Raw genomic sequence first — 255,437 nt, forward strand, 5'->3', positions numbered from 1 at the left:
CCCCAGCCTTCCACTGCTTTTTATCCTCTATGAATAGTTTCAACCACCAAAATAAATAAATAAACAAAAACCCCAAAAAACCTTGTTTTCGGCATGTCCAATACCAGCAGAACGTTAAGCAGCAAAAAAGCCAACGTCTTAAACTCAGCGGTTGTTAAGACATACACAAAAATCAACCACACGACTTGAAAGAAAAAAAATCACAGTACATATCTTGTAAGACATGCACAGAAAAAAAAGCAGTACACATCAACCCAGTAAAGTCCAACCAACACGCAATACTTTTTCCCAAGAAATAAAATCAATTTCTCCATCGCCGTTACCACCATTCGGCCATTCATATTGAACTCAGGGTGATCCCTACCACCAGCCACTCGAGGTCTCACCCCCTTCGTTTTGTTGACAGTACTATAGCTGTCACTACACCAGACTCTCGTGCAGATTTCTTATTCCACATCATAAAAGATAATTTATATACATGTCCTGGCTTCGTCGGTCTAAGGGCGAATCACCGTTTCTATTTTGCATGCTCCTCCCTTTCTGCGAGTGTCGGTGTTGCCCTGTGGGTAGATCCGCCCTTTTCTCTGCACTGCCTCAGCGCGCATGAGCGGAGGTTGGGATTGGCTGGAACTCTGGAAATCCGCTCTCACGGAACCTAGGGGAATTGGGGCTGGACGAAAGGAGGCGGGGCTCTGTGCACGCAATTTGGAGCTGACAGCTTCAGTTCCCAAGAAAACTGTCTGGCCGTCGCTGCGAAGACAGTCAGGTACCACGGGCTGGCTCCATGCATGCCGAAAATCCTGCTGAAGGCTGTAGTCCGGAAGTGCCTGTCCACTGTCATCTGGCAAAGGCTGCAGAGAGAAGGTGGCACCCGAGCCAGTGCCCCGGCCCTGGTTATCAGGACCCCGGCCTTTCCCTGTCTGCAGGCCACTCAAGGAGACCCCTTCATTTTCCCAGCTGAGACGTGGAAACTAATGCCTACCCTGTGGGTTTGAGGGAGTATAAAAGGAGCTAGTGAGGTGACCTTGGTTTAGTAGTCTGGAATGAGGGTCAGTCCTAGTGTCCGAGGAGGTTCCAGTTGTTGCGGAAACTCGACCTCTGTCTGCCCGTGCCGAATTAAAACGCAGAGATAGAGTTTTGGGTAAAGGAGAAAAAGATAGCTTTATTTCATTGCCACGCAAAGGAGGCCACAGCAGGCTCTTGCCTTTAGGGCACCGCAGATACTCAGCTCACCAAATGGCCAGTTTTTATTTGAGTCTCCAGTTGAGGAAGTTTTAATTAATGAGTGGGTTTCCCTATGGGACCACTGCGCTGGGAGGAGTCTTGTCCCATTTCTTCCAAGCAAAGGCTCTCATGTAACACCTTCACCTTTATCCTGACAAATTCCAGTAAGGCAGCCAAATTGAGGAAAAGCGTGAGATCAGCCTCTACCTAAACTCTCAGTCCAGACTACTCAGTCTCTTCCCTAGGGTACCATAAGATGGAATTAAAATACTCTAGCACAAAAACTGAAAGCAAAACTGAAATCCTCGCCAACCAAAAGAAGGCCACAGAATTACAAATGAGATCTCCCAAAAGAAAAATTCCCAAACAGGAGCCAAAGGTTCCCCGGACAGACAAGGCCCAGAGGGCCCACTAAACCCAGGACCTTAGTCCAAATCAATTTCCAAGTCTCACTAAGCCCGGGATCTTCATCCAAGCAGCAACTTACAGATGGGATCTCGCAAAAGGAGAATCCCCAAATGGGAACCAGATGTTCCCCAGATGGACAAGGTCTAATGGGCCTCATAGTGCACTCTGGGGGACTTACTCAGATGCTGGCAGAGGTGTTGCAACATCCCAGACACTACTTTTCTCCTTCCCAAAAAGCTTGCCTGCCTGCCTGCCTGCCTGCCTTCCTTCCTTCCTTCCTTTCTTCCTTCTTTCTTTCTTTCTTTTTTTTTTTTTTTAGGGCCACACCTGTGGCATAGGGAGGTTCCCAGGCTGGGGGTCCAATCAGAGCTGTAGCTACTGGCCTATGCCACAGCTATAGCAACACAGGATCCTTAACCCACTGAGCAAGGCCAGGGATCGAACCTGCATCCTCATGGATGCTAGTCAGATTCGTTAACTGCTGAGCTATGATGGGAATTCCACCCAAAAACTTTCTTTTTTAAAAAATTACTTTTTTTTTTTTTTTTTTTTTTTTTTTTTTTTTTTTTGTCTTTTTGTGTTTTAGGGCCGAGCCAGAGGCAGATGGAATTTCCCAGGCTAGGGGTTGAATCGGAACTGTAGCCACTGGCCGCCGGCCGCCGACCTATGCCAAAGCCACAGAAACTCAGGATCCGAGCCTTGTCTGTGACCTACACCACAGCTCACGGCAACACAGGATCCTTAACTCACTGAGTGAGGCCAGGGATTGAACCTGTGTCCTCATGGATGCTAGTTGAGTTTGCTAACTGCTGAGCCACCATTGGAACTCCCAAAAAGCTTTCTTGAAATGGCAAGTTCGGGTCGGCAGGAACAGAGGGGAAGGAAGGGGTTCTCCCAAAGCCAACGTTATCTCAACAGCCTTCTACCCACTTTTCTACCAAGTTGAGTTCCAGCTTCCGAGATGGCCAGTAGGGTCTGTTCAGGGGCAGCCCTGCAGCAGGCAACTCTCAGTGATTGGCCTCCAAAAGAGTCCTCCAACCCTCCACTCACCCAAAGGGAGACTGGCTTAGAGAGAAGCCTCAGAGCATCCCAATCAAGCCGAGCTCCCTGTGGGGCTGCCTGTCCACAGTCAGATCCCTGATGAGCCCCCCCAAATTTGTTGCCAAAATTCAGCCTCTGTCTGCTGGTGCTGAATTGAAACACAGAGACAGGAGTTTTGGGTAAAGGAGAACAAGATAGCTTTACTGCTTTGCCAGACAAAGGGAGCCACAGCAGGCTAATGCCTTAAAGGCTGTGCCCCCCTTGGAAGGGGTTAGGAGGTGGTTTTAAAGTTTGGGAAGTGGAATAAGAATCAGGGCCATAGACAAGGATCAGGGTAGAGGTAAGCTTGCATTGTTTCTCAAAGGTTAGTGGCCCCAGGACTGGTTCTGGTGGTTCTCCTTCTTCCTGGAATGAAGAATGCTTCATCAAATAGTTCTTCCATTTGTTGGGGGTTTTTAGTTCTACAGAAAGGCTCAAAAATATTGTTATGTATATTCCTCTGTGTGTGTGTGTGTGTGTGTGTGTGTGTGTCTTTTTGCCTTTTCTAGGGCCGCTCCTGTGGCATATGGAGGTTCCCAGGCTAGGGGTCGAATCTGAGCTGTAGCCACTGGCCTACGCCAGAGCCGCAGCAATGCGGGATCCGAGCCGCGTCTGTGACCTACATCACAGCTCACAGCAATGCTGGATCCTTAACCCACTAAGCAAGGCCAGGGATCGAATCTGCAACCTCATGGTTCCTAGTCGGATTCATTAACCACTGAGCCACGACAGGAACTCCTCTGCTTTCCTTTAATAAAGACTTTGCTTGCTGCCTCTGTGTTCGTGGAATTCATTCTCGACTGCTGTGAACAAGAACCCAGGTTCCGGTGTCATCTTTCTGGGGGCTCATCCAGGATCCGATCCAATACAGCTGTGCTCACAAGATCTCCAGCAGCAGATTCATGGAATGTCCAATCCAGCTCCAGCTTTTGGAACTGCCCTCTGGAACTGGTTGACCTCCTCCTCCTGATGAAGATATTTCCTCGCCATAGCCATCACTGTGATCTTGATCCTTTTATTTGGACCCTGTATAATCAAGTGTATTTCTCACTTCATTACATCCCGATTAAAAGTGATCAATCTTCAAAAGAAAGAAAGAAAGGCTTGAGTGCCTAGAAACCCCACAAGGCACTAGCTAGGTTACAGAGTGAAGGCGTCATGGCTGTGACATTGAAACAACTGAGCGACTGTATTGTAGACAACACAATAGGAAACATTTATTGTTTGAGCCAGACTCTGTGCTAAGTGCTTTCCTCATGTCAGACTTTCAAAGTTTACCCACAGATGGAGCAGTTGAGACAAAGATGTTAATCAACTTTGCCCAAGACCACAGAGCTAGGTTAGTGGAAGAGGCTGGATCCGTCTATGAAGTGGGAAGTGTGGGACCTAGAAAAGAACATCAAAAGAAAGAGAAGTTGTTCTTGTGTGTTCAGTCGACTATGAGCGTACATGTTGCTGAGCCTGACCCACAGGTCTTCTGTCTGTAGAAAGACAGGAACAAGCTATCTGGTGCATCATTTAAGAACACGGATCTGTTATAGCTGGGTTCTAACCCCTGATTACCAGTTAATAACCATGACACACCTAGTGTGTCACATTGGCATCCATGCTTAACCCTCTGTCTTTGATGTATTATCTGTAAATTGGAGATAATGAAATGAGATATTATTAGACATAACCTTAGGAATTACGAGACGTGCCGGGCGTGTAGTATACTTGTAAGAACAAACACAAGGGTGGGAATTCTCTGGTAGTCTAGTGGTTAGGATTTGCTTTCACTGCTGTGGCCCAGGTTCGATTCCTGGTCTGGGAGCTGAAGTCCCACATCAAGCTGCTGCACACTGTAGCCAAAAAAAAAACCAAAACAAAACAAAACACCAAACAAGCCAAAAATAAAAAAAATAAAAATAAAAACACCAAACACAAGGGAAAATATCTTAGGCAAGTCACTTCTTTGTAGCTTAGCTTTTTCATCTAGAAAATGAGAATGTCAGCAGCTGGCATGTAGTCCTGTGTTTAATCTTCCCTCAGTCACCCAGGGCCCCTCTTCTCCCTGACCTGATTTTATTTTACTCCATAACACGTATCACCTGACATCTTGCACATTTATGTGTTTATTGCCTTTAAGCCTACTAGCATGTACAGTCTGGAGCAGGGACCTTTGTCTCTTTCATCCACAATTGCATCTTCAGTGTTTAGAGTAGGGCCTGGCATAAGCTACATACTTAGTATATTTTGGTTGAATAAATGAATGTATAAACACTGATGAGATCTGTACATCTAGCAAAATGTTAGCAAACTTTCTGGCTAGTAATTATTATGACTCTTACTGTGTTTCACTACATTTCTGTTTGTTTCCATGTTTACCAGGCCATCCTGTGCTCATTGATTTAGCTTCCTAGATATTTTGATCTTTAGAGTTGATGCTGGAAAGATGGTACTGGAATCCAGGTTCTTGTTCATGGAGCTGAAGAATGAACTTCAAGAACACGCAGACAGCAATCAAGCAAAGATTTTATTACCAGAAGACAAACTGCTCCCAGGACAGGCGGAGAGGGGGAAGAAGGGTCCCCCTCTCTATTGTCCTATAGGAGTTTTTATCCCTTAAAGATGGGGGTCACCAATGTGGGGTCCAGAAATATGTTGTTTCTTCCCATTGGTCTTACCCAGTTATATCAGTCCTGGTCCAATAAGGGTTTTAGGGGTGGAAATGTCCTGTAAGACTCATGGTTTCTTTGCCCCTCTCTTCCCATAGACTGAGTCACAGGGTGTTAGAGATTAATGTCCATCTGGGCGTAGGTACACTCCCTGTAGTAAACAAGGCCTGTGGAGATGTTTTAAGTCACAAATGTTAATCAATAGCCATGTCAGGAGTTCCTGTTTTGGCTTAGCGGTTAATGAACCCAACTAGCATCCATGAGGACATGGGTTCAATCCCTGGCCTCGCTCAGTGGGTTAAGGATCCAGTGTTACTGTGAGCTATGGTGTAGGTCATGGACATGGCTTGGATCCCAAGTTGCTGTGGCCCTGGCATAGGCTGGTGGCTATAGCTCTGACCAGACCCCTAGCCTGGGAAACTCTATATGCCACAGGTGTGGCCCTAAAAAAAAAAAAAATAGCCATGTCAAAGAATGCCTCAAAGCCCATGCTACTATAATGACTACCTGAGTTATTATTCTACCTCAGAGTGACGTACCTTGGATTGCAGATATGCATGTTCTGTCATTGCAAAGAGTATTTCCCATTGTAAATTAATGACCTAGCATTCTAGTTTACGCACCAGCTTCTTGTGAGTTTGGTTAATGTGAGTCAGTGCCCCTCAGCCAGCTCACATCCATGTGTACAGACCAAAGTACCTATAAAAATTTAGGCAACACCAGGGTGTGGCTTTCTGGTGAGGGTATGTCCAAGTGTCCTACAATCTCACTATGGACCAGTTACCGTTGCTGCAAGGGAGTTGGGAATGAGAAGCCAAAGACAGAGACTTGAAGAACATGGCCTTCTCAATCACTGCCTGTTCCCATTGCCTTGCCCAACCATCATGTTATCAAATTTTTGCATAAGAGTCAATGTTGCAGTTCCCATTGTGTCTCATTGGAAATGAAGCAGATAGTATCCATGAGCATGCAGGTTCCAGCCACGGCCTTGTCTTAGGGGGCTTTCCTGCGAGCTGTGGTATAGGTCCCTGACATGGTTCAGATCCTGAGTTGCTGTGGTTGTCATGTGGGCCAGCAGCTGCAGCTCTAATCCACCCCTAGCCGGGGAAATTTCACATGCTGCAGGGGTGGCTGTTAAAAAAAAAGGTAATGTTAACTCCTACTATGAGCAAGGTTGTGCAACTTTTGTGAGCTTGAGATCCATTATTATGTTTTTTCTCTGTGAACTGAGCGTTCATATCCTCTGCCCATTGTCCTTTGAATTGTGATCTTTTTGCATTTCCATCTCTAACCCACTTCACATTTGCCCTAGTATTAGAGTTGAGATGTAGATCTGACTTAGTTTTTTCTGGATGGCTACCGTATTGACCCAACATCATATACGAAATAGGCCTCAGTTTCAGATGCCACCTTTACCACATTAAAAATTCACATTATACATGTGTGTGTGTACATATATATATACATATATATATACATGTCTATTTCTTGCTCTCTTTTTTTTTTATTTTTTAGGGCCATGGAAGTTCGTAGGTTAGGGGTGGATTCAGTGCTGCAGCTGCCAGCCGACGCCACAGCCACAGCCACACGGAATCTGAGCCTTCTCTGTGACTTACACCACAGCTCACAGCAATGTCAGATACTTAACGCATTGAGCGAGGCCAGGGATCAAAACTGCATCCTGGAGTTCCCGTCGTGGTGCAGTGGTTAACAAATCCGACTAGGAACCATGAGGTTTGATCCCTGGCCTTGCTCAGTGGGTTAAGGATCCAGTGTTGCTGTGAGCTGTGGTGTAGGTCGCAGACACAGCTTTGATCCCGCGTTACTGTGGCTCTGGCGTAGGGTGGCAGCAACAGCTCCAATTAGACCCCTAGCCTGGGAACATCCATATGCCGTGGGAGTGGCCCTAGAAAAGACCAAACCAAACCAAACAAAAAACTGCATCCTCATGGAAACTAGTCAGGTTCATTACCACTGAGCCGTGATGGGAACTCCTCAACTTCTCTTTTTATTTATTTATTTATTTTTAATATTTTTAGCATATGGAGTTTCCCAGGCTAGGGGTCAAATCGGAGCTGTAGCCGCCAGCTTATGCCACAGCTAACAGCAACACCAGATCCGAGCCACACCTTTGACCTACACCACAGCTCAGGACAACAACACCGGAATCTTAACCCACTTAACGAGGCTAGGGATCGAACCTGGGTCCTCATAGTTAGTAGTCAGATTCATTTTTGCTGAGCCATGACGGGAACTTCCTGTTTTTAAGTTCTTGATTCAACTGATTCTTTGGTATCACACCTACTCTGTGCCTGTTACTGTGTGGGTCCTGTGATCATGACCTTATCCCTGAGGTCATGTCCAAGGGGGATTTACCATGTTTTTTTTTTCTTTTTTTTTTTTTTTTTTTTGGTCTTTTCTATGGCCGCACCCACGGCATAGGGACACTCCCAGGCTAGGGGTCGAATCAGAGCTGTAGCTGCCAGCCTACACCAGGGCCACAGCAACATGGGATCCGAGCCACGTCTGAGACTTACACCATTGTTCACGGCAACGCTGGATCCTTAACCACTGAGCAAGGCCAGGGATCAAACCTGAAACCTCATGGTTCCTAGTCGGATTTGTTAACCACTGAGCCACGATGGGAACTCCTACCATGCTCTTCTATTCCTCCTTCAGCAGTCACTCAGCCACATCCACTGCTCTTTTCCTGGGGAAGCCTGTGCACAACCGGAGAAGGTCTGTTCATGCCAAGGCTGCCAACTCCAAGTGCTCCTAAGTGTTCTGTACTCAGGCCTCAGAGGGCTGCTGGGTTCCCTGCCAGCTGGGGAGTCCAGGCCTCGCTGAATGTTTTTCATACCCCTGCAGAAGCCCTGCCTTCACCCGAATTTTTACCTGTCCTCTTGGACCGCTTCATCAGGTGCTTTTCATCGCTTGCCAGCTTTCACAACTATTTGAGGAGACTGGAGGGAGATACCATTTTGTTTTCTCTCATCTTCTCTCCCTTCTCTCTGACCCCACCCTTTCCCCCTCAATTCTTCTCTCTCCCCCCTTATCTTTTTTCCTAGTTGGAAAACAAAAGCTTTCACTTTTATCATTAGCAACAGAACTGGGTCAGCCTGTGTGACTTTGCAGTGAGGAAGGGAAATAGTTTTTCCTGGCAACGTGACCAGGGGTGTGCATGGGCCAGCAGAGTGCCGGCCTCCCCCAACCTCCATCTCGCACGTGCTCCGGATCCTGGTGCTACAACCTAGGTATTTGTGTGCTGGAGAGCAAGTTTCCTGTCAGCTAGACTAGATCTGGAAAACTAGTCAGACTCAATCAAGAACTGGGCTTTTCAAAACTTGCCCGCCATTTATGAGTGCCCACTGTGTGCCAGCAAATCCCCACATTTTCTTTTTTGGTCTTTCAAAAGCCCCAAGCAGAAGGCATCACACTCCGTAATTATGCCTGATTTCATTCATTCCAAGATGCACATCTTTTTTCACATCTTTATATCTCAGGAACCAGGATGCATCTTACAATGCAATGCCAGGAGAGCATTGCCACTGTTTACATGGCAGCATGTCCTTTTTTTTCTTTCATTCTTTCTTAGGGATAGATAAAATAATGGTGCCTCTCACGAATGATGGCATCTTAAATTCATGAATTGCTATAATAATAAAAGCCTCTATTTATTTATTTACTTTCTTTCCACAGCGGCACCTGTGGCATATGGGAGTTCCCAGGTCGAACTGGAGCTGTTGCCTATGCCACACCCACAGCAACACCAGATCCAAGCCACATCTGTGAGCTATGCCGGGCCCTTAAGCAACTGAGTAAAGCCAGGGATCAAACCCACATCTTCACAGAGATTGCTACAATGTTGGGTCCTTAACTCACTGAGCCACAGTGAGACCTCCTAAGAGCCTCTGTTTATTGAACGCTATGTGTAACGTGGATTATTTCCTTTAATCATCACACCTTTAGGATGGAGGTGTTATTACTCCTACCCTGCTGGTGAGGAAACTGATCAGAGAGCTAGAGCATCTAGATCACATTTGCACATCTAATAAATAATGCAGCAGGTGTTTCAAGAGATTTACCTGGCCCACGCTTCTAAAGATGCTTTGTTCCTTTTACAACAAAAGATTCTGGGTGTGGAATAATAACGAGCTTTATTTAAAAATGCAAATGTTAAGAGTTCCCATCATGGCTCAGCAGAAAGGAACCCGACTAGTATCCATGAGGACTCGGGTTTGATTCCTGGCCCTGCTCAGTTGGTTAAGGATCCGGGGTTGCTGTGAGCTGCGGTGCAGGCCGCAGATGTGGCTCAGATTTCGAGTTGCTATGGCTGTAGTGTAGGCCTGCAGCTGAAGTTCCAATTCTATCCCTAGCCTGGGAAACTCCATATGCCATGCCTAAAAAGCCAAAAAAAAAAAAAAAAAAAAAAAAAAAAAAAAAAAAAAAAAGAAAAAGAAAAAGAAAAAAAGAAAGGGAGATGAGAAGAGGGAGGGTATAGTCATGGCAGGTTTATTCTGAAAATCCCATCTCTGGCAGAAGGACTGGCCCAGAGGGTTGGCAACAGTTCCTCAAATTCAACCCAGTCCACCTCCCCCACCCTGAGCATCTCATCATCTGATTCCTGTTCTTTCTAGGGTAAGGAGAAGAGGAAGAGGGAACTCGAGAGAGGAAGAGATAGAAACAAGAACCCACTTCCTCTTTTGCCCGTTTAATTATTGAGACAGTCAAGTGTCTTTCTCTTCCTCTTATAATAGTTATTTTCCACCTAAATATTTGTAGAATCAATTTATAGGAAGATAAATGTGCTGTGAATGGAAATATCCAGTGACAAGCCTCAACTTCATTTTTTGTACCTGGAAACTCTTGCATACCTATTGTTTTGAATGACATCCCTGGGTTCCCGGAGGAGAAGGAACAAGCACCCCTTTTAAAAAGGAGGAAGAAGGGAGTTCCCGTCGTGGCGCAGTGGTTAATGAATCCGGCTAGGAACCATGAGGATTCGGGTTTGGTCCCTGGCCTTGCCCTTTCACCCCAGCTTCCAGCTGGACTCAGGTTCCGCTGCCTCTAGAAAAATTTATATCTGTGGAGAAAGGCATGCATGTGTAGGAGGTAGGCCAATAGTCTATCCAGTCTCTGCCCTTAGAGGCCTTCTTGGGCTTCCCTGGCCACTCCATCTTTTGGAGACCCAGGGAGTTCAGAACAAGTCTCCCCAGAATGTGGCACTTTATTTTTATTTTATTTTAGTTTTAGTTCTTTAGGGCTGTATTCACAGCATATAGAAGTTCCCACGGGCAAGGGGTCGAATCTGAGCTACAGCTGCCAGACTACACCATAGCAACATGGGATCCAAGCCACATCTGTGACCTACACCGCAAGTCACAGCAAAGTTGGATACCTAACCCACTGATCGAGGCCAGTGATCGAACCCACATCCTCACAGATGCTACTCGGGTTTGTTTCTGTTGAGCCACAACAGGAACTCCATGAATATGCCACTTTAGCATGGGGTTATTTGAGATGAAGGCAATGGAGGCCCAAAAGACGAAGAGCTTTTTACCTCCCCTTCAACTGCCTAAAAGATTTAGATAGGGGCTTGGCTCAGAGAGTTATTGTCAGAAATAGCCTTTATCAGGAGTTCCCGTCGTGGCGCAGTGGTTAATGAACCTGACTAGGAACCATGAGGTTGCAAGTTTGATCCCTGCCCTTGCTCAGTGGGTTAAGGATCCGGCATTGCCATGAGCTGTGGTGTAGGTCGCAGACTCGGCTCGGATCTTGCATTGCTGTGGCTGTGGTGTAGGCCGGTGGCTACAGCTCCAATTAGACCCCTAGCCTGGGAACCTCCATATGCCGTGGGTGCGGCCCTAAAAAAAACAAAACAAAAACAAACAAACAAACAAAAAAGAAATAACCTTCATCTAAGACACCAATCTGCAAAGCAGGGAAAACATCTCACTACCAAACATCTGCTCTTCCTATTGTCCTGTGAGTTACCCTCCTTCTCTTCAAAGCCCTGGGCCCTTTCTCATTCCTTAGCTCAGGATGGCATACAAGCCTTAACTGCCCTTGGGTCTCATATTCTTATGGGATCCCTGAACAAATGTAATTAAATTTGTTTTTCTCTTGTTAATCTGTCTTATGTCAATTTGACTTAAATAAATTTTTTTTGGAGTTCCCGTTGTGGCTCAGTAGAAACAACCCCGACTAGTATCCATGAGGATGTGGGTCCAACCCCTGGCCTCGCTCAGTGCGTTTAGGATCCAGTGTTGCTGTGAGCTGTGGTGTAGGTTGCAGATGCAGCTCAGATCCTGCATTGCTGTGGCTGTGGCATAGGCTGGCAGCTGTAGCTCCAATTGGACCCCTAGCCTGGGAACTTCTATATGCCACCAGTGCTGCCCTGAAAAGCAAAAAAAAAAACCAAAAACAAACAAAAAAAAAAACCCCACAAAAAACAAAAAACAAACAAAAAACACAATGCTAAGATGGAAAGGTGTCTTCTACCTGCTCAGGTGAGAAGGATACTTTACAGATGTTTTTTAGGAGGCTTGGGAAGAACACCTCCCTCCTTCCCAAGCCAAGGGGGGGATCTGCCCCGTTGCCCTGGTAGTGGCCACATTGTGAGGTGGTTCTGGTTACAAGCCTTGAGGTTGAGGTGAGAGGAGACAGAGGTGGTGAGGCAGTGGCAGCCTTCTGGGTTCTGCCTGCCCCCCACCCCACGCCTGGGGCCTTCTGCCTCTCCCACCATCATGGGCAGTGCTTACCACTGGGAGGCCCGTCGCCGGCAGATGGCTTTGGACTGGAGGAGGTGGCTGATGGCCCAGCAGGAACAGCAGCAGCAAGAGCAGGTGCATGAAAGGGACCAGGTTCACCAGGGTCCTTCCAGGGGTCCACCAGGCAATGGGGAGGGAATAAAGACCCCCTAGAAAGCTGTCTATTATCTAGTGAGTGTTGTTTTGGTGGGGACTGAAGGAAAACAAGGTCCTTTGATGTTCTCTTGGGTGGACCCTGTGTTGTGTGTGTGTGTGTATCAGGGCTACTCAACTTTGCTATTGTCTTAGGCTGAGCCCTCTTGGGAGGTTGGGGGGGGGGCGGGTCAGGCTTGGAAGGTGTTTTTTTTTTTTTTTTTTTTTTTGTGTTTTTAGAGCCACACTCTCGGCATATGAAGGTTCTCAGGCTAGGGGTTCAGTTGGAGCTGTAGCTGCCAACCTACACCAATCTATGCCACAGCCACAGCAACTCAGGATCTGAGCCATGTCTGCGACCTACACCACGGCTCACGGCAACACTGGATCCTTAATTCACTAAGGCCAGGGATTGAACGCGAGTCCTCATGGATACTAGTGGGGTTCATTAACTGATGAGCCATGATGGGAACTCCAAGCTTGGGAGGTTTTAAAACTGTACTGTCCAAAAGCATGGCCTCCAGCCTGTGGCTAGTGAGACTGAGGAACTGAATTTAAAATTTTATAGGAGTTCCCTCGCGGCTCAGTGGTTAACGAATCCGACTAGGAGCAATGAGGTTGCAGGTTCGGTCCCTGGCCTTGCTCAGTGGGTTCCGGCGTTGCCGTGAGCTGTGGTGTAGGTCGCAGACACGGTTCAGATCTCGGGTTGCTGTGGCTCTGGCATAGGCTGGCAGCTACAGCTCCGATTCGACCCCTAGCCTGGGAACCTCCATATGCCATGGGAGCGGCCCAAGAAATGGAAAAAAGACATTGGATCTGAACCCTGGCCTGGGAACTCCATATGCCAAAGAGCAGCCAAAAAAGAACAAAACATTTTTATTTTATTTTATTTTATTTTATTTGTTTTTTAGGGCCACACCTTCAACATACGGAAGTTTCCAGACCAGGGGTCGAATCAGAGCTGCAGCTGCCGGCCTACACCACAGCCACAGCAACACGGGATCCTTAACCCACTGAGCGAACCTGTGTCTTCATGGATCCTAGCCTGGTTTGTTACCTCTGAGCCATGATGGGAACACAAAAAAACCTTTTTTTATATACATTTATTTAAATATAAATTTGAGGAGTTCCCATCGTGGCACAGTGGTTAACGAATCCGACTAGGAACCATGAGGTTGCGGGTTCGGTCCCTGCCCTTGCTCAGTGGGTTAACGATCCGGCGTTGCCGTGAGCTGTGGTGTAGGTTGCAGACGCGGCTCGGATCCCGCGTTGCTGTGCCTCTGGCGTAGGCCGGTGGCTACAGCTCCGATTCAACCCCTAGCCTGGGAACCTCCATATGCCGCGGGAGCGGCCCAAGAAATAGCAACAATAACAACAACAACAACAACAACAAAAAGACAAAAGACAAAATAAATAAATAAATAAATAAATAAATAAATAAATATAAATTTGAAAACAATACTGGAAACATTTTAAGTATTTTTGGAATAACTTGTGTATATGAATCTACTTTTTTGATTGTAAATTATAAGAATTCTAAATATAGATAAAATATGTATATTTGATATATATATGTAATTTGATAAAGAATATAGATAACTTTTTTGGCCATGCCTGCAGCGCACTGAAGTTCCCAAGCCAGGGATTGAAACCGAATCTCAGCTGCAACATACACTGCAGCTTTGGCAATGCCAGATCCTTAACCTGTTGCACTACAGTGGGAACACCTAGACCAAATATTTTTACTCAAAAATGTAGTGTCTAAAGTTAAGATGTGCTGGAGTTCTTTGGTGGCCCAGCAGTTAACGACTTGGCATTGTCACTGCTGCAGCTCAGGTTGGATCCCTGGCCCTGGCCTGGAAACTTCCGCATGCCACTGGTGTAGGCAAAAAAAGAAAAAAAAAAGATGTGCTGTTAATATAAAAGGCACTCCAAGTTTTGACTTAGTACAGAACCAAAGAATATAAGCTACCTCATTAATACTTTCATATTGGTTTTATGTTTTGGATGTATTGGGGTGAATAAAATATATTATTAAAATTAACTTCACCTCTTACTTTGTGATGTGGCTACAAATTGTAAATTACACATGGCCCTCATTATATTTCTGTTGGATAGTGCTGTTTCAAAGCATGTGCAAGAAATTATTCTTTACCCACTGCCACTGCAATCTGTTTTTGTGCACAGCTCTCATGCTGCTATTTCCTGGGCAGGGGTTGTGCCCAGTTCTTGGGTGCTGTGATGGGTGAGGGGAGGTGGCTCAGGATCCAGCCTCAGCCTTGGACTCCGGGGATCAGAGACCCTGCAGCCACCTCCAAGTCTGGGTTGGTTTGCCTTGCTCCCCCCAGTGTCTCTGGCAGGTGGGTGACTGGGTGGGGAGGGAGGAGGATGCCACTTGCAGGGGCTTCTTGCCAGGAAATGAAGAAACTCCAAGAGGAGGAACACAGTTGCAGCAGGGGTCGCAGCCACCCCCCATGCAATCACAGTCTCCTCCCATGCAGATGCAACAGCAGCCACAGCCGCCGCCGCCTCCTCAGCCAAAGCAACAAAACGCCCAAGACCGTCTTATTCAGGGTACCTCCCAGCACATTCTCCAGGATTCCCAAAGGCCCGGTCCCCAGCTTGGCTCAGTGGGGACCCATCAAGCTGGAGGGCAATGCAACCTCTTTAACAAGGACAAATTCTACGAAGGGGTAATGAACCCTCAAGGTCCTGGTAAGTGAGATGCCTGAGAGTGGGAGGTTGTGAAGACAGAGCCCCTTTCCCCCATCCCAGCCCTAGAGTCCAGAATCCATATCTGCCACCCTGCCCTCTGCCTCTCCTTGGCACCCTCTACCCTAGGGCTGCAGAGAAGCCTGCCAGCTTCTGCAGAAGGAAGCTCAGGTGAGGGTGACAGATGGAGCAGGGGTGGTCAGAAGGTGGGATAAGAGCTGTAGTCTTAGCAGGATATCCTGAGCCCTGCAGGGTCTGGAACAGAGTGGCTTCCTCATTGAGAATTTTCAGGGTGGGGCTGGGTCTGTGCTTGGCCCCAGGTAGGGGCCTGCCCCCAGGTACCTGGTAGAGTTCAGCTGTGCCATGGTTCATTCTCAGAAACGGCCAGATGGGTAATGTGTGCTCTGTTTCATCATCAGGTTTCAGCAAAGCATTCCAATCTAGCCCAGATAAACACACCAAGTACCCACGATTCACGGTGAGACAGAACGTAAAAGGCAGATAGATTCTGTCTGCATGTCCGAGTGTGCTTGCTGTGTGTGCAGGTGGAGTCTAGAAAGGCTTCCTTGGCAGGAGTCAAGGGAGGAGACTGAAGTTATTCAGTCACTTTTGGGTGGCCCATTCTTCCATTTCTTGTCCCCATAAAAATGTCTCAGTAGGGCCTGTTGCTCAGCCCTAAGCGTAAGTGAAGGGGCTGACAATCTAGTTGTAAAGATAAAACAGGTGCCAGAGAAGCAAAATCAAGGGGCTGTTTGAAATGCTGATTGGGGTAGAGCCAGTTGAAGGAGGAAGGAAGTCAGACCTGAAGGCAGAGGTTATGACCTCAGTCGGGATTGCCACTCCCTGGTAGCATCTTTCAACCTCGAGCCTCAGCTGCCACATCCAGAAAATGGGAATGATTTTACCTCTTTTTTTGGTTTTGTTTTTTTGTTTTGCTTTTTAGGGCTGATCTGCAGCATAGGAAAGTTCCCAGGCTAGGGGTCGAATCAGAGCTGCAGACACCAGCTTATACCACAGCCACAGCAACAAGGGATCTGAGCCGAAGTCTTCAACCTACATCACAGCTCACGGCAATGCCCGATACTTAACACACTGAGCGAAGCCAGGGATCAAACCCACATCCTTATGGACTCTAGTCGGGTTCGTTAACCGCTGAGCCACGATGGGAACTCCCCACCTCCTTGACAGAGGTGTCACAAGGACTGAATTAAAAGGAAGGGTATCCAAAGCACTTAGAGCCTGGTTTATTGTAGACCATCAAACCCTGGAAGACTCGTGACAAATATACAAAATGGTATAAGCTTTGGAAAGGTTTTTCTGATACAGGTGCAAAGGATGGGTAACCCTACCCTAGCCCTTTTATTTTTTATTTTCTTATGGCCACATCCATGGCATATAGAAGTTTCCTGGCCAGGGATTGAATCCAAGACACAGCTTCGACCTACACCACAGCTGCAGGAATGCTGGATCCTTAACCCCCTGCACCAGGCGGGCAGAGGATTAAACTCATGCTTCGGCAGCAACCCGAGCCACTGCAGTTGGATTAACCCAGTGCACCACAGCAGGGCCCTTTTAAGATGAAGTCTGGGCCACTTAATTTCACTTTGATTCCTCGGGCTTCAAAGGGCTTGATACAATGTTCCCGGGAACTGCTAACTAAGCTGTTTTGCCTCCTGTCTCCCCCTCTTCTCAGTCAACGAATTACATACAGCAGTGGTGATTCAGAGACAGATCCCAAGACCCCAGTGGCCATCAGGAAAAATCCGATGAGCAAGCCCACCTTCTCACCCCCCAGCTACATCTCCACTCCAAGAGCTAACCTTTCTCGATCCACTCTGGCAGAGGAGGCTAGCTGGGAATAAAGTGTAATCTCTTCCTGCAAAGATCAAGAGACTGGTGGGGCTCTGTGAGACTGGAGAGGGAGGGGGCAGGAAGACCCATGAAGGGGCTGGAGAGGGTTTGAGAAGACAGTAGAAGGCAGTTCCATGCTTCTCTAGGCAAAGCCAATGGGAGAACTTGGCCTTGGGGCCCTCAACTCTACGGCTCTACCACTGGCCCTTATTTAGCAATGATAGGTCTGTTGAGGTCTCAGGTTTATGACTCTCACTGGGGCCATCAGTCCCCCCACCCTCCCCGGCTGATGCTTACTGGGATACAGTTGCAGGAGGAGGGGTGGCATCATGCCACAGCAGACCTGGGGCAGCATTAGGAAGAAGTGGCAGGCAGGGACCTTCCCCAAGCCCAGTGTGGGCACTCCGCTGTTAAATGGATGTTCCAGGGATGGAGAGAGGAAAGGGGGGGCTGTAGCCTCAAGCACAGAACACCTGGTCTTGGGAAGAGAGGGCCTTAACCCCCCAAATCCACAGGCCTCTTCCTCCCTGGGTTTCAATCTTTCCATGTAGCAGAGAGAGACAAGAAGCTCCAAAGGCCCCAGGCATCCCACTCACCACTTCCTAAAACTGATGCCTGGGGTTCCCCATCCCTGCCCCCTCTTCGGCCCTTGACTGGTGAGGGGGCTGCTTGCGGTCTTTCATCATAGCATTGTCTTTGGGTGAGACTGAAGGTGCCCCTCGGTGCCTTGATTCCTGAGAGGAGCTGGCGGGAGTGAGGAGGAGGACAGAACAAGGTCATTAAAGTTGGAAGGGACCTCAGAGATACACAACGTGAGAAAGGGAGACAGCAAGCTCCTGAGAGCAAGCTCAGAAGCCAGGGAAGCAGGGCCTGTTACCAAGGGGCTCAGGCTGTGAGATGGGGAGGGTCCATCAGCTCCCTTCCCACTCACAGGAGACTTGTTCTTTTTTTTTTTAAATATCATCAAGTGTAGTTTATTGAATACAATATGAATTCTTTCCATGTGGTGAAATGGCAGAGGCTCCAGCCTGGTCTTCATGGACTCCTGTTGCTCTTGCCCCACTTATGAAAGCAGACGGACAGTACCAGCTGCTTCCTTCCCCTCATTCCCCTGGCTGGCTAATCACCAGGTTCTGTTACCACTTCCCCTCCTTCCTACTTCAAAGTCAGCTTTCCCTGCCACCTAAGCTCATCTCTCGGCCTGTCTGAGTGACAGAAACCACAGCTACCTTGAGTGAGCAAACAGCATTCCTGCTCAGCTAAAGAGTAGGAGCCTGGTGGGAACCTGGGGGCTACCTGAGGCTTAGCTTCACCTGAGGGACAGCAAAGAGGAGAGGGTCCAGACAGTCCCTACTGATATGCAGCTCCATACTGTCCAGGCCTGAAGGAGAGCAGAGACCTGGGGGAGCCTGGGTGGCCTGGGACTGAGCTGGGGGTGCAGCGAAGCCAAGCAGTTTTGCTTCACCTCTGGAGGCTTTCAGGGGCAGAACATCTGGGCCCACGGTTTGACCTGCCTTTGCTCACTCACAGGGGCTCAGGGTTATGGCCTCCTTCAATAAATACCTTTGAAAATGACTCTGGCTTTGCCTCTGTTTTTCCTGTGTAGGCCCAGGGGGTGCCAGGTGCCTCCCTCCCCTCCTACTTTGGTTCCTGCTGTGAAAAAATGAATACAATTGTTTTATGGAGAGGAGAAGCTTTAGCTGGAGAACAGCTCTTGTCTTTCTAGGAACCCAGGAAGGATGCAGAGCCGAAGAGTGTTGACCCATCTTGCTGTCAGATGGGTGGGAGACAAGCTGCCAGGAAAGACGTGGGCCATCACCATCACCTTGTCACGTGACCAAAGCAGGGCAGCATAGGAACGTATCTATGGTTCCCTAACAGGCCCTGGGGACAGCATGGCTGTCCCCCAAGTCATCTTCCCATCACTGAGTGGAGCACCCATGTAGTAAAAGCCAGAAAAAGAAAGCTTTCTTCACATTCAGGCAGGAGGAAGGCCAGCCCCAGAGGAGCTGGGCAACCAAGGTGCTCAGCACAGAAAGGGTGAGTGCCACTCCATGCCTCTAAGGCAGCTCTGAGGAAACATCAGGTCAGACTTTCCTTATGACAGATCAAGGGCAATATCTGGTGCTGGCCTCTAGAAGAACCAGGTTTCTGTTCCTATAGAAATCAGAGGGTGTGTGTGTTTGTGTGTGTGTGTGTGTGTGTGTGTGTGTGTATGACGTTAACTTCCATAGAAAGCTCCCTGTGCTGAGCGTGTATGGGGGAGGGGGTGATAAAACAGGGCTTTTCCTCTGGCAAGGTCACTATAATCCTACTGCAGCCATGGAGCTGTGGGAGATACAGACCAGGCCGGCAGGTGCCTGGAGCTTGAGGACAGCAGACAGGTCACGGTGGGTGAGGGACCAGCAAGTGAGGCACAGACGTGTTTCCCCGGCAGTCCACGTATTCATAATTCTGGAAGACCAGCTGCTCCGAATGGCTCAGGTAGGAATAGGTCAGGGTGCCCCTGGAGAGGAAGCAGCCTTTGGTGCTGGGCCTGGGAGGAAGAGGAAAGCCCTGGCCCAGCTCTGCTCTGTGCGGAGGGCTCACTTCCTCAGGCACTCGGCCCTTCCTTCTGCCCCCAACCCCACCCCCCAAGTCACCTGGGGCAGTTGCCCCACCTGTGTTCTGGGCAGCTCTATGGCTGTCGTATCAGTAGTTCAGAAGCAAGGTGGGCCCTAGAGGAGGGGCTGGACCTGCTGTTGCCAAGAGCCAACAGAGATTCACGGGGTCAGCTTGGAGGATTCTCCTCCCAACGAGGGGGAGCTGGAGTCAGGAGTGGGAGATGGGTTACCAGGGCGCTAAGCCCTACTTACTGGATGTGCAAAAGCACATGGTGGACTTTGATTTTCAACCAAGTGCAGATTTTGCTGAGAGAGACAGAGAAAGAGAGAACATGGGACTGAGTTTCACAGCGAGCAGCCTGTCAGCTCAGAGTAGACCTGCAGTCCCAGCCCCTCACCTCCTGGGCTCCCTTCTATCAGGGGCCCCAAGTGCCACTCCCGCTCCCTCTCCCTCTGCTTAAGGTGAGCACGTCACCCCTGCTGCCATCTCACTCCTCCCACCCCCAGTGGCTTGGCTCAGGCACACGCTGGTCTCTCCCTTGATAGAAAATAGGACATTCATCTTTCTCAGCATGTCTGGCCAAAGAGCTCAAGGTCGTATATTTTAAGGATTAACCACATTCTAGCCTGGTTTTCATTCCAATCCAGGTCCAAACAGGCAGAGGCTGGGGACCCTGAACCCTTGCACATTGCAGCCTTGGCCACAGGAGTGTAGGCCAAATGCTGGCCACAGGCTTTGCTAAGCAATCAGGAAATCTGGTGGGGATTCAAAGCGGGTTTCCAGCCAGGAAAGAGGCGGAGAAGACATCAAGGGCTACTCACTATGTGTTTTCTTCCTGTATCCTGTTGGCTACTGCATAAAATACCTGTCAACCAAATGGGCGTAAGGTGAGCCACCAACTCCAGCTGCCACCTTCCTACCACCACCCGCATCCACACACCTGTGGGCAGGGCTGGCCAGGGAGAAGAAGTCACCTGTTCACTGGCCAAAGGGCCGATGTGGAGGAGGAGGCTGTCGGAGACCTGCCCCACCACGAGGGACAGGTGCAGAACCTCAACAGTCAGCTGAGTCACAGTGATGGGGTAGTAGTTGTTATTGGAGATGTTCAAGATATTCTGGGGAGGGAGACGGGGAAAGGGAGGAGTGAGGATAGCCACCCTTGGAAAGAAGAAGCCAGTTTCAAAACCCCCATCCTGATTGAGCCCCACCCCCAATACGGGCCTCAGCTGCTGAGGCCCCAGTGCTGGGAGCCCCTTGGAAGGGCCCTTAATGGCAAGGGGTCCCCTGACTCAAAATCCAGTCTCACCCTGCAAGGCCCTCTCGTTCAGTCTCTCCCCCCCCCCCCCCCCCGCCGCCGCAGGGCGTCAGGCACACCACCCCCGCTGCACCCTGTGATTTATTGCTCCGGACTTGATTCTGGCCCCTCACAGTCCCAATCCTATACCACGTGGGGGCTCATGATTACTCCTGCTGCTCCCCAGGCTTCTGACACCCTCTGGGCGCCATAAGACCCCTGGCTCCCCATGCCCAGGGTCACAACACTGGACGTGGGCCACCAAGAAGTGTTGCCAGAAAGGTGGGGTGGGAGTTCCCGTTGTGGCGCAGTGGTTAACGAATCCGACTAGGAACCATGAGGTTGGGGGTTCGATCCCTGCCCTTGCTCAGTGGGTTAACGATCCGGCGTTGCCGTGAGCTGTGGTGTAGGTTGCAGACTCGGCTCGGATCCCGCATTGCTGTGGCTCTGGCGTAGGCCAGTGGCTACAGCTCCGATTCAACCCCTAGCCTGGGAACCTCCATATGCCGCGGGAGCGGCCCAAGAAATAGCAACAACAACAACAAAAGACAAAAGACAAAAAGACAAAAATACAAAAAAAAAAAAAAAAAAAAAGAAAGAAAGGTGGGGTGGAGCCCAGGGGCACAGGCACCCACTCACTGTTATGTTGAGACAGATATCAGTCTCCTCAAAGGCCACGGTGGAGGAGTTGAGGCCTGCAGGCTGCATGGCGATAGTCCGGGGAAACAGGAAAAAGGCGATGAGGGAGGAGGTCACCAGGCAGATGAATACTGCCAGGAACACGGAGAGCTTCCTGTGGGAAAGCAGGATCCGGGGGAGGGGGGGAGAAGTCTGGTCACCAAGGAAACTTGGGCTGGGGGCCTTCAGACACGCTTTTCTCTTTCTTGAGAGAAGAGTCTTGTCCAAGGATGTCCCCCTCACAACTGCGTCCTCAGCTCCCCAGATGTGGAGGACCAGCCTAGGCTCAGATGTGGCCAAGAGTGGGTAGAAGCACACGACTGAGAGGCCAGCAGCCTGGCTTCCAGGCCCAGCTCTAGGTACCCACTTAGCCCAGTAACCGTGAAGAGCCTACTGGACCTCCCTAAGCCTCAGTTTCCTTGTCTATAAAGTGGAGACAACTGTACCTACCTCATACAATCTCTTATAGGCTGATGCATGAAAAGGCACTAATCTCTGGTCCTGGAACACAGCAAAGGCTCAGCCAATGCTAGCTATTATCAGTGGAAGAAGTCCACAGGAATTTTGAGAGTTCTGAATTTTATTTTTGCTTTTTAGGGCCGTGCCTGCAACATATGGAGGTTCCCAGGCTAGGGGTCGAATCGGAGCCACAGCTGCCAGCTTACACCACAGGCCACAGCAACGCAGGATCTGAGCTATGTCTGCGACCTACACCACAGCTCATGGCAATGCCAGATCCTTAATCCACTGAGCGAGGCCAGGGATGGAACCCACGACTTCATGTTTCCTAGTCGGATTTGTTTCCACTGTGCCATGACAGGAACTCCTGTGTCGGGTTCCTAACCTGCTAAGCCACAGCAGGAACTCCTGATCATCTAATTCAAAATTGAGGGAGTTCCAGCTGTAGCTCCTATTTGACTCCTAACCTGAGAACTTCATATGATGCAGGTGTGGCCCTAAAACAAAAACAAAAACAATTGAGATTTGTATTAAGGAGAGAGCACCTTGTTAGCATCTTATAAGGGGCACTGCCAGATTCAGATTCTGGTGCAGTGGTGGGGGAAGGATGGGTGGTGGCTCCCAGACAGAAGCTGAGGACCCTGGGAGGAAGTTTCAGGGATCCACGTCAAAAGACCCAGATGACAAATGAGGTCATGGGCCCCCAGTGACACTCAGGGCTGCTTCTGAAATTCTGAAGTGTCCCAGAACAGGGAAGAGAACAAGCAGGTCTGAATTGCCATTGCAAAGGAAGTTCCTAGGAAAAATCGCTTCCTCAAACCCACTGTAGCCAGAGCCACTCCATTTGTCCTGGAAGGACTTGCAGAGCCAAGAGGTCCCCTCTGTCTTCAAAAGGGAGCCATGCTTCTTGGAAGCAGTGAGGCTCAGGGAAAGGATACCAAGTGGCTCAGGTGGCATCTACTATGCCCAGGCTTCTAAAACTAGGAAAATCCTTGGAAACAGGGAGTTAAGACACCTGAGTTTAGTGAGATTCAGGATTTCTTTTTTTTCTTTTTTTTTTTCCCGGTATTTCTGCCTTTCCTAGGGCCGATTCCCATGGCATTTGGAGGTTCGCAGGCTAGGGGTCTAATCAGAGCTATAGCCACCGGCCTATGCCAGAGCCACAGCAACAGGGGAGCTGAGCCACGTCTGCAACCTACACCACAGCTCAAGGCAACGCTGGATTCTTGACCCACTGAGAGAGGCCAGGGATTGAACTTGCAACCTCATGGTTCCTAGTTGGATTCATTAACCACTGTGCCGTGATGGGAACTCCGGCTCAGGATTTCTCGAGGGGAGCCAATGGAGAAAAATTGTGGGGATGGGGGAGAATGGGGGAGCCAAAAAGGAGTAGCCCCCAGGGGCAATGTGTGCGGAGCTGGGGCAGAAGGAGGGGCTTACGTGTGCCTGGGCTTCAGCCTCTGGTCCCCATAGGGGATGAGGGCCACCAGCTGCTTCTCTAGCTCTGTAGAGAGAAAGAGGGTGAGAGGAAGGGCCATGAAGTTTTCATGACAAATGTTTCTTGTGCCAGCCTACCAGAAGCAACCCTCCACCCCAGAGAGCAGGGTGAGAAGCATGTCGCCTCTGCCTCAGGGCAGGACTGGGGGCACTGGTCTGCTGGCAGCTCAGCTTTGCTACCTCTAGAATGGAGGTGAGATTTTCATTAACAGGTGGGAAGAATTTCTGCAAGTCACTACAAATCAAAGAAGCCCTGTTTCTTTGGCGAGATCATTTGTAACTTCCTGAATCCTAAGGCAGTGTTGCTAAAGGACCAGAGAGGCTGGAAACTGACTGGGATTGGGCCAAGGTTGGGGCGGGGGCCCTCAGCAAGTCCAGGAAGGGTTGGCAACTTCCTGGCTAGCCTGAAACTGGGGGACTAGAAGCCAAGAGACCCAACCCTATTAAAGGAGACTCAGAGGAGCCTGGCTCTAGTCAGCTGGCTGCGAAGCGCTTTTCCTGGATCCCAGGCTACTTTCAGAGCTTTGGGCCACTCACCTCGAGGGATCTCCCCACTGCCCTGGCATGTGGGACAAATAACAAAGCTGGCACCAGTGGCCCTTTCACAAGGCACACAGGAACAAAAAACCTTGCTGCTGTTGGTGCTGGAGTAGCTGGCCGACTTCCTGCCGATGGTTGGGTCAGGGGGCAAGATGGACTTGTTCTCATCCTTCTGAGAGCCCAGCTGGGAGAATGTCTCGCCCATTGTTCAGAGGGATTCCTCACTGATGAGAAAAGAACAACGACGTTCAGTTAGCACTGATGTCGGTGTGACTCTGGTATTAGGTTCTTGAGATTGGCAAGGAGCCCCATGGCAATTTCAGCAAACTCAAGCCTAAGGGAGCGAGGGTATAGAGAACCGAGCAGTAAGCACGGCTCTTGGATCAGGAATCTCAATGCACTGCAACTCCTTTCTTTTTTCTTTTTTTCTTTTTTGTCTTTTTGCCATTTCTTGGGCCGCTCCCGCGGCATATGGAGGTTCCCAGGCTAGGGGTCGAATCGGAACTGTAGCCACCAGCCTATGGCAGAGCCACAGCAATGCGGGATCTGAGCCGCGTCTGCAACCTACACCACAGTTCAAGGCAACGCCAGATCCTTAACCCACTGAGCAAGGCCAGGGATGGAACCCACAACCTCATGGTTCTTAGTTGGATTTGTTAACCACTGAGCCACGATGGGAATTCCCACTCCTTTCATTTTTGTAGGAGAATTCAATCTGCCTACAAAAGAGGGAAAAGCAGAGCAGAAGTTATTTCACTTTAAGGGACTTTCATAAGTGAAAGGCAAAGTGCTTATTTTGTTCTGGGAAAGTTGCTGAGCTGTCATTAACTTCAAGGGAAGGAAGTTAGGGCTGGGGGGCAGCAGCCAGGACAGTCCCTCCATCCCCTGTGACAAGATGACTTTGAAGAGGTCTCTAGAGCACCTGGGCAGAAATGCCTGATGTTTCCTAGGCTGGGTTTGAAAGAAAAGCTTCCTTCCATTCCCGAGCCTGGGCAGGCGCTGGCTTAATAGGAAGGTGGGGATTCTTTGAAATAAGAGAAACGGGGCTAGACTGGTCACAGGTGTAGATGAAAACCCTAAAATGGTCCTGAGGAGTTCCTGTCGTGGCACAGTGGTTAACAAATCCGACTAGGAACCATGAGGTTGCGGGTTCGGTCCCTGCCCTTGCTCAGTGGGTTAACGATCCGGCGTTGCCTTGAGCTGTGGTGTAGGTCCCAGACGCGGCTCGGATCCCGCGTTGCTGTGGCTCTGGCGTAGGCCAGTGGCTACAGCTCCGATTCAGCCCCTAGCCTGGGAACCTCCATATGCCGCGGGAGTGGCCCAAGAAATAGCAAAAAGACAAAAAAAAAAAAAAAAAAAAAAAAGGTCCTGGGAGGGAGCATAAACCTCTTCCACTTTATTTTCTGAGGTGGGGTGGGACAGATTGTAGGAAAGTGGGTGATAGTGATGTCAGGGTCAGTCCTTCACTAGGAAGGGTCAAGACTAAAACCAGATTCTTCCCAAAAGACTGGTAGCAGATGAGTGAGCAAGCTGAGCAGCACTCAGACTTTCCAGGCTAAAAGAAATGGTGCCTCACCTGGTTTAGGTCAGAGATCCCCGGCTCATCTCAGCTGCAAGAGAGTGAGACTTCTGCAGTGCCTCTTTGGGGAGGAGGGCCTGTAGGATAGGGTGGCTCCAGGGGCCACTGGCCTCCTTCCAGCAGAGTCCTGGGGGAGCAAATGAGCGGCACTGGAGGAGGTGGAGAGCAGCGACCCTGGCCTTCTCAGGGGGTCCAGCTGCTTCACGCCCTACTCTGGGGCTCCGTCATGGGCCGGGCGATGGGAGAGGGCTGAGACTGGGACTTCGGAGGAGGATTTAAAGTCCCACCCACCCTCTGAGAGGCCGTTAGTAGAGCCTGGTACCCGCGTGTGCCTGTGTGCTGGGCTAGGAGGAGGTACACAAGGGGCCTGGCCCGTTGCCTCCCGAAGGGAGAGAAGGGAAGGAGGGTCCCGGAATGCCTTACCCCCGTGCGACGGCAGTGACACAAACGGCTGCAAAGTGGAATCGAAAGTGCGGGAACCGGGGGCTGGCCGCAAGCTTTGACTCGCAAAACCTTGAGAAGCTCCGCCCCCGCTCCTCCGAGCCGCCCCCCCTCCCTCCCCGGGCCCTCCCCCTCCCTTCCAGGGCCTCTCCTCTCCCAACACAGCCGCCAGAGAATTTCTCAGCTCTTCAAAGGCTAAGCGAGGTCCCGGTTGCTGCTTCCGCAAGGACCAGCCAGTCCAGGAAAGAGTTTCAAAGAACCTTTATTTCACCATTCTTTAACCAGTTATGCACAAATACAATGAGACAGACGACTGGACCCCAGGGCCGTCACGGACCCCTACAGTACGACTCAGATGGTCAAGACAGGTCCCATCCCAAATTAACCCTCCCGCTTCACACCCTGCCGCTCTGCCTCGACCCAGAAGCCGTAAACGGTTTAAATAATAAACAGCCTGGTTGGCTTGCAGTCTGAATCCTGACTGACTTAATAGCATTCAAGCCTTATACTGTAAATAAACATTATGGCTAATGATTAACTTAAACCACCATTCATTATAATACCAACCAGGTTAAATAATACTATTTTTTTTTTTAAACTATCCTCCTCCCTTCCGCTGGGGGTCAGGTTCTTCTTTTTCTGCAAGTAACTTTAATGAATAAAATATTTAGTGTATTTTACCGCTTTACCAACTGTACCCAAGGCCCTCTTCTGCAAACAGAGTGAGGATCTGGACCCCTTTTAGTAAACAAGCTCCTTCCCACTCACTTACCCTGGGATTAAGCCAAAACTTTTTTAGCAAGCTCACCCCCATCCAAGTTTTGTGAAACACCAGCCTCTTTTTCCTCTTCTAGGCACTCTGGGGCTAGATAACTTTGAGCAGATTTCAAACATTCAAGAAGTCATCAGGACTTCCTAGGCCTCACACATACTCATTTGCCTGCCCCTGAACTTTACTGAGAATCACACAGGAGCCTGCCTTTCACGTCTCATGTATCTATCACCCCCACCCGCCCCTACTGTAAATAAGACCTGCCCCCTGACATAAAAGGTAACTGTTAAATTTACTCTTCCTTTTAATAGAGGAGTTTTTTTTTATAGGATTAGCAAAATATTTCACACTACCTAATTTTTTTTCCCTTAAATAAAATAAAATGTATGCAAAATTACTACAATAGACACTGCTCAACAGGTGCTGGTGGGTTAATTAGCATACTCCTCCCTCCTGTCACTGAAGAGACCCAGAAGGTGGATATTCTTAAATGCCATCAGTGGGGTCTTTAAAAAACAACAGTGCCAGTTACTAAGGCTTTCAGGGAAATGACTTTCTCCTTGAGAAGGGAAGAGTAACAAAATTCCTATCACACTCTGGGTGTCATTTTAATACCACCTAGCTATGAGGCTTGGGATAGGTTTGAGAGATTATGAGAATAATTCTTGAAAACGACTTCCAAGGTTAATTTCTTTTAAAAACTGACAACAGATATCCTCATAAAAACATCCACCTTAAGCAAAGAAAAATACTCAACTTCAATACAAGCAGAAAGAAAAATGGTTCTATAGGAAGTTTAAGTTATACTCTTCAGTGTGCTAAAACGGAGAAAGGAGTTTTATCCAAATCAACTGAAAAACGCTCTTCATACAATTCATCCAATGTCTAAAGTGAAACTTTAAGTTCTGGTCTTTGATTTGCTCCAAAAAAATACTGCAGTGCAGGTTTTGTCTTGATAGTTCAATGATGGGCTCTATGTAGATTCATTAGATTAAAAATAAGCAAGGGCCTCTCCCCTACACCCCAACAACAGAATAAAGATCATCTCTGAGCAGCAGGCAAAGTAATTTAATACAAGGTCACTCCTCAGTAGCGGTGGCTGTACCAGTCGTTGTTGTTGACCTGAAGGAGTTCTGTCACAACCTGTAGGATGTTGTAGTTGTGTTTCTTCAGCAGCCTTAGGTTCAGCTGCCTGTCACAGAATCCCATTTCAAAGAGATGGGCCATCAGGGCTGCTGTCTGATCTTCAGAAACTATTGGCTGTGTAGAGTCAAGAAAAGCAGAACAACATTTTCTGTATAATTTGCGTTTATCTTATAAATTCTTATTATCTTAAGTCACACTGATCTTTCCAGAGGTGTTCAAAATACTAGGTAATTAGGTACAAGGCTATGGCACTTCTGTTCACCCGATGATAATGGGATTTCCGAGGGGATGGGAAGAACTGGGAAGTACCCAAAGTACCCCAAACTAGGTGACTAATGAACTGCCCTTTGAATGAGGCCAGATAAAGGGAAAGATGCAAACAAACTCTGGAAAAACCTGTGAAGAAAAAGGTAATCATCATGATGGGGCAAGCAGAAGCAAGAGAAGAGACTGATCCTGGAAGAAAAGGATGGGCAATTTAGTCAGATATGCAGAGGAGCTGGACAAAAAACTGTGGGAAACTATATCCTGGGCACCTTCTTGGCTTTTTTTTTTTTTTTTCTTTTAAATAATAGAATATTTATTTACCTCCTTCTTTGGGCCAAGCCCTGTGGTGAACACATAGTCTCCTTTAATCCTCCTAACACTTAAAACACCCTCTTACCATTTACTTACCAACTGTGTTGAGCACCAATTTTCTTAATGAAAATGAAGACACAGAATACTTAATTTTGCAGGGTTGTTGAGCCCATGAAGAAGAGAAAGTATGCCAATGTGTTGAGCACCGCCTCTGGTACTGCCCTCTTCCACTGTTCCCTTCTTCCCTCTTACTTCAGAATAAATTATCCATCTTCCTTTCCAAGTTAATCCTTCCACATGCACTTTCTTTTTTGTCTTTTTAGGGCCGCACCCACGACATATGGAAGTTCCCAGGCTAGGGGTCAAATCAGAGCTGTAGCTGCTGGCCTGGTTGCTGCACAGCAATAGCAACCCAGGACCGGAGCCACGACTGTGACCTACACCACAGCTCATGGCAATGCTGGATCCTTAACTCACTGAGTGAGGCCAGGGACTGAACCCACATCCTCATGGATACTAGTTGGGTTCGTTACCACTGAGCCACAAAGGGCACTCCTTCCACGTGTACTTTGCTTTGTATCTCATTACCTCCCACCACCTCAGAAATATTTTCCCATTGATTATTCATAAATACTAATGTTCTATTAATTATTCCTATCTCATTCTGATTATTAACCTTCTTTGCTACTGACTGGCTCACGCATCTTTAAAAAACAGTCTCCCTCTGCCTCACATGTCTCAGTGTTTGCTCTCTTTTTCCCTTCATACAGTCCAGCTATTTAAAAGTGAGACAGGAGTTCCCGTCGTGGCGCAGTGGTTAACGAATCTGACTAGGAACCATGAGGTTGTGGGTTCGATCCCTGCCCTTGCTCAGTGGGTTAACGATCCGGTGTTGCCGTGAGCTGTGGTGTAGGTTGCAGACGCGGCTTGGATCCTGCGTTGCTGTGGCTCTGGCATAGGCTGGTGGCTACAGCTCCGATTGGACCCCTAGCCTGGGAACCTCCATATGCCGCGGGAGCGGCCCAAGAAATAGCAAAAAGACAAAAAAAAAAAAAAAAAAAAAAAAAGAAAAAAAGTGAGACAGACTTGAAGATCCTGTTGTGGCTCAGTGGTTAGTGAATCTGATTAGCATTCATAAGGATGGGGGTTCGATCCCTGGCCTTGCTCAGTGGGTTAAGGATCTGGCGTTGCCATGAGCTGTGGTGTAGGTTGCAGATGCGGCTCGGATCCTGTGTTGCTGTGGCTGTAGGCCAGTGGCTACAGCTCCAATTGGACCCCTAGCCTGGGAACTTCCATATGCCACAAGTGCAGCCCTAAAAAGACAGAAAAATAAAAATAAAAAAATAAAAATGAGACAGACTTGTACTCTCAAAGTCCTCTCTATCCCTTCACACTTCTCTGCAGGATCTCATGCTGCTGGCTATGTCCTCCTCATTAAAACTCCCTTCCCTAAGCTCCAGCACAGAACCCCCTCCTTCATTTTCCTCTAAATCCCAGTCCTCTCTGCAGGGCCCTTCTTCTTTCCATGATCTTTAGAGGCTGCTTCTAGCTTTACCCATTCTTCCTGGAAAATCATATCTAATCACATGGCTCCTGCTATAACCTGTACACACATGACTTTATTTCCAGGCCAAACCTAAGCCAGAAACTTTTATCCCTGACTTCTTTCTAGCCACTTAATCATCTCCATCCCTTTATTTCTTTGACCTACACTTGGGATTCCCAAATGGATTTCTTTTCGGCTCCTCCAGCCTCTACACTATGGTGGAGTGGAGTGATCCTACTAAGGACAAATCTGATTATGTTAATTACTTTTCTAAAACACTTCAGTGGCTTCCCACTGGCCTTAAAACATCAGGTCTTTTTTCTTTCCTCCTTTAAGTAATATAGCCAATGTCATGCAGCTGGAAGGTGGCAGAGTTGTGTGTTAACCAAAGATTAAACTTAGGAATTCCCACTGGGGCGCAGGTCACAGCTGCGGCTCAGATTCCATTCCTGGCCTGGGGAACTTCCATATGCCATGGGTGTGGCAAAAGAAAATAAATACACTTTTTAAAATTTTAGCCATAATTTTGTGTGGCCAAAAAAAAAAAAAAAACAAAAAAACACAAAACCTTAAAGCTCATGTTTTCCGTGATGCAACACTACTCTCTCCAACACAGAGAGATGCCATCGTTTTCCCTGGTGACTTGGATTTGGTTCAGGAAAATAAAACATACACTGACCTGTGCAGTGACTGGTGGCCCAGCAAACAAGGCCTTGTATGCGGAGGCAGCAACAGACAAAGCCCCCTTCATCAGTCCTCCAGCAATGCTGTTCCCATGGTGGTGGTGCCTGTGGAGAAAAACCAAATTATCTTCCTAAGGAAACACAAACCATTATCTTCCTATAAGATAATTTGGGCTCTAACCCTGGAAAGAAAAAATTTCCTTGAGGGAAAAAAATCAGATGTAAAAAGATAATGTGGTTATTTCTGTATCAGTATTACAGCTACAAATCTGGGTTTGATATAGGGCACAGCTCTACTGCTACTAGATATGGGCACTGCAGAAAACACAGCACTCCAGTTAGCATGCCAGCTTTCAGCCCCAGCTGAGAATTAATGTGGTCAATTAATGAGGTACTGACAGTCTGTCTGCTCAATTATTTCAGAGGAAACATCGCCCAAAAGAAATGTGATCTTCTGAACATTGTAGGTAGGGAGGAGCCTGCCCTGACACTGCTCTGAGATGACTGGGAACAGAGACACAGGTTTGTCTATTAAAAAGTTACACAAATACACAGTGGGCTTGCCCTTCCCACTCTCTTCCTGGTACTAAGCATGAACTGAATCTGAGCGCAATTCTTCCTGGTCTGGAATTTGAAGACTCTCTTTTTTTGGGGGGGGGTGGGCAATGTCATGCAGAAGTTTCTGGGCCAGGGATCAAACCCATGCCACAGCTGTAATCAGAGCCAAAGCAGTGACAACTCTGGGTCTTTAACCCACTGAGCCAGGAGGGAACTCCTGGAATTTGAAGATTTTTTTTTTAAGGGCTACACCCATGGTATATGGAAGTTCCCAGGCTAGGGGTTGACCAGGAGCTGTAGCTGCTGGCCTATACCACAGCCGCAGTAATGCAGAATCTGAGCCATGTCTGTGACCCACACAACAGCTCACGGCACCACCGGATCCTTAACCCACTGAGACCAGGGATCAAACCCATGTCTTCATGGAAACTAGTCAGGTTCTTAACCTATGAGCCACAATGGGAACTCCCTGAAGACTTATTTTTTTCATTTTTATTTTTCGGTCTTTTGTCTTTTAAGGCTGCACCAGAGGCATATTGAGGTTCCCAGGCTAGGGGCTGAATGAGAGCTGTAGTTGCCGTCCTAAGCCACAGCCACAGGAATGTAGGATCCGAGCCCCATCTGCGACCTACACCACAGCTCAAGGCAATGCCGGATCCTTAACCCACTGAGCAAGGGCAGGGATTGAACCTGCATCCTCGTGGATGCTAGTCAGATTTGTTTCTGCTGAGCCATGATGGAACTCCCTCTGAAGACTCTTAAACATCACTAGCCCTCTGTTTAGTGCTGCTCACAAGCTTCAGAAGAAATAAGAACAAGAAGGAATGATGGCTGTCCTTCTCTGCTCTTGGGAGACGGCACATGCTCTGAGAAGCTCGTTTAAGCAGAAGCAATACTAGGATATCCACCTGCTTCTGAAGAAGAGGCTGCACAAGGTCCAGTTACCTTGAGTGGTCATAGCTCTTCTGTCTGCTGTTTACAAGTCCTGATGAGCCTCTGAGCTCTAAAAGCAAAAGAGCTGTTGGTTAGATGCAGCATCCATAAATGCTTGGTGTTTCCTACCTCACAGCAAGGCTATTTTTAAGGCAGGTGGCATCTGATCACAGTGTTTACAGTTTTGTTTCTTTTTTTTTTTTTTTTTAATATTTCGGAAATTTTGCAGGTGTTTAAGTGATAAGGGAAACTGTCCGGAATGCAAACTATTTATTGAATCAGCAAATGAATTCTATAATACTATCACACTGGTTTGCTAGTTCTCAAGTACTTCTGGGTTTTGTTTTCTGAGGAGGAATGGGAAATGACTCCGAGGATCTACTTGTAACTCCAAGGGGTTATTCCTCTTATTTTGTAGACAAGGAAACACCTTCAGGTGTTATAAGCCTGCTGAACTGCTGCAAGGTCACACAGTGAGAAAAGGTGGAGCTGGGGCTGGAACCTACTGCTCTGGCTCCACAGCCTGTGTCCTTTCCACTATTATAGCACAATGCCGACCTCTATGAGGTCTCGTTTGATAAATATTAAGGTAGAGGACAGAAAAAGTGAGTATGAGGAAAGAAAGAGTCAAAGGGCAAGTTTCTAAAAACTGTCAAGAATCTTAAAGATAGAAAGCCTCTTTATACCTGGTTCCAACTAGAAAGGAGCGTAGAAAAAGCAAAAGCTCAGGTTGGTCATTACCTCCTCTGATCTGGTCAGAGACTGAAGAAACTTCTGGTATGCTGACAGGTAACTCCACTCCTGGGGAACCATGAGGCTGTGCACAGGGAGGAATCCTTGCAGAAAGACACAAATTGAGAGTTAGTTGACAAGGTACCTATGGTAACGGTGGAAAAACAGTAAACACAGCACAGCAGTGCCAAATTCTTTAGAGCGGCTCCTCAGGCTCTGATCCAGGTCTCTTGTCTGAACAGGGCTCATTTCACTTCTCGTTCTCCTCTTCAGCCACTGTCAAACCATAAAGGCTAGCTTCAGTCTGGCCCACTCCCCCCTTACATCAAGTGGTGCCAAGAAAGGGAAATGCCTAGTTCCTTTGGGAGAATGGTTTAAATTATAGTCAAGGCTCCACCATTTTCCATGCTGAAAGAGAGCAATGACACAGAGAGATCCAGTAGAGAATTCAAAATAACTTCTTTCTGGTTTTGTAGTATATTTGTCTCCATAACAGACTAAACTTCCTAATTATACTTGCTTTGGGTTAATATGAGAATCAGTTTTTGCTGTCTTTGCCCCTGAGTCAATAGAACAGGGAGGAGGGTCCAGGGTTGCTTGGCTCTCAATGATCAAAACATAAGTAGATGGATTATACTTAGATAATTAAGATATACTAAGTATTTCTCTAAATCCAGAATCTACAAATACTGGGAAGTACAATTTTATTCATCTAGATTCCACTTTTACTATGGGAAATAGTCTCTTCCCCTGCTGACAAAGAAACAGGTTTTGAGATCAAGTTTATTTCTCTCTCTTTATTCCACCTCTGGAGAACAGCCCAGCAGAACAGGGTGTGGATGGTACCTGGGTAGCTGTGGTGGAGGCCCTACCACTTCTGGGGTTAGGGGCACTGTGTCCAGAGTCTGTGAGGTTGTAAGGATGTCATTGATGCTGTGCCCCTGGGGTTGGTTCTCCCCTCCAGGGGGTCTTTTCCCAGCCTCGACTGGCTCCTGCCCAGCCTCAACCCCAGGCTCGCCTTCAGCCCCTCGCTCCAGGCCTGGCTGTGAGAGTGCAGAACTGTACATGGAGTCCCCCAGGGGGCGGCTCGTGTCAAAGCACTCAGGCAGAATGATGATGTAATCCTCCGAGGAAGCAGAGGACTGACTCTGAACTTCATCTTTAAGCTCATCATTTTCCTCCTCCGCAACAGCTTCTTCCTCAGCAATATGGACGATCTCTTCCCTCTCGTCTCCAAGTGGTCCCTCTTCTGGTGAGGCAAATTTCACTAAAGGATGAAAGTAACCAATTTTAAAGGATAAGGTAAAAGCAGCCCCTGGTGCTACCCTGACTCTACCAAGCATTATGGGTCATGAGCTACAATTATGAAAGCCAGAGGAGAAGAACGAACCAGAGGGCAGGACTGCTGCTGAAACCATAGCCATAGCCATAGTGAAGTCTGAAGCCTACACAAAGCCAGAAAGAACCGCAAGGTCAGCAGAAACATCCAGGCTTCTGGGAACACTATGAATCCTAAAACAAGGAGGCCCTGTGCCCTTTCCTCTTCACCTGATGGTTATATACTGAGATGGGTTCAAATTAAAACTGATATATTTTAAGAGTTCCCATTGTGGTTCTATGGGTTAAGAATACGACTAGTATCCATGAGGATGTGGGTTTGATCCCTGGCTTCACTCAGTGGGTTAAGGATCTAGTATTCTAGCAAGCTGTGGCATAGGTCTAAAATGCAGCTTGGATCTGACGTGACTGTGGTGTAGGCTTGTGGCTGCAGCTTTGATTTAACCCCTAGCCTGGGAAATTCCATATGCTGCAGGTGTGGCCATTAAGAAAAAAAGAAAAAGGGAGTTCCCGTCGTGGTGCAGCGGAAATGAACCCGACTAGGAACCATGAGGTGGTGGGTTCGATCCCTGGCCTCGCTCAGTGGGTTAAGGATCTGGCATTGCCGTGAGTTGTGGTGTAGGTCACAGACACGGCTTGGATCTGGCTTTGCTGTGGCTGTGGTGTAGGCTGGCAGCTACAGCTCCGATTTGACCCCTAGCCTAGGAACCTCCATATGTTGCAGGTGCAGCCCTCAAAATAAAGACAAAAAAAAAAAAAAAAAAAAAAAGGAAAAGGAAAAAGCAAAAGAAAAAAAAACCTGATATATTATCTAACAATGTTATAAAAAAAGAAAATGGTGGTAAGCACTGCAGGACTATATGACCACTTTCCTCTTCTTTGCAAAAGTAATGAGTAGTCATGACAGAAAACTGGCCCAACATAGATGAGGGAAAAAAAAGAAATAAAGAAGTACCTGTAATCTTATCAGAGACAACTACTGTGAACATTTTGGTGTTAAGTCCTTCTATACTTTCTTAATATGCATTTGTACACAAGTGTGTAAAATGCATATATGTGTGTGTGTGTTTATATATTATATAATTTATATGTTTATTTTCAACAAAAGTGAGATATATCATGCTCAAAGGTATAGGTAAAATTTCATTGTAATGAACAAGAGATTTTTCCACATTATTTTCATGTAGAAGAATCTGCGTTTTTGGATAGTAAGTGTTTTTTTTTTTCAATGCCCATGGAAGTTCCTGGGCCAGAGATCGAACCTGGGTTGCTGCAGTGACAATACCAGATTCTTAGCCCTATGCAACAGAAAAAGGGAACTCCTGGAGGCCCCGTGCCCCTTCCTCTTCACCTGATGGTTATATACTTAAATGAATGATATTGGTTCTAGCTACCTGATATCTAGAAATTTCTGCCATAAAGAAATTATAGCAGAATTTAACCTTGAGAAATTTAGTTTGGTGCTTCTGCCCACTATTTCCTGAAGAAAGGAGACAACTGAGCTCTAATGGGCATGTTGAGAAGCTCTGTCAACTTACAAGAAGACTCTTTACTGCAGAATCCAGGCAGCACAAATGCCTGCTGTTCCTCTGTGGTGTGCAGCTGGAATTCTGCCCCTGGAAAGTGCAGAAATGAGTTATGGTAGCTGCTTTGCTCCTGATGCTATAAATAATGGTCAGGTAGTATATGCAGAAATAATCACGATCTGAACTCTAACAAATATCACTACCTCCATTCTCAGTAAAGAAGAACACGTCTATCTAGCTCAGGTCTGTCGATCACAATACAGGTGCTTGGAGGGGGGAATTGAGGACACTCACTGTGCGGGGACTTCTGTCTACAAGGTGGTTTGTGATCTGGAGCAGCATCCAAGGTAAGGGACCGGATTACTGTCTCGCACACGAACTGGGTCCCACTCAGGTCGTCATCCGCTTCCTCCACTGAAGAAATGTTTTCAGCCTTCTTCTTCACTGACACCGTGGAGTCTGAAAGAGACAGAACTTTGTCTGCACTTGGTGTCTGGAGACTGGGTGAAGTCTCTAGTCATGTACTTGTGCTAAGCCGATGCCAAGGAATAACTGCCATCAGTGCCATATGAAGGTGAGGAGACTTCAAAAAATGAAATCCTACAGAAACCCCATTCACACACCAAGGTATGGTTAGTAGGGGGTATGTGTAACAGGGCGTGGTATGGAAAGGGAGGATGCAAATACTTTACAAATATTTAACCCCTTACCAGGAAGTGCTTTAAATCCCGCCCCTTCACTCTCTTCCTGTATCTGCCCCAAGCCTGGCTTCTCTATTAAAGGACTGTCATGTGGCAGAGGAGACATGCAGGGAGTCATATCTGGAGAATGAAGACAGGAGAACCATCAACCAAGAAAAGCATCACATAAACAACGGTCTGTCCAGAAGCAGCAGCTCATAGGCTTCTGCCTCCTGCAGGGCTAAAATAAACCCAGGTATGCTTCAAGGCCTGTTGTAAAGAATTTCCCTAGACCATAAGGTATACAAGGATCTCAGACAGATCAATCAATGCAGGAAGGATCATAAACAGTTGTTTGGCTTTGGAAGACCATGGCCAAGACACAGAACCATGAATGTAAAGGAACAAAGGGACACAGCTATCTAGAGATAAATGGAGAAGAGGGCCCCTTTATGGTGGGGAAGCCTTGCACCAACTTGCACTGTTGCCTCTGACTTTTGTGCTCGTTAATAAAATAAACAAGGTGGATGAGTGACATTCTTACCAACAGGTGTGTTGTGGGGCACTCTCTCCAACTCTTGGACAATGTTTATATCCAACAGCTCAAAGGACAGCAGGTCCTGGGAGGGAAAAAGAGGGGCAGTTTAGGTTACCTGAAGCACATGCTAGAGCCATGTTTTGTCTTGACGGGACCTGCAGGCCACTGCACTCCACACCATCCTACATTCAACTCTGTTCAAAGACATGCCTCATCTCAGTCAAGTGAAACAAGAAGAGTTAAATGGGAACTAGATGTTCAAATAACCAAATGGCAGGAAACAGAGGAAACACAGTGGGGAGGAAGGTGATCCCATAAGGCAGAAACGAAGAGGCAACTAAAGGGAGGTTGTGGGGAAGCGTAAGATAAGTTCTCAATTCAAAGAGGAAACATTTAGTTTAGAAACTTGCTTCCACTGGTGATCTCCTTACCATTCAGTGCATCTGGCCAGACTAAAGCGGTCATATCTCTAACTTCCTAGACACCACCCGTGGCTATACTACCTTCTCTTCAACAAGGTAAGGACTCTTTCCCCAACACTTTCTGTCCCTTGCCCCTCAAAATGCTCAATCTTCCACCTGGGCAGTCAGAAGGTCCACGGATGGGATGTAGAGCCCCCTCTCGCTGGCAACATTTTTTGCCTTCTGTGGGATGCAGGTTCCTGTTCCTTCTGTCCGCTCAGCTGTTTCACCAGGCTGGATTTCTTCTTTGGCCAGAAGAAAAGCTTCCTGTGGAGAGAAACCATCAGGACAAAGTTTAGGTCCTCAACAGAACTCAAAAGGCAGGGCAGGCTGATGGCTGCCTCCCTAAAAACAAAAGCACTGCATGTTTTAAAAAAAGATTTTTGTGGGGGGTTCTTTTTAGGGCTGCACCTACAGCTTATGGAGGTTCCCAGGCTAGGGGTAGAATTGGAGCTGTAGCCCACTGGCCTAAGCCACAGCTCATGGCAATGCTGGATCCTTAACCCACTGAGCAAGGCCAGGGATCGAACCTGCGTCCTCACGGATGCTAGTCAGATTCATTTCTATCGAGTCATGACAGGAACTCCAAAACTTTTTGTTTTGATATTAATTTTAGACTTATAGAAAGGTTCCAAAAATAGTAGCGTTCACTAATCACCCCCTCACCCTGCTTCCCCTATGGCAACAGCTTAGATTAAGCATAGTAACAATAACCAAAACCAGGACATTAACACTGGGTAAATAAATTTATGCAGAAAACACTCAAAAAAAGTGGCCCTACTAATACAGGGAAGGTGCCTAAAAAAACTGCCCAGTAACCAGGACAAGACTTCATCAGTATTTAGAAAACACATGCAAGGGATGTTGAAGAGAGACTGACTGTTAAGTGGCAGAGCCACCAGCCCAGCAGGTCCACAGACCAGATGCGCCTGCTTTCCTTCATGTGGCAAAGAGGCTGGCCATGCATCACTACGAAGAAATACAAAAGCACTGAAGGATGCCTGAACAAGATCCAAAGGACGCCTAACAAAGCCCCTGAAGACTAGGCCCAATATAAGCACACTGATGGGGAGAAGCCAGCCTTTCCAGAGCTCTGGAAGAACTACCAAATGTGAGTGGCTCTTTGGTTTTTGTCATCCCCTCCGATGCTCACCTCTTGCTGACAGGTGAGACTATCAGCTTTGCTTGAGCTGATCATGCCCTTTTCAACGTCATTAAGGCTCTCTGTGGAGGGGAAAGGATCCACTATGATACTGCACCAGACCCGAGGCCCAAACTGCTGGCCTTTGTGAGAAAGACGCCAGTGGGAAGTGTATGTTCCCTCCAAGGCTGGGGCAATGAACTCCACAGAAACAACTCCCACATGGCCGGCCTTGAGGCAGGGAACCAAAACATCCTTCTTTTCTGCAGAAGCCAAAGTCAGGTTTCCCCACATGAACTTAAGCTGAAAAGAACAGTGACAAGAGAAAGTTAGTTAGCTGAACACCCTGCCACCTCAAATCACTTCATCTTCACATACTGTGGGGGAAAATACCTTTGTGTCTGTACTCCACTTTACATTTCCTGTATTTTTCATCCTCCAGTGCTTGATGAACTTGGTTCCTGGCTGAAGGTGAGTCCCATCAGGCAAATTCTCATCCACAAATGCTGCACTGAGGGTTGGCATAACTGGGGCACAGGGCTGCAAAGGGAGCCTGAATAGAAATTCAGATAATCATTTGCTAATGGCTGTGATGGCTTCTTCTTCTTCTTCTTTTTTTTTTTTTTTTTTGGCTTTTTAGGGTGACAGGTGCAGCACATGGAGGTTCCCAGGCTAGGGTGTGAATTGGAGCTGCAGCTGCCGGCCTACGCCACAGCCACAGCAACACAGGATCCAAGCCACGTCTGCAACCTACACCACAGCTGATGGCAATGATGGATCCTTAAACCATTGAGAGAGGCCAGGGATCGAACCCACAACCTCATGGTTCCTAGTCGGGTTCATAACCCGATGAGCCACAATGGGAATTCCTGTGACAGCTTCTGAATACCTAATAATGTTCAAGGGACAGACCGTGACCCTAGAGGATATACTAATGTATTTGCCTTAAAAATAATACTAAGTCAGAAAGAGAAACACCATATGCTATCACTTATATCTGAAATCTAATATACGGCACAAATGAACCTATCTACAGAAAAGAAACAAACTCATGGACTTGGAGAACAGACTTGTGGTTGCCAAGAGGGAGGGAGTGGGATGGACTGGGAGTTTGGGGTTAATACATGTAAACTATTGCATTTGGAGTGGATAAGCAATGAGATCCTGCTGTATAGCACAGGGAACTACATCTAGTCACTTGTGATGAAACATGAGGGAGGATAATGTGAGAAAAAGAACGTGTGTGTGTGTGTGTATATATATATATGCATATGTATGACTGCGTCACTTTGCAGTACAGCAGAAATTGACAGAACACTGTAAACCAACTATAGCAGAAAAAATAAAAATCTTCAAAAGAAAAGAAAAAAAAACACTAATAATTTTTTTTTTCCTGTCTTTTTGCCTTTTTCCCTTTTCTAGGGCCGAACCTGCAGCATATGGTGGTTCCCAGGCTAGGGGTCTAATCGGAGCTGTAGACGCCGGCCTACACCACAGCCACAGCAACTCGGGATCTGAGCCGCGTCTGTGACCTACACCACAGCTCACGGCCACGCCGGATCCTTAACTCACTGAGCAAGGCCAGGGATCGAACCCACAACCTCATGGTTCTTAGTCAGATTCGTTAACCACTGAGCCACGATGGGAACTCCAAAAATATTTTAAAAAGAGGATAGACCTGACTCCTGAGTTAAAAAGCCATGGTAAGGATAAGTAAAAAGGTCCATAAATAAAACAACTAGAGAGTTGGGCTCTTAAAATGTTTACTCCTTTTGCTCCAAATCCATACTGGCTCCAGTGAAGAGAGATCACACCAGCCAGTTCTGAACCTAACTGGTTTCTATCTTTCTGAAGAAGGCAACAAAGCAAGTGTAAAAGATAACTATCAAATCACTCTTTAAGAACATCAGGATCGGAAAATGCAAAGTTTTAAGGGTTTGGGTGCTACGGGCTGCCAATACATAAGACAGAAATTGGCTTTAGTTCCAGTGTGGAGGGCTGGCCCTGGGCTTACATCAGGGTGTTAGACTGCAGCAGGCTCTCAGGTCGGCCTAAAGGAGACTTGGGGCTCTGGAGCCCGTGGATCGAATTCCACAGATGAATCTTCCTGTGGAGTTTAAGCTGCTTTTTAAGTTCCTTGACCTCTGCTTTACGCTGCTTCTTCTCAGCTCGCAACCTTTGCTTTTCTGCCTTAAGAAAGTTCTTGTCAACCTGCTTCTGGAGCCTGTGAGATAACAAATGAAAGTCTTAAAAAAACAAACCTCACAAACAAATCTTGAAGCTCTTTTGAGTCACTTTCGGTCTCCATCAGCTTCTCCTTTAGCTTCTTACTTTTTTGGCAGCGCCCACAGCATGCAGAAGCTCCCAGGCCAGGGTTCGAACTCAAGTCACAGCAGTGACAATGCTAGATCCTTAACTGCTAGGCCACCACGGACCTCCTACTTTAGTTTCTTAATTTCTTTCTATAGTTTTTATTTCCATCTCATTAACTTTGGATAATTACTCCTGTCACTGCACAACAGCTGGAAAGGAGTAGGAACTAAGGAAACTATTTGTAGTTTTGTGATTCACGTGCTGTTATCAAAACCAAGAAGCTAACCAGAGAACAAGCATCCCATGTATGTATGGTTTTACCTGGCTTGTTCCAGAGCAGCAGGAAGACGAGGGGTAGAGAATGGTGAGTGAGAGAAGGGTTCAGAGGAACCCACAACAGGTCTCCTCAGCTTCAGCAGGACATGGTTGGAGTCATGGGCATATGGCCCCGATTCACAATCTTCACAGATATTGTAGGATGGGCAGAGGCTGTGAGGAAAAGAATGGCACAGTGGGAACGACCTGAGGTCAGGAGTTATGAACACAGACTTCCATATTCGCTCTATTACCAGCTAGGTGGTAACCTGAACATGTCACTCATCCATGTCATGTCTCAATCCTCATGAATAAAATGAGGATAACAACACTTAATCTACATCTATTTCTTTTCTCCTTCCTTCCTTTTCCTTCTCCCTCCCTCTTTCTCCCTCTCTTTCTCCTTTCTTCCTTTTTTGTCTTTTTAGGGTTGTGCCTATGGCACATAGAAGTTCCCAGGCTAGGGGTCAAATAGGAGCTGTAGCTGCCGGCCCACACCACAGCCACAGCAACACGGGATCCAAGCCGTGTCTGCGACCTACACCACAGCTTACAGCAACGCCAGATCCTTAATCCACTGAGTGAGGCCAGAGATTGAACCTGCATCCTCATGAGTATTAGTCAGATTCGCTTCTGCTGAGCCATGAAGGGAACTCTGACCTACAGTTATTTCAAAGGACAACCTATGGGAAGAAATAAGCTAAAAAAGCATTTGGAAGAGGGAGACAATTCTTGATGTTCCAATTTTGTTTGGCTCTGTTACTTCAAATCTATATCCAAACACAGCAATGTGAACAGTATAATAACATCAGTTATTTTTCTCTTCCAGGTGAAGACTTATTTCCATTTCAGACGTACTATGGCTGATGCTTAGAGGTAGAATACACACTTTACCTCCCAGAACACTAGAAGGCTAGCTCTAGGGACTGCTAACACTGGTTCATTGCTAAGTCACTGCTTTACCTGCACTGGTAGCGCACTCCAACGATACTCCTTTGGCAACCGCTGCAAGCAATGTGCCAGCTGAACTGGTTTTCTGGCAAAGACAATGTTTCCTCTGAAATAGGCATTGAGACTTCTGAGGGACAGGAACCCGAGGATGGATTCTGGAGGACAAGCTTCTCATGTAAAGTCTGTTCAAGCTTCTCAACAGTTTCTTTTACCACTTGCTCTCTGAACTAGAATACAGAGAAGACAGGGGAAAAACTCTCAGTTCCAAATTAGAAAAAGGCATGAAGATATCAAATGGACCTGAAATCTCACCATCTCTGGTATAACCTAAGAACATAATAGATAATAGCTACTGAATGGACAGAAACATAGCAAAATACAACTAAACTGGCTCCAGGAAAACACCAAGAAACCCTTTGATGAGTAAATTTCTAACTCTTCCTTCTCATACATAGAGATGTGTCCCTTTCCCTTATACCCTGAGAATTAAACTCCCTCTTTTTTCTAGTACATCACTGTAAAAGCTAGGGACTTTCTTTTTTACTTCTTCTTTTTTTTTTTGTCTTTTTGCCTTTCCTAGTGCCGCTCCCACGGCATGTGGAGGTTCCCAGGCTAGGGGTCGAATTGGAGCTGTATACGCTGGCCTCCGCCAGAGCCATAGCAACACGGGATCCAAGCAGCATCTGCGACCTACACTACAGCTCATGGCAACGCTGGATCCTTAATCCACTGAGCAAGGCCAGGGATTGAACCTGCAACCTCATGGTTCCTAGTCGGATTTGTTAACCACTGAGCCACGACAGGAACTCCATTAGGGACTTTCTTGATTGGTCGCTCTAGTTTGGAAATTATTAACTATCCCTCTTCATTCACCTGCACCAGAGGCAGCAGCCATCTGGGTTCAGTTCTCTATTTCTTCCACATTCTACCTGTGCCAATACTGCCGCTAAAGCCCAAGCCAGAGAGCTCACTCACTGTCTCTAGGTAGCTTGTGAACCAGTCCGGGGGCTTGTCTTGAGGCTGGTCTCCATCACATGGAGCAGGTGGAAACTGCTGCAAGGAAATACAATCCAAGATCTTAGAGGTTATTATTATTATATATATTTTTGGCCACGCCCTTGGCATATCAAAGTTCTGTGGCCAGTGGTCAAACTCATGCCACAGCTGTGACTTGAGTCATAGTAGTGACAATGCTGGATCTTAACCTGCTGCACCACCGTGGAACTCTTTTTTCCTGTTTAATTTTCATGAAATGTATTATCTTGAGCTTTATTTTTTTTTCTTTTCTTTTTAGGTTGAACCTGTGGCATATGGAAGTTCCCAGGCTAGGGGCTGAATCAGAGCTACAGCTGCTGCCTTACACTACAGCTCATGGCAATGTCAGATCCTTAACCCACTAACCCACTGAGCGGGGCCAAGGATTGAACCAGAATCCTCATGGATACCAGTCGGGTTGGTTACTGCTGAGCTGCAATGGGAACTTCCTATTTTGAGGTTTCTTTTGTCAAATAAGGAAAATACATGGTTTAAAAAAATGACCATGAAGGAGTACTAAAAAAACCCCAAAGTTTGTTGTCACCCTATTCACGTTCCTCTCCAGAAGTAACCACTATTCTTAGTTTCAAAAAGCCAGAAAGAGATGACTTTTTTTTTTGGTCTTTTGTCTTTCTAGAGCCCCTGCAGCATATGGAGATTCCCAAACTAGGAGTCTAATTGGAGCTACAGCTGCCAGCCTATGCCAGAGCCACAGCAATGCCAGATCCGAGCCTCGCCTGCGACCCACACCACAGCTCATGGCAACGCCGGATCCTTAACCCACTGAGTGAGGCCAGGGATCAAACCCTCAACCTCATGGTTCCTAGTTGGATTCGTTTCCGCTGTGCCATGATGGGAACTCCAGAGATGACTTTTCATCTTTGATGAGCAGATCACATCTTAGACCAGAGACAATGAAACACAGGTAATTGTAGAGACAGGTTCATTCTCTTCATACCTGTGCTATAGGCTCCTCTTGGGTCTTCATGTCTGATCCCAAGATTCTCACCAGTGAAGAATAATGTGCAAGTGGCTTCTTCCCTGTCCTTACAACTGGTCGTTTTTCTGCTCCAACTCGGGGTGGGGCGTCGTCAACAACAGAGTAGCCTTCGTGGACTTGCATCTGCAGCTGGTTTCCCTGCTTAACTGCCATCTGAGAGCATACATTGTGAAATAAAAACAGTGTTGTGTAATTCTCCTTTCCAAATGAAATTTCAGAGACAACTAAACAGGTGTGGTGAAATACGCTGCAAAGTATCAGGACTTGTTTTATTAAGTCAAATGAGTTAATACTCAGCCTGCTGTTTCTTTGTCAAGAATGTTAAGTAGAAGTGGTTTTATTACTAAAAAACAAAAGCAGGTTTTTGGCCACTTTATTAGGTGAGGGGTTTCATTAACTCGGTTATTACTCTTCTGTTTAAGTTTTTTTTGTTTGTTTGGTTTTTTTTTTTGGTCTTTTTGCCATTTCTTGGGCCACTCCTGCGACATATGGAGGTTCCCAGGCTAGGGGTCGAATCGGAGCTGTAGCCGCCGGCCTACGCCACAGCCACAGCAATGCGGGATCCGAGCCTCGTCTGCAACCTACACCACAGCTCACAGCAACGCCGGATCCTTAACCCACTGAGCAAGGGCAGGGACCGAACCTGCAACCTCATGGTTCCTAGTCAGATTCATTAACCACTGAGCCACGAAGGGAATTCCTCTGTTTAATTTTTAAAAATTTTAAGTGTAATTGATATTAGTTCAGATGTACATGATTGGACACTTGCATACACTGTGAAATTATCACTACACAATGTCTAGTTATCACCTATTAACTGGTATTCCTGTAGGACTCCACTTATGGATCCTAATCTCAACTTCCTTCCCCCTTTGTCTTTTTAGGGCCACACCTGTGGTACATGGAAGTTCTTGTGCTGGGGGTGAATCAGAGCTGCAGCTGCCAGCCTACACCACAGCCACAGAAACACAAGATCTGAGTTTTGTTTGTGACCTGCACTGCAATTCGCAGCAACTCGGATTGTTTACCCACTGATCAAGGTCAGAGATCAAACCCACATCCTCATGGATATTGGTTGGGTTCTTAACCTACTGAGCCACAATTAGGAACTCCCCTAATCTCACCTTTTTTTTTTTTTTTTTTTCTGTCTTTTGTTGTTGTTGCTATTTCTTGGGCTGCTCCCGTGGCATATGGAGATTCCCAGGCTAGGGGTTGAATCGGAGCTGTAGCCACCAGCCTACACCAGAGCCACAGCAACGCGGGATCCGAGCTGCATCTGCAACCTAGACCACAGCTCACGGCAACGCCGGATCGTTAACCCACTGAGCAAGGGCAGGGACCGAACCCGCAACATCATGGTTCCTAGTCGGATTCGTTAACCACTGTGCCACGACGGGAACTCCCTAATCTCACCTTTTTAACAGTCAATTCTAGAGCCCAAGAAACTTAATGTCCCATATGTAGCCACCTCTTTTAGAAGAGCATCTTCTTAAGTATCCTACTTTGAAAGCTCAACTTCAAGGAATATCTGTGGTTCAAGAAGAGATTAAGGGTCCAAGCCTATGGGGTTTTAGTTCCTCCCACTTGTTACCCAGTGGCAAGAAGAGATTGGGGTCAAGCCCATGGGGTTTTAGTTCCTCCCACTTGTTACCACTTGTTACCTTTATCTATTTTCACATACCACACTCATAAGATTCCAATTAAAAATAGCATTCCAGGTATCACCTTACACCAGCCAGAATGGCCATCATCCAAAAGTCTACAAACAATAAGTGCTGGAGAGGGTGTGGAGAAAAAGGAACACTAGTACACTGTTGGTGGGATTGTAAATTCGTGCAACCACTGTGGAAAACAGTATGGAGATTCCTCAGAAAACTAAACACAGGAGTTCCCGTCGTGGCGCAGTGGTTAATGAATCCGACTAGGAACCATGAGGTTGCGGGTTCGGTCCCTGCCCTTGCTCAGTGGGTTAACGATCCGGCGTTGCCGTGAGCTGTGGTGTAGGTTGCAGACGCAGCTCGGATCCCGCGTTGCTGTGGCTCTGGTGTAGGCCGGTGGCTACAGCTCCGATTCAACCCCTAGCCTGGGAACCTCCATATGCCGCGGAAGCGGCCCAAGAAATAGCAACAACAACAACAAAAAGACAAAAGACAAAAAAAAAAAACAAAAAAAAAAAAAACAAAACAAAAAAAAACTAAACACAAAACTACCGTTTGATCCAGCAATCCCACTCCTGGGCATCTACCCAGAGAAAACCATGACTTGCAAAGACACATGTACTCCAATGTTCACTGCAGCACTATTTACAATAGCAAAAACATGGAAACAACCTAAATGTCCATCGACAGAGGAGTGGATCAAGAAGATGTGGTAACTATACACAATGGACTATTACTCAGCCATCAAAAAGAACGAAATACCTCTTGCTAGAAGAGCAAGGTAGTACTGAATAGGCTTTGTCTGAACAACACTAGCTTTGAGCAGCCTGGGCCAGAAGAATAATGAGCCTAAGAGTAAACTTACAATTCTAAAGAAAATGAAAAGAAATATCTTATCAAAAAGCACATGAAGAGGGGTTCCTTGGTGGCTCAGTAGGTTAAGGAGCCAGCATTGCCACTGCTGTGGCATAGATTCAATCCCTGGCCCAGAAACTTCTGCATGCTGCAAGCATGCCCCCCTCCCCCAAACAAACAAACAGAGACACAGGAAGAATATGAACAGGTACAAACTAAGCATGTTATTAAAAGACTAAGAATAAGGAGGAGATAAGAGAGAAACTGCTCAAAGGCTCTACAAAAAGAAGAAAATGGAAGTGCTCAAGATACTGAGCAAGAAACTAAAAAAGGCCAACCAAATGTAATTTATAAATGGAGTATCTTCTTTAAAAACAAAAACAGGGAGTTCCCGTCGTGGCGCAGTGGTTAACGAATCCGACTAGGAACCATGAGATTGCAGGTTCGATCCCTGCCCTTGCTCAGTGGGTTAACGATCCGGCGCTGCCGTGAGCTGTAGTGTAGGTTGCAGACGCAGCTCGGATCCCATGTTGTTGTGGCTCTGGCATAGGCTGGCGGCTACAGCTCTGATTGGACCCCTAGCCTGGGAACCTCCACATGCCGCAGGAGCGGCCCAAGAAGTGGCAAAAAGACAAAAAAAATTAAAAAATAAAAAACAAAACCAAAATTAAATCAGACACGTCATCCTTAATCAAGGGTGAAACTGGATTGCTACACTACACTGGAATATAAAATGACCAAATATTTTGTTTTTGTAAAAGGAAATTATCTATATATACTCTACATAATTATTTCTTTCTTTTCTTTTTTTTTTTTCCACAGTCACATCTATGGCATATGGAAGTTCCCAGGCCAGAGGTCGAATCAGAGCCACAGCGATAGCATTGGGTCCTTAACCCGTTGAGCTACCACAGAGACTCTGAATTCTCTTTCTTAAAACTAAAGTATAGGTGATTTACATTATTATTTCAGGTGTATAACATAGTGATTTGCATTTTTTAAAGATTACATTCCACTTATTATAAAATACTGGCTAAATGTCCTGTGCTGTAAATATATCCTTATAGCTTATTTTATACCTAATAGTTTGTACCTCTTCATCTACCACCTCTATCTTGTCCCACCTCCCCCAAAGTGGCAAATATTAGTTTGTTTTCTGTATCTGTGAGTTGGTTTCTATTTTATTTACTAGTTTATTTTTTAAATTCCACATACAGTATTTGATGACAACATATAGTATTTGTCGTTCTCTGATTACTTCACTAAGTTACATCCATGTTGTTGCAAATGGCAAAATTTCATTATTTTATGGCTGAGTAGTATTCCATTGTGTGTGTGTGTGTATCACATCTTCTTTACCCATTCATCTGCTTGCTGATGGACACTTAGGTTACTTCCAATCTTGTCTATGTGTAAATAATGCTGCTATGAACACTAGGGCACATGGATCTTTTCAAATTAGTTTTTTTTTTTTTTTTTTTTTTATGGCTGCAGCTGCATCTGTGGCATATGGAAGTTCCCAGGTTAGGGGTTGAATTGGAGTTGCAGCTGAGGTCTATGCCACAACCACAGCAACACCAGACTGGAGCTGCACCTATGACCTATGTCGCAGCTTGCAACAACGCTGGATCCTTAACCCACTGAGGGAGGCAAGGGATTGATCCTGCTTCCTCAAGGACACTATGTCAGGTTCTTAACCTGCTGAGCCACAAGGGGAATGCCCAAATTAGTTTTTGTTTCCTTCAGATGTATACCCAGGAGTGGAACATATGGTAATTGTGTCATATGGTAATTCTATTTTTAGTTTCTTGAAGAACCTCCAAACTGTTTTCCACAGTGGTTGCACCAATTTACATTCCCACCAACAGCATACAAATGTTCCCTTTTCTCCACATCCTGAGCAACATTTATTTATGGTCTTTTTTTTGGTCATGCCCTCAGCAGGCAGAAGTTCCCAGGCCAGGGATCAAATCCATGTCACACCAGCAACAATGCTAGATCGTTAACCCACTAGGCCACCAGAGAAGTCCTTTATGGTCTTTTAGATGATAGCCATTCTGACAGGTGTGAGGTGATTTGTTTCTTACTTATTTGCCTCTGAAGGAAGGCTGGCCTGGAGAACATAAAGAACCTTCTATTGGAGTGACAGGTTCAAATACTTTTTTAACAGGAAATTCAGATGATAATGTTTAGAAAACTTAAAAAATACACACATATATGTGTGTACAGATGTATATACATATATGTGTGTACATACACACACAGACACACACACACACAAGGCCAGCTCACCAGGCAGTTTGCCACCTTCTATTCCAGACCATAAACCAAGAAGCTTTTTATAAAATGCTTGGTAGAGTCTGTGGAAAAAACTGCTCAATAAACAACTGTAATAAAATGTATCAGAATATAAACATGGGATCTTAAGTATTATATAGCAATATATTTTAAAAAGTATAAAAATATCACTTGCTGGGGCAAGACAGACTTACATAAACTCTAGACTCCTGCAATCCAAGATTTACGACTGAATAGATAATCTAACATTGTCTGTGGGAAGGGTAGAAGAATTCTGAAAGTTTTAGAAGACTTTTTTTAGTGAGCTACTATTGCTTCTGAGAACACAGAAAAGCCAGAAGAGATGGACAAAAGTCAAGGGATGTGGGGGACAGCACCTTAGAATAGCTTAAAAGCAAAAAGGAAATAGGAAGACCACATGAAAACTGAGGCAGAGAACACTGGCTAAACTTTTAAAATAAGTGGCATCCATAACAGCAATTTTGACTAAAAACCAGAAAGGGTTAAATCTAGCTCCTAATTACAAAACAAAACAAAGCAAAACTTGCCTTTCCCTCATTAGATCAAAAGTGATTATGGAAAATGGCTTTGTCTGGATTAGAAGTTTATAAAGGATAGTCAGTGAAAGGCCAGCTTAGTACTCCTTAAATAAGTGACCTTGAGGAATCCTCTAATTCACCACTGACAAAAAGATTGTAACTGGATGGTTTATACCTTAAATTCTTCCACATTATAGTTTAACATTCTATAGGGAACAAGATGAAGGAAAGAGATGAAAAGTGTGAACCAGATAGCATCATTCCAGAGTTCTCTGTATTCTGAAATGCCAGGATGATGGCATCCAGATAGGCAATGAGATGCAATGATAACTGGCAAGAATCTTTTTATTAGGAGTACCTATCACTGTGCAGTACACCATATACCAAACTTGTTTGAGTTTTGCTGTGTTTATAGCCATTAGTTCCTCCCCATGGCTAAGAGAATTCAGGCTCAAATTTTAGCCCATAAACGTTTTTTAAGTTCTTTGAAAATAAGATAAAATAATCATTACCTTAAGGGCTTCTTCATACTCTCCTAAAGGACAAAAAATACATACTGTGATATTTTTTCACTAGACCAAAAGATTCTATTAATCACACAGTCATTTCTTACTTTTAAGACTTCTTAGCTTACAATCCTTATACATGAATAGCTACTACCTTTTTTGCTGACAAACTCTCTTCTCATCCTATCGTAAATAGAAGCTACTTACAGATTAGTTCTCCCCGTTTAATCCCTCTCTCTGTGCTACTAGAGCCTTTCAATTATAAAAACTCAATCCAGTTCCTTCACACTAGACTTAGTGAGGCCCAGGACTCAAGGGAGTTCAGGGATAGTGTTAATACTATCATTTCAGCTGGTAAAAAATAAGCTTTTGGGGCTATCCTGGGAACCTACCCTTCAAATATAACATTGTTCCTGTGGGAAGATGCACTCCATGCTCTAAACAACCAACTGTCTTATTCGAGTCAAGGACAAAAGCAATACCAGGAAAACATGTTTTCATGTGTTGAACTGGGAAGCATATTTTCAGAAGATTAGCATCTTAAGTATAAGAGAACCTCTCATTAAAGGTATCCTTTGGGTCCAATCAAGGTATCAACTTGTAGACAAAAAACTGCTATAAAATAAAGATCTGCTATGTAACTAATGCTCATGGGTGAGTGCAACGTCAATTTACTAAACATTAAATTCTACTCTAAAACCAGTACTGCAGCAAGATATGAGTGAAAATGGACATGCCAATGCACATGAACAGATTAAGGCTTTTAAATATAGCTGAACAGGTTCTCCTAGGGACTCACCTTGACTGTTGATGGATACCTGTAAAAGAAAAAAAGCGACATCAGTTGAGCATGCTCAGGTCAGGGGTTCAGCTTTTCCAGTATCATGAACTAGCTAATAATTATTAAGGAATTGTATTGCTTAACTATTCTATCCTTTATTTCAGGTCCATTATGGGACAACATAATATAGTGGTTAGGAGCCTGGGCTCTGGAGCCAGAGGGTATGAAGTGTGTATACCAGAAGGCATGAGTAATACTCTACTCTGCTACTTCTAAACTTCTGTGCTTTTGGTCGAGTTAAACTCTGTGCCTCAGTTTCCTCATGGGTAAAAGAGAGAAGATAACAGTGTGTACATACATAGTATTGTTGTTAGTCTGACATACTTTAACCACCCAGTAAAGGTTTGCCATTATTATTTATTTATTTTTCGGGTCACACCCAGGGCACATGTAAGGTCCCAGGATAGGGGTCAAATAGGAGCTGTAGCTGCAGATCTACACCACAGCCATAGCAATGCCAGATCTGAATGGTGTCTATGACCTACACTACAGCTTGCGGCAATGCTGGGTCCTTAATCCACGAGCAGGGCCAGGGATGGAGCCTGCATCCTTACAGATACTAGCTGGGTTCGTTACCACTAAGCCACAAAGGGAACTCCTGCCATTATTATTTTTATTATTACAAACTAAAGAGCAGCTTGTGATAGAGTTGAACATAAGGTCACTACAGAGTTGTGAAAGTTATCTCTGAGATTTTCTTTCCTTTTTTTTTTTTTTTTTTTTTTTTTTAAGCAGAGAGCAGCAAATGGAAATTCCTGGGCCGGGGACTGAACCCACAGCACCTCAGATACAACTGGATCCTTAACCCACTGCGCCATAGCAGGAACTCCTCTCAGATGTTCTTCTTTGGGTTGCTTCCCTCTTTCTCAGCTCCATTTCAGATGCCACATATTGGCTCAGAACATGAAATTATCAAATACATTTAAACCCCTACACAAATGAGATAAACACTAAACTTTTTGAGCTCCATATCCCTCCTGAGAAATAAGATTCTTATGGGAGTTTCCTTGTGGCACAGGGGATCTGGCATTGTCACTGCAGCAGCTTGGACTGCTGCTGTGGTGCAGGTTCAATCCCTGGCCAAAGAACTTCCACATGCCTCAGATGTGGCAAAAAAAAAAAAAAAAAAAAAAAAAAGAAAAGCAATGTAATAAGATCCCTATTCTGGATACCTGGCCATGGGTACCATTATATACTTTACCTCTTCATTTTCCTCATCCAGGTATTTTATTTGGATAGTGTTCAGATCAAATGAAACTTTTACCTGCAAATGAAATGTACACATTATATGCTCAAGTTATCAAAAAGGAAGGTTGTAATAGAACACTAGAAGTCATAAAATAAAGGATGGACATATTTCACTACATAAAAATTAGTGGGCTACGGTTTAAAAAAAATACATTGTTAAAAAAACCCATAAACAAAGTCAAAAGACAAACAATAGACTGGGGAAAATATCAGCAACTCATGAGAGACAAAGGGTTAGTATCCGCAATATAAAAAAGCAACTGCTAATCATAAGATTCTAACTGGTAAAAGTGAGCCAAAATCTACAGAAATGTCATAGAAGAAGAAATCTGACATGCCTAAAAAATACATGAAAAGATGTTTAACCTTAATGGTAGTCAGAACAACCCAAATTAAAGCAATGAGACGTCATCTCAACAGAATGGCAAGATAATTTTTAAAGCTATAACATCCAGTGTTGTCATAAATTCAGGGCACTGTCACGTGTTTCTGTGGGGTGGTACAACTGTTCTGAAAAGCACATGGCAGTATCAATTAAAATTTAAAGTCACAAGCTTTGCGACCCATTAATCTCACTTTGGGAAACAAGAACAGTGAATAAGTTATACATACAGAGAGATCTCCTATAGTCTATTTTATAGTGGTAAAAGGAAAAAACCAAAAAAACCCTTTGACCTTAAGGACATTATGCTAAGTGAAATATGTCAGACAGAGAACTGCCATATAATCTCACATGTGGAATCTTAAAAACAAACAATTCATAAACGCATTGGTAGTTGCCAGAGGCAGGGAATGGGGAGTGGGTAAAATGGGTAAAGATGGTCAAAGGTACAAACTTCCAGCTATAAAATAAATAAGTCCTGGGGATATAACGTACAGCATGGTGACTAAAGTTAATAATATGTACTGTACTATATACATGAAAGTTGCTAAAAGAACAGATTTTTTTTTTCTTTTTGTCTTTTCTAGGGCTGTACCCGCAGCATAGGGAGGTTCCCAGGCTAGGGGTCGAGTCAGAGCTGTAGCACCAGCCTACACCAGAGCCACAGCAACTCGGGATCCGAGCCACGTCTGCATCCTACATCACAGCTCACGGCAACGCTGGATCCTTAACCCACTGAGCCAGGCCAGGGATCGAACCCACAACCTCATAGTTCCTAATCGGATTCGTTAACCACCACGCCACGACAGGAACTCCAGGAACAGATCTTAAAAGCTGTAATCACAGGAAAGAAAAACTGTAACTGTGTGTGGTGGTAAATGTTAACTAGACTTACTGTGGTGATCATTTTGTAATATATACAAATATAAAATCATTAGGTCGTACACCTCAAATTAAAATGTTATATGTCAATTATATCTCAATTGAAAAAAAAAACCCATAAAAACAACCTTCCAATAAGGGACAGTTAAATTGTGGTAGAACACCACCAACAGTATTGTCCGATATTGTGAACAAGATATTAACTTTAAAAAGAATGGGAGTTCCCGTCGTGGCTCAGTGGTTAACGAATCTGACTGGGAACCATGAGGTTTCGGGTTCGATCCCTGGCCTTGTTCAGTGGGTTAAGGATCTGGCGTTGCCGTGACCTGTGGTGTAGGTGGCAGATGCGGCTCAGATCCTGTCTTGCTGTGGCCCTGGTGTAGGCCAGTGGCTACAGCTCCAATTACACCCCTAGCCTGGGAATCTCCATATGCCATGGGTGCGGCCCTAGAAAAAAACAAAAACAAAAAATTTTAAAAAAATAAAAAATAAAAAATAAATAAAATAAAAAGAATGAGCTTGGGGCCTTACCTATTCCTTGAGAACGGTGTCTATAATACAGGTTGGGTAAAAAAAGCAAACTATAGCAATCCCTATTGTGGCTCAGTGGTAACAAACCTGACTAATATCCATGAGAATTTGGGTTTAATTCCTGGCCTCGCTCAGTGGGTTAAGGATCCAGTGTTGCAGTGAGCTCTGGTGTAGGTTGCAGATGTGGCTCGGATCCCTCATTGCTGTGGCTGTGGCACAGACCAGCAACTGCAGCTCCAATTCAACCCCTAGCCTGCGAACCTCCATATGCTGCATGTACAGCCTTTAAGGAAAAAAAGAAAGAAAGAAAAAAAAAGGAAGCTATAGAATGATGTTAGAGTATGAACCTGGTATGATACCTGTATGAACATGGAAAATATAGAAAGTACATATAAGGCTGTTACCACTGGTTAGAACAGTAGGTAGAGAGAGATTGTTTTCTTTATGTATGTTTGGATTGTTTCATTTCTTACAATGGGCATGTATTACACTTTTATAGTTTAAAATTTACAATGAAGAAAAAAGGCAAGCTGTTAGTTCATTGAACTAGTAGGAAAAGAAAGATAGCTGTGTTTGGTTTTCAGATCATCTGACAAACAGGACCCAACTCTCTGGATAACCATCTGTCCCAGACAGTACAGAGAAACTAAAGAAATATTTCCCGGAAGACAGAGGACTAAATCAGATCATCTTTTGACGTCTCTCCACCATTTCGTTTCCTTTTTGGTTACCATAACATATAACCAGATAAAAGTAGGTTTTTATCGAAGTTTCATTAAATAAACACAGTTACACAGGAAGTAAAACATTCACTACTGCAAATCAAACACATACAGAAGAGTACAAAGGGCAAAACCAAGAGGAGGAAAAGCACTAACAGCAGCACCAAAAGGACTAGATGAGCTGCTGTCTGAACACCTGTGGGAGTTTTTTCTGTTCAACTTTGAGATACTCAGCTTCTGACTTAGCAATAAAAGCAATCGATCGGCTCTTTCAAAACACAAATTATATCCTTGGTGGTTCAAAAACCACAATAACCTATACGCTCTGAAGCAAGAGAACACTCACCTGGGGCCTTGTTAGGGTGGGGCCCACACCAATTCATTCCTCAGACTGTTTCTAAAATTAACAGGTTTTTTAAGTCCTAACTCGCTTTAAAAATAATTTTACTTCTCCTTTCTAAACTTTGCAAAAGGAATTTACTCCCTTTGCTGGGGCACATCTCCTATTTGAATACCAAACCCCTGTCAAAAATAATTTTCCAAAGGGTCCAGAAATGGTAAATATGACTGAATTTATTACAGCTAGGAAGCACTGCTAAAAACAGCTTTGCCTTTGCCTTTGGAAAAAATATCTATGCTTACAGGATGAAGAAACAAAACAAAGTAACACTCACCATAGCTTCCACATCAGCCCAAGTTGTATTTTCTGGATCAGAAACCAGAAAGCTTTGAGTTTCATTTTTAAAAGTCACATTTAGAGTAACCTGTGGTTCCATGCTGTAAGGCTAGAGAGTCTAGGTGAGAGAGAGACAACATACTAGAAAGGATTCTAAGAATTGCATAAACATTCATTCAACAAATACTTTTGAGGAACTAATACAGGCTAGGCTAGGAGGACACAGCAGTAGCTGAGAAGATAATGTTCCTGCTCTTCTGCTATTTACAGTCTTAGTGGGTGTTTTAAAACAAATCTCACTGCTATATGTTTGCAGAGAGAATGTATGTTTTGGCCACATCACAGAAATCATCTAACATTTGTAAAATCCTTTAGGATTTTGTGACTTCATAATGACTGCTTAATTAATATTTACTGTTATATATTTACTAGAAGTAAGATACCAAGATGAATAAGATTAGGTCTCTACCCTTGGGGAATTTACATTCCTAAAATTTGAAAGCGGGATGTTCTACATTTTCTTGGAAAAACAGCCTTTTCCTCAATTGAGCAACTCAGGCTCTCTATTAGATCAATTTTAACAGTTTAGAGGCTGAAACACTAGCCAAGAAACTACACAGGGGTAGTAGCATTCAACACACTTCATCCTTCATGAACTGTGTTTCTTTTTTTTCAGTCTGCTTTTCTTCTTTTATGGAGAATTTCAAGACACATTAAAGTGGAGAATAATGAACATCTAACTACAACAATCAACTCAAAGCTACCCTCAGTCATCCATACCTTTCCATTCCCCCCCCACCCAGTCTGGATTGAATGTAGTCAACTAATGTTTAACAAAACTATAATAATCTAATTTTAAAAATCTAATCATTATGGGAAAATTCAAACCTTTACAAAAGACGAGAGACTAATACACAATGAACTCCTATGGACCCATCAACTACCTTCCATAATTATCATCAACTCAGGGCTAATCTTGTTACAGCAATGCCCTTTCTTACTGGATTATTTTGACAGCCTCATTGCATACATAAAATAATTGAGTATTTACCTCTAAAAGATAAGAAGTTTAGGGAGTTCCCATTGTGGCTCAGTGGAAACAAATCCGACTAGGAACCATGAGGTTTCGGGTTTGATCTCTGGCCTCACTCAGTGGGTTAAGGATCTGGTGTTGCTGTGAGCTGTGGTGTATGTTGCAGATGCAACTCGGATCCCGTGTGGCTGTGGCAAGGCCAGCAGCTACAGCTCGATCGGACCCCTAGCCTGGGAATCTCCATAAGCCACAGGGTGCAGCCCTAAAAAGACCAAAAAAAAGGTAAGAATTTTAAGGATTTTGTTTACTAATGGGTTGTTAGATTGGTTGTTTTTATGACTTTATGAAAAAAATCATTTGTTTAAATCTAAACATAAGAAGTTGCAGTGAAAAGGGCCAGCTTTTAAACATATTCATCAACAAAGCTTGAATAAGCATCTACAAAGAGCCAGGTTATGCTCCAGGCACAGGACATTGGAAAGGAAGAAGATTAAGTCTCAGGAGTTTATATACTGTAACGGGGTGGGATGGGAGGAGCACAGGGGTTTAGGAGAGTTGGGTTCCAGACCCAGTTCTGGCATATTACTAGCCATACAAGTGTGAGCAAGTCATTTAACCTTTGAGCTTCAGCTCTTTAATCTGTAAAATAGGTCTAAGATCTGTGTTTTGCCAACCTCACAATGTAATCACAAGGATCAAATAAAAATGTGTATGCTAGCTCTTTGAAAACGGTACGCAAACGTAAAAGTTACCATGATGATGAATCAGTCTTCAGAACTTAAAACAGTCCTGTTTTCCACAGTATAAGGAACTGCCCTGTGAAACAATACAACTGAGACTGTCATTAAAAATGACCTTGAACTCTCTGATGGATCAGAGTTTTTTTTTAAATCCAAAGACAATCTCCCCCAACCTTTTCTATTCTTTATCTCTACCTAGAGCCAAGTTCACCAACAAAATAGTTTCTAGCACCAATCCTGTTGACATATAGTATTTCATTCATATAAAATGCAATTCTTGGGGTCCTTAAGATTTGGACAGAATTCCTGCCAAGTCCCCAGAATCTTCAGCAAAAAATCAGAGCGATTAAGTGACTGATTCATTCCACCAAAAGTGAATATCCTAAAACACATTCTCACTTTTCAACTTATGAAAAACTCACTCTCACACTTTTGAGAATCCAGAAGGAAACATATTCTTCCCCTTTTCTCAAATTACACAATTGGAAATTAGTTTAGATACTTTGGTGCTCATCCAGCTGGTTGGCGGGGGATGAGGAGAAAACAGGAAGTGGGAGATTCTAGTTTAGCTGGACCACATCCAGGTCTTCATAAAGAGCTGCCTATTTTTGTTTCGCCTTGTATGTGAAAATGCTTTCAGCAAGAGCACTAATCTTGAACTTGTGGAAATATCTAGGCTATGGTTAACACCATCTGTCTCTGTAGTAGGTAAAGTCAGGTAGCTGGGGCTCAGGCCTTCAGCTTTCATTAACTGGAATTATTTCAAGTTCATGCTATTGGCTCACCTTTGCCTGGCACAAAGCTTTTCCTGTCGATTTTTCTGGGATATCAAAAATCTCTTTAATAAGGCTGACCTGGGAAGCTGAGCTTTGATTACTGTCTCCAAATGAGGCCTGTACAAGCTATCCTAGTTAAAACGTGTCACCTGAAAACTGCATGTTCAATAAAAAGATAAAACGGTGCCTTTCCACCGGAGGTCCCTGACCAAGGAGACTTCTTTATGAGTTTCCCCAAAAGTGGGGTGAGGAGGAATGAAGAGACTGTGTGGGTAGTGTCATTTTTTTTTTTTTCCTTGCAGACTTCCTCCTAGTGGTCCAGTTATCATTTCCTATCACTCCATGTCCCCCAGGCAGTGTCACCACCCCCTAAGGACTCTCTTTCCTTTTCTTTGCTTAGGCCTTCTTTGTGCTGGGGAGTCTTGGCGTCCTCCAGCAGAACCCAGGCGTTCTGAACCATGGACCCTTCAACCCTCCGGTGGTATCCGCCTCCTCGGCCCCCTCAAACGGCTCTCCCATCCGGTCACTGAAAAGATCAGCTGCCCCAGACATGGAAAAAGTCGCCCCTCTTCTTTGCAGGACTCCCTCCTTGAACTTCCCCAAGCACCCTCAGGGCGACGTGACACCACCCTAGGCAACCGCAGCTTCTTCCTTACCAGCTTTCCGCCCCCGGGGGGCGCCTGCCGGAGACCAGCGTAGGGACAGTTCACTGCCAGCTCTGCTGCTATCCCTACGGGATAAATCTAACATGGCGGAGAGAGACAGGGCCTAGTCCCCTGTTGCTCTGAGTGTCCAACAAGATGATTGGTTCTTGCCATTTGTCCCTCAAAACCACCACCCGATTGATTGGTCGAAGATGCGCTGGCGGGGGCGGGGCAGGAGCGCCCTGATCCTCACAACAATAACAAACACTGGGGCAAAGGGGCGGAACTACCAGTGCGCAGCCGTGGGCCGGAGCCTGGACACTGGCGGATTTCCTTTTCCCAGGTAAAAGCTGCGCCCGAAGTGTTCCCTTAGGTCACCGACCTTATAAGATGACTTGCTGGAGACTCGCGGGGCTGGATGGGAATTGTAGTCTTCCTAGGACTTGTAGGTTCTTTAGCCTATTCTCCGCTCTCAAGATAGCAAAACACAACGTTCCAATCCATATCTGTTGAGTGCATAAGCGCAGCAGAGCTCTTCAATTTATCAACTGGGTTGTCGTCAGAAGCCTGCCCGCTTCCTCTGTCGGAAGCTCCTCTCCTTAAGACTACAGTTTCCTAGGAACTCTGTGGCCAAGACCTTTCGATGCGCAATGCATGCTGGAAATGGTAGTTTTTTCCCTCCACAATTATTTACCTAAACTGGAGACGTCCATTGTGGAGGAAAGAGTGAGGGTACCGGCCTCTTCCTGTGACTGTTTTAAGCACTTACTCTCGCTTGTTTTCCATACTCACGCAGTGGTTCCGACTCTAGTACAGCAATCATTGTGACGTAATAAGTCGCAACTCCAAGCCTAGAGGTGAGGGGGTGGACGCCTACTGGAAAACTCCGGGAGAATTCGTTGTCTTCCGTCCCTTTCTAATTACGCAACGCGGGGAAAGAATGGATGACCAATCGGGAGCCCCGAGGGACTCGGCTCTTTCAGCTCCGCCCTTCCGTAACCTGTTTAGTTCTCGCATTCTGAAAGGCTCACGCTCCGCGATGGCGTTTCCGTGGCAACAGGAAAGCGCGGGAATTACAGATTAATTGAAACTGCGACTGCGCGGCTTGTGTTTTCAAGACCGAGGACGGTCGGGGGGCTTTTCAGAGAATTGGGCCTCTAGGCCCGGGAATCCCGGGCGCTTTGCCCTGAGTAAAGGTGAGAGAGCCCTGGGGAAGGGAGAGGAGTTTCTGGGGACAGGCGAATAAACAGGTATGGAGAGAGCTGCCGAGCAAGATGGGTGTTATCTGGCAAGGGGCAGGCGGAAGATGGAATCTGAGAAGCCTAAAACGTTGAGTCTGGGGAAATGAAGAGGAGGGGGGAACTTTGTGGGTCGCAGGATCGGGGGGGTGCGCTGAGGATAAGGGAGGGGCAGGGTGTGTTCGAGGGGGGATCTTGGTAGGAACTGGAATGGGTCTTAATGGGGACACCATGGTATAAGTAGACTGTGGGAGAAGGGGATCCTAAGGAAAAAAAGGGGGGCAGTAATTTGGGAAGAGGAGGAGACAGGATTTTATGAGAAGGAGAGCCCTTAAGAACTGGATTCATATGCGTTTCTGAGGAGGAACAAGAAGGAAGTGGAGGGGCGAGCTTCCCTAGGCACAGACGCTGCTGGAATGGATGTGCCTGAAGACGATCTTGAGATGAGTGCAGGCCAGTGGGAAACACTAGGGAAGGGGTGGGGAGCGTTGATTTTGATTTTAAGAGAGAAAAAAGAAAACATTCAGGATGATTGAAGAAGTAGGAGGCTATCACCACTCACCTCCCGGCCCCCCCCCACCCCCCGTGGCTTTCCTTTTCTTGGAGAAAGGAAAAACCGAAACTAAGTGGTTGGAGGCTAGATGTGAAAAAATGGTGAATTTAAATACTCTTATTTACAAAAAAGACAACTTAGAATTTTTTAAAGTAAGGCTTTAGTCATTATTTCAGTGGTTGGCCAGATTTTAAAGCATTCCAATCTTTATTTTTTTAATCACTGATGAACATAGATATGAATGTTGTTTTTTTATTATTTTTTAAATGACTTTTATTTTTTTTCCATTGTATATAGCTGTTTTACAGTGTTCTGTCAATTTTCTACTGTACAGCAAGGTGATCCAGTCACACATACATATATACATTCTTCTTTCTCACATTATCATGCTCCATCATAAGTGACTAGATATAGTTCCCAGTGCTAAACAGCAAGATATTCTTTTAAAATGATTTATTTAATTCATTGGAACAGGAAGAAATGGATTTATCTGTGGATCACATTGAAGAAGTACAAAATGTCCTTAATGCTATGCAGAAAATCTTAGAGTGTCCAATCTGGTAAGTTGAGAGGTTTTTTTTTATTTTTTGTTATCATATATTTTTTTGGCCAATCCCACAGCATGTGGAGGTTTTTTGGCCAAGGATCGAACCTGGACCACAGCAGTGAGCTGCTGTGGTGACAACACTATATCCTTAACCTGCTGTGCCACAAGGGAACTCCAGTCAAGAGTTTATTAATTTGAGGAGTTCCCGTCGTGGCTCAGTGGTTAATGAACCCGACTAGTATCCACTGAGGACACGCGTTCAATCCCTGGCCTTGCTCAGTGGGTTAAGGATCTGGTGTTGCCATGAGCTGTGGTGTAGGTCGCAGAAGCTGTAGCTCTGGGGTAGGTTGGCGGCTGCAGCTCCAATTAGACCCCTAGCCTGGGAACCTCCATATGCCACGGGTGTGGCCCTAGAAGAGACAAAAAGACCAAAAAAAAAAGAGTTTAATTTGAGATCTTCCTTATATAGTTATATCCTATGCAAATGATGAGAATTGACCTAAGATAGTAAGGAGAAAAAATTATAATGTCTTTTAAGATTGAGCTATTAAAGTTACTGCTTTTCTTAATTGAAGAGCTTTAGGAATATGGGAAATTACTCCTTTTTCTCCACTAGGGCTCTCCTCTTCACTCTCTGTTGCCTCAATACACACAGTCCCCTGTCTTGAATGTTCACAGTCTGTCTCAATTGGTTCTACATTGGGGCAGGGTTTTCCTTAAGCGGCATTTGGGCTTTTCCAGCTCTACAACCAGCTTAATCAACTAGAATGGACCTAGTTAATAATGGCAAAATAAAATCACAAATAATTGGTGTCAGTGAGCAGGTAGGTCTTTGAGAGAACCTTTGGCTAAAACTAGCACTGAGTATGTATGTGTGTATATATATGTATATATACATATACCGTATATCTATATATATGCCATGCCCACAGCATGTAGAAGTTAGTTCTTGGGCCAGGGATTGAACAATGCCAGATCTTTAATCTGCTGTGACACAAGGGAATTCCCTAGACCTGTTTGTTTGTTTATTTTTGCTTTTTAGGGCCGCAGGTGCAGCATATAGAAGTTCCCAGGCTAGGGGTTGAATGGGAGCTGCAGCTGCTGGCCTATGCCACAGCCACAGCAACACTGCGTCCAAGACCTACACCACAGCTCATGGCAATGCTAGATCCCTAACCCACTGAGCAAGACCAGGGATTAAACCCCATCCTTATGGACACCAGTTGGGTTTGTCACTGCTGAGCTATAACAGGAACTCCATGTATATTTAAATAAGAACACTGCAAGTCCGTAAAGCCTTTAGCAGGTTTCTCTGACCTCCTCTGTTTGTCTATTTATTTATTTTAAGTTTTTTTATTTTTTCGGAGTTCACTTGTGTTAAGGATCCAGCATTGTCACTGCAGTGGCTTGGGTTGCTGCTGTGGCATGGAATTTGATCCCTGGCCCAGGATCTCACACATACCATGAGCCCAGCCAAAAAATGATTTTTAAAAAAATTTTTTATACAATTTTTAAAGGTTATTTCCATTTTAAGTTATTACAAAACAATGGTTATATTTCCCATGTTGTATAATACATCCTTGTAGCCTAACTTACACCTAATAGTTTGTATTTCCCACCCCCCTACCCCTATATTTCCCCTCCCTGCTCTTAGACTTTTTGAGTAAGGCTTTGTTTTTCTTTATCTGCAAATAAGGAGGGGACTAGACCAAAGTTTTAAAATTTTTATTTTAATTAATTAATTATTTATTTTTAAACATTTTTTTTGGTTGCGCCCATGGCATGTGGAAGTTCCCAGGCCAGGGACTGAATCTGAGCCACAGCTGTAATCTGTGTCGCTGTGCTATTGCAATAACTCCTCAATGGTATCTCTTAAATCTACAAAATAAATTAGAAACCATACCTCTGAAATTCTTTATGAAAATCCAGCAAGGAAATTTAGAGAGATTATTGCCTACACTCTCCCCTCTCATTCTCTTTCTCCCCCCGCCTCCCCGCCAGCTTTTTAGGGCTTCATCCATGGCATATAGAGGTTCCCAGGCTAGGGGTCAAATCAGCTGCAGCTACTGGCCTACGCCAGATCCAAGCCGCATCCGTGACCTACACCACAGCTCAGGGCAACGCCAAATCCCCAACCCGCTGAGTGAGGCCAGGGATGAAACTGAACCCTCATGGATCCTAGTCCGGTTCATTAACTGCTGAGCCACGAAGGGAACTCCCCCTCTTACTCTCTTTACACTGGTCATTCTGGCGTCTTAACTGGTCTTCAGACTTTCGACATATTCTCCTGCCTCTGAACTTTTATGTTTTCTTTTTTTTTTTTTTTTTTGTCTTTTTGCTGAACTTTTATGTTTTCTGCTCCCTCTGCCTGGAATGTTCTTCCCTGGTAATTGCATGGCTCACAAATCTTGATTGAAATACCATCTTTCAAAGAGGCAGACAATCCTAATTTAAATCATGGCACTTCACCCCCACCACTCCCCTTGTCCCCCTTTTCTCTATAATTCTTATTTTTTCCCATAACTCTTATTACTCTCTGACAGTCTATGTAATTTACTTATCCTTTTTCTCAACTTGCACAGAACATAAACTCCCAAGGGCAGAGGTTTTTGTTTTGTTTACTTTATATTCCCAGTAGTTAGAACAGTACATGGGACATAGTAGCCATGCAGAAAACATTTGTTGAAGGTATTAACAAACTCAATTGGCTCTTTGATAATTTAGTGGTTTTTAATATGGTGATAGTTGGTGGTATTATTCAAAAAATAAATTGGTAAGTTTCATCTTTCCTTTGTGCTTCATGAAAGTTGTTCATATTTGAACTCAAGTAAATAAGATTAAAGAAAATGCATGTTGTGTTTTCAGAGAGAAACAAGATTTGTAAGTAACCTACCTACCTCTCTCCCGCCCCTCAACATTTCAGCTAAATAAAAACCAGAGCTAAATGAGCTTTACAGCCTAATTTATGAAACATCAGAGCCAGGGAAGCAGGAGCAGGAAGTGACAACTGGAAAAAAAAATTGTTTTTGAAAAAGCATAAAACTTACTCATGATAATTACAAAGAGTGATCAAAAAGTCCTTAATAGTATGCCATTTGGGTCCATTTATTTTACATTCTGTGAGAACCAGTCATGATAATGTAATGCTCTTTCTCTTTCTAGCAGATTAAACCATCGATTAAAAAACTCAGATACATAAAAATTAAAGATGTGAGAATGAAAGTTAATGCTAAATTTTTCTTTTCGGTTAACTGTTGTGTATTTTCCAGCTCCTTATTTATTTGCTTTTTTTTTTTTTATTTGTTTTCTATTAGAAATAGACATAAGTGCCTTTTTTTTTTTTTTTTTTTTTTTTTTAAATCTTTTTAGGGCCGTACCCACAGCATATGCAAGTTCCCAGGCTAGGGATTGACTCAGAGCTGTAGCTGCTGGCCTACACCACAATGCCAGATCCGAGCCAAGTCTGCAGCTTATACCTCAACTCAGGGCAATGCTGGATCCTTAACCCACAGAGCAAGGCCAGGGATTGAACCTGAGTCCTCATGGATACTAGTCGGGCTCATTAGCACTGAGCTACGACGGGAACACCTAGACATAGGTTTTTAAACTAAAACTGTTCATCCTGGTCATTGTTAAACCTTAAGCTCATTTAAGTAGGAAGTTCTGGGATGGAAATCATACCTGGTTCCCTTTAAAAAAGAATTTTGCCTAGAACCGCACAATTTGCAGTTGTCTTTATACATGATTCCCAATTGTGACGGGAAACAGTGTTGCTTGTGCTTCTTTCTTTCTTTATTTTTTTAAGAGACATACTTGTGGCGTATAGAAATTCCCAGGCTAGGGTGCTGCCAGACTACGCCACAGCCACAGCAATGCTGGATCCGACTGGCATCTGCGACCTACACCACAGCACACAGCAATGCCAGATCGAATCCGCATCCTTATGGATACTACTCAGTTTTGTTACCACTGAGCCACAACAAGAACTCCCATGTTGCTTATACTTAAGAGTAGGTTTCCAGCTTCTTCCAGCTTCTTTAATGTTTCTCAAGCTCAAATCCCTTCTGCTGGTCCTTAAGTCACTATTGGCATTTATTTTTGATAATTGGTAGTTCTAACTTTTTACACATGAATACATAAATTCTTTGACTTTCAGAAGAGTGTGCTAAAATGTGTGTCCCAGTGGGTGGTGGTGGTTTTTCAAACCTAACCTAGCTTCTTTCTCCAATCAGTTATCCATGTTGGAAGCTCAAAATGAAAATACGTAGTAGGCCTAAAATATTCCCTGGTTTGAAAAGTGTTTAAAAAAATTTGAGTCACTTTTTATGGTAAACATTTACTCTCATCAGGACCTAAAAGAAGAACATTTTAATTTTTTTCTTTTCGTTCCCATTCTCTCTTCAAGCTTTTCCTTCAACAGTCATTACCTTTTTACATATTAGAGTTTTCATCTGTTCAAAGTTTGTTTGCAGTATGTTTGTATAGCTTTGTTTTTAATTGCCATACTGAAATATAATTATTTCAGAATTGAGTCAGTGGTGAGAATGAAAGCCATCTGGTATAAGAGTGAAATCCAGTTTCTCTTACTGAGAATTTCTTTTGATATCTAGCCTGTCTGAGGAATATGTGGATTTAGTAACAAATCAGAGTTCTCTTTGTCCAGTTGCTTTTTGTTTTAAAATCACATTCATATACATGTAAGGATAACCTGACCCCCTTGCTGTACAGTGGGGGGAAAAAAATCACATTCAGTCCCAATAGTAATACTAATATTGGTACAGGTCATCTCAGGTTGCAAACATTTTCCCAAGTAGCATTTAATTTTATCCTCACAATAGCCTCAAAAGACTGGTGGAGTGATTGTTAAGAGAAGGAAACTGAGGTTCAAGTAGAGCAATTGGCCTGAGATCACTCTGCTAACAAAGAGAACTGTAGCAGAAACCCAGCCTTCTGACTTACTTTGGTACTTTTCTTTTCATTGCCCTGTGCTGCGTCAGAAGCCCCATGGTTGCAAGAGTTGTGTTACCAAACTTCACAAGGAGACTATTGTCCCCCAGCTTTTCTTGTGATCCTTTTCCAAAAAGTTAAACATTTAATGAATCACATTCCTGCCACACAGGTTACCTGTCTTTCGATGTCCTGCCTGAACTTTACAAAATTCAGTTTCTGAAGCTCTCATTCAGAATAAACATGGAAGACTTAACTAGCTTGTAGGTTCCTCCCTGCTTAGGCTCCCAGCTACCTCTTTGACCTCTTCAACTCGTACCCCCACCCTGATCGTTCCATCCTGGACCCTGGCCCATTCTCTATCCTTCAAAAACCCCGGGCATGGTCCTGCTCAGAGTCTGTTCTCTGCTCCCTCTGCTGGAATGTTCTTCCCCCCAACTCTTACATAGCTTGTTTCTTCACATTGCTCATCTGTTTGCCAGTGTCACCTTCTCAGTGAGGCCTTTCCTGACCACCCTTTATACACCCCTCTCCCAACACCCTCCACTCCCTATCCACTTACCCTGCTTTACTTCTTTGTTTTAGCGCTTATTCCCATATATCTTTGTTCCTCAATCAACTGTCTGCCGCAGCTAGAATGTAAGTTCTGTGAGGTCAGGTTTTGTTTTGTTCACTACTGTATTTCCATCTCCAAGAACAGTGCTAGCGCATAGTAGAGCACAGTAAATACCTGCGGTTTTTTTCTTTTTCTTTCTTTCTTTCTTTTTTTTTTTTTTTTTTTTTTTTTTGCTTTTTAGGGCCACATTTGCGGCACATGGAAATTCCCAGGCTAGGGGTGGAATCAGCAACAGCTGCCGACCTACTACATAAGCCATGGCAACACCAGATCCGAGCCTTATTTGCGATCTACACCACAGTTCATGGCAATGCTGAATTCTTAACTCACTGAGTGAGGTCAAGGATTGAACCCGCATCCTTGTGGATACTAGTCGGGCTTGTTACTGCTGAGCCGCAATGGGAAATTCCAATAAATACTTATTATCTTAGTACATGAATTAATCTTGGGAGGGCCTTGAGGTTTTGTGGTTAGACGTAGGGATGGGATTTGGGGTGATGTATTTTCTAAAAATTTTAACATTTTCTAAGGTTTTTTTTGGTCCAGATTTTCTTCAGTTTGTATTTATTACATTGTTCTTACAAAGTAATCACAAACCAAACATTATGTACCTCCTGAAGTGATATAATAAAAATACACAATACCTACCATCTATGAAGTTTTTTCTTTTTTTTTTTTTTTGCGATTTCTTGGGCCACTTCTGAGGCACATGGAGGTTCCCAGGATAGGGGTCTAATTGAGCTGTAGCCACTGGCCTACGCTGCGTCTGCGACCTACCCCACAGCTCATGGCAACGCCAGATCCCTAACCCACTGAGCAAGGCCAGGGATTGAGCCCTCAACCTCATGGTTCCTAGTCAGATTCCTTAACCACTGAGCCATGATGGGAACTCCTATAAAGTTTTCTTGCAAAAAAAAAAAAAAATTGAACCTGATTTTGATTGAGGGCTGTAGGTCTAGTTTACAGGGAATGGATACTAGAGGGACCATCAAACCATATCATAGGGTTATAATCAGCAAAATCCAGAATGTGGGAAATTCTCCTGGTCAAATGACATAGTTTTTAAAATGAGAGAAAGAAGAGGAGAAATGTGTGGGTTAAAAGAGACTTGATGGGGAGTTCCCACTGTGGCTCAGCAAGCTAGTATCCATGAGAATACAGGTTCAATCCCTGGCCTTGATCAGTGGGTTAAGGATCTAGTGTTGCCATGAGCTGTGGTGTAAGTCACAGATACAGCTCAGATCCTGTGTTGCTGTGTCGTAGTCTGGCAGCTGCAGCTCCAATTCGACCCCTAGCCTGGGAACTTCCATATGCCACAGGTGCAGCCCTAAAACGCAAAAAAAGAAAAGACTTGAGACATATCAACTAAATGCAATATGTGGATCTTGTTTGGAACCTGATTTAAATGGATTTAATTATGAAGTTTTTATAGGACACTGATGGAAATTGGAACATTAGTTGTATATTAGGTGTTATTAAGGAGACTTTTTTAGGAGTAATAATGGTTTCATGGTTATACTAAAAGAGATCTTTATCTTTTAAAGATAGGTTCTGAAATGTTTATAGATGAAATATGACAGCTGGGATTTATTTTAAAATAATCTGGGCTTTGGGCGGCTTTTGGTATGGATGAAATAAGATTGGCTCTGAACTTATAATTGTTGAAGTTGTGCGATGGTACGTGGAGTTCTTTTTACTGTTTTATTTGTGTAAATGCTTGAAGCCTTCCATATTAAATTAAAAGTAAAATAGGGAGTTCCCGTCGTGGAGCAGTGGTTAACGAATCCGACTAGGGACCATGAGGTTGCGGGTTCAGTCCCTGCCCTTGCTCAGTGGGTTAATGATCTGGCGTTGCCGTGAGCTGTGGTGTAGGTTGCAGACGTGGCTCGGATCCCGCGTTGCTGTGGCTCTGGCGTAGGCCGGTGGCTACAGCTCCGATTCAACCCCTAGTCTGGGAACCTCCATATGCTGTGGGAGCGGCCCAAGAAATAGCAACAATAACAAAAGACAAAAGACAAAAAAATAAAATAAATAAAATAAAATAAAAGTAAAATAGCAGTCACATGCTAGAATGTACTGTAAGGGAATCCAAAAGAAATACAAGAAGTTTTTATCTTTGTGGAACTTAAAATTTAGTTAGTATATAGGATGTGCACCCACAATGATACCTCAAAGAAAGTATCAGTGAAAACTAATATGAAATAATACCAGCTCACTTTTTAAATGCTGAAGATAATATAGAGTATTGAAAAGAATGATATATTCTGTTTTGATGTCTGAAAGCTCAATAAGTATAAGGATCATGTTCTCTGCTGTATTTTTGGCTCCTAGTATAGCGGGCATTTAAGTTTTTTTTTTTGCTTTGTAGGGCCACACCTGCAGCATACGGAGGTTCCCAGGCTAGGGGTCTAATTGGAGCCATAGCTGCCAGCCTACGCCACAGTCACAGCAATGCCAGATCCCAGCCAATTCTGTGACCTATACCACAGCTAATGGCAACACCGGATCCTTAACTCACTGAGCAAGGCCAGGGATGGAACCCACAAACTCATGGTTCCTAGTCGGATTCTTTTCTACTACGCCATGACGGAAACTCCTTTGTTTTTTTTTGTTTTGTTTTGTTTTTAATAAATATTTATTAAATGAACTTAAAACTTCACTTTCAGTTATAGCAGCTTAAAGTTACAGTTCTTTACTAAGAATAAATTTATTTTTAAATGAATTGTTAAACCTCGTTTATTTTTTTCCCCCTCCCTGTCTAGTCTGGAGTTGATCAAAGAGCCTGTTTCCACAAAGTGTGACCACATATTTTGCAAGTAAGTTTGAATGTTTTATGTGGCTTTTGTGCTTATCCTTCATGACACAGGAAACACCTAGCTTGATTGAAGCTTTAGCTTCTTCACTTATGTGAAGAATCATAAGGTGCTTGTAGCCGTAGTTCCTGGTAAAATATTGGCATATTTATTTAGTGGGATATGAAATTACTTCGAACAACTGTTTGTTTTTTGTGTCCATGAGTGAAAGCAGATTGCAGGCAGTTGTGAAATAAGCAAATTGTGTTTCTGTCATCCCCAGTTTGTCCTTTCTGTTCCTTCTGCTTTCCCTCCTCTAAGGTTCATTGTTGGCCTGCATCATAATCCTAGTGAATATAGGCAAGAATGTCCATTTATATTTAGCCTGAAATTCATTCGTACAATGATTCAAGTTATTTTAAGGATCTTGACCTTTGAAGTGGATATGTTTCCTTCTTTTTTGCTTTTTAGGGGCATACCTGTGGCATATGGAGGTTTCCAGGTTAGGGGTTGAATAGGAGCTACAGCTGCCAGCCTATCCCACAGCTGTAGCAACTTGGGATCCGAGCTGCATCTGCAACCTACACCATAGCTCATGGCAACGCCAGATCCCCAACCCACTGAGTGAGGCCAGGCATCAAACCCGCATCCTCAACAGGGGCTTTTCTCCTTTTCCTGATGTTAAGCTATGACTGAGACTTGCTTTGAATGCCAACTAAATTGTTTTTAAATGTCTTTTCTAATTTTCTAAAAGGCAAGCCACATCCATGGCAATGAGTTTACTAGCTCAAAATGTTACACGATGCAAATTATTTCTCCCTCCTACCTCAAAACCCCTGCCTCCCCCTTCCCTCTCAGAAACAACCACAATTATCAATTTCTTACGTATTCTGTAAGGAATTTTTAAACTTAATGAGTTTGTAACTTGGGTTTTGGAAATGGTTTTCATGGATTTCCTAGAATTATATTGAATTTTAAGTTCAAATGTATTAGAAGCTGTGGGTCTGTGCACTTTTCTGGGAAGTCTCAGTTCATAATTTTCATCAGCTTAGGGTGTTTTTATAACCTAAAAAATGTAAAGAGCCTCTGCATTAAGGATAATGAAGACTGGCTGAAGCTGGAGGGAACCTGTTCCCTTGGGAGGGATAGCCTCAGGGCACAAATCTGCCAGCCGGCCAGACCCTTCCCTCTTCTGAACTTTCCCTTCTTGCCTTTCATCTGTCCCAACAAGGATCCAGGACCCATTTTCACTGTCCATCACCACACTGGCCTAGATCTATTCCCAGAAATTTCCTTCTCATTCCTCAGGCCTTCTCCCTGGTCAGGTGCACAAGCAGCACAGCTTTATGTCTGCTTCGAGAAGTTTTAGTTTTGTGGCCTCTCAAGGAAAGCTTCTCAAACGCTCTGTGATATAGGACCAGTTTCTTCATAAATCAGTACTTTTGTAAAACAAAAATTTTAAGTCCTAGTATTAAAAAAGTTACAGATGGCCAAATAGAATCTTACTGAAATGTACTGTATGCTTTCCTGTCACCTTGAATAATGAATGTACAGTGTTGCAGTGAGTAAAGAGGAGATTAAATTGCGAACATTCAATACTTTGAGAGCTGTGGAAGAAGACAATTACAGGCAGTGGAAATAATATGAGCAAAAGTAAGACAAGGAGAAAGCATATGTTTAGGAAAAGGAAACTAACTTTTCATATTTGTGGAGGAGTTGTATTAGAAGAGGAAGGAGTCCTCAGCGGGGAGATGATATTTGCAAGAGAGAGAATATCCAGGAAGAGGTAAAAGAGATTGGAGATAGAAAATGGATGCAAGAAAGAGAAAGAGTTATTTATAAGCATTAGTGAAGGGGAGTTCTCTTGTGGTGTAGTGGGTTAAGGTTGGGGTATTGTCATGGCAGCCGCTTGGGTTGCTGATGTGGTGCTGTTTTAACCCCTGGCCTAGGAACTTACACATGCTACAGACAAGGCCAAAAAAAAAAAAAATTTTTTTTGGAGTTCCCGTCGTGGTGCAGTGGCTGATGAATCCGACTAGGAACCATAAGGTTTCGGGTTTGATCCCTGGCCTCACTCAGTGGGTTAAGGATCTGGCGTTGCCATGAGCTGTGGTATAGGTTGCAGAGGCGGCTCAGATCCCGAGTTGCTGTGGCTGTGGTGTAGGTTGGCGGCTACAGCTCCGATTTGACCCCTAGCCTGGGAACCTCCATATGCCTCGGGAGCGGCCCTGGAAAAGCCAAAAAGCCAAAAATAAAAATAAAATAAAAAATAAAAAAATTAAACAGTAGCGAAGGAAAAGGAGAGTGGTTTTACAGACAGATTTTTAGGCAGGGAGGGGATAGTTGAGGTAGCCTGAGCTCTGTGACACTGGGGGTGAAGACATTTATTGACATTGAAAGGGTTAAAGTTGGCAACTGGAGGAAAGTAAGAAAAGGCCACAGCAACACCAGATCTGAGCTGAGTCTGTGACCTACACCACAGCTCACAGCAACGCCAAATCCTTAACCCACTGATCGAAGCCAGGAATTGAACCTATGTCCTCACGGATGCTAGTTGGGTTCATTACCACTGAGCCACAACGGGAACTCCAGGGTTTGTTTTTTGTTTTTGTTTTTGTTTTTTAATATATTTAGGAGTTCCTGCTGTGGCACAGTGGGTTAAGGACCTGGCACTACTGCAGCTATGGTACAAGTTGCAGCTGCAGCTCTGTTTTGATCCCTGGCCTGGGAACTTCCATATGCCTTGGGTGCAGCCAAAAAAGTAAGGAAAAAAAAGAAAAAAATTATATTTAGAGCTGTATAATCATCATTGCAATCTAAGTTTAGAACATTTTCATCAACCCAAAAAGAAACCCTCTTCCCATTACTCCCCATTCTCACTTCCTCTTAGGCAATCACAGATCTGCTTTCTGTCTCTATGGACTTTTCTATTCTGGACTTTTCATATAAATGGAGTCGTAGGGAATGTGGCCTTTTATATCTGGCTTCTTTCACTTAGCATAATGTGTTCAAGCTTTTTCCGTGTTGTAGCTTATTTCAATATTTCATTATGGCTGAATAATATTCTGTTGTGTGAATATACCACATTTTGTCTCTTCAGTCATCAGCTGATAGACATTTGGATTACTTCTGCCTTTTGGCTATTATGAATAATCTGCTATGAACATTTGTGTACAGGTTTTATGTGGACTTATGTTTTCATTTCTCCTGAAAAGAATCCTATGAAGTAGAATTACAGACGTATGTGGTAACTTTTGGTTTAACATTTTGAGAAACTACCACTTTTCCAAAGAGACTGCATTTGTTTTGTATTTCCACCAGCAATGAATGAGGATTTCAGTTTTTCTACATCTTCTCCAATACTTATTATTATGTCTTATTTATTTATTTAGCCTTGCCTGTGGCACATCAAAGTTCCTTTACTAGGGATTGAACCCACACCACAGCAGCAACCCACTCTGCTGCAATGACAATGCTGGATCCTTAACCCTCTGTGCCACAAGAGAATGCCAATGTCGTCTTTTTTTGTTTTTTTTGTTTTGTTTTGTTTTGTTTTGTTTTTTTGTCTTCTTAGGGCAGCATCTGCAGCATATGGAGGTTCCCAGGCTAGGGGTCTAACTGGAGCTGTGGCTGCCGGCCTAGGCCACAGCCACATCAGATCTGAGCCACGTATGTGACCTACACCACAGCTCACGGCAATGCCAGATCCTTAACCCACTGAGCGAGGCCAGGGGTCAAACCCGCAACCTCATGGTTCCTAGTCGGACTCATTAACCACTGCGCCATGATGGGAATGCCTGGCAATGTTGTTTTGATTAAAGCCATTATAGTGGGCATAGAGGAGCATCTCGTTGTGGCTTTGATTTCCATTTTTCTAATGACATTTTTCCTGTGTTTATTGACCATTTGTATAACTCTATTGGAGAAAATGGCTATTCAAATCTTTTGCCCATTTTTTAATTGGGTTATTTCTGTTTTTTATTGAAGTTTAAATGTTTTTCATGTATTCTGGATGCAAGTCCCTAAGATAAATGATTTGCAAATATTTTCTCTCATTCTGTGAATTGTCCTTTCACTTTCTTCTTTTGTCTTTTTCCTTTTCTAGGGCCGCTTCCCACGGCATATGGAGGTTCCCAGGCTAGGGGTCGAATCAGAGCTGTAGCCGCCGGCCTACGCCAGAGCCACAGCAACGCGGGATCCGAGCCGAGTCTGCAACCTACACCACAGCTCACGGCAACGCCGGTTCCTCAACCCACTGAGCAAGGCCAGGGATCGAAACCGCAACCTCATGGTTCCTAGTTGGATTTATTAACCACTAAACCACGAAGGGAACTCCTAGTTGCTTTGCTTTTGCTGTTTATTTATTTAAGAAATCATTGTTTAACCCATGGGCACAAAGATGTGTAGTTTTATTTCTTACATTTAGTTCTGCGATCCATTTTCAGTTCACTTTTCTGTATTGTGTGAGGTAGGATTCTATCTTCTTTTTTTTTTTTGGCTGCGCCTTGGCATATGGAAATCCCCAGGTCAGGGATCAAACCCGTGCCACCGCAGCAACCCAAACCATTGCATTGACAAGGCTGGATCCCTAACTTGCTATAGCACAGGGGAATTCCTCCTTTTTTTTTTTGCATGTGGATGTCTAGCTGGCCCAGCACTATTTGTTGATAAGATTATTCTTTTTCCATTTAGTTGTCTTGGTGCTATTGTTGAAAATCAACTGATCTTAGATGTATGAGTTTGTGTCTGTACTCTCATTATATTCCATCTATGTATATGTCTGTCCTTCTGCTAGTATCACACTGTCTTGATTACTGTAGCTTTTGTGTTGAAGTGCTAAGTTTTTAAACTAATTATAATCATTTTACTTGAACTACTTACCATTTATGTCTAGTTATACAGCATGAAATAATTACGAGTATATCATTAAATATGCCATATTAACTTTTAATACGTTTTATTTGATCATAACAGTAAGCCATATGCATGTAAGTTCAGTTGCCACAGGTCATTGCTTGTGTAGTTTGGTTTTCTGCTTATGCAGCATCTAAGAACAATTAAAGAAAGCCACTGGTTGTAATTTACCTGCCATTACCTTTAAAATGGCTCTTAAGGGCAGTTGTGAGATTATCTTTTCATGGCTATTTGCCTGTTGAACATTCTCTCTGCAAAAGAAAGAAAGTAACTTGAATTGTTCTTTTCATTCTTTATAATTCATAGATTTTGTATGCTGAAACTTCTCAACCAGAAGAAAGGGCCTTCACAGTGTCCTTTGTGTAAGAATGATATAACCAAAAGGTATACAATTTGGGTAGTTGATGGGAGGTTGGAAGTGACAACAGCAGGAAAAGTAGACATTCCTTAATAACATAGCTGGTGTTCCTATCAAACCACTCATTAGTAGAAAAGTATATAAAAGTGTGTTTAACTGACAGAGTAAATTATTTCTAAAGTAATTTTCCCGAAAGTTTTATAGTACGTTTGCCTCATCCAAGTATTAACAATTCATTGTCTTTTTCTAAACCTTCTGAACGGTGCAAGAACTTGCAATCTTACCTAACATAGGACTGCACACCCTGCCCCACTGTCCAAATCCTGCTTTTTTCTTCCTTGCACTTATTTCTACTTAATTATTTATATACACACAAGCACACACAACATATTTACAATTGTGTGTCCCTCTGGCCAGGATGTAAGTTCTGTTAGGGCACTGACTTGGTCTCAGTCAACACTGTTTTTCCAATGTTTGGCACATGGTAGTCACTCAGATATTTGAAGGAATAAATAAGTTATATTGCCCTACAACTTTCCTAAACCAAAATCTCTCTTTGGACACTGTTATCTCTCTGCGATTTTGAAATAAATAATAATTATCATTTAATTATCATTTGGCAGAAATCTCAGAGCTAGAAGTAGGAGGTTGGGTGGATGGGGTTTAGATGTTAAGAATCGTAAGTTCTCTATGCAGTGGATTTGTATGTACTATGGATTCAAAGTGCTATTATGTTAGTTATAGATTTTGGTAGGCTTAATGACAAAAAGTATGGAAACGATCTATACATATTTTATTCTACTGTCAATGATTTTTTTTTTTTTAAACTGGGGACCCTGCTCTCTTTCAAGTTTTTTAATTTATTTTTTTGCTTGTTTAAGGCCACACCCACAGCACATGGAGGTTCCCAGGCTAGGGGTCTAATCAGAGCTACAGCTGCTGGCCTACACCACAGCCACAGCAATTCAGGATCCGAGCTGTGTTTGCAACCTACACCACAGCTCACGGCATCGCCAGATCCTCAATCCACTGAGCAAGGCCAGGGATTGAAACCTCGTCCTCACTGATACTAGTTGGGTTCATTAACCGATGAGCCACCACGGGAACGCCCCTCTGTTCTTTTAATATAGTTTTTTTCTTAACTGTTGCTCTATCTTTTTTTAGGTTACATATCTTTCCTTATTTTAGTATCCTTAAAAAGTTGATAATCACTTGCTAAGTGTGTCTTTCAAACAATTTGCTTTCAGAAGCCTACAAGAAAGTACAAGATTTAGTCAGCTCGTTGAAGAGCTCTTGAAGATCATTCATGCTTTTGAGCTTGACACAGGATTGCAGTGTAAGTGTTGTGTAACCCCAGGGGCCAATGCTCAAGTGGCCATCTATTAAAACAGAAGTGTGTGCAATTATTTTTTATGAAGAGGTGATAAGACATTTTGGTCTAGGTTAACTTTAGTTCTTTATCTGTAATCTGTTTTTTATATCATCCTCACTGGTCTCACACCTTCTTCATCCTAAGATGTACATTTTTCACAGCTTCACTTCTCAAAAATTGGGAGCAATTTACCATCAATAGTGTATCACACAATTTCATCAATAGTGTGTACACTACATCGATAGTGTACCGTCAATGGTACATCAATTTAGTGTGGTTTCTTTCTTAGTGGTACAGAAAATAATGGTGCATTTTACACTGTTGGTATCTTAGTTTCACCAAAATGTGGTATTAATAGGCAAATTTTTTAGTATTGAGATGGGAAAAAAGGAGTGGAAATAATTTTCACAGTCTGTGTGTTTGTTTCCTAGGAGTAGAACTTCCAAAGTTGATTTTTAAAAAAATTATTGGCAACCTTTAGTAGATTGTTTTATTTTATTTTATTCCTATTTTTTTGGCCACACCTGTGGCATGTGAAAGTTCCCAGGCCAGAGATTGAACCCATGCCACCACAGTGATAGCACTGGAAACTTAACTGCTAGGCCACCAGAGAACTCCTAATGCGTTTGGTTTTTTGTTTTTGTTTTTTTCCCTGGCTGCATCCATGGCTTATGGACGTTCCTGGGCCAGGGACTGAATCTGAGCTGCAGCTGCAGCTTACATCACAGCTGCAGCTTACATCACAGCTGCAGCAATGCCAGATTCTAAACCTGCTGCACCACAGCTGGAATGCCTAATACATTGTTTTATTACAACAAAGAACATACACAGGATTTCTCTTGGTTCTTTGATTAAAATTAATACATTTTTTCCCTAACTGCGAAAATAATGTTTTCCCTTGTAATTCGCAGTTGCAAACAATTATAACTTTTCAAAAAAAACGGAAAATAACTCTCCTGAGCATCTAAAGGAAGAAGTTTCTATCATCCAAAGTATGGGGTATCGAAACCGGGCCAAAAGACTTCGACAGAGTGACCCTGAAGATCCTACGTTGGTAAGACTTTTTTTGTGAGTTCTGGTTCACATCTCTTTATTGAGCATTGTGAATTAGTATATGTGCTAGATGCTTATGGATTTATATTAAAAAGTCAGTGAAGGAGGGAAGGTGGTAAATTAAGTGGCTGATCAAGAGTTAGAGGAGATGAGAGAAGGTGCCAGTTTTAATGCTTTATCCATTCCAATCCTTGTCTAAGATAGCAGCAAGGACACTTCAGCTTGCTAGCTTTTGTATTTGTTTCGGTGTGTTATTTTGCCCATTGCATGCAGAAGTTCAGGGATTGAACGTATGCCACAATGCTGAATCCTTAACCGCTAGGCAACCAGAAAACTCCAGCTTGCTAGTATGTATGTATGTATGTATTTTTTTGGCTGCGTCTGTAGCATATGGAAGTTCCTGGGCTAGGGATTGACCTGCATCATAGCAGTGACAATGCTGGATTCTTAACTGCTATACCACCAGGGAACTCACAGTTTGCTAGTTTTGTTGTTGTTTTCGTTTTTGTTTTTTTGGCAGCCCTGAAACATTTGGAGTTCCAAGGCCAGAGATCAGATCCAAGCCACAGTTGCTATCTACACTGCAACTGCGGCAACTCGGGATCTTTTTAACCCACTGTGCTGGGTCAGGATCAAACCTGCATCCCAGTGCAGCAGAGATGCTGCCGATCCTGTTGTGCCACAGCAGGAACCCCTGCTAGTTTTTAAAATAACCATTTTATGGCAATTCTCCAGGCATGAGAAAGTATCTTCTATTTCATTTCCTTTGAAAAGTTGTCTGAAAAAAAATCAGTTTTTAGTATTTGAAAATTGCTTCAACTTAAAAGTGTAATTGTCTGGAGTTCCCATCATGGCTCAATGGTTAACAAATCCGACCAGGAACTATGAGGTTGCGGGTTCGATCCCTGGCCTCGCTAAATGGGTTAAGGATCCGGCGTTGCTGTGAGCTGTGGTGTGGGTCGCAGACACGGCTCGGATCTAGCGTTGCTATGGCTGTGGTGTTAGCTGGCGGCTACATCTCTGTTTCAACTCCTAGCCTGGAAATGTCCATATGCTGCAGGTGTGGCCCAGAAAAGACAAAAAGACAAAAAAATAAATAAATAAATAAAAGTGTAATTGTCAAAGAAAGTGCAGGAAATTGCTGTTTTTATTCATATATGAATGAATAATTAAGATCTTAAAAATAATAGTTCTCATAGTACCAGCATTCATTTTTCAGTAAATGTTGAAGGGCTCAAAAAGAAGAAAAGCTTCATTATTAATATTGGGGTTTTAAATATTCTTTCCTGTACTGAATATTCTTAGGATTGCTGGGTTTTTATTGTTTTCATTTATCCTTTTTAAAATTTACTTTATCCTAGTTACCATACCTGATACCAGATGTGATTGGAAATGTGTAGTAAAGCTATCTCATTCCCTTTCTATTCTGTAATGTAAGTTATTAGCTTCAGGTATGCACCTTGTGGTGCAGCGGGTTAAGGATCTGGCATTGTCACTGCTGTGGTGCAGGTTCAGTCCCCGGCCAAGGAACTTCCACATGCCGTGAGCATGGCCAGAAAAATAAATAAATAAATAAGGTATTTAGCTTCAAAATATGCTTTCCTTGTACAACAAAAAAAGAAAAAGCAAGAAAAGAGAAAGAAAAAATATACTTTCCTTATCCTTAAAATTATGTAGATAATATATAGTTAGTTTAGAAAAATTCAGAATAGAGCGGGGAAAATATTCAAACCACATATAATTCATCAATTTTGGTGTGTAGTTTGCCAAGAGTTTTTTCAAGGTGTCATAAATATTAGCTAATTGAGTGTGGTCTATTTTGTCCATGCCTTGAGTTTCTCTTAAGGAAAAAAAAAAAAAAGCTCAGAACTGGCCAACAATTAATTGATCATTGTTTAATGCTTAGCAGGAAACCAGTCTTAGTGCTCAACTCTCTAACCTTGGCATTGTGAAACCTCTGAGGACACAGCAGCAAATACAACCTCAAAATAAGTCTGTCTACATTGAATTGGGTAAGAGTCTCAGATTTTGTAAGTTTAGAGTAATAGTTCCTGGATTCCTTGTCTAAGAGTTTTACCAAAAACCTTGGTCATAATTTATACAATGACAGGGAGCTCTGGGAAATGAAAATAAAATAATCCTACCAGCCTTATGGAGTGTTATAAATAATGTAAAAAATGCAGGTCTCACCTTGAAGAACCTTACTGGTTATAAGTAAGTGTAAATATACTTTGGAAGGATGGAATGTAGAAAGGATGTAAGAGTGTAAGAAACGAATGTGGTGGATGGGCTACAGCATTTAGAGGGATCTAAGATAATTGTGCTAGACTAGAAAGACTTTTAAGAACAGCTGAGCTCAATTCAGAGAGTTCTCTCTCTGTCTTAGCCTTTAGAATATGTTTATAATTAGAAAGAGTAGCCCTCCTTTGGGCTCCCAAGCACCACCTTATGTTTGCCTTAGCACTTACCAGATTTTTTTGAAATTACTAGTATGTCTTTTCTCCCTTTAAGATTTTAAGTTCCAAGACAACAGCTGTTGCCTCATAAAAATAATCAAAATAATTGTAATAGAGAATGTTTAGGAGCGCTTACTGTGATCCGAGCACTATTTATTGTATTTTACTTGTGTAACTCAGTTAAGATGCATGACAAACCGGGAGTTCCCATTGTGGCTCAGTGGATTAAGAACCCAACATAGTGTCTGTGAGGATGTGAGTTTGATCCCTGGCCTTGCTCAGTGGATTAAGAATCCGGCATTTCTACAAGCTGTAGCACAGCTTGCAGATGTGGCTTGGATCCATTGTTGCCGTGGCTGTGGTGTATCCATCAGCCCAAGCTTCTATTTGACCCCTAGCCCAGGAACTTCCATATGCTGCAGGTGCAGCCTTAATAAGAAAAAAAAAAAAATGCATGACAAACCTGAGGTGGTTGCTATTACTGTATTTTTTTTACAGATAAAAGAATAAGGCACAGAGAGGTTAAGAAATTTTGTCAACATCATCTATAATAAATGTTTTTGAAAATTAAAAAAAATAATAAAAAGAATAATCAATAGGACTTGTTGGAAAGAAAGAAAGAAAAAGAAATTTTGTCATGGTTTTAAAGCCGTAGCTGGCAGAGCCATGATTCAAACCTGAGAATTCCAGCTTCAGAGCCTCTGCTTGTAACTACTTCCCTATATTGCCTGACATGCATCATTTTGCCTGCCATGTAATAGATGCTCTGTAAATATTTCTTGAATGAATATCTGTTTTTCAAATATATTTTTAAAATTTAACCCTTCAATAAAAATCCTATTGATTTGTTATGTGGGGGTATTTGGGGAATTTTTTTTAGGATCTGATTCTTCTGAAGATACAGTTAATAAGGCAAATTATTGCAGGTGAGTCAAAGAGGGTCTTTTCTATGAAGCTTGCAGTTTTGTATTTAATATTAGGATTTTTTGTGTGTTTTGTTTGTTTTTTTAGGGTTGCACCTGTGCATATGGAGGTTCCCAGGCTAGGGGTTGAATGGGAGCCATAGCTGTTGGCCTTTGCCATAGCCACAGCAACACCAGATCCTTTAAGGCACCGAGCGAGGCTAGGGATCCAACCCACATCCTCATGAATACCTTTCAGGTTCTTAATCCACTGAGCCACAGCAGGTATTTCTTTAGGTTAGAATCGTGGTGTTGGAATGAACTTTAAAGATCATCTGCTTTAATCTTTTCTTTTTCTTTTTCTTTTCTTTCTTTCTTTTTCTTTTTTTTTTTTTGTCTTCTTGCCATTTCTTGGGTCATTTCCTCGGCATATGGAGGTTCCCAGGCTAGGGGTCCAGTAGGAGCTGTGGTTGCCAGCCTACACCAGAGCCACAGCAACTCGGGATCTGAGCCACATCTGCCACCTGCATCACAGCTCATGGCAACACTGGATTCTTAACCCACTGAGTAAGGCCCGGGATCGAACTCGCAGCCTCATGGTTCCTAGTCGGATTCCTTAACCACAGAGCCACGACGGGAACTCCTAATCTTTTCATTTTATAAGCTGAGAAAATACCCTTTTTTGTTTAGTTTGTTACTTAGCAAAGAGTTTGAAAGAGTTTAAAGTCACAGTAGAACTCTAAACAGACTTGATTCCAGCAGATGGTTGTGCTCTAGCTTAGATCCTTGTGTGTGGTTGTATTGACACAGCAGTAAAGTATGGCTATTGAAAATATTAGAGCACTCAGTTTTCAATTCCTTCCTCTGTTCCTTAATTCTGTCTGTTCTTCCAGCTTTGTCTACATAAATTAAACCATAATCTACAAGTAGATCCCTACTGGGTTACCTGCCAAGTTGCCTTCCTTAGGAATTACTGTATGACCTAAGGGCTGTGATGGCTTGTCTGAATTATAATAGTGTCATTGCCAATCAGATTTCTTTGCAAATGACTTTTTCCTGATCTCTCAATTGAGAGAAAACAATTTTTAGCCTAAAAAGAAGCACAGAAGACAGTGTTGCATAGTGGTACATTCTTTGCATTTTATTGGGATTTTTTTTTCATCGTAGTGCTCCCTTTGTTTAGATATTTTTGCTCTTGTGTTCTCATTAAGATATACTTTAAGTTTTGTTGGTTTTTTCTTTATTATCTCTTAGCTATTGCTTGACTGTCATTTGAATTTTTTTTTTTTTTTTTTTTGTCTTTTGTTGTTATTGTTGTTGCTATTTCTTGGGCCGCTCCCGCAGCATATGGAGGTTCCCAGGCTAGGGGTTGAATCGGAGCTGTAGCCACCGGCCTACACCAGAGCCACAGCAACGCGGGATCCGAGCCGTGTCTGCAACCTACACCACAGCTCACGGATCGTTAACCCACTGAGCAACGCCGGATTGTTAACCCACTGAGCAAGGGCAGGGACTGAACCCGCAACCTCATGGTTCCTCGTCCTATTCGTTAACCACTGCGCCACGACGGGAACTCCTGTCATTTGAATTTTAGTTCTCATTTGTATGTCTATAAAGCAGTATTCTTTACTACTGCTCTGGTTTTTGTGACTGTATGTTGTCAGTCTTTGACCATTTCATTTTGACTAGAGGTTACTAATGGATAGCATGGATTTATTTCATAAAGTGAATCAAATTGATCAGCTTATTGCAACTCTACCTGGAGGGCTAAAATACTTATTTGACAACTGTATGAGCATGTAACTAGCATTTCTCACTAAGGCTTCTATCTTTTCCCTGTAGTGGGGGAGACCATGGATTGTTAGAAACCACCCCTCAAGGAGCCAAGGCTGAAGCAAAAAAGGGTAATGACAAGTCTTCCAGCTTAATGGGTACTGAAGAGAGAATGGGTAGATAAAGAACTGTAATTAGATTATTCTGAAGACCATTCGGGACATTTATAATTCATACCATCTCTTGGCAGAGTTAGAATATGGTTCTATCTCAGATACCATGGTGCAGCCTAATCTACTTCAAAGGCAGTAGACGGTGCGGTTATTATAGTACCCTGTGTAATCGGTTGTTGCCTTTTACCTTTAATTGCTTTGTTTATATTTCATATTTTGCATACTGGCATTTCGATATAGGAAGTCTGAATCTGAGGATAGAACAGAGCACTATATCTCTGATGCCCAAACTGTGCTTTTAATTCACTGTTAAGAGGTCAGGGAAATAGGAGGTATGGTTTATGAGTAGGGAGAATTCTGAAATTAAAATTTTAATTATCTGAGTGGAAATAATGAGAATCCAGATAAATAGGAACTAAACAAAGAGTGTGACCTACATCTTCATTTTTCTTTTCTATTTTTTTTTTTAGGAACATACGGAAGTTCCTAGAGCGAGGGGTTGAATCAAAGCTGTCGCTGCCAGCCTATGCCACAGCCATAGCAATGCCAGATCCTTAACCCACATCCTCATAGATACTATGTCAGGTTCTTAACCTGCTGAGCCACAATGGGAACTCCTGAGCTACATCTTCATTATACTTCGTAGTTTGAGGTTAGTTTTTCTAAGAATAGCCAATTTCTTCATTCCTCTTGCCCAAGTTGTATTAAGTACATATTTTTTTCCATAATAATTCAGCTTTAAGTATTTTTTTTTCTTTTTTCTTTTTTTTCTTTTCTAGATGCTTGTCAGTTTTCTGAGAAGGACATAACAAATACTGAACATCATCATTCCAGTAATAAAGATTTGACCGCTACTGAGAAGCATGCAACTGAGAAGCATCCAGAAAAATATGAGGGTATTTCTGTTTCAAACTTGCATGTGGAGCCATGTGGCACAGATACTCATGCCAGCTCGTTACAGCATGAGAACAGCAGTTTATTACTCACTAAAGACAGAATGAATGTAGAAAAGGCTGAATTTTGTAATAAAAGCAAGCAGCCTGTCTTAGCAAAGAGCCAACAGAGCAGATGGGCTGAAAGTAAGGGCACATGTAATGATAGGCAGACTCCTAACACAGAGAAAAAGGTAGTTCTGAATACTGATCTCCTGTATGGGAGAAACGAACTGAATAAGCAGAAACCTGCGTGCTCTGACAGTCCTAGAGATTCCCAAGATGTTCCTTGGATAACATTGAATAGTAGCATACAGAAAGTTAATGAGTGGTTTTCTAGAAGCGATGAAATGTTAACTTCTGACGACTCACAGGACAGGAGGTCTGAATCAAATACTGGGGTAGCTGGTGCAGCAGAGGTTCCAAATGAAGCAGATGGACATTTGGGTTCTTCAGAGAAAATAGACTTAATGGCCAGTGACCCTCATGGTGCTTTAATACGTGAACGTGAAAGAGGGCACTCCAAACCAGCAGAGAGTAATATTGAAGATAAAATATTTGGGAAAACCTATCGGAGGAAGGCAAGCCTCCCTAACTTGAGCCACGTAATTGAAGATCTAATTTTAGGAGCATCTGCTGTAGAGCCTCAAATAACACAAGAGCGCCCCCTCACAAATAAACTAAAGCGGAAAAGGAGAGGTACATCAGGCCTTGATCCCGAGGATTTTATCAAGAGAGCCGATTCGGCAGTTGTTCCAAAAACTCCTGAAAAGACAATTGAGGGAACTGATGAGACAGAGCAGAATGGTCAGGGGATGAATATTACCAGTAAAGGTCATGAGAATGAAACAAAAAGTGGTAATGTTCAGAAAGAGAAAAATGTTAACCCAACTGCATCGTTGGGAAAAGAACCTGCTTTCAGAGCTAGGGCTGAACCTATAAGCAGCAGTATAAGCAATATGGAACTAGAATTGAATATCCATGGTTCGAAAGCACCAAAGAACAGGCTGAGGAGGAAGTCCTCTACCAGGCAGATCCATGCACTTGAACTAGTAGTCAATAGAAACCCAAGCCCACCTAGTCATACTGAGTTACAAATTGATAGTTGTTCTAGCAGTGAAGAGATGAAGAAGAGAAATTCCGACCAAGTGCCAGTCAGGCACAGCAAAAAGCTTCACCTCAGGGGAGATAAAGAACCTACAACTGGAGCCAAGAAGAATAATAGGCCACATGAACAAGTAAATAAAAGACCTATCAGTGATGCTTTTCCAGAACTAAATTTAACAAATGTACCTGTTTCTATTACTAACTGTTCAAATTCTAATAAGCTTCAAGAATCTGTCAGTCCTAACCTTCAAAGAGAAGAGAACCTAGGGACAATTCAAGTGTCGAATAGTAACAAAGACCCCAAAGATGTGATGTTAAGTGGAGGAAAAGGTTTTCAAATTGAAAGATCTGTAGAGAATACCAGTATTTCCCTGGTACCTGATACTGATTATGGCACTCAGGACAGTATCTCATTACTGGAAACTGACACCCTAGGAAAGGCAAAAACAACACCCAATCAACATGTGAGGCTGTGTGCAGCAACTGAAAACCCCAAAGAACTTAGCCTTGGTTGTTCTAAAGGTGTTAGAAACGACACAGGGGACTTTAAGGATCCCCTGGCTCATGATGTTAACCACACTCAGGAAGCAAGCATAGAAGTGGAAGAGAATGAACTTGATACACAGTATTTGCAGAGTATGTTCAAGGTTTCAAAGCGTCAGACATTTGCTCTGTTTTCAAATCCAGCAAATCCAGAAAAGGAATGTACAACCGTCCATGCCCACTCCAAGTCCTTAAGAGAACAAAGTCCAAAAGTCACTCATGAAGGTGGACAAAAAGATGAAAATCAGGGAAAGAGTGAGTCTAAAGTCAAGCATGGGCAGTCAGTTCATACAACTGTGGACTTTCTAGTGGTTGGTCAAAAGGATAAGAAGCCGAGTGATTTTGCCAAATGTGGTGCAAAAGGAGTAACTGGGCTTTATCAGACATCACAGTTCAGAGGCCACAAAACTGAGTTCATTAATGCAAATAAACCTGGGATTTCACAAAACCCATATGTCATACCATCCCTTTCTCCCATCAGGTCGTCTGTTAAAACTATATGTAAGAAAAACCTGTCAGAGGAAAAGTTTGAGGAACCTAAAATGTCACCCGAAAGAACAATGGGAAACGAGAGCATCATTCCAAATACAGAGAGCACAGTTAGCCAAAATAACATTCAAGAGAGAACTTTTAAAGAAGGCAGCTCAGGCAGTCCTAATGAAGTCGGGTCCAGTACCAACGAAGTAGGCTCTAGTATTAATGAAGTAGGTTCCAGCGGTGAAAACGTTCGAGCAGAACCAGGTAGAAACAGAGGACCTAAATTAAGTGCAATGCTCAGATTAGGTCTCATGCAACCCGAAGTTTATAAGCAAAGTCTTCCTGTAAGTAATTGTAACCACACAGAAATAAAAAGGCAAGGAGAAAATGAAGGCATATTTCAGGCTGTTAATGCAGATTTCTCCCCATATCTAATTTCAGATAACCCCGAACAACCTATGGGAAGTAGTCATGCTTCTCAGATTTGTTCTGAGACACCTGATGACCTGTTAAATGATGACAAAATAAAGGAAAATCTCAACTTTGCTGAAAGTGACGTTAAGGAAAGATCTGCTGTTTTTAGCAAAAGTGCCCAAGAAGGGGAATTTAAAAGGAGCCCTAGCCCTTTAGCCCACAGACGTTTGGCTCAGGGTCACCAAAGATGGGCTAGGAAATTAGAGTCTTCAGAAGAGAGTGGGTCTAGTGAGGATGAAGAGCTTCCTTGCTTCCAACACTTATTATTTGGTAAAGTGACCAATACGCCTTCTCCATCTACCAGACATAATGCTGTTGCCGCAGAGGGTCTATCTAAGGAGGCAGGGGAGAGCCTAGTGTCACTGAAGAATAGCTTAAATGACTGCAGTGACCAGGTAACTTCGGCAAAGGCATCCCAGGAGCATCACCTTAGCGAGGACGTGAGATGTTCTGGTAGCTTATTTTCTTCACAGTGCAGCGCGTTGGAAGACTCGGCCGCCAATACAAACAGCCAAGATCCTTTCTTGATGTTTGATCCTCCTTCCAAACAAGTGGAGCATCAGTCTGAAAACCAGGAAGTTCTGAGTGACAAGGAATTGGTTTCAGAGGATGACGAAAGGGAGACTGGCCTGGAAGAGGATAATTGCCAAGAAGAGCAGATTGTGGACTCAGACTTAGGTATTGGAACCAGGTTTTTGTGTTTGCCCCCGTCTGTTTTATAGAAAATAGCTAAATGCTTATTGCCTTTGGGGGAAGCACATTTTACGAGCTTCCAAGTACAAAAAGTATCTGCTGCTTAAACTTTAAACATGTTCCTCCCAAGGTGCTTTTCCTTAAAAGTCCTTCACCCGGTTAGAACATCCTTTCTGCTTGAATGAGGTTTCATGCCCTAATTATTGGTGGACTTGCTTCTGGTTTTCATTCTTACGGTTTCTTTGTCCCCAAAGAGTGTAATCGTTTTTGTGTGACATGAAAGTGAAGTTTGTCCTGCCAGTGGAAAGAAACAGATACAGCAAGTTAGAGCGTTGGCTGTCTGTTATTACCTCTGAATCTCTATTTTTACAATCCTTTAAGGTGAAACAGCATTCGAGTATGAGAGCGAAACAAGCTTCTCTGAAGACTGCTCGGGGCTGTCCTCTCAGAGCGCTATCTTAACCACTCAGGTAAAAAGCACGTGTGGATATGTGTGGGGTGTTCTGTACAATGAGTGGTACGAAGCCCACATTCTTACATTTGCTTATCTCATGCCTTAGAATTAATGGTCTAACAGTTGTGTGGGGGACCTTGACTCCTCCAATTAGATTGTAAGCACCCAGGTGGAACAGGTGGAACACATGCTGCATTCTGTTTCATACACACACGCACACGCACATACCAGCTCACTTATTGCAGAACGCGAAATCATGAATTTAATGAATAAGCTAAACCTTCAAAATCCATTTGCCCTGTAGCAAAAACATATATGAAAGCGCCACTGTATCAAACAGAAGGGTATGTTTCTTCTCAGTAACATTAACATCTACAGAGTTCCTTTCCTGTTAGATACTATCTTGCCTCTCAGTGTTTGGCAGGTATTTCTTTCTGTCTCCCCCCCCCCTTTTTTTTTTGTCTTTTTTGGGCCGCATCCACCACACATGGAGGTTCCCAGGCTGGGCGTCGAATCGGAGCTGTAGCTGCCTGCCTCTGCCACAGCCACAGCAATGCCAGATCCAAGCCACGTCTGCCATCTACACCACAGCTCACAGCAATGCCAGATCCTTAACCCACTGAGTGAGGCCAGGGATCAAACCTGCATTCTCATGGATCCTAGTTGGGTTCGTTAACTGCTGAGCCATGACGGAACTCCAAAAAAATTACACAGTTTTAGTTCTTCTACCTAGTGGTCAATATCCAGTACTTTGGTTTACTTTTAAGGGGGTCAATGGCTTTGTGATAACTACAACATTTGAGAACGTGAATAATGTTAATAGTGTTTGGTAATATTTCAGTCCTCCAGCAGAACAGCCTCCTAGAAAAGGTATTCTCTATCACAGCATCCAAAAAGTAACATCTTCCTTACAGAACCTGGCTCTGTCTCCTAATCTTTAAAATGTAGTAGAAGTGGTGCCAAAATCTTCTAAGTTCTCATATCCAAAAATACAGGCTCGGAGTTCCCGTCATGGCAAAGTGGTTAGTGAATCCTACTAGAAACCATGAGGTTGCGGGTTCTATCCCTGGCCTTCTCTCAGTGGGTTAAGGATCTGGCGTTGCTGTGAGCTGTGGTGTAGGTTGCAGATGTGGCTCGGATTCAGAGTTGCTGTGGCTCTGGCGTAGGCCGGTGGCTTCAGCTCCGATTAGACCCCTTGCCTGGGAACCTCCAAATGCCACAGGAAGCAGCCCTAAGAAAGGCAAAAAGACAAAAAAAAAAAAAAAAAAAAAAAAAAAAAAAAAAAAACAGGCTCATTTCAGCTTATTTTTTCAGCATATGAACATAATGGTTGCTAGTGGTAATACTGATGAGAGTTCTATACCTGGCTGTGTTACTCTAGGCAATTTACTTACCATCTTTGAACTATAATATGCACATTCCTCAAATGGAGGTATCTGGACTACTTTGTCTCATCCTTCTATGGCTTCTTTTTCTCACCTAAATCTTAAATACACCTTCAATTGCTAGCAAGTGAATGATATTTTTTTACGAACTTCTTGAAATGCCAACCTGAGAAAAGCTGATAGCCCTATAAAGTTATACATATGCATCCTAGAAAACTTAGAGAATACAGGTAAATAAAAATCATCCAGGGGAGTTCCTGTCGTGGCTCAGTGGAAACGAATCTAACTAGCATCCATGAGGACACAGGTTCGAACCTTGGCCTTGCTCGATGGGATAAGGATCCAGTGTTGCCATGAGCTATGGTGTAGGTCACAGATGCGGCTTCGATCCCACATTGCTGTGGCTGTGGTATAGGCCAGCAGCTACAGCTCCGATTCGACCCCTAGACTGGGAACCTCCATATGCCGTGGGTGTGGCGCTAAAAAGACAAAAAAGATCAGAGTTCAGAAGCCCTTTTGAATGCTGTGCTCAGGAATTTGGAATTTATCATGAGAGCAATGGTGAGTAATAATTACACAGTATTCAGAAAGCATTAACTTATTATCTGAGCAGTGGTATGCTACTAGGATCCTAATGGGAAAAAGACATGATAAACATGGCTTTCAGAGAACTTTAGCTATATTAAAAGTAGAGATCAGAGTAGTACAGAATCACTGCTGTGGCGTCGGTTCCATCCCTGGCCCAGGAACTTCTGCATGCCTCAGGTGCTGCCAAAAAACAAGAGATCAGAGTAGCACAGTGGGAATTAAAAAGAAAAGTAGGGCTGGAATTCCCATGGCGCAGCAGAAACGAATTTGACCAGGAACCATAAGGTTGGGGGTTCGCTCCCTGGCCTCGCTCAGTGGGTTAAAGATCTGGTGTTGCCGTGAGCTGTGTTGTAGGTCACAGACACAGCTTGGATCTGGCTTGCTGTGGCTGTGGTGCAGGCCAGCAGCTGTAGCTCCGATTAGACCCCTAGCGTGGGAACCTCCACGTGCTGTGGGTGCGGCCCTAAAAAGCAAAAAAAATAAAAGTAGGGCTAATTCAAGAAACACTGAAAAATTAGAATCAAGAAAACCTGGAAACCAATTTGAGTTTAGTCTCCCAAATGTATCTGGCCAGTTGCCTACAGGGGAATTTATCTAAGTAATAAAGTAATTGCTTTGGAAAAATCCAAAGGAAAGTCATCTAAGTATAATCCTCCCATTATTTTTTCTGATTTTTTTTAACCTATTTAATGGCCACATAGAATTTAGATGTGATGTGATGGTCATGACAGGAATGATTAAAACAGCTTCCGAACCTTATCAGATATCTGTGTGTGATTTCATTCTACATTTGCTGAGGCGAGCCTTTGGCCAGGGTTTGATCAATGATGAAACTACTCACGAGCACCACGTGGTGGCAATGGCGCTGCTGTGGACATTGGCAGAATAGCAGTCACTGGGTAGCAGTGGAAGCCTTTGTGAAGCAGGGAATGCACTTCCTGGTCATTAAAGCTGTGAACTCAGTGTAGCAGGAGAAAGTAGATGGCTTGTTTTTCGTAGAGGGAAAAGTCATTTGCCAGGATCAGAAGAAAAAGAAACAGAGGGTAAAACAATCTGTTTCCCCTGGGTTTGCTGGCAATCATGGATGCTCCTTCTAAAAGTAATGAAGAAGTATATATTTTGGAGAACTTCTTACCAAAAACTCTATCAAAAACCTTAGACTTAACAGAATTCTTCTCCAAATGGAGAAATAAACATCAGGAGCCCCATAAGCAAACCCCATTACCTTAGATTGAAAACAATAAGCAGGAGTTCCCTCGTGGCTCAGCAGGTTAAGGATCTAGAGCATTGTCACGGCAGCAGCTCGGTTCACTGCTTTGGCGTGGGTTCAGTCCCTGGCCCAGGAACTTCTACATGCTTTGGATGTGGCCAAAGAAAACAAAACAAAACAGTAACTAGCCTTACAGACCTCCTGAGGGCTCTTTCTGCTGGACCCTTCCTTCTAGCAGATCCTTCTCTGTGATGATCCCTAGGTACCCTGTCTTCACCTAGAATGGCAGCACCGTGAGGGCTGTATCCCCAGCGCTAGGACAGTGCCTGGCACATAAAAGATGGTCAACAAATAGTTGTTGAATGAACAAATAGATAAATTAATGAATTAACTCTGCTTTTTCTGTTTACAAGCTAATGTTCAAAGAACCTCAGAAGAGGAAGAGAGACTCACAAGCCAAAAATTAGGCACTTTTATATGGACTAACTCAAATCTCTATTAATAGAGTCCCACACTGGCAAAAGCTTGAAATGCGGTCTGTGGAAGATGTTAGCAGAAGCATGCTAATTTAAAATATCAAAAGTGTTTAAGTACCTTAATTATTTTTTTCACTTCCTAGCTTTAAAAGAAAATTGCCAACTTCAAAAGGATATCAAAATAAATCAAGCCTCTTTGGAGGAGTTTGAGGAATTGTTTCCCCCACCCCCCAACATCATTCTGAAATAATTTCATGGGCACTAATTCCATGAATATGGTCAGATTAAAAGGTGTTCAGCCAGAACCCATAATTCCATACAAGGTGTTTTTAATTCCCATGCTAAAATTAATTGGTGTGACACATTCTTGCTTCCTGGCAAGTTTACGAAAGAGTGTAACTTTCTCTGTGTTGTTCTTCCTGTCTGCAGCAGAGGGATACCATGCAAGATAACCTGCTAAAGCTCCAGCAGGAAATGGCCGAACTGGAAGCTGTGTTAGAGCAGCATGGGAGCCAGCCTTCTCATAGCTCCCCTTCCCTCATAGCCGATTCCTGTGCCCCTGAGGACTTGCTAAATCCGGAACAAAACACATCAGAAAAAGGTTTGTAATACTGGCCAAACTCTGTTATCTTAAGCAAAATTCGTTCCCTCCCTAAGCCTTTATCTCCTTGCCAAAAGCTCCAACATTTTATGATCTTTGCTCAGCATATTTGCTGAGTCACTCTGTGGGTAATCTTAGAGCCTTGGTTCTAGGCCCTGCTCACAATGAATTTACCATTCCAAGGGACTAAGACAGGAGGTGGTGTCATTCAGCTGAGTTACTTGCAATGAGGAGATGCTATGGGGAGGGACAGTAGGAAGCTGAGTATTGTGGGGGAAATTGGAAATAGGAAACTCCATCATTTCAGAAAGTTTATTAAAAAAAAGAAAACCCACTCAGACATGGTTCTGGTTTTTGGTTTTTTGGCCATAGTATGCAACAGCTTGATGTGGGATCTCAGTTCCCAGATCAGGGATTGAACCTGGGCTGCAACGGTGAAAGCACTGAGTCCTACCCACTGGACCACCAGGAATCTCCCTAGACATGTTTCTTATATCACTGGTGTCGGATCACAGTCCTATTTAATGTGCTTTCTGTTCTGTAGAGAGAGAGGTCCGGTACTTCAGGAATTGCACCTTATCCACAGAAAGCCCACCTATGCAGCAGACAGGTACTTTATAAGAACATTATAGTTATCCACAAGGCCAGATGGACCTCTGAGAGGAGGCATTTGGAGTAACCTGGCAGGTGGAATTGATCTGAGCTGACTGCCTACATGAAGTGACCACCAAGCTAAAGAATAACCTGGCATAAATGAAGGAAAATGAGATGAAGATTTGAGTTTTAATTGGAAAAAGGCTTGTGAAAGACAACATGAGGCAGGTTTTTAAATAGGGGCAAATACATTGACATGCAGATGAGAGGCGCTAAGCACTGGCCTGGGTTTCAGAGCCGGGCTGGCACTTAGGAACTGCAGGTGTGTGAGCCCTCCCGCAGTATTCTTCTCCGCTATCTCAGTGATAGCTACCCAGCTGACTTAGTGTCCAAGTTCCTTCTTCTTGGCTCCCTTCCTCAGTCCTATACGGGGCCAAAGGGCTTTTGACTCTTTCTGGGAACTCTAGTCTTAATTATTCAATAGAATGGCCTCGGTCCCAGAGTGTTTTATGTTCAGAGAGAAACTAGCTCATGCATAAGAAGCTAGGAGCTCTGTTGCTATGGCAGTGGTTCAAACTATATTTCCTTAAATGCTTTCTTTGTAACTTTATTCTCACTTAGTTCATCTCCCAGATAATGAAGCCCCAAATCTCATTCCCATTCTTTGGTACTTCCACCATCTTCCATCTAAAAACAGACTAGACTTTACTTTTTTTTTTTTTTTTTTTTTTTGCTTTTTTTTTGCTTCACCTGCAGCATGTGGACGTTCCCCAGCCAGGAATCGAATCCACGCCACAACAGTGATGCCAGATCCTTAACCTGCTGCATCACAAGGGAACTCCTAGACTTTCAGTTTTAATACACCAGATATAAAATGTGATTGTCTGGTTTTGAATATGTGTGTAAATCTACTGTGTAATCTTTTGGGGGTGTTTATTTTTTCATGAAGATTTTGTGCTTTTTTCCCCCCATAAATGCTATGGGTTGTTTGTTCATTTGTTTGCTTTTGGCGGGGAGGGGGGGTTGTGTGTGTGAGGCTGGCCACACTGGCAGCATGTGGAAGTTCCTGGGCTAGGGATCGAATCCAAACTGTAGCTGCAACCTATGGCAATGTCAGGCCCTTAACCTGCTATACCACAGTGGGAACTCTCCATAAATGCTGCATTTTTATATATTCTATTTTACTGTGAATTTGAAATTTTCTTCTGGATCTCTATATAAAACATTTTGTTAAGAAAGAATTTTTAGGAGTTCCCGTAGTGGCTCAGTGGTTAACGAATCCGACTAGGAACCATGAGGTTGCGGGTTCATTCGATCCCTGGCCTTGCTCAGTGGGTTAAGGATCCAGTGTTGCCGTGAGCTGTGGTGTAGGTTGCAGACACGGCTTGGATCCCACGTTGCTGTGGCTCTGGTGTAGGCTGGCAGCTACAGCTCCAATTCGACCCCTAGCCTGGGAATCTCCATATGCTGCGGGTGCGGGAGCGGCCAAGAAATGGTATAAAGACAAAAAAAAAAAAAAAAAAAAAGAAAGAATTTTTAGGAGTTCCCTAGTGGCCTATTGGGTTAAGGATCTGGTATTGTTACTGCTATGGCACAGGTTTCAATACCTGGCCTGGGAATATCTGTATACTGAGGGTGCAGCCAAAAAAAAAAAAAAAAAAAAGAAAAGAAAAGCTTTGGTGTTCCTTTTGTGGCTGAGCAAGTCAAGAACCTGACATTGTATCCCATGAGGATGCAGGTTTGATCCCTGGCCTTGCTCAGTGGGTTAAGGATCCAGCATTGTCACAAGAGGTGCTCGGATCCTGCTTTGCTGTGGCTGTGGCATAGGCCTGCAACTACAGCTCCGATGTGACCCCCAGCCTGGGAACTTCCATATGACATAGATGCGGCCTTAAAAAGAAAAAAAGGAAAAAAAAAAAAGCTCTTCTTCTCTATCCTTTGTAATAAATGTATTCATTCCTTTACTTTCCCATGAAATTACAATATCCTCAGACTTCCGAGGTAGGTGGGTACATGTTGAGAGGAGGGAGGAGAGACTTGTGAGAATGTCCCTGTTTAAAAAAATGTCCACTCTCCCATCTCCATGGAGAGTGTCTGCCCTGACCACTTACATTTGCATAACTTGAACACGTTGTTAAAATTGCTCAAATACTACTTCACAAGGAGATCTCCCATAAGCAGGTTATGTTTTATTGTAACTTTGACTTCTCTTACTTTTCCAGCCCCTACTTTATCCTGTTGCGCTGTTATTTTTTCCCCAGCCCTTCCTAACTTTTAACAATATCATATTGCCTTTGTCTTGCATACTGTTTGGAGTTCCTCCTTACTTCCCACTGGAACATAGGTTCCCTGTGGGCAGAGAACCTTTTCACTTGTGCCTGGAACACAGTAGATGCTCAGTAATTTAATTCACATAATTAAAATGCTGAAACCCATTCTAGAGTTACTGAAAGAAAATTTCTGGGAAGTTCCCATCATGGCTCAGCGGAAACGAATCTGACTAGGAACCATGAGCTTGCGGGTTTCATCCCTGTTCTTGCTCAGTGGGTAAGGACCCAGCGTTGCCATGAGCTGTGGTGTAGGTTGCAGACACGGATCAGATCCCGAGTTGCTGTGGCTGTAGCATGGGTCAGTCTCTATAGGTCAGTTTCGATTCGACCCATAGCCTGGGAACCTCCGTATGCCAAGAGTGCGGCCTTTAAAAAAAAAAAAAGAAAAATTCCGGGTATGGATTCTGGAATTATGTTGCATCATTTCTGAAATATTTTGAACATAAGCTTAATACCAGCTCACCTTCAACTGTTATGCCTTTTTCCCCTCTTAAATCTGTGTGAGCCTAACTGGAACTCAAGCAAGCTCTTTTTGAATAACTTTAGATTTACAGAAAAGTAGCTGTGATAGTACAGAGAAATCCTACAAGAACTCTACCTCTTACCTAGTTTCACTTTCCCCTAATGTCACCTTGCATTACTATGGTGCTTTTGTCAAAACTAAGAAACCACCATACATTACCAGTAATGAGTGAAATTAATCAGATTTCACCAGTTTTTAAGAGTCTATTCTTTTCTAAAAAAATTTTTTCCTAGACCAGCTATAATGGAAAAAATAAAACTCATTTAAAATTTAAAAAATAAATAAAATAAATAAAAATAATTTTTTTTTCTTTGGCGATACCTATAGTAGTATGTGGAAGTTCCTGGGCCAGGGATAGAACCTGCCCCACAGTAGCAACCTGAGCTGCTGCAGTGACAGTGCTGGATCCTTAACCTGCACGCAAAAGAGCTCCTAAGAGTCAGTATTCTTAAAAATGAGTTGGGGAGTTCCCATTGTGGCTCAGCAGTGACAAACGCAACTAGTATCCATGAGGACACCAGTTCGATCCCTGGCCCTGCTCAGTGGGTTAAAGATCTGGCATTGCCGTGAGCTGTGGTGTAAGTTGCAGACCACGCTCAGATCTTGTGTTGCTGTGGCTGTGACGTAGGCCAGCAGTTGTAGCTCTGATATAATCCCTAGCCTGGGAACCTCCTTATGCCTTGGATGTGGCCCTAAAAGGCGAAATAATAATAATAATAGTATATGACATTGGTGTCTCACTGTCTAACTTCACTTAGCATGATAACTTCTAGGTCCATCCATGTTGCTGCAAATGCCATTATTTCATTCCTTTTTATGGCTGAGTAATATTTCATTGTGTATATTACCACATCTTCTTTATCTACTCCTCTGTTGATGGACATCGTTTAGGTTGCTTCCACGTCTTGGCTATTGTATATAGTGCTGTAATGAACACTGGATTACATGTATCTTTTTTTTTTTTTGGCTTTTTGGCTTTTTGCTATTTCTTGGGCCGCTCCTGCGGCATATGGAGATTCCCAGGCTAGGGGTCCAATCGGAGCTGCAGCCACCGGCCTACGCCAGAGCCACAGCAACGCTGGATCCAAGCCGCGTCTGCAACCTACACCACAGCTCACAGCAACAGCTCACAGCAACACCAGATCGTTAACCCACTGAGCAAGGCCAGGGACCGAACCCGCAACCTCATGGTTCCTAGTCAGATTCGTTAACCACTGCGCCACGACGGGAACTCCTACATGTATCTTTTTAGTCATGGTTTTCTCTGGATAGACGCCCAGGAGTGGGATTATTGGATCAAATGGTAATTCTATTTTTAGTTTTTTGAGAAATCTCCATACTGTTTTCCATAGTGGTTGCACCAATTTATATTCCCACCAACAGCGTAATAGGGTTGCCTTTTCTCCACACCCTCTCCAGCATTGTCTGTAGACTTTTTGTTTTTTGTTGTTGTTGTTTTATTTTTTATTTTTGTCTTTTTGCCATTTCTTGGGCTGCTACCGCGCCATATGGAGGTTCCTAGGCTAGGGGTCTAACCAGAGCTGTAGCCGTCAGCCTACGCCAGAGCCACAGCAGCTCAGGATCCGAGCTGTGTCTGTGACCTACACCACAGCTCAGGGCAATGCCGGATCCTTAACCCACTGAGCAAGGCCAGGGATCGAACCCGCAACCTCATAGTTCCTAGTGAGATTCGTTAACCACTGAGCCAGACGGGAACTCCAGTTTGTAGACTTTTTGATGATGACCATTCTGGCTGATGTAAGGCAGTACCTCATAGTAGTTTTGATTTGCATACCTTTAATTAGTGATGTCTGCTCAATATTCTGTAATAACCTATGTGGGAAAAGAATCTGAAAAGGTTGGATATATGTAACTATACTCCAGAATAAAATAAAAATTAAATTAAAAAAAATGATGAAAGCACCTTCTCCAGGGTCTTTACGTCATATGTCCTGCCCTCAGCCTAGATCTGCCCTCCTGTTTATCTGAGGGTTATTCCCAAGCCTGCATAATATTTTTGTGCAAATGTGTGTACTTATCCGTTGTGAATTATGAATCCCTCTCTCTGCAGGTAAAGCTGTTTCATATCAGGGACTTTGTTAATTTGTTTGTTTTGTTTTTTCTTCCTGGATTACCTGTCATTATATAGCAATTTGTAATAATCATAGTCCATTATAGCTGAAATGATTTTCAGACACATCTGAGCTTTTCTGTCCCAAAGTACGTTTATTCTTAGAAGCTTGTAGTTTATCGTTTCTCAATATCTTTCTTCCTTCTTCAGTCTTTTCCTTTGATTCTTCCCAATACTTTGCAACAATGCTTATTAACATATAGTAGGCAGCAAATTCATTAAATATGAATTTGGTCTGGCCCATATTCCCTACCCATGAAGAATATGACCTAAGACCCACAGATGAAGGAATGATTTCAGGAAGGACTGCCGTACTATTCCAGTATTTGGATTTTTAGATCCCTGCATTTATGAAATAAGGAATAAGGAAAAAGAAGAGCAGAAAAGTTTTCACTATAGTTTTTAGGTACTATTGAGTTTTTGAATCCTAACTCAGGTTAGCTTATTTTCTTTGTAGCTTGGGCCCCGTTGTAGTGAGAAGAGGAACTCATGTTAAATGCTCAGGTGGTGGAACGACTGGATTTTTGGTGTGGGGGGGGGGGTCATGCCACGCCCAAGGCATATGGAAGTTCTCAGGCCAGGGGTCAAACCTCCGCCACAGCAGTGACCTAAGCTGAGGCAATGACAACACCAGATCTTTAACCTGCTGTGCCACAAGGGAACTCCTGAGCAACTTTTTTTATTTCATTTTTGGCCACCCCACAGCATATGGAGTTCCTAGGCCGGGGATCAGATCTGAGCTACAGAGATACTGCTGATCTGCTCTCACCACAGCAAGAACTCCTAGAATGACTTTTTAATATCTGTTTTTGTGTCTGAGGCCTTTCCCTCCCACCTTTCACTTTTTTTTTTTTTTTTTTTTTTTTTTTTTTTTTTTTCCGCTTTCCAATGGTTAATTCTATTCGGTGAGATTCCTTAGAGATTGCACATTATCTTTTATCAATGATCACCCTATATTTAGGGGGGAAATGATGCCTATATTGAAAAATGTTATACTCCAGCTGAAAGAAAAACCTACTGGTTCATGGTTAGACCCTCCTTCATTTCAGCACCTTACAGTAGCTCCAGGCAGGTTCTTAGGTTCCTAGAAACTCACAGGTCCCAAGAAGAGGAGTATGAAGGAAGCTATAAATAATGTATTTGGGGATTAATTCAGGAAGTCAATGATTATTTTCCCCCTGGCTACCTGGTGTCTTAAAAAATAGTTTAATTAATACTGTCCTTGTTTAAACTTTTCTGCTTCAGTTTTTGGATTTTGGCTTTTCTAATAAAAGCTCAAAATACAGTTGTCAGTGACTTTGTAATGGATAGAAGACATTTATAATGTTTAAGTATTTGTTTTTGCTTTTTAAATATTTCTGCCTTTAAGCCACTTCCTAGAAAGCAGTGACACAGTAATACATTTGGAAGAATTAATAAATAAAAAGGATATACTAACATGCCAGAACTTTGCCTTGGGTCTGTTCTGTGTTTTTTCCTTTCTTGTGCTATTTCACCATTAGTTCCATGTATTACTTCCAGGTTCCTTATCAGTCAGCACCTTGGTTTTTTTTTGTTTGTATTGGTTTTTTTCAGTTTATTTTTTTTATGGTGATTGAAAATGTGAAGCAAAATGTCACCTGTTTTTTCTTTCTCATCTGACCCCTCCCCTCTTGTTTCCACACACCTATAAAAGCTCAAACCCCCATCTATGCAGTCTTTGATATGGAGGCAATTAGGGATAGAAAAAGGAAGTGTGCTTTCTGCTTCTAGTACTTTCTCGTCCCTGTTATCTGAGAGGATTTGAGTATAATTTCGTTTGCTGCAGAGATAAAAATTCATTTCCTATCCTTATTTCCTTATCACTCAGGGCCAAAAAAATATCAACATATGACTTATTTTTCAGCTTTGTCTCACTGAGTATCTTTATTTACCCAGTTTGAAAGTTTTCCCCCTTTTTTTTTTGGCATTATTTTTTAGTTATTTAGTTCCATTTGGTGCAGGATCACCTAATGATTTTTTAAAATTAAAGCATAGTTGATTTACAGTGTGCCTGCCAGTTTCTGCTATACAGCAAAGTGTGTGTATACATACACGTTTTTAATGTTATTTTCCCTCGTGGTCTATCCCGGGACATTGGATATAGTTCCCTGTGCTATACAGTAGGACCTTATTGTTTATCCATTCTAAATGTAATAGTTTGCATCTAATAACCCCAAACTCCTAGTCCAGGACCACTCCCTGTCCCCTCACCCTTGGCAACTACAAGTCTGTTCTCTCTGTCTGTGAGTCTGTTTCTGTTTTGTAGATAGGTTCATTTGTGCTGTGTTTTAGATTCCACATATGAATGACGTGTGATATTTGGTTTTCTCTACTTATGTTTATAGAAATCTGTTCTATATACTTGTTTAAAAAACAATTCAAGGAGTTCCCCTCATGGTGCAGTGGAAGTAAATCTGACTAGTATCCATGAGGATGTGGGTTCTATCCCTGGCCTCCCTCAGTGGGTCATGGATCCGGTGGTATAAGTTGAAGACTTGGCTCGTGTCCCATGTTACTGTGGCTGTGGTGTAGGCCAGCAGCTATAGCTCGGATTTGACCCCCAGCCTCAGAACTTCCATATGCCATGGGTGCAGCCCTTAAAAGCAAACAAAACAAAATGAAACAAAAAACCCAAACAAACAAAAAACAATTTCATTGCTGCTTTTGAAAAAAATCGATGTTCTCACTTGAATTATCACCGTCAGAACAAAGCAGTAACATAGATTTCTTTGTTCTCTCATTCCATTTAAAGCAGTATTAACTTCAGAAAAAAGTAGTGACTATCCTATAACCCAGAATCCAGAAAGCCTTTCTGCTGACAAGTTTCAAGTATCTCTGGATCGTTCCACCAGTAAAAATAAAGAATCAGGAATGGAAAGGTAAGAAGTAATAAATGTCAAGTTTGGTAGTTAAGTAACGTCTGTACTTATGTTAAACCCTTAGTGTTAATTTTTTTCACCATACTTTAGTTTTTTGTATGCAGACATTTCTAACCCTCTCATTGCTCTAAGACACTTCTTTCGTTTGCTTGCATATAGGTTTTTATTTATTTGTGTATTATTAAATTATAGTTGATTTACAGTGTTGTGTCAATTTCTGCTGTCCATACTTGCAACAACACTGGATCCTTACACCACTGAGTGAGGCCAGGGATTGAACCTGCATCATAGAGAAAACATCGATTCCTTAACCCTTTCTTTTTCTTTTTCTTTTTTTTTTTTGGCTTTTTAGGACCACACCCATGGCATTTGGAGGTTCCATCCTAGGGGTCAAATCGAAGCTGTAGCTGCTGGCTTATGCCACAGCCACAGCAAACACAGGATCCGAGCCTCATCTGCAACCTACACTACAGCTCACGGCAACGCCAGATCCTTAACCCATCGAGTAAGGGCAAGGATTGAAACCTGCATCCTCATGGATACTAGTCAGATTCATTAACCGCTGAGCCACAACAGGAACTCCTGAGGATATAGTTTTGAATCTGGGATAGTGACCTGGTGGCTGTGACAGAGAATGAAAAGATCTGGCCTCTCTAGGCACTAAGCCCGTATTTAGAGGTAATGACCTTATTGCCGTGCTTTAAGCAGTTGAGTTTACCACCCACTTAATATTTCAGACTAAATATTCCTCTTCCTCCTCCTCCTCTCCAGCGTACCCTGCAGAGACTTCTATTAAAGAACTTACACCCATCATGGCACAGTGGAAATGAATCCAACTAGGAACCATGAGGTTTTGGGTTTGATCCCTGGTCTCGCTCAGTGGGTTGAGGATCCGGCATTGCTGTGAGCTGTGGTGTAGGTCACAGACACAGATTGGATCTGCCATTGATTGATATGGCTGTGGCGTAGGCTGGCAGCTCCAGCTCCGATTAGACCCCTAGCCTGGAAACCTCCATATGCCACAGGTGTGGCCCTAAAAGGACAAAAAAAAAGACAAAAAATTAAAGTAAAAAAAAAAACTTACACACTGATTGAATTTCTCCCTCTACTAGACTGCTTGAGCAACAATTCTAGTCTTGCTCGACTTTTTTTTTTTTGCTGCACCTGTGGCATATAGAAGTTCCCAGGCCAGGGACTGAATCTGAGCTGAAGCTGTGACCTACACCACAGCTCTACTTTACCCACTGTGCTGGGCCAGGGATAGAACTGATGCCTCTACAGAAACAAGCAGTGGAGTCATTAACCCACTTCGTTGTAGCAGGAGCTCTAGATCTTGCTCATCTTTACTCCATGGACCCTAGAGCTTTACCGTCTGACTCAGTAAATACCCAATAATTGTTTGAATTAATTATCTGATTTCTGAGGACCTTTAAAATGATCTTATTCAGCAAAGTTCTAAACACCTGAAAGAGTAGAGGAATTACTGATTGCATATGCTCTTCTTTTTTTCTTTGTCTTTTTTTTTTTTTTTTTTCCTTTTCTAGGGCCGCACCTGAGGCATATGGAGGTTCCCAGACTAGGGGTCTAATCGGAGTTGTAGCTGCCGGCCTACGCCAGAGCCATAGCAACTCGGAATCCGAGCCTCGTCTGCGACCTACACCACAGCTCACGGCAACGCTGAATCCTTAACCCACTGAGCAAGGCCAGGGATCGAACCTGCAACCTCATGGTTCCTAGTCGGATTTGTTAACCACTGTGCCAAGACAGGAACTCCCCTGCATATGCTCTTCTATCAGTATTTTATAGCTGGCTTTTGTTTTTGGAATGACTTTGGACATTTTTGAAAAAGCATGAGGTGGTCTGAATTTTGCTAAAATTTAGGTAGAAAGAATGAATGTAGCAATGTCAAAATTAATCAACTTTCTCTTTTCATGAGAGAGCTGGTTCTCACACATGCATTTGGAACAGTGTATAGAAAATGAGTGGCAGTGGATAATTTGGTGAAATTTGCTGACATGTTTTTAACAGCTAGGAGATATACTGCCTCAGATCAGACCCAAAGGGGACATGTTATATGTCAGCTCTGACATGTTGGCGGACATCATGAATCCAGACTCCTAGGCTACCTCTTGTATTCTTTTCTGCTAATCGTTCCCAATTTCTCTGGCAGTGAGCTGTTCTACTTATGCCTTGGCTGCCTGGAAAGTGTGATCAGTCCTTTCACAAGCTGCGATGATGTGTTGTGTTTTTTTTTTTTTTTTCTCCTTTCATCCTTATTTCTAGATCTTCCACTTCTAAATCCCAGTTGTCAGATAGTAGGTGGTATATGCACAGCCCCTCTAGAAGTCTTCAGAACAGAAGCTGCCCATCTCAGGAGGAGCTCATTCCCGTTATTGATTTGGAGGAGCAACAGCTGACTACATCTGAGGCCCAAGATTCAGTGAAGCAGTCTTATTTGCCAAGACAAGATCTAGGTAATATTTTATCTTCTCTGATGGAGCAAACACTTTTATCTTACTCTGACTCTTACCTAAAGATACTCTGGTGAATCAGCTTTAAAACATAGTAGTCTGTCATGAATGCGTCCGTTATACTTAAATCCATGAGGAAAATAGATTAAATGTTGATCCAAATTGAAAACTATTACCGCTGTTCATCTGTCTATCTTGGTTTAACTCCAGCAGTTTTGAGGATGGGAGAGTCTTGGTGCTCTCCAAATATTTTACTTCAACTGTTAGATAAGAGTTCTAGGGCCTAAGGTAAAGTTTTCGGCCTGTCCTTTATTGAAAATGAGTCAGCTCTGTAAAGTAAGCTCTTGTTTCATGAATTAATGAATATAAATTGCCATGTATTTTGTGCCTTATAAATCACTGCAACTGGATGGTGTGTTTTACAGCTTGTAAATCAAAGTTTTAATCACTAAAGAAAGTTTAAAATTAATCCTCAAAAACACATTATCATAAAAGGTGCTCTTTTTGGCATCTAAATGTGGCATTTGGCCATGCTCACTAGGGTCATTTTAGGAATCTCATGCATTTTACTTAGCTGTGCATACTTGCTGATTTTCTGAAATGCTTCAGGAATGGTCTGTATTTAATTTGGTAATGATATCTGATGATTTATTAAGTGAGAAAGTTAACGACATCCTTAAGATGAAGAAACTAAAATCAAGTATTTGTCTCCTTTTCAACCTTTTTTCCTTCCTTATAAAAGTACTGTATGTTCAGTACCAAACAGTTGGAGAATATAGGTAATAAGAAATATATCTCAAACTTTATTCTTGTCATTAGTAATAAAATATTGCTATATATCTTTAGTCAGTGTACTTGAACTTTAATTTTTTATTTTTATTTTATTTTTTGTCTTTTTAGGGCCACACCAATGGCATATGAAAGTTCTCAGGGCAGGGGCTGAATCGGAACTGTAGCTGCTGGCCTATACCACAGCCAGATCCGAGCTGTGTCTGCTACCTACACCACAGCTCATGGCAACACTGGATCCTTAACCCCCTGAGTGAGTCCAGGGTTTGAATCCACATCCTCATGGATACCAGTCAGGTTTGTTAACCAGAAAGCCACGATGGGAACGCCCCTAGAGCTATTTAGCTTTTTAAAAACTATTGTTTGTGTGTGTGTGTGTGTGTGTGTGTCTATATATCTCACATTTTCTTTATCCATTCATCCACTAATAGACATCTGGATTGCTTCCACCTCTTCACTGTCGTGAATAATGCTACAGCAGACATGGGTGTGTGCATTTCTCCATTTCATTTTATTATTTTTTTGGCCATGCCCTGGGCACGTGCAAGTTCCCGGGCCAGGGATGGAACCCTCCCCACAGCAGCAATCTGCATTGCAACAGTGATAATGCCGGATCCTTAACCCACTGCACTACAGAACTCCTCTCCATTTTGTTATAATTAAATGTAATAGGTAAAGAGTATTCCATTGGAATGGATGTGGCATAATTTATTTATTTAATCTCATTATTGGACATTTAGTTTTTGTTTCTAAAACTGTGCTGTTAGAAACAATGTTGCAGTGAACATTTCTATGACTACACTTTAGCATACCACTTTCCTGTCCTTAGGACACATCTCTAAAACTAGAGTTATTGACCACAAGTATAAACTCACAAGCCTTTTGCTGTGTAACGACAAAATGGGGAGTTCACATAGTGGCTCAGTGGTGTGGAACCTGACTATTATCCATGAGGACTCGGGTTCGATCCTTGGCCTTGCTCAGTTAGTTAAGGACCTGGCAGTGCCATGAGCTATGGTGTAGGTCACAGATGCGGCACAGATCCAGCATTGCTGTGGCTGTGCCATAGGCCAGCAGCTACAGCTCTGATTCAACTCCTGGCCTGGGAACTTCCATATGCCGTGAATGCAGCCCTAGAAAGACCCCCCCCCCAAAAAAAAGCTAAATTATCCTTTAGAAAATTTAAGCTGCTTCTACCAACAGTGTTATTAGTGTACTCATTTTTCTCTTAACACAACTTAATCTTTTTTTTAATTCTTAGCAGAGAGTAGATGTTTTAATTCAAGATTCATGTCATATATATTAATCATCTTTCCTCATTCCTTTCAGAGGGAACCCCTTACCTAAAATCTGGAATCAGCCTCTTCTCTGACGACCCTGAGTCTGATCCCTCTGAAAACAGAGCCCCAGAGTCAGCTCACGTTTTCAGCACGCCACTCTCAACTTCTGCTCTGAAATTACCCCAATTTCAAGTTAAAGAATCTGCCAAGAGTCCAGCTGCTGCTCATACTACTAATACTGCAGGGTATAATGTGAGGCAAGAAAGTATGAGCAGGAAGAAGCCAGAAGTGATATCTTCAACAAAAACAAACAGCAGAAGAATATCTATTGTGGCATCAGGCTTGACTCCAAAAGAATATGTGAGTGTATCGATACCTATCTCCCTAATGACCAAGCCTTCAGTAACGTACTGCATGGTTCCTAGTCAGGTTTGTTTCTGCTGCACCGCAACAGGAACTCCTGCAAATGTTTTTAAATGGTAACTATAGGAAGAAAACTAGCAAAACAGTTCATTTCTATGTAGCTTAATTTCTCTTTCTGATTTCTGAAAATTTATACCTAGATAAAGCCGTAGCATGGATTATTTTGTGTGTTTTTACTAAAGGAAATAATTATTAAATATTAGCAGAAAGGTTATAGCTTTGATAATGATATGGAGCTTTTTAATTTTGATTTTCTTTCTATCTAAAAAGCAAGTAGGAGGGGAGTTCCCATCATGGCGCAGTGGTTAACGAATCCGACTGGGAACCATGAGGTTGCGGGTTCGGTCCCTGCCCTTGCTCAGTGGGTTAGCGATCCGGCGTTGCCGTGAGCTGTGGTGTAGATCGCAGACGCGGCTCGGATCCCACGTTGCTGCGGCTCTGGTGTAGGCCGGCGGCTACAGCTCCGATTTGACCCCTAGCCTGGGAACCTCCATATGCCGCAGGAGCGGCCAAAGAAATAGCAAAAAGACAAAAAAAAAAAAAAAAAAAAAAAAAAAAAAAAAAAATAAAAAGCAAGTAGGAGAGTTCCCTTGTAGTTAAGTAAGTTAAGGATCTGGCATTGTCACTGCTGGGGTGGGGTCACTGCTGTGGTACAGGTTTGATTCCTGGCCTGGGAACTTCCACGTGCCACAGGTGTGGTGCAGCCAAAAAGAAAAAATAAATAAATAATAATAGGAGTTCCCGTCGTGGCGCAGTGGTTAACGAATCCGACTAGGAACCATGAGGTTGCGGGTTCGGTCCCTGCCCTTGCTCAGTGGGTTAACGATCCGGCATTGCTGTGAGCTGTGGTGTAGGTTGCAGACGCGGCTCGGATCCCGCCTTGCTGTGGCTCTGGCGTAGGCCGGTGGCTACAGCTCTGATTGGACCCCTAGCCTGGGAACCTCCATATGCCGCGGGAGTGGCCCAAGAAATAGCAAAAAGACAAAAAAAAAAAAAAAATAATAATAATAATATATAAAAAAGCAAGTAAGTATGTATAGCTCTACTCTCTAGAAGGCATCTTTTCTCCAACTTTGTTCACATTTGAGTGAACTTACCAACATGATTAGCTAAATTTAAACTGGTTCTAAGTACAGTGCCAGGTAGTGGCATTTCTCCAATGTTTGTTTATCCTTATCCTGGCTTTTAACACTGTTATCCAGTAGCTTGCCCTGTCATTTCTACCCTACAGTAACCCCTCCCTATTAGGATTTTGACATCTCCTTGGGCCCTTCCTGCAGGCATTGTTTTGCATTGTGGAAAAATCCTATTCAAATAATAAGACCACTGAAACTTTGTTTCTACTTAGATTGAGTGTACATTTCAGACATCCTAGGAAATTTACCTTCCCTGTAATTAATCACCATTAATTAATCAATCATTTCATAATAAAATTGAGTGAAAATGTCTTTAAAACTATGGTAACACACCAGAGTATCAGATAGACTCAATAGTGGATTACACACTGGGAAATGCCTGTTATTCTTAAGTATCTTCCTTAATATACCTTTCCTAGGACAAACCATTTTTCATCCTAGCTCCTCCATAGGTTAGTAGCCCAGCATAAACTCTGTGGCCAGATGTGTGCTACTACTAAAAGGGCAAAGTAAGCTGTCTGCTATAGCAGATACAATGAATAAGTTCTCATCAATAATGCCAGAATTCACATCTCACAACCATGTGCCCAGAACAGCTATTTGCTCTAAAAATTCCTGCCTGTCTTTTTATATTGTTCTTGATCTTTTGCCAACACATCTGGAATTCCCATTTACTCATTGAAAACTAGCATTCCTGGAGTTCCTGTCATGGCTGAGCAGTAACAAACCTGACTAGGATCCATGAGGTTGTGGGTTCAATCCCTGCCCTCGCTTAGTGGATTAAGGATCCATCATTGCCATGAGCTGTGGTGTAGGTCGAAGATGCGGCTTGAATCTTGGTGTTGCTATGACGGTGGCATAGCTCCAATTTGTCCCCTAGTCTGGGAACTTCCATATGCCACGGGTGCAGCCCTAAAAAGCAAAAAAAAGAAAAAGAAAAGAAAAGAAAATTAGCATTCCTGGAGTTCACTGGTGGCTTAGTGGTTAAAGATTTGGCATTGTCACTGCCGTGGCTCTGATTCGATCCCTGACCTAGGAAATTCCCCATGCCATGGGGCATGGCCAAAAAAAAAGAAAATTAGCATTCCTTATTCCTTTGTTTTGTGAGCTCAGCTTTTCAGAGAAGGTTAATATGATCTCATCTTTCTTTCCATGGGCAATCTTGAACTGCCGATGAGACCGTAAGTGGCCTGGGTATGTGTTTTCTTTAAACAGCAAAGAAGAAAACTTTTCAGCTCTATTCAGACTTGCTGAAGTGTGGTAAATTTATTATGAAAGCTGCTGACTGTGTTACACATGATTAATTCTGAAGTCCATATTAAGATGATCTTTTTAGCAGTTGCTCTTCTAACTGAACACTGTTTCCAGGCTGGGATTTCAGCAATTAATCAGTTCGGAATTGCTAATGATCCTGGCAGAGGGCAGTGGCAAAAGGGGGAGGATGTCATTAGTTTCTCCAGCTTGCCTTCTTCAGTGCCCTGTGGCAGTGTGGAATGAGGCAGCATGAAAGAAAGATGGCCCAATCTCTACTGCATCTTGTGCAGCACATAAATACTGGTGTGGGGGGCGATGGCTGGTAAATGATGGCCCTTGGTAAACAAAGTCATTTACCAAGCAGTAGCTACTAATTATGTCAACTGTGTCCATAATAGATCTGGTTAATTTCTTTTACTGCCCACTGATTTTTATTTGGTTGATAGATAATAGCTGGAAGGCTCTAGATTTCTTTTGAAAAGACTATGAGTCTCTTCCAATCCTTCTTAAAAGGAATTGATAGTTTTTGCACTGACCTTTAGAAGCATCTTTTTGTTTGGTTGGTTTGTTTTGGTTTTTTTGGCCACACCCATGGCATATAGTTCCTGGGCCAGGAATCAAACCTGTGCCACAGCAGTGACCCAAGCTACTCTAGTGACAATACTGGATCCTTAACCTACTGCGCTGCAAGAGAACTCCAGAAGCATCTTGACTCAAATGTTTCGAAACTGTCAGCAGGTTCTATTTCTTAAGCCACATATCTGAGCAAAACACTCCGTATAGGCTAGTTACCTCTCAGTTTATAAAGTTTAGGCAAATAAATCTAAATTATAGTATAATAGCATCACTCTGCAAAGAAACTGTCTTAAGGAATCAATTGATATCTGTTATTAAAGGGAAAATTAATATTTTGAATCCCTGATTATAATTCCATGTCTGCTAGCAGACTACTTTAGAATTTCTTCCTCTGATTTGTACATTATTTTTATTAAATTACTATCTATTTTGAAACTAGAGTCATTTTAGAATTAAAAAGGAGGAGTTTCCATCATGGCGCAGCAGAAACGAATCCGACTAGGAACCATGAGAATTTGGAGTTCCACCCCTGGCCTTGCTCAGTGGGTTGAGGATCCCGCATTGCCGTGAGCTGTGGTATAGGTCGCTGACGAGGCTCGGATCTGGCGTTGCTGTGGCTGTGGTGTAGGCTGGCAGCTGTAGCTCCAATTAGACCCCTAGCCTGGGACCCTCCATGTGTCGCAGGTGCGGCCCTAAAAAGCAAAAAAAAAAAAAAGAATAAAAAAGATGTACCTTTTGTGAGAAAAACGGAGATAATTAATACTCAAGCTGTGTACCAGAGGTAATTTATTATAATGTAATATCTGATTTGATTTCAGACGCTGGTACAGAAGTTTGCCAGAAAACATTACATCACTTTAACTAATCTAATTACTGAAGAGACTACTCATGTCATTATGAAAACAGGTATACCAAGGGCCTTTACCTATGTTGCATCTATTATGTAAAACTGTATGAAGAAATGAGAGTGTTAAGCATAGCATGGATGATAACCTTCCAATAGTCAGTCAGTTATTACATAATTAAAATAATAGTTTTGCTACTTCCTGACCCCTTTTTATTTTGGGTTAGGGTTCGGGGAGTGGTGAGCCAGAACGATGAATACTTCTCCTAGTCCACCCAGCCTGGTTGCACTGTGTGTGAGTTTTCTGGTAGGGCAGAGCCCAAGTCCTGGGGGGAACAAATAGGGCAAAGAAGAGAATGAGCAGAAGTGATCCTTCACGTTAAATCACGGCAGTTGGGGAAGTTCCCTTGTGGCACAGAAGGTTAAGAAGGCCCAGATTGTCAGAGTTCCCGTCGTGGCGCAGTGGTTAACGAATCTGACTAGGAACCGAGAGGTTGCAGGTTTGGTCCCTGGCCTTGCTCAGTGGGTTAAGGATCCGGCGTTGCTGAGAGCTGTGGTGTAGGTCACAGATGTGGCTCGGATCCCACATTGCTGTGGCTCTGGCGTAGGCTGGCAGCTACAGCTCTGATTAGACCCCTAGCCTGGGAAATTCCATATGCTGCAGGAATGGCCCAAAAAATGGCAAAAAGACAAAAAAAAAAAAGAAGGCCCAGGTCATGGTGTGGGTTCCATCCCTGGCCCAGGAATGTCCACATGCCAAGGGAGCAGCCCCCTCAAGAAACATCTGGGCAATTGGAATCCCTTGCTCCAAGTCCTCACTCCACCCAAACACCTAGTTTGAGTGTAGTTGAGAGTTTTTCAGGAAGCAAGTCCAGTTATCAGCTCTGAGATGGCCTAGCATATGCAAAAGGAAAAAAAGAAGGGAAAAATTCTTTTGTCCAACACCTTCTTTTTAAATCTTAAACACGACCTATGTGTTGATTAAAGAGACCTCAGAAGCTTTTAGTTGACTATAAATAAATCTGAGTAAACATTTCAGGGCTGCTAACAAAGCTTCTTTGAAATTGGGCCTTATTGATACAAGCCTAATGTCCAGAGCAAGTGAGGTGATGCTCTCGACCCCTTACCCCACCTCCAGCGGGACTAGAGCAACCACCTGGGAGGTGTGGAAACCTAAGATCTTAGAAGTTCTGAGGCTCTGTTTTGAGCACCATGCCTTCTTTTCAAGCTGGTCATTTGTCCAGAGGTAGATGATGAGAATGGGGAAAAGGAATTCACAGCAATGTCATTTGAGGAACAAATGAAGGAATGAAAAGGCTTAAGGAGCAAGAAAGATGCAAGCTGTTGCATTTGGAGTGGATAAGCAATGAGATCCTGCTGTATAGCCCAGAGAACTCTATCCAGTCACTTGTGATGGAACATGATGGAGGATAATGTGAGCAAAAGAATGTATATGACTGGGTCGCTCTGCTGAATTACAGTAGAAATTGACAGAACACTGTAAATCAACTATAATGGAAGAAATTAAAATCCTAAAAAAGGGGAGGCGAGCCAACAACTGTCTTCAAAAGTCTGAAGAGTTGTCATCTGGAAGAGGAGTTGGACTCATTCACGAGCTCCCAAAAGCAAAGACTGCTACCTGTAGCACACAGAAGATGCAGACTGTAGCTCAACTGTTAAAACCTCCCTTGGAGTCCCGTCGTGGCACAGCAGAAATGAATCCGACTAGGAACCATGAGGTTGCAGGTTCGATCCCTGGCCTTGCTCAGTGGGATAAGGATCCAGTGTTGTCATGGGCTGTGGTGTAGGTCACAGACATGGCTTGGCTCTGGCATTGCTGTGGCTCTGGTGTAGGCCGGCAGCTGTAGCTCCGGTTAGACCCCTAGCCTGGGAGCCTCTATATGCCTTGGGTGCGACCCAAAAAGACAAAAGACAAAAAAAAAAACCTCCCTAACAAAATGGGCTCTCTGGAAATGCAGTGGTCTTCTCAAGGATGTTTCTGTTCTTACAGCTGTGGGTGCTTAAGCATAGGGTCCAGACCTCTTGGCAGGGACACATTGCCTTAGAACTTCTAAGATCTTAGGTTTCTACTGTAAAAAGATCATACCACAGGGTCAGAGGATAATGCTTGTGAGAACCAGATGACATAACAAGGTACCAGTACTGTGAACTAAGTACTGTTTTAGAGGGGAATGTAATCAAACTTTAATGTATCTTAAGCTATGGGTTTGGATCCGGCTGCTGAAAGATAAAAGAAAACTTTAAAATGCAAATTAAAGTAGTCAATCTTTAAACTCAAAGGCTCTACATGTGCTACTTTTAAGCTAAAAGTGAGCTAAAATTTCTGAGTTTGAAGCATGTTATTAAATCAACCTTTCCCAGCAGTTAAACAAAAAGCTTTAAAAATTGTGAACAAAGAAAAAGGATTTTTTAAAATTTGTGAAGAATTCTGTTAGGGAAAATAGATGCTACTGGCAGATGGCCTGCTGTGTTTAGGATTTAGTTAAATCCATTTCTCCTGTTTAAAACTAAGTGTTCTTTCCTGAGTTTGCTTAGTCTTTCAAAGGGGCCTTTGAAACACTAAGAAATAAACAGAAGTGATTCTTCAGCTACTGCTTTCTGAAATACCTATATCAAAAAGAGGAAAGCTGTGGAAATACGATAATTCTCTGTCCCTTGCAGAAGAATTAGGAATTGGGGGTTAGAATTCCCCAAGAAAAGTTCTAGGGGTGAAAATTCACATCTTACGTTGACATTTCAAATTTAGGATTTCAGCAGTTCCCTTCATGGCTCAGCGGTTAACGATCCCAACTAGGCTCCATGGGGATTTGGGTTCGATCCGTGGCCTCACTCAGTGGGTTAGGGTCTGGCGTTGCTGTGAGCTGTGGTATAGGCCAGCAGCTGCGGCTCTGATTCCACCCTTAGCCTGGGAACCTCCACATGCTGCAGGTGTGGGCACCCCCCCCCCGAAAAAAATTAGGATTTCGGCAACACTGGTGTCTTTTCCTTTCACGTGTTGTCATCCAGTAAAATCAGTCTTCCATACACACACATCGATACTGCCGGCATAGCACAGTGACAGACATCTTTGGCCAGCCTTGGCAGAAGCAGCCGTTTACTGTGATCTTAACTTCGTATTGGCCTTCTTCAGGCTTCCAAAGAAGCTGGTTGTAATTAGGGATGTTTCCAGCCTCTGAGTCTATCACCAGGGATGCTGGAATCATCCATCCAGATTGATCCCAATTAGCATAAGGAGCTGGGGCTCTCTAGCTTCTAATAGCAGCCCTTCCTGATTTGTTTTCAATTTCTAATCCTTCGGATGTTTTCCGTTCTGCAGATGCTGAGTTTGTGTGTGAACGGACACTGAAATATTTTCTGGGAATTGCAGGAGGAAAATGGGTAGTTAGCTATTTTTGTAAGTACTGGATAATTTCTCCCCTCCTCCCTTTAACACCTCAGAATTGCATTTTGACACCTAACATTCTAACACCTCAGGTTTTTTTGCTGATGTTGAATCTGAATTACCAAAAGGTCTTTAATGGTAACACTGAACTAGCTTTATCTTTAATGCATATCTCTTGGTTCAGATAAGCTGGTGATGTTAGGAAAAATGGATTTCTTTTTATAACTACCAGGACCTAATCTGCTCCTAGCAATGTTAGCAGATGAACTAGGGATATATTTAATCGTAGGCAGAAATCCATGTACAGCAGGCACTTTTATAATGTTTAAATTAAGTGTCAACGGTGTCTCCAGAAGGAAATCTATTAAGAAGCTATGGCTTTATAGAGAAAGAACTTCGTATTCAGTGTTATTTTTTCCACACTCTTCTGTGAATCACCCCATCATCCATCTCCGTGAAAGGAGGTCTTTTGCTCTTGTGTGACCTGTCTTTTCTTTGATCTCTCTAGGGGTGACCCAGTCTATTAAAGAAGGAAAGATGCTGGATGAGGTAGGTACTTGATGTTACAAGCTAATCAAAAAGTCTTGGTCCCTTGAGTCACATGGTCACTGAAAATTTATCTGCTTCCTTCCTTGCACTACTTTCTAAAATTTTTCCTTGACCATGTGAATCAAGAATTATGTATTAGTTCCCGTCGTGGTGCAGCGGAAACGAATCCGACTAGGAACCATGAGGTTGTGGGTTCGATCCCTGGCCTTGCTCAGTGAGTTAAGGACCCGGCGTTGCCGTGAGCGGTGGTGTAGGCTGCAGATGCGGCTCAGCAGCTGTAGTTCTGATTTGATCCCTAGCCTGGGAACCTGCATATGCCTTGGGTTGCAGCCCTAAAAAGCAAAAAAAAAAAAAAAAGGAGTTATGCAGAGCAAACTATTAAATTCTGTGTTTTCTGTGCTCTTACTCATTTGTTGAAATTTCAATAGAAACAAATCTTTTCTCAGAGGAAGGAAAAGGAATTTATAAAGTTTCGAGAGAAGATTCAGAAGCACAAGAAACAGGCCCACCTAAATCTTAGAGGCATATACCTTTGTAGAAAACTCCTTGTTCACAGTTGAAGAAAAATCCTTCCTATTAATATGCAAATATATCTGTTTAGAAATTGATTCCTTCAAAGAGATGTGACTCTATGATACTGAGAACAGTGAGGTAAATAAGATAAGAGTGTAGGAGGAGGAATAATTTTAGAACAGCCACCTAAGAGCTGCTGTCAACAACAGATCAAGCAAAAATAAAATTAGCAAAAGCAGTTTTAAACTATTATGTGCTATTCAGCATATTCATAATTAATTCAATGATGTTTTTCTTGGTTTTCATTCAGTGACTTGTATCATTGGGACCCTACTATGTGCTGGGCACCAGGGATATAACAGTAAACAAGACTGATAGGTCCCTGCTCTGGTGGGATTCATGTTCTTTTGAGGGATGATACATAGTAAATAAAGACATGTTTAAGGAGTTCCTTGGTGGCTCAGCACATTAAGGATCCATCGTTATCACTGTTGTGGCTTTGTTTACTGCTATGGCATGGATTCAGTCCGTGGCCCAGGAACTTCCACATGCATGGCCAAAAAAGAAAAAGAGGAGTTCCCACTGTGCCACAGTGGATTAAGAGCCCCACTGCAGCAGCTCAGGTCACTGCAGAGGTGCAGATTTGATCCCCCAAACTGCATAATGGATTAAAGGATCTGGCATTGCTGCAGCTGTGGCAGGTCACAGCTGCAGCTGGAATTCAATCCCTGACCCTGGAACTTCCACATGCCATGGGTGTGGCTATTTAAAAAAAAAAAAAAAAAGTGGAGGGCAATTCCTATTGTGGCTTATCGCGTTATGAACCTGACTAGTATCCATGATAATACAGGTTCAATCCCTGACCCACTCAGTGGGTTAAGGATCCAGCGCTGCCATGAGCCATGGTGTAGCTCGCAGAAGCAGCTTGGATCCTGCATTGCTGTTGCTGTGGCATAGGCTGGCAGTTGCAGCTCTGATTCAACCCCTAGCCTGGTAACTTCCATGTGCCGCAGATGCGGCCTGAAAAGCAAAAAATAAAAAAAAAAATTTTTTAAAAGAATGAAAAAAAAAAAAAAAAACCAGGCTAATGTAGCTGGGCGGTAGTAATTCGTGAACCACCTGTAAAGGAGTAGATGCTAGACAAGGAGTTGGAGAAGGTCATAGACAAGGATTTGGTGTAAGTTGTGGGAAGGAATTTGGATTTTATCTGTAGGGTAAGGAGGCCTGGAGATGGTAAGAGTCTGGTTCGAGGTTTGTTTGGAGATAGGATTTGCTAATGGGTTAAATCGGAGGATAAGGTGAAGACGGAGGAAAAGGTGAAGACGGGAGTTGAGGGAGTAACTCAGATTTTTGGCCTGAACAATGGAGTGGATGTTAGTGATGCTAATTAGAAAGGAAAACATGGGGGAGGAGCTTCCTGGGAGGGGAAAGAGCCAGAGGCTGGAGTAGAATCTAGAGCTCTCTTTCAGATACATGGATATTCGGGTAGAGAGGTTACTAGCAGGTACAATCAGGATTAAATTTGAGGGTTGTTTTCAAATATATGACATGTTTATCACTAGACTCTTCTCACTCACATGACCAGAAAATGTTAGTAGTTCTTTCCCCTGATAACAGCCTGTGATTATATTCATGACTCTATTTTTCTTCACAATACTCTTGGTAGCAGATGTGATCTCCCCTACAATCTGAGTTTCAATAAGAATTGTTTCTAAGCGCTCTTCCCCCCCAAACCCTAATCTCCCCAGTCCTGTTATTTTTTACTCCTTCATCTTTGACCAGTCAAAATAGTGATTATGAAAAGCCTCTTATTTTTTTAGTGTATTAAATGTGTATGTGTCATATTGGTTTCATTAACTGTAAATCTATCAATGGAAACCTGAGAAGCCCTTATTTCTTTAGATGGTAATACGCATTGATTTAAGAGATCGTGAATTCTCCAGTTACCTTTATAACAGCACAATATTAGTGGTTTAATCTAAATGTTAAGTGAATGTTTGGAGAGGAGATAGCTGTTGAAAATTAAAATGCATTAAATCCCAGTGAGGTGAAAAGCCAATTGTGATGTGCTTCAGTGAATTGATTTCAGCAGCGGAAATGCTGGTCATTTCATGCAATTCACCAAAAAAGGATGATTTTTTTTAGAGGGGTAGGGGTTTCAAAACTGCCTGGTAATTCTTGACTCCTTAAATATGACATGTCTCCTGTTTCCACTGAAGGAAGCTTCTCTTTCTCTGACCTCTGTGGTTTGGGCTTGGTTTCTTTCAGCATGATTTTGAAGTCAGAGGAGATGTTGTCAATGGAAGGAACCACCGAGGTCCAAAGCGAGCAAGAGAATCCCAGGACAGAAAGGTAAAGCCCTCCTCCCCCAAGTTGACCAGAAACCCACCCACCCGGTGCATTCCTGCCCTCTTGTGGAGATGGTCTCCTTCTCCTTGTAAGGAGCCTGACATTCTCACTGCTGGAACACCAGCTGGGTGCTTTCATTAGGGGCTGCTTTAGTTCTCCTGGCCCAATGAGGTAAATACGTAGTCATTCCTCAGTACTCTTGGGGGGGTTCGTAGCAGGACCCCCTGCGGATACCAAAATCCAAGGATACGCAAGTCTCTTTTATAAAATGGTAGAGCATTTGCATATAAAATCCCCCCATGTATTTTAAAATCAACTCTAGATTACTTATAATACCTAATACAGACAGTGTAAATGCTATATAAAAAATAGGTGCCAAAGAGAATTTCAAGGTGTTCCCAGGTGGCACAGTGTGGTAAGGATCCTGCGTTGTCACTGCAGTGGTACGAGTTCAGTCCCTTACCCAGGAACTTCTGCATGCCATGTACATAGCCACCCCACCCCCACCCCCGCCACCAAAAAAAGCAAATTCAAGTTGTGCTTTGGGAAATTTCTGAATTTTTTTCCCCCAAATATTTTCCATCAGCTGTCTGTTGAATCTGTGGACATGAAACTTATTGGATACAGTGGCCAACTCTATTTTTCCATTTATGAATGAGGGAGCTTAGAGGTTTAGAGAGGTTGTATAATTTGGATTTCATTCTAGGGTGCAAATCTCAGCTGATAAGTGGCAGAGCTGGGATTTGAGATGTGAATCTAAAAGCTTTGCTCTTTCTGCTTCACGGTGGTGTTTTTCTCAAAGCACTGAGGTGAGTGCCGTGAAGTGGTTGCACCCACTGTTCTCTGTGGAAGCACAGAAGGGAAGTTAATTGATGATCAATAGCTGGCATCTATGTAATGGTCAGTGTATGCTAGAGACTGCTCCAAACACTCGACCCTATTTTAACTAATTAACAATTTTACAGCAACACTATGAGGTGTGTACTATAATTATGCCTATTTTATAGGCAAGAAAATTAAGGCTCAAAGAGGTTGAGTAGGCGTTCTCTTGTGGCACAGTGGGTTAAGGATCCAGTGCAGTGGCTCAAGTCCCTGTTGTGGCACGGGTTTGATCCCTGGCCCAGGATACTCTACGTGCCACAGGTATGGCCAAAAAAATTTTTTTAAATAAAAAAATAGGAGTGCCTGCTGTGGCGCAACAGGATCAGTGGCATCTCTGCAATGCCAGGATATAGGTTCGATCCCTGGCCCAGCACAATGGGTTAAAGGATCCAGCATGGCTGCAGCTTCTGCCTAAGTCATAACTGGGGCTCGGATCTGATCCCTGGCCTCAGAGCAACCAAAAATGAAAAAAAAAAAAAAATAGATAAATAAATTAAGAAATAAGATATAGAGGAGTTCCCGTTGTGGCTCAGCAGGTTAAGAACCCAACTGGTCTCTATAAGGATGCAGGTTCGATCCCTGGCCTCGCTCAGTGGGTTAAGGATGTGGCGTTGCTGCAAGCTGCGACATAGGTCACAGATGTGTCTTGGATCTGTCTTGGCTGCGGCTGTGTCGGAGGCCAGCATTTCCAGCTCCAATTCAACCCTTGGCCTGGGAACGTCCATATGCCACAGGTGCAGCCCTAAAAAATAAATAAAGTATCTTGCCCAGGCTCACACAGCTAGTAATGAATCCACAGCTAGAGAAGCTGAACCCAGGCACTCTACCTCCAGAATCTGAGCTCTTAATGATAGTACATAATTTCCTGCAAAGTTATAGGTTGCACAAAGAAGAAAAACCTATTATTCTAACAACTTTACAAATGAAGGACTAGAGGCCCAGGAAGATTCAGTGACTTCTTCCTCAGATCATACTATAGCAGATGATGCAGCCAAACGCTCTCTCGGGAAGAAGTCTAGGCAGGATTTCACACCTGCCTGTCAGGCCTGAGCTGGCGGCTCTCTCGGGTCACTGACTGGGTGCTTATGCTCCTGGTCTGTATTGCTTCCTTTTTCAAGGGTGCACCACTGGGCATTTCAGATCGTCCCCATATGGAGCACTTCCTGTCCCTTTATAGAACTTGGGAGAGAACCAACAGAAGTGATTTTCTAAGGAAAACTGCTTTGGGAAATGATCACAAATCAAGCCTTGGAGCACTGAACCCTTGAGGTCAGCCCACCCTCACCCTCTGAGCCTATCAAGTAACTTCCGGATGCCAGGAAGCACTGCCGGCCCTGTTTCTGCCTCTGCCTGCACCCCCAGGGGAACTCTGTGTGAGCCAGCCATTTGTTTTTATTCCCCTGGATGCAAGACAGAATCAGCACCAGATTCTTCCCTCCTTGAAAGGAAATTGCAGCATTTGGGTTTTTTTTTTCCTACATTGGATGTGGCAATGATAGAAAGTGCCTGGTCAGAGTCAAATTCTGAAGACACCAAGTGTCACCATAGTGTTTTCCCGTGAAAGAGAAATGTGTTTATAGAGGTGAACTTTCAGATTTCTCATCTTGTAACTAGTCATCCTCATCAGTGAGTGTCAACCTGGATGTAAAAATTCCTAATCTTATATACTTTTCTCCACCACATTTGGCTCCAGCTGGCCACCTGGGGAAAACTTTGAGCTTTACGAACATCTGGGTCCTGTCGTCAGGTAGGGGTACAGTTTATTCATACAGATGCTGAGAATGACACAGATGGCGGCTGTCACAACAGAAGTAGGCTTGTCCTGCTGTCCGTCCTCATTCCTCTGGCTGAGGTTGAAATGGAGGGCAGTGGGCATTTCCTAAAAGGCCACCATGTGTTTTTAGTTTCCTAAATGCTATGTATCCAGTCAACTGACATAAATTTCGATTTCTTCTTTTAAAATGATACCCAAGTCTTTCCCTCAGGACCTGTGCCAAAGCAGCAGAGTAGCCACCAAGCCACACAAGGCTGTTCACATTTGAATTAACTAAAATTAAATAAAATGGGAAGTTTAGTTCCTCACTCACCCTAACCACATTTCAGGTGCTCAGTAGTTACATGTTACCACCTAAATATAGAAGAAAGTTCTTTTGGACAGTCTATCAAGCATTGTAAGTGGAAGAAGTGCCAGCAAGGTGCAGTATGATCTGTGTCCTCTGGAAATGAGGCAGTCAGCTCAGTGAGGAGAGGCAGAATTAGACTTCCCTTGTAGATGAAAAACGACTTAGGTTGCCTGAAAGAACAGTGGCCATTCAATCACAGAGCAGTGTGAAGGCAGGAATAAATGTTCAGGGACCAGAAGAAAAGGCATATGTATATATAATAAACATACACCTCTCTGCCAATTAGAGTCAGGGTTAGCAATGATGTGTCAAATCTAGATAAACATCAAACTTCAGCTAATGGCTTGAATCTCTTTCCATCTAAGCCTTTTATTAAACATAGAGAGGGACCAAATTTTTTTCTTTTCATCTCTAATAAGAAGTAAAGTCACCTGCAAAGGTTATCAGAGAAGAGCCTGGAGCCTGGGCCTGATTGGTGGCAAGATGGGATGCTCAGCCCTTGAATGACAAAGAATGGCTGTATACCTACACACCTGAAAAAAGTCTTCTAGCTAAGCAATGAGATCCTGCTGTACAGCACTGGGAACTATATCTAGTCACTTATGATGGAGGATAATGTGAGAAAAAGAATGTATATATGTATGTATGACTGCGTTACCTTGCTGTACAGTAGAAAATTGACAGAACACTGTAAATCAGATATAATGGAAAAAGTAAAAATCATTTAAAATAAAGGAAAAAAAGGAAAAAAAAAAGTCTTCTAAAATCCATCAGTGTTTTGGACATGGGTTCATTGTCTCTGGGAAGTAGCAGCAGAAATTTTCAGGTGGCAAAGGGAAAGTTCTGCATTTTCAAGAGTCTCTGGAGTTCCCTGGTGGCTCAGGAGGTTAAAGATCCAGCATTGTCACTGCTCTGGCTCAGGTCTCTGTTGTGTGGTTTCAATCCCTGGCCTAGGAATTTCTATGTGCCATAGGGGGTGGCCAAAAAAAAAACCAAAAAAAAAATTTGAGAGTCTCTTGGGAGTTCCCATTGTGGCTCAGTGGTAACAAACCCAACTAGTATCCATGAGAATGTGGGTTCGATTCCTGGCCTCACTCAGTGAGTTAAGGATCCAGTGTTGCTGTGGCTGTGGTATAGATCTGGCAGCTGCAGCTCCGATTCAACCCCTAGCCCAGGAACCAGGAACTTCCATATGCTGCAGGTAGGGCCCTTGAAAAAAAAAATTGAGAGTCTCTATACTACTTTATATATATTCCCTATTTTTTCTAACTAGTTTCTTTCTGTCTATCCTTCTGTCCCTTTCTTCTCCCAGATCTTCAAGGGCCTAGAAATTTGTTGCTGTGGACCCTTTACCAACATGCCCACAGGTAAGAACTGCCTGGTCCAGCACCAGCCTTTCCCTTCCATCATAGGGCATTATAGGAGACAGCATCTTGGGGCGGGTTCCCTCAGATGGATGAGATATTCTAGAGGTTATTCTATTTCTCTGTCACCCAACAGATGAAACTGTACCTCAGTATTACCCTATGGCAAAAAAACTAGCCCTGCGCCCCTTCTTAGGAGCTGGAAGGCAGTGGAGAGTTAGGATCTAGGACGCAGTGTTCTGTGCTCCGTGGGGTAGAGCTGCTTTTACTACCCTTTTGATCTAAGAAAGAGGGGAAATAATAAGTTGGAGAGAAGAAAGAAGATACCTTTGGGTTTGTAATTGTCAAGAAAGGATTCTGCTCCTCCTAAACCATCTTCATTTGATACAGAGACAAAAGCCCAGCAGCTGCATAAGCCCTGTGGGCCTGGAGCCTCACACAGGCCCAGAGCAGAGGAAGACTCTTGATGAACATTTTCTAATTAAATTTGACACTGAATGTGATGTTATGTTTAGGTGTGCCCTGGGGCCTAACTCCAGAGTTGTGTGGCGCTGAGGCCCTGGCATGTGTATAGATTTGGTTCATTCTTTTCCAAACAAAAACTACCTGCCTTTGCCTCTGTGCCCACTTCTGCCCCGACGATCAGGTCCTCTTACTCCCCCACAGACGGCCTTGGCGTCTGGTCAGGGACAGATGAGCGGCAGCAGGAGAGCCTGGCAAAGTAATTTTGCTTCGGTCTTCTTTATTGGTTATCGATTGGATTTTTATGAAGTTTCCAAGTGCCACTCAGAGCTTCCCCAGTGTTTTTGTACTTTGGTATAATGAAAACCAGAGTCTCTAGCAGCTGTCATTTTGGATCTGAGTCAATTGACCTCACTTCACTCAGTCAAACAGGAGCCCCTCAGCAATCGGCTGATGGAAGGGAGCACCCAGAGGGGCCCAGAAGCCACCCAGTGGTCAATTCTGCTCATTTTCCAGGTGCAGGTGGAACAGCTCTAGTCTCTTCTGATTTCTCTTCCCCCAAGCGATTTGATTCCAGCTCAGCATATGGCCTTTCCCTGCTGATGTGCTGAGTCTCTGTCCAGGATGACTTGTTTTTTTTTTTTGACTGAATGAATTATCTTCCCGTCTCTTGACATTTACAGTAATTACCACCAAGTATGGTGCTCTCAGTGGCCGTGATTATCCATTACCAACACAGAATTAGGCAGGGAAAGAGGGATGGCGGGTGGGTATTTTTTCACTGTATCTTAGCCAGCAATTTAGAAAATTAATGGAAATTAGATCTTAGTGTTTTTTTTTTTCTTTTAAAGTGTTTCATCTGAGAGATTTTCAAACCTTATCTACCAAGTGGCCTTATGGGGACCAATAACCAGAATAGATAGCATATCAGTGGCAAATTGACTTAGAATGTGTAGTTTTAAGACCTTCCTGTCCCTTTGGAGCAGAGAGACAGGGAGTCTTCCACTGGGAAGTCTTGCTGTAAGCCTTCATCCAGAGCAGTGTCGGGCAGAGAGCCTGGTTAAACATGTGGATTAGTGTGCTGATTTTAGGTCTAAATGTCCTATTTAGATCAACTAGAGTGGATGGTGCTCCTCTGTGGGGCTTCTGTGGTGAAGGACCCCTCATCATTCACCTTCCGCCAGGTAAGTGGTACCCTGTCGGGGGAGGGGACACAACGTTCTGTCCTGCGGTTGAGCAGGTAGCATCCATCCGTCCCTACAAACCCCCCAGTGTAGCCTCAGAAGCCTCTCTTTGCCTTAACCCTTCTCTGACCACGCTCCTGTGTCAGAAGACTCCATCTGTAAGGGATGCTCAGGGACTTGAGAGCTACAAGTATTTAACAGACCAGGTCTCTTTCCCCCGACCCTGCCTTTCTGCCATGTGCCCTCCCCGCCTCCTTTGTGTGGTTGCCCCCAGAGCAGTGTGTGTCAGCAAACCGTCAAGAAATGGTGACATGACTGTCGCAGAAGTTCTGCTCTGATACCCTAAATGCTGTTTCCTTCCTCGGGGTGCAGGGTACTCGCCCAGTCGTGGTCGTGCAGCCGGACGCCTGGCCAGAGGACAGTGGCTTCCATGGTGAGTCTTGCTGTAAGCGCTCATGCAGAGGAGTGTGAGGTCGAGGGCCCAGATTACTGTGGTAATTTGAAGTCTAAAGGGCCTGTTTAGATCAACTGGAGTGAATGGTGCACTTGGTGGGGCCTCAGAAGGCCACAGGTATGTACCTGTGTCCTATGGGATGGGATGAGTTTGATTCATCACAGGTTACCCTGTGCTTGATTCCCAGTTTTCGGCACATTCTACATGCTCGATAAGTGTTTGTTAAATGAATGAGTGGCTGAAATGTCCTTTTAAAATGTTTTTGTTGTTTGTTTATTTTGCATTATAAAAGTAGTGAGGGGCGTTCCCGTCGTGGCGCAGTGGTTAACGAATCCGATTAGGAACCATGAGATTGTGGGTTCCATCCCTGGCCTCACTCAGTGGGTTAAGGATCTGGCGGTGCCGTGAGCTATGGTGTAGATTGCAGATGCAGCTCCAATCTGATGTTGCTGTGGCTGTGGTGTAGGCCGGCAGCTGTAGCTCGATTGGACCCCTAGCCTGGGAACCTCCATATGCCCAGGGTGTGGCCCTAAAAAGCCAAAAAAAAAAAAGAAAAAAAAAGTAGTGCCTGAACTCTTTCCATAGAGGTGGGTTAATATGAATATTCATCACATAAAATATAAATGAGCACAAACAAAAATAAAAGAATCCCAGCAATCCCACCACTTGCAGATGATGACCAGAAAATTCTTCTGGGCATATGTGTGTACATATGTATGTGCACGCATATATTCTACACAAATGCGATCATGCTCATCACTGCTGTTTTTGCTTTTTCACTTAAGATCTTACAAACATGTCTCCACATCAGTAAATTGCAGTGCTGTTCTGCTCTCTGTGGGTGACTTCTCCCTTAACAGATTGGAGCTCATGTTGATAAACTTGCCAGAGGCTGTAGGCTTTCAGCAACCGTCATTCCTCAGGCTTTTAAGGTTCTATGTCCTAAAGCATTGCTTAAGATCAACAGTGTTGCTGCTACCGGAGTAACACTTAAACCCCACGAACTCGTCCAACCAGGTCCCCCGAGTAGACTGACTAGAATCTGATCTGGGGAAATGTGAATTGACACTAATCTCTGCTTTGTGTTCTCTGTCCCCAGTGATCGGGCAGATGTGTGAAGCACCTGTGGTGACTCGAGAGTGGGTGTTGGACAGCGTAGCCCTCTACCAGTGCCAGGAGCTGGACACCTACCTGATACCCCAGGTCCCCCAGAGCTGCTGCCGGCCATGTACCTAGCAGATAGGGCCTGTCTCCACAGGGCCCCAAGAATAAGCTTAAGAAGTGGCCTTTTTCCGGGCCCTGGGAGCTCTTCCATCCTTCCACAGCCCCGATTGCTAAATATTTTATGTACATTAGCCTGAAAAGAACTTCTGGCCATGCAAAGGTCCCTTAAAGATTTTCTGCTTCAAGTCTCCCTTTGAAATCTGCCGTGAGCACAAAATTGTGGTAATTTTTCACTTGAAAGGAATTTAAAACCATTTAAACCCCACCAACTGTACAAGATGCTGATTCATTATTTATCAGCCCTATTCCTCGTACTGGGGCTGTTGGCTTTAAGCTGGAGGCTCAGAGTGGCTGGCCGCAGGATAACAGCCACTATCCTGTTCAAGTTTCCCCAAATTTGTTTCTCAAAACCCTGGTATCCTTAAAGGCCAAGAGTCAGATCCGAGCTATAGGGTCTGAAACAGCAGCCTCTTCTACTTCTCTTTTTTTTAAGTGTTACAGCTACTCCCATATCACATGAAAATTCCCAGGCCAGGGATTGAATCTGAGCCACAGCTGTAACCTACGCCATGGCCGTGGCAACGCCGAATCCTTTAACCCACTGCACCAAGCTGGGGATCGGACCCACACTTGCGCAGTGACTCAAGCTGCTGCGGTCAGATTCTTAACCTGCTGTGCCACAGCGAGAATTCCAGCAGAATCTTCTCAAGAACTGGTAGTGTTTAAAGAGAGTCTTCTAATTCCCCATTAGTAATAAATAAAATGTATATTGTTGTAGCTCTGATATGTAAGCCATTCCTTTTGAAATATAAGATCCCTGATACATGATATTTCATGTCTGTAAGATGACAGATCCCACCAGGAAAGGAGCTGTTTGTTTTTCTTGAGGTAATTTTTTTCCCTTTGCTCCCTATTGCTGAACTCTACAGCTTCATAAATAATTTTGTTTGCTGAAGGAAGAGAAAGTGTTTTTCATAAACACATTATCCAGGACTGTTTATAGCTGTTGGAAGGACTAGGTCTCCCTTAGCCTCCCAGTGTGTAAGGGCAGTAAAGACTTGATTGTACAAAATAGGTTTTGTAAATGTGCTCTTCCCCTGCAAATAAACTTCGTAGCAAATACTTCCGCCAAGTATAACTGTTCTGAAGGCTCACACCTGCAGGCTCTCTCGGAGCCTTTTCACTGTATTTTGATGTCTTCATCTGTAAAATGGGGGTAATAATGGTACCTGCCTCCAAGAGTTATTAAGGGGACTTCAAAACCTTATAGTATTTGTGGAGTTCCTGTCGTGGCTCAGTAGAAACGAATCTGACTAGTATCCATGAGGACACAGGCTCTATCCCTGGCCTCGCTCAGTGGGTTAAGGATCCAGCATTGCCGTGAGCTGTGGTGTCGGCTGGCAGCTACAGCTCTGATTGGACCCCTCGTCTGGGAACCTTCATATGCCAAGGGTATGGCCCTAAAAAGACCAAAAACAAAACAAAACAAAACCTTATAGTATTTGTTTTCTAATGCTGTCTAATGGATCGTCACAAATCTAGCAGCTTAAACCACACCCGTTTATTATCTCACAGTTCCGTAGGTCAAAAGTCCCGGTGGGCTCAACTGGTTTCTTTGTTTCTGGTTTCACAAGACCAAAATCAGGGTGCCAGCAGGGCTGTGTTCCTTCCCAGAGGCTCAGGGGATGAGTCAGTTTCTACGCTCATTTCATGTTGTCTGATTGTTCCTTGCAGTCATAGGACTGAGACCTCTGTTTCCTTGCTCTCTGTCTGCCGGAGGTCATCCTTAGCTTCTAGAGGCCACCCACATTCCATGACTCATGACCCCCTACCCCATCTTCAAAGCCAGCAATGGCCTGTCTCACATTTGGAATCTCTCTCACCTCCCCACCTGATTCATCTCTCTAACTCCTGCCAGAGAAATTTCTGTTTTTTAAGGGCTCAAGTGATGAGATTATGCCCACCAGGTGATCTCCCTATCTTAAGGCCCATAACCATAATGACATTGCAAAGTCCCTTCATAGCAGTACCTAGCTTTGTGTTTGATTGAACTGCAGGGCCAGAGATCCGGGGAAGACATCTTCAGAATTCTGTCAACCCTTCCTATTTAACATGCCTAATCCACAGGTAACAGCCTCTGTCATCTTTTCTTGGTCTCTACTCTGTTCAGAGATTGGAATCCTCTTGGAGGCAAAGAAGATGAAATCCTTGCACAATTCATTGCTGCCTTATTGTCAGGAGGGTGGGTGAGGGAAGAAGTTGAGAAAATGAAACTGTCGTTATTACATTTTTATCTCGTTTAGTCTTCATCACAGCTCTGTGGAAGGGGTATTTCACTTGAAGAATAGGATTTTCATTTGAAGAATAGGAACTGGAAGTAATATAAGATTTTGCTCAGTTTGCACAGGCAGTAAATGACAGCACGGAGATCTGAACTCATGCCCTTTTATCCTGTCATCCAGCTTTCCACCTGCATCAGTCACCTGACCCCAGGTCAGCAGGCACAAGCCTCAAGGGAATTTTGGGAGAGGAGCAGATTGTGAGGGGTTCTAGCGCTCTCTGGCTTCTCTTGTGGGTTTTGGTGGGAGGCAGCAGAAAGTTTTCTGCCTCCAAGTGGCCGCTCTGCCTGGGAAAGCAACCCTATAGGCAAAGGGTATATAGGACTGGATCATAGCTACTTGTATTTCCGCTTCCATTCAGCTTCCCAGCTTACAGTTGCTTATCTCTCCATTGTCAAGACCTACCAGTTGAGCCTGGCCCACAGCGTGGCTTCTCTTGAGTTCACGCCAGCTTCCTATCTACCTGGCAGGTAGATTCCATAAAGGCAGGTGGGAAGCAAGCACTCCTGGCCCAGTCTTCAGTCAAAAATGTCTCATTTCCAGTGACAAGCCATGGCCTACTGGACCCCAGGGTAAGCTTGGCCTCATCCTGCTGCTCCCATCGCTGATGGGTTAATAGAAAAAGCATCTATGCCTTCCCAGGAATTCTAGGTGAAAGCAGAGATGACTAAGACACATTAATAAGTTTTTCTGTAATTATCTCTCAAGGTCTCCCAACAAATGTCCACCCGATCTGTTCGTCCAGCTCTGCATAACCTCTCCCCAGAAGTCAGCTTCTGGCCCTGGCCTCATGATGCTTGGCAGAGCTTAAGAGTCTTATCTGATGATGGAGTAAATCTTGCCTTTTTGACCTCTGGCGTTAAGACATCCTTCCACTTTTCCATCCCACAATCTTCAGCCCACTCTGGGCACAGCAGCATTTTGGGAAGTAGTTCCTATGCTGTCTTTATCTCATTTCACAAAATGAACTCATGCAAAGAAGCTGGAAAGGAAGGAGAAGAGGAGGGATTATCATGCAGGCGCAGGGAAGGGGGGCCGAGAGAAGAGCTCATAGATTATCTCCCTCCTAAAAAATGCAACCAGAATCATCCACAAAGTATCAGCGCAAAAACACACAGGGGAAAAAGAAAGGAATCAGTGTTGGGTTGGTTGGAGCGGAAGGAGCCAGGCTGCCCAGAATGTATCCTGTGGAGGCTGCAAGGAGCAGATAAGGGCAGCCCCAGAGGCAGGCAGTGCAGAGAGCAGAGCAGGGTGAAGGGGAACTGCAGATCTACCTATAGGAACCCCGAGAGAGAGTGGGGCCGGCTGGCCAGGGACTGGGGGCTTGCGTATCAAAGGCTATAAGTTGGCTGAGCCAGAGGCCCCTGAACTGTTCTTCAGGGATGCCTGGCTCCCTCCAACAGCCTGTAAATCTGCCCACAACAAGGAGAAAATTAAAGAAATGAATCTGGGCAAGTAGAAAATTGAGAACTGGAGAGAGCCAGTTCCTGTGGAGAGCGGGGATTGGGAGGTGCAGAGGAAGTGGATCCTGAAATGTTGAGACTCAATGATCACAAAAATCTAACAGTTTGAGGAGCTGGAAGAAATGGAAAACATGAGGCTCCCCACACGGGTCGTTACAGGGGCCAGCAAACAAGAGACCTCGTTGCAGGGAGGAAAGAATGATAAGGCAGCTAACGTGCAAATTTGGACAGTGATTCTCAAACCATGGCAGGGGAGGGTGGGTAATAAAACTTTCGGATTCCAGGCCTCATTCCTGCAGGAGTTCCCTGGTAGCTTAGTGGGTTAGGGGTCCAGCATTGTCACTGTTGTGGTACGGATTTGATCTCTGGCCCAAAAGCTGCATGCAACAGGCATCATTCCAGACCTACTGAATCGGACACTGGGGGAAGAGCCTGGCAATCTGATTCTGAAGCCAGCTCAGGTTTGGGAACCGCTGGTTTAGTGTAAGGGGCTGCTAATTGGTATAAAATATTAGGTCTAGCCTTTGTCTCCAGGAGAGGTAGATCTTGGGCCCAGGGTGGTGGGCTGGTGAGTGGTTCTTATCTACAGAGTTGCAGTAGCTGGCTCCAGTTGACTCCAGAATGGCTCTTTAAACAAATACAAAGCAAAGGACAAAGATTAAATTATATTAGCAACCTAGGAACAGAAGAGCCAGACTGCTTGAAACAACAGCTAGAGGTTTAAGAGGTTTTATTAATATTTAAATTGCAGTGAAACCACAGCTGCAGCCTTTGACTCCAGCATAGAGATATGCAAATGTGGCTTTCCAAAGAAAGGCAATTTCAGACAGCCCTCCAGGTAACGAGAACAAGTAAAACAAATGATTTTGTAATTTATCTTTATTGACTGATGGAGATCAAGGCACTCACAACCCTTACCCAGTGAGAGTCAGACACTAGCGGGGCTCTCTGAAGGAGGAAGAGAAAACTGGCCTGAAGGGAGAAAGGCAGGGAGCCCCACAGAGTGGGGATAGAAAAGACTCAAAGAGAGCAAAACTGAAGGAGACAGATGGGAGGAAATGACTCAATTAAAAAGAAAGAAGTGGAAACCCAGCCCTGGGTTCTTCGGACCATCTGATCTTGCCAGCTTTCAGGAACAACAACCACAATACTAATCATAAATGACTGTCATTTGTCACACTCCTACTAAGTGCCATGCACTATTCCGAGCTTACAAATGAGGAAAATGGCACTTTGCAAACAACTTGCCCAAGGTCACACCATAAAAGGAGGTGGCAAAACCTTTTTTTTGGGGTCTTTTTAGGGCCGCACCCTTAGCATATGGAAATTCCCAGACTGGGATCAAATCGGAGCTGCAGTTGCCTGCCTAATCCACAGCCACAGCAACATGGGCTCTGAGCGACATCTGTGACCTACACCACAGCTCACGGCAACACCAGATCCTTAACCCAGGAAGCTGGGCCAGGGGTTGAACCTGCATCCTCATGGATACTAGTCGGGTTTGTTATTGCTGAGCCACAACGAGAACTCTACAAAACCTCAATTCAAACAAAGATTTGTGGAGTTCCCGTCTTGGCGCAGTGGTTAACGAATCCAACTAGGAACCATGAGGTTGCAGGTTCCATCCCTGTCCTTGCTCAGTGGGTTAAGAATCCAGCATTGCTGTGAGCTATGGTGTAGATTGCAGATGCGGCTTGGATCCCGCATTGCTGTGGCTGTGGTGTAGGCCTGCAGCTACATCTCCGATTGGACCCCTACCCTGGGAACCTCCATATGCCGTGGGAGTGGCCCTAAAAAGACAAAAAGGCAAAAAAAAAAAAAAAAAAAAAATAGTCCAAGAACAACTCTTCCTCTTCTAAGCCCACACCTACAGATTTCCTCCTTGATTCTCTTTGGCCCATCATGAAGCTTATTGCTTTGTGATGAACCCAACCAACACCCACCCAGATGAAGACTCACAGTTTCCTCTCTCCACGTGTCCTTCGGCAGAGCTTCCTTCAGGCCAGATACTCAAGACAGATAAACTGCTGCTGCCGTCACTGAAGAAGTAATTAGGATACTCCTGATAATCTCTTTGCAAGTTCAAAGCACTGGCACAACCATTATTTCTCCTCGGCTAGTGCCCTGGGATATTGTTACCCCCACTTTATTGGTGATAAAACTGAGGTCCAAGGCCCTTGTCTAAGGTCACCGAGTGAACTGGTGGCAGATCTGGAACTGACTAGCCCAGGACTTCCTATTTATTAGAACACAGATGAAAATGCTCTCATTGCGTCGTCAGGGCTGAGTTTGGTCTGGAAGAGAGAGAGTGTGCCTCCAGTTGAGTGGGGGTCGGGGCCAAGAAAGAGAGTTGGTGACCTGGTGAAGTTTTTTCTCTGCAGTGCTGTAGCCGTTGGCACTGGTTGATTCCAGAAGAGTTTGTGTTGTTTTGTTTAGAGATTGAGGGCAGGGGTGGGGGGTGGGGGAGATGAATCCCAAGGTAACACAGACACACAGGTAAGCAGATGTTTGCCATCTTCTCTCAAAAATGATCTAAAACCAAATGGCAAGAGAAACTCAAATTACAACTCATGTGGGTCTTCCCAGCTGTTAAGCTATAGGACTCCGCAATAAACGGTGCCGAGTGGGTGGAAAAATTTCCCTTGGTGAAGCCTGGGGCCGGGTGAGGGGAAGTCTCTCCTGGAGGCAAAGGGCTGCGGGGGCTCTCAGGCCCCTGCGCAGCTGCCAAGGTGAGAGCCTGCTGGTGGGATCATCCTCGAGCCACAGAGACTCTGAAAGCCATGGAAACCAAGATGTGTGCTGGGGCCTCCTCTGGTTCCTAACCAAATGTCAGAAAAAAATAAGGAAAAAAAAAAATCTACAGGAATTCATGAGGCCATTTCCTAAGGCTGCGGCTCCAGGGCTGTGCTGGGGGAGGTGGTGGTTACTTTTCCCTCCCCACCAGAGCTCTGGAGCTTTCTCCCCCGGCTCCATCCTAAAGTGCAGGACTTGTTGGCTTCAGCCCAGGCCAGCTCTGGGCTTTTCTCAGGCTTTAGCCCCAACACCAGCCTCCATTACTCCTCTACTCTTTGCTGAGGCTCCAGCAGCTTCCTTGTGCCACTGGAGTTGGTGGGGTGTGGAGATGGGCAGAGGGGCACGACACTGGAGCCCAGAGAGGTGGTGGTTTCACAACAGTCTGAATATGCTAAATGCTGCAGGAATTGTACACCTTAAAATGGTTAATTTTAGAAGTTCCCATCATGGTGCAGTGGTTAACGAATCCGACTAGGAACCATGAGGTTGCGGGTTCGGTCCCTGCCCTTGCTCAGTGGGTTCACGATCCGGCGTTGCTGTGAGCTGTGGTGTAGGTTGCAGACGCGGCTCGGATCCAGTGTTGCTGTGGCTCTGGCTTAGGCCGGCGGCTACAGCTCCAATTTGACCCCTAGCCCGGAAACCTCCATATGCCACGGGAGCGGCCCAAGAAATAGCAAAATGACAAAAAAAAAAAAAAAAAGTTAATTTTACTCTATGTGAATTTCACCTTAATTTAAAACAAATACTGGAGTTCCCATTGTGGCTCAGTGGTAGCGAACCCAACTAGTATCCATGAGGATGCGGGTTCAATCCCTGGCCTTGATCAGTGGGTTAAGGATCCCAAGTGGCTGTGGCTGTGGTGTAGGCCAGCATCTGCCGCTCCGATTCGACCCCTAGCCTGGGAACTTCATATGCCTCACGTGCAGCCCTAAAAAGCAAAAAAAAAAAAAAAAAAAAAAAAAAGACAGGAGTTCCTGTCGTAGCTCAGTGGTTAACGAATCCGATTAGGAACCATGAGGTTGTGGGTTAAGGATCCCATGTTGCCGTGAGCTGTGGTGTAGGTCGCAGACGCGGCTCGAATCCCGAGTTGCTATGGCTCTGGTGTAGACCAGTGGCTACAGCTCTGATTAGACCCCTAGCCTGGGAACTCCATATGCCGCGGGAGCAGCCCTAGAAAAAGGTAAAAAGACAAAAAAAAAAAAAAAAAGAGAGATTGAGCTGCCCTGGAATCTCTCTGGGGTGGGAAGAGAAGCTGGGCCTGGCCTCTCTCGGATGCTGTGAGGATAGAGCCTCCTTGCTGGGAGTGGCAGTGAAGGAGAATGGGAAGGCCAGTCTGGGCCTGCCCCCTCCTCCTCTGGGACCAGATGGGAACTGGGACTAGGGAGAAAGACCCAACTGGGGCAGTGCCGGGGTCTGAGCAGAAGAGAGGCACTCAGTGAAAGCGAGGAGGCTGCAGCCGCCGCTCATTTGCATCATAAGTGATTGGTTTTCTCTGCTCGTCCCTCATTAGGACACAATGGACAGTTGTTTGCTGGCGCAGCAGATCCATTTACCCAGGGAGGGAGGACAGAGCAAGAGTGACTGATGGGCCACAGCAAGGTGCCGGGCGGGCGGGGCCGGGGGAGGGGGCGGCGGGGGGGTGGGGCGCGGGTTGTGTATCCCGTCCCCTCCCCTGCCCCTGAGCCCCTGGGACTCCAGTTCTCACACGATGAGAAGGGACCTGAGAGCAAATCAACCCCCTCATTTTACAGATGAGGAGACTAAGGTGCTAAGAGAGGATGAGATTTGCTAAGGTCCAACAGCGAGTTCATGGCAGGGCTGGGGCTTCTAGAATCTGCAGTCTAGATTCTAGACTCCCATTCCAGGGCTCACTTCCCTGGCCTGCAATACCTTCTCCCTTCCCAGCCTGTGGGTCTGTGTCTGTGATCTCTCTCCTTCTGTTCCAAGCCTAGAATTCCCTCAGTTCTCGCTCTATGTCTCTCTAATCACTTTCCCTGTGCCTGCCCCTCTCTCTATTTTTTCCTCTCGGTTTCTAGGCAGCCAGGCTAATTACTAAATTTCTAATTAACCCCTGCTCTAACGAGGGTGGGTCTGGTAGGAGAGGCAGCAATTTTGGAACTGTCTTGGTGCGTTTTGGGGACGCATGGGAAGAGAACAAACGTGGGGGTGTCTGTTATAAACCAGGCACTAAGGCAGACACATGACATTTCGTCCTTTCAATCTTGCAAGGTAGGGTTCTTAGAGACAAGAGAAGGAGAGGCTCAGAGAGGTTGGGTAATTTGCACGAGAATGCCCAGCTGGCAAATGGCAGCTGACTCCAGAATATCCACTTCACACCCTGGCACAGTGGCTAAAGCAGGGCTCCTGGGAGGCACAACCTCGCCACTGCTTTGTTGCTCTGCCCTGGGCAGCACCTGCCTCCTGCCTCCCTGGCTTCAGGCTCCTGCCTTCCCCTGGGCCCCTTCTGCAAGGTGGTTGAAATCTCACAAAGGCAAGCTTTTGCCCCCTGTGGGGGCGGGGGACTGGAGAGGCGGCAATCAAGAAGGAGAAACCTGACAGACCCAGACCCAGGAGGTCTGCATCCTGCTGACACCCCCTCCCACTCCCCTGTCTGCCCCTCCCCTTTGCGGGCCAAGCTTGCCAGCATCTGTGTCTGTGTCATTGTGCTCCGGGGGAAGGGGAGAGTCGGGGTGAGTGGGTGTCTGTGTGCACGAACATAAGGCCTCCGAGTTCATTCTGACACTGAATGAAAAACTCACCAATTATTCGTCCAATCTCATTAATATGCAGACAGACATCTGTTATTTAGGAGTCAACAGCAGAAGCATTTTCTTGGGGGGGAGGGGCACTGATGTACTTGTCCCGCTTGTCTCTCTGGCTGCTTGGGAATCACCCCACATGCCTGGACCTGGAGCCTCCCCTCTCTCTGACCTTCACCCCCAGCCTTGAGGAGAGGGAGTAGGGGATTGGCTAGAAATGGAGAGAGACCTGGGAACTCAGCTGGAAGGGGGAGGCGGGGGAGGCGGGGGAGGCGGGGGAGAGGGGCTGCACTGTGCAGAAGAAAGCCCTTTGTTGGCAGGGAGGGAAGGAGGGATACGCAAGAGCCAAACCCCTTTCCTTGGGAAGAGAGAGTGGAGCTCTGCCAGGATTGCCTGCTAGGGTCCTGGTGTCCACGGGGAACCTCAGGGACCTGATCCCTTCCCCCACCTCAGCTGCAGGACCAGTCTGAGTCCATCTGGGGTGGGGTCACCATAGCAAGATGGAGAAAAGATAATGGGGGCAGTTCAGAAAAATGGGGACCAAGGATGTCAGCCTTGGAGTTCCTGCTGTGTCTTGGGAGCTCTAGGATGCAGGTTCGATCCCTGGCAGGGCATAAGGATCCGGCATTGCCGAAGCTGCGGCTTAGGTTGCGACAGTAGCTCAGATTTGATCCCAGGCCTGGGAGCTCCATTTGCCACTGGGCGGCCAAAAATGGGAAGAAGAAGAAAACAAAAAAGGATGTCTGCCTTTGAGGAGTTAATAAGGTGTGGGGACAAGACATCTGACCTCCTCCTACCTGTCTTCTGACCTTCCTGCAGTCTTTGAACCCCAAGACCAGAAGCCCCCTCCATCCACGAAGCCTTTCCTGATTCCCTCAGTCCCAGTTCAGAGGCACTCAAGCCTGGGTGTCTCAAGTGGTAAAGAATTAAGGTTGACATCAGCTCAGCCCCTTTAGAGGGTCACACACTTTTCTACATCCTTTCTCCTCTCTGAATCTCCTTCAGCAACACAGTGAGGCAGATGTGGCAATAAGCTCCCTTTTCTGAGTGTGAAAACTGAGGTTCAGATGCCTGCAGGGCCTCTTAAAGGCTCCCCAGATGGGAAGCAGCAGAGCTGGGACCCAGGCCCTCCGACGACCCCTGCCTGCAGATCTCAAGCGCTTTTCATGACTGTCCCTCCTGTAAAGGCTGGAGGCACAAGGGGATGACCCTGTCTCCACTGAAGCATTTGGTGGGGTGGGATGGGGGTGTCAGCCAAGTCCCTGCCCCCACCCCATCCATTCCTTCCCTCTCCACCCTCCCCAGGGCAGGCTGATTGCCGAGGTTAAGAAACACTGGCAGCATCACAGCTTGATTAGTTGTTTATTTCATTAAATGATTAACGAGGCTACATTGTTTCCCAAACGGGTGTCTAATTTGTGGGGGAAACAGCTGCAGAGGAAGAAGCTGGGTCTGACTCCTGCATCTGGGGTGGGGGTGGGGGTGGGGACGGGGGAAGGTCCTGCACTTCCAGCCTTCGGAGGCCTTAGAGGATCTCTGAAGAGCCCCATTCCCTCCTCCTACTCTTTGGCTCCCCAGCCCAGAGGCACAGCCCCTCTCTGGAAAGAAGACGTCTGGCAACCCAGACCTGCAGAGGGGACTGAAATCTGTTCCCGGTGGTACTGGAAATGTATTAAACTTTGGGGGCTCCTCCAGCTGATTTATCTTCCTAATTATGTTTGCTTTAGGCGGATATTGCAATGCGTTTGCATTCCCTGAACGCGGCAGGAGAGAGGGAGGTTGGGAAAAGAGAGGGGGTGCAAACACTCTGTACTTTGGCGGCTACAGGCTTGAGCCTGCTTTGGACCCAAGTCCAAAGAGGAGATGAGAAGTCACAGCCAAAAGTCCCAAGACAATGGTAAGGCGGGTGGGGGAAGGGACAGTCCTCTGAGACCCAGATCCACCTCGCTGGCCCCAGCCCTCTCCAGCACTCTTGATCCAGGACTCAGTGTCCTTACGGAGGGTCTTGGAGCCAGCCCCTCACCAGGTCTCAACTTAAGAGGATGGGGTGCCCAGTGCCCTTAAAGCTGTTCCAGAACCCTTTTTTTTCTTTTTGGCTTTTTAGGGCTGAACCTGCAGCATATGGAAGTTCCCAGGCTAGGGGCTGAATCAGAGCTGCAGCTGCCTGCCTACACCACAGCCATAGCAACACCTGGCCAGATCCTTAACCCACTGAGTGAGGCTAGGGATCCAACCTACATCCTCATGGATACTAGTTGGGATGGTAACCCACTGAGCAACACTGGGAACTCTGTCCTAGAATCCTTGAGGAGACGGGCTGAGATGGACCAGGACAGGGTCCCGTAGGAGAGGGAGGACAAGGAGTGCCTCATGAGCCAGGAGTGGGGATTTCCTTTCCTGTCAAGACTGGGTGCCCCTGGATAGGAAAAGGAGAAGCTATTATTATTTTTTTTTTTTTTTCTTTTTGGCCACCCTGTGGCATATGGAGTTCCCAGGCCAGAGATTAGATCCAACCAACCCCAGCTGCGGCATTGGGGATCTTTAACCCACTGTCCTGGCCGAGGGATCGAACCTGCAAACCAGTGCTCCAAAGATGCAGCTTATCCACTTGCACCACTGGATTTTTTTTTAACTTCTTGGATTTTTTTTTCTTTTTTTAAGGAGAATGTATTTTATTGTATGTATGTATGTATTTATTGATTGATTGATTTGCCTTTTTGCCATTTCTTGGGCTGCTGCCACGGCACATGGAGGTTCCCAGGCTAGGGGTCTAACTGGAGCTGTAGCCACTGGACTACACCAGAGCCACAGCAACTCAGGATCCGAGCCGCGTCTGCAACCTACACCACAGCTCACGGCAACGCCGGATCCTTAACCCACTGAGCAAGGCCAGGGATCAAACCCCCAACCTCATGGTTCCTAGTCGGATTCATTAACCACTGCACCACAATGGGAACTCCCGAGGAGAATGTATTTTAAAGGACACATTAGAGCCAAACCCCTCAGCTCCCATCACCTCTCCCAGATAATCAGCCACCCAAAAAACAAACCTGGTCACTTCATTCTCTGCTTGAAATCACTTGTGCCCTATCACATCCTCAGAATGAAGTCTTGGTTCCTCTGTGGGCCCTGCAGTGGCCTTGATGTGCCGACCTGCCTTGTCTTCTACCCTCTCCGCTGTTGACAGCCCCAACAATGCCATACTTTCTCATCTCCACCTGTTTGCACATGCTGTACCCTCTGCTCAGAGTGCTGTTCCAACCACTTCCCTGACTGGTAAACTTAATTCTCAAGGATCTGGCTCAGAGGACAGGCTCATGAGGCTCTAAGGAGCTCCCACAAGCCAAGGCACTCATTGCACCTGGGGTACCTCTCTTCCCCACGGGGCTGGCCTCCAAAGCCCAGAGATTGGTCCTTTGAGAATCCTAAGCCACTGTCTGGCACACTTGGTGCTTAGTACACATTTGCTGAATGAATGAGAAAGGGATGGGCTGCGAATTAGGGGGAGGGGGATCCTAGCAGATGGGAGGGTAGGGTCTCCCAGAGTGTGTCTGAGAAACTGGCTGGGGCTGGGGGAGGGGAGAGCCAAGGATGGTTCCTGGGGGAGAATGTCACCGAAAAGAGGCCAGTGGGACCAGAGCCAGAGAGGGAATACAGGACAATGTGAAACCAGACTCTGGAGAAAACAGACCAGCACTGTCTTTGCTGACAAGGGCCCTGGCCGCCCCCTCCCACTGGCTTTCCTTCTCTAGGGGGTTGGGGAGGTGTGACCCCCAACTCACAGATCCCTCCAGAATCAAGGAGCTCAGGATGGAAAGAGGGAGAGACTTGAAGAAGACTCCAGAATCAAACTACTGTCCCCTTGGGAAACTTCACTCTGCCCAGGGTCAGCTTCTAGATATGGAGGTTTTGATGCCCTCCCTCCCCCAGAACTCCCAGGGCACTAGCAGAGTCCAAGCTGAAGCTGGAGATGGCCGGGACCACTTCAGCAGGACCCCTTCCACATTAGCAGGAGGCCCCAGTTGGGCTGGGTAATGAATTGCACATCAGTCCACTTTAAAACCCTCTAATGGCTTTAGGATTGTCTGGCTCATTAGCTGAGATGAATATTCCCAAGATAGCTCACTCTCCCACTTCTGGCTCCTAAAAGGACACTGCTGATCCAACCCACAGCTTTTTCCTGTACGTCATCTGTGGGCATCAACAAGGCAGTTTATCCTGAAGTCTAACTTTCACTCCTGCTGCTGGAGACTGGTAGATTGTTTCGTTTTTTGGTGTTTGTTTTAATTAATTAATTAATTTATTTTGTCTTTTCTAGGGCCATTCCCATGGCATATGGAGGTTCCCAGGTTAGGAGTTGTATTAGAGTTGCAGCCACCAGCCTACACCAGAGCCACAGCATCTTGGGATCCGAGCCACCTCTGTGACCTACACCATAGCTCACGGCAACGCTGGATCCTTAATCCACTGATCAAGGCCAGGGATCAAACCTGCAACCCCATGGTTCCTAGTCGGATTTGTTAACCACTGCGCCATGACGGGAACTCCTGTTTTATTTTTTTATTATCTTTTTTTTTTTTTTTTTTTTTTTTTTTTAGGGCTGCACCTACAGCATACGGAGTTTCCAAGGCCAGGGATCGAATTGGAGCTGTAGACGCTGGGCTACGCCACAGCCACAGCAATGCCAGATCTGAACCGAGCCTTCGACCTACACCACAGCTCACAGCAATACCGGATCTTTAACTCACTAAAGGAGGCCAAGGACCCAGTCGGCGTCCTCATGCATACTCGCTGGGTTCATTAACTGCTGAGCCACGATGGGAACTCCTGTTTTGTTTTTGTTTTCCTTTAGAAAGCAACCAAACTAAAGCCACAGCAGTTTTCCATGGACACGGGCTTTATTTGGGGACTGTTGGGGGATGGGAGAGAGGGAGCTAGCTAGGACTGGTGGGTAGTTGGGGGTAAAGGCTTTTCAACTTGCTTTTGAATTTAGTGCATGTTGCCTGGAGGTTAGGATGAGTGAGAACAGCTGTAGACGTGAGGGGCAAGGAAGAGGGAAGCTCAGAGAATGGACACTTTCCTTAGGGGAGGAAGCCAGGACCAGGATATGGGGACTGAAGGTGGGGAGGGAAGGCACCCTTCATTTACTGAGACTCAACCAAGGTCACTGCTTGATGCCAGCTGTCCCCCCGCCCCCGCCCCATCCCATCCCAGCTCCCAGCCCAGATGCCTCCCTGCTAGTGCCCTCAACTTGCCATGAGGAGGAGCAGAATGAGGACACGGGGAGTGGCGGCACTCTTGTCTCCAGCTCCCCTGCCCAAGGGAATTGTTCACACACTGGCCTTGAAGTCCCAGCCAGAATCAGGAGGTCAGGAAGCCAGGGGCCAGCAGGGGAACAAGTGTGCCCTACGCCTCCCCGCCTCACACTCTGGCCCACCAGGCCCCTCACATGAGGTTGCAGCTCTTGGCTCTATCCTTGTGTATCTCGCCCTCACTCCCGGTCCCATTGCCCCGCTCTGGCCGTCCTGCCAGCTGAGTGGAACGCTGCAGTCCCCGGCGCGAGTCAGTTCGGCGCAGCTGCCTGTGGCCACGGCCGAGGGAAGCCACTGTGGCCACGTGGAAGACATCTCTGACGCTGCGCTCGGAGGATCGGGAGGAGCACTCCACGTAGGACACAGCCCCCACCTGCTTGGCCAGTACAGTGCCCTAGAAGGATGGAGTGCATGGAGAGAGTTAGGGGGCTCAGCCAGCAGCTCATGAAGGGGCAGGGAAGCTGAGGGTGGGGGTGGGGGTGTCAAGGGATCGGGTCAGAGGTCAGAGGCCAGGGCAAGGGATTAGCCAAACAGGGTGTTTTCAAATCAGAGACTGAGAGGGGCAGAGGCAAGAGGTCTAGGCTGTGACTAGGTCAGAGGGGAAGGGTCCCACCTGCTCATGTGTAACAGGGATAAGCCTCTGCTTGGACAGCTCCCTCAGTGTGGCCAGGTCGGTCCGCATGTCCAGTTTACAGCCAACCAGCACAACCTTGGCATTGGGGCAAAACTCCTGAGTCTCCCCTTGCCACTATTTGGAGGAAGAAAACAGAGTGATGCAGGGGTAGAAGGAAGCACAGCGTGAACCCTTGCTCACAGCATGCAGAAGCCATGCACGGGGTTCTCCCATGTGTGAGCAAGGAGGTAGGAATGGTGGGCTTGGGTTGGAAGCAGGAAGGAGTGTGGGAGAAGGGGAGGAGCTGAGGGCTGGGGTAGGTGGGGTAGGGCCCCGTTTCTACCTCAGTGGCCACGAAGTTTCTGCCAGCCTGGAACCTTCCCATTCCCCCTCTTTTCCGAATTTGCTCCTAGGAGCAGACCCATCTCGCCCTCCCCTCCCACACCAGGACCTGGGTCTCGCTTAGCTCACTTAGGTACATTCACCATGGACTTTTCTCATGGAAATAGGGGTCTGGAGAGGAGACCACAGGGTCCTGAGCTCCTGCAGCAGCATTCCCACCCCCTCCATCTGGGGCTTCCACACCCAAGGAGACGGGGAGGGTGGACAAGGAATCCCTTCGGTCCTTCTCCTTCTTGTCCCCCATTGCCCCGTGATGCCATATCCAGCTCTGAGGACTGATTTCCAGGAAGTCAGGAGTGGATGGAGAAGGATGAGAGCCTCACACACTCTCCAGCTGATGGCCATGCTCAGCTGTAACTCCCTCCTCCTGGCTCATGTTGTGTCAGGACCGTGGTTTCTGGTCCCCCTCAGTTTAGCTGTCCTGCTTCCCCAGGCTCCCACCTTCTTGAGGACATTGTCCAGTGTTTCTGGTCGGCTAATGTCGAAGCAGATGAGCACAGCATCCGAATCAGGGTAGGCCAGAGGCCGGACATTATCATAGTAAGAAGAACCTGAGAGAAGACAGGGAGGGAGGGGACAGACAAGGATCCTGAGCGTGCGGAAGGCCAGGAAGGGAATGAATGGGAGATCTTAGCCATCCTGTCAGGGAAGTCTGAGCAGAGAATGGAAAAGAGCAGGGATTACTACCCATCAAGGAGTCTGTGTTTCTCTAAGAAGGGGAGAGCAGACAGAGGAGGGGTCAGGTGGCAGAAAAAAAGCTCTCCACTTCCCCAGGGGTTTCTCTAAAAGTAATCATTCTTAATCTTTTCTGAGCCCTTGAGAAGCTCATGAAATCTCTCAACATTCTCACAAAATTTTGAATGTGCTTTCTGGGCTTGGACAGACATCTTCCAAAGCCCTCCAGGGGAGCCAAGTAAAAAATTAAAACAAACAAACAATAAAACCCTCGCCTTTTTTGGAGGAGGGGAAGGGGCAGGGGTAGAACTCTCCCACCCTCTGAGGACTTGAGCTCAGATTTCCATAATTCAGTCTAAAGAAGCAGTTCCCCATCCCCCACCCCAAGAAATTCTAAATATCTTTCCTAAACCTAGCCCTATCTCTTAAGAAACATGTTCAAAATAAAAGCCATTCCTTCCCAACTTTCCAAGGTAGACAGAATCCAGCTGAGGCATCAGATACTGGGCCTTTTCTCCTTTGGGACAAGGTTTCTGTGTGTCTCTGAAAGCTCTGCCTCAGTTTCCCCGGCTTTAAACAGGACATTGATTTTCCTTCCTCCTGGAATTGGATGGACTGGCTGGGTTGACCTGGAGCCTAAGGGTCTAGCCCAGGGAGGAGTCAGGGTGACCCCAAGGGATTTGGCTACCTGAAGTGTCCCACATGTTGAGCTCAATGCGGCGCTTGTCGATCTCAAAGCTGGCGGTGTAGTTCTCAAACACGGTGGGGACATAACTCTGCAGACACGGATGGGTCAAGATGAGATCCTCCCGTCCTCACCCAGGCAAATGCCCTCCTCACTCCCACACCCCGTGCAGCCCAGCCCCAGGACACAAGTTGGTCGGACGTTGGGCAGAGGGGAGATCCTGGGAGCGGCTGCCTCAGCGGAATCTCTGCTAGTCCCTTAAGGCCCTAGTTCTTCCCTGCTCCAAAGCTCAGGACCCTCGACATTCCCCTAGCGCCCCCTCCGGGATCCTCTGGTTCTCCCAAACCCCATTCATCTCACCCTGCTCCCCAATTCCTCCCACCCCAAACCTCTGCAGTCCTTCCAGAAAACCCAACGCCTTCCCCAGTCCTCCAAGCCCCTCTCTCTGGATCCCTGGTTACCCCAGCACCCATTTCCGTTCGTCCCCCAGGCCCCAGTCACCCACTCCCTCGGCCTCAGCGCCCCCCACACAAGACGTCGGTTCCTCACCCCGGGGTAGGCGTCCTTGGCGAACACCTGCAGCAGCGCCGTCTTGCCGCACTCCGCGTCCCCCACCACCACAATCTTGCAGCGGCCGCTCTGCCCCTCCATAGTCCCGGCTACGCGCCGGCCCCCTGCGCAGCCCCCCTCCCTGGCCCCGCTGCCGCCTCCCCCGCCGCTGCAGCTGCAGCCGCTCGGGCCGCCGACACCGGCATCTCCCGGGCCCGCGCCGAGCCCCCGCCCGGGGCCGCGGCCCCCCCTCCGCCCCGCCCCCAGCCCGGCGGCCGCGCCCCCGGCCCCGCCTCCCGCCCGCGCTGCCGGGGGGCGGGGCCCGAGGAGCGGGGCGGGGTCCGAGGGAAACCGCGGCCCAGGAGCAGGATTCTAGCGTGCGGGTGTGATCTGAGGGGCCCCGGCGGGTTTGGGACAGGCTGAGCCTCGTTATTTGACTGACTTGACTTCCTTGGGGATAGAGGCAAGGAGGAGTTCGGGGAAAGTTCTGAGGGGTATGGTGGGAGGTTTGGGCCTTCTGCGTGCTCACGCGTGGTCGCCGGCGTGGTAGTTCGGACACGTGCGGGGGGCAGCCGTCCACTTTCCTAGCAGGAGGGGGCGCGAGAAGGTAGGGGGAAAAGGAAGTCTTTTCTCTCCTCCACTCTCAAGTCCTGCAGGGAGTCCTGGGAATGTATAGGCATGGACTCCAACGCACTCACCCAGACAATGGTGACGTCATGGCTTTCCGTTCCCATGGTAACGGACAGCTTAGTCTGGGGCTGCAGTGATTTAACTGCGGGCCCGGAGTAGCAGGAAAACGTGGACTGAGTTTCTCTAGCCAAGCAGAGTGGAAAGTTTGGGGGAAGCTGCGTCCTCTGGTGGATGCTTCGGGGAGAAGGAGATTGGGAGAAGGAAGAAGCTAGAACTGCCCAGAGTGACAGCCCTGTGGGAACCAGAGACAAATGCTAAAGTCATTTCAGGCTTGATTTGGAGTCTAACAATAATCAAACCTCTATTTTGCATTCGCGTGGCATTTTTTACCTTTTAAAAGCGCTTGGGCACAATCGCAGCATGTAGAAGTTCCTGGGCCAGGGGTCGAACCTGACCGGCAGTTGCAGCCTGCTCGGGATCCTTAACCCGCTGAGCCACAGGGGAACTTCCTAAAAGCGCTTCTTTAAGTAGAGAATAATACAGGATTTAATTTTATCTTTACCCTATAAAGATAACTAGAGCAAGCAACATTATCACCATTTTACAAGAAGGGACAACTGAAGCACAATGCTTTAACAAAGGCAGCTGGCTCTGTCACTCTGCTCCAAGTTTGTCACTGCAAGACCACACGGAATGGGTCACCTAAGGGTAGAGTCAGAGCCTAAGGAACAACTTGATTTGGGTTCCACTCCACAGGTGGCTGGCTCCCTCCATCAAATTTAGCTCAGTTTTGGGAATCGTCCTTCAGACTGTCTCAATATATTTATAACTTATTTATTATGAGTAAATAATTAACTCGCGGCCTTCATGATCCCAAGAATGGCCTCGCGTGGGTCGTCCCCCTCATCTCCACCTTTCGCGCTCCCGCGGCACACGCAAGGTGGCCCTGGCCCTTTAAGTCTGAGCGCGAGGCCCCGCCCCCGTCTCAGCGCCCCGCCCCTCCCGCTCGCAGTCCGCTGCCCTAGCAAGTCCTGACGCGCCCCGCCTTTCCCCGCGTTGCTCTCTCGGTCCAGCTGTGCGCGCACTTCGGCGGTCCCAGCCATGTCTGCCGAGAGAGAGGTAGCCGAGGCGGCCACTGTGGTGGCGGCAGCTGAAGCAGGGGCTGGAGAAGATGCCTCTTCGCAGCCCCCGAAGGCGGAGGCAGCCGGCGACTCCCAGCCACCGGCGGTCTCCGAGGGAGCCGATTCGCCGCCGCTGCCACCACTGCGCTGCCTGGTACTCACTGGCTTCGGCGGCTACGACAAGGTGAAGCTGCAGAGCCGACCGGCCGCACCCCCGGCCCCCGGGCCGGGCCAGCTGACGCTTCGCGTCAAGGCCTGCGGGCTCAACTTTGCTGACCTTATGGCCCGGCAGGGGCTGTACGACCGGCTGCCGCCTCTGCCCATTACTCCGGGCATGGAGGGCGCGGGTGTGGTGATCGCCGTGGGCGAGGGAGTCGAAGACCGCAAGGTGAGCGGGGCCAGCGCAGGACTGGGCAGGGCAGAGAGAAGCTGCGCAGGCCAGGGGGCAGCGGGGCAAGAGTGGGCGGGCGCCGGGGGTGTGGCAGGACGGGGGAAACTGGCATGGACTCTGGTAGACGGGCGTGGAAGGCGTAGGAAAGGAGCCTGTGCTCTGAAGCTCCTGGAAAACTGGATTTATATTTGGGGGTAGAGGTTTCAGATGGAGTAATTGCCTCTTTCCCAAACATTTTAATTGTGGCCGCCGCCCAAAAGCGGCGGCGGTGGTTGTGGGTGGGTGGTGGGAAACAATAAGGCGCCTGTGCGCATGCGCACAATGACCTCTACGGCCCCCTCCCATCACCAGTAAAACCTATCCTGTACCCCTGCCCACCAAACACTCCGTAGGTAATCGTGATCTGTGACTCTGAGCGACCATTGGTGCCTTTTTCCCCAAGGGAGTTTGAAGAGCTATGTAGTCGGGGTTGGGCGGGGGCGCATGGCCCTGCCAGGGCCCTGGTCACATGCAGCCCCGTGGTCTGTGGGAGTGCGAGGCGGCCCCTCCCAGAGCAGGGCCATAGAGACAGACACGCCCGTCATGGAGGAGAGGGAGCCTGCCACCCCCGCCACTGCCCCCACCCTCACTCCGGCCTTACACTGCCAGGCCGATCTAGGGGAAGGGGGGAAGCGGGGAAGGGGGTAAGGGTGGGGATGGGGCGGGGTGGGGGGCGAGATTGGGTGTCTGTGTCTTTGTCTTGGCCTGTCTCCGTGTCTGGTGACTCAGCGAGCGGACCACGACCCCGGGCCGCCCTAGGGAACTTTGCGCGGAACCCGCCTCAGCCTTCTGCGTAGAGGACCCTCGCCTCGAAAACCCGGCCTGTGCCCGTTTGGACTGGGGAGGGGGGTGTGGCACCGTGAGCAGGTTGGCCCAGCTCTGCCGGTCTGCGTCTCTTTTTTGTTTATCGTTAATCTTGGCCACAACCCCGGACACCAGAGAGTTCCAAATAACCAACTTTTTGAGAGCCCCAGGGTGAGGCCTTTGCACGTCATTTGTTTAGGGGTTTCTTTCAAATCAGGTCCCTGCAAGAGAGACGCATCAAATCGCAGACTTCATCTTGCCGGACCCGGGGGTCCCAGATCCCAGAGCTGAAATTCTTGGATTTATTGAACAGGCAAACATCACCTTCCTAGTTAAAGGGCTTCTCTCTGAGTTTAGCTCTTGCCCCACCCTTTCCACTGACTTCTAAATAACCCCACTGTGAGAAGATGCCAAGAGGAATTTTTTTTTTTTTGTAGAGGGTGCTGGAGGGAATTGTAGTTCATGTTACTGTTGAAGGCCAACCACCTAACCTCTTCTCCCCACACTTTCCGCTTCGTAAATACAGGATATCCTGTCCAGGGCAAGAATCTGATGTAAGAGGCTGGATTCTGTGGAGAGAGCCCTCCCTCCCTCCCTCCTGATATCTGGGCTGGGGAGGGGTCATGAGACTGTCCTGTGATGGGCTGAGGGGTAGGCATTAGCCTGGGTAAGTGGACCTTGTTTGGGGCCAAACCTGGGACTGGCCACCACCTGGACTGACCACTATACTTTTCCAGCTCTCCTGGGGTTATTTCTGAGTCTGATAGTCCTGAGTCCTGGGGTGAGATGCTTCCATGCCCCAGGCCTCATCTCAGGCCAGTGCTTACAGAAAAAAATCCTAGCCTGCCCTCAGTACTCCTCCTCAGTGGAGTGTGGGGGCTTGAGGACAGGAAAAAGGGTATGTGTGGGAGTCCCATCCTCCTGCCCGTTGCATCCCAAGTCTCGTTAATATACAGAATTCCCATCATTCCTGGCAGGGACCAAGACAGACTCCATTGTCCCAGAACAGCACCCACACCTCCCTCTCCATGCTCTTCAGAGAACCATGAGAGGCCTTCCTCCTGAAACTGCCTCCTTTCTCCCATCCTCCCCTTGCCCCCAGTTGTTAAAATGGAGGGGAAGGTTCTGTTTTCTCTGCTTCCTTTCCCTCCTGCAAGAGGGCTCTTGTGCAGGTGGCTGAGGCTGTGGGGAAGTCGGGGTGTGCGTGGGTGGGGGGATGCCTTTTCCTGATGTGTGGGATTGTGTAGCTCATGTCTGGGTGATGGTTCTTTCTGAGCTCCCCAATACTTCTCCTGAGGTAACTGCACCCAGCCCTAACTGCTCAGAAACCTTTACCTGTGGTTAAGTATGGCCCTTACCACATACTACCCTCTTCCTTCAGTTATTGGATTGGTGACCACTCCTTGCTACTCGTATCATCATCGTCGTTGTCATTATTATGAGCTAAAACTAAGTTCTTACCATGTGCCAGACATTAGGCTCAAAATCACTGAATGATTTTTTTGCCACTTAACCCTCATCAACCGCCCCGTTTTACAGATGGGAAAACTAGGGCTTAGAAAGTTTAGATAATTTTTATTTGTCCCAGGTTATGCTATCAGTAAGCAGTGGAGCCCCCCCACCTTTTTTAACCAAAGCAGTTTGCTCTCTTTACCAATACTTCATGTTGCCCGAACTAATGTATTCAGGGACCTTACCCAAGAGTAAAGTGTAAGGTCTGTAAGATGGAGATAAGGATGGTATCTTCCTCAGAGAGCTAGTGCGAGGATTAATTGACTGTTTATATGTAAAGCACTTACAAGAGGACTTGGCCCTTGATAAGTAGTCAGTAGAGGTAAATTGTTATTGTTTGATGATATTATTATTATTACCATTATTATGAGTACTGCTGCTGCTTGTTCTATTACTTCATTGCCAGGAAGAGGGCCCTGTGCACAGTAGAAAGTCATAAAAAGTCATAAATTGCCAGTGAGTGAATGAATGGGTAACTGAACGATGCTCTTTCCATTCTTTTTTTTTTTTTAATTAAAGTATAGTTGATGTACGGTGTCGTGTTAGTTTGTGGTGTATAGCAAAGTGATTTATTTCTTTTTCCATTCCTCAAGGTAGGGGACCGGGTGATGGTGTTGATCCGGTCAGGCATGTGGCAGGAGGAAGTGACTGTGCCTTCAGCCCATACCTTTCTGATGCCTGAGGCTATGACCTTTGAAGAAGCTGCTGCCTTGCTGGTCAATTATATCACAGCCTACATGGTCCTCTTTGACTTTGGCAACCTACGGCCTGGCCACAGCGTCTTGGTACACATGGCTGCAGGTGACAGGCACCCTCCATTTAGCCCCCTTCTTTAGCCCTCCCAGATTTCCTTCCAGGCCCCTTCCCTGCTGCATTTCTGGACTGTTGTCATGGCAACACCAGCTGCCTTGGCCTGTGGCGCCCAGAGGCCTCTGCAGTGCTGTTGCCATGGTAACATTCAGGCACCAGGTCCAGCCTGGTGTGCTAGCCATAGCAACATGCCCTCGCCCTGCACCCCCTCCTTGCCAGCCACCCTTCCCCCAATTCTCAGTCTTAGAAATTAGACATGGGATGGGGGTGAAGCCTCAGGACAAGCCCAGGCAAAATGAAGGTGGTGGGGTGGTTCCTTGAGAGGCAAGAATGGAGAGTGGTAGCTGGGTGACTCCATATCCCCACCTTATGAAATTGTCTTGCTTTAGGGGGTGTGGGGATGGCTGCCCTGCAGCTGTGCCGTACAGTGGAGAATGTGACGGTGTTTGGAACGGCCTCAGCCAGCAAGCATGAGGTGCTAAAGGAGAACGGAGTCACACACCCCATCGACTACCACACGACTGACTACGTAGAGGAGATCAAGAAGATCTCCCCCAAAGGTGGGGTCAGGGTGTAGGAAGGGGTAGGATGGCATGGGGCAGAGAGGGTCTTCAGATCTGTGGATCTTAATGCTGTTCCTGGGCCCCCTACTCTGCAACAGGAGTGGACATCGTCATGGACCCTCTGGGTGGGTCAGATACTGCCAAGGGCTACAACCTCCTCAAACCCATGGGCAAAGTGATCATTTATGGTGAGTTAGTGGGCCAGGATGGAGGGGAAGATAGGGGAAGCTGGGTGGGTCTGAGGAGTGGGATATACGGGCCTGGGGCTTTTGAATGCAGAAGGAGGGGGCAGGGATGATGGTTAAGACGGTCCTGGCCAGCTGCTTCCTGGGTGCAGCTACTGTCCTTCCTGGGTGCTGCTTCCTGGGTGCAGCTACTGTCCTTCTCTTTCATGAGTCATAGTAAGTTCTGTGTTCTCTCTGTTTTCTCGTTGAGGATTATTCCTGATGCAATATCAACCAGTCTGCTTTCCTCTGTTCTACTTCTTGGGCTTCTTGGGCAAGCTGCATTTTTTTTTTCTTTTTTACTTTTTTACTTTTTTGGCCACATCTGTGCCATATTGAAGTTCCCAGGCCAGGGATTGAATCTGAGCCACAGCTGTGGCAATGCTGGATCCTTATACTGCACCGGCCTGGGGATCGAACCTGTGACTCCACAGAGACAACATTGGATCCTTAACTTGCTGTTCATAGCAGTGAACTCCTGCATTTTCATTTATAAAACTACTTCCCAGAGTTCCTCTTGTGGTTCAGTGGGTTACAAACCCGACTAGTATCCACGAGGATGCAGGTTCGATCCCTGGCCTTGCTAAGTGGGTTAAGAATCCAGCATTTCCATGAGCTGTGGTGTAGGTCTCATACATGGCTCGAATCTGGAGTTGCTGTGGCATAGGTCCCCAGCTGCAGCTCTGATTTGATGCTGAGTCTGGGAACTTCTGTATGCCATGGGTGTGGCCCTAAAAATCAAAATAATAAAATAAAAAAATAAAAATAAAAAACTACTTCCCAGAGTTCCCATTGTGGTGCAGCGAAAATGAATCTGACTAGGAACCATGAGGTTATGAGTTCAATCCATGGCCTCCCTCAGTGGGTTAAGCATCTGGCATTGCCGTGAGCTGTGGTATAGGTCGTAGACGTGGCTCGGATCCTGCGTTGCTGTGGCTGTGGTGTAAACCAGCAGGTGTAGCTCCGATTCGACCCCTAGCCTGGGAACCTCCACAAGCCGCGAGTGTGGCCCTAAAAAGCAAAAAACAAACAAACTACTTCCCACCAAAAATAAACAAATAAATAAAGATTAGAGCAATTTTTAAGTCAGCTAGAATCCATCCAGGCCAGCAGGTGGGAGGTTCTCCTGTAACTCCCCAGCGCCAGTATGGGTAATTGTAAGAGGCCTACAGAAGGCAGATGTGCATGGATCCAGACATGCAGGTGTGTATCTGGCACCTGGATTCACAGGCTGTGTCTCCTCATCCTTCAGGAATGGCCAACTTGCTGACAGGTCCCAAGCGGAACCTGATGGCCCTGGCGCGCACGTGGTGGAATCAGTTCAGCGTGTCGGCTCTGCAGCTGCTGCCGGCCAACCGAGCTGTGTGCGGCTTCCACCTGGGCTACCTGGACGGCGAGGTGGAGCTGGTCAGTGGTGTGGTGGCCCGCCTCGTGGCTCTGTACAACCAGGGCCACATCAAACCCCGTATCGACTCCGTGTGGCCCTTTGAGAAGGTGAGTGTGATGCCTCTGCAGGAAGGGCCTGGGTAGACCCATGAAGGCTGGGATCCCGGGGGGTGGCGGGGGGGGGGGGTGCGGATTCCTGGGAAGAGGAGGGCTGGGTCCTTTAGGCTGGCTCCCCAGAGGGGCCAAATGGTGCCGGGAGCAGATTCTCGTCTTCCTCCCCAGGTGGCGGATGCCATGAGGCAGATGCAGGAGAAGAAGAACATAGGCAAAGTCCTCCTAGTGCCTGGACCGGAGAAGGAGAACTAGGCTGGGGGCTGGGAGACCCCTGGGGCCCGGGAAGAGAGAAGCTGGGAAGCCATGTGCTGTTGGCCACCAGATCCTCGCGGTTCATCCTCCATCACAATGCGCTGCCCTCTCTTCCCCAAAGGTCTCCGTGGTGATGACAGCCCCCCAACCCCCAACCTGTTCTCTCTCTTTAGTCAGGGCCTCCCCCTCCCCCCTTCCTGCCCTCCAAAGGGGTTGGGAAGTGACCACTTGGATGTCTGGGCCCTTCCAAGGGGACAGGGAGGGTCAGAGGGAGGCTGGCCGCTTCCTGCTCCCACCCTTTCCCCCCGGGCCTGCTGTGCTGCTTTTGTGCCAAGGTTAGCCAATCCCTTCCCGTCCAGTTCCGGTGTGCTTCCGTCTCCGCCTCATCTCCCCTCCTGCCCCTGCCCCACACCTCCCCAAAGAATCGAAATGTCAGCTCAGGATATGGGGCCAGTCTGTGTGAATCCAGCATGTCCCTCTGTCGCCCCTAGTGTCCCTTCGACTTGGGCCAGCCAGCGCCCACCTTGTCCCATGGCCTCGTCCTCGTGTCTCCAACTTCTTGAGCACAATCGGGCTTCTCCCACCTCCAGATGTCCTGCCGCTCTCAACCAGGGGTACCTCTTCCAGCAGGGGTGGAAGTCAGCTCTGCTCCCCTAGGTCACCGCTCTGTGGGAGGGACATGGAGCCCCCTCACCCTTCACTGAGTTCTCTGGATTTGTTCTCAGTGCCTTAGCAGCGGAAACCTTGCTAGGGTATGTGGGGCTCCCTGTCTCACACCCCCGTTCCCCTGTCCTCCCCAGTGCCTTCCTTGTTCTGCTGGAGCTGGGGTTTTGCTGCTCCCCAGTCCCACAACACTGCCAAAAATCTGCGTGTGTGCCGGTGGGCCCGTGCCGTGTCCTGTCTCTGGGGCTGTCGTTTCTCTGTGGTGGTTGAGGAGAAAGAGGCGGGGAAGCTTTCTCAGCCTTGCAGCTAAGTGTGGCATTTACCAGCCAGAGCTCTGAGAGGCAATGCCATCTGTCTCTTATTCTGGGACCAAAGTAAAAATCAAAGCACATTCCCCATGTAGTCAAGGGAGGCCCACTGCCTTCTCAGAGCAGGGAGGCAGCTTTTCAAACTCAGCCCCAAACTTTGTTTACATGGGTGGGGAGATGGAACAGGGGATCAAAACAGGGGTTTAGGACCTGGGCCACTGGAACCAAAGTGGAGACTTCCAGGGGGTAGGGGCCTGAGTCCCTCAGCTCTTGGATCTGGAATTAGGGAGGGTTAGTGCCCGAGCCATTGCCAATGGGAGGGAGGAGAGGGGCCCCGCCCATCATCGTCTGAATGAGGCCTAAACGTGTGAAGTTCGAGTTTCGGCTTTTGTGTACCCACCCCCATTACCGAAGCTGCCTTTGTGTTTGTGTCAATAAAAAGCCAAACCCTGGGTCCTGGATGTTGCCTGTGATAGTGGAGGGGAGGCTTAGGTGGTACGAGGCTAGTGCTGATGGTGGAAAGCTGGGGTTCCTCCCTCCTGCCAGCCTCCTTCCATGCCCTGATCAAGTTTCCTTTCATGAAACGAAATGAGGAAGACGATCATGCCAGGAAGCCTTCTCAGGCAGTTTTCTTGCTCTTAGGCGGCGTTTCACAACTCCTACTCCCTGCCAGTGGTGACCAGTGCCATCCCTCTCTCAGAGCCCTGCCCCCAACCCATCCGGTTTGAGAACCTTGGCAGAGGAGTGGGGGTGACGAGCGGAACAGGCTCCTAGACCGACTTGGCAGTGAAGACTGCCAGGCCCCGCTGTCCTGGGGGCACAACTGTCACGGCTTCCACCTCCCCACCCCCACGGGTAGGCTTCTGGAAGTGGATCTCCAAGACGTCCTGCAGCTCCGGGCCGTCCAGGACGTCAGGAATGTTGAGCACCAGCACCGACTGGGGCACAGGCTGGGACCTGACCTGGAAAAGGAGCCGGGAGATGGGCCAAGGCTCATGCAAGTTGGACGGAGTTGAAGGGGTGGGGAGGTGGAAAGAGCGGTGGTGACCATGGGGGTACAGGAGCGGGCAGGAGGCCGAGAGAGGTCGGCAGAGGGTAGGTCAGTGGGGTTTGAGGACTGTGGGCAGGGTTCTGGCCGACGGACAAGTCACCAGACCCCATTCTCCACCCTCCCACTTACCTCGGCCTTCTGGATCTCCCCGCTCACGTAGGGAGAGACTGTCAGAGGGAACTGCTGCTTACCCAGTGGCACTGAGAACTGACCCTTCTGGCACAGCTGCTGGGCCACTGCAGGGACAGGGAGCGGGGGACCTTCAGCATTAGGGGCTCTCCGTTCCCATGGCCTGATGCCTCTGCTCTCCTCTCACCCATAAGGCCCTTACCTTCATCCTTAGTGAAGCCCAGCACAACACCCCCTTGTAGCAGTTCCCGTGTCTCCACATCACCACCCCCGTTCTTGGTCTTGCCAAAGAAGATCTCCAGCTTGTCCAGCAGCTCCTCTTCACTCAGCTTGAGCCCAGCAGGAATCCCACTGACGAACACTTTCTTATCACTCATCTGGCTGGCCACCTAGCAGGAGACAGGAGGGAGCGGTTCCAAGCACAGCCCCATTCTCTTGTGCCCAGGTGTCTGGGGCCCCCTGCATGTGCCAGGACCCTGCCATTTTGTCACCTGGATGGTGGTCAGCATGGGCAGCTCCAAGGGCTGGACCTGCACCCGCAGCCGGAACTCTTCCATATCGATCGTATGCTCCTTTTGCTGCAGCACTTGCTTGGCCACTGGGTCAGGGGAACAGGGTCAGTACTAGGAAACCTCCCAGCCTCCCTCTCAAGGTTTCCCCAAGCTCACCATTGGGGTCATCAAAGGTGACCAGAGCAGAGCCTCCAGGCAGAGGGTAACAGATCTGCAGGTTGGAGACCACAGACTTGGCCATTTCCCTGCCCTGCTGAATGTGTCCTCGGAATACCAGGGGGACCTCAGGCATTGGGAATGGGACCTGGATGTGGGGGAGGAGAGGTTGATGGAGACCTCAGGGTTGGGAGGTTCCCAGGAGGAAAGCACCCCTTCATGTGACTGATGCTGAGAGCCAGGAAGGAACACATTACTGAAAGGAGAGCTGGATAAATAAGTGAATGAATGCAGATCAAGCAGGTGCTGGCACTTGCCATACAAAATCTTTTTTTTTGGGGGGGGGGTTGCCCACAGTATGTGTAAGTTCTTAGGCCAGGGATCGAACCTGCGTCACTGCTGTAACCAGAGTCAAAGTGACAACTCCAGATCCTTAACTTCTAGACCACCAGGTAATTCTCTACATTAAAAAAACAAGGAGTTCTCGTCTTGGCGCAGTGGTTAATGAATCCAACTAGGAACCATGAGGTTTCGGGTTCGATCCCTGGCCTTGCTCAGTGGGTTAACGATCCGGTGTTGCCGTGAGCTGTGATGTAGGTTGCAGACGTGGCTCGGATCCTGCGTTGCTGTGGCTCTGGCATAGGCTGGCGGCTACAGCTCTGATTTGACCCCTAGCCTGGGAACCTCCATGTGCCGTGGGAGCGGCCCAAGAAATGGCAAAAAGACAAAAAAAAAAAAAAAAAAAAAAAAAAACGAAACAAAACAAAAACTTGGAGGTCTTGTCATGGCTCAGTGGTTGACGAACCCGACTGGGAACCATGAGGTTGCGGGTTTGATCCCTAGCCTTGCTCAATGGGTTAAGGATCCAGCATTGCCATGAGCTGTGGTGCAGGTCACAGACATGGCTAGAATTCCGAGTTGCTGTGACTCTGGCGCAGGCCAGCAGCTGTAGCTCTGATTAGTCCCCTGGCCTGGGAACCTCCATATGCCATAGGTGTGGCCCTAAAAAGCAAAAAAAAAAACAAAAACAAAAACAAAAAACTTAGTTTGTACTCACACAAGCTTGTGAGGTAGGTAGGTAGGTCTACTTTGCAGAGAAGCAAACAGGTTCAGAGAGTTCAAGTAACACATTTGAGGTCCCACAGCAAGGAAATGGCAGAGTGAAACTAGGACTGCCCAACTCTTTCTACCAGGCCACAGGCCCTCCCAGCTTACCTTGTCTGGTGGGAAGCTTTCTCTGTCCCTGAGCTTCATTTTCAGCTGCTGCAGCTCCCACAGCCTCATCTTTAGTTGGGCCTGTTTCTTCTGAAGGGCATGGAGGGCCTGTTGGAGCAGAAGGGAACAACCAGACATCCATCTGCTTTCCAGAGAATGAATGAGCCAGAGGAAGGGGGCTCCTCTTTCAGACTCTCCAGGAACAGTGTTGATGCTCAGCCCAAGAACAACACAATCCCTTTATCCTGCCCTGGGCTCATCCTTGCCCAGCTTGACTGCCCTCATCTCAGTTGCTGTGAAGGGCAGGAGCCCTTTGCAGCAGCCAAGTCATTCCTGGAGATCTAGAGGTTAACAGACACTGTCGGAGCTCCTGCAACGAGGTAGTGGACATGCCGCAGGGCAGTGGAAGACAAGGGTCCAGCCCTTAGATCTGTCTAAGCCAATTCAGGACAGTGCACAATCATGTAACTGATGGCAGAGGACAGCAGGAGTTTAGAGGAGGGACAGTCCCAAAGGGTTAACACAGTTAGGGAGGCCTTGAGGAGGAGTTAAGTTGCAAGACATCATAAGACTATCAGCTGGAGTTCCCGTTGTGGCTCAGCAGGTTACAAACCTGACTAGGATTCACAAGGACACAGATTCGATAGCTGGCCTCGCTCAGTGGGTTAAGGATCTGGTGTTGCTGTGCCCTGTGGTGCATGTCACAAACTTGGCTCAGATCTGGCATTGCTGCGGCTGTGGTGTAGGCCAGCAGCTGTAGCTCTGAGTCGACCCCTAGCCTGGGAACTTTCATATGCTGCAGGTACGGCCCTAAAAAGAAAAAGAGAAAAGAGAAAAAACAAAAAAGACTATCAGCTAACATTTATTAGTCATTTACTGTATGTCAGGCACTGTGCTAAACCCGCATGTATTTGTTTATTATTTATTTAGGCCGTGCCCACAGGATATGAACGTTCCTGGGCCAAGGACTAAACCTAGGCTACAGCAGCGACCCAAGCTACAGCAGTAACAATGCCAGATCCTTAACTCACTGAGCCACAAGAGAACTCCAGTTGCTAAACTCTTTTAATGGATTTTTTTTTGTTTTTTTTGCTTTTTAGGGCCGCATCTGTGGTATATGGAGGTTCGCAGGCTAGGGGACTAATTGGAGCTACAGCTGCCAGCCTACGCCAGAGTCACAGCAACGCCAGATCCAAGCCACGTCTGCGACCTACACCACAGCTCACGGCAATGCCAGATCCTGGCCACTGAGCAAGGCCAGGTATTGAACCCGAAACCTGATGGTTCCTAGTCAGATTCGTTTCTACTGCGCCACAATGGGAACTCCTTTTTTTAACGGATTATATAGCTCAGGTCTTGTTAACAACTTTATAAAATAAGCACCCTTTTCTCCTTATTTTGCAGATGAGGGAACTGAAGATCAGAGAGGTCAAGTGACTTGCCTGAAGTCATTTGACCCTAGGTAGAGTGACTCTAGACTCTCAATCTATGCTTTATAGTGAAGAAATCAAACTAAGAGTTGGGGAGTAATTTACCCCCTATCTCCCCAGCTTGTCCCATGACTGCCACCCTTTCCACTGTACCAAGCAGCCATTCAGGCTCGGTGTGATTTGGAGCCCGTCCAGAGAGAGAAAGCTGACAACACGAGCAGGGGAATGACACCAGGATGGGAATAAATGCACCTTTGTTTGTGGGATGGAGCGCTCACCCTGTGGTTGGAAGCCTGATAAATAAGGTCAGCTCAGGGAAGTGTGAGCTCACTGGGGAGGACGGGACTCTGTCCTGGCCATGTCTGTATCCCCAGTGTTCAGCAGAGTCCCTGGCACAAAAAGGCATTCAGTAAATGTGTGCCGAATGAATGAATGGAGTGAATGAATGAAGTGAACAAATGACTGAAGGGGAGCATATTACAGAGAGTATTGAATAATTCAGCGTGAGATCACTCCATTTTAAGCAGAGAAAAACTAGGGCTTGACCAAATACTGCTGGTTAATGAGTAATGAGAAATAATCAGGGAGTGTAAACTCAGTGACTTTAAGGGTCAGAGAGATGACATCAATGAGTCAGGGGAGCCAGTGTAGTATGATATATGGAGGTGGTGACTATGATATCCTGGAGACAGCATGTCCCCACTGAAGTGGAACTCTTCTCAGCTCTAGCCAGGTGTTTTCACATGGGGATGTTGTTTCAGAATCCTATATCTTCCATTTATAAAGGAAGTCAGAAATCCAGATTTTTTTGTCCTTTGTCCTTATAGGGCCATACCAGCGGCATATGGAGGTTCCCAGACTAGGGGTGGAATCGGAGCTGTTGCTGCCAGCCTACGCCACAGCAACAGCAACTCGGGATCCGAGCCTCGTCTGTGACCTATACCACAGCTCATGGCAACATCAGATCCTTAACCCACTGAGCCAGGCCAGGGATCGAATCCGAAACCTCATGGTTCCTAGTCAGATTTGTTTCCACTGCACCATGATGGGAACTCCTGGATTTTTATTTGAAAAACATTTTTTTTTTTTTTTAATGCTGCACCTGCAGCATGTGGAAATTCCCAGGGTAGGGGTCAAACGGGAGCTACAGTTGTTGGGCTACGTCACAGACACAGCAATTTGGGATCCGAGCCACGTCTTCAACCTACACCACAGCTCACAGCAACCCTGGATCCTTAACCCACTGAGCGAGGCCAGGGATCGAACCTGCATCCTCATGCATCCTAGTTGGGTTTGTTAACCGCTGATCCACGAAGGGAACTCTCCAAATGAACATATTTATAAAACAGAAACAGACTTACAGACATAAAAAACAATCTTATGGTTACCAAGAGCGAAGGGAGGCAGATATCAATTAGGAGTTTGAGATTAACAGACACACATCACTCTATAAAATAAACAAGGACTTACTGTATAGCATAGAAAACTATATTCAAAAGAACGTTATATATATGTGCATATATATATATATACAGAGAGAGAGAAAACGGAACCAGTTTGCTGAACATCTGAAACAACATTGTAAATCAACTAGACTTTAAAAAAAAAAAAGAAAAAAAAAAAAGCTCTATCTGGCAGTGATCCGGCAGGATGAACTGGAGCAGCAGGAACTGTGGAGTGAGGAAAACAAACCCAGATTCTGTGGCTCTAACTCTCACAGATGTGACAGGAGCTGACCTCAGCCTCTGGCGGTGGGCACAAGGAGCACGTGCAGATAAATACATCACACGAGGAAAAGCCCCCAGACTCTGGATGTTTGCATTAAGGGGACAGAGGGGACAGACTGGAGAGACGATGCCAAGTTTGCAGACCTGCATGTCCAAGAGTTGGGTATGATGCCATGGACTGAGCAGGCAAGGGAAGAGGGCCAGTAGTCATTGGAGACCTGCTAAGTGCCAGGCACAGTTGGACTCCATCCCACTAAGTATCACAAAACTGCCTCCTGTCTTCAACTCTCAACTGAAACTTCTCTCTTACAGATTTCTTAAGGACAACACAGGCTGATTGTAGTCACTCTCTTGAATTCAACTACACGTGCTATTTATTTACATAACAGGATAACATGGTCTCTAAATGCAAACCAACATCCATCTGGTGCTCAAATAAAAAAAGAATGGAGTTCCTGTTGTGGCGCAGTGGTTAACGAATCCGACTAGGAACCGTGAGGTTGGGGGTTTGGTCCCTGCCCTTGCTCAGTGGGTTGACGATCCAGCATTGCTGTGAGCTGTTGCTGTGAGCTGTGGTGTAGGTTGCAGACGCGGCTCGGATCCCACGTTGCTGTGGCTCTGGCGTAGGCTGGTGGCTACGGCTCTGATTCAACCCCTAGCCTGGGAACCTCCATATGCTGTGGGAGCGGCCCAAGAAATAGCAAAAAAAAGAGCCCAAGAAATAGCAAAAAAAAGAGACCAAAAAAAAAAAAAAAAAAGCCTCAAGTTCCCTGGTGGCCTAGCAGTTAAAGGACCTAGCGGTGTCACTGCGCTGGCTTGGGTCACGGCTGTGGCATGGGTTCAATCCCTGGCTTGGGAACTTCTGCATTCCATGGGCACAGCCAAAAACAAACAAACAAACAAACAAAAATGCCATGCACTCTACCTTGAGCTCATGGAGAGAGTGTAAATTCTGGATGCTTAGGGGTGAGTTAATGATTTGAGGTTCATTTGACTACATGCATTCTTCTGCCTTATTTGCCAAGTTTAGAACCTAACCACGCCTAAGATAAAATCTCATGCTATCTGTGTTCATCACAGCCGTATTGGGAGGCCGTTAGCATAACGGTTAAGAGCATAAATTTTGGGGCCAGACTTCTGTGGCTTACATCCAGATCCTCTTACTCCTGCAAGACAATGGGCAAGTTTATTTAACTCTCTGTGCCTTGATTTCTTCATCTGTAAAATGGGAATAGCAATTTTTACCTATATATAATTTTATTTGGGACAGGAGTTTATGGCACATAATGAGTGCTATGTTAAATGTTTTGAATTTATTTTATTTTTTGTCTTTTAGGGCCACACCCATGGCATATGGAATTTCCCAGGCTAGAGGTCGAATTGAAGCTGCAGCTACTGGCCTACATCACAGCCACAGCAATGCTGGATCCTTAACCCACTGAGTGAGGCCAGGGATTGAACCTGAGTCCTTATGGATACTAGTCGGCCTCTTTACCACTGAGCCCCGATGGGAATTCCTTTTTTTTTTTTTTTTTTTTTTTTTTTTTGGTCTTTTTTTTTGGAGGGGGCGGCGCTGCATCTGAGGCATATGAAATTTCCCAGGCTATGGGTCAAATCAGAGCTGCAGCTGCTGGCCTACACCACAGCCACAGCAACTTGGGATCCGAGCTGCTCCTGCAACCTACACCACAACTCATGGAAATGCCAGATCTTTAATCCACTGAGAGAGGCCAAGAATGGAAACCAAGTTGTCATGGATACCAGTCGGATTTGTTACCACTAAACCATGACAGGAACACCCTGTTTTGTATTTTAATAATCCCCATTTCATAGGTTAGGGACCTGGGATTTATCAAGGTTAATTTATTGGCCCAAATACGTCAAACCGAAGGCCGTTGAAGACACATAGGGTCAGGAATAAGACTTGGTGGATAGGACTCTGGGTTAGAAGAGTATGTGGTGATGGTGGAAGCCAAGAGGATGGGAATTCATTCAGGCACAGAGCCTTAAAAATGTGATCTTTCAAGATACTTAGGGGTGAGGAAAGATAAAGGAATGCAGAGAAGAAAAAGGCCTGATCAGAGATAAGCAGGGCCAGGGCCAGGGTTAGGAAGTGTCAGAGACACAAAGAAGGAGTGATGAAACAAGAGGCAAAAAAAGATGGGGGGGGGGGAGGAGTTCCCATCGTGGCTCAGTGGTTAACGAATCCGACTGGGAACCATGAGGTTGTGGGTTCGATCCCTGCCCTTGCTCAGTGGGCTGAGGATCTGGCGTTGCCATGAGCTATGGTATAGGGTGCAGAGGCGGCTCAGATCCTGCGTTGCTGTGGCTCTGGCGTAGGCCAGTGGCAACAACTCCAATTAGACTCCTAACCTGGGAACCTCCATATGCCACGGGTGCGGCCCTAAAAAGATTAAAAAAAAAAAAAAGATGGGGGGAATTTCCTGGTGACCTAGGAGTTAAGGAATCGGTGTTGTCACTGCTGTGGCTCTAGTTCAATCCCTGGCCTGGGAACTTCCGAATGCCACGGGCACAGCCAAAAAAGAAAAAGTTTAAGTCGACTGATTGAACTTGCTGATGCACTGCAAGTAGGATGTGGAAGAAGAGACTGGGACAATGCTAAGCTGTCTGGCCTGAGCAACTGAGGAGAACGAGAGCCTTCTGCTGAGATGGGGATGCTGTGGGTGGAAGAGATTGGGGTTTATTTTGAATATCTTAGGGATGAAGTGCCTATGTGACTGAGAGGTACAGTGGTGGTCGCCTCTATTGCTGTATCATTCAGGGAACAGGTCCAGGCTGTGGGCATAAATTTGAGAATTACCCATGCAGAGATATTTAAAGTCACAAAACTAAATGAGATCGACAAGAAGAGGTCCAAGGGCTGATTTCTGGGGCATCCAACACTAAGGAATGAGAGGAACGAGGGAGAAACAGCCGGGGAGAATGCAGAGCAGTAGCGAGTGAAACCTGGGGAGGAGCAGGGGCGTGGAGGACCGCATGGTTAAGGAAGAGGAGCCTGCAGCTGTGCTGAGTGCTGCTAACAGGGCTGCAGGTGGCAGGAGAAACGATCACAGATTGAGCAACAAAAAAGCAGTCCTGCTTATGATAAGGAAATGCTCAGAATTCATGTATAAGGGTGATTATAGCTTTGTTTATGAAAGGAAAAAACCCTACATGTCCAAGGAGAAATAGCTAAATATAAAATACTATGCAGCAATTAAAAGACATAATAATGAATATTCAACATGAAAAAACGCTCACAATAAGCCAGAAAAGCAAAATATAAAACTGTATATAAATATGTTCCCTATCCTTTGATTTAAAACATTTTAATTCAAAAGGATATTTATTAATGCATAATAATGCACAAAAATTCTGGGAAGACAGATATCGCAATGTTATTAATAACAGAGGTTGTCTCTCAACAACAAATTTAGTGTGATTTTTTTTTGTGTGGCCGTGCCCACAGCATGCAGAAGTTTTCGGGCCAGGGATCGAAGCCACACCACAACAGTGACCTGAGCTGCAGCAGTGGCAATGACAGATCCTTAACCAGCTGAGCCACAGGGAACTCCCATATCCTATTTCTTGAACTGAAGGCAGAGACTAGGATTACAGAACCTTGAGCCTGGTCTTCATAGTCATCCAATAACCCACAAGGTACTCCAAATTTAGTGTGATTTAAAAAAATACAGCTTCCTTGAATCCAACTAGTATCCATGAGGATGCAGTTTTGATCCCTGGCTTTGCTTAGTGGGTGTGGCCCTGAAAAGCAAAAACAAACAAACAAACAAACAAAAAACCCCCCAAAAAACCCCGTTTCCTTTATCCACCTTCCTTCTTTCCTTATTTGTTTTTTTTTTTGGCTACACCCGTGGCATAGGCATATGGAAGTTCCTGAGCTGGGGATGGAACCTATGCCTCAATAGAGACCTTGCCACTGCAAAGACAACACTGGATCCTTAACTCGCTGCACCACATCAGGAACTCCTCTTGTTTCCTTTTAATGCAAAGGCCCTTTAAGAAAGCAGTTTTAGGAGTTCCCTTATGGTGCAGTGGCTTAAGGATCTGGTGTCACTGCTGTGGCCTTTGTTGTATGCCACGGTGCAGCCAAAAAAAAAAAAGAGAGAAGTTTTAGCAGAGAGATAGGAATAAGATGGGGGTGAATCAATATTGTCCTAGGGAACTGGGGTTCCAATATTATAAAGCGTTGGCAATATTAATGATAATCAATAAGCACTGAGCTCTTAGCATGTGCTAAGCAGTGTCCTCAGTTTTTACTGTATATTTTAGGGATTATTTAGTTTACTTCTTGCAGGTGGGTATTCTTGTGTTTGAAGCATTACTCTCATTCCCATTGTATAGATGAAGACATGGGTCTTAGATTGTAAACTTGAGAGAGGCTATAACTTGCCCAGGGCCACATAACTGGAGGAACCAGACAGGCCGGCTCTACAGCCTGTGGTCTTTCTTACTGCATTTAAGGGGCCTGAAAAATTTCCGAGCAAGAGACCTGTATATTTGTAACAGATGGGGTAGTATTAGGGAGAGAAAGACTCAAGAAGCCAGGAGGTTGAGATTCATTCATTCAACGGCTGTTTAATGAGTGCCTCCTGCGTGTCAGGCACAGTGCTAGGCAATGAGGACCAAGGATGATCAGGCTGAGACAGAGGACCCGCCCTCACAGGGCTTAGCCTAGCGTGAGCAGGGGCGTTCACGGGTTGGGAAAGGGGGGACCACAGCAGATGGGGGGAGATTAGTTCTTAGAAAGGGAACATTTCTCCCTCTCACCGTGAAGAGAGCCCAAGGTTAAGCAAAAATGAAAATATAAGGAGAGGAGGAATTTGTTGGAGAAGATCTCAGGAGATAAAAGTGTGAGCAATTCTTAAGCTTTTAGAATTATCATTAGATCCATTCTAAAACTTTTGGGGTCACAGAACCCTTGGAGTATCTAATGAAAATCATGGATTCTCTCCAGAAAAACACACATTCACACAAGGAATTCATGAGCTCCAGAGACGCACGTTATAGAAGGGACTTTGAGGCATAGTGAGGTAATCCCAGCTGTGTCTCTCTCTAGATCTTCAGCAGGTCTAAGAGATGGGCAGGGAGAGGCTTGGCACAGAGATACCTGAAAGTTCCCGGCCAAGAAGTGCTCCTCTGCTCCCCTGCCCCCTGCCCCCCATACCCTCCTCCTCACCGACATGAGTCTGGGGTCCGGTTGGCAAGAACAGAGTTTTCAGAGCTGGGCACAGAGTGGCAGAGCTTGCACCCTCCCAGGTCAGAGCCTGAAATAAAACTTCTACGAATCTCATGCAGTCTCTTTGCTTTCACTTTCATTTTGGTGAAGTTCCCGTCCTTCTGCACTCCACCCCCAGGAGGCTTCCTGGTCTTGAACTCAACTTCCCCCAGCTATGAGGCCTCGGGGGAAGCTACCTCACCAGCAACGACATGTATTTATATTTCTGGCCTTGCCCAAGGGATGCTGAAGTTCAGGGGCCAGGAATCAAACACGCACCCAAGCAGTGACCCAAGGCACAGCAGTGACTCTGGATCCTTAACCCATGTGCCACCGGGAACTCCTCAAGCAACTATAAATTGCTGGCCCCAATCAACCATTCATTCCCAGCCTAGCAATCCCAGCACAGGCTGCACAAGCCTTTTGGTAGAATTTTGTCTTTTTTTTTTTTTCCCTTTTTAAGGCCATCTCCTGGGGCATATGGAGGTTCCCAGGCTAGGGGTCGAAACTGAGATATAGCTGCTGGCCTACACCCCATCCACACCAAGACCAGATTTGAACCACATCTATTACTTACACCACAGCTCACTGCAGCTGGATCCTTAATCCACTGAGCAAGGTCAGGGATCAAATCTGCTTCCTCATGGATGCTAGTCAGATTCCTTTCTGCTGAGCCCCAGGGGAACTCCTGTCTGCTTTTTTTTTTTTTTTTTTTTTTTTTTTTTTGGTCTTTTTGCCTTTTCTAGGGCCGCTCCCGCAGCATATGGAGGCTCCCAGGCTAGGGGTCTAATTGGAGCTGTAGCCACTGGCCACAGCCACAGCAACTGGGGATCAAAGCCGCATCTGCGACCTACACCACAGCTCATGACAACACCGGTTCCTTAACCCACTGAGCGAGGCCAGGGATTGAACTCGAAACCTCATAGTTCCTAATTGGATTCGTTTTCACTACACCACGACAGGAACTCCTGATCTTGGGCTTTTAGGTGGAGTGGAAAAGAATTTGAATTTTCAGTCCGAGGAGGGTTTTGTGACTCTGAGTAGGCAAGCTACCTAACAGGGACATCCTACACCTAATGGCTAATCAATTGACACATGATTTCTATTTATCTTCTAGCCCAGGATTTCCACAAAGTAATTTACTGAGCCCCTTTCTCAATCCACTTGCCCCCAACCTAGATGGAAGTGTGCCAAGTATGGAGTTTGGCAGATAGACCAGCTTTAATCCTGATTCCATTTAGTGATTTAAAACTGGCTCAGCTGGAGCCTATTTCAGCAGTAAAACCTGGCCAGTTAAATGGCCAATGAATAAAATGTTTCTGCAAGTGGTGACAACCCAGTGCCCAAGTCCCTTGAATTACACCATTTCTCGCCAATCACTGTCAGCCAGACCATTTAGGAGAGCTCCCCCCGGCCCCACCAGGGCTCAGGGCTTCATTGCTGGTGTCCATCCCTATTTAGATATCTCCAGGATGGTCCTCATCTAAGCAGCACCAGCACCATGTGACAAGTTGCTAGAAATTCTTTTTTGGTCACAACTGTAGCAATGCCACATCTTTAACCCATTGCCACACAGGAACTTCCAAGTTGCTGGAAATTCTGACTTATCAGACCTGGCACTCTGGTTTAAAAAAATCACTTCAAGTTAATAAGTCTCAATCCAAAGTAGATGAAGTACACTCAGAGGGGCTTTTGGTTGTCACCAAATGAGGGTGGGGGAAGAGGGAGGGGCTCAGAATGTCTTAGGTTCTCTAGGGCCCAAGTCAGGGATGCTTAAAACAATTCCACACGGAAAAATGTCAGGCAAAAGGTTCAGTATATTTTATCCACTTAGGGCAGTTGGACCATTAAAACATTATGAGGCTGATGAAAGTAGTAGTCTAGGTCTCAAATGCAGATTTAGCTTTGGTATTTTACCACATCCCTGGATCTACCACCCAAGGTCTCTCACTGTATGAATGTTTTTTTCCCAGTCTAGTAATACAAGAAGCAGGCAGACACAGGGATATTTTCTTTTTTTTAATTTTAATGACCGAAATAAGACAGACCTAAAACCGCAGCTTCTGGAAGAACCATTTGTTCTTGCCGGTCTTGTATCTAGAAGGGGGGAAAAAGGGACACCAGTGAGGTGAGGAATGACATTAAGACAAAATTATCTTCACGGAGAACAGTGAAACTATATCCCATCATTCACCACCAAAGCCGACTTACCTCTCCTCGAACTTGACCTTGGCCTCTCGTCGGGCCTTGCGTTTGAGTGCAGGGTCTCTGAAGACATCCTTATTGACAACAGTTTTGTCCAAGGGGATATCCACGGAGTACCTGGGGACAATGGCAGAGGTAGGAGCAGCCCATATGCTGCCAAAGCTCTCACTATCCCCACCATGGGACACTGGTTGACTCCACAGGAACTATTATCAAAAACTGCTGGAGTTCCCATAGTGGCTCGGTGGTTAACAAACCCGACTAGGAACCACGAGGTTGTGGTTCAATCCCTGGCCTCGTTCGGTGGGTTAAAGGTCCAGCATTGTTGTGGCTCTGGCTAGGTCCGCAGCTATAGCTCCGATTAGACCCTTAGCCTGGCAACTTCCACATGCCGTGGGTGTGGCCCTAAAAAGACAAAAAACACCCCACCCCCAACAAGTTTTCTTGTGGCTAAGTGGGTTAAGGATCTAGTGTTGTCACTGCAGCACTTGGGTCATTGCTGTGGTATGGGATTGATCCCTGGCCCAGAACTTAGGCATGCCTCACGTGCGGCCAAAAAGGGAAAAACAAAACAAAACAAAAAACTGCTAAAGTCCTGATGATGTTCTTTGGAAACACCCAATTTTAATAAATTCATTTACATCGAGTCAAGCCACTGAAAAACTTCATTCTTGATTTTTCACAAGTACCTACCCTCTAATAACTACTATCCTTGCGTGGAAGAGGGCAATTCAGATCCTATGTCTGAGTTTACTGTGGCTGGAAAGAAATGGAAGAATCTTTACTCAACACTTAGATCAAGACAGGAAGAGATTTTTCGATCCAGCTTGGCCAAGTCAGGCAAGTCTCTAGACAACTGGAAACCACAGCCAAGGGGACAAATTGAAGATGATGTCTCCTCCCTACACTGGAGTGGCTATAAGGGTGTCTCCTTACTCAGCCGGCCAGAGAAAGGGAAAAGGTAGAAAAAGTCACTTTCATTCCCATTCTTGAAATGCTCACCTTGTGGGCATGAGGTGATTATAATTATAAACTTTCACAAAAGACTTAATCTTTGATCTCTTGGCAATTTTCTTCTTGCCCATGGCAGCTGTCACTTTGCGGGGATAGCGATCAATTCCAGCCACCAGAGCATGGCTGTAGGGTCGGTCTGAGGTGCCATCATCAATGTTCTGATTGAGCAAGGAGTACATTTGTTATTTATAATTACTTAAAAAAAAAAAAAAAAAAGAATTACTTCGTCATTGCTATTTACACCCTGAGCTAGATGTAGGGCGTGGATAAAGAATAACCCCACCCCATAAGTCTCTAAGACCCACTATTATAAAAACCATACAAAGCTAACATTTAAGTGCTATAGTAGTATATACCCAAAGAGTAATAGCAATAAGGGTGGTATCAATCATTCCTACCAGGAAGATGCTAAGTGACTATTTTGACTATGAAACAATTCCTTGCCAGCTGCAGCACCTAACACGCTGGCCATTATTGCTACTTAAAACCTTTGGATACAAGATGCGTTGCTGCCCCATTCAACTCCTACTTTTTACTTTGCAACTTTCTCTCTCAAAAGCTCCCATGTATTCACCTCCATCCCTTAACTCGCAATGCTCAGTGGGTAAGGCTCCAAACTAAGCCTCAAATTCCAAGCTGCAGCCCCTCTACCCTCCCCTCACCGATCCCCGGGATAAGAGGGCGCACAGGCTAGTACCTTTACGATGACCGCTTTGCGTCCGGAGTAGCGACCAGCCAGGACCAGCACCACCTTCCCGGGTTTCATGAACTTGCCCATTTCTGCAGAGGAAGGAGAAGGAGTCGCTCAGGAATCCGCAAGTTCAAGCGGTGGGCCCGAACTTCAGGCTGCGCTCACTGTCGCCTCAGCTCAGGCCGCTTGCGGGTCGTGCTCGCAGGACAGGATCCGGAACGAAGCCGCCAGACCCCAAGGGACAGAAAGTGTCGACACCAACCCCCAAGTCGACCCCCAGGCCGCGGATGGCGGCGGATTGGGAAACCCTACCCAAACCTCTACTCACCAGCAGCGACCACTCGGGGATACAGCGGAAAGGAAGAAAGAGTACTTCCGCTAACCTTTCACCCCGCGGAGGGTGATCTCACTTCCTGTCCCGCCCCTCAGGCTTCGCTCCCGCCCCATGCGTAGCGCTCCGAATCCGTGTTGAGGGCGGAAGAAGCTCTTAAGGGAATAGGAAGGCTTGGCAGCCTATTTATTCAAAACAAACTTTATTAGCAGCTGCAGCAGTAGACAGGGCAAAGGAGCTGTGCCTCCCTCGGAAGGCTTTTACCGAAAGGCAGCTGTCCACCGTCCCCCTGCCAGTAGTTCCTTTGTGTGGCGCTAGGAGGTGGGGGAGGCGCAGTTTGAAATTTACCTTTTTGCCTTGGAAGAGTCGGGAACGAAATGGGACATTCATAGTGCCAACTGTGTGCCCTGTCAGGCTAAGGAGGGAGAGACGAAAATCAATCGAATCAGAGTACTTGCCTTCAACATTTAAAGTCTACTGATGTCAGAGACATAACGGACTAGAATAGGAGAGAGAGATGAAGGACTTTACGGTGATGCCAGCAGCTGTATACCTTGTGTCAGACCCAGCTTATTTACATATGTTATCTCTTTTGATCCTCATAACAACACTAGGAGATGAAGCACTGTTATCTCCATTCTCCTGTTGAAGATCCTTTGGCTTAGAGAGGTTAAGTAACTTGCCCCAAATGCACAGTTAGTAAGTGATCAAGCTGGGGACGCAGACTCAAGCAGTCTTCCCGAGCCCATGCTGTTTACCCCGTCCCCAAACTGAGCACCTACTCTGTGTCAAGCAAGATGCTAGGCACTTTAGGTAGGTCAACTGCCTTTTTAATTCTCACAACTCTGCATCTTAGGTATTCCCATCACTCATTGGAAGTGTTTATTTTTTAAAAACCTAATTTTATTTATTTTTTGGCCGCACCTGCTGGCATGTGAAAGTTCCCCGACCAGGGACTGAACCCACACCGCAGCAGGGACCCAAGCTGCTGCAGTGAGGACATAGGATCTTTTAACCAATTGCACCACAAGGGAACTCCTGGAAGAGTGTTCTTAGATGGTTCTTTTTTTTTTAATTAAAGTGTGGTTGATTTACAATGTTGTGCCAATTTCTGCTGTACAGCAAATTATATGTACATATACACATTCCTTTTTTTTTTTTTTGGCCATACCTGAGGCATGCATATGTTCCTAGGCCAGGGATCAAAACTGTATACATTTCTCTTATTTTTGCTTTTTAGGGGCCAAACCTATGGCACATAGAAGTTCCCAGACTAGAGGTTGAATCAGAGATGCAGCTGCTGGCCTGTGCCATAGCCATGCCAGATGTGAGCCATGTCTGAGACCTATACTGCAACTCTCAGCAACACGGGATCCTTAACCCACTGATCGAGGTCAGGGATCAAACCCACATCATCATGGATATTAGTAGGGTTCATTACCACTGAGCCACAGTGGAACTCCCTACATTCTTTTATATTCTTTTCCATTATGGTCTATCCCAGATTGGATGTAGTTCCCTGTTCTATACAGTAAGACTTTGCTGTTTATCAATTCTAAATGTAATGGTTTGCATCTACTAACTCCAAACTCCCAATCTATCCCACTCCCTCCCTCCTCCCACTTGGCAGCCATGGTCTGTGCTCTATTAGATGTTTTTTTTTTTTTTTTCAGATGTTATTATGAACTTTTTTTTTTTTGTCTTTTTGCCATTTCTTGGGCCGCTCCCACAGCATATGGAGGTTCCCAGGCTAGGGGTCTAATCGGAGCTGTAGCCACCAGCCTACGCCAGAGCCACAGCAACTCGGAATCCGAGCCGCGTCTGCAACCTACACCACAGCTCATGGCAACGCCGGATCCTTAACCCACCGAGCAAGGGCAGGGACCGAACCCGCAACCTCATGGTTCCTAGTCGATTCGTTAACCACTGCGCCACAACGGGAACTCCCTGAACTTATTTTCTTTAATGATTTCTATTTTTTTCCATTATAGCTGGTTTACTAGATGGTTTTTTAGGTGTCTTCCGAGTTAAAAAGAAAGAGAAACCATCTTACAGTTTATGCTCATCTGAACACTGACAAATCTATAGGATTGGTCTTGGGCAAGTTGTGGGAACAATCAAGGTTTCATCATTTCTCTTCTTGAGGCTCTCCAGGGACCAGTTACCCCTGCAGCTCTCAGGACCTTGTTTCAATGGTTTATCACCCTAACTATGTACTTAGAGTCCTATAGTCAGTGAAAATGGTTTCTGCTTTCATTTGGAAGATATTTCAGAGTTGGAAAGGACCTCAGAGATCAGCTTCTCTGTCCTCTCAAAGATGAGAGGACAGTTCTAGAGCAGCAAAGTCAGAGTTGGTGGCGCAGAGCAGGGTCCCCCCATTCCCAAGCTGGTGCTTTTCCCACCCCGCCACACGACCCTGGCCTCTTCCACCTCCATTGTCTTCTCTCAGCCTCCTGATCTGCTTCTGCCTCTTTTGGTTTCTCTCTTGGAAAATAGAAACCAAACCCTGAAATCTTATTGTCTTGAACTCTTCTCTCATACTAAAACTCTTCAAATCAAGCCAGCAACTAAATCCTATGAATTTTTTTTGGCTTTGCCCGCAGTGAACTGCCACAGCAGAGACAACACTGGAGCCTTAACCTGCTGAGACACTGGGGAAATCCCCTAAATCCTGAGTTTGCCATGTATTTTAAATCTTTTTTTCCTATCCTTTTTCACCTGCTCCCTAACTGATCCAGCCTCAGTCCTTTCTCTGGTCCCTCCTCAAAATTTTGTGTGGGTCACAATTGCTTGGGATGCTTATCAAAGATGCATCACCATGGAGTTCCTGTTGTAGCTCAGTGGGTTACTAACCTGACTAGTACCCATGAGGATGCCGGTTTGATTCCTGGCCTCACTCTGTGGGTTAAGGATCCATGTTCCCATGAGCTGTGATGTAGGAACCAGACATGGCTTGGATCCCGCATTGCTGTGGCTGTGGCCCCCAAGAGACAAAAAAAGAGAAAAGAAGAGGGAGGGAGGAAGAAAGAAAAGAAAAGGAAGAAATGATACTGGGGTGATCCAGGGTTATACCATATAGCTATAGCACTTTTCACCCACCCCCCCATATGGTATCCAGACAAGTGAATTGAAAAATGCCAATTCCAAAAGTGGCATGTGTGGTGAGATCTGCTGTGGAGATAGGACTGCAGGCCTGGGCAAGACAGGATGGTAATGCCAAGGACACTTTTCAGTGTTTTGTTCAAGTGGGGGTGGGGGGAAACACCACCAAAGCTGAGTTGACCCAGGGCAGGGCGCAGAGAAGAGGCAGAGAGGCCAGGAGCCAGGCATTGCTCAGCGAAGTACTGATCTGGATCAGATGGGTAGTTAACACCCAGAGAGACTTACACACCAAAACCAGCAGTCTCTAGAGTCTTTGCAGAGAAGCTACACAAAATATTATGATTTTATTAGCAACCACAGAAATCATTTTTCACATTTTACACTTATCCTGTTTCACACGAAGGAGGACTAATTCTAATGAATTATCAAGAATATATCTTAAATAATATTTTACTGAAAAAATTAAGTTAAAATGCACTACATAATAGTGCAGACACAAAGTGCAGCTGGCAATTTAATACATGAAGTGACGCTGAATCGGTAGTGCTGGGAACTCATTTAGTTTTTCCAGAAGGTGATACACTCTGCTTATCTTCAGTCAGTCCCAGGGCAGTATGCAAGCTGAAGAGCAAAATGAACTAAGAAGGGCTAAAGTAGACCAAGTCGGACCAATTGAGGGTCAGTCTTGCAGGGAAATGCTGAGCCCCCATCTGTCGCCAGTGATGTGCTGTGGTTCCTGCCCTCGCTGTGGTACCTCCAGACCGCCTCCACCAGCCAGCCTCCTGGACAAGTGGTGCAGACCTGGAACCCATTTCCTTCTGAGACGTCTGTGTCTATGTCTCACTGGGAGGAGCGCAGGGGAAAGGTTACTTGCCAGAGGACATGGTATCAGAGGTGATTGTCCTCATTAAGGACCAGCTCCAAAACCCAAAGACCATCGTCTGGGCCGTGAGGAAAGGGGCCACTTTGTCAGGACAGGTTTCAGCTCTTACCTCTCTACGTGACAAGGGGCTCATGTGAAAGTCGCCTTGTGGCTAACACCCTTAGAAACGCTGTTCACAGGACTCCCACTCCTGCTCTAGCCCCAAGGCACCAGCCACACGGCCACGAAGTCAGCTCCGCCAGCCTCCAGGGCCTCTCTCTGGGAGGCAAGGATGAGCTGACCACGGTTGTGCCTCAGTGTTAGACGCAACTATGGGACATACACAACCTCCCCTGACCTTGGGTCAGGAAGAAAGGGGCATCGGTGTTCCTAAAAGCAATTCCAATTCTGACCCAGGGCTGCCTCAAACCTGCTTCAAGGGGGGCCTTAGGGTGAATGTTTTCCAGGACCGGCAACTCCCTCGTGCTGTCACTCACCACCACAAAGAGCATGCTTAGAGCAACCGGGTTTTCTAAAAATCAGATGTGGCATGACGAGAGTATGCCATGACTGACTTCTTTGCCACAGGCGCAAATCTATGTGCCCATGTGGACACTGTGGTTACATGCCAGGGCTGAACATTTAACAAGAGGGTCTCGGCATATCGTTCAGAGATGCTAAGGTGATGGGGAAAACAGACTTCACTCGGCCAGGGACAGTGTCTTTAGCCCCTCCTCCTAGTCCTTGCTCTTGTCCTAGAAGAGTAACCATCGACCCCTCTTGAGCACGGTGCAGGTCTGGGGCCAGGGCATTCTCATCAAAAGGCATCTTTGATGTTCTTGAGCTGGCGCACAGCCAGGTCTACAGGGAGGCTGAACTTGAGGCTGCTGAGGCGGCTGAGCAGGTTGAGGGCACTCTCAAAGCCAGTGTGTGCCATGTAGCTCCAGGGCTGGTAGTGCGGCTCGATGAGCGACCCTGACTTGCAGATGAGGTTCACCCAGGACACGAGACGCTGCTCATTCAGGGCCATGCACACCAAGGCCTTCAACTCGGAGTCTGCACTGCGCTTAAAAGGGTCATGCTCCGTCAGCACCACGTGGATGGCTGTCAGCAGGCTCTGCTTGGGCGTCACCACGGTGCCTCCCATGACAGGCAGGGCGAAGGACTGCGAAAGCTTCCGGGCTGGGGACTCCACGTAAGCACGGCCGTTCTTGGCGTGGTAGTACTTTACAAAGAGCTCCCAGGGGTGCATGGCCTCGGGGGCTGAGGAGAAGGCCGGCAGCAGACAGGCAATGGGGGCCATGACGAGGCTCATCCCTGGGGACGAGGCGTACAGTCCATGGGCCAGCAGGTCCCTCACAGCCACAGTCAGCTCCTTGCGCACAGCCATGGTCAGCTCATCCTTGCCTCCCAGAGAGAGGTCCTGGAGGCTGGCGGAACTGATGACGTGGTCGTGCGGCTGGTGCTTCAGGGCTAGCTGCTTCACCCTGTCTACGGACGCCTCCAGCCTCTTCAGTAAGGGAGTGTAGTCCCTGTCAGCCTGTCCCCTCGGCCACAGGGTCTGTGGGATCTGGCCCGTGGCACAACCAAACTGGCTAACAGCAAAGATCTGGAGCACCGCCAGTGCTCGCCGCATCAGGTGCAGCCCTGTCTCCCGAACTCGCTTCACATCTTCTGCCTTCGCTGCACAGAAAACATAATGACTCATCAGTGAGAGGCCACAGTGGTCAGAGGGACAGCCAAGGAGTCACGAGCTGAGATCCAGTCTTGCTTCTGAGCTACAGTATGGCTCCCACATGAAGCCGAGAGCCACTGAGGATGTTGCTGGACTTAAGTTTTTTTTTTGCTGCACCTGTGGCATATGGAAGTTCCCAGGCCAGGGATTGAATCTGAGCCGCAGCTGCAACCTATACCACAGCTGTGGCAATGTCAGATCCTCAACCCACAGTGCTGGGCCAAGGATCAAGCCCTTTCCTCTGCAGTGACCTAAGCAGCTGCAGAGGTTATCCTTAAACCACTGCAGGAACTCCTGGATGTACATTTTTGGTTAATAACAACTATTTTGAGAAACAATTCACGTCACATTCAATTTACTCAGTAAGTGTGTAATTCAGCGGTTTTTAGTATAGTCACAGAATTGTGCAGCCATTATTTCCAAGGGAGACCATGAACTGTTGGCATTCCCCAATCCCCACTTCTCCCCAACTCCCGAGCCCTAGGCAACCACTAATCTACTTCCTGTCTCTATAGGTTTGTTCATTCTGGAAGCTGTACTTACTTTTGCTGTTTCCTGGAGGGAGTCTGCTGCTGCCAGTTCTGGTGGAACCATTTCCTGTCTTCCCACTGGCCTTGCACTCACAGTGTCCGCTCTCTGTCTGTAATGGGCTTCCTACTTCATCTGTAATCAGAAGTTACAAAAGAGGAGACACTTATTTCGCTTCTTTATGGCGGATTTTTAAAGGAGAAATACTATTTACTAGAGCTTACCACGTGCCAAGACTTTCACAATGGTATCTTATTTAATTGTGTGGAACAGTGACTGGCATATAGTATCTCACTCAATAAATATTTACTGCGAGTTCCTGCTGTAGCTCGGTGGTAACAAACTCAATTAGTATCCATGAGGACTCAGGTTTGATCCCTGACCTCACTCAGTGGGTTAAAGATCTATGCTGGAGGAGTTCCCGTTGCGGTGCAGGAGAAATGAATCTAAGAACCATGAGGTTGTGGGTTCGATCCCTGGCATTGCTGAGTGGGTTAAGGATCCGGCATTGCCGTGAACCGTGGTATAGGTCAAAGACATGGCTTGGATCTGGCATTGCTCTGGCTGTGGTATAGGCTGGCGGCTGTAGCTCTGATTTGATCCCTAGCCTGGGAACCTCCAGATGCAGCAGGTGCAGCCCTAAAAAGACAGAAAAAAAAAAAAGAAGGAAAGATCCAGGAGTTCCCATCATGGCTCAGTGGTTAACGAATCTGACTAGCATCCATGAGGATTCGGGTCGATCCCTGGCCTTGCTCACTGGGTAAAGGATCTGGCATTGCCATGAGCTGTGGTGTAGGTAGCAGACGTGGCTCAGATCCTGCGTTGCTGTAGCTGTGGTATAGACCTGCAGCTGTAGCTCTGACTGGACCCCTAGCATGGGAACCTCGATATGCTGTGGGTGTGGCTCTAAAAAGCAAAAAAAAAGAAAAAAAGAAAAAAAGAAAAGAGAGAAAGAAAGAAAAGACCTATATTGCCACAAGCTGCAGTGTAGGTCGCAGATGTGGCCTGTGGTTCAGATATGGGTGTGGCTGTGGCGTAGGCCGGCAGCTGTAGCTCTGATTTGACCCCTAGCCTGGAAACTTCCATATGCCAGGGTGTACCCCCACCCCCTGTCAAAAAAAAAGAATTTACTGAGTGAAGAAAGCATGAATCATCATTTTATGGAGGAGAAGAGTGAGACTAAAGAGGTTAGGAACTTGCCCAAGGACACAAAGCTGGTAAATGGCAGGGCTGAGATTTTTAAAAATTTGTATTTATTTATTTATTTATTTATGGCCATGCCCACAGCACGTGGACATTCCCAGGCCAGGGACTGAACCTGTGCCACAGCAGTGGCCTGAGCCACTGGAGCGACAACGCTGGATGCTTAATCCACTGGATCCTGAACTCCAGGGCTGAGATTTCAACCCCCTGGTTCTAAAATCCATGTTCTTTCCACTCCACCATGCTGGCTCCCTTACTGAGTGATCGAAGCTCTTAAACTGAACGTTAAGGACTGGCACCCTTAGGTGTTAGTAGTCAGAATACATATGATGATGATGACACCTGGCCACCTTTCTTTTCCCATCCCCTCCTCTGACCTTGGATGAAGTTGATGAACATTTCCAGGTCTCGGATCTGAGTTTTCAGCTGTTCAACCAACTGTTCCTTCACTCGGGCTGGGTTGACGATTTGAGCCACAGCTGCATCCACACGCTGCCGAAGCTCCTCAGTGGACAGTGAACTGAGGTCCTCATTCAGATTCATGTCCAGTTTCTTTATTAACTCATCTATGATCACCTGTCAAGACCACAAGCCATGAGCACACCCTTTGGAATTTTCAAGGAGAGAGGGTTAGGAAGAAGGGGAATCTTTACCAGAACGCTGCCTGCTACCTTAAATGGAAATCAACGATACACTTGAGAAAAATGTTGCAACTGCTGATCAAGGTGAGGGCACAGACCCTTTACTTCTCTTATAGTAACAAGGACCCCTGGTTCCTCTCTGATGGATGGCTCTTGTCAATGCAAATTTTCTACCAGGCCAGGCAACTTTCACTCAGGAGAACAACAGTGTGAATGATCCAAAGTGGCTGATGAGGAGTTCTCGTTGTGGCTCAGTGGTAATGAACCTGACTAATATCCATGAGGATGTGGGTGTGATCCCTGGCTTTGTTCAGTGGGTTAAGGGTCCAGCGTTGCCGTGAGCTGTGGTATAGGTCGCAGACGTGGCTGGGATCCTGTGTTGCTGTGGCTGTTGTGTAGACCAGCAGCTGCAGCTCCAATCTGACCCCTAGCCTGGGAACCTCCATATGCCACAGGTGCAGCCCCCCGAAAAAAAACAAAAAAGCCCAAAGTGGCTGATGATCTCTAAATAAAAGGCCACAGTTAGCTCTCCTCAAGGCCTCCAAGAGAATAAATGCTGATTTCCCTTAGTTTCCAGTCCTTCTCATCCATTCCTGCCCTACTCTAGGCAACTAAAGGAAAGGCTCTACAAAACATCCAGGTAGGTTACAGCTAAACTATGCTAGCGACACCACGAGGGACAATTTGAAAACCAGACAATATAAATCTAGCCCTGCTGGGTTAACAGCCACATCACAGGGAGAGACAAACATGTGGAGCGATAGCTGTATTCTGACCAGCAGATCTACCTGTCTGCCCAGGTTCTGCTTTAATAAATACAGCATTAAAGTCTGGATTCTTGGAATACTTGTCAACTGGTGCTGGAGGAAAAACCAGTTTACACTGTATGAAGTGCCCAAGTAGAACAGTTTTAATGAACAAAGGAAAGAAATGATTGTATATTATTAATATAGTAACTGCCCCACCAAAAAAAAAAAAAAAGACATCATTTTCTTTTTCAACCACACCCTTGGCATATGGAAGTTCCTAGGATTGAATATGAGCCAGGGCTGCAGCAATGCTGGATTCTTAACCCACTGTGCTGGGCCAGGGATCGAACCTGTGCCTCCAAAGAGACTAGTTGGATCATTAACCCATTGCGCCACAGCCCAAACTCCTCAATCATCATATTATAAAGCTTTGGCCTGTGTGAATAAAGACTGGCAGCAGGTAGCAGCAAACTTTCCCTTTGATTAGGGCCAGCAGTAAGGCCGAGGGTGAGCAAGCTGGGCAAGGCTGTCCTGTGAACGCTGGAAGGGACAAGGTAACCTGAGGCCATGGTGGAGGCCAACTCTGGAGTCTGCTCACCCGCTGTCTTTCCAAGACCACGGACTGTGGCAGGGAGTCATAACTGCCCTCTTGATAGGCAAACGTTTCCAGGTCGTCTAGTTGGGTTTTGAGCTGCAGGATCAGTTCCTTCTGCTTCTCCCTTTGGGTTGCCAGCCGTTCCCGTTTCTCCTGCTCACTCTAAAATAGGAAAATATTTAGGTCCATTTTACAGGAAAAGAACAAGTCAGGACACATTAAGAATCCTCTTAAGGGAGTTCCCATCGTGGCTCAGCAGAAACAAATCTGACTAGCCTCCACGAGGCCACAGATTTGACCCCTGGCCTTGCTCGGTGGGTTGAGAATATGGTGTTGCTGTGAGCTGTGGTGTAGGTCACAGACATGGCTTGGGTCCCGTGTTGCTGTGGCTCTGGCGTAGGCCAACAGTTGCAGCTCTGATTCGACCCCTAGTCTGGGAACCTCCATATGCCTTGGGTGCAGCCCTAAAAAGACCAAAAAAAAAAAAAAAAAAATCCTCTTAAGCCACATGTGTATAAGTGAATCACTCTGCTGTACATTAAAAATTAACACAACACTGTAAATCAGCTACACTTCAATAAAATAAAAAGAATCCTCTTAAGCCAATAATAACCAGTAAAGTATAAAAGGTTTCCAAATAACCCAAATGAATACAAAAGTCATGAGACATTTTCAAAAATAAGAATAATTATTTCATCCAGGGCAATGTATTTATTTATTTTTTTCTAACTAGGGCTGCACCTTCGGATACGGAAGTTCCCAGGCTAGGACTGCATCGGAGCTGCAGCTGCTGGCCCACACCACAGACACAGCAACTCCAGATCTAAGCTGCAACTGAGATCTACGTCACAGCTTGCAGCAAGGCTGGATCCTTAACCCACTGATTGAGGCTAAGGATCAAAACCGAATCCTCAAGGACACTAGCCAGGTTCTTAACCTGCTGAGCCACAATGGGAGCTCCCAGGGCAATTTATTAAATGTGTGTTTTCTTTAAGAAAGTATTTGTCTTTCATTAGAAATAGGACATGAATACAATAGGGCCTTTTGTTAAGACCGCTTTCCCCTCCTCAAAGGTCTAGGTAGGATTGACACAATTTATCTTCGCCAAGACTGCCTCCCAGGAATTAAACATGCCAATCCTCCGTAGCCAATTACCACAGAACAACTCCTGAAAACTTTCTGCAGCCACGTTTCACAAGAGAATCTGGAGGTAAGGGTGCAGAAAAAGACTTTATAACTCATAACCAGTTTTCTTAAGGTTCAAATCTCCAATATATTGCAAATACCAAACACAGGTGCCCGGCACAGTGAAAAAAAATCCAAAGCCAACTAACAGGGGTGGGAAGGTAACGATGTTAAAAAAAGAAAAAAGAAAAAAAAAAAAAAAAAAAAAAAAAGTCAGGTAAGGTTCCCTGACTCCTTTTCTTACCGTTAAGCACTAAGCAGTTTCTGCATTGAAATGATTCAAAACCGTTTGGAGAGGTAAAGTCTTACCAACGTATTCTCAAAAACTGGTTTTTCCGGAGTTCCCGTCGTGGCGCAGTGCGCAGTGGTTAACGAATCCGACTAGGAACCATGAGGTTGCGGGTTCGGTCCCTGCCCTTGCTCAGTGGGTTAACGATCCAGCGTTGCCGTGAGCTGTGGTGTAGGTTGCAGACACAGCTCCGGCTCGGATCCTGCGTTGCTGTGGCTCTGGCGTAGGCTGGTGGCTACAGCTCCGATTCAACCCCTAGCCTGGGAACCTCCATATGCCGCGGGAGCGGCCCAAGAAATAGCAACAACAACAAAAGACAAAAAAAAAAAACAAACTGGTTTTTCCTTGCCTTTCTTATCAAAACCAAAAAAAAAAAAAAAAAAAAAAAAAAAAGTAAAACCAGCAAATTACTTGTAGACGTAAGGCTGCACTTCAAACTAGATGTCTAGAGGATATTGAATTTAACCTTGAAATGGTACTTACCAAGGCCTCCAGAGGTAAGGTATGAAAGAGAACATATGAAAAACAACACATTAACTTTTTGTTCAGCTATTTAAAAAGCAATCCCTTTACTCTAGCTTTGCTCAATATGAGGAAAAAAAAAAAAAGAAAAAGAAAAAGAAAAACCCTCTCTCAGGGGATAAATCTCTCCAAGTGTTGCACTTTTTTCTTAGAAGCCTGCTTCTTCTCCCCTACTTAGTGAAGGCATCACTATTCTTGGAGATTTTCCTAGGCAAAACCCTTTGCTTCCCCTGTACTTTGTACACACTTCTACTCTAGCTCATGTCACATCATAATGATTTGTTTAGGATCCTGTCTCCCCAAGTCTATGAACTCCTTAAGGGCAAAGGCTTTTTTTTTTTTTTTGGCCTCGCCTGTGCCATGTGGAAGTTCCTGGGCCAGGGACTGAACATGCACCACAACAGCAACTCAAGCCACTGCAGTGACAGCTCCGGATCTTTAACCTGTTGTGCCACAGGAGAACTCAACAAAGGCGTTAATTGTACCCCCAAGGCCCAGTGGTATCTGGCACAGGATAAGTTCCCAGTACACATTTTCTATATGTTACTGAATTCAGTCAGGTCTAGAATGACACATCCCAAATAATGAAATCTCATAGAGAAAGTTGTCTAACCAGCCCAAAGGGAAAGAACTAGGGACACTCTGCTTTTGTCTTCTTGCCTTCTTTTTTGAGGGGACCACACCTGAGACATTGTGCAAGTTCTCAGGCCAGGGATCAAACCTGTGTCACAGCAGTGACCTGAGCCATAGCAGTAGCACTGCAGGGTCCTTAACCAGTGGGTCACCAGGAAACTCCTGTTTTTGTTTTCATTGTATCCCATCCCAACATTACAAAGCCAAAGACGAAAGAAACCAGGCATAGATCCTGATTCCATTTTCCTGAGTGTGTCTGCTGAATGGGGTCACTTGCTGTGGTAATTACTGGGTAGGCTGTTCACTGGCGGGCAGGCAAACAAGTTAACAATGAGCTCTGGTGCAAGGCAGGGAATAACAGAAATAATTTCCAGTATGAAGCAAGAGAAAATGCTGGTCAAAAAACCCACAAAAACTGGAATTGGTAAGCAGTCATTTGGTTCAAACATGTCCCCACTTGGCACTACCTGTTCACGTGTCAATACAATATACACATACAAGATTACAGCTGCTTATTAAGTGTTTGAGCCCTAAACTAATTATTTTTTTTAAGTTGTACTCTGTTTCCAAAAGTAAAAATGACCATTCAAAAGAGGACCAACTCCACAAAGAAACTCTGGTGCTTCTCACTCCTGAACAGGGGCCAACCACAAAAGTTCTTTCTATCCCATCTGTTCTTTAAAAGTCTGGCAATCTGGGAGTTCCCATTGTGGCTCAGCAGAAATGAAATCTGACTAGTATCCATGAGGACGCAGGTTTGACCCCTGGCCTCGATCAGTGGGTTAAGGATCTGGCGTTGCCCTGAGCTGTGGTATAGGTCGCAGACGCAGCTTGGATCTGGCGTTGCTGTGGATGTGGCCAGTGGCTGGGAACCTCCATGTGCCATGGGTGCAACCCTAAAAAGCCAAAAAAAAAGAAAAGAAAAAAAGCCTGGCAATCTGAGGACCTGTGCAAGGAGCTCTGAGTAGTCAGAGAGAAGGGTGGAACAGTAAACACGGGACTGCAGTGAAAACACTTTAGATTAAAATAAGTCAATATCTGCTGCTGATAAGTCTACTAGGTTAAAACCAATTTAAGTGGGAAGAAAGCCACATGTGGGCTGTAACCTGAAGAACAGAAAGGTGGAGAAAAGATAGCAAGTCTCCTCCAACAAACTATCTACAACTGTGTCCTTCCAGAGGTTCAAAGACTGTAAGGAAACATTCTCTTGGTAAGTCATACAAACTCTCGGTACATAGTGTAGGTTAATTGAATGCATCTTGTCATGGTTACCAAAGGGGCTTCATTTAGAAAATCTAGTTATTAAGTAGGATGGGCAAGGAGTTTTAAAATACCAGCACTAAGAAATTCATATAATCAGGAGTTGTGTTTCTTTCAGTTAATGAGAGACCTTGTTGTTCACCAAAGTTTTCACCCAGTCAAGGGTCTGAAGATTAAAGGCATTCTCTAGATTCCAGTTATGCGAGAACAGGGAGCAGACCTAAATTTCCATGGATTTCAATTCGCTTGCTCTTTACTAGCCAATTTTCTCAATCCCCAGGGTCGGGGTACTATATCAGCAAACGGACTCAGGACTTAGGTACTTGATGAAGCGACCCCAAGATGAGTGGAAGCAGCACTGTTTCAGTGGGCTGCTCTGTTGCCCTTTGAATACTCTCCTCGCTTACCGCTCTTCTGCCTCTCAAGTCATCACACTTGTACCTCTTTCCACACCTTTGGTGGACATCTCTCATCAACTTCCCAGCCCTCTCATTCCTCTTGTTTTTCAGCAGGCCCCTAACATCTGCCTGGTCTCCTCTTCTGGGACGCGCATACCCACCTAGACAAGCCAGCTTCTCACCACTGCTACCCCACTCCGCGTCACCCACCCAGCCCTCAATTCCCATATCCCTCCGGGTCCAGCCCTAGCTGTTCACCTGGTCCTCGCCCCGCAACCGTGGCCGGTCCCCCAGCAGCCCGTCGGCATCATCACTGGAGGGGTCCTCGCTGCCCCCGTAACCCAGGACATGAGGGCAGCCGCGGAAGGCGAAGTCCTCGAGCTCGCGGAGGAGTCGCTGCTGCTCCGCAGGCGCCCCACGCACCACCTGCCGCAGGCGGAACTGCACCTGAGCAAAATGGGAGGACAGAGCGAGCAGCGCCGAGTCCAGCCGCCGCCGCTCGGCCCGCAGCCGCCGCAGCGTCCGGTCCGGGGAGTCGGGCGCGGAGCCCGTGGCCGCGCAGGGCTCCTCGGCCGCCACCTCTTCGGAGAACGCAGCCGCTCCGGGTCCGGCCTCCGCCACCGCCCCCACTGGCGCCCAGCGCACCGCCTCGCATGGCGACAGCGACTCCTCTTCCTCCTCCTCTTCGTCCTTCGCTCTTGGGCCAACGGCCGCCACCCCCGTTACCGGCTCAGCAGCCGCTTCGACGGCCGCCATCTTCCAGGAAACTCCGCTGCACGTCAGCCGCGCCCCCTGCTGCCATGGCAACGGCGCGCAGGTTGCAAGCCTGGAGGAACGTGTGGGCGGGGCTCAGACGTACAGCTTTCGGACGTCACCCTGGGCGGGCCTTCCCTTGGGATTTAATACTGGCCCAAAATTTATTGATCGCCTGCTGTGCATCCGGCATTTAGTGTACTAAGCGTTGAAGAAACAGGTGAATGAAGCCGGGGCAAGTCCTTTCCTGTGTATAGACTCTGGTCCTTGCCCTGGTCCGGGCGGGCGGGTAGTCTATTCCAAACGTGTGCATTTCTGGAGATCCCAAGATGTGAAGGGCTGCAAGGACTGTCCGCTCACAGAGTCTCTTGGGAGTGCAGATCCCTGGCTGTAGGGCCACGTTCCCCGTTCCTCTAAACTCTTTCCCCGACCATATAAGGAGAGGCAGCTGCTGGGGCCGTCCCCAGGATCTAAAGATAGCAGCCCCTGCCCTGGACTCTAAGCTGCGACCGGGCAGCGGCAGCCGCCATGGCACGGTAAGTGCTTCTATAGCCGCCCGTTTCCCTGGAGATTCTTTGCCCCACGTTTTCTAGGCGCTCCAGGTTCTGCAAGGTCCCAGGGGAACCTCGGAGCCCAAGTCTCTGTAAGCTTGTGGTAGTGAGGGCAAGTGTGAGCTGTATGTTCTTCATAAGTCCCTACCTTTCTGCTCTCGCACTTTCGATTTTCCCCAGGTCCACCCTCACCGCACATGACCCCTCCTGTCACTCCCCTTACACCCCCTTCTGTCTGATTTAGCTCCAGTTTGTGCTAAAGCATAAAACATCCCTTCCTTGTATTTTCCCCTCCTTCCGCCCTTCCCAAATGCCCTCAGTCTTCCCTCTCCCACCCCTATGAAGCCCCACCTCAACTCCTCTTCAGGCAGCATGCCCGGACCCTGTGGTACGACAGGCCCAAGTATGTGTTCATGGAGTTTTGTGTTGAGGACAGCTCCGATGTCCACGTGCTCATCGAAGACCACCGCATTGTGTTCAGGTAATGGCCCCCGACGCTAGAGGGCCTGGCTTCCCGAGAACCTTCCCCTTCTCCTGATGCCCCCGTATTCATCCTCCCACATCTTCTCAGCTGCAAGAACCCAGATGGAGTGGAGTTTTACAATGAGATTGAGTTCTATGCCAAGGTGAACTGCAAGGTAAGGGTGGAGTGGGACAGTACAGGCTGGTGGGAAGGCTGCCTGGGAAACCAGAGATTCATTCTAAATCTCAGACCCTAAAAACGAGGCTATCTGGCAGGACTCTCAGGATAAACGCTCTGGCCGCTCCATCACTTGCTTTGTGAGGAAATGGAAGGAGAAGGTGGCCTGGCCCCGGCTCACCAAGGAGGATATCAAGGTGGGTGTGCGGGAAGCGGCAGCTCTTTCTCCTGTGCTGTGTACCCAGGTACCCAGGATAGATCTGAGAATCTCCCTTGGCTCCTTTCCCATCGACATTCAATTACTCACCAGGTCCTGCCTATTTGACCTCCTAAATAGTCAGAATCCATGATTTCATCTCTTCCTAATTCAGACCTTATCCATTACTGGGTGAGGTTTGTTGCATATTTTCAGCCCCACCCTCTATCCATCCTCTGTATCGCTCCCATCATGGTCTGTTGAAAACACACATTTGACCCTGTCACTCTCTTCCATTTAAAAGCCTCCAGTGCGGGGAGTTCCCGTCGTGGCGCAGTGGTTAACGAATCCGACTAGGAACCATGAGGTTGTGGGTTCGGTCCCTGCCCTTGCTCAGTGGGTTAACGATCCGGCGTTGCCATGAGCTGTGGTGGAGGTTGCAAACGCGGCTCGGATCCCGCGTTGCTGTGGCTCTGGCGTAGGCTGGCAGCCACAGCTCCGATTCAACCCCTAGCCTGGGGACCTCCATATGCTGCGGGAGCGGCCCAAGAAATAGCAACAATAACAAAAAGACAAAAAAAAAAAAAAAAAAAAAAAAAGCCTCCAGTGGCTTCTTTTCCCTCAAAAGTTGAAGATTGGCTGCCCACTGGCTGGATCTGGCTCTCACGTTTGTTTTAGGAGTCTTCACAGTGTTAGAAAGTATTTTGACTGCTGGCTGACATTTTAAAATGTGGAGATTTCGGAGTTCCCGTTGTGGTGCAGTGGAAACGAATCTGACTAGTAACCATGAGGTTGTGGGTTTGATCCCTGGCCTTGCTCAGTGGTTTAAGGATCCTGTGTTGCTGTGAGCTGTGGTGTAGGTCAAAGACGAGGCCCGGATCCCGATTTACTGTGGCTGTGGCATAGGCTGGCGGCTACGGCTCCAATTCAACCCCTAGCCCGGGAACCTCCATATGTGAGGGTGAGGCCCTAAAAAGACAAAAGACCACATAAAATAAAATAAAATAAAATAATTAAAATCCAGAGTCTTGGCTTCTCTCGGAAACTGGAGACTCAGTCTACACTGGTCTAAATTCCCAAATGCCTAGAGTTGGTGCTTTAAATGGGGCATGCCCTTCACTTTACTCCTTTTCATTATCTCTCTGACATTCTCAGGCATTTGACCTTGTAGCTTCTGCCGTCAGGCTCATGACTTAGCTATTCCTTCCTTCCGCAGCCTCTTACCCCATTGCTCTCTGCCTCAAACGTCACATTCCAGCCACAGCAAACTCTTGCAGCTCTTTGCCACACACCAAGTTAATTATTCATCTCAATACCATCGCTCAAGCTCTGCCTTCTTCCTGGAAAGTCTCCATCACCTGTACCTTCACCCACCTCACCCCTGCTCATCCTTCAAGGCCCTGCTACCCTAAGAAACCTGGGTTCCCATAATGTCCCCTACATAGCCCACCGTCATGCTTTTCACACTGTATTATAATCATTTATTTACATTTCCCTTCTCTGCTTCTTGATGGCTGGGACTGTGTATTGAACATTTTAATAATTCCAAGGCCAACCTCGGAATCTGGCCCATAGTATGTGTTCAATAAATATCTGTTAAATGAATGAGTGAATAACTTCTTTCCCTATAAAAATGTGGGAACTGGAGTTCCTGTCATGGCTCAGTGGTAGCAAACCCAACCAGTATCCATGAGGGTGCGGGTTCAATCCCTGGCCTCGCTCAGTGGGTTAAGGGTCCGGTGTTGCTGAGAGCTGTGGTATAGGTCAGAGACTCGGCTCGGATCCCAGTTTGCTGTGGCTATGACATAGACTAGAAGTTGCAGCTCCGATTGGACCCCTAGCCTAGGAATTTCCCTGTGCCATGGACGTGGCCCTAAAAAAAAAAAAAACAGAAAAAGAAAAGAACCTGGTAAATCTTTGCTGCTGATGACATGGCAGCCTGCAGGAAGGTTACCCAGAGGGGTGCTTTTGGGGAGAAGATACTCCCATTGAGCCTCTTTCCCTCAAGTGTGCTTCTACCCACATGCCCACAGTCATTTCTGCACTTCTGCTGCTGCCTTCCTGGCCTGTGACTCTCTGTGCTTTCCTCCTGCAGCCAGCGTGGTTGTCTGTGGACTTTGATAACTGGAGAGACTGGGAAGGGGATGAAGAAGTGGAGTTGGCTCAGGTGGAACATTATGCAGAGGTAGTGCCATTTTCTGCCCATTGTACTCATTCTCCGTGCTGTGCATGCATTGCTCTGGAGGGCTGTCATCAGGGCTAGGCAGAGGACTAGGAGCTCCCGCACAGGCTGCTCACTGGTGCTGATGGCCTTTGCATATTTTTTGTGATGTTTCTTTTTCCTTTTTTTTTTTTTTTTTGTCTTCTTTTTCTTTTTTCTTTTCTTTCTTTTTTTTTTTTTTGCTGAGCCGGCAGCCTGTAGAAGTTCCTAGGTCAGGGATCCAACCCACACCACAGCAGTGATCCAAGCTGCTTCAGTGACAACGCCAGATCCTCACCCTGCTGAGCCACCAGGAAACTCCTTGCGCAATGTTTCTTTAGCACTGATGAGGGAAATGAAAATTCCCCAAGTGAAACTGAATACATAGGTTCACTCACGGTTCCGAGTAGAGCCTGTGTTCTGAAAAAGTTGGGCAAAACCTTGTTCTGCTTTTCTGTAATTTCTCTTCTATTTTCTTTGCATATATGTGTGTATTTTTCCTGAGCCAGACAGCTTTCTGGGAAGTTCAAACTATGCAGCATAGGAGTTCCCGTCGTGGCGCAGTGGTTAACGAATCCGACTAGGAACCATGAGGTTGCGGGTTCGATCCCTGCCCTTGCTCAGTGGGTTAAGGATATGGCGTTGCCGTGACCTGTGGTGGAGGTTGCAGACTCGGCTCGGATCCCGCGTTGCTGTGGCTGTGGCGTAGGTCGGTGGCTATAGCTCCGATTCGACCCCTAGCCTGGCAACCTCCATATGCTGCAGGAGCAGCCCTTAAAAAGACCAAAAACAAAAATGAAAACAAAAAAAAAATCACTAGTTCCCAATAAGTTGCCCCTGCTATATATTTGTTTTTGGAATTTCAGCTACTATTTATTCAAGTTGCAAAAATACTAATAGACCCTAACCTGGATTAGTGAAGAGGTGTGTATATTTAAATTTCCTATATATATATATATATATATATATTTTTTTTTTTTTTTTTTTTTTTTTTTTTTTTTTTTTTGCTCCTGCCTACAGCATGGGGAAGCCCCCAGGGCAGGGATCAAGCAGTCACAGCAGTGACCCAAGCCACATTAATGATACCACCCGATCCTTAACCCACTAGGCTACCAGGGAACTCCTAAATTTCCTTTTAAAAAGAGGATCAAGAAGTTCCCACTGTGGTGCAGCAGGTTTAGGATCCAGTGTGGTCTCTGTGGTGGCTCAGGTCACTGCTGAATCATGGGTTCGATCCCCAGCCTGGTGCAGTGGGTTAAGGATCTGGCATTGCTGCATCTGTGGCATAGGTCACAGCTGCAGCTTGGATTTGATCCGTGGCCTGGGAATTTCCCTGTGCTGCAGGTGTGGCCACAAAGGGATCAATTTACTTTTCTCCAGTTCATTCCAGTGATGTATTAAAGGCCTTCATGCTGGAGCAGTTGTTTGCCTGGGACTATTTTCCTATGGTCCATGGATATGCAGGTGGTTCTTCCCTCAGCCCTCTTCTCTCTGGTGACTGACAGCTTTTCTCCTCCCACCAGCTTTTGAAGAAGGTCAGCACCAAGAGCCCTCCCCCTGCAATGGACGACCTGGATGTAAGTAAAGCCTGCTCCTTAACCCTTCGGTTTCCTTTTAGCCCTGAAAAAATAAGGTATTAGAACCCTCCTGTGCCCAGTCTCTAGCATGGAGTGGTTTTCAGTGCTTGTGAGGCAAGTCTGAATTTGACACAGAAGGCCAACTGTTGCTCTCCATGCCTTAGGAAACCCCAGCAAGACCCTCCTCCCCTCCCTCCCCTTCTTTGCTTCTCCAGTTTAGAGCAGACCTGGCAGGTTGACTATCTTTGCAGCTGTAAGCACCGGTAGCATTCGTTGAAATTCTGACATTAAATGACACCTGGTACAGTGTTGTTTATCAAGAACCAGTGGCTTATTTTATCTTCCAAAGTTAAATCCTTCTGGATTAGCATCCCTGAAGAAGTTGTGTGCTTCAGAAAATCACCAAAGAAAACTTGGAGAGCTGGAGGGAATGAACAGTATTTGTGAACACAAATGTCCAGTCTTTGCAGACTCTACAGTTGCTTTTATCTTTTTTTCCCCCCCAGGATGATTCTGACAGTGCTGACGCAAGAAGTAATTAACTTTCTGTCACAGCAGAACCGGAGAGGAAGCTGTGGCTGTCTTCTAGTCACTCTGACAAGCTAGGGCCTGGGTCTTTGTCAGCTCTTTGCCTGGGCACCAGGGTCCTCTGGGATCTCTGAACTTTCCGAAAAGCTCTTTATTAAAGGTCCTCCTCATGCTTTATTTCTTCTTCCTAGGCACTTGACTGTGGCTGCTGCGGCTGTTGGCTGGATAGAAAAGGATTAGAGGGGTGGGACTTCTGACTTCTTACCAATGAACTGTAATCGTCCAGGCTTTCTTGAGTATTCGAGGTGTGAGTGAGAGAGAGAGAGAGAGAGAGAGAGAGAGAGTGTGTGTGTGTGTGTGTGTGTGTGTGTGTGTGTGTATGCGCAAAAGCCAAAGAAGCAGATTATATAGATTATACTAAATATCTAGGAACCTTTCTCTGTCTCTTTCCTTCTTGTACCTCTTCCTCCTGGAGACAAGCCTCTTCCCCCTCTATAGTGCCTCTCGAGTGGAGAAGCGGGTATTGGAGATCCTGGCCCTCACTCTTGCGATCAGAAGAAGAAAGATGTTGGGAACAGACTTGTAACCAAGCTAGGGGATTCTCCATGCTCAGATCTATGTGCTGATCTTCAGAACAGAAACCAGCCTTTTACTTTATGGCTAATATTGCCATCTCTAGAACCAGCCAGAACCCCACATCAGCTGCCTGCCTACTCCAGAAATGTCTTTACACTTTTGGAGTTCCCCTTGTGGCTCAGCAGTAATGAATCCAACTAGTACCCATGAAGATGCAGGTTCCATCCTTGGCCTTGCTCAGTGGGTTAAAGGATCCAGTATTGCCATGAGCTGTGGTGTAGGTTGCAGACATGGCTCAGATCCTGCACTGCAGTGGCTGTGGTGTAGGCTGGCAGCTCTGATTCGACACCTAGCCTGGGAACTTCCATATGCCACATGTGTGGCCCTAAAACAAACAAACAATTCAGAATTCCGGAAATATCTTTACACTTTTAAAACTAATTTTACGCAGTGCCCATGTCTATTCACTCTTCCATTGATCAGCTGTCCCATTCATCCACAATCATTTTTTAAGTGCCTAATGTGTACTTAAACCGTGACTTAAGCAAAATGCAATACCTAGACTTTGCTCTTGAACTCATGGTAAAGTACTGAGGTTTGTTAAATTAAACAAGCAGAATTTGTACTCTTTCAATAGGCGTAAACACTGTTAACAGTTTCTTCAATAAATTTACATATGTTTATCTATATCTTGATGTGTATCTCTACATATTATACCCATTATAAATTCTATACCTATATATCATAATTATAGATAAAATATACGGAGTTTCTGTCATGGCGCAGTGGTTAACGAATCCGACTAGGAACCATGAGGTTGTGGGTTCGGTCCCTGCCCTTGCTCACTGGGTTAACGATCTGGCATTGCCATGAGCTGTAGTGTAGGTTGCAGACATGGCTTGGATCCTGCGTTGCTGTGGCTCTGGCGTAGGCTGGTGGCTACGGCTCTGATTAGACCCCCAGCCTGGGAACCTCCATATGCCGCGGAAGCGGCCCAAGAAATAGCAAAAAAAAAAAAAAAAAAAAAAAAAAAAGATAAAATATAGACTATATATGGAACATAAACACCTAGAGGATCATGTATTGTTTATATGCCATATAATATAAAGATTTTACACATACACAGGCAAATGTAATGTGTGTGTATACAATGGGAATCAGGCTATACATTTTGCACCTTGCTTTTTTTCACTTAATATGTATTGGTGCTCTTTCCAAATCAGTCTTTATAGATCTAACTCTTCTTCATGGCTACATGGTATTTAATTGAATATATTTTCCATAATTTAACAGGCTCTTTATCTAGGGATATTTAGGTTGTTGTTAGTCTTTTCCAACCTTTTGTTTTTTAGTGCCGCAACTGTGGCATATGGAAGTTCCCAGGCTAGGGAATCTAGTTGGAGCTGCAGCTGCTGGCCTACACCACAGCTCATGGCAAGGCCAGATCCCTAACCCACTGACTGAGGCCAGGGATTGAGTCCGCATCCTCACGGATACTAGACAGATTCGTCTCTGCTTCGCTTCAACAGGAACTCCAGTCTTTTTCAATTTTTAAGCAATGCTGCAAGGAGCAGATTGAAAAGTATGTCCTTACATATTTGGCAAGGATATCTGTAGGGTAAATTTCTAGAAGTGGAATTGCTATCACCCTCATATCAACATACCCACAATTCTGAAAACCAAAAACTCTAAATACCAACTTAAAAAAATTAACACCAAAACTCATCTGGCAGGAAAACAAGACCTAAAATGATGTGGAGCTATTTATAGCCTTTGTTTATTCCAGCATAAACATTAATGCGTTTGAATATAAGTGGGTTGCTCCAGAGTGCCAAATGAAACACATTATGTAACACATGGGTATGCTCTGCATTACTGTCTAAAGTCCGAAAAACCTTAAATTCTGAAACATGGAGACTTGAAGATTTTTATTAGTTGATTTAAAGGAGCAGAAAGTTGCAGTTCCCATCGTGGCTCTTTGCTTAACATATACGGTAGGAACCATGAGGTTGTAGGTTCCATCCCTGGCCCTGCTCAGTGGGCCAAGGATCCAGCGTTGCCGTGAGCTGTGGTGTGGGTTGCAGACACGGCTGGGATCCCCAGTTGTTGTGGCTGTGGTGAAGGCCTGCAGCTACAGCTCCGATTCGACCCCTAGCCTCGGAACCTCCATATGCCGCAGGAGCGGCCCAAGAAATGGCAAATAAATAAATAAAAGAGCAGAAAGTTAATTTGAACTTTTTTTTTTTTTTGTCTTTTGTTGTTGTTGTTGCTATTTCTTGGGCCCCTCCCGCGGCATATGGAGGTTCCCAGGCTAGGGGTTGAATGGGAGCTGTAGCCACCGGCCTACGCCAGAGCCACAGCAACGCGGGATCCGAGCTGCGTCTGCAACCTACACCACAGCTCATGGCAACGCCGGATCGTTAACCCACTGAGCAAGAGCAGGGACCGAACCGGCAACCTCATGGTTCCTAGTCGGATTCGTTAACCACTGCGCCACGACGGGAACTCCTAATTTGAACTTTTAATCTCTTTAACGTTGTAAGGCGCTGATTGCAGTTTGACTCCTGTTAACCTTTTTATGCTGTACAATGCGGGAGCACCTGTCACATGTGGTTATTGAGTACTTGAAATGTCCCTAGTCTGCACTGAGATGTACTGTAGATGTAAAATACACACCAGGTTTCGAATTTTTTTTTTTAATGGAGAAAAAAAAAGCCCTCATTTATTTAAAAAGACTTATCATCAGACGAAATAACATTCTGGATAGGTCGATTTAAATTTAAAAAAATTAACATATGTGGCTCGCATTACTTTCCACTGGGCAGCGCTGCCGTGCACCCAAGCCGGTACCAATTCCCACGTCTACCAGCTGGGCTTCTGCGGGGCGGAATTACGTACATTCCTGGGGCCCAAAGTGGCTAAATTAAGTGCTTTGGCAAGTTAGACCGCACTTGTATTTCTTCTTGTTTTCTGGTTCTTTTCAAAGCCTTAAAATTGTTGCTATTTTAATAACCCAGAACACCGACACGTCGCGTTTTCAGTAAGTTTGTCCTAATCGCACACCGTTTTTCCATGTCCTTTTGCGTCTGCGCAGAGACACTCCCGGAATAAAGATTGTCCCGCTTCGCTCTCCGTCCTCGCCAGGCGGCTCCTGTGTGTGCTGATCCCGCCGTTCTAAGAGACTGCACCGATGGCGTTCAGGTGTCAGCGGGACAGCTACGCCAGGGAGGTGCGGCCGGCGGGGCGAGGGAGCTGAGCGGACCGGGCGGTGCAGGCAGGAGGGCGCCACGAGGAGGGAACGCCAAGCTGGGATCAGTCCGGTCGGGACTTACTTTTTCTTCCTTCTTTTCCCAGTTCACCACCACCGTGGTTTCCTGCAGTCCCGCAGAGCTGCAGATCGAAGGAAGCAACGGCAAGAAGGAAGTACTGAGCGGTTTCCAAGTGGTGCTGGAAGACACGCTGCTTTTCCCCGAGGGCGGGGGACAGGTAGCAGACCCGACCCTCCCCCTCCTCTTCCCGCCTCTTGCCTCCCTGGAAGCCAGTAATTCCTTTCTGCTCAGCAGGAAGATGATCTGTTTCTGTGTCCCAGATACAATGAATACAAATGGAAGTTAATTCATTTCAGTTCATTTGTTCATTCAACGGGTTATTTATCAACAAATACATAGGTGTTCAGCGTAAAGAGGACAGGGACAGTCTCCTCATGAAGCAAAAGTACCACTTCACTTGGCCTTGCTCTTTCTTCTCCCCTAGGGAATCTCAAGTTCTGGGTGTGTTTCTCGCATACTCTCCCTAGAGGGTCTTTGTATTCGGGAGTTAAGGTGATCCCTACCTGCTACTACTGATTATCTTTACTTCTTTTCCCCAGCCTGATGACCATGGTACAATCAATGACATCTCTGTGCTGAGAGTGACCCGCCGCGGCGCCCAGGCTGATCATTTCACCCAGACACCCCTGACCCCTGGGACCGAGGTCCAGGTCCGAGTGGACTGGGAGCGGAGGTTTGACCACATGCAGCAGCATTCAGGTAGGTGTGTGGGATGATAGGTGGTTTGGGTTCTCTAGAAGTTAACCTTTTGGAAGGAACAGACGTACTCAGAATCAACTCCAATTCAGGCAGGATGTGATAAGTGCCGTAAAAGCAAAATGAACAGTTGAAGGAAAAATATTAGCATAACGGTTGAATTTGAGTATCACCAGCCATGAGGACGCAGGTTCGATCCCTGGCCTCGCTCAGTGGTCTGAGGATCTGATGTTGCCGTGAGCTGTGGTGTAGGTTGCGGGTGCAGTTTGCATCTGGCGTTGCTGTGGCCAAGGGAGGGGCTCTGATTTGACCCCTAACCTGGGAACCTCCATATGCCTCAGGTGTGGCCCTGAAAAAAAAAAAAAAAAAAAAAGGAGCATTACTCACTGTCCTGTACTGCAGGTCTTCAAGGGAAGAAATTCTGTGATGACATTTATGCTGGGATTGTGTGGCTGCCTGGGCTTTTTACTCTTCTCTTGTCTCCTGCTTTCTCTGCTTAGGGCAGCATCTTATCACTGCGGTTGCTGATCATCTTTTTGGGCTGAAGACAACTTCATGGTGAGCAGGAGGCATAAAACTGTCAGCCTTGGGTGCCTGACTGCCAGCTCCTTTCCCAGTAGCACGTCAGGGGTAGGAGGATAAAAATCTGTTGTGCTCTCCTTTTCCCTTGACGATGGGTGGCAGGTGACCTTGTGTTTCTCAGGGGAAACATAAGGATGGAAGAAGAGACATCTGCCTTTGCTTAGGAAAGAGCATGGAACCTACAGCCCAGTGACCTAGGGGATGAACCCCGGCTCTGTGACCTTGATCAGGTTCCTCAACATGACCCCTCACATGTAAAATGGAAATGGTAGCCCCTACTTTGTGATGTTTTTGTGAGAATTAAATAATAGCATTTATAGAATTCCCTTGTGGCACAGCAGGTTAAAGATCCAGCACTGTCACTGCAGCGGCCTATTGTGGTCCCTGCTGTGGCTCCTGTTCCATCTCTGGCCGGGGAATTTCCACATGCCACAGGCACGGACAAAAATAGAACAGAGCATTTACATGAAGGTGCTTTGTAAACTGTAAACTTCTCTTGTTATTGTCATTGCTTTCTTTTTTTTTTTTGTCTTTTTGCCATTTCTCGGGCCGCTCCTGCGGCATATGGTGGTTCCCAGGCTAGGGGTTGAATCGGAGCTGTAGCCACCGGCCTACGCCAGAGCCACAGCAACTCGGGATCCGAGCTGCATCTGCAACCCACACCACAGCTCACAGCAACGCCGGATCCTTAACCCACTGAGCAAGGCCAGGGATCGAACCCTCAACCTCATGGTTCCTAGTCGGATTCGTTAACCACTGCGCCACGACGGGGAACCCTCTATCGTTGCTTTCATCAGCATCCTGTTACCACTCTCCTCCTTCTGGCAGGGAGTTGGGGCGACTCCGGAGTGTGATCGAGCTGGACAGCCCCTCTGTGACTGCGGAGCAGGTAGCTGCCATTGAGCAGAGTGTCAATGAAAAAATCAGAGATCGGCTGCCAGTGAATGTGCGAGAACTGAGCCTGGATGACCCCGAGGTGGAGCAGGTGAGGAGAAGGATGGTGGGATGGCTTCTCTAGAGTGGTCTTCCCTGGGCTCCTCACCAGAATTCGGACAGCCCTCCTCCCTTCCTTGTATTCCAGGTGAGGGCCCGGGGTTTGCCGGATGATCACGCTGGGCCTATTCGAGTCGTTACCATCAAGGGCGTTGATTCTAACATGTGCTGTGGGACCCACGTGAGCAATCTCAGTGACCTTCAGGTAGGGAGGAGGGGCTTTTGAGCGGGAGGGAGAGAGGGTGTTGAGAGTGGGGGATCGTGACAGGGCTGGGAGCGATAGAGGGGGACGCCTGAGGGGTCCCAGATGAAATCACTCCTTTATTGCTTCTGAGCCTGGGGGGAGGTTCTCTCGCCTACCCTCAGGTCCAGCACCACTGCAGTTTACATGTGTGTGTGTGTGTGTGTGTGTATTGGTGTGTTATCTCCTTGCTTCATGTAGGTCATTAAAATTCTGGGCACTGAGAAGGGGAAAAAGAACAAAACCAACCTGACCTTTCTGGCTGGGAACCGGGTGCTGAAGTGGATGGAGAGGAGTCACAGCACCGAGAGAGCGCTGACGGCCCTGCTGAAGTACGCCCCCTGCCACTGCCCCCTGCTCTCAGCCCCTGGGCAGCCCGGAGCTTAGCCAGAGCTTAGCCTTCCCTCTGGTACAACAGACAGAGTAATCTCTTCTCTCTGCGGGGGAGGATGCCATCGTGAGTGACACAGTGCTTTGGATCATCAGTCAGAGGCACACAAAACGGTTTTTTCCTTTATATCCTCTCCCCCGACCTCCTGAGGTTTCCTTGCAGTGTCCCCAGGTCCCCATCGGGATGGACACAGACCGTAAAGAAGAGCACTGTTGATTTATGCCTGATGCCAAAAGCAGCTGGAAGTCCGGGTGGGCCTCCAAGAACCTTTCTCTTGCAGGTGTGCAGCAGAGGATCACGTGGAAGCAGTGAAGAAGCTGCAGGCCTCCAGCAAGCTCCTGCAGAAGGTGACTTATGCCTGGAGGCTCTGCCTGGAACTGGCCCCTCCGACAAGGCGCCTCGCCTCCGCCTGGCCGGATGTGTGGGGTCAGAGGGCAGTGGGCGGGGGAGGCGGGACAGTGCGCCCTCTGGTTCCCCTTTCCCCGCCTGTCAACTGAGTCATGGCCTCTGTTTCAGAACAACCTGAACCTGCTCAGAGACCTGGCTGTGCACATCGCTCTCAGCCTCAGGAACAGCCCAGACTGGGGAGGCGTGGTCACGTTACACCGGTGAGAGAGGGGCCCAGGGTGCTGGCCTGGGGCTCAGCCCCTCCCCTGTACGCAGCGCATAGTGGGGGGTGGGTCACCCCTGGTGTCCTCAGACATGTTACATTCCAGGGTTTCTGGGTTTAATAGAAACACCTTCACTGTAACACTGGAACTTGCCTTAGCAAGTTCCCTCATCTCCTTCACCACCTACCAGGGCTCCACTGCCCCGGGTGAATCCTGTCTGAGGGAGAGGAAACGGATGCAGAGCTTGTTATCGAGTGCCGAGGCTGAGAAGGACTGGCCCTCAGCCCGCGCTCTTTCTCTGCTGAGGGAGCCTAGGACTTGGCACAAAAGGCAGCAGGGAGGCCAGCCGCGAGGAGGACCTGGGCCTCCTGCCGTTTTCCAACTCCCATTGTAACCTGGATCTCAGGCCTGTGTCCTTTGTTTTAGGAAGGAGGGTGATTCTGAATTCATGAATATCATCGCCAACGAGATCGGGTCAGAGGTAAGAGGAGCGTGAGATTCTTTGTCCACCCTGGGCGGAGACCCAAGTGTGGCGGGAGGGGTCAGCTGAGGTCTCTCCGCGTGCACATGGGCATAGAGAATAGGCTTCATTCGGTGCTGTTTTCTCAGCGCTGACTGAGCATTTAGGTGCCACGCTTGGTCTGAGGGATTGACCTTTCTGGGGCTATGACATTTACCAGCTTCAGAGCTCTCTTTATCAGAACTAGAACTTCTCCATGCCGCTCGCATTTATGTGCGCCCAGGGCCTGATTGAGAAAGACGAGGGGTTGGCTAGGCCTTTAGAAGGCTGTCTTTTCCATTTTCCTTTGCCTCTGGCCTCAGATGCCCCTCCTCCTCGGGATGGTTTAGAGCTTAGAGGTTTCCAGGGCCCTTTTTTGCATTTATTCCAGAAACACTTCTTGGAATATCTACTCTGGGCCAAGCAGTGTGCATATTGCTCTTCACACTTCTGTGTAGAGAGTACTAATTCTCAAGGAACTCACTCTGGTCTGGGAGACAGCTGTGTATGTTGACCTTTATAACGTAGGGTGGTGGATGCCAGAGGCAGAGGAGTCCATTACTTCCGAGGGAAAGGCGGACGGGGGTGGGTGGGGGCCTGGAAGATTGCTTTCGGGTCATTGCTGGGCGGGGTGGCCAGGCAGAGGGAAACGTGGAGGTTTAGGCAGGCACAGGTGTGTGGGGGAAGCAGGGTGGCCAGGCAGCAGAGGTTGGTGGGAGTGTCAGGTCATGAAAGGCATTTTATGCTTGGTCATGGTCCAGCAGGCTTCGCCCTCTTATTTATTTATTTATTTGCCATTTCCACGGTATGTGGGAATAACCCAGCCAGAGATAGAATCCTCACCACAGCAGTGACCCAAACTGCTGCTGGATACTTAACCTTCTGCACCACAAGGGAACTCCCTTTGCCCTCTTGGTGTTCAACCCAAGTTCCTATAGTCAATTTCAAAAAGTTGCTTGTGGTGGTCGGGGGTGGAGGGGGTGGGGGGGCAGTTTCTTGTGGGGTTTCCATTGTGGCACAGTGGTAATGAATCTGATCCATGAGGATGTGGGTTCGATCCCTGGCCCTTTTCAGTGGGTTCAGGATCTGGTGTTGCTGTGAGCTGTGGTTTAGGTTGCAGACATGGCTCGGATCCCGAGTTGCTGTGACTATGGCCTAGGCCAGCGGCTGTAGCTCCTGTTTGACCCCCAGCCTGGGAACCTCCATATGCTGCAGGGGTGGCTCTAAAAACCAAAACGAACAAACAAAAAAACCAAAAAAACTCCACACAGAAAAACAAAACAAGTTTCTTGTGCCTACTGGGCCAGAGTGGAAGGGCTGACTTATCACCCATTAGGGATATCACTTGTGATTTTGGGGCAGGGGGCAAATCTGAAATCTGTTTTCTTTTTTTTCCTCTTTTTTTTTTTATAGGAAGAGCTAATTTACAGTGTTATATAAGTTTCAAATGTACAGTGTAGTGATTAAAAATTTTTATAGGAGTTCCTGTTGTGGCGCAGCAGAAACGAATCCAACTAGGAACCATGAGGTTGTGGGTTCGATCCCTGGCCTTGCTCAGTGGGTTAAGGATCCGGCACTGCTGTGAGCTGTGGTGTGGGTTGCAGACGCAGCTCGGATCTGGCGTTACCATGGCTGTGGCATAGGCCGGCAGCTATAGCCCGGCAGCTATAGCTCTGATTAGACCCCTAGTCTGGGAACCTTCATATGCCATGGGTGCGGCCCTGAAAAGACAAAAAAAAAGTTTTTTTTCTTATAGATTATATTTCATTTAAAATTACTATAAAATATTGCCCATATGCCCTGTGCTGTGTAATATATCCTTGTAATATGTGTAGTTGATACATAGTTTGTACCTATTAATCCCCTTCTCCTGTCTTGTCCTTTCCCCTTTCCCTTTTCTTCTGGTAATCACTTGTTCTCCATTTCTGTTTTGTTATATTTGTTCATTTATTTTTTAGATTCCACATGGACGTCGTAACCTAGAGTATTTGTCTTTGTCTGTCTGAGTTATTTCACTAAGCATGATACAATCCATATTGTTGCAGAAACTCTTGTTTTCCTGTAATTGAAACGTAATTGGCATATACTATTGTGTAAGGTGTACAGTGTGTTGATACATTTGTGTATTGCAATATGATAAAAATCTGTTCTTGAGACTGAAGAGAGGGGGGATTGACTGGACATCCTTAAGTATTAGGGCTTGTCTTGTCTTACCTCCTAGGAGACCCTCTTGTTCTTAACCGTGGGCGACGAGAAAGGTGCCGGGCTCTTCTTACTGGCAGGGCCAGCTGAGGCTGTGGAGACCCTGGGGCCCAGGTAATCTCCCATGGATTGCTTTGCACGGGTGTGAGAGCCTGTCAGCCTAACCTGCTAATACAGCCCTTGACCGGTGGAAAGGGCCGTCACATCTGCATCTCATCTCGATTCACATCACAGCCGCGTGAGGTTGGCTGAGCAGAAATAATGGCCACCATTATTCCCAGGTTACAGATGAGGGACACACAGCATGTGCTTGAGATCTCATGGTTAAAGTGGCAAAACTGAGACTCATGCCCAGTTTTTTTGGCTCCCAATCTCATGTGCTTTATGTTTTTTCTTTTAGAAGTTGAGATTCGTAAATGATATGTGAATACAGGTGCTGGCTTTTCTCTGGGCGGATGAAGCACTTGATTATGGCACCAGCAAAGCAGAGGCCTGGAGATACTTGGGGCGGGGTGGGGAATGGGATTTAGAGACCAAAGCAAAAAAGGCATTGATGAAGTTGCTATAGAAAACTCAGAATTTTGGAGTTCCCATCATAGTGCAGTGGAAATGAATCCGACTAGGAACCATGAGGTTGCAGGTTCGATCCCTGGCCTTGCTCACAGCATTGCTGTGAGCTGTGGTGTAGCTGGTGGCAACAGCTCCCATTAGACCCCTAGCCTGGGAACCTCCATGTGCTGAGGGTGCAGCCCCAAAAAAACAAAAGAAAAAATCAGAATTTTGTTGGACCTCTTTACCCTTTCACTACTGTTTATATTTTTTTATTTTAAATTACTATGGAGGTGGAGTACCCCATATTCTTTGTGGCATTTAGGGTGTTTGAAATCTTGATTGGCTCTGATGAGTACATGTTTGTGTAAAACGCTGAGGGAAATCAGAAGTACTTAGAGCAGAGGTTCCTGATAGGCAGCCAAGTGAGGTCTATAGATTGGTTTGGCCTGCGTACTCTTTTAAATTTTCAAAATTATTTGCTACATTTTAAAATTAGATTTTTTTTGGAGTTTCCGTCATGGCACAGCGGAAATGAATCCAACTAGGAACCATGAGGTTTCGAGTTCAATCCCTGGCCTCGCTCAGCGGGTTAAGAATCCGGTGTTGCCGTGAGCTGTGGTGTAGGTCGCAGACGCAGCTCAGATCCCGCGTTGTTGTGGCTGTGGTGTAGGCCAGCAGCTGTAGCTCCGATTCGACCCCTAGCCTGGGAACCTCCATGTGCCGCAGGTGTGGCCCTAAAAAGACCAAAAATAAAAATAAAATCAGGAGATTTTTATTTAAAAATAAAGACTCCTAGCTTTACTCAAAAATGGGGAAAAAAGGGCCCACATTCCTACAGGGTAGTAGCTGCAAGGAAGTGAGTGGTGGCTGCCCTCTTTAAACATTCAGCCTGAGCCGTTGCCACACGCCCACCTTGCTCTCTCAACCCCAGCTTGCTTCACTGCTGTTCCCACAGGCCTTTGTATCTGCACAAAGCTTTTTACCTCTGATTATGCTTGTCCTGATCTCTGGAGCTTACCATAATTTAGCCCATTTCTAGACACCTCTGTTGTTCCCAGTTACTCACTCTCACAAGAAACACAGTACATAGATCTTTGTGCTTGTGTGCAAGCTTTGCTGGAAGCCATCTCCTTGCTTGTCCTCCCCGCAGCCCACGGGAAAGCCTTAGGGCTGCCCTTGGTTTTCCCGTGGCTTTTCTCTCAAAGACCCTCTCCCCGACTCTCTCTCTGCTCCCCAGGGTGGCTGAGGTGCTGGAAGGCAAGGGAGCAGGGAAGAAAGGCCGCTTTCAGGGCAAGGCCACCAAGATGAGCCGGCGGGCAGAGGTGCAGGCCCTTCTCCAGGACTACATCAGCACCCAGAGTGCGGAGGAGTGAGGGCTCGCCTGCCTCCCTGGCCCTCCACTGACAGCAGGCCTCCTGGGACACAGGGTCTCTGGGACAATAAAATAGTTGACTTGAAATGGTTGTGTTACTACTTCTACTTATATGATGAATGACGAGTTTATACATTATATTCCAGTGTACTTGTGTGATCAATGTCTTTGTGAATAAACAGCTCTCTAATTCTGCCTCTGTTGGGTGCACCCTACCTGATTAAGCCTTATGCTGAGAAAGTGTCCTGATTTATCTAAACCCAGCTGCAGTCCTTGTAGAAATGCAGCTGCCTTAGGAAATGCGAATCAGGCATGAGTCTCAGCTTGTGGCTTAGACTCACCTTTCCTTGTTTTATTTTTCCCTTATTTCTTCTTCTAGTCTTGTGTTTCAGAATTAAAAGGTATCAATGATTTTGTATGTAGGTCAAGAGGCCATGAAAATATGTGGGAGAAAGATGTTCCAGGTCTGTTACTGAGGCCAAAAATGGTACCAGGCAAGACTAACTCAAAGGAAGCTGGGGGCATTATTAACATGGGACAAAAGGAACTTGAAGGCTGGAAGACTTTTTTTTTTTCCCTTTGTGGCCACACCCACGGCATGTGGAAGTTCCCAGGCCAGGGAATGAATCTGAGTCACAGCTGTGACAGCACCAGATTTAACCTACTGCACTAGGTGAGGGAACCTGAGCCACTGTAGTCAGATTCTTAACCCACTGCTCCACAGGGAGAGTGCCTAAACTTTTGTTTTCTTTCTATTTAATGAGTTTTTAATATTTAGTGAAATACGGTTGATTTATTTTTGTTTTCATTTTAAATGAAGCATTTCTTCACTGTTCTTAACATATAGAAACTCAGTGCAGAAATAAATGAGAGCTGCATTGCTCTGATTGGGAAAGGGGATTTCACAGTGCTTAGGAGGGTCCTGAGGTGCCCCCGTAGAGCCACAGGGCACCATTTGGAAACCAGTGATTTATTGTAGCCACCTTATTTTATAGATGAGGTTCAGAGAGGTTAGGTGCCAGTGGGTACATAATTAGCAATAGCACTGTAGTGTAATTAGCTCATGAGGTAGTCATTTGAAAAGATTAGCTTCAAACTTCAGTAACTTACTGTGCCATTCCACTTCAAAGCATAGACAAATACCTGCAAACAGCCCGTGTTTTTCCCTCACAGAGCATGTCAGTTACGATGTTTGTGCTGGTCCTGCAAGTCAAACTTAGGTTTGAATCCTGGGGCTCCTGAGAGGTTATGTGGTTACATGTCCATGTGATATCAACCTGCAGAAAGTTCAGGGTATTACGAATAAGCATGTCGTCTGCAATACTATGAAAGTTGCCTGATAAGCCTTTCAGTCTTTGAAACAAGAGACATTTATTTACAAGTTGTCTCCTCTCTAAACACAATGTCAAGAGTTCCTGTTGTGGCTCGGTGGTTAATGAACCCAACTAGTTTCCATGAGGACGTGAGTTTGATCCCTGGCCTTGCTCGGTGGGTTAAGGATCCGGCATTGCCATGAGTTGTGGTGTAGGTCGTAGACGTGGCTTGGATCCTGAGTTGCTGTGGCTGTGGCTGTGGCTGGCAGCTGCAGCTCCGATTTGACCCCTAGCCTGGAAACCTCCATGTGCTGCAAGTGTGGCTCTAAAACAGAAAAAAAATTAAACACATTGTCAAATTTTGAAGCTTCCTAATACTAATTCCCACTTCTCTAACTAGATTTCAGATTTTAGTAAGGTCATAGAATCAAAACAATTCTAGGCCTGGAAGGAACCTTAGAGATTGACAACCAGACCTGAGGAGATAAGACACTTTTTAAATTATTATTTATTATTTTTATTGTTTTATTATTATTTTTATTTTTATTATTACTATTTTTTTCTTTATTGTGGTAAAATAAACATAACATAAAACTTTACCATTTTTACCACCGTAGGAGATAAACTTTTTTTTCCCTGTAGCCCCAGAGGGCCAGAGGAGATAAACTCTTGAGTTGCCCAAAGATATGTCGCCCAGTGGTGGAGCCCCAGTAGAATTCTTGTCCCCTGAAATTTTGTTATCTCTTCCCACTGCTGCCCATTGCCTCAAAACTCAAAAGTTTCATAACCCAGGTGACCTTGTATCTGTCCTACAAATAAATGCACAAACTCCGGTTACATGTGAGCAATTAAAACAGCTAAGTCTCATTATTTCAAAAAATTTAAAATGGGAAAAAATCCAGGTATAATGGAAAAAAATAAAAATCATTATTAAAAAAATTAAAATGGGAAAACAGCTAAGTCCATGGGCTCAAATCCGATGTTGTCATGTACCACGATAAACATTTAACCCCTCATTCAGGGAATAGACTCTGTTGGGGGTGGCAAAACTGTTTATCTTATTAAACTGAAATCAACCGAATACTCAGATCATCAAATTAACTTTAGCCAGAATAAAGATGGCCAAGGCAAGGACAGCCAGGGTGGGAGTTCCTGTTGTGGCTCAGTGGAAACAAATCTGACTAGTATCCATGAGGATACAGGTCCGAGCCCTGGCCTTACTCAGTGGGTTAAGAATCCGGCTTTTGGAGTTCCCGTCGTGGTGCAGTGGTTAACGAATCCGACTAGGAACCATGAGGTTGCGGGTTCGGTCCCTGCCCTTGCTCAGTGGGTTAACGATCCGGCGTTGCCGTGAGCTGTGGTGTAGGTTGCAGACGCGGCTCGGATCCCGCGTTGCTGCGGCTCTGGCGTAGGCTGGTGGCTACAGCTCTGATTCAACCCCTAGCCTGGGAACCTCCATATGCCGCGGGAGCGGCCCAAGAAATAGCAACAACAACAACAACAACAACAAAAGACAAAAAAGACAAAAAGACCAAAAATAAATAAATAAATAAATAAAAAATAAAAGTGCTCCAAAGATTCCAAAAAAAAAAAAAAAAAAAAAAAAAGAATCCGGCTTTGCCGTGAGCTGTGGTGTAGGTTGAAGACTCTGCTTGGATCCTGCATTGCTGTGGCTGTGGTGTAGCCCAGAGGCTACAGCTCCGATTTGACCCCTAGCCTGGGAACCTCCATATGCCGCGGGTGTGGCCCTAAAAAAAAGAAAAAGGGTGAAAGAATAGAAGAAAAAAAGAAATCCGACACCCAGAGGAGATAAGCTGTGGCTGTGACTGTGGGCAGCTGTTTCCATCTTCAACCCTGAAAAGAGCATCATTAAATGAGCTGGTGTGAACGTGGTTTAAATGAGAGAGAACCCAGAGAAGTTCTCTGTTCGTCTGTGTGGATGCAGATCTGGTGGGGAGTCTCGTGTCAAGAGCCCCTAAAGAGAGAATGGCAGTATCCAGTTAGTTTTCTCCCAAAGTGAAAGAAGCTGAAACAGCTAGTCTGGTAAGGCCGAAAGCCATAAAGTAGCCTACTTGTCAGGGACAGGAGTCTAGAGCCAGATGTCAGGTGGAGCCAGGAGGCAGATTAGTGGGAGCGCGGGGCTGCAGGGAGGTGGCCATTTGAGTTTCTGAGACAAAATTTAGGCCTTGATGCTACATGAGTAGGTTACCTACAGGTATGAAAGGCATCAAGAGATTTTTTAAATTTAAACTTTTTTTCTTTTTTCTTTTCATGGCTGCACCTGTGATATATGGACATTCCCAGGCTAGGGGTTGAATTGGAGCTGCAGCTTCCAGCCTACACCAGAGCCACAGCAATGACAGCACTAGATCGTAGCTGCATCTGAGATCTACGCCGCAGCTGTGGCAAGGCCAAGTACACCTTCATCCGGAGTGAGGTCAGTGATCGAACCTGAATCTTCATGTACACTATCTATGTTTGGTTCTTAACCCACTGAGCCATAATGAGAACTCTTTTTTTTTTTTTTTTTTTTTTTTTTTGCTTTTTAGGGCCGCATTCGTGACATATGAAAGTTCCCAGGTGAGGGGTCAAATCGGAGCTGTAGCTGCCAGTCTACACCACAGCCACAGCAACAGGGGATCTGAGCCATGTCTGCAACCTACACCACAGCTCACAGCAACGCCAGATCCTTAACCCACTGATTGGGGCCAGGGATTGAACCCACATCCTCGTGAATACTAGTTGGGCTCGTTATTGCCAAGCCACGATAGGAACTCTGGTAACTCCATTTAAAAAAAATGTTTTCTTAAAAAGTCTTCCTCCAACCCTGCTCTTATCCAGTTTTCCTTGCCAGAGACAACCACTAATTTCTTATGTATCCCCTGGTAGTATTTTTTTTAATAGATGTTATAAATCTTCCCTCTCTTGAAATATAAGTGGCAGCAGCATACTGTACACTCCTCTGCATCTTGCTTTTCTGGTTAAACGAGTGTCCCTTGTTTTAAAACAAAACCGTAGTGTAAAAGTTATGCAGTACAAGGTGGAATCGTTGCTGAGAGATGGGGAAGTATTATCTGCTTCACGGAATGTTCCTTATTACAGAAGGACTCAGGCAGGTTTCCCTTGAACAGAGACCCAAGTAAATTCAGTTTTTGTGTATGTAACGTTCCTCTGTCCCTCTGTTTTGATTTCATCAAGGTGTAATAAAAAGAGCAGTGGGAGTTCCCACTGTGGCTCAGGAGTAATGAACTTGACTAGTATCCATGAGGTTGTGTGCTTGATCCCTGGCCCCTATCAGTGGGTTAAGGATCCCACATTGCCATGAGCTGCAGTGTAGGGTAAAGATGCTGCTCGGATCTGGCATGGCTGTGGCTGTGGCTATGGCCCTCAGCTGCAGCTCTGATTTGCCACAGATGCAGCCCTGAAAAAAAAAAAAAAAGAGCAGTGGATGGGACCTAATCAAACTGACAAGCTTTTGCACAGCAAAGAAAACCAAAAAGAAACCAAAAAGACAACTTATAGAATGGGAGAAAATAGTTTCAAATGATGCAACTGTCAAACAACTTACACAACTCAACAGCAAAAAAGCCAACAATCCAATTGAAAAATGGCAAAAGACCTGAATAGACATTTCTCCAAGGAAGATATACAGATGGCCAACAAGCACATGAAAAAATGCTCAACATTACTGATTATTAGAGAAATGCAAATCAAAACTACCACGAGATTCCACCTCACACCAGTCAGAATGGCCATCATTAATAAGTCCGCAAATGACAAATACTGGAGGGGGTGTGGAGAAAAGGGAACCCTCCTGCACTGTTGGTGGGAATGTAAGCTGGTACAACCACTATGGAGAACAGTATGGTGGTACCTTAGAAAACTATACATAGAACTACCATATGACCCAGCAATCCCACTCTTGGACATATATCGGACAAAACTTCCCTTGAAAAAGACACATGCACCCGGTATTGCAGCACTATTCACAATAGCCAAGACATGGAAATGACCCCAATGTCCATCAACAGATGATTGGATTAGGAAGATGTGGTATATATACACAATGGAATACTACTCAACTGTAAAAAAGAATGAAATAATGCCATTTGCAGCAACATGGATGGAACTAGAGACTCTCACACTGAGTGAAGTAAGTCAGAAAGACAAAGATAAATGCCATATGATATCACTTATATCTGGAATCTAATATACAGCACAAATGAACCTTTCCACAGAAAAGAAAATCATGCACTTGGAGAATAGACTTGTGGTTGCCAAGAGGGAGGGGGAGGGAGTGGGATGGATTGGGAGCTTGGGGATAGTAGATGTGGACTCTTGCCTTTGGAATGGATTAGCAATGAGATCCTGCTGTGTAGCACTGGGAACTATGTCTAGTCACTTATGATGGAGCATGATAATGTGAGAAAAAAGAATGTGTACGCGTATGTGTAACTGGGTCACCATGCTGTACAGTAGAAAATTGACAGAACACTGTAAACCAGCTATGATGGAAAAAAATAAAATCATTGTATATATATATAAAAAGCAGTGGAGGAGTTCCCATCGTGGCGCAGTGGTTAACGAATCCGACTAGGAACCATGAGGTTGCAGGTTCGATCCCTGGCCTTGCTCAGTGGGTTAAGGATCCGGCGTTGCTGTGAGCTGTGTGTGCAGCTCGGATCCCGTGTTGTTGTGGCTCTGGCGTGGGCCGGCAGCTACAGCTCCGATTCGACCCCTAGCCTGGGAACCTCCATATGCCGCAGGAGCGGCCCAAGAAATGGCAAAAAAGACCAAAAAAAAAAAAAAAAAAAAAAAAAAGCAGTGGACAGGAGGCTACCCTCACTTGCCAGGAGTCCAGTAGGTTCTGTTCAGGTAGGCTTTAAGTGACCACGTTGTTTATTATCCAAACTTGGGCACTTCTAAGAGAGAAACCACAGTCCGAAACCACAGTCACACACCAGGACGGTCTCAGGCAAACCAGGGTGTCTGGTCTCCCTGTGGAGATTCCCTGCCCTTCAATTGCTTGATCTGCAAATGGAGATGTGAACACGGTGTCCGAAGAAAGAAGGAACTTTCTGAAAATAACTCAATTAGGAAAATGCATCAACAATTGAGCAAATTATGGGAAAATAGTAACTAGTTGTATACAGAAAGGGAAAATAAAACAGTTTTTTGAACTGGTGACGTCATTCACACTTGTCAAAGGGGCCCTAATCCAATGCCCCGGGGAGAGGAACCGTTTGTATTCAAGGGATGGGGTGGATTATCTTTCGGAGGATCACCAGGAACAAAGCAGAGGGAGGTTAATCATGTATTAGAGTAACACTGAATGAGGACAAAGAGAATAAGAGGCATTTTATAAAGTAGCACCAAACGTGACAGAGTTTTACACACACACACACACACATACACACAGAATATGTAGATGCTGGAACATGGCTAGAATCTACTTTGGGGGCCTAGAAATAGTGAGAAGGGGCTCCTTTTTGGCTAATAATGTTTTATGGCCTAAGTACCTCTAACTTGCTGAAGACACAGATACTGCCCATCACACCAAGGTGAGGGTCTCCTGGGTGCATATATGGGTGCTGGTTCAAATGTGAGTGTGAAAGACAAAAGGCATCTGATGAAAGATGGGCATAGACAGGAGACAGACCAAATTCAGGCAGGCATCATGCCTAAACGTCCTATGGCACCACCCCAACCTTTGTCCTGAGTAGAAACCAGAGGGCGGCCAAGCTATGCTAATGCCCAGCTTTTTCCTTAATAAGAACTTAAATAAACTCCAGGGCCCTGCTTGGGAAACAGATGGCTCAACATCCCCTACTGAAACACTCTTGCAGAAAGCTTCTGTGTCTGAACTTCTGGGTCCATTCCTTTCCTGAACTGGATCCAAACTATGACTAAAATGCCCTTGACAGAAGACAACCAGGGCTATTTGGGAAAGAATGATGGAGACGTTTTCCCTTTTTTCCCAGAAAGTTCTTCACCTTCTGTGCAGATTACCTCTGGCACAAGGCCAGTCTCTCAGTGTCAAGGAACAAGAGCGGGTCTTGGAGAACGGACCTGGGCCTGTGTCCAGAGCAGGAGAGGTGCTCAGGGCCTTCTCTCTCTTAGGCTGAGCCCTTTCATATATTCCCTGCAGAAGCCACCTGCAGCTGAGGCCTCCTGGTAAACATCCCTGCTTGTCCAAAAACCCCAGCCTCAAAGCCAAGTGTTTCAGAATCAACCTTTTCTTTTATGAAAATGAAAATCCCGGAAGTCCCTGTTGTCACTCAGTGGTTACGAACCCAACTAGTATCCATGAGGATGCAGGTTTGATCCCTGGCTCCAGCTCAGTGGAGTAAGGCTCCGGTGTTGCTGTAGCTATGGCTGTGGCCAGCAGGTGAAGCTCCGATTCAACCCCTAACCTGAGAACTTCCATATGCCTTGGGTGCAGCCCTAAAAAGCAAAAAAAAAAGAAAAGGAAAATGGAAAGAAAACTCCCTCTTTTTTTCATGTCACCTAGCTTGTTTTTGTTGTTATTGATTTGGGCATAGAGTAAACAATCACAGAATTCATTTGTTCATGTACTCAATAGATAATTATTGAGAGTGTAGTGTGTGCCAGACACTGTTCTAAGAACTGGGCTATACTGGGGATTAATACAGCTTTGGCCACTGTTCTTATTGGCATTTGAGGCCACGGAGAAGAAAGGGGAGAGAGAGACCAATAAATGTAAAGTTATACATTCTGTCAAGTCAAAGAGGAAAAGGACAGGGTGACGTAAGAATATCGGGCGGGGGGGGGGGGAAGAGCACGGGAGGGTTGTGGCAGTGACATTGGAGTCTTGGGGAAAATTTAGTCCCTCCTGGGCTCCAGCACCCAGGCCACCTTACATACGGCAGGGTGCTTACTAAGCAAACAAAGCTTGTTTATTCTAAGACAACTCTGCCGGCTTCCCTTCCAACCAGATGGCCAACCTCCGAGCCCTTTCTTTATAGAAATTCTGGGCTGCAAATTGTCCTCAGTCCCAGAAGGTGACCAAGGTCTTAAAGAGGCTGATGGTTTCATTGGTGAGTCATAGATAAAATATCTTTTATGTGGCACCTTTTACGTGGCTGTTACAGGGAGGCAAAGAATGAAAGACATGAAACTTGTGTTGCTCTTCCCCCAAACAAGCCTGTCCCAGCACTTCTAGGCCGTTTCTTCTGTCCCAGAGGCTCCCTTCCCTCCCTACTAGGGTAATCTCTGTGTTACACCTCAGCAGAAAGAGGATAGGTGACAAAGACACAGTCTGAACAAGACCTCATGAACACAAGGAATACACTTGGTAAAAATTGCAATTCCAAAGAGTGAAAAACACACTTCAGCGCCACAAATGGATATAGTTCTGCCAGACTTTTTTCAGGCACTTTGTAAATGTCAACTCATTTAATTCTCAAAACAACCCCATGAGATGAATCCCACTATCATCCCATTTGATAGATGATGATACTGAGGCACAGAGAGATAAGGAGCTTGCCTGAGGTCACACAGCGAGTAAATGGCAAGTTACATATTTGCACAAGCAGTCTGGCTCCTGAGCCCATCTGCCCAGCCACTGTGTTGTGTGGCCTCTCAGTACTATATCTAGTATATCAGTAAGTAGCTATATAAGCATTAGTAATATACTTAAAAAATTGCTCAAATATATGTGTGTGTGTGTGTATACGTGCCAATATCTTTTATAAACTAGCATCTCCTTCATGGTTAAATAAGTGATTTTAGGACAAGGGCATTTAAGGCTCTTAAGGCTGTCTGGTGCTTTTGGCAAGGAAAAGGAATCAAATAAGCGAGCTATAAATGGAAGTGAAAACCTTCCATCATAATGTTGCCACGTAGCCTCTGATTTTACCTCTGTGAGGGCAGGTACATACATTATAATGCAGGAAGGGAAAAACCAGGGGCTTACTCTTTCGGGGTCCGAAAGAGAAGGCCCTAATTCCTGACATTTAATTCTAAGCCTGTCTGTCTCCCCTTTTCTGTCACTCTCGCCTTGACGTCTACGGAGACCATAGTCCATGTGTTTTACAAATGATGCTTGAAAAAGTGTACTTGGCCCGTTTCGGATCCTTGGTGTGGGTGAGTCAGGGATTTCCACTCAGCTTTGGAAAAGGCTGAAAAGCTGCCCTGCTGGAAAAGTCCAGGTGCCCGTTTTCTTTGGCTGTGTCTTTGCCGTCTGTTACCAGCAAGATGAACTCATCCTGAAGTTCGGCATGAAAACGAATTTGGAATCTCTTCTGCTCTTGTCATTTGCTTCTTGCCCCAGACCGGGATCCTCTAGCTTCCTCGCTCCCAACGCTGAGGCACTCGCCTCTGCAACTTAACAGCAGAGGGTGCTGTGAACCAGTGGTTACCGAGGCTTCTCCCAGGAAAAAAGAGGATAAAAGAGCCCCCCCCCCCCACCGCCCCCGCCTCCTCGCTGATTCAGACCGTCCGAAAGAGGGTTTCTCAGCGTCTTGGTCCCTTGTGGCTACTGAAGATCTTGTCTGTGGGATGTGGAGTAGCCAGATGTTTCCCAAAAAAAGAGAGACATGGTGTGTGGCCTTCTGGAAATGACCTGTCATTTGTGTTTTGTGTGTGTGTGTGTGTGTGTGTGAACTCTTCTCTGATCAAATTTGATGCTTGCTATTTTATGCCCTCAACTCCATTCTGAAGAGTGCTGAGTCCTAGCTTCATTCAGAAAACAGCATCCTGGAGTTTCCAGCGGGGCTTAGTGGAAATGAACCTGACTAATATCCATGAGGACGCAGGTTCTATCCCTGGCCTCGCTCAGTGGGTTAAGGATCTGGTGTTGCTATGAGCTGTGGTGTAGGTCGCAGACAGAGCTTGGATCTGACGTTGCTGTGGCTGCGGTGTACACCAGTGGCTATAGCTCCAATTTGACCCCTAGCCTGGCAACCTCCGTATGCCACGGGTGCAGCCCTAAAAAGACAGACAGACAGAAAGAAAGAAAGGGAGGAAGGAAACAGCATCCAGCTCTCTGGGCTCAGCCCTAGTTTGCAATGACAAGGGTAAATACACTAAGAAGGTCAGAAACTCTTTTGATACCGCCCTCTGGAAAAGGGTGAAGAAAATTGAAATCAGCCAGCATGCTAAGTACACTTGCTCTTCTGAGGCGAAACCAAAATGAAGAGCTGAGGTGTGGGGACCAGGCCTTGTGGTTCCTGCAGGAAAATAGTAGCTGGTGGTACCCTGACCTCCAAGCCCACTTCTGCAGTCACTGTAACGCCCGCCAGCAGAAGGCTGAAAGTGTAGAAAGAAAGGCCAGTAGAAGCTCCACCATTTGAAACCTTGCTTACCTATAATAAATGGCTTCATTTACATAACAACAAACAAAGAAAAAAAAGAAAACAGCACTCTAGATTCCCATTTTCCAAGGCCCCCTCTGTACCGATGTTATCAATGGCTACAGTAAGACAACAGGGAACATTTTTTTCTTTTTTCATCTTTTTTAAAAAGCTGAGGCTTAAATGTTCCTTCCATATTATCTCTCAATTTTTCTCCATTTTCCTGAAATTCTGCATCTTTAACTCATTATTTTTTCCGGCTTCTTGACTTCCTCTAGCCCTCTCACATCCTGATGGTTGATGGAGAGTAACAGTGACATTCTGTATTTCTGGCTATTTCAGTTATCCTTAGCTCTAAGCAAATTTGCTCTATAAGATCTATTTATAAAACATTCCACACTAGACTTTTGTGGCTAAATATGCTTGAGTTTATAATATAACCTGATGGACACATACTCAATTTGCTTACTGCTTCTGAGTTTATCTATCTCAGAGACCCAGCTTCAATTGTATTTAAGTGGTTCCTTTTCTTTTTTCTTTTCTTTTTTTAACTTGCCGTATACATTTTTTTTTTTTTTTTTTTTGGCCACATCCGAAGTGCGTGGAAGTTTCTGGGCCAGGGATGGAACCTGCTCCACAGCAGAGACCTAAGCCACTGCAGTAACACCAGATCCTTAACCTGCTTCACCGCAAGAGAACTCTGCCTTGTACATATTTTTATTCACTTTATTCCTGGTGAAGGGATACTGGTGATACATAAACATTCCAGAAAAGATAAAAAGAACAACTCTAGGAGTTCCTGCTGTGACACAACAGGATTGGAGGTGTCTTGGGAGGGCTGGGACACAGGTTCGATTCCTGGCCCAGCACAGTGGGTTAAGGATGTGGCGTTGCTGCAGCTGCAGTATAGGTCAAATCTGCAGCTTGGATCTGATCCCTGGTCTTCGAACTCCATGTGCCACGGGGTGGCCAAAAACCAAAACAAAACGAGAACCATTCTATGTGGTTTCATAGCCATGGTGAGAGAGGGGGACATGGGGGTGGAGAGGGAGCTTGGGCAACGTGTGAGGAAAGTCGTGGCTGCAGACTGGCCCCAATGGTGTCGACAATCACCTGAATATGAACTTGTCAGGATTCTAGACATGAACAAAGCAGGGAGACTGCCAGACCAACAAAAGTTTACCACCTGTGCTTCTTGATTGGAGCAAACAAACAATATTTGATTCCTTTGATGTGTTGGACACACTCCAGCCAAATAAAGAATTCAAGAAAGAGAAAACATAGGAGGCAAGAAACGGAAACTGAGAAATGCAGAGAAAGATAAGCGGCTTTACATGACCACGAATGTTGAAATCCTTCAAGAGCTGATTAGAAACTTCTTTAAAAAAAAAAAAATAATAATAATAAATTCCACAATTAAAAAAAAAAATCACAAAGGCGCCCTGTTCAAGAAAGTCACACTCTGAAAATAAAGCAAGATATAGTTTTTAAATGACTCTGAGACTCAAACAAGCCAAAGAGCAGCACTGTCTAGACCACGAAGGCAATTACCTTGCCTCTCTCGGCCAGGTAATTCAGGGTGGGGGTGGGGAACAGGAGGACTAAGGGATGCTCTAATTTTGTGTACCATCGTTTTGGATTTATAATAGTAGCTAACCACACCCGTTTCCCCATGATGCATTTTGGTGTTTCTTTTTCCTTTGACTGCCTTTTATAGGATGCTTTTACAGGATCTTTTTAGGTGATGTCTTCAAATTATTTACCAATTGCTATGGCGTGAGCCGTGACCAATTTCAACAATTATTTACTGAGAGCCTCCGTGGGCCAGACATTATTCTAGGTGCTCAGTGAACAAAACAGCTCCTGCCCTCGTTGAGCTTACCTTTCAGCGATGCAGACACACCATAAACAGTCAGTGAGGGAAAACAAAAGGAAGGGAGCAGGAAAGGGAACGAGGCTGGGGAATGCAGAGGGTGGAAATGGGGAGAGGAAAGTAGTCGGGAGGGTGGAAATTTTAAATCAAGTGGTTGGTCATGGAGGCTTCACTGAGAAGAGGAGCCTCAGGCAAGACTTGACAGAGATGTGGGCGGCAGGCAAGCAGGTGTCTGAGGGCGGAGCGTGGAGGCAGGGGGAACAGCTGGTGTCAAAGGATCAGGCTGGACCATACCTGGTCTGCTGCAGGGACTGCAAAGAGCCAGAGTGGGGACTGCAGTGGCAGGAGAGGAGCAAGATAAGGGGCTTTGTCTCTCCACTAGCCTCCCACCCCCGACCCTGGCCCATAGGGTGCGTGCAGCTCTTGCTCTGAGTGACATCCCACACACTGAAGCATCTTAAACACAAGGACCACTGCCCTTTCTCTATTTATTTATTTTTGGCCACGCTCACAGCATGTGAAAGTTCCCTGGCCAGGGCTCTAACCTGAGCCACAGCAGTGACCTGAGCCACAGCAGTGACAACAGCAGATCCTTAATGGCTAGGCCACCAGGGACCTCCAAGGTCCTATTTTCAAATAATCGCTGTGGAGTTCCTGTTATGGCTCAGCGGGTTAAGGACCCAACATTGTCTCTGTGAGGATATGGTTTTGATCCCTGGCCTCACTCAGTGGGTTAAGGATTTGGTGTTGCAACAAGCTGTGGTATGGGTCGCAGTTGTGGCTGCGATCTGGCATTGCTGTGGCTGTGGTGCAGGCTGGCAGCTATAGCTCCAATTTGACCCCTAGCCTGGGAACTTCCTTACACCCCAGGTGTGAATGTAGAAAGAAAAAAAAATCACTATGGCTGTTCTACTGCAGGAGGCAAGCGAGGAAGCAGGGGGTCTGTTAGCAGGCTGATTCTATAATCCAGGGAGAGAAGATGGAGTCTTGGATCCAGATGACAAGTGGTGGGTTCTGGAGAGACTTGAAAATTAGAGCCATTGGGATGTCCTGACCAAATAGATGTGGGAGTAGGGAAGTCAGAGGGGGGGGAAAGGACCACTTCTGGGCTTGAAGAATAGCACCAGTTCAGGAGGGGCTGGGGCTGGGGCGCTGGAGCAGGATCCTGGAAGCCCCTTGCTGCACCGTTCTTTGCTGTGGTGGTCTTGGGGGAGTCCCTAGCAAGGCACCAGGACGAGGGCCACTTGGGGAGCTCTGCACAGTGTGTCTGCTCCTGTGATTACCTGCTAAAAACAGCTCTGGATGTTGTACTTATAGCTCAGCTTTCTCCATGCTTTTCTCTGGGAGAATGAACCTAAAAGTAGGCGTGGATCCTTAACCCACTGTGCCACAAGGGAACTTCCTTAATCAGTTTTTTTAATTTAAAAAATAGGTTTTTGGAGTTCTATTGGCTCAGTGGTAACAAACCCAACTAGTATCCATGAGGATGCAGGTTCAATCCCTGGCCTTGCTCAATAGGTTGAGAATCTGGCGTTGCCGTGAGCTGTGGTGTATGCATGCTGCAGATACAGTTTGGCTCTGGCATTGCTGTGGCTGTGGCTGTGACTGGCAGCTGCAGCTCTGATTCCACCCCAGCCTGGGAACTTCCATGTACCATGGGTGCAGCCCTAAAATAAGACACCCCTCCCCTCAAAAAATAGGTTTTCGATGATCTGGTTTGATATCAGAGAGGTCTTTTTTTTTTCCGTTTTGCTTTTTTAGGGCTTCACCCGAAGCATATGGAAGTTCACAGGCTAGGGGAGTAATAGGAGCTACAGCTGCCAGTCTGCACACCATAGCCACAGCAACGCAGGATCCGAGCCGTGTCTGTGACCTACACCACAGCTCACAGCAACGCCAGATCCTTAACCCACTGAGCAAGGCCAGGGATTGAATCCGAAACCTCATGGCTCCTAGTCGGATTTGTTTCTGCTGCACCACGACGGGAACTCCTCAGAGAGGTCTTACGATTTTTATGGGACAGTTGAATAAGTTTACCTGAAAACAAATGTTACTTATTAAGATATATTAGCTAATTTAAAAAAAAAGTATAGTAAAGAAAGAAGAAGAAAATTAGGGAACGCCTGAGACCTTTGGACCCTACAGTTTTTATCCTGCCATTTTGCTTCAGAGGGTATTTTTAATTCAGGAGGCATTTTCTCATAAAAGTACATACTTTAAAATCAGAATGAGGTGTTCCCACTGTGGTACAATGGGATGGGCAGTGTCTCTGCAGCGCCAAGGTGAAGGTTCAATCCTTGGCCCCAGAACAGTGTGTTAAAGAATCTGGCATCGCCACAGCTGTGGCCTAGGTCGAAAATGCAGCTCAGATCTGATCCCTGGCCCAGCATCTCCATATGCTGTGGGGTGGCCCCAAAAGAAAAAAAAAAATCAGAATGATACCATCATTAATGACTTTTTATTAACTCCGTAAGTTGGGGATTTAAAAAAAAAGCACAGTGGTCCAAACTACTCTTTTTTTTTTTTTTTGTCTTTTTGCCTTTTCTAGGGCCGCACCCATGGCATATGGGGTCCCAGGCTAGGGGTCGAATCGGAGCTGTAGCCACCGGCCTACGCCACAGCCACAGCAACACGGTATCCGTGTCTGCAACCTACACCACGGCTCACGGCAACGCAGGATCCTTAACCCCACTGAGCAAGGCCAGGGATCGAACCTGCAACCTCATGGTTCCTAGTCGGATTCGTTAACCACTGCACCATGATGGGAAATCCTGGTCCAACCTACTCTTAACATTTCTCACACTTTTTTTTTTTTTTTTAAGTTTTAGAGAAATCTCTAATGTTATCTGATAAAATATTTGTTTCAGGTTCAGCAGTTCCTTCTGATTCATGTTGCTTTCTTTTCATTACATTCAGTACTTCTTACTTCAAAATGTTAGCAGGAGTTATTTCTGAGTAATGAGCTTGGGGTGACTTTATACTTTTTAGGTCGTTTCTAACACTTCTTAGGGAAATGGTCTTTGTAATTCCTTCGTGTGATACTTTTCTATTCAGAAAAAGCCAGAACTATGATTTTTTTTTTTTTTTAAAGAAATTTTTTTTTTTTTTTTTTTTTTTTTTTGGTCTTTTTGCCATTTCTTGAGCCGCTCCCGCAGCATATGGAGGTTCCCAGGCTAGGGGTCTAATCGGAGCTGTAGCCGCCGGCCTACACCACAGCCACAGCAATGCTGGATCTGAGCTGCATCTGTAACCTACACCACAGCTCACAGCAACGCCGGATGGTTAACCCACTGAGCAAAGCCAGGGATCGAACCTGCAACCTCATGGTTCCTAGTCGGATTTGTTAACCACTGCGCCACGACGGGAACTCCAGAACTATGATTTTTAAAAACAGAATTAAAAGGAGTTCTTGCTGTGGTTCAGTGGGTTAAGAACTTGACACAGTATCTGTGAGAATGTGGGTTCAATCCCTGGTCTCGATCACTGGGCTATGGATCCTCGTTGCCAAAAGCTGCAGCATAGGTCACAGATGTGGCTCAGATCCAGGGTTGCTGTAGCTGTGGCGTATACCACAGCTGCCTCTCCAATTTGAGCCCTAGCCTGGGACCTTTTCTATACCGTGGGTACAGCCATAAAAAGAAAAAAAAAATTGAATTAAAATACCCTTCTAGAACAAATGTCAGTTTCTCAAATATTGACTCAGCAAAACAATAACAACAATAACCAAATGTTCTCTGAAACCTTCTCAGTTATGATCTTACTCCAGAAGGAGTCATTGTCTTAAAAGGATGTCTGGCTTTGGGAGGCCAGTGTGCTGGCCTTGGTCAGTGAGTGAGTGCGTGTGTGTGTTTTGGGGGTTTGCGTTTCCTTCTGTTTATGGAAGCACAGGTTGGTCAGTTAGAACAAGAGGACCAGTCCAATGGATATGACTGTCAACAAAGAGATGGCATGGTGTTTGCCAAGGCACATGAGGAATAAAAAAGAGAAGGAAATACGACTGTATTGTGGGTGAAGGAATATAACTTTAAGCAGACATATTATAGATAAGGTAAAATAAAAGATTGTATGTTGGAATTCCTGTTGTGGCTCAGTGGAAATGAACTCGACTAGTATCTGTGAGGATGCAGGTTCGACCCCTGACCTCGCTCAGTGGGTTAAGGATCTGAGTTGCCACAAGCTGTGGTGTAGATCCCACATTGCTGTGGCTATGGTGTAGGCTGGCAATGGCAGCTCCAATTCGACCCCTAGCCTGGGAATTTCCATATGCAGCAGGTTTGGCCCAACGTAATATCAATTGGGAAAAATCATTGTGAATGCATGACCTTTAACAAAAATGTTTTTCTGGTTCTGACCTTGACTGTAGCCCATTCTGCCAGCCCTTCTGCCCGCCCCGACTTTCACTAAAAGGAATTGAGGCTTTTTTTTTTTTTTTTAAGGGCCGCACTGGCGGCATATGGAGGTTCCCAGGCTAGGGGTCAAGTCAGAGCAGCAGCCGCCGGCCTACGCCAGAGCCACAGAAATGCGGGATCCGAGCCATGGCTGCAACCTACACCACAGCTCATGGCAACGCTTGTTCCTTAACCCACTGAGTGAGGCCAGGGATCGAACCCACAACCTCATCGTTCCTAGTCAGATTCGTTAACCATTGAGCCACAACAGGAACTCCCTGAGACTTCTTGAAGATGATTCTGCATCTTGGAGTACGGAAAACTTAGTATGGGCCTACAAAACAACGGTTTCAGGTATTTAATTTTGCGGGGTGCAATTTTAAAAGGTATTGTATTTTTGTATTCCTTTTCTAATATTTCATTGTTAGGATACAGAAATGTGACTGGTTTCTTTCTTTCTTTCTTTCTTTCTTTCTTTCTTTCTTTCTTTCTTTCTTTCTTTCTTTTTGTCTTTTTAGGGCGGCACCTGTGCCATATGGAGGCTATGGGTCGAATCCAAGCTGTAGCTGCCAGACTATGCCACAGCCACAGCAATACAAAATCCGAGCTGCCTCTGTGACCTACCCCCCAGCTCACGGCAACCCCAGATCCTTAACCCACTGAGCTAGGCCAGGGATCGAATCTGTGTCCTCATGGATACTAGTCAGGTTTTTTAACCACTGAGCCACAATGGGAACTCTGAAATGCTATTGACTTCTAAATGTTAATCTTATATCCTGCTGCTTTGCTGAATTTGTTGATCAGTTCGAGCAGTTTTCAGGTTGAGTCCTTAGGGTTTTCTGTATGTAGTATCATGTCATCTGCATACAATGACAATTTTACCTCTTCTCTTCCAATTTGGATACCTTTTATTTCTTTTGTTTGTATGATTGCTGTGGCTAGGACTTTCAATACTATGCTGAATAAAAGTGCTGAGAGTGGGGAAAAAAACAACCCTTTCAGACAAGTAGTGGTAGAAGAAGAAGGAAGCCAGTGACCAAATTGCAACAAGCTTTTTTATTTAATGGCCACACCCACGGCATATGGAAGTTCCTGGGTCAGGGACTAAATCTGAGTATGCTGCAGCTGCAGCAACGGTGGATCCTTTAACCCACTGCTCGGCTGGGGAATCAAACCCATGCTTCCTCAGGACCCCACCTGTTGCAGTTGGGTTCTTAACCCAGTGTGCTACAGTGGGAACTGCCCAAATGGCAACAATTTTGACAGCAAAAAGAAAAATACAATTATGATTAACTGAAATAAGTTGTGTGTGAAAAACCTCAAGACAAAAAAGTTGATATGTGATTTCTCAAAAGTTTAAATAAATCAGAATATGTTAATTTTAATCAATAAGGGAGTGTCAAGAAATATGGATTTTTTAAAATTAGTAGGCTTATACCATTTTTCTGCGTAATCAGGAAAGAGTGACTACAAGAAATTCATGTGAAGCAAATAGTTCTGAGAAAAGTTAGAAATTGTATCAAAACCAGGAAAAACTGATCAAGACTGATGGTCACACAGTATGTGTGGGAGGTCTCACTGTTGATCAACCACAAAGTTTTCTAAGATGAAACATTACCCAAATATTCTTTTTTTCCTTTCTTTTATGGCCACACCTGCAGCATATGGAAGTTCCAGAGATCGAATCAGAGGTGCAGCTGTAGCCTATGCCACAGCCATGGCAGCACCGGATCTGAGCCACATCTGTGACCTGTGCCACAGGTTGCAGCAACGCTGGATCTTTAACCTGCTGAGCAAGGCCCAGAATGGAACCCAGATCCTTACAGAGACAACATCAGGTCCTTAACCTGCTGAGCCACAGTGGGAACTCCGTTATCCAAATATTCTAAAGATGAAAGCTGAAACATCCAGAGCTTACTGTTAATCATAATGAAATATGATAAAGTATGCATACATTTTTAAGAATTGCAGCAGGCCCTTTCAGTATGGCATGCCATCTGAATGAGAAGACAGTAGGATTGGGCTCAGCAAGACTGAAGAGGGCACTATTTTGGTGAGAGACACCAGGTTTCAAGGGATGAACTTGTACAATCTATTAATGTAAGGCAAGTTTAAACAGAAAACAGGAGCTTGCGTTGGAAAGTACAACCAGATCCATACCCTAGTCCAGAATCTAGAGGTTTATAATGTGGAAACCTAATCTTGGTGATCAGAGAGAGTATTCTTTTTTCTCCTGGTTCTGAAGGTTACTGTAACCCCACAAAGATGTAGGGATAGAAATTGCTGTCAAACTAGGGAAGTGGAAGGAGACCCCGAGAAAGTAAGACAAGAACACATAGGGATGATGGAGGTAAGAACTGACAGCCATGCCATTAAGACTGATGTAACCGCTTAGGTGTAACTGCACACGAATGAGTTCTGTTATCTCTGTGGTGTTTTGTGGGTATTTTCTCTGCTTTTATGATGGGCAAAGCATCGTAAAGGGGACAGGGAACTGGAGCGTCGCAGGGGCTGAGGCAATGGCGTGATTGTTGGTTACGCCATCAAGAGGTCTGTGACCTTCAACAAGAAGATAAAGTCTCACCCCGAAAGCCCTGGGGTTGAAGCGGGGTTCTCGGTCTCACCCTCGAACCTTTGGGAGTTGATCTATCTTGAAAAAATATCAGCAAGTCTTAGTCACGGCTTCCTGTCATCAGCGGCTTCGAGAGTTTGTTCCCCTCCTCCTGGGTTGTAATCGTCTCCGGGGAAGAGGCCAAAGTTTCTCCATGGCCGACCCTGTCCTTTGGGTTTTCAACTTCTTTCTAATGTTCACTTGGGAGCCTGTAAATGGCTTCATACTGAGTCACTTGCGGAACTCGGAGCTCCTTGAATCTGTAATTTGTTAGCTGGTTTTTCCAACTATTTTCTAGCAAATAGTTGTCTGTTTTTCATGCCGTCAACAGAGGCTTTCTGAGGCCTTCTCTGTGTTCGGCCCCGAGGTCAGGTTGGGTGGTGATCAGAGCAGGCACCCGTGGAAGGGGTGTGGGGAGCCATGCCCGGGCTTCGCAGGGGCTCTTGATCTAGGTTGGAGGGTGCAGGGTGGGCAAGGAGGTTTCCTTGAGACAGGGATTGAACGGGGAGGAATTTACTCTATGCGGTGGGGGAAGTGTTCTGAAAAGAGGGCTGTGCACACGCCGGGAGGTGCCCTCGGAAGAGCGCCCTGGAGGAACCAGACAGAGTACACAGGCCAAGGTGAAGGGGTGAAGGTGGTTAGGCAGATGAGGCCGGGATCTAGCTGACTCATGGAGGCCATATAAGACTTTCCTTTTCTTTTTCTTTTTCTTTTTCGGTTAGTGCTTTTTTGAGATCATTCACATAACGTAAAATTCTCCTTTTAAAGTATACAATTCACGTGGAGTTCCCGTTGTGGCTCAGTGGGTTAAGACTCTGACTAGTATCCATGAGGATGTGGACTGGATCCCTGGCCTTGTTTGGTGGTTAACAATCTGGCGTAGATGTGACTGTGGCGTAGGTCGGGTGGCTAAGGCTCCGATTCAACCCCTAGCCTGGGAACCTCCATATGCCTTGGATGTGGGTCCTAAAAATAAAATATAAAGTATACAACTCATTGGTTTTTAGTAGACCCACCAAGTTAAATAATCACTATAATCAATTTTAAAATATATTCATCACCTCCCAAAAGAATGCTTATACCTTTTGGCAGTTACCCCCATTCGCCCCGTTTGGGTTCTGGACCCAGTTCCAATGTGTCTGTGGAGGGCGTTTCCCAGTCCATCCAACAAGCAGTTATCAGATACAGCCTGAATGCCCTACGGTTCAATTCAACTCAATTATTATTATTTATTTATTTATATATATATTTTTGCCGTTTTTTGGTCTTTTTAGGACTGCACCTGCAGCATATGGAAGTTCCCAGGCTAAGGGTCGAATTGGAGCTGTAGCCGCCGGCCTACACCACAGTCACAGCAACACAGGATCTGAGCTGCGTCTGCGACCTACACCACAGCTTGTGGCAACACTACACCACAGCTCGCGGCAACACTACACCACAGCTTGCGGCAACACCCGATCCATAACCCACTGAGCGAGGCCAGGGATCAAACCCAAGTCCTCATAGATGCTAGTCAGGTTTGTTAACTGCTGAGCCACAATGGGAACTCCCAATTCAACTCAATTCTGACACTCACTGTCTTCCTGGAGACTGGGTCAGATTCCGAAGCTTAAGGGCTCAGTTCTCCAAGACTGCCCTCCCCTCCACCTCCCACTTCAGAGGCCAGTGGAGAACCCAGTTGTCGCCTGTGCTTCTGACACACTGGCTGTAGATCAGAAGTACCACTGATCCCCTCCTCGGGTTCAATTAATTTGCTAAAGTGGCTGGGAAAACTTGAAGAAATGTTTTACTTACTGAATTACCGATAAGAGGATATAAGCTCAGAAACAGCCAGACAGAAGGGACAGCAAAGCCAAGGTGTGGGGAAAGGGTGTGGCCTTCCAGGATCTCTCTATGCACCCCACTCTCCCCAAATCTCACAGTTCAGCAACCTGGAAGCTCTCCGAACCCTGTCCTTTTGGGTTTTAGGGAGGCTTCACTACAAAGGCACATCGATTGGCACACAGTCAGTTGATTGTGCCATTGACTGTCAACAGATTCAACCTCCAGACCCTCCAGTGACCTCCCAGGAGGATGGGACGAAAGTTCCAACATTGTAATCACGTGGTTGGTTCCCCTAGCAACCAGCCCGGTCCTCCATCCTCCAGGGCTTTCCACCAGTCACCTCATTAACATAAACTCGGGTGTGGTTGAAAGGGGTGTGTTATGAATGTCAAGACACCTTTATTGCTCTTATTGCTTAGAAATTCCAAGGCAGGAGTTCCCGTCGTGGCGCAGTGGTTAACGAATCCGACTAGGAACCATGAGGTTGCTGGTTCGGTCCCTGCCCTTGCTCAGTGGGTTAACGATCCGGCGTTGCCGTGAGCTGTGGTGTAGGTTGCAGACGTGGCTCGGATCCAGCATTGCTGTGGCTCTGGCGTAGGCTGGCAGCTACAGCTCTGATTCGACCCCTAGCCTGGGAACCTCCATATGCCGCGGGAGCGGCCCAAGAAATAGCAAAAAGACAAAAAAAAAAAAAAAAACCAAAAAACAAAAAACCAAAAAACCCCCAGAAATTCCAAGGCTTTTAGGAGCTCTGTGCCAAAAACCAGGGACAAAGACCACATATATTTTTTATTATACCACACCAGGCTGGTATGTTTTGAATTTGAGGCACCTGGGAGAAATCCAAGTCAAATGGGTCGTTGAATGAACAGTTCTAGAAAGCAGTGGAAATTGGTCTGGACGAGAGATGTTAGTTTGACAGTCACTGGGGGATAGGCAGAGGCCCTGCAGGAAACAGGTGGTCTGCTCCAACTGGATACTTGGGGGAGAGTCTAAGAAAGGCACTGTTTATTAAAATGTGGCTAGGGGAGTTCCTTCGTGGTGCAGCGAGTTAAGGATCTGTCATTGTCACTGCTGTTGCTGTGGTTACAGCTCTGGCTCAGGTTCAGTCCCTAGCCTGGGAACTTCCACATGCTGAAAGTGTGGCCCCCCCAAGATGTGGATGGGTTTTTTATTTTTTTGTCTTTTCTAGGGCCGTACCTGAGGCATATGAGGTTCCCAGGCTAGGGGTCTAATCAGAGCTGTAACTGCCAGCCTACACCACAGCCACAGCAACGCGGGATCTGAGCCACGTCTGTGACCTGCACCACAGCTCACAGAAGTGCCGGATCCTTAACCCACTGAGCGAGGCCAGGGATTGAACCCTCAACCTCATGGTTCCTAGCTGGATTCGTTAACCACTGAGCCACGAGGGAACTCCAATGGATAGGGTTTTAAAAAAATTTTTGTTTATTTTTTTGTCTTTTTAGGGCTGCACCTGCAACATATGGAAGTTCCCAGGCTAAGGGTTGAATAGGAGCTGCAGCTGCTGGCCTAGCCACAGCCACAGCAACGCCAGATGCTTAACCCACTGAGTGAGGCCAAACCTGTGTCCTCATGGATACTAGTTGGGTTTGTTACCACTGAGACACAAGGGGAACTCCTGTGGATAGGGCTGAAGGAAATCAATTTAAAAAAAGGGCAGTAGCATGGGGCCTGCAAATAGGGAGTCATTGACCCCACCCCCTCCAGACCAGAAAGGTTACTGGAAGCCACAGAAGGCTGTGTGGAGAGGAGAGTCTAACAGGAGGCTTTGGTAAGGGGCACACCTTGGGGAATAGATACTCTGGCCTCCCTGTCCCCTCTCATCTCTTGCTTGTGCTTCCCACCAGCAAAACCCAAGTGCAGGCCCAGGAAAAGGAAGCCTGATGTTGTCTGTCCAGGGCCCCCTTCAGAGTCCAGAGTGGGAGGCAGAGGGCAGAGAGAGCCTCTGGAGGGGCAAACAGAAGTAGAGGGCGCAGATGGTAATTTAAACCTTGGATGGACAGGAGAACAAAAGAGGCCTGAGACAGAGCCTTGGGTCCTTGAGACATTGAAAGCTGGGGTGAAGGAGGATGAGCAAGCTGGCCAAGGAGGTACGATCACCAGGACTATCCTAGAGGCGAATCAAAGACTGAGACCAATGTCAGTGTTTTTTGTTGTTGTTGTTTTTGTTTGTTTGTTTTTTGCTTTTTAGGGCCAAACCCATGGCATATGGAAGTTCCCAGGCTAGGGGTCAAATTGGAGATACGGCTGCCGGCCTACACCACAGCCACAGCAATACCAGATCTGAGCCATATCTTCGACCTACACCACAGTTCATGGCAACGCCTGATCCCCAACCCACTGAGCGAGGCCAGGGATCGAACCTGCAACCTCATGGACACTAGTAGGATTTGTTTCCGCTGTGCCACAACGGGAAATTTGACCACTGTCAGTCTTTTTTTTTTTGGTTTAATTTTTTATTTTAAAAAATTCTTTGACTTTATTTTTATTTTTTATTTTATGATTTTTATTTTTTCCATTATAGTTGATTTACAGTGTTCTGTCAATTTCATTGTCAGTGTTTGCAGAAATAATTACCCCCACACAGAGGCATAATTTTCTTGCTTTTACCTATTTTTTTCCTTTTTTCTCTTTTTAGCCCCACCTGTGGCATATGGAAGTTCTGGGGCTAAGAGTTTAATCGGAGCTGCCGCTGCCAGCCTGTGCCACAGCCACAGCAACTCAGGATCTGAGTCGCATCGGTGACCTATGCCGAGGCTTGTGGCAACACCAGATCTTTAACCCACAGATTGAGGCCAGGGATCGAACCCACATCCTCACAGAGACAACATCGGGTCCTTAACCCACTGAGCCGCAATGGGAGCGCAGATGCAGGGAAAATGGAATTGCTTTTTGGGTTTCCCTCCAGACCACAACCAACCCCGTCTGCGGCAAGAATCCCCGCTATCTCACCAGCGCTAGTGCCCCCACCTCCCTGCACTATTACCTGGTGCTTCTTCTGGACCATCTGGCAGACTGCCTAGGTCTGAATTCTAGCTAGCTGCAGGACCTGGCTCAAATTACTTAACTTCCCAGCTTACCCATCTGGAAAATGGGAATGGTAATAGTTGTGAGAATTAATTCAGGTATCCTAGGTGAAGTACCAGGGACATAGTAAATGCTCAAAACCATGCAGATGCTCAGTAAATACTTGTTAAATGAATAAATTACTTCAGTTGAAAAAACTATTAAATTAAGGAGTTCCCTGTGGCACAGTGGGTTAAGGATCCGGTACCATCATGGCAGAAAGCTGGATAGCTGCTATGGCACGGGTTTGATCCCTGGCCCAGGAGCTTCTGTGTGCTGTTGCCGGGGCCAAAAAAAAAGATAAGATTCTACTTACCTATGTGGTAACCATAAGAAATTTTATGAAAAAATAATTGAAAATCTTTAGGGCTTAAAATTTCTATTACTGTAATAAATAAGTGTATTAGCTTTAATAGTAACCTAATGTTATATTAATTGAATAATCAACTTGCTGGCTTTCAAAGAAAGAAGAAAGTGTTGGTACAGAAACACTCAGAGCACTGAAAAAAAACTTGGGCTTGGAGTTCCCATTGTGGCCCAGTGGTAACGAACTCAACTGGTATCCATGAGTAGGCAGGTTTGATCCCTGGCCTTGCTCTGTGGGTCGAGGACCTGGCGTTGCTGTGAACTGTGGTGTAGGTTGCAGACATGGCTCGGATCTGGTGTTGCTGTGGCTGCGGCATAGGCCAGCAGCTACGGCTCCGATTGGACTCCTGGCCAGGGAACCTCCATATACTGCAGGTGTCCCCTAAAAGAAAAAACAAAAAAACCCGAAAAAGCTTGGGTTCACCAATATCCAAGGAGTCAAGTTCTGGAACTTTCCCCCGCAGGGATGGGGCACAGCTAGGCATGTGGACAAGGATAAGGCAGGGCAGGAATTCCCTGGTGTCTCAGTGGGTTAAGGATTCTGTGTTGTTCACTGCCATGGCCCAGGTCACTACTATGGCGTGGACTTGATCTCTGGCCCTGGAAATTCTGCATGCCATGGGCAGGGCCAAAAATAAACAAATATAAAGGGATAAGGCAGGGCAAGTGGGCTTCAGTGAGCAAGGAAAGGTCATTTGACCCAGAGTATTGCAAGGTATTGAAACAGAAAATATTTAGTTTGCCTTCGTTTATTTTTTTATTTTATTTATTTATTTATTTTTGTCTTTTTGCCATTTCTTGGGCCACTCCTGCGGCATATGGAGGTTCCCAGGCTAGGGGTTGAATCAGAGCTGTAGCCGCAGGCCTACACCAGAGCCACAGCAACATGGGATCCGAGCCACATCTGCAACCTACACCACAGCTCAGGGCAACGCTAGATACTTAACCCACTGAGCAAGGCCAGGGATCAAACCTGCAACCTCATGGTTACTATTTGGATTCGTTAACCACTGAGCCACGACGGGAACTCCTGCCTTAGTTTATTTTTAATTATTTGTTTTTCTTAAACTGAAGTTCTTTTGGATTAAAAAGGAACACCTGTGACTGTGCTTATGTAAGAGAATGTTCTTGTTCTTAGGAGGGAGATATGTGAAGTACTTAGAAGTAAAGGAGTCCTGATGTCTGCAAATTACCTTTAAATGAGTGATCAAAAATAACATGTAGGAAGTTCCCATTGTGGCTCAGTGGTAACGAGTCCGACTAGTATCCATGAGGTTGTGGGTTCAATCCCTGACCTCGCTCAATGAGTTAAAGGATCCGGTGTTGCCATGAGGGGTGGTGTAGATCTCAGACACGGCTCAGATCCCTTGTTGCTGTGGCGGTGGTGTAGGCCAGCAGCTGTTGCTCCGATTTGACCCCTAGCCTAGGAACTTCCATATGCTTCAGGTGCAGCCCTAAAAAGCAAAAAAAAAAAAAAAATTATATCTATATGTATATAAAGTGAGGCAAATAAGACAAAATGAATAGTTGATGATTTAGACGGAGGGCATATGGAAGTTCATTGCACTTTACTTTTTATTTAAAGTTTTTTCAAAATAAAGAGTAGGGGAAAAAAACAGTAATAACTGCTTAGTATAGAACAACTGAGAAAAAATAGAAACATGGAACGAAAAAAAATACCCATGATCCCACCACTAAAGATAGTCAGTGTTGACATTTTGGGGTATTTCCTCTCATTTTTTCTTAGGCATTTAAAAATCATATTTGCTATTACTATATATACACACAGACACACTGATAGTTTAAATGAGATGTTTGAATAACACATTCTTTCAATTTAGATGAGTAGACGGGAAACACATAAACATTCATAAGTTTTTAAAAGAACCTAAAATTGGATAGTCCAGTGCATCATTTAACCATGTACCAGTCCTTTAACCATGTAATACTCATTTTTCTTTTTTCTCTCTTTCTCTTTTTTTTCTTTCTTTCTTTCTTTCTTTTTTTTTTTTTTTTTTTTTTGTCGCTTTGCCTTTTCTAGGCCACTCTGGTGGCATATGGAAGTTCCCAGGCTAGGGGTCTAATCAGAGCTGCAGACGCTAGCCTACGCCACAGCCACACCAACTGGGGATCTAAGCTGCATCTGCGACCCACACCACAGCTCACAGCAACGCTGGATCCATAACCCACTGAGCGAGTCCAGGGATCGAACCCGCAACCTCATGGTTCCTAGTCAGATCCGTTAACCACCGCGCCATGATGGGAACTCCTTTTTTCTTTTTTTGCTTTTTAGGGCCACACCCATGGCATATGGAAGTTCCCAGACTAGGCATCGAAGCAGAGCCGCAGCTGCCAGTCTACACCACAGCCACAGCAACTTGGGATCCAAGCTGCATCTGCAACCTACACCACAGCTCATGGCAACACTGGATTGCTGACCCACTGAGCGAGGCCAGGCATCCTCATGGATACCAGCCGGATTTGTTTCTGCTACGCCACGACGAGAACTCCAACCAGTCATTTTTCTATTGCAGGACCTGAGGCAGACTGGTGGGGAGGTCAGAGCTGAGGTGTGGTGGTCTGTTGCTTGGCTTCGAATCTGGCTCAGGCATTTCTTGCTCTCTGACCTGGAGGTCTTAGATTTCTGATTCTGCTTCCTCATCTGTAAAGTGGGGATAATAATGGGTGTTGGGAGAATGAAGCAAGTTGTAAGTGTAAAGTCTTCAGAAAAGTAGCAGGCACATCACCACCCCATCACCATCACGGTTATTAGCTCGAGGAAGCGGATGGTAAGCATGACTCAGTGGGTTAGTTTTGACTTTTTTTTTTTTTGGTCTTTTTGTTGTTGTTGCTATTTCTTGGGCCGCTCCCGCGGCATATGGAGGTTCCCAGGCTAGGGGTTGAATCGGAGCTATAGCCACCGGCCTACGCCAGAGCCACAGCAATGCGGGATCCGAGCCGCGTCTGCAACCTACACCACAGCTCACGGCAACGCCGGATCGTTAACCCACTGAGCAAGGGCAGGGACCGAACCCGCAACCTCATGGTTCCTAGTTGGATTCGTTAACCACTGCGCCACGACAGGAACTCCTGACTTTTTTTTTTTTAGGGCTGCACTCGTGGCCTATAGACGTTCTCAGGCAAATTAGAGCTGTAGCTGCCAGCCTATGCCACAGCCACAGTGGTGTGGGATCCAAGCTGCATCTCTGACCTACACCACAGCTCACGGCAACGTGGGATCCTTGACCCACTGAGCAAGGCCAGGGGACAGGGATTGAACCCACGTCCTCATGGATAGCAGTCCTCATGGATACAGCATTCACGTTAGAAGTCACCTACAGATGGCGATCAATCTGAACCACAAAGGCGCGGAACCCGTTGATTTCTCTCTCTGCTGGTGCCATCACCCCAAAAGCAACAATGACAAGAAAACACCTTCTTTCTTTCTAGTTTCCACCTCTCTCTCTCCCACCCTCCTTACCAAGTCTTCCCGATCACTTGTCACTTGCCAGCCAGTTTTAAATTCTCCCTGAAACTCTCTCCGTCTCAAATAGTGTCAGCTGACATTACTTTGCAGAACCTTGAGTGTCATTTTCTTTTTTATTTATTTATTTATTTTTGTTTTTTTTTTTTTTTTGCCTTTTCTAGGGCTGCTCCTGGGGGATATGGAGATTCCCAGGCTAGGGGTAGAATCGGAGCTGTAGCCACCGGCCTACGCCAGAGCCACAGCAACACCAGATCTGAGCCGTGTCTGTGACCTACACCACAGCTCACGGCAACACCGGATCGTTAACCCACTGAGCAAGGGCAGGGATCGAACCTGCAACCTCATGGTTCCTAGTCAGATTCGTCAACCACTGCACCACGATGGGAACTCCGTGTCATTTTCTATTCAGGTTGGAATAGAGCTGTTTCACTCCAGTGCTTGTGGAGCAGCATTCTATGAAGTTAGCCTTCCAGAGCTCTTCTCGGAGTGCAGAAAAAGTGCATCCGTCCTTATTTTTGTTTTGTTTTGAAAATTTCTAACTCCCTCCCCTAATGAAGCTTATGGAAGAATAAGAGAAGATAAAAGGTCATTTATGGTATATCGTGGGAAACCCAGTTAAAACATTTGAAATGACCCAATAGACCACAGTCTGCCTAGAGAAAATTCTGGCAGTGGGTACCAAGAACTATGAAACTTCTCAAACCTTTGACCCAGGAATACCAGTTTTGGGAATATACCCCAAGGAAATAACCCAAAAGGGAAAAAATGTAATTTGTGCAAGGATGTTCATGGGCTGCTATTTATAAGAGTGAAGAACTGGAAACACTCCAAATGCCATATAAGGGAACGGCTCGGCAAATTATGGTATAGTGACACGGAAACACCCGTGAGTGATTTTCAAGAATAGGAATGTAGACGCTGCTGGCTCTAGGGAATGTGTAGATTAATTTATTTAAGTGACAAAGAATACCGAATGGAAAGTTTACGGCTATGTAAAATGCGTGGTGCAAAAACGTTTGGAAGTGAATTTTTTTTTTTTCTTTTTTATGCTTTTTAGGGCCGTAGCCCCAGCATGCGGAGGTTCCCAGGCTAGGGGCTGAATCAGAGCTGCAGCTGCAAGATTACGCCACAGCCACAGCCACACCGGATCTCAGCCGAGTCTTTGACCTACACCACAGCTCAGGACAACGCCGGATCCTTAACCCACTGAGCAAGGCCAAGGAATGAACCCTGTCCTCATGGAGACTAGCCGGGTTCGTTTCTGCCGCGCCACAACGGGAACTCCTGGAAGTGAATTCTGAGGAACAGGAAATGCGCTTCAGAGTTGAGTTTACTACGTCTGCTGTAAAGTTGCCTGTGCCTTGCTATAAAGTTGTAATTACTGGAAAGTTGTAAACTGCTGTGAAGTTGCAAACATCTCTTGCAGTACCTTCCAGAGCCTGACCAATTTGACAGCTCTTTGAGCAGAGAAAACAGATAAGTGTGACGTAAATCAACCAGTGGGTTTTATTTTGCAGCAAACCCTCTTCATAGTTATGTGCCAAGGCCTGGGAAAATATGACCTCTGGCATCAGAAGTCTTTGCTCTAGAATCGAGAGTCACCACAAGTTGCAGAAAAGACATGCTAGGGATTAAAACCCATTTGGAATTAGTCCACTGACCCCTGGCAGATCAATCCTTAGATCTTGCTTAGGGCTCACCAATAATCAGCCAAGTGGTGGGAACCTAATTTTTTAATAAGGAGAGAGGAGGAAATTCAATTTCAGAGGCTAGAATGAATCAGAGATGCCAAAGAAACATTGACCAAAAGTAATACCGACTCTTCAATTACTATTACAGAGTCAGGCTTACAGTAGACTCACACTCCTTTTTTTTAAAGAAAAAAAAACACCCAAAAAACAGAAAAACAAAACGAGGAATACTAGGGTTCAGAATGGGAAACTGGACAGTCATATCAGGAAACTAAGAGGACATTAAATCAAGGAGCTGTAAAAGGAGTTCCCATGGGGCTCAGTGGGTTTGATCCCTCTCCTAGGAACTTCCACACGCTATGGGCATGGCCAAGGAGGAGGTGGATACATACTTGTGTCAAGTTCAGGTGTATATAGAGGTTTTTTTGTTTGTTTGCTTGTTTGTTTTTTTTGCTGCACCCATGCCATGTGGAATTTCCCGGAGCCACAGCAGTAATCTGAGCCATACCAGTAACAATGCAAAGTCCTTAATTACTAGGCCACCAGGGAACTCCTAGAGTATTTTTGAAATGATACATCTTGGATATGAGGTTTTTTGGTTGTTTTGGTGTTTGTGTTTATTTTTTGGCCACCCTGTGGGGCAGGTTGGAGTTGCTGGGCCAGGGATCAGATCTAAGCCACAGTTGCAACTTACGCCAAAGCTGTGGCAATGCTAGATCCTTTAACCCACTGTACAGGGCTGGGGATTGAACTTATATCCTGGCACTGCAGAGACATCTAAGATCCAGTTGTGCCACAGTGGGAAAGCCAAGATTTTTTATCTGTTTGTTTTTGTTTTTGCCACGTTGTACAGTGGCTTGATGTGGGATCTCAGTTCTGAGATGAGGGACTGAACCCAGGCCACAGAGGTAAGAGCACCAAATCCTATCCACTAGACCACTAGGGAACTCCCAAATATGAGTTAATTTTTTTTCTTTTTAGTTTCTACCTGCACTATACACACTTTATGAGTTAATTTTTAATGACTAGAAAGCAAGGAAACATGTTCATTGGAATGAACTGTTATTAGTTAAAGTTTATACATAATTTAAAGTCATTTTCCTAGTGAACCTTATGATCATCTGAAGGCTATTTGGCCTGGGATGGATTTTTTCCCTTTCTCCGTCTTAATTTGGGCAATAAGACAATCAAATTTGGATTTTTTTCATCAGGAACTAACAGAAATTAAAACAGCTTGTATCAACAGTATTGGACATTGAATTTTGCAGCAATGAGAATTATGTCATCTCCTCTGCCTTCTCTGAAGAAGTCAAGTCCAAGCTCAGGGAACTTAAGCACCAGTGTTAACGCCATGTGTCTTAACTACATTCTTTGTTTGTTCATCTAAGAATGTGTTTTGTTTTCCTCATTCCTCTTCCTGGTGATTTAACAGTGTTAAGTACATCCTGATCCTTTGGAGGGGGGACAGTTTGTCCACCAAATTCGTACAATTGGGGCTCCCTCCAGACCCCACTTTTCTTACTCTAATTCTCTGGCTCCCTCCAGACCCCACTTTTCTTACTCTAATTCTCTTACTCTAAAACTCTCAATCCGGCTACACAATTCATCCTGTGTTTAATGATGTCCACATCTGCGGACTCCTGGAAACACATTCAGCCTCAGGGTCTCTACAAGAGACTTGAAGTCAGAGTTCCCGTCATGGCGCAGTGGTTAAGGAATCCAACTAGGAACCATGAGGTTGTGGGATCGATCCCTGGCCTTGCTCAGGGTGTTAAGGATCCCGTGTTGCCGTGAGCTGTGGTGTAGGTCGCAGACGCGGCTCGGATCTGGCGTTGCTGTGGCTCTGGTGTAGACTGGCAGCTACGGCTCCGATTCAAGCCCTAGCCTGGGAACCTCCATATGCCACAGGAGCGGCCCTAGAAAAGGCAAAAAGACGAAAAAAAAAAAGGTGGGGGGGGATTTCCCGTCGTGGCGCAGTGGTTAACGAATCCGACTAGGAACCATGAGGTTGCGGGTTCGGTCCCTGCCCTTGCTCAGTGGGTTAACGATCCGGCGTTGCCGTGAGCTGTGGTGTAGGTTGCAGACGCGGCTTGGATCCCGAGTTGCTGTGGCCGTGGCGTAGGCCGGTGGCTACAGCTCCGACTGGACCCCTAGCCTGGGAACCTCCATATGCCGCGGGAGCGGCCCAAAGAAATAGCAAAAAGACAAATAAATAAATAAATAAATAAAATTAAATTAAAAAGGGGGGGGCTTGAAATCAAGAGTGGTTTTACTTACAGGAACCCCGATGCAATGACTCCTGTTACTTTCACAGGGTGACCTCGTTGGAGGGAAAGATTTTAGAATTTAGAATTTAGAAGAGTGATGATAAACCTCCCACCTCAGAGGGAACTGAAAGAGGGGTTTGCCTGGTCCACTAGAATGAGCACAGCAGTGCCCTGATGCAGAGTTGGCAGACATTCGCTGGAGGAAAGTTCTTCCAGGTCAACTGTGATCGAGCCTCCTTTTCTCCAGTTTGTTACAGGGTTTCTCAATCCTGGTGCTGCTAACATTTGCAACAGAATAATTCTTTGTTGAGGGTGGGGAGGAGAGCTGTGCAGTGTAGGATTTTAGCAGCCTGTGTGGCTTCTACTTGCTAGATGCCAGTAGCACCTCCTCTAGTTATGACAAAGTCTCTAGGTGTCACCACAGGTCACCTAGGAGGCAAAATCCCACTGAGTTGATTAGATATTTTGCGTGGATTGACCCCTGTCTCTGAAGACAATGGAACATCCCAACTTCTTCGACTCTGCCCTGGGCTTTTCAGCTGGATCAGCCCAAAATCAAGCTTGAGAGAAAACATCTTTGCATTCTTGACTCTTCCTCTCACCAAGCTCTTCTCCAGCATTTTCTTACTCTTTTTCAAATTCCTTTCCCCCAGTTAATCTTCTTCCTCAAGGGCTGAATATTCTAGGCATCCCCAAAGAAAACCTCTAACTAGTTGGAGATTTGAGCTTTCAAGTGAAAAAGACCAAAGTGGGCAGAATCCTCCCCAGGGATTTTATTTTTCCTGAAATGGGTTGAGTTCAGCTCCCCGCCCCCCAACTTGAAGTATTAACTCACTGGTCTGACAGTCATTCTGTTTGGGGTCACTTGCACTTTGGAAGTTGTTAGAAGCGTATCATGCCGCTGTCATGGAGCTTTGTAGGTAGGAAACGAGAAAGGGCAGAGTTCTGGAGATAACAGTTTTGCAGCCACTTGTAAGGAGGGAGTCTGCTGACGAAGCTGGGGGAGCCAGATCAAAGCCTGGAGCTGCTGTATCAGCTTTTCTTGTATGAGTTCTGATAGCTGTCGGGAGTGAGGGCCTCACCTAAGGCTTCCAGAGCAAAAGAGCCTTTTGGAGGCTCTGGGGCAGTGGCCATGGGGGTCTCACGGCAGTCTGCAGGGAGGCATGATGCCATTGAAATTCCACTGCAATCATCGTATAGAGGACAAAAATGGACGGATAAGGAGGGGCATTGACAAAGACACGGCCAAAATAAAGGAAAATGGTTTATGCCGCTTAGACTATCAAGTCAATTAAACCAAATCACACTTGTCCAAAGGCTCACTTGAGTTTGTTACTAGGCTGGATCAAATGGGGACCAGTGGCAGTATGGCCAATGGGCTGGGGTTGAAGGAGATTAGAGTAAAAGACAGAGGTGAAGAGATGAAATTCTGATGGCATGCCTTGGTCAAGGAGTCCAAAACAGTCCACCATGGAGGAGAAGGAGTTAGGTCTTCATTCTTTTTGCCCTAGAGAGAAGCAGTGCAGCTCATAAAAGATTGGAATCCTCGGAGTTCCTGTTGTGACTCAGTGCTAACAAACCAGACTAGAATCCATGAGGACAAGGGTTTGATCCCTGGCCTTGCTCGGTGGGTTAAGGATCAGGCGTTGCTGTGAGCTATGGTGTAGGTCACAGACATGACTCCCATCTGGCGTTGCTGTGGCTGTGGTGTGGGCTGGCAGCTGTAGCTCTGATTGGACCCCTAGGCTGGGAACTTCTATATGCCACAGGTATGGCCCTAAAAAGGCCAAAAAAATAAAAAAATAAAAAAAATTTGGAATCCACAGTTGTGTGATGGCACAGAATGTGAGAAGTCTGACCAGCCTTCAAATGTTGAAGTGCTATTGAGCTGATCGGAAGGCAATGACCATGGAATGCAAAGATCAAAAGAAGAAATCCAGAAGACAGCCTAAAAGAAAGCATTGAAATTTGCTGACTGGAAAACTACTCTCATGCTAAAAAAAAAAAACCCCAAAAGCCCATAAAAACATCAAGTTGTTTCTTGTTGTAGTTACACTCCTGCCCTGGAAAGATTTATGAAAGCAAAGGGAGAAAGGAACACATAATATAATTAGGAACAGGCTACCTTCAACACAGTTATTCTAGCTGTGGCTTAATTTGCTTAACAGACTCTGGTCCTTGTTCAAATAAGCTGGCTGTACTATTTATTCCCTTATGTCTTTCACTTCTGTTTCAATAGCTGATGACCCCGCTGCTCAGGTAAATGCAGGAATCAGGCAAAAGGGAGATTGTTCTCTGCTAAGAATCAGGAGACCTGAGGACAGGTTACTCATGTGACTTAAAAGAGTTATTTTACCTTTTTAGGCCTTCATTTCTATGAAATGAAATGAAGGCCATATCTATGAAATGAAAAAAATTTTTTTGAATAGAATTAATAGTGAGCCAGTTGAAAAAATTAGGGCCAATTCAGGAAAAATGAAAATATTAAAAACTTTTTTTTTCTTTTTAAGAAGACAGCAAATAAGAGGCAGTTGTTTGTGTTTTGTTTTGGTTTTTTTCTTTTTATAGCCACACCTGAGGCATATGGAAGTTCCCAGGCTAGGGGTCTAATTGGAGCTTTGGCTGCTGGCAGGCCAAAGCCACAGCCACAGCAACCCAGGATCTGAGCCATGTCTGTGACCTATACACAACTCATGGCTGTGAGTTCTTTAACCCACTGAGTTAGGGGATCTTTAACCCACTGAGCAAGGCCAGGGATCGAACCCACAACCTCATGGTTCCTAGTTGGATTCATTAACCACTGAGCCACAATGGGAACTCCCGTTATACCATTTCTAGTCAATTCTTTCCTTAATAACTTTATCAGAAGGCTATGTGGCCAGAGTGTTTTCCATTCTCAAGAGGCCTTTAAAAAACTCTTGTATGCAAATGATATTTTGCTAATTTATTTATACATATATAGGCCTTCAAGGTATGTGTCTTAGTCTGGCAGTTACTACAGAGTAAAATCAATAAACATTACTGATTCAGCAGCTAAAGTAATGATTTTCAGAAAACAGCTCAGCAAACTTTGCAGGTTACAAACAACGAGTCAGTTGATCAGGACTGGAGCTTCAAATATCCAGGTATGTCTTCAAATGAAATGCTCTTGGACCATGTATTGGAACAATAAAGCCATTGCCAACAAAAGTAGATGGAATCCACAGACATTTCATCATGTTAATCTGATCACCTGATTAATCTTGCTTTGAAACTTTTCCAAAGCAAAGAATCAGACAAAGTTTTCATATAGGTATGATCCTAGGAAATCAAAAGAGATGGCAAAATCAGAAATACTGCAAAATTTTTCCTTCCTAAGCCTTTGGGAAAACAGTCTGGTAGTTCCTTAAAAGGCAAAACATAGAGTTACCATTTGACTCAGAAGTTCCACTCCTAGGGAAATACCCAAGAGAAATGAAATCATGCATCCACATATAAACTTGTACACAAATGTTCATAGGTTCATAGTGGTTTTATTCATAAAAGCCAAAAAGTGGAAATAATCCAGATTTTCATCAACAAATGAATGGATAAACAAATTTATCCATACAGTGGAATATTGTTTGACCATTAGAAGAAATGCAGTACTAACCCATGTTACAGCATAGGTGAACCTTGAAAATATGTAAGTAAAAGAAGGCAGACACAAAAGGTCCCATGTTGTATGATTCCATTTATATGAAATGTCTAGAACAGGAGATCTATGAGATAGAGTAGATTAGTGGTTGCCAAGGGCTGGGTGGGTTGGGGTGAAATGGAGTTTGACTTCTAATGGGTATGGGGTTTCATTATGGAGTGACAGAAAATGTTCTAAAATCTATTTGTGTGGCGTTCCCTGGTGGCTCAGTGGGTTATGAATCTGGTGGTGTCACTGCTATGGCAGGGGTTTGACCCCTGGCACAGAAACTTCTGTATGCTGTGGTCACAGCTAAAAATAATTGATTTGAGGAGATGGTTGTACCATTCTCCAAATATGCTGCAAACCATTGAATTGCTCTTTTTTTTTTCTAATATGGAAGTTCCAGGCCAGATCGAATCTGCACCACAGCAATGACCCAAGCCATAGCAGTGACAGCACCAGATCCTGAACTGGCTAAGCTACCAGGGAATTCCAGAAGTTGCACTTTCTAAACGGTGTCTGTCTAGGGCAATAATACAACCATATAGTGTGTGTGTGTGTGTGTGTGTGTGTGTAGCATCCCCAAGGTATCTCGTCAAATCAGATTGACTGCTAAACCAATCTATTAAACTGTGCTGTAATATAACGTGGTCCTTAGTTTAAAACTGTCATTGATCATTTAAATTTATTTCTATCCTGAGGATTCACAAGTCCTTTCTTTCTTTCCTTCTTCCTTCCTTCCTTTCTTTCTTTCTTTGTCTGTCTTTTTAGGGCTGCACCTTCAGCATGTGGAAGTTCCTAGGCTAGGGGTCAAATCAGAGCTGTAGCCGCTGGCCTACACCACAGCCACAGCAATTCGGGATCCGAGCCGCATCTGTGACCTACGGCATAGCTCACAGCAATGCCGGATCCTTAACTCACTGAGCGAGGCCAGTGATCGAACCCACATCCTCTTGGATACTAGTCGGGTTCATTTCTGCTGAGCCACAAGGGGAACTCCACAGGTCATTTCTAAGGCAACATAAACCTGTAACGTGGGGAGCAGATCTGTAAGGAGAAGGAGGAGGAGAAGCTCCCTTGAGAACCTTCAGACTTTCTTTAACTGTAGCCCAAAGCCTTGCTGACAACAGGTTACTGGATTCCATAGTCTGCCAGTCCTGCTCTGCCACTATGACTTACATTCCCGGATTGCTTAGTTTGGTAGCGACTCTGCCTATCTGCCCTCAAGTTGCAGTTTGACCCCATAGAGCAACTCATGCTCCCGGTGGTCTGCCAACTAATGTTCAATCTTGGCCAACGATATTGTTCCTACGTTGATATGCTCGCCTCTACCTGCGTCCCCTGTGGACACTTTATAAGTCTCCCCAGCCCTACTGGGATTTCTGGCCAGCCCAAGACAAAACACCTCCCTTCTCCAAAAAAAAAACCTAAGTACACAGAAACCAAATTATTTGTTTAGGGAAATAGAGAAAGAGCTAGAAATTTAGCTGAGCCAGAATTAGAACCTTCAGATCACACTACATCTAAAATATAGTAATCAACAAGACTTCATTCTTAAGTAAAATGTTATTTTAATAAAATACTGCACGTATATATTTTTCTTTGCAAAGATGTTATGACCAGGCTGGTTGGTGTGAATATACGTTGAGCTATATAACTAGTAGCAAAAACAAGGACTCTCAAATAAATAGGCTTCAATATTTTTTTTTTTTTAGGACATATTCTGCAAATGAATTGAGACTGGACAACAGGCAAGGAGGAGGCATTGGCTTTTCCTCCAAGAATGTTCTTGATCGGCTTGGGACAGAGAAAGGGGTCATATCTGCCCTCTGGGAATCAAAAGTAACATTGGAGTGACCTTCTGGAGAGAAGAATCCTGCCCTGTCCTTGCCATTTTGCCCAAGATTTCAGAGCTTAACAGAAACATACAAAAGCACCACTTACAGAGTCGCCTTTAGGCATCTGAGGATCCAGCAGGGTGGGTGTGAAATCAGTGGAAAATTCTGGGGAAAGCAGAGCGAGGCTAAGGAGGAAGATCTCGTGTTATGGAGGAGAAGCTGACTTTGCCTGAATGTCCTGACCTAGTATCTGGGTTACTGCAGCCATTTGGAAATCCTAGTAAATACAAGGATTATGGGTATATAATAGGAAAATACAAGAAGCAGAGTTACCTCATTAACCATCTTTTTTTTGGGGGGGGTGTCTTTTTAGGGCCAGATCCACGGCCTATGGAAGTCCCCAGGCTAGGGGTCGAATTGGAGCCACAGTTTCCTGCCTTGTCTGTAACCTACTCCTCAGCTTGACTCATCACTGGATCCTTAACCCACAGATAGAGGCCAGGAATCTTCTTGGATACTAGTTGTGTTCTTAACCTGCTGAACCACAATGAGAACTCCCTAAACACAGGTTTTTTTTTTTCTTTTTGCTTTTTAGGGCTGCACCCGCCACATATGGAAGTTTCCAGGCTAGGGGTCAAATGGGAGATGCAGATGCTGGCCTACACCACAGCCACAGCCATGCCAAGATCTGAGCCACGTCCGTGACCTACACCACAGCTCATAGCAATGCTGGATCCTTAACCCACTGAGCAAGGCCAGGGATCGAACCCAAAACTTCATGGTTACTAGTCGGATTCGTTTCTGTTGGGCCACAACAGGAACTCTCCCACCCCCTCCAACCACTTATTTTTCCTGCCCATACCCTCGTCACATGTAAGTTCCAGGGCCTTTTGCAGCCTATACCACAGCTGGTGTCATGCCTGGCAACACCCAGAGACAAGGTGTATTACTAACCCACTGCAGTATAGTGGGAACTCCATATTAATAGTACTTTAAATTGGTCCCCCCCAATTAAGAGTCCTTTACCTAAAGATTCTACTGTAATTGAAGCCATTCAGATATTGTTTGACATAGAATTTGCATGGTATACAAGATATTAAACAATCCTATCAAAACTACTGCTCCTTGCGCCTTTTTTGGGTAAGGATGAGAATGAGTAGAAAATTCAGTTGTGATCCCCAGTCTGGGATTAGGAGCTGGCCCTACCAAGGAATCTTGCTTTTGTATATTTAACAGAAGAATAAGTAAATATTTAGTGGGGGGAAGGAATCCAGAATGTCCCAGCTTCTAATAAGGCTTTCTCAAGAAGCCTCATTAACATTTCAAAAAACTGTCACCCAGTACAATCAGAATGGCAAAGGAGGAAGGAGTTCTGAGCTGATTCTAGCACCTCTGGCCTCAAAACGGGCTGGCAGAAAAGCCTAGAAGCCACCCTCTATCCTTGGCACAGTCATCGTCTTTCAATACTTAGGACGCCACATCTGTCTACAAAGTCTTCTTGTCGGGCTGGCCCAGGGCCCGGGAGAGGCAGTAGGGGATGAGGCTGACAGATGCCAGGGGCACTGCCGCGCTCTTGCAGAAGGACAGGACGTAGAAGATCAGCTCGATTTGGGATGGGGGTTTCAAGGAGTCAAAGAAGTGCAGGAGGACGAGGGAGGCCACGATGCAGCTGAGGCGGAACGGGAACCACTTGCTGAGCTTGCCTTTGCAGCCCTGCCTGTACATGCTGGAGTTGAGAGCCAGACCCAGGCCGAAGAGGGTCCCCACGTTCTTGAGGAGGCTGGCAAAGGGCGTGGTGTCGATGTGGACCCATTCTGGCCGCTCACACCTTCGCTTGGCTTTCTCTAGGGTCCACGAGAGGTCAACGCCCAGCCCCTTTAGCAGCAGGTAAAATCCAATGGCAAAACTGAACAGGAAGAAGGTAATGAGAAAATACTTCTTGAGGCTGGCGTTGTAGATACTCTGAATGTGGCGGAAAGTCTCAGCAACTGCAATGCCTGTGTGGAAGAAAATGACTGTGAGAAGCGGGGAGGACTCTGGCCCTTCAGCTACAAGTGGGTTTGGAGTGATGGGTGACACACCATCTATCCCACCACTGGGGAGTTAAGTCACCAATTAGGGGGTCGCTTGGTTTATTCCCGTGTATGACTCCAGCCTGTCCTCATCCATAGATCCTTTCAGGTGGAAGAGTCATGCCACATACTTCCTCCTATCACAGGCAAATTTCCTGTTGGGGGATCCTCCTGTCTTACTTGAATCCCTCTTAGAGACGAAGAGCTCATTCCACTCAAGCAGTCCATTGCATCTTTACATGGATTTGATCATTAGAAAATTCTTCCTCGGAGTTCCCGTTGTGGCTCAGTGGCTAACGAATCCGACTAGGAACCATGAGGTTGCAGGTTCGATCCCTGGCCTTGCTCAGTGGGTTAAGGATCCGGCACTGCCGTGAGCTGTGGTGTAGGTTGCAGACGCGGCTCAGATCCCGCGTTGCTGTGGCTCTGGCGTATGCTGGCGGCTGCAGCTCCAATTCAACCCCTATCCTGGGAACCTCCATATGCCGCAGGAGCAGCCCAAGAAAATGGCAAAAATACTAAAAAAAAAAAAAAAAAAAAAGAAAGAAAATTCTTCCTTGTACTCAGCTAAAACCTATCTCCTTCTAATGATATTGATTGGTCTCAGTTGTTTCAGCGAAACTTAATAAGTCGTAGGAGTTCCTGTTGTGGCTCAGCAGAAATGAACCCAAATAGTATCCATGAGGATGGGGCCTCTTTCAGTGCGTTAAGGATCTGGCGTTGCCATGAGCTATGATGTAAGGTTGAAGACTCGGCCTGCATCCCAAGTTGCTGTCGCTAAGGTATAGTCTGGCAGCTGTAGCTCCAATTCCACCCCTAGCCTGGGAACTTCCACCTGTTGCAGGTGCGGCCCTAAAAAAGAAAAAAAAAAAAAAAAAAGAATAAGTCATAAACCTAGAGCATCTCTTAGCACATTCTTTTGTTTTTTTGTTTGTTTTTGTTTTTGGCTACACTCCCAGCTTATGGAAGTTCCAGGAATGGAATCTGAGCTGCAGCTGTGACCTATGCCACAGCTACGGCAACACTAGGGCCTTAACCCAATATGCCATAGTGGGAACTCCTCTGTTAACACATATCACACTTAAAAGAGACATATTCTTCTCTCTAACTTAAACATTCCCGCTTGTTTTGAGTATTATGAGCTTCCAGACTCTTGCTCAAACATGGAAGGCAGGACTAAATGCCGTGTTAATTTCCTGGTTACCACGAGGCCATCATTTCCCTTGTTCTCAACATGCTTTGTGAGTACTGCTCTGCTCTGCTCTTTCAGATCTCCAGGGGGAAAACCCTCCAATTTCCCTAAGGCTTTATATTCCAGTGCTTCCCACAAAGTCATGAAATTCTTTCTTACACTTAACCTAAGTCTTTTCTGCCCTTTATTAACTGGATCTAAGAAAACAAAATATTCAAAACTCAGAACCTATAATAAAGACCAGCTGTGGGTTTCTATTAGGTTTGCAAATGAGTTTATTTAAAGAAAGAGCTTTTTCCAAGGACATTTTGTCAATTTGTTACCTTTGGTAGGTTTTCTTTAAATGAGCGGCCACTTTCAATTGAAGATCAGTAAGAAATAAAGAATGTAAAAACCTCGGAGATTTCAAGCGAATTCAACTGGGTAAGTTAATTTGATGTATTGCCACTTCTCTGGAACATACTCAATTGCATAGATCTGGGCACTCCTACAGAAATGAGTCATTGCAAATCACCCACCCTTGACTTTCAACCTACTAAAATGCTAACAGCATTGATTATACACAGAACGTAGCCGGAGTGCTGGGGATTTTGTCCTGATTCGGGAGGAAAGGGATAGGTGGGGGTTGGAGGGAGGGTGCCAGAGCAGCTGGTACCTGACAAGACTCCAGCAACAACTTGATGGGGGAAATGAGCAGCAAGGTAGATTCGTGACAGACAGACGTTCAGCTGCACAGTCCAGAATCCCAACCACAAAATGACATTCAAGCACCTGCAGCGGAAGAGGCAGCCATAATAGAACCCAGATATAAATCCTTCGGCAAAGAGAACAGTCTTGGCCGGAATGTTAGAACCTGACAAACTCAAATGCCATCAGTGGAATTTTTGTAAACTGAGGCTTGTATGCAAAAACTCAAAGATACCTGTGGCAGGTGGTGAACCCCTGTGTATGTGAATCTTTTTTTTTTTTTTTTTTTCTTTTTATGGCTGCACCTGCAGCATATGGAAGTTCCTAGGCTAGGGGTAGAATTGAAGCTGCAGCTGCTGGCCAACACCATAGCCACAGCAAAGCCAGATCCGAGCTACATCTGCAACCCACACTGCAGCTTTTGGCAACACCAGATCCTTAACCCACTGAGCAAGGCCAGGGATCGATCCTGCATCCTCATGGACACTATGTCAGTTCTTAACCGTCTGAGCAACAACGGGAACTCCTGTGTATATGAATTTTAACCTCTGTATTTTATGTTTCATAATTAGGGATTTACACACCCAGAATTCCCTGTAGTAAGAACGTCTTCTGCTTCTTTGTTTCTTTTAACCCAGATGGGCCAACTCAATGGTTAGTAGAGAAATGGGTTTTTACTTAAAGCCTGCTTTTGACCTTGCTAGCTGATCTTGAGAAACCCCTTTGCCATGTTCACCTTTATTTCTTCATCTATAAAATTAGGTGTTGCACCCGTGGGTCCCTTCCAGCCCTAACATTCTGTGACTCTCATGTTCACCAGCAGCAGAAATGCCACAGCTCTCATTAGCACCAATCCAAGGTATGGCAGGGGCTGGGGGCATGTGAGGAGAAGCACGTGGTGTGTCATCTACAGAGAGAGCCGGCTCCTGCCCTCCACCACCCACAACCCAGAGCTGAGTTCTCACCGAAAGCCGTAGGTTGGCTTTTTCTTTCCCCGAATGATAGAGAGGGCGGATGTGACCATCACATAGTATACACCTGCTGTGCCCATGGCATGGCCAGAGGGACTCCCTGAAGGACAGAAAAGAGATGAATGAAGGAACCAAAGGTGAAAATTCTCCATCTGGGAGATTGCTGGGGGCACCATCCATCCATCCATCCATCCCACCATTCATTCATTTATACATTTAGTCATTTATTTAACAAATATCTATTGAGCTCCTACTACATGCCCAGCACTGTGCTAGGCCCTTGAGGGCACAGAGGTAGGCAAAGTCAGAGAAGCCCCCAACTCTTGGAGTTATACATAGCCTAGAGATCACACCAAGAATCAGCAGGTTGGATATATAATTGCAAACCCATCTGCCCTTCCTTACCTCTCTTCCACTCTCTCTTTGCTCACTCTGCTCCGGCCATGCTGGCCTCATTGCTCTCTCTCTCTCTTTTTTTTTTTTTTTGGCCACACTCTTGTATGAGGAAGTTCCCAGGCCAGGGACTGAACCCGTGCTGCCACTGCGGCAATACCAGGTCCTTAATCCGTTCTGCCACACGGGAACTTCCATCGCTGCTCTCCTCTAAACACACTGCCACCTCAGGGTCTTTGTGATGTTGCTCTCTCTAGCCAGACACTTCTTCCTCCAGAAATGTATTGGCTAACGCTCTTGCCTCTTTCAAGTTTTCGATCAAATCTCGCCTTCTCAGCAAGTCCTGCCTTGAGCACCCTGTTTAATACTGCAAACAATTCCCATTCCGGATGCCTCTTCCCTGAGAGAGAGGGTCCTGAGATGTGCTGCCCAGATCCCTTCTGGACTGAAGAGCTGATTTTCCCTTTTTTCTGGTCGAGAGTGTGGCTGCAGACAGCCCTCAGCCCTCAGACTTCTCTGGGCATTGTCAAGCCATTTATCTTTCTCTCTCTTTCTCTCTTGATTTTTTTTTGGGGGGGAGGGGAGGGCACAGATGCCACACATGGAAGTTCTCAGGCTAGGGGTTGAATCAGAGCTGCAGCTGCCGGCCTACGTCACAGCCATAGCAACTCCAGATCCAAGCCACATCTGCAACCTACACCACAGCTCCCGGCAATGCCAGATCCTCAACCCACTGAGTGAGGCCAGGGATTGAACCCACATCCTCATAGATACTAATCAGGTTCGTTACCACTGAGCCACAGTGGGAACTCCTGAAGGGTCATCTTGATCAGGGCTACCTTCTCCTGTGGGGAGCCCGCACCCAATCGCTGGTCTCTATTGGGGCATAAAGCCCTGGTCCCCTTGAGTCAATTCAGAACTCCTGTAGAGTCGGCTGAGACCGAATCACAACTAGGCTTCTTCTGCCCAGGTGGCTTTGGTCCCTTCCTTCTACAAATCCTGCTCCCAAGAGTAGCTTTCCTCCTGCCTAATATTCTCTACCTGAGTCTGCTTTCCAGGGAACCCACAGGTAAAGCCTTGCTTTTCTTTTCTCCTCCTCTATTTCCTCCTCTTTCTTTTTCCTCTAATAGCCTATATATTTTACTTGTGTATTATGATTTGATATCTCTGTCTCTGTCTCCTCTCTCTCACACACACACCCCATTCAAATTTAAACTCCGCGAGGGAAGGGAGCTTTTTCCATTTTATTTACCGAGGTATTTCACTGCCTAGGACAGAGCCTGGCACAGAGTAGATACTCAATAAATAACATCTGGGAGTTCCCGTTGCGGCTCAGTGGTTAACGAATCCAACTAGGAACTGTGAGGTTCCCTACCCTTGCTCAGTGGGTTAAGGATCCAGCGTTGCCGTGAGCTGTGGTGTAGGTCGCAGATGCAGCTCGGATCTCGAGTTGCTGTGGCTCTGCCGTAGGCCAGAGGCTATAGCTCTGATTTGACCCCTAGCCTAAGAACCTCCATGTGCCATGGGTGCAGCCCTAGAAAAGACAAAAAAAGACCAAAAAAAGAAAAAAAGAAAAAATAAATAAATAACATCTGAACGAATGGATATGCTCTGAAGTGAACCTAGGGTTTGTGAGAACAACAAAGTTCCACGCCCTAGTCTGGGGGTCAAAGGTAGGGTCCCTGAGGAAGGGACACTAGTACAGAGACCTAAGGGTGAGCGAAGGGATTGAATATTCCTTTCCCTCCTGAACAATGAAATCTGTCATTTGACTGAACAGTGCCTGTTTGGGTATAACTAGTAACATCCAGGCAGGGTGTGGGGTCGGATGGTCAGCTTGGGAGGACATACGTCCCAAGGAAGCCTCTGGGAAGGATGGCTGGGGACTCAGGCCTCTGCCGAGTGCCCTGCCCTGGACCAAGGGTCTCAGCACAGTTACTCTCATGAGCCCTTTGCCTGTGAGGGAGCTCTTCCCTCTCTGGACGAGCAATTTCTGCTCGGGAAACATCAGGCTGATTTCCAAAGTGGCAGTTGTACCTAGGCTATTCAGAAAGGCCTCGCAGATGTGAATTCCAATGGAGGGGTCCCACCCCAAGACCATGGCCAGAGCTTGAAGGAGTGGCTCTGCTTGTGTCCCCTTCAAGACAACTTCGCCCACAATGAACGTTACTGGGTGTCCACAATGAGCAAGGTCCCCCCCGCCCCCAGCTTCTGTCTCTACAAGGACTGGGCTTCTCACCTGGGCCAGTCTCACAGGTGACTGGGAACTGCTTTATCAGTGGCACCGAGGTGTTGCTGTAGTAGTCAGTGTCCAGGACCCACCAGTAGGGGCGCTGTCCAAAGAGAATCCTGCAAAAAAGCAGAACCAGGGTCTGGAGTTACTGAAGAAGCCCTTTTGTTCCACGCGAGGCTTCCAGAAGAGAAAGTGGCTGGAGGAGAAGGTCCTTATGATTCTACACAGAAAACTGGTAGCCTGGCTGCCTCCAAGAAGGGGAACTGGACAGCTGGGAAGAGGTGGGCAAGGGAGATTTTTTATATAACTTTTGAATTTTGCAACGATTTGAAGGTGTTATTTAGTCAAACATAAATAAATAAATCCAGGAGTTCCCACTGTGGCGCAGTGGAAACCAATCCGACGAGTATCCATGAGGATGGGGGTTCGATCCCTGGCTTCGCTCGGTGGGTTAAGGATCTGGCGTTGCCCTGAGCTGTGGTGCAGGTAGCAGATATGGCTCAGATCCTGTGTTGCTGTGGCTGTGGTGTAGACCAGCAGCTATAGCTCCGATTCAACCCCTAGCTTGGGAACTTCCATATGCCACAAGTGCAGCCCTCAAAAGAAGACAAAAATAAATAAATACATAAATAAAATAATTTTTTTTTGTGTGTGTGTCTTTTTGCCTTTTTCTACGGCCACTTCCTGTGGCATATGGAGGTTCCCAGGCTAGGGGTCTAATTGGAGCTGTAGCCGCCGGCCTACGCTCGGGGCAACGCCAGATCCTTAACCCACTGAGCGAGGCCAGGGATCGAACCTGCAACTTCATGGTTCCTAGTCGGGTTTGTTAACAACTGCGCCATGACAGGACTCCTAATTTTTTTTTAAAGTATGGTTTTCATTGTGGAAACAGGTGTGAAAGTTTGGTTGGGAGGCCTCCTCTGTCCTGCGGTGGTGGGACAGTGATTTCTCACTTAAATGAGGGGCGGCCACTAACTCTGAGCTCTACTAACTTCGAGAAAATACATGGTTCTTTAACTGAGAACAAATGTTTGGAATAACCCTTTATCTTTTTATTTTTTAATTTTTTTTTCCCTTTTCACAGCCACACCTGTGGCATACAGAAGGAAGTTCCCAGGCTAGGGGTTGAATGGGACCTGAAGCTGCAGGCCTACAGCACAGACATGGCTGTGCAGGATCCAGGCCGCATCTTCGACCTACACAGCAGCCTGCAGTAACACTGGATCTTTAACCCACTGAGTGATGCCAGGGATTGAACCCAAAACCTCATGGAGACTATGTTGGTCTCTTAAACTGCAGAGCCACAGTGGGAACTCCCTATCTTTTAATTTTTTTATTTTAAAAATTTATTTTATTTTATTTTTTTGTCTTTTCAGAGTTGCACCCGTGGCACATGGAGGTTCCTGCTGGCCTACGCCACAGCTACAGCAGTGCAGGATCCGAGCCTCGCCTGCGACCTACACCACAGCTCACAGCAACACTGGATCCTTAACCCACTGAGCAAGGCCAGGGGTCAAACCTGCGTCCTCACGGATGCTAGTCAGATTCGTTAACCTGAGCCGAGACAGGAACGCCCCCTCTTTTTATTTTTTAAGATCATGTTCTTGGAATTCCCGTCATGGGGCAGCAGAAATGAATTCAACTAGGAACCACGAGGTTTCGGGTTCGATCCCTGGCCTCACTCAGGGGGTTAAGGATCCGGCGTTGCCATGAGCTGTAGGTCACAGGCGTGGCTGGGATCCTGCGCTGCTATGGCTGGGGCTATGGCCTGCAGCTGTAGCTCTGATTCGACTCCTAGCCTGGAAACCTCCATATGCTGTGAGTACAGCCCTAAAAAAAAAAAAAGTAAAAGATCATGCTTTTGAACACGGGAAGTTACAGACAAATCTCGGGTTTTTCAATAGAAGTTTCAGGATCCCGTCAATATGCTTTGGGCTTCTGAGCCCAATAACAATGTTTTCTTTCCTACTCTAAAGGACTTTTCTTATTTACGGCCAAAGAAAATTAGAGCTAGAAGAGACCTTAAGAATCACCCGACAGTGAACGAAGATAATTTCAGGGATGGGAAAGGTCTTAGAGGGCAGCTGGTCCAACCTTTTCATTTTCTAGATGAAGAAATAGAGGCCAAACCAGTAATATGCTAGAGTCAGCCGGTCCTGGCTAACAATTGTCAAATACGCAGGGTTTTTGCAAGCCAGACCCATCGGTAGCTTGGAAAAAGTCACAATGAGATAATACACACAGTAGAAACTGGTAAATACTAAAATCAGGGCTTTTTACCCTGAAGAGCTGGTTTATCGGCAAGGAATAAAACATAACTCCTTTTTTTTTTTTTTTTTTTTTTTTTTTTTTGCTTTTCTTTTCACACCTGCACTTATGGAAGTTCCTGGGCTAGGGGTCAAATCAGAGCTGCAGCTGTGGCCTACACCACAGCCACAGCAACACTGGCTCCAAGTTGCCTCTTCAACCTACACTGCAGCTTGTGGCAACACTGCAGCTGTGGCAATGCCGGATCCTTAACCCACTGAGCAAGGCCACGATCAAACCTTCATCCTCATAGACACTGTGTCAGGTTCTCCACCCACTGAACCACAACAGAGACTCCTAAAACATAATTCATTTTTTTTTTTTTTGTCTTTTTGTCTTTTGTCTTTTGTTGTTGCTATTTCTTGGGCCGCTCCCGCGGCATATGGAGGATCCCAGGCTAGGGGTTGAATCGGAGCTGTAGCCACCGGCCTACACCAGAGCCACAGCAACGCGGGATCCGAGCCGCGTCTGCAACCTACACCACAGCTCACGGCAACGCCGGATCGTTAACCCACTGAGCAAGGGCAGGGACCGAGCCCGCAACCTCATGGTTCCTAGTCGGATTCGTTAACCACTGCGCCACGACGGGAACTCCCTAAAACATAATTCTTAAGAGCCTTGCCCCTGAAGCCAGCCTGCCTGGGCTCAAATCTTGCCTCTGACACTTACTACTTATGTTTTTCTAGTTGTTTAACTCAATTCCTTAGTCTCTTCATCTATGACATAGTAGGAACTACCCTAGGGAAAAGTACTTAGCACATGGCCAGGCACATACTAAATGTTCAATAAATATTAATAATTATAATAATGGTTAAGGTGCCAGAGATAATCTACGTTTACAGATTATAAAACAGAAACTCAGAGTTTTGCTATGAGCTCCCTAGGACATACAGCTGGTAGGTGTCTGAACAAGGGCCACCTCCGGATTATTTCTAAATACCCCACCCTACAGATTTTTAAATTGCGGCATGTTTCCTTTTTTCACACCTCACCCCTCTTCTTTCATACATGTGTCTTTATGTCTCCTATGCTGCAAAGTAGTGAAACTGTTGCTTTGGTTATAACCTATAATTCACTAGGTCCAGCTGACCGTCCATCCAGATGAAACGGCCTTTCCTGTATCTTCAGCTCACTGATAAGGTTTTCTGTCTTCCCTCTTTAGGCAGATGATCCGAAGTCGAGGGGAGTAACCTGCGGCTTCCTGAAGAGCACAGAGAAGGCAACTTCCGGTGGACGGACATTTCCAGAGAGAATGCCGGCCTCCTTCCTTGCCAGTCTCCTCTTTGTCTGGCTCTTACTCACCACTTAAAGACGAGGTTGAGCCAGTCTCCAATCACAGCTACCCAGAGGAGTTTGATGCCCACAGCTTCTTGAAGATGGAACCAGATGGGGAAGAGGACATAAAAGGCATTTCTGAGGTCCGCGATCACAGATACCAAGATGAACCAATCCTGGGAGTCCTGGTAATTCACCTGGAGGTAGCGCGTTGATTGGATCCCAAAGTTATGGAGAAGGTTCATTCCCTCCTCCATCCTCACTCGCTGGCCCCGCAGGAAGCCTTCGGCTGCGCCCTCTCAGTTATTTCAGACTTGGCACTGATTGCTCTGCTATCAGCCTGCGCCTTGCCTCTGTTTTATACACCCTGTATCCAATCTGTAGGTCAACCCAGCCCTGATCTTTGGACTCAAAAACCACTTTTGTCTAAAATCTATTGATCAAAGGTGCATCACCAGGAGGTTGATGCAAACATGTTCAGCATGATTTACGTAAAATAGAAAAACATGCACACAAAAACAGCCTGATCAGCCATGGACTGGCACAGCCAATTATTAACTTTGGCATTGCTGCTTGACAGTGCAAGGGGCTGCCCTTCTGGCTCTGAAACCTGGCCAGAACATAGGACAGAGTCTAAATCCACGCTGGTTCTTGCGAAGATACCTGATTTCCTAAGTCTGCAACTTCACTTATTTGGGGACAAAGAAAAGTCTCTGAGCTCTAGCTATTCAACTGGTAAATCATTAATTTGAAAATGTTGGAGTTCCTGTTGTGGCTCAGTGGTAACAAATCTGACTAGTATCTATGAGGATGGGGGTTCCATCCCTGGCCTCATTCATGGGGTTAAGGAGCTGGTTTTGCTGTGAGCTATGGTGTAGGTTGCAGACTTGGCTCAGATCTGGTGTTTCTGTGGCTGTGGTGTAGGCCAGCTGGTATAGCTCCGCTTCGACCTCTAGCCTGGGAATTTCCATATGCCGCAGGTGCGGCCCTAAGAAGACTAAAATAAAATAAAATATTGTAAGCTCTCTTGTACTGGGAACTATCATCTTGCTGGGCCTTTATTATTATTATTTTTTCTTTTTCTACTGCACCTGCAGCATATGGAATTACTTGGGCCAGGGATGGAATCTGAGTCACAGCTGCAACCTAAGCCACAGCCACGGCAACACCAGATCCTTAACCCACTGCACTAGGCTGGGGATTGAACCCACGCACCACAGAGACAATGCTGGATCCTAACGCACTGTGCTAAAGCAGGAACTACTTGTTGGGGCTTTCTTAATTGAATTAGGGTCTGGGAAACGTCTCTGATTTGGGGATCAAATCCTCTTCCCAATATTGACTCCATATCTCTTAGGGCCAGACAATAATCATTGCTGAATGCACTGGTTAATTGTTTAATGTCCTTAAGTGTAAGCAATAAAGTAAATGTATGTTCATGAAAAACGATATGATGAATATATGGTTTTAAATAAAAACACCAGTAAACTGGGGACTCTGGAAAGGGCTTCTCTATTTATTTATTTATTTTTTTGTCTTTTGTCCTTTTAGGGCCGCACCTGCGGCATATGGAGATTCCCAGGCTAGGGGTCTAATCGGAGCTGTAGCCACCAGCCTACACCAGAGCCACAGCAATGCCAGATCCAAGCCACGTCTGCAACCTAAACCACAGCTCATGGCAATGCCGAATCCTTAACCCACTGAGCAAGGCCAGGGATCGAACCCACAACCTTATGGTTCCTAGTCAGATTCGTTTCTGCTGCACCACGACGGGAACTCTGGGCTTCTGTATTGTGAACTTTCTTTCATTTGTACTTGTAGAGAGATAGAGAAATAGAGAGATAGATCGATATAGATAGATTGATACAGATATAGATATATACAAATAGTCACCAGGAAGTCAATACAATGCTATTGCAGCCATGGATGTAGACAAGGAATAAATAAAGTAGCAAACACCAAATTAAGTGAAGCAAAGCTGCCTGCTCACCCCCAGGAGCAGAAACCATCCTGCAGCAGCACAGAGACCAAATCCTCACTCTCAGGTGACCTAGACTGTGAAGGGAACAGGGGTGAACTCAGGTGATGCACTGATGCCTTTTCAAAGATAAGAGCCAGTGGGATTAGAACTTGTTAAAACCCACCTGAATTCCTCATTAGTAAGTCCATGGTTGCTTTATAAGGGGTAGTTCGGGGACAGGGCAAAGAAACTCAGAGCAAACGAGTTTGTAGCAAAGGTTGACCACATTCCATGCTGGAAATGATTAAAGACTCATCCAGGAGCTGTGATCTGGAGTGTCATCTCCACCCCCCAGGCTCCTTTCCAGCTCCAGCAGAATCCAACTGCCCTTGACCGCATTGTCTCTGCTGGTCCAAGCAGCTCTGTCCCGCCACGCCTAGTTTGGAAAGCAGGGATAATGGTAGTGGTGGTGGCCATGGGTGGGCTGCAAATGACACACGTACTTGTAGCATGGGGGGGGGGGTTCCTGCATTGTCGGGACTGCTTGGCCAGAAGTAGTGTCCCCTGAAGAGGAGGTGACCCCTTCCTTCTACCCAGATAAGCCTTTCTCGAAAGTATTGAGTAACTATTGTGGTGATCCCTGGGGACTAGAGTTTCTCTGGTCTGAGATGAGTCAAGGGGAGAGCCTCTGACAATATATACAAAGGCCACTGTCTCAGTCTCCGCCGGGCTGCTAGGAGCCAGAGTGTCTGAGCTGGGTGGGGTTCCATCACGTGCTCAGCATATGGGCAGCCAGGAGGAGACCTGTCCCCTGGAGGCAGCTCAGGGAGAATGCTCCTGTAGACAAGGAGGTGACACAGGGCAGGGAGGAAGTCCCTCTGGCAGGCTGCCCACCAGGCAGGGGCACTCTCTTGGTCAGAGCAAGTGGTACATCATGAGACTCTTTGTCAGTCTCCCGCTTTCTAACTTCCAGCCCCTTCTTGCCACCTCCAGCAAATTTTTATCATGTCCGGACAGAGGTGAGGCCCCAAAGGACTTGAGTCTGCTAGAAAGCTGACTGAAGAGAGAAATGGTGGAGCTCTCAAATCCTCAAAGGATTTATTTGTGGCTATTTGTGGTAAATATTGTGGGAGAAGCCTTTGAGTTGCTGGAGGTTTAAGTAAGAATTTACTCTAGTATATGTGCTGCTGAAGTGAGCACAAGAATTCACTTTTTTTTTTTTTTTTTTTGGTATTTTGGGCTGCACCCATGGTATATGGAAGTTCCCAGAATAGGGGTCGAATCGGAGCTATAGCCACCAGCCTACACCACAGCCACAGCAATGCCAGATCTGAGATTCACCTGTGACCTATACCACAGCTCATGACAATGCCAGAGCCTTAACCCACTGATCGAGGCTGGCGAGTGAACCCGAGTCCTCATGGATAATACTCGGGTTCATTACCACTAAGCAACAACGGGAACCCCAGTATTCACCCATTTATAGAACTCTCTCCAGGCAATTCCCATTGTGGTGAAGTGGAAATGAATCCGACTAGTATCCATGAGGATGCAGGTTCAATCCCTGGCCTCGATCAGTGGGTTAAGGATCTGGCATTGCTGTGAGCTGTGGTGTTGATTGAAGATGTGGCTTGGATCTTATATTACTGTGGCTGTGGTGTAGGCTGGTAGCTGCAGCTCCAATTCAACCCCTAGCCTGGGAACTTTGATACGCCATGGGTGCAGCCCTAAAAAAGCAAAAAAAACAAAAACAAACAAACAAACAAAAAAAACAAATAAATAACTATCTCCAGAGAGGGGATCCCATTATCCCCCTCCAATCCCTGGCATATTTCAAGTTCTCCAGTTTCATTTAACAAACATTTCCTTAGCAAAGCACCACACCTGGCTCTCTGAGGAATTCAAAATTAAACCCCAGGAGTTCCCGTTGTGGTATAGCAGAAACGAATCTGACTAGGAACCGTGAGGTTGCGGGTTCGATCCCTGGCCTTGCTCAGTAGGTTAAGGATCCAGCATTGCCGTGAGCTGTGGTGTAGATCAAAGACATGGCTCAGATCCTGCGTTGCTGTGGCTGTGGCGTAGGCCGGTAGTTGTAGCTCTGATGAGACCCCATAGCCTGGGAAATTCCATATGCCTTGGGTGCAGCCCTAAAAAGACAAATAAAATAAAATAAAATAAAGCCCAATTGGAGTTCCCACTGTGGCTCAGAAGATTAAGAGCCTGACTATTATGCATGAGGGTTCGGGTTCGATCCCTGGAGTCACTCAATGAGTTAAGGATCCAGCGTTACCCGAAAGCTGTGGCATAGATCAAGTATGTGGCTCACATCTGCATTGCTATGTGGTTGCTGTGTTGACCCCTAGCCCGGGAATGTAGAAAGAAAAAAAAAAAAAAAAGAAAAAAGTTAAACCCCAGGTGTCCTCAGGGGTCTCCACACCCTCCCTAGCGGGGCAGGGAAGCCAGACACTTACTTAACTATGTCAACTTCGGGATCCTTCAATGGAAACCAAACCCATTTATACGAATATCAGCCAGCTCTCTATTATTTTGTCCTTGGCAGAGATGACTCAAGACTTATTAAAGCCCGCTGGAGAAACGACAGCTAAGTCTAGGAATCAATGAAGATGGAAAATTATGTGGATCCCTCTTTTCCAGGCCCAGGAGCTGGGCACTTCCCAGGCACTCTCTCCGCAAACAGAAGTTCAAAGGCTTGGGGATCTTGGTTTGGGAAGAACATGACGGCGAGGTGCCAGAAAGTACAGTCTTGTCTGCCCTTAAATAAGTGCAGCTGGTTCCAGTGTATTTGGCATCTTCTTGTCCCAGAGCAAGGTTGACTCATTCACTCAGACAAGCTTCTTTGCTGACGGGAAAGCAAAGGCAAAGGAGCCTTAATTGACCACGCACCTCGTCCAAAAATTGCTTTTATTACCCAAAAGAAACTGTGATTTTATCTGCAGCCAAGTCCTCCATTCTAGCTGGGGCTCTGGGTTCTTTTGAGAGAGGACTTGCCTTTCTGCTCTGCTGTGATCACTGCAGTGGGTCTTGTCTGCACATGGTAGCAGAAAGGCCAAACACGACTTCAGTCCAAAGCTTTGTCTGAGTATCAGCGCAGAAATCTCTGAAGGGTTACAGCCTCAACAGCAAGATGTACAATTTTATTTTAAAAATTTTAAGAAATTTCTTTTTTTTTTTGAGAAAATGAAAGGTTTTAATTAATCTTTCCTTTACATAGTTTTCTCGTTTATAGCCTACCAACAAATAAATTCAGGCATGTCTTGGGATCACTTTAAAACCTACCTCTATTATGTCGTCTTCTTTGTTTGTAAAACCTTAAAGCAATTGCCTCTGTTGAGGCAAGTTGGGATTTGCTATGTTTTGTTACCTTAACCTTAAGCTTTACTGTAAGCTGGGTAAACTAAAATTATAGATCTCTTTTATTTTCCAAGTTGTTTCCCTCTAAGAAATCCCTTCTGTCGTTTTCCTAAGTAAAAAGACTCAAAATGTTTTTGAATAGGCACTGTAACAATAATGACCTTGACTGAAGAAGAAATTTCTATCCAGGTACTTTTTTCCCCTACCAAGTGCTTGGTGGTGGCGGGTGAGGTGGTGGTGTTTAGGGATAGACAGAAGTTGGCTGGATCACTGCTGTCACCTTTGATATGAGTAACCCAGATCTTTTTTTTTTTTTTTTTTCTTCAAAAACATGTTGGTAAAAACAGGTGGAGGGAGAGGTGGATTAATCATTGCCAGCCAGTGAAAATGGCTGACTTATCTCCGGAGTGGTGAGAAAGTTCAACTGCAGGACCTTGAACTGTGCATCTGTTGACCATGTTAGATGAGCGTGGTACATGTCTCAGGATGTGCTGGACATTTTGTCCACAGAAAAATGATGGAGAGCATTTACTTCATCGTAAACAGTTCAGATTTCCTGGCTCATTATCTTCCTTCTGTCACCCTAGGGTCTGTCTTCTACCAAAATCGAATAAATCATCGGAGCCTCTATGGGAAGCACAGGCTGACCACCTGCTTCCTCTCCTCCCTCTTCCTTAATCCCCCTCCCCAGAGAAACGGTTATTCTCTCTAGAGATGATCCCATTTCCATAAATGGTCAACCAGTTCCCTTATGACCAGAAGGTAGACACTTCTGCCACTCTCCATCAGCCCTTTGATGGTGCCAGACTGCCCCAGAAGCTAGGAAATATTCTTGCTGTCAAATCCGATCCTTCCTGCCAGGAGTTAAACTTTGTTGATGGTACATGGAAGAGGCAGAGGCAAGGGAAGGAAGTCTCCAAGAAAGTGGTTGGGACTACTTGGGAGAAGCTCATTTTCTTCTTCATCCTGGTCTGTGCTTCAGAGTCAGAGAGGGGCTGGCCAAGGAGAGACGGGAAGGATGACTGGAACCGAGCATAAAACCCTGACCTGCTGTGCCTCCTTGCTTCGACTCATGGATTCTTTGGAAGAATTGGGACCAACTAAAGAAGGAGAGGAGGAGATTGAGGCGTCATCAATTGCGCAGCCCTAGCTCAGCCTGATGGCGGTGAAGTGAGGTGGGGGTTGGGGGGTGCGGGATAGATGTGGGGGAGAAGACAGAAACATCTTCAAGCTTCTAAGCAGGCAACCCCCATTGCCATTGCTGGGATTAAAAGGAGAAAACAAACCCCCCAAAAAAGCAAATAGGGGGATTAAAGAGCTGTGTGACCTTGGATGAGTCACTAGAGTTCTCTGAGTTTTATTTTTGTCAACTGCAAAATAAGACTTGGTGACTCTCATCTACTTTGCAGTTTTAACAGTCTCAGAGTTTTGGGTACTTCTTTGAAAGCAGCTCCAGTGATGTGGGGACTGACTTTTAATGATCTAATAGAAATAAATGATTCATTATTGCCAGAAGGAAAATATTATTTTCTTCATATCTTTTTTTGTTTGTTTGTTCATTTAAATTGAAGTGTAGTTAATTTACAATGTTCCGGGTATACAGCAAAATTATTCAGAAATATGTATTCAAAGTATTATACACTTTTTCAGATTTCTTTCCATTATAGGTTCTTATAATATATTGAATACAGTTCCCTGTGCTATAAGTAGGTCCTTGTTGTTTATCTCTCTTATATACAGTGGTGTGAATCTGCATATCTTAATTTTAATTGAAGTACAGTTGATTTACAAGGTTGTATTAATTTCTACTGCACAGCTAAATGATTCAATTATATGTACATTCTTTCTTAAAATATTCTTTTCCATTATGGTTTATCATGGAATATTCTGCGTATGTTTTATTTGGTTTGGTTTGGTTTGGTTTGGTCTTTTTAGGGCCATATCCGAAGCATGTGGAAGTTCCCAGGCTAGGGGCTGAATCAGGGCCACAGCTGCGAGCCTACACCACAGCCACAGCAATGCAGGATCTGAGCCACGTCTACGACGTGTACCACAGCTCACGGCAATGCCAGATCCTTAACCCACTGAGCAAGGCCAGGGATCGAACCCGTGTCCTCATGGATACTAGTCAGGTTTGCTATGCTGAGCCACAGTGGGAATTCCTCTGCATATTTGTTTAATGAAAATATTTTCAAAAGTAATGTATTCACATGGTTAAAAAAACTCAAAGGGTTTGAAAGATTATTCAGTGAAGTCAGTTCTTCCTTCCACCTCTGGGCATCTTCCAAACATTGGTGCTACCAGGACTTAGCCAAGCCCTGAGATGCACTGGGAGTCAGAGAAGCCCCCCACAAGTGGGAGCTGGCTCCCTGCATAGAGCCTGTCATCCAGCTGGGATCCAGAATGGGGGAGGGGATCATGCCTTCCACCTTCTTCTCTTCCCGCTGCTATTTTTCTCCCCAGCTCTGCCCTGTAGTCCTTTAATCAACTCTTTCTTTAATTTTCAGAATTTTCCTCCCAACCAAAACACTCATGCTGTACAGTCAGTTATTAGTCCTTCCCTCTTCCGGAGTCCAGTTAGGGGACATAATTAGGAAATTAGTAGTCTTGGACCCTCTTAACCCACACCTTACCCCCTCGGAGAGTTCCTAAATGAAGACCGTGATGCAGAGAAAGAGGAAGAGGTGAGGCCTGGAATTGTCAAGAAAACAAACTGTGAGGTTTTCCCCTCCCCCAGTCCTCAAGAGGGCCAAGGAACTATTCTGAGCTATAAAAACACAGCAGGGCTCTGCTAGGCAATAAACAGCTGTCTGTCCCGCCAACGCCTGTCTCCCTGGACACAAGTCCTTACTGTGCCTGATCTCCCGCCAGCGAATAGGAGAGAAGGGGGGAGAAGGGTGAGGAGAGCCTAGCATACCTCCCTCCTTTAGGATGAAAAAGAAAGGTTGGTTTTATTTTTAAGATTTGAAAGATTTTCTGCACTTTAGTAGGTTTGAGTGGAAGGAGGGAGGTGCCAAGGTCATGTAAATCCAGGGGATCTCTCCAACCTTGAATTCCAGAGAGCAGGATGTGAGTTGTTCTCTCCTCAACCTCAGCAACTTCAGCCTCCTTTTCTCTACTGGGAAGTCACCATGACCCTCTCACTGTCAGATCTGCTGCTTGGCTTTCTCTCATCCTTCTTCTTTGTTAATATTTCAGCCACATCCAACACTTTCGACAAGGTAACAGCCTTGGAACGCCCACCCTTGCTGTATTCAATGTTGCTCCAGCAAGGTCTACTCTCCTTTCTCTTCTTCTTCCTCCCATCGTCAGGGTGAAGTTAGACCCACTGGACACCGCCTGACAGTCCCACGCATTTCCCAAATGTACGAGTTCCTTCCAGATCTGTTCTTCCTGCAGACTTCCCTGCTTTGTAAACACATCTCTTCCTCCTCTGCCCTCCTGCAGGTATGGAGTTTGGCAACTTTTTTTCTTTTTCTTTTTTGGTTGCCCCACGGCATACGGACTTCCCAAGGCCAGGGATCAGATCCAAGCTGAAGTTGCAAACTACACTTCAGCTGTGGCAACACCAGATCCTTTAATCCCCTGGCCCAAGCTGGGGATCAAACCTGGAGCTGCAGAGATGCTGCTGATCCTGTCGTGCCACAGGGGAAACGCCTGAGCTTGGAACTTTTGGGTCATCCTTGACCCCTCCTCATCAAGTTTGGAGTCTTGCGTGATTTTCTTCTCTGGTGTCCACTTGCCAGTCTCTCTGACTAGACCTGTGAGTCTATTTATTTATTTATTTATCTTTTTAGGGCTGCACCTGAGGCATATGGAAGTTCCCAGGCTAGGGTTCAAATCAGAGCTGTGGCTGCCAGCCTATACCACAGCTGTACCAGATCCAAGATGTGTCTGTGACCTACACTACAGCTCTCGGCAACACTGGATCCTTAACCCACTGAGCAAGGCTGGCGATCAAACCTGCCTTTTCATGAATACTAGTTGGCTTCAATACAGCTGAGCCTCAATGGGAACTCCTTTTTTTTTTTATTTATTTTTTATTTTTGGTCACACCCGTG

General features: G+C 45.9%; 12 protein-coding genes across 102 annotated transcripts; 5 read left to right on the forward strand and 7 right to left on the reverse strand.

Moving 5' to 3' along the window:
- The first annotated feature begins 12,115 nt into the window (after positions 1-12,115).
- CCDC200 (coiled-coil domain containing 200) lies at positions 12,116-15,488 on the forward strand. The gene is given in 4 exon segments (XM_084983168.1): positions 12,116-12,214; positions 14,687-14,717; positions 14,720-14,986; positions 15,403-15,488. Coding segments are annotated over 4 exon segments (483 nt in total).
- Positions 15,489-17,778: 2,290 nt separating this feature from the next.
- Positions 17,779-25,959, reverse strand: TMEM106A (transmembrane protein 106A). 7 transcript variants are annotated; one of them, XM_084982796.1, is made up of 9 exons: positions 25,909-25,959; positions 25,483-25,612; positions 23,904-24,130; positions 23,310-23,373; positions 21,372-21,525; positions 20,379-20,553; positions 20,260-20,303; positions 19,690-19,743; positions 17,779-19,340 (listed from the first exon to the last, which is right to left on the reverse strand). In XM_084982796.1, the coding sequence occupies exons 3-9, from the start codon at positions 24,109-24,111 to the stop codon at positions 19,281-19,283; spliced, it is 759 nt and encodes a 252-aa protein (XP_084838922.1). In that variant the 5' UTR covers positions 24,112-24,130; positions 25,483-25,612; positions 25,909-25,959; the 3' UTR covers positions 17,779-19,280.
- A 211-nt stretch (positions 25,960-26,170) lies between these two features.
- NBR1 (NBR1 autophagy cargo receptor) lies at positions 26,171-59,330 on the reverse strand. Of its 50 annotated transcripts, none has more exons than XM_084984285.1 (23): positions 58,517-58,605; positions 57,097-57,160; positions 55,310-55,429; positions 52,072-52,134; positions 50,829-50,847; positions 50,036-50,058; positions 44,132-44,326; positions 43,114-43,188; positions 42,151-42,365; positions 41,194-41,361; positions 40,574-40,783; positions 38,953-39,112; positions 38,572-38,862; positions 37,536-37,685; positions 36,964-37,039; positions 36,450-36,560; positions 36,034-36,198; positions 35,752-35,829; positions 33,722-34,142; positions 32,885-32,979; positions 32,156-32,213; positions 30,649-30,757; positions 26,171-27,958 (listed from the first exon to the last, which is right to left on the reverse strand). In XM_084984285.1, exons 3-23 carry the CDS (start codon positions 55,409-55,411, stop codon positions 27,785-27,787), a joined length of 2,958 nt encoding a protein of 985 aa, XP_084840411.1. In that variant the 5' UTR covers positions 55,412-55,429; positions 57,097-57,160; positions 58,517-58,605; the 3' UTR covers positions 26,171-27,784. The 50 variants fall into 50 exon arrangements, with proteins under 50 accessions (XP_084840411.1, XP_005657009.1, XP_084840410.1 ...); XM_005656952.4 differs by having other exon boundaries at positions 43,114-43,191; XM_084984284.1 differs by lacking the exons at positions 57,097-57,160; positions 58,517-58,605 and adding an exon at positions 58,887-59,330.
- BRCA1 (BRCA1 DNA repair associated) lies at positions 58,796-124,018 on the forward strand. Of its 32 annotated transcripts, none has more exons than XM_084984231.1 (24): positions 58,796-58,847; positions 60,770-60,855; positions 69,168-69,221; positions 74,418-74,495; positions 75,717-75,805; positions 76,753-76,895; positions 78,801-78,906; positions 80,231-80,276; positions 82,095-82,156; positions 82,978-83,094; positions 85,699-86,409; positions 86,806-86,894; positions 90,967-91,138; positions 99,490-99,616; positions 101,900-102,090; positions 104,206-104,516; positions 108,364-108,451; positions 111,727-111,804; positions 112,301-112,341; positions 115,123-115,206; positions 119,521-119,575; positions 121,145-121,218; positions 121,591-121,651; positions 122,772-124,018. In XM_084984231.1, exons 2-24 carry the CDS (start codon positions 60,776-60,778, stop codon positions 122,906-122,908), a joined length of 2,994 nt encoding a protein of 997 aa, XP_084840357.1. In that variant the 5' UTR covers positions 58,796-58,847; positions 60,770-60,775; the 3' UTR covers positions 122,909-124,018. The 32 variants fall into 32 exon arrangements, 31 of the variants coding, with proteins under 31 accessions (XP_084840357.1, XP_084840358.1, XP_084840359.1 ...); XM_084984232.1 differs by having other exon boundaries at positions 78,804-78,906; XM_084984233.1 differs by having other exon boundaries at positions 78,804-78,906; positions 99,493-99,616.
- A 13,111-nt stretch (positions 124,019-137,129) lies between these two features.
- RND2 (Rho family GTPase 2) lies at positions 137,130-140,695 on the reverse strand. The gene is made up of 5 exons (XM_003358032.4): positions 140,487-140,695; positions 139,941-140,028; positions 139,019-139,128; positions 138,176-138,310; positions 137,130-137,956 (listed from the first exon to the last, which is right to left on the reverse strand). Exons 1-5 carry the CDS (start codon positions 140,586-140,588, stop codon positions 137,696-137,698), a joined length of 696 nt encoding a protein of 231 aa, XP_003358080.1. The 5' UTR covers positions 140,589-140,695; the 3' UTR covers positions 137,130-137,695.
- A 1,464-nt stretch (positions 140,696-142,159) lies between these two features.
- On the forward strand, positions 142,160-149,755 carry VAT1 (vesicle amine transport 1). Its single transcript, XM_005656949.4, has 6 exons — positions 142,160-142,625; positions 145,577-145,784; positions 146,183-146,353; positions 146,455-146,544; positions 147,833-148,074; positions 148,249-149,755. Exons 1-6 carry the CDS (start codon positions 142,218-142,220, stop codon positions 148,330-148,332), a joined length of 1,203 nt encoding a protein of 400 aa, XP_005657006.2. The 5' UTR covers positions 142,160-142,217; the 3' UTR covers positions 148,333-149,755.
- Positions 149,756-149,907: 152 nt separating this feature from the next.
- IFI35 (interferon induced protein 35) lies at positions 149,908-160,855 on the reverse strand. The gene is made up of 7 exons (XM_003358024.4): positions 160,724-160,855; positions 152,367-152,474; positions 151,152-151,299; positions 150,975-151,081; positions 150,686-150,872; positions 150,484-150,590; positions 149,908-150,265 (listed from the first exon to the last, which is right to left on the reverse strand). Exons 1-7 carry the CDS (start codon positions 160,727-160,729, stop codon positions 150,074-150,076), a joined length of 855 nt encoding a protein of 284 aa, XP_003358072.1. The 5' UTR covers positions 160,730-160,855; the 3' UTR covers positions 149,908-150,073.
- Positions 160,856-162,768: 1,913 nt separating this feature from the next.
- Positions 162,769-164,761, reverse strand: RPL27 (ribosomal protein L27; the record flags this gene model as incomplete). Its single annotated transcript, NM_001097479.1, is given in 4 exon segments — positions 162,769-162,859; positions 162,974-163,084; positions 163,970-164,139; positions 164,679-164,761. Coding segments are annotated over 4 exon segments (411 nt in total). The 3' UTR covers positions 162,769-162,810.
- Positions 164,762-168,417: 3,656 nt separating this feature from the next.
- RUNDC1 (RUN domain containing 1) lies at positions 168,418-179,473 on the reverse strand. Of its 2 annotated transcripts, none has more exons than XM_021066967.2 (5): positions 178,964-179,473; positions 174,422-174,580; positions 172,811-173,009; positions 171,246-171,365; positions 168,418-170,650 (listed from the first exon to the last, which is right to left on the reverse strand). In XM_021066967.2, the coding sequence occupies exons 1-5, from the start codon at positions 179,459-179,461 to the stop codon at positions 169,785-169,787; spliced, it is 1,842 nt and encodes a 613-aa protein (XP_020922626.1). In that variant the 5' UTR covers positions 179,462-179,473; the 3' UTR covers positions 168,418-169,784. The 2 variants fall into 2 exon arrangements, with proteins under 2 accessions (XP_020922626.1, XP_084840479.1); XM_084984353.1 differs by lacking the exon at positions 178,964-179,473 and adding an exon at positions 176,376-176,501.
- Positions 179,474-179,952: 479 nt separating this feature from the next.
- On the forward strand, positions 179,953-186,415 carry PTGES3L (prostaglandin E synthase 3 like). Of its 2 annotated transcripts, none has more exons than XM_021066971.2 (7): positions 179,953-179,994; positions 180,355-180,490; positions 180,581-180,647; positions 180,748-180,846; positions 182,941-183,030; positions 184,569-184,622; positions 185,129-186,415. In XM_021066971.2, exons 2-7 carry the CDS (start codon positions 180,423-180,425, stop codon positions 185,162-185,164), a joined length of 414 nt encoding a protein of 137 aa, XP_020922630.1. In that variant the 5' UTR covers positions 179,953-179,994; positions 180,355-180,422; the 3' UTR covers positions 185,165-186,415. The 2 variants fall into 2 exon arrangements, with proteins under 2 accessions (XP_020922630.1, XP_020922628.1); XM_021066969.2 differs by having other exon boundaries at positions 180,377-180,490.
- Positions 186,416-188,842: 2,427 nt separating this feature from the next.
- AARSD1 (alanyl-tRNA synthetase domain containing 1) lies at positions 188,843-200,114 on the forward strand. 2 transcript variants are annotated; one of them, XM_021066968.2, is made up of 12 exons: positions 188,843-188,955; positions 189,081-189,212; positions 189,595-189,754; positions 190,252-190,309; positions 191,162-191,318; positions 191,415-191,531; positions 191,769-191,899; positions 192,239-192,305; positions 192,475-192,566; positions 192,996-193,050; positions 195,290-195,384; positions 197,060-197,389. In XM_021066968.2, exons 1-12 carry the CDS (start codon positions 188,917-188,919, stop codon positions 197,193-197,195), a joined length of 1,239 nt encoding a protein of 412 aa, XP_020922627.1. In that variant the 5' UTR covers positions 188,843-188,916; the 3' UTR covers positions 197,196-197,389. The 2 variants fall into 2 exon arrangements, 1 of the variants encoding a protein (XP_020922627.1); XR_014821110.1 differs by lacking the exons at positions 195,290-195,384; positions 197,060-197,389 and adding an exon at positions 199,952-200,114 and having other exon boundaries at positions 192,996-194,756.
- Positions 200,115-234,630: 34,516 nt separating this feature from the next.
- On the reverse strand, positions 234,631-246,378 carry G6PC1 (glucose-6-phosphatase catalytic subunit 1). 2 transcript variants are annotated; one of them, XM_084982543.1, is made up of 5 exons: positions 246,242-246,378; positions 242,469-242,578; positions 239,831-239,936; positions 238,834-238,949; positions 234,631-236,911 (listed from the first exon to the last, which is right to left on the reverse strand). In XM_084982543.1, exons 3-5 carry the CDS (start codon positions 239,914-239,916, stop codon positions 236,400-236,402), a joined length of 714 nt encoding a protein of 237 aa, XP_084838669.1. In that variant the 5' UTR covers positions 239,917-239,936; positions 242,469-242,578; positions 246,242-246,378; the 3' UTR covers positions 234,631-236,399.
- Positions 246,379-255,437: the final 9,059 nt, after the last annotated feature.

This window comes from Sus scrofa, chromosome 12, assembly GCF_054392235.1.
Source record: "Sus scrofa isolate SSC_HxYL_T2T_F1_AM1 chromosome 12, Sscrofa_HxYL_maternal_Yorkshire_Landrace_v2.0, whole genome shotgun sequence".
Taxonomy (NCBI): domain Eukaryota; kingdom Metazoa; phylum Chordata; class Mammalia; order Artiodactyla; family Suidae; genus Sus; species Sus scrofa.

Coding starts and splice junctions, on each gene's coding strand:
- RUNDC1 (XM_021066967.2), bottom strand. CDS start 179,461: ATGGCGGCCGTCGAAGCGGCTGCTGAGCCGGTAACGGGGGTGGCGGCC. Junction 174,581..178,963: donor GGTTGCGGGGCGAGGACCAG/GTGAACAGCTAG, acceptor TTCCTATTTTAG/AGTGAGCAGGAGAAACGGGA. Junction 173,010..174,421: donor TGGTCTTGGAAAGACAGCGG/GTGAGCAGACTC, acceptor TGGTCTTGACAG/GTGATCATAGATGAGTTAAT.
- IFI35 (XM_003358024.4), bottom strand. Junction 150,873..150,974: donor CCATGCTGACCACCATCCAG/GTGACAAAATGG, acceptor GTCTCCTGCTAG/GTGGCCAGCCAGATGAGTGA. Junction 150,266..150,483: donor GGGAGATCCAGAAGGCCGAG/GTAAGTGGGAGG, acceptor CTCCTTTTCCAG/GTCAGGTCCCAGCCTGTGCC.
- AARSD1 (XM_021066968.2), top strand. CDS start 188,917: ATGGCGTTCAGGTGTCAGCGGGACAGCTACGCCAGGGAG. Junction 191,900..192,238: donor GCGCTGACGGCCCTGCTGAA/GTACGCCCCCTG, acceptor TTTCTCTTGCAG/GTGTGCAGCAGAGGATCACG. Junction 192,306..192,474: donor CCAGCAAGCTCCTGCAGAAG/GTGACTTATGCC, acceptor CCTCTGTTTCAG/AACAACCTGAACCTGCTCAG.
- NBR1 (XM_021066937.2), bottom strand. CDS start 58,610: ATGTTAGATTTATCCCGTAGGGATAGCAGCAGAGCTGGCAGTGAACTG. Junction 36,199..36,449: donor GGGATTTAAAGCACTTCCTG/GTAAGGGGTTAA, acceptor TGTCTCTTTCAG/ACTCCACGGTGTCAGTGAAG. Junction 35,830..36,033: donor TAGACAGAAGTCCCCGCACA/GTGAGTGTCCTC, acceptor TGCACTTTCCAG/GGGCAGAATTCCAGCTGCAC.
- BRCA1 (XM_084984224.1), top strand. CDS start 60,776: ATGGATTTATCTGTGGATCACATTGAAGAAGTACAAAATGTCCTTAAT. Junction 74,496..75,716: donor AAGAATGATATAACCAAAAG/GTATACAATTTG, acceptor ATTTGCTTTCAG/AAGCCTACAAGAAAGTACAA. Junction 102,091..104,205: donor TTTGCCAAGACAAGATCTAG/GTAATATTTTAT, acceptor CATTCCTTTCAG/AGGGAACCCCTTACCTAAAA.
- G6PC1 (XM_084982543.1), bottom strand. CDS start 239,916: ATGGGCACAGCAGGTGTATACTATGTGATGGTCACATCCGCCCTCTCT. Junction 238,950..239,830: donor AAGCCAACCTACGGCTTTCG/GTGAGAACTCAG, acceptor CTTCCGCTGCAG/GTGCTTGAATGTCATTTTGT. Junction 236,912..238,833: donor TGTTGCTGGAGTCTTGTCAG/GTACCAGCTGCT, acceptor TCTTCCACACAG/GCATTGCAGTTGCTGAGACT.
- PTGES3L (XM_021066969.2), top strand. Junction 183,031..184,568: donor AGGTGGAACATTATGCAGAG/GTAGTGCCATTT, acceptor TCCTCCCACCAG/CTTTTGAAGAAGGTCAGCAC. Junction 184,623..185,128: donor CTGCAATGGACGACCTGGAT/GTAAGTAAAGCC, acceptor TTTCCCCCCCAG/GATGATTCTGACAGTGCTGA.
- TMEM106A (XM_005656948.4), bottom strand. CDS start 24,111: ATGGGCGAGACATTCTCCCAGCTGGGCTCTCAGAAGGATGAGAACAAG. Junction 23,374..23,903: donor CAGTGGGGAGATCCCTCGAG/GTGAGTGGCCCA, acceptor TTCTCTCTACAG/AGCTAGAGAAGCAGCTGGTG. Junction 20,554..21,371: donor ATATCTGTCTCAACATAACA/GTGAGTGGGTGC, acceptor CTCCCTCCCCAG/AATATCTTGAACATCTCCAA.
- VAT1 (XM_005656949.4), top strand. CDS start 142,218: ATGTCTGCCGAGAGAGAGGTAGCCGAGGCGGCCACTGTGGTGGCGGCA. Junction 145,785..146,182: donor CTTGGTACACATGGCTGCAG/GTGACAGGCACC, acceptor GTCTTGCTTTAG/GGGGTGTGGGGATGGCTGCC. Junction 146,354..146,454: donor CAAGAAGATCTCCCCCAAAG/GTGGGGTCAGGG, acceptor ACTCTGCAACAG/GAGTGGACATCGTCATGGAC.
- RND2 (XM_003358032.4), bottom strand. CDS start 140,588: ATGGAGGGGCAGAGCGGCCGCTGCAAGATTGTGGTGGTGGGGGACGCG. Junction 139,129..139,940: donor CAACATGTGGGACACTTCAG/GTAGCCAAATCC, acceptor GTCTTCTCTCAG/GTTCTTCTTACTATGATAAT. Junction 138,311..139,018: donor TGGACAATGTCCTCAAGAAG/GTGGGAGCCTGG, acceptor TCCTCCAAATAG/TGGCAAGGGGAGACTCAGGA.